The 288358-nt window shown below is 42.8% G+C and overlaps 6 protein-coding genes, 2 long non-coding RNA genes and 1 pseudogene across 10 annotated transcripts in view; all 9 read right to left on the bottom strand.

Annotated features, from left to right (window-relative positions):
- The window catches only part of LOC135514254 (endoplasmic reticulum mannosyl-oligosaccharide 1,2-alpha-mannosidase-like), an 11560-nt gene extending 171 nt beyond the window's left edge, over nucleotides 1-11389 (bottom strand). The window contains exons 1-14 of one of the 3 annotated variants that reach the window (XM_064937607.1): nucleotides 10966-11389; nucleotides 10012-10137; nucleotides 9361-9469; nucleotides 9148-9263; nucleotides 8896-9011; nucleotides 8594-8706; nucleotides 8204-8380; nucleotides 7955-8103; nucleotides 7523-7711; nucleotides 7160-7350; nucleotides 6315-6435; nucleotides 6004-6198; nucleotides 5710-5841; nucleotides 1-5476 (exon numbers count right to left, since the gene is read on the bottom strand). The exon at nucleotides 1-5476 is cut by the window's left edge and continues 171 nt beyond it. In XM_064937607.1, coding sequence (XP_064793679.1) covers nucleotides 5270-5476; nucleotides 5710-5841; nucleotides 6004-6198; nucleotides 6315-6435; nucleotides 7160-7350; nucleotides 7523-7711; nucleotides 7955-8103; nucleotides 8204-8380; nucleotides 8594-8706; nucleotides 8896-9011; nucleotides 9148-9263; nucleotides 9361-9469; nucleotides 10012-10098 — 1902 coding nt within the window. In that variant the 5' untranslated portion in view covers nucleotides 10099-10137; nucleotides 10966-11389 and the 3' untranslated portion in view covers nucleotides 1-5269. Of the gene's footprint in view, nucleotides 5477-5709; nucleotides 5842-6003; nucleotides 6199-6314; nucleotides 6436-7159; nucleotides 7351-7522; nucleotides 7712-7954; nucleotides 8104-8203; nucleotides 8384-8593; nucleotides 8707-8895; nucleotides 9012-9147; nucleotides 9264-9360; nucleotides 9470-10011; nucleotides 10138-10735; nucleotides 10880-10965 lie in introns of those variants that run through there. The other 2 variants (XM_064937605.1, XM_064937606.1) reach the window with 2 other exon arrangements.
- Nucleotides 11390-11675: 286 nt separating this feature from the next.
- LOC135514267 (uncharacterized) lies at nucleotides 11676-14054 on the bottom strand. Its single transcript, XR_010451647.1, has 3 exons — nucleotides 13987-14054; nucleotides 13229-13797; nucleotides 11676-13020 (listed from the first exon to the last, which is right to left on the bottom strand). It is a non-coding gene; the product is annotated as an uncharacterized LOC135514267 (long non-coding RNA).
- A 56800-nt stretch (nucleotides 14055-70854) lies between these two features.
- LOC135514269 (uncharacterized) lies at nucleotides 70855-73863 on the bottom strand. The gene is made up of 3 exons (XR_010451649.1): nucleotides 73763-73863; nucleotides 72222-72393; nucleotides 70855-71963 (listed from the first exon to the last, which is right to left on the bottom strand). It is a non-coding gene; the product is annotated as an uncharacterized LOC135514269 (long non-coding RNA).
- Nucleotides 73864-74960: 1097 nt separating this feature from the next.
- On the bottom strand, nucleotides 74961-216911 carry LOC135514266 (voltage-dependent N-type calcium channel subunit alpha-1B-like). The gene is made up of 50 exons (XM_064937624.1): nucleotides 215954-216911; nucleotides 213633-213738; nucleotides 210457-210596; nucleotides 171237-171328; nucleotides 170825-170977; nucleotides 169963-170150; nucleotides 152355-152458; nucleotides 135631-135746; nucleotides 134579-134668; nucleotides 133822-133905; nucleotides 131820-132029; nucleotides 131490-131602; nucleotides 131251-131363; nucleotides 131009-131140; nucleotides 126764-126836; nucleotides 126521-126638; nucleotides 126246-126313; nucleotides 125632-125738; nucleotides 124925-124981; nucleotides 124113-124175; nucleotides 122248-122283; nucleotides 120710-121513; nucleotides 120143-120336; nucleotides 119889-120015; nucleotides 118433-118562; nucleotides 115865-115924; nucleotides 115670-115776; nucleotides 110317-110413; nucleotides 109982-110142; nucleotides 108138-108275; nucleotides 104269-104470; nucleotides 102476-102640; nucleotides 101573-101683; nucleotides 101362-101445; nucleotides 99516-99632; nucleotides 99368-99433; nucleotides 99071-99162; nucleotides 98671-98821; nucleotides 93834-93961; nucleotides 93448-93544; nucleotides 90669-90774; nucleotides 89870-89977; nucleotides 83565-83692; nucleotides 83074-83381; nucleotides 82726-82861; nucleotides 82054-82170; nucleotides 80483-80521; nucleotides 79333-79534; nucleotides 78413-78633; nucleotides 74961-77869 (listed from the first exon to the last, which is right to left on the bottom strand). The coding sequence occupies exons 1-50, from the start codon at nucleotides 216211-216213 to the stop codon at nucleotides 77297-77299; spliced, it is 7392 nt and encodes a 2463-aa protein (XP_064793696.1). The 5' UTR covers nucleotides 216214-216911; the 3' UTR covers nucleotides 74961-77296.
- A 3848-nt stretch (nucleotides 216912-220759) lies between these two features.
- LOC135513630 (histone-lysine N-methyltransferase EHMT1-like) lies at nucleotides 220760-233293 on the bottom strand (annotated as a pseudogene).
- A 9641-nt stretch (nucleotides 233294-242934) lies between these two features.
- On the bottom strand, nucleotides 242935-249801 carry LOC135514259 (arrestin domain-containing protein 1-like). The gene is made up of 8 exons (XM_064937616.1): nucleotides 249597-249801; nucleotides 246693-246803; nucleotides 246363-246413; nucleotides 245249-245403; nucleotides 244948-245133; nucleotides 244602-244778; nucleotides 244115-244478; nucleotides 242935-243760 (listed from the first exon to the last, which is right to left on the bottom strand). Exons 1-8 carry the CDS (start codon nucleotides 249721-249723, stop codon nucleotides 243717-243719), a joined length of 1215 nt encoding a protein of 404 aa, XP_064793688.1. The 5' UTR covers nucleotides 249724-249801; the 3' UTR covers nucleotides 242935-243716.
- Nucleotides 249802-252036: 2235 nt separating this feature from the next.
- Nucleotides 252037-253154, bottom strand: LOC135514262 (P2Y purinoceptor 2-like). Its single transcript, XM_064937618.1, has one exon. The coding sequence runs from the start codon at nucleotides 253093-253095 to the stop codon at nucleotides 252037-252039; it is 1059 nt and encodes a 352-aa protein (XP_064793690.1). The 5' UTR covers nucleotides 253096-253154.
- A 5528-nt stretch (nucleotides 253155-258682) lies between these two features.
- On the bottom strand, nucleotides 258683-275670 carry LOC135514255 (negative elongation factor B-like). The gene is made up of 13 exons (XM_064937609.1): nucleotides 275413-275670; nucleotides 270453-270613; nucleotides 270223-270322; nucleotides 269811-270041; nucleotides 268857-269042; nucleotides 268581-268693; nucleotides 268378-268480; nucleotides 268158-268253; nucleotides 267793-267935; nucleotides 267246-267352; nucleotides 267010-267151; nucleotides 261803-261911; nucleotides 258683-261436 (listed from the first exon to the last, which is right to left on the bottom strand). The coding sequence occupies exons 1-13, from the start codon at nucleotides 275512-275514 to the stop codon at nucleotides 261278-261280; spliced, it is 1752 nt and encodes a 583-aa protein (XP_064793681.1). The 5' UTR covers nucleotides 275515-275670; the 3' UTR covers nucleotides 258683-261277.
- A 282-nt stretch (nucleotides 275671-275952) lies between these two features.
- LOC135514257 (ectonucleoside triphosphate diphosphohydrolase 2-like) lies at nucleotides 275953-287899 on the bottom strand. The gene is made up of 9 exons (XM_064937614.1): nucleotides 287650-287899; nucleotides 283919-284036; nucleotides 283115-283265; nucleotides 282756-282915; nucleotides 282361-282588; nucleotides 281723-281992; nucleotides 280239-280358; nucleotides 278718-278852; nucleotides 275953-276760 (listed from the first exon to the last, which is right to left on the bottom strand). Exons 1-9 carry the CDS (start codon nucleotides 287863-287865, stop codon nucleotides 276554-276556), a joined length of 1605 nt encoding a protein of 534 aa, XP_064793686.1. The 5' UTR covers nucleotides 287866-287899; the 3' UTR covers nucleotides 275953-276553.
- Nucleotides 287900-288358: the final 459 nt, after the last annotated feature.

Here is a 288358-nt window from a genome sequence, read left to right as displayed (position 1 = left end):
TTTAGCATGTTCATGCCCAAGTTGAAAGAGATTTAAATCAAGACATGGGTGTACTCCTTTCCATGTGAGTCAGTGGTGTTGCAGTCTCATAACACGGGCTGTTCCAAAACACAGTGTTGCAAATGTCATAGGCGCATAGTTGAATTGAAATGGAGAGATTCTGACCAATGTGTAACATTGACTGCAAATGTTTACAATATGCAAGAAAAATACAAGAACTTATATTTCTTATTTTGCCTTGAGGTCCCAGGTGGGTATATGGCATTAGCAGTTTGAAATAAAATGGTCCTCCACAGCTTGAGGGAATCAGAACAACAGCAGACGTGATTAACCAAGACAGTATTAACACGCTGTTGACCTTGGTCAGCTAACAGCTGTCAGCAGGCTGCAGCTGACTTCAGATGCTGTATCAAAATCTCCAATAGTCCTTAGTTACATTGTTATAAAACATGGCTTAGACAAATGTCTTATTTTGTCATTCCTCACAGAATGAAGTGTAGATTCATTCCAGATATTGTAATAACCAAGATATCTTTGGTTTATAAAAGTTTAGAATCCATTTTGAGAAACATCAGAGTTCTAAAAAAGGAATCTGAAATCCAACCAGCAGTATAATAACTGATCAGAAATGTGAAAGAGGGATAGCAAGTAGAGAGCCCTTATTTGTGATATGTGCTATAAGCACAGTTTGAAAGTTACGGAAGTACATCCAGCAAATGGTTGAAAGACTGTTGGAAAATGACATTCCTTATTCCACATCATGAATATGTAAAACAAAAACCGGTGCACAACTATCCACATTTCCATAACAAAACAGCAATTTATGAATGATGTCAAAATAGTTTCATAAGGTTATCAAGGGCAACATTGAAGGCACAAGTGAAGCAACACTTGAAGGAGGAGAGCGCTGAACATTCAAATTTGGAAGAAAACTAAAATCTCACACTATACACCTAGGATGTTGAATTGAGTCTCAAAAACGTTTAAATAAAATACTACTACAAATAGAATCATGAGAGTGAAAAATGTACATATTACATTCCCAATAGATATTTACAGGAATGATACAGCCTATCCAGGTATACTTCAGAAAGTAGTTACACACTGACTTTTTTCCACATTTTGTTGTGTTGCAGTTTAAAATTTCGAGTCAAGCATTCAACCCCTTTGTTAAGGCCTGAATAAGTTCAGGAGTAAATATTTGCTTAACAAGTCACATACGTTGCATGGACTCACTGTGTTCAATAATTGTTTAACATGATTACCTCATCTCTGTACCCCACACATGCAATTATCTGTAAGGTCCCTCAGTTGAACAGTGAATTTCATACAGATTCAACCACAAAGACTAGAGGTTTTCCAATGCTGCGCAAAGAAGGGCACCTATTGATAGATGGGTAAAAAAAATAAAAAAACAGACATTGAATATCCCTTTGAGCATGGTGAAGTGATTACACTATAAATGGTGTACCAAAACACCCAGTCAATACAAAGATACACTTCATATTTTCAAGCATGGTGGTGGTTGCATCATGTTATGGGTATGCTTGTCATTGGCAAGAACTAGGGAGTTAATGATAAAAAAAAAAAACGGAATAGTGCTAACAGGCAAAATCCTAGTGGAAAATCTGGTTCAGTGTGCTTTCCAACAGACACTGGGAGACAAATTCACCTTTGAGCAGGACAATAACCTAAAACAAGGCCAAATAAATCAAATTAAATGTTATTGGTCACATACATGTGTTTAGCTAAATCTACACTGGAGTTGCTTAGCAAGATTACATTGAATGTTCCTGAGTGGCCAAGTCATAGTTTTGACTTAAAATCAGCTTGAAAGTCTATGGCAAGTCTTGACAATGGATGTCTAGCAATGTTCAACAACCAACTTGACAGAGCTTGAAGAATTTTGAAAAGAATAATGTGCAAATATTGTACAACCCAGGTGTGCAAGGCTCTTAGAGACTCACAGCTGTAATCGCTGCCAAAGGTGATTCTAACATGTATTGACTCAGGGGTGTGAATACTTATGCATTACATGTCTTTATAAATTTGCTAAAAACAGGGTTTTCACTTTGTCATTATGAGGTATTGTGTGTAGATGGGTGAGAGAATACATTTATTTAATCAATTATGAATTCAGACTACAACGACAAATTGTGGAATAAGTCAGGTGGTATAAATACTGTCTGAAGGCACTGTAGTATACCACAATACACTAAATTAATTCAAATGATACTAACTAAATTCAGCTTAAAATCTCAAACATTTGTAAAACTAAAATTACCCAAATGTCCACTCCAACTTACACTAATTTGACCCCACAACAAGGAAAGCATGACAAATAAGGAAAACGTAACATTCATTAAATATAATAGCAGCTGAGTCAGTCAAATTCAAAACACAAGGAAATTAAAGAATAAGTGCTTGCAGTCCCCATACACAAAAAGGTTCACAGTATGCAATTAAAATCAGACTAATCTATGCCTGACATGACTGATTCTCTTTTCAAAATCTGTATAAACCATTTCTTAAGAATGCGATCAAGAGACCGGAGAGTGAGAGGATCCAGGGACACAATGTTTTATCACAATACTTGGTCATTTACTGTAAACCCACATACATTTAAAAAAAATGAATACTACAGTACATACTATAGAATTCCATAGTAAGCTGTAGTATATTATACTACACACTGTAGTATCCCTCAATTATGTGTAGAACTTACTATAGAATGTTGTAGTAAATACTACAGCAATGTCCACAAAAACACTACACTTTTATAACTATAGTAAATGCTACAGTATTAAATTAGCATATACCGTGCCCATTCCCCTCCACCATATCCCAATTTGCACCACCCATAAGTGAGAAACCTATATGCCAAGTATAGACTATATATTGTGTTCCCTACAGGTTACAGAAAAGAACAGAAGTTCTGAACTCTCCATTCAGACCCCAGTCCTACCTGCCTACAGGTTATGGAAAATGTGCTTCATTAGTGATTCTCCAGTAGGTTTTTGGAAGGAGAAAGCCTCCCCTTCTATGTCAAAGATAATAAAACTAAAAACACTATAATAAATACTACAGTATACTACTGTTTTCCTTTACTGCAGTATTTATAATATAGTTAACTGTAAATACTACAGTATACACTACAGTGATTTATACCATAGTATACTATAGAATTTCTTCATATGGGAAGTCCATGATAGGGAGTGTCACTGGTCACTCAGTGCTGTATTCTGTCAAACTAGCACTTCCTCTCAGACTGCTGCTGCCTCCAATCTAGGCACAGCTTGGAGTCCAGTCACGCTCACATCTTTCTCTAGTGTTGGTGTACAAAATAACCATGATGATCCAAGGACATAGCTTGGCTGCCTGTCATGTTTTCCACTCTTCCTTCAGAGTAAACAACTGTCATCAGAGGATAGACAGGCCCTCTCAGCAGCAATGTGGCGAGAACAGACAAAGATAACCAAATATACAGTGGGGCAAAAACGTATTTAGTCAGCCACCAATTGTGCAAGTTCTCCCACTTAAAAAGATGAGAGGCCTGTAATTTTCATCATAGGTACATTTCAACTATGACAGACAAAATGAGGGAAAAAAATCCAGAAAAATCACATTGTAGGATTTTTTATGAATTTATTTGCAAATTATGGTGGAAAATAAGGACCCTAATAAGGAAATAATATACCATTTGTTGGCAATGACAGAGGTCAAACGTTTTCTGTAAGTCTTCACAAGGTTTTCACACACTGTTGCTGGTATTTTGGCCCATTCCTCCATGCACATCTCCTGTAGAGCAGTGATGTTTTGGGGCTGTTGCTGGGCAACACGGACTTTCAACTCCCTCCAAAAATGTTCTATGGGGTTGAGATCTGGAGACTGGCTAGGCCACTCCAGGACCATGAAATGCTTCTTACGAAGACACTCCTTCATTGCCCGGGCGGTGTGTTTAGGATCATTGTCATGCTGAAAGACCCAGCCACGTTTCATCTTCAATGCCCTTGCTGATGGAAGGAGGTTTTCACTCAAAATCTCATAATACATGGCCCCATTCATTCTTTCCTTTACACGGATCAGTCGTCCTGGTCCCTTTGCAGAAAAACAGCCCCAAAGCATGATGTTTCCACCCCCATGCTTCACAGTAGGTATGGCGTTCTTTGGATGCAACTCAGCATTCTTTGTCCTCTAAACATGACGAGTTGAGTTTTTACCAAAAAGTGACATTCTCCCAATCTTCTTCTGGATCATCCAAATGCGATCATCCAATCTCTAGCAAACTTCAGATGGGCCTGGACATGTACTGGCTTAAGCAGAGGGACACGTCTGGCACTGCAGGATTTGAGTCCCTGGCGGCGTAGTGTGTTACTGATGGTAGGCTTTGTTACTTTGGTCCCAGCTCTCTGCAGGTCATTCACTAGGTCCCCCCGTGTGGTTCTGGGATTTTTGCTCACCGTTCTTGTTATCATTTTGACCCGACAGGGTGAGATCTTGCGTGGAGCCCCAGATTGAGGGAGATTATCAGTGGTCTTGTATGTCTTCCATTTCCTAATAATTGCTCCCACAGTTGATTTCTTCAAACCAAGCTGCTTACCTATTGCAGATTCAGTCTTCCCAGCCTGGTGCAGGTCTACAATTTTGTTTCTGGTGTCCTTTGACAGCTCTTTGGTCTTGGCCATAGTGAAGTTTGGAGTGTGACTGTTTGAGGTTGTGGACAGGTGTCTTTTATACTGATAACAAGTTCAAACAGGTGCCATTAATACAGGTAACGAGTGGAGGACAGAGGAGCCTCTTAAAGAAGAAGTAACAGGTCTGTGAGCCAGAAATCTTGCTTGTTTATAGGTGACCAAATACTTACTTTCCACCATAATTTTCAAATAAATAAATTAAAAATCTTACAATGTGATTTTCTGGATTTTTTCTCTCATTTTTTCTGTCATAGTTTAAGTGTACCTATGATGAAAATTACAGGCCTCTCATCTTTTTAAGTGGGAGAACTTGCACAATTGGTGGCTGACTAAATACTTTCTTGCCCCACTGTATATCAAAGCTACTACGCTTCAATCTCACCCCAGCACTGCTGCAACCCCTCCCCATCATGGCTATAACAATCACTTTTCGATTTAGGAGAGGGTAAACCAACCCAAATTTGAGTCACTGAGATATGCAATAAGGAATAACTAGATATATTGGTGTTAGCCAAGCCCTGAGCTGTGATGTATTACTGTAAATGTGCTTCATGTTGACTTGCCCTGTGTATCTCTCACTGTGCAGTGGGCCAGATGGGCAGGGGGTGAGCCTCTGTGTTGAACACATACTTGTCCAGACTGAGCAGCTCCGGGTCATCGGAGAACAGCAGGTAGAAGTATTTGAGAGTCTCCCCCAGGAAGAAACTCTCCATCTTGTCCCGGGGGCTGGGGTACTCTGGGTCCCGGACGTTGTTGATGGACGTGTAGCCACCAGTAGAAACCTGGTGAGACACACATGTTATTACGTTATCACATGTTGTTATCAAGGTAACGTCTGTGGAATACTAACTCAATTAACACATAAGGATTCATCACTCACTTTAACAATGCATTTCTCAGTAGCCTGGTTCCAGATGACTCCTATTGTCATGCCAAACAGATCTGGGACCAGGCGGGTTCATTTACTTACAGTATTTACAGTAGTCTAGGCTGGTTAGTGACTGTGCTCGCTCACCTTGGTATACTTGTTGAAGTTCTGAAGGATCTCCCAGCCCCAGTCCCTGTACTTCCTGTCTTTAGTGAACCTGTACAGATAGAACAAGCTCTCCACCGTCTCAGGGCGCAGGAGGTTGTGTCTGTCTGCAAGCTGAAGTAATGACACACACACAAGAAACAATCATATCAATTGCATCAACAAAAAAACACTTCACAACAGAGAAATAAATTGTCAGGAACCAAATAGCACTTCAGTTGGGTGTTGATCATAACCATATCTCTGCTGTGAGTGTTGTTCAGATCACACCCCTACCTTCACGTCTACATCTCCGATGCTGCCCTCGTGCATGTTAAAGTGGACAATCTCAGGGCTCAGGCCAGTCTCCATCTGGGCATACATCTGGTAGCAGGTCTCCATCAGCTGCTTGGCCAGCTCCATGTGTTCTGCTGGCAGGCCGTGGTGGGCCCCTAGAGCCAGGGTCCCAGGGAGGAAACACACCAGGTGGTCCTGACATGGGGGAGGGGGGTTCAGTGGAGAACGACCATGTCCATGTTACACAATCTAGAGAAAACAGCAGCTTTTTCCACACACACTCATCTAGTGTGCATAGTCAGTATCCTAACCATTTTGGGGCTGAACCTGCCATGGGAAAGCTCCCCTACGAAGGTCAGCCTGTTCGGAGAGGACTTCTTCAGCAGGTTCTTCTTCACTCCCTCCAGGGCCTGCAGGTAATCCTCCAGCAACCTGAGGAACACACAGCCACAGCTTTACAGCCAAGCACATCTGTTTATTTGTACTGCTCTGTATAAGCACAACACTGCTTTGACTTAAAGGAATATAGTCTATAACTACACAAATACTGAGAAGCAAGAAGCAGTCAGCTTAATGGTACTTGCGTAGTTTTCCATAGAATCCACAACACCAACTGATACAGCACTGAGCCAAGAAAAAAGAAAATACAAGGAACTACCTTAAAAACAGTACAATAACTCAAATCTGTCCTCAAGCTGTGCTGAGTCTGAGAGAGCTGTTCCAACTGAGGGTAAATGTTTTATAAAGGCAGCTCTGAAGACCTAGTTGTGCATGAAGTTGAGCAAATATCACCAGACAGAGTCATTAAATTTTCAGTCTTATGCACAGCCTGATACGACATTCAGTTGTTCCTTCACATCCACACAGCTTGTCCAGCACTACAGGTAACAGAGAGACTTGGGCTGTTTAAGTCATCTCGGTTACATCAGGGGAGGGACAGCTCTGAGGAGATCAAGCTATGAGACTGTCAAACATGACAGCAAGCTAGAGAAGGGACAACTCCGCTGCCTGCCCCCAGTACTTAGCAGGGAGCCTAGACAAGATCAGTAGGACCTGAGTGGCTAGACCTGACTCAGAGAATTAGCGTCAGCCTAAACCTCATATACAGCCTTGAGAAAAGTAGACCGGAAAGTGTTTAGAAAAGAGTTTGACTCACGCCGTCTCCTTCTTGCCTCCCTGGATCCACTGTTTGAGGAGGTATTCGTAGTAGCTGTCTGCCCGTGCACCCAGCGTGAACATCCCCAAATGGGTGAACTGGCCGCTGTTGGTGTTGATGAACATGGGGACGAGGCCATCCTGCTTCCCCTCCAGCTTGTGGATTTTCTGCATGACCTCATCCACTGCAGCCTGTAGAAGAAGGAGATGGAGAAAGTCAGTTAAATGTCGTCAGAGATGATTGATAGAGTGCTGTATAAATCAAACCTGACGTCAAATCGAGTCCTGCCATTGGAACATTGCTTTTGAGTGTTGGTATGAACATTACCAACAGATCCTGATACTCTGTTGTGGCTTGGTTTACCTGGTAGCGTGTGTCCTGAGTGAGGCGACTCAGCTCCCTAAATTCCAGCTGGATGCTGGTGACCTCCGCAACCGTGCTGTCCGACGTCCATCGAGGGGGGTGGGCTGTACCCTTCCCAATGTTCACATCCGAGTAGGGGATCTTGGATGGGGTGTTGAAGGCAGGCATTAACCTCGTTCCTATATCTTTCTGCAAAGTCATAAAAAAAAATAAAAAAAACAGAAATGCCCATCAATTTGGTTTCCTTAACCAGACCCCCATCTCCCAAAGATTTTTTTCTAAATTTCAGGACTTAATTCATATGACCAACATTAGCAGCAGCCCATGAAAGGGTCTTTGAGAGGCAGAGGGACTGGAGGAGGAAGTGCCAGAGGCCCAGCAGCAGAAACAGTAAGTGCCAGCTCTCTATAGGTCTCCCTGTACGTGACTCACAGCCTTGTCCAGGAACAGAGTGTCTCCAGTCAGATGGTAAGTGCTTAGCAAGCCGCCCAGGATACGGATGGTGCTCTCAAACAGGTTCACGTCCACGTCTTTATCAAAGGACAGCTCTGTGGAAACCCAGGTCTTAGCCTCCTCAAACTCTGTCCAAAAGAGGGCAAGAAACTTTAGTGGTCTAACTCCATGAAAACTCTGATACAGAAGGTATATAGAAAAGCTGGATAATGAATGTACTGTAGGTACCTTTTTTGAGGTTGAGGATCCACATTGTATCCAGTGCATCAATTAGGGTCAAGCCTAGGCCAAACCACTCTCCATAGGACTTAGACATGGGCCTCAGCTCATCTTTCCCCCAGGCAAACTCTTTGTAGCCCTTCCATGCATGTCTGAAAGCATCACGTACTGCCTCAAGCCTATCGACTTCTGAAACACACACGTGCCAAGATAATAGGCCACCATCCAAGTCCGTTCCAGAATTATGAATTCACTACTTCTATTTAAGTCTCTTTCAGGCCATGCACACATCAAACTCAACGTGTGGTTAATAAACTCAGCTGTTGTTCATGGTCATGAAGGGGTGCTATGGAGGGTTTGACCAGAGAGAGACAGTAGAGGCATAAACATGGCAAAGACCTGGCTCCTTGTGTGAATGGCCCTCTTGCTCAACCTCTGGGACATCCACCTTGTTCGCTGCTTCCTTGGCAGTTCTTCTTTCAGTGGCTTGGTCAATCATGGCCACACGCCAGCTAAACACACATAGGGGCCAGTCAAGATGAGAAGACAAGAAAACATGTTGATATTTGTTTGGAATCGCGTTGTATATTTTATTCAGATTACGCATCACAATCCACTTCTCTAACCCATGCAATAAAGGTGTATCAGTATGTTATCAATCAGTCCATCAGTTCTCTCCACTGATTAGAGGCTAGTCTTACTTAACAAGTGGCTTCTCTCCCTCTTTCTCCACCTGGGTATCTGACACGTTCCCTTTCTTTTGCAGTCGGTTCTGCCTGCTGGGTGGCCCCCGCTTGTGGGCTGCCCTCTTCTGCTTCTGAAGGAAGAGATATGGTAAAGGGAGGGAAAAGCTTTACTTCAGAAACCCAGCTTACTGGATGTGTCAATCCACATATTTTGTCATAGTCAAAGGTTGGCTTTAGTAGTAAAGCAGGGGAGTGGAATGTACCGACCTCTGAAGGTGACTCTGGTACTAACGGTCGGTTCAGTTTGTCCAACTCAGGTTGGACCTCAGGGATGACAGGTTTCAGAGCATGGTCCCCTTCCTCCTTCGCAACAACAGCCAAGCCTGGGGAGGAAGCAGAGGGGAGAATGCTCAGTCTCTGGTGCCTCGGGAACAGGCACCACCATACATTATAACAATTCCATTGTTTTGCTGGACTTACCTCGGAAATGTTCTGTGACACTGGGGTTAGTAGCAATCCCACAAACTAACATGAGAGCCACAGTGAAGAGGATTAGGTTGCGCTGCAATCTGGATAACAGCTTCCATTTCTGTGGATATATGGGTGCAATTTGGGTGAGAGAGAAAATGACAAAGCCATAAGCACAGGGTGAATTAGATAAAAAACTCATTTGTAAATTGACTGCGCTGGCTTGTCAGTCAGGAGAGACAAGCGCACGATCAACAAGAAATACAGAAGAATCACTGAATGTCATACACAGTGCTACATGTCTGATCAACTGCGTCACTATAGTAACATGCTGCTACTATACAGAAGCCCTGCAGCGTCGTATTCTTCTGATAAACAACGGTCATACCTCTACTGACTAACAGTGACAGATCTGAGCACCAGTCATGTCCTTTCTGAGTGGCTATCACATGATATTATGGTTATGACCACAATTATGTCTTTGAGACATTTTTTTTATTCAAGTAGGGTAAACCATTAAAATGTCATGCTACATTTGATATACAAAACTTTCAGTGCGATATGCCTTACAGCATATAAATAAACTGTAAATAGCACATAATAAGTCATCGGATCAGTGTGTGAGATAAGTAAGTTGGTTGACTTTCTTCAGCCATCACTCACCCTCCAGCAGGACTGTCTTCTCCACTGTTGACTTCCTTGTCCAGTGACGGTTAAAGACACAAAGTCTGTCCTTTTTGGTGGGTTCATGTCTCCAGCCCACCCCACAGTGAAGTCATAGGCACAGTGCTAGAGGGAGAAAGTGGGCTGCCAATTAGAAATTACAGCAGATGCAATATATAGGCGACACATTATCTTCTCTGATACAAACTCAACTGTAGAGAGATGTGGTTTATTAGATCAAAACAGATTAAGCTACTTTTAATATTGAGGACACATGCGTACACACACACACACACACACACACACACACACACACACACACACACACACACACACACACACACACGGATCACTTTGTTTTAATAGAGAAATAAAACTATCTGAAAACAAAGCAATGCAGTTTCGTTTACATTTTGCTGCTGTCACTAAAGTCATTTTACTTTACACACCTATTGCAGGCTGTCAGCCACTTGCCCTCACTATTGAAAATATTTCTTACATTTTTTCCTAAACAAGTCAAATGAGTTTAGAAAGGAAATACATGACTTTAGTTGTGTAATACTGTATGCCATCTGACGAGGAAGCCTGGAGGCTATACAGCTCGGGAGTCCTCGCGCAACAGCTGTTAATTACGATGTGAAACATCAGCGCCAAACCTACATAATAATTTACTGTCTGCCAATAAAACCCAGGCTAAAACTACAGACGTTGAATTTAGAAATACCTTTATATTTTAAACTATAATGTATCGTCTCTTGTGCTCTTCGGAGCTCCCAATTCCAATGTCCTGGGTCTTGAGCGAGGTTTGACTGATTCACAGGGCGACTAGAGACCGAGGCATTACGAGGCCTACAGCCTAAAAACAAGCCGTTACACGAGTACAGTCAATTCGCTATAAACGAGGAGCATGTCTTACAAGATAAACGCAAGTGTTTGTTTAAAATGATTGCCTACCTTGAAGAGAATGGTCCTCTACTCAAACAGCAGCAGAAATGTCTATGCTCAGTGTCAGGAAAAAGTCATCTGAGCGATCAGAGCAGGGGCAACAATGTCTGAGAGCGATACACTGTAGTTATCGCCTTTCTCTCATGTCAACACTTCGCCCGATTATTTTCATGAAACATCATAGTTTCTTTTCTAGTTAATGTTCATTAATCTAATGTAGTCAAATCACATCGCTTTTTAAGTGCTTTAAGTTTTAATTAAAATTGCTTATATTTTACACTTGTTTGGGTGCTTTTTGTGGAGGGGCAATACCAATGAATTATGAATAAATTAGTACAATACTTTAATTTATTCATATATTTCAGTTGAACCACAAACAATTACTGATATCTCATGTGCATATTACAAAACACGAGAGCATATGGATTTTTCTCATATATATATATATATATATATATGGATTTTTCTCATATATATATATATATATATATATATATATATATAGAGAGAGAGAGAGAGAGAGAGAGAGAGAGAGAGAGAGAGAGAGAGAGAGAGAGAGAGAGAGAGAGAGAGAGAGAGAGAGAGAGAGAGAGAGAGAGAGAGAGAGAGAGAGAGAGAGAGAGATCATTAACTGGATACTTTAAATACTTGAAGAAAACTGGCCAGCAAATAAATTAAGTAAATCACACAATTTACAAACACACACCTTTCAGCAAAGATGAAACTGAGCAAAACTTTAAAGATACCTTTGTCTCTGTCATTGAAGTTCCATACCATGTGCAAAGCCTGCTGCATGCAATCCAGTATCAATTGTAAGCACATTATCAAGAGCAGCCACCACATAAAGTCCCTCCTGGAGTTTTTCCATTCGAATCAGAACTGTTTTTCACAGAACTGGGGAGTCATTTTTCCCTTGTCAAAGCTTCTCAGGTTGGGGTTCATGGTAGAATAAAGCCAGGTCAGGGTGTAAAATCATGTGGTAAATTGAGGAGGGACAAAGATAAACCTCTAACAGGGACATCATAATAAGGTGCAGTGAGGTAAAAACACAGGAGACACAACGGATCTACAGAAAACGTCAACGTTGGTCTTATTGAATGACCTATATACATCAACTTTGACAACATGTTTTATAGTACCGCATTGTTCCTCTGTATCAACAGACATCACTAAAGGTAAAATAAAGGTAAAAAAAACATCAGAACATCACAATTTCACCAATGGTAGTTAGGCTACTGCATCTATCAGGTGCTGCAATATTGCATAAAATGTTATCACCAAATACAATTAATTAATTGTCATAGCTCCTAATAGTCCTCATTGTATTAGTCTTCCTACTTTTTGACCAAGGGATCAATATTGATATGTTCCTTAGTTTCTAACTTGGGATGTAAGGGTAGAGTGAGCACAGATTTGGGACACATTGTTAAGTTGTGGCAGTGAAGGTTGTGTAAACCACACTGCTCTTGGTCAAGAACATACCGGAATTAAGTATGGGAATGTTTGTAAAAAAAAAAGAATTATAGCACCAACAACATTTATGGAAACCACCATCATTTAAACCAATTACATGAATGAGCATGTTTCAATATCACAAATGAAATCAGTGTACACAAAATACAAAGATACTTTCTCTCAAGAATATCCCTGGCCACAGACCAACCAGTTCATGTTTGTTAACTGGTTAACCTTTGGAGAGAGAAAACAGACACTTTGCCCTGTTGGTTGGTACTTCTACTTTGTCAATAAACAATTCTGTCATGAGAAGAGGAGAAATGCTGATGCCTTTTTCTGTCTCTTTCCAGTATCTCTGAGTCATTTCCCCACTAGCTGGAGGTTGTCTGGTGATTGTCTCATTGTTGTCTCTGCTCTTATCAGTCCTTAGAGAGAGTGTCTCTCTTTCCTTTAGCTGAAGCACACAGACCCGATAGTGAATCCAAACTCCTGTGTGAGGTCACTGCTTCCGAACACTGCCAGATCTCTCAGTGGAAGCCGATCGAGGTCCTCGCTCTCAAACTGGAACCCTGACTCACGACGGTCTCCGCAATCCAGCTCCTCAGAGGACTGCCAAGAAGGAAACACAAAGTAAATTACAAGCACTGAAGTGACTCTCTCTTCACCATCCCTCAACAGCCCCCTCCTCTTCGTCATCATTTTGCTACACCCGCAATAACATCTGCTAATTATGTGTATGTGACCAATACAATTTGATTGATCACCATCATCATCATCAAATACAGTACATGGTAATCATTATAGTCCGAAAACATACCACACACTCTTGTAATGTCCCCAGGTAACTTTGTCTTCATGTGTCTGCCAGGAACTTCACCTCTCTTTCCCCTGGTCCCTGTCTGTCCCAGGCTGGCAGGAGTAGGTCATGTTCTGACTGGTGAGCCTGCTGTTTAACCTAAGGAACCTCATCTGCACTACATCCGGTCCTGGATACTCAAACTGGGAGAGGGAATGGAAGGTGTGGTTTCAAAGCATCAAATCAAACTAAGGACACGAGAGCAAGACAGAATCAAGGTTGGATTTGAGCCTCACTTGAAAGCCTCTTTCCATTGAACTCAATCAATGAAATGAGATATTTGTCCTCGAATCCTTCAGCCATGCCTTCATTGGCACCTGAGGTTGGAACGAATTTCAAACACACATAGCATATGTTATTACCACATGAAAAAAAGATCTATAGTTCAAAGGGTTCCAGAGCCAGAGGTGTGTGTGGAAGTACCTGAGGCTGGAGCGGAGAAAGACAGCTCTTTGGTGCTGCAGTGAAGTCACGGTAGACCAGAATGGCATCAGCTGGGCTGCCCTGGTTAGGATCAATGTAACACATCCCTGGAACATGGAACAACCTTCAAGTCAAAAACTGATCAGGGTTCAATCTCTCTGCTGCTGTAGAGTACAACTGCTCCCACACAAATCTAATAAACATATTGTTCATTTAAAATGCTGTTAGAATATAATGGAGAAGGTGTCACATTGTGATGAAAATAATTAAATCAATATAGTTCCTGTCAATGTTACCTCTTGTTTGTTTTTTTCGACACCAAGCACATTTCAGGTCTGCTGAGCACACGCAAACTTGAACGTTGTGAAAATGTTGTGCAACTTTCAGGGCGCATTTACTGTGAACACTGAGGCTGTAGCTGCTTTATGTTACAGTTTGAACAGTGGCCAAGTAGGCTAATGTGGCTATTTGATCATAATGTAGGCCTACTATTAAAAACAATGGATAAAATGCATTCCATAACATTTTAACATGGACATATAGTTGAAGTTGGAAGTGTACATACACTTATGTTGGAGTAATTAAAACTCATTTTTATACCACTCCATAAATGTCTTGTTAACAAACTATAGTTTTAGCAAGTCGGTTAGGACATCTACTTTGTGTATGACACAAGTAATTTTTCCAACAATTGTTTACAGACAGATTACTTCACTTATAATTCACTGTATCACAATTCCAGTGGGTCAGAAGTATACATACACTAAGGTGACTATGCCTTTAAACAGCTTGGAAAATTCCAGAAAATGATATCATGGCTTTAGAAGCTTCTGATCGGCTAATTGACATCATTTGAGTCAATTGGAGGTGTACCTGTGGATGTATTTCAAGGCCTACCTTTGAAACACAGTGCCTCTTTGCTTGACATCATGGGAAAATCAAAAGAAATCAGCTCAAAGAAATGATAGACTTCCACAAGTCTGGTTCATCATTGGGAGCAATTTCCAAATGCCTGAAGGTACCACGTTCATCTGTACAAACAAAAGTACGCAAGTGTAAACACAATGGGACCACGCAGCCATCATACCGGTCAGGAAGGAGACGTGTTCTGTCTCCTAGAGATGAACGTACTTTGGTGAGAAAATTGCAAATCAATCCCTGAACAACAGCAAAGGACCTTGTGAAGATGCTGGAGGAAACAGGTACAAAAGTATCGATATCCACAGAAAAACGAGTCCTATATCGACATAACCTGAAAAGCCGCTCAGCAAGGAAGAAGCCACTGCTCCAAAACTGCCATAAAAAAGCCAGACTATGTTTTGCAGCTGCACAAAGATCATACTTTTTGGAGAAATGTCCTCTGGTCTGATGAAACAACAATAGAACTGTTTGGCCATAATGACCATAGATATGTTTGGAGTAAAAAGGGGGATGCTTGCAAGCTGAGAACACCATTCCAACCGTGAAGCACGGGGGTGGCAGCATCATGTTGTGGGGGTGCTTTGCTGCAGAAGGGACTGGTGCACTTCACAAAATAGATGTCATCATGAGGAAGGAAAATTATGTGGATATATTGAAGCAACATCTCAAGACATCAGTCAGGAAGTTAAAGCTTGGTCGCAAATGGATCTTCCAAATGGACAATGACCCCAAGCATACTTCCAAATTTGTGGCAAAATGGTTTAACCTGTTGAGTGTATGGGGCAGTATTTTGATGTTTGGATAAAAAACGTACCCAAATTAAACTGCCTATTTCTCAGGCCCAGAAGCTAGAATATGCATATAATTGTCAGATTAGGATAGAAAACACTCTAAAGTTTCCAAAACTGTCAAAATATTGTCTGTGAGTATAACAGAACTGATATTGCAGGCGAAAACCTGTGGAAAATCCAACTCGGAAGTGCCTCTTATTTTGAAAGCTCCCTGTTCCATTGCATGCCTTCCCTCCATTTAAAGGGATATCAACCAGATTCCTTTCCCTATGGCTTCCACATGGTGTGAACAGGCTTTAGACATAGTTTCAGCCTTTTATTCTGAAAAAATGAGCAAGGACGATCACATCTCGTCAGTGGATGGCTGGGTGGCAGCAGAGTTTTGCATGCACCAACAGCTTGGAGCAGACATTTTCTCTCTTTCTCTTCTATTGAAAAAAATAATTTTCGTCTGCCCCGTCGTGACCGCTCGAGCCTGTGGATTTCTGAACAAAGCGCGCCAACCAAATGGATGTATTTTGGATAAAAAAATAATCTTTCTGGAACAAAAGGAACATTTATTGTGTAACTGGGAGTCTCATGATTGTAAACATCCGAAGATCATCAAAGGTAAGCGATTTGTTTTATTGCTTTTCTGACTTTCGTGACCAATCTACTTTGCTGCTAGCTGTTTAAAATGTTTTGTCTGCTGAGAGAGATGTCCTTACATAAACGCTTGGTTTGCTTTGGCTGTAAGTTTTTTTGAAAGCTGACACACCAGGAGGATTAACAACCAGCTATGCAGTGTTTTGCTAAATTGCACTTGTGATTTCACGAAAATTAAATACTTTTAGTAATTTAATTTGAATTTGGCGCTCTGCAATTCAGCGGATGTTGATGAAAATGATCCCGCTAACAGGATGGGTGCACCAAGAAGTTTTAAGGACAACAAAGTCAAGGTATTGGAGTGGCCATCACAAAGCCCTGAACCTCAATCCTATAGAACATTTGTGGGCAGAACTGAAAAAGTGTGTGTGAGCAAGGAGGTCTACAAACCTGACTCAGTTACACCAGCTCTGTCAGGAGGAATGGGACAAAATTCACCCAACCTATGGTGGGAAGCTTGTGGAAGGCTACCCGAAACGTTTGACCCAAGTTAAACAATTTAAAGGCAATGCTACCAAATACTAATTGAGTGTATGTAAACTAAATGAAAGCTGAAATAAATAATTCTCTAATATTATTATGACATTTCCCCTTCTTAAAATAAAGTGGTGATCCTAACTGACCTAAGATAGGAAAGGATTAAATGTCTGGGATTAAATGCCAGGAATTGTGAAAAACAGAGTTTAAATGTATTTGGCTAAGGTGTATATAAACTTCCGACTTCAACTGTAGCTGTTCTATCATTCAGGCTACAGTAGCAACCAATGTGTGGTGTTCAATGTACAGTAGGCCTATATTCCATGAGCCTTTTGAAAAAAGATGCAGGGCCTGACATTAACCTGTTTATCCACTTATCCTTCAGACACGAAGTGACTGAACTTGTTGTTGTGTTGTTTGATGCAAGAAACAACTTAACAAAATAAAATGCATTATTATTCATACCATACCATTATTACAGAGAATCAGACAAATTCTGCACCCTCTGCCTATTGGCTACTTTTGCTTATTCAGCCTGTCTCAAAATACAACACGGCCCCTTTAAGACAAAAGAAAATATCTTTACCTGACTTGCTTTTAAATGTACATGTTTTGTGCTCTTGTAGGAAGCAATCACTCCCCTATTACTGACTACAAATGATCTATAACTGGGACTAATAATTTACTAACTAGCAAAGGATATGAACAAAATGTGGACATGTGGCTACATGTCAAAACAAGCTCATCTACTCACGACCACAGCTGTAAACACAGTCCAGTTCAAAGTAAATGTCACATATCCATATATGGCAATGGTCAATTTGCTATAGGCCTACTGCAGCTCTGACTGTTAATGCAGCACGAGTCTGTGTCGAGTGCCATCTGGTGGATCTGTGAATAAGCACAGGTTCTGGTGCAATGGGTCCAGCAGAGTCTGGATCAGGAGGTAGTTGGGCTTGTCTTACAAGTACACGAGGTCCTGGTCAGGGGAGGTGTTGTATGATATAGTCATGGCTGAATTGGCCAAAAATGCATTTGAGTTGCAAACTATTTGGATTTGCTTTGACAGATTACCAACAACTTGCCTTGATCTGTGCCAGAATAAGGTTCAGAGAGGTTCCAGGGGGACCAGGAGGTGAGACCCTGATATAAAAAAGGAAAAACTGCCCCAGGATGCTTCCTACCTTCAGGCTATGCTCAAACCCTACATCCCAACACATCCGAGCACTTCGTTCTGCCACACGAGGTCAGCTCCCGGTCAACCCAGTCAATGTTCTTCTCTGTCCTGGCACCCTGATGGTGGAGCCAGCTTACCCTGATGCCTAGGACAGCAGAGTCCCTGCAGAGTCCCTGCCCCTCTCTGAACCTTATTATGACTGAGATATGTGTTTGTCCCACCTACATGTAGCTATCTCAAGATGAATGCACTAACTGTAAGTCGCTCTGGATGCATGTTTACTAAATGACTAAAATGTAGATTGGGTCAGGAATCCTTTTAATTTCATTAAATAGAGGTAACGCATCTAGTAATGTGGGGTGACGTGAGGAAGGTCATACTCACAGGCAGGCCTCTCACTCCAACAGGACCTGATTTTCCGGCAAATCCTTTTAGACCCTGATATTCAGGTGAATAGTCCATTTAGTCAGTGCCCTCAGTCAATCCACCAATCTCCACATAATAAATGCACAGAACACGTCAATGTATGCATAAAAAAAAAACGGAACACATGCGTGTATTTGTATTTAGAGTAATATACCGTTTCTCCAAACAAACCCTATAGATAGAGAAAAGGAATCACGTTAGAATTGAATTATTCTCTGTAATAAAAATCGGACTTTATTTTCAGAAAAGTAAAGGAAACAGCATATCACTGAAAGTCACAGGAAGTACCGTTAGACCTGGGGTCCCCCACCCCCCATGAGAACCAACTTCTACAAAGACAGAAGACAAATCACAGTCAATACAACTCAATAGCAATGCCACGGATAATGTTGCGTACTTAACAGAAAACACTGAGTCAAGCTTTCAGAGTAAGACCAAATAGACAGACAGATACTAGATAGTACATCTCACCTGTTCTCCTTTTAGGCCATCGCTCCCTGGCTCTCCCCAAGGGCCTTATGTCCCCTGAAACAGACACACAGACACATCTTGGAGCTGTGTCCATCATTGAATACAGGAAATGTATAGGGATGTGAACATGGGAATGATGGAGGCAAAATGTATCTTTAGTGACTTTTAATAGATCAATTCATGCACAGTACATCGGACTCATGTGTAATACGCTTCTTGGGATAAATGAGAGTACCTCCAGCCCCTGAACTGCAGGAGGGCCTGTCCTTCCCATCTTTGCCTTCTCTCCCTGCAAGTTCAGGGGAAAGACATCAGTCTGACATAGAATGAGCTTCTAGGAACGCATGGTTCAAAGTGCTGTACTTCTTGAATCATATGGTCCCCCTGTTGATGCTTCATATTTACCTCGACTTCTGGTTCACCCATTTCACCCCCCTCTCCTTGTATGCAAAGTGTCCCCTTAGAGAAACAGAGAAAGACATATATATAGAAACAAGGGTAGTTATGTCCTGTGTTTCGGGGACACAGTGATTGAGTTGTACAGCTAACCACCTGGCATTGAAAAGAGAGCACAGCATTTACAAAACTGATCAAATTATATGGTTACTAAAAAGAACTTACGTAAGGCCCTTGTCTTCCTGGAGGCCTGGTTGAACTAAAATCTCCCCTCTTTCCCGGTAATTCAAAGAAAAGGTTAAATCTATAGAAAAATGTTATACCCTGTTGACCTTACACAAAATCTCACCGCTGCAAACCATTAGCAGTGTTTTAAAGGTTAAAGAAACATTACACTGTATGGTATGGCTAGTGCATAATCAGGCCCGAATTTCTCCCAGTCAATAGTGATGACCTTTTCTCCTCTCCCTCCTCTTCAGCCTCTGCTTCCAGATTTCCCTATTTTCCCCTTACATGGTAACAGAAACAGCTTTTAGAATCAAGAATCAAGATCCATATACATTGAATAATAAATTGTAATATGTGAAAAAGGGATGGCTTCATTCTGACCCTCCTCCCGATGTGTCCCGTCTTTCCTGGATTCCCACTTCGACCATCATCAAAAAAAGCAAGCAAGTAATCCACAATCACATAGCTACAGTAAATGTAGATGAGGTGGAATTTATACAGGTAGGATGTCAGAGTAGGATAAATAGTGTTACAGAAGTAGATGTAAAGACAGGTGAATGGTGAAGCTTGACCTGACCTTTTGACCTTTCTGGCCTTGTCTCCCCTCAGGGCCTGGTCGACCTTTTGGTCCCTGAAGAGAAAAAAAAGTAATGCTGACATGTCTAAAAACGCTATTGACATTTATTTCTGGTGACCATATCTGAAAATGCGTGTGTGTATTTTGTATCTGATGTGAGATTATTGTAGCACTAACCAGAGGTCCTGGTAGGCCAACTGCTCCCTGAGGCCCAGCCTCACCAGACACCCTGAAAGTAGAGATGAGTACAAAAGACATCAACCAACATCTACCAACAGCTAAAGAAGTATTGTTTGTTTCAGATACAGTACTCTTGTCTCTGTGTTCTTACCTCCAATCCAAGGGATGCTTGGGGCCCTCTGTTGCCCAGCAGACCCTCTGGCCTCTGGACACAACATAGACATTCAGACAGTCTTACTGACAGACTTACTACTGAGCATCATGAAACAGCTGTTCTCCTGAAGAGACAAATACATTGTAATGTCTAACTCATTGTCACAGAAAATGTACATACATGTATATGTGCAATTAAGGATGCTGTGCATGAGGTTCAGATTTGTAATGTTATCAAGATGAATTGCAATAGGATTTTGGATATACTACCTTTGGTCCAGATTTTCCCATGTCACCCTTCAATCCTCTTCTTCCTGACACGCCCTGTCATTTGAAAACAAGAACTCAATAAAATCTACAGTATGTGTGTTAAATAACTTTCTGTAATTCATACATGAATACAGCATCATTTTACAATGTTAAACCTGTACTGGCAATGCGTACCTTAGAACCTGCGTTTCCAGAATCCCCCACCACACCATAAGTGCCTTTGTCCCCCTAGACAAATTGTTACTGTCCAGCTCCAACATGATATCATCACCATGATAACGACGTGGTTACATCATTCCTATATCAAACCTTCTGCCCTTGTGGTCCATCAGCCCCAGCCAATCCAAAAGGACCTGGAACACCCTGTAACAATAACGGGTTGACAGATTATTCTACAAAGCCATTACAGACACTGCGAATACTGAGCAATAACGGTTTTCCAAACCAATGTGGGTTTTGTCTTTAATGCCTCCCAGTCTACTTCAAACCTACTTCCAATCCAGACAAGCCTGACGGTCCAGCTTCCCCCATCAACCCCACCTGGCGCCTCCCCTTGGGTTGTGCTGTGGCGGAGATCTTTGTGGGCTATACTCGGCCTTGTCTCAGGATGGTAAGTTGATGGTTGAAGATATACATCTAGTGGTGTGGGGGCTGTGCTTTGGAAAAGTGGGTGGGGTTATATCCTGCCTGTTTGGCCCTGTCTGGGAGTGTCATCGGATGGGGCCATAGTGTCTCCTGACCCCTCCTGTCTCAGCCTCCAGTATTTATGCTGCAGTAGTTTATGTGTCGGGGGGATAGGGTCAGTCTGTTATATCTGGAGTATTTCTCCTGTCTTATCCGGTGTCCTGTGTGAATTTAAGTATGCTCGCTCTAATTCTCTCTTTCTCTCTCTCAGAGGACCTGAGCCCTAGGACCATGCCTAACGACTACCTGGCATGATGACTCCTTGCTGTCCCCAGTCCACCTGGCCGTGCTGCTGCTCCAGTTTCAACTGTTCTGCCTGCGCCTATGGAACCCTGACCTGTTCACCGGATGTGCTACCTGTCCCAGACCTGCTGTTTTCAGGAGTGGTAGAGATACTCTTAATGATCGGCTATGAAAAGCCAACTGACATTTACTCCTGAGGTGCTGACTTGTTGCACCCTCGACAACCACTGTGATTATTATTACTTGACCATGCTGGTCATTTATGAACATTTGAACATGTTGGCCATGTTCTCTTATAATCTCCACCTGTAAAAGGGATGAAAAAGGGATGAAACCCAGTTATTGACTTGTTCCCCCTTTCCCCCTTTTCCCCAGACAGCCCCTCCTCACCAACTGTCCCTGGTGTGAATATTAAACATGGTCATCAATGTCAGCCATAATAGTACAATTGCTATTGCAAGGTATGCCACACTTACCACCATGGAAAGTGTGGCATATCATCCAACACCAGTCATATTGAAGGTGGATGGGTACATCTAAGAACAGACACCCAGATCCACTGCTGCCCACCTGCTGTCCGTCCAGTCCAGATGGCCCACTGTCCCCAACAGGCCCTGCTGCTCCCTAAACAGACAGCAGCGTATCACTCAATGCAATAGTGACTGTCATGATTCATGCTCTATTCCTTCCAATCTACCATTGAAAAACAAAAGAAAAGACACGTGCTTGGGCTGGCATTGCACTCACCTGTTCTCCTTTTTCTCCAACCTGCCCCATCACACCGTTCATCCCAGGAGTGCCCTGCATACAGTAAATAAAATACATTACCCGACTCAAAAGTGACTGTACATTGATAATACAGTTTCATCTCTGTGATGTTCATTAAAATAGATATATATCTAATCAACATTGAATAATAAATAAATAAATGTTTAAACTTTGGTGCAAGAATAGTATACTGAAAGGCCTGTCAATTATGCATTTCTCATTGGGATGAAACAAGGAAGACAAAACTCGAGAAATCACAATTGACTCACAATTAAGGCAGGTGGTGTACACAGAAGAACAGCTCAGTATGTATGTCTGAAACATCAAATGAGTGAAGAGCTTTGAAGGACTAATGTTTCCTCACCGGAGGTCCATTTGGCCCTCTCTCGCCATGAGGTGCCTTCAATCCCTGTAAGACAGCTCAAAATCATCCCCTATGTATCAATTTACACCAGTATCAGTTTAGACTATTCTCTCCACAATGTGAATGTCAGTATAGTGTACTTTCCGGTGGTCCACTCTTCCCAGGGATACCGGCGGTGCCTCTCACACCAGGTTCTCCCTTGGGGTAGACAGACAGACAGGTGGCATTCATGCAAACGAACAGCCATTATTACTAACATACCAATGCAAACATTCTGTAGAACTGTCGGCGTTTTTACCCTCTCTCCAAAATGACCAGGTCTCCCAGTTAAACCCACGGCTCCTGAGTAGCTATGTACACGGAATGGGTTTCCACAGTTACAATCGGTCCACCCAAAGTTGTTTTTTTGGTAGCAGTAGGTACCCATACACTAAGATTATAATAATTGATTTAAACATCTCTTTTACACGTTGTTTTGAAAAATAAAAGGTGACAGTAACACGTACAGAGCATGAACTCTCACAGCGGTATTATGAAAATACATTTCTAAAGACTTTAAGATAAATGAAACATAGGCTGTTAATCCCACTAGAACACATTTTGGGGGTGGACAAGTAACACTTACATACATGCCCACTGGCCCTTGGGGACCCTGCATGCCAACTTTCCCTGTGAAGCCCTAGAGAACAGAGAGAAACTCATTTACGTTGAGAAATGTAGGTCAAATTTATTTCTGAGGCAGAGGCTTTTGGCCTACAGTACTCATTTTACCACTAGGTGTCCCAGGACTGCCGTCTTGTCTGGACTTTCCTGCAGGACCCTGTTAAAATCACGAAATAGATACAAACAGAAGGTAAGAATGAGTAAGAGTTGAGGGTGGTGACAGAATGTGCAGATTCAACAATGATCCTGTAGGTGGGTGATATTTTTTGTTGGACATACTGGAGTGCCTGGGGGACCTGCTTGTCCTGGCTCTCCCCCCAGGCCTGAGAATCCCTGGATGTAGGAGACAAGGGAGGTTAAAGACACATTGACTGTTGAATGTATATACATCCCTGTAGTAACATATCAACACCCTAATGCAATGTGCCCTAGCAGCATCACATATGAATACTTTACAAAGCAGTGTTGATGACCCCCAGCGCATCCTTGGTTGTGCAATGCTGAATGTGTCTTGCAAGGACACTGACTGGCTCCGCCTACGAACCCCCTCGTCTGACATTTATGTGCTCCTATAAAGAAGAGAGCTATAACAGCACCAGCCACCACAAGCCCACAGGCAGGCGATTACATCTGTGTCTAGGATCATCTGATACCTTTTCTAACCAACCAGCAACTCACACTTCCTCTCTTTATTGCTCAGGTTTATGAGAGTTCAGTGATGATTGAGCCTTCTGTGTTTTTAACCTTTTCACTGTTGATCTCTTCTTGTTTGGAGCTGGTTGGTTACCGGAATATGACTCACTCTGTCTCCTTTAGTTGCAGGAATGCCAGCAGAGCCAGGAGCACCCTGTCAATCACACATTACACATATTCTCTTTTATCATGTCATACATTCATTTGTATACACAGAACGTATAAAAAATACAGAAACCTTTACACACATTTATTTGAGTCTTTAGGCTATTTATAAATAATGGTTGGTTGAAATAGATCAGCTAGTACCTATTCAATGAACTATATTGGAAATGTCCACTAGACAATTAAGGAGTCAGTTGAAAATCAAAGTAAGTGACATTAAAATATTAAAAGTTATAAAATGGGAACCTGTGTACCAGGCTTTCCTTCTGCTACCTCAGTCCCAACGTGGCCCCTATAAACCCTGCAACATAACACACAGACATAGACACAAACACGTCTGACAGACATACCGTACAACACACAGCGAGGAGAGATGATTGTTACTATAGCTACAGTACAGCTATTGTCTGTCAGGTAATATTCACATGAGAATGACTACTCTTCTCTTACCGGGATTCCAGGTATACCAAAAAGACCAGGCTGTCTACCACGGCCCTGGAAAGAAAAGACATCAGAGGGAAAATGTGATGAATCCCCCCAACAACCTCCTTCAGTAGAGGGCATAGTCCTTTATCTACAAAGTTGTTTCGTTTGGAACACAGCCCTGCCATCACACAATTACTGTTGTTGTTTACGCAATCCATAAACCTTTCATTATAAATCATATTCTTTGTCAGGTGGGCGTCATTTGAAAGGTCGTTCTATGGCCAACATCACTAGCTAAATGATCAAGTACCATCTTACAGTGTAAGTCTTTCACAGGGCAGTTCAGAGAAGCGGATCGTAATTTTGGTGATCATAGAATGGAGTCATGACTGCATTCAGATGAGTGGTCCACAGCTCATTTTCTACACAATAAAGAAACATAGAAACACATTCTGTTCTGAACAACTCGGGGTATGACGCCATGTCATCTTGTAACTGTACATCAAAAATAGTGATCATAAACGACACGGTGCATTCACTGTTCCTTGGTAAATCGATCATCTGTCCAGGCACAACACCATTCTAAAGGTAATGTAGCTCTTTGTGCCACTGTGGCAGCCAAACCTGTCTGCACACAAAACACAGCGCACCGTCCTCTAGACACCGTCAGTCACTTTACGGAAGACATATTTGGAACTTTGTAATTTCTCCTCCTCTACACTCAGTCCTCACCTAGTCAAGTCTCAACCCTGCACTAGCCTCACCTCCTCCTCTACACTCAGCCCTCACCTAGTCAAGTCTCAACCCTGCACTAGCCTCACCTCTCCTCCTCTACACTCAGCCCTCCCCTAGTCAAGTCTCAACCCTGCACTAGCCTCACCTCTCCTCCTCTCCTCCTCTACACTCAGCCCTCTCCTAGTCAAGTCTCAACCCTGCACTAGCCTCACCTCTCCTCCTCTACACTCAGCCCTCCCCTAGTCAAGTATCAACCCTGCACTAGTCTCACCTCTCCTCCTCTACACTCAGCCCTCCCCTAGTCAAGTCTCAACCCTGCACTAGCCTCACCTCTCCTCCTCTACACTCAGCCCTCCCCTAGTCAAGTATCAACCCTGCACTAGCCTCACCTCTCCTCCTCTACACTCAGCCCTCCCCTAGTCAAGTCTCAACCCTGCACTAGCCTCACCTCTCCTCCTCTACACTCAGCCCTCCCCTAGTCATGTCTCAACCAGTGGCGTGGGGCTGTTTTGTGAGGACCCCTCACAGGGTCTGTGCAAGGCCCCCCCAAAATATATAATGTTTCATAGTCCAGTTTCATAGCTGATCTCACGCTATTCTAGACAATTTGCCTAGAGGCTGAGATAAATTGTTGCTGTTTTAAAGCACATTTCCTGCTATTTTACACATTTTGTATCTAAAGATGTATATCTAAAGACACTGAAGCAGCAAACGTAATTCTCAAAACTTTTGGCCACGACTGTATGTCTACATTTAGGGAAAACTACAGTACTACACATAGGCTACAGATGATCATGAAAAGTGAATCAATATAATCAATATGATTTAGACAATTATTCTAAGTATGTCTTTGAAAGTTAAAGCACATAACATATAAGCATGCTCCTAACAGGCTATACACTCTGATGGCGAGCAAAGCACCCATCCACTAGAGGGCAGTGCAGTAACATTTGTATGTACATGTGCAGCACAACATAAGCCTGCTTCCACTTTGAGTATAACAAACTTGGATACTGGATATTTTAAATGTTACCTTCTCTCCAGTCTTTCCTCTGTCTCCCCATGGACCTGTCTCACCAGTGAAACCCTGTAGTTCAGTGAGGAGAGACACAGGAGATGCCAGTGATTTTACTATAAACTAGTTGTTCCCAAGCTGTGGGCGAGGGGTTGGCAGGGGAGGAACGGAGAGGTTGGGGGAGATGAACAATTACAGAACAAGATTCATGACGATAAATCCTAACCTGCTGTTTGGAAAGCAGGCTGCGTTTGCGTGGAATTGATCATTATCATGATAGGGGAATAGAATACAGTAGCAAACAAAATGTTATAGACTCTAGATGATGACAGCTTATTACTAGGGCCTGATGGTTCTCCAGGTCATCTGATTTGGAAAAACTCCTGACACTAAAGTCACACTGGTTGTTTCCACTGCCTGGGTATACTCCATGACATATGAAATCTGACAGTAGGCACATTTTGTGTGCTTGTTTGACAGCCACTTCCCTGTACTCATTTGACCTTTTGCTACTGAGTAGAACTTCCAGACATGTAGTGTAGATTGAACTGGTGATCTCACCTCATCTCCTATCCCCGCTGTATGAGCATTCTCTCCCTTATAGCCTCTAGGACCCTGAAATAAAAACCACAACCATTACAGCAATATACTTTGTTTTTTTCTCTCCTTTCAATCCAATCAAATCTGGTCTTATATGAGTTATCAACACAGTAATGCCTTTGAATTTACTGTATGTTAGGGTACATTTGTAACATACTGTGCATTCAGAAAGTATTCAGACCACTTAACTTTTTCCACATTTTGTTACATTACAGCCTTATTCTAAAAATGTATTGTTTCCCCCCCCTCATCAATCTACTCACAATATCCCATAATGACAAAGTAAAAAGAGGTTTTCTATAAATGCTTGCAAAAAACCCGAAATATAACATTTGCATAAGTATTCAGACCCTTTACTCAGTACTTTGTTGAAGCACCTTTGGCAGCGATTACAGCCTTGAATCTTCTTGCGATTAACGCTACAAGCTTGGCACACCTGTATTTAGGGAGTTTCTCCCATTCCTCTCTGCAGATCCTCTCAAGCTCCGTCAGGTTGGGTGGGGAGAATTGCTGCACAACTAATTTCGTGCCTCTCATAGATGTTCGATCAGGTTCAAGTCCGGGCTCTGGCTGGGCCACTCAAAGAAATTCAGACTTGTCTTGAAACCACTCCTGCGTTGTCTTGGCTGTGTTTTTAGTGTCGTGGTCCTGTTGGAAGGTGAACCTTCTCCCCGGTCTGAGGTCCTGAGTGCTCTGGGGTAGGTTTTCATCAAGGATCTCTCTATACTTTACTCCGTTCATCGTTTCCTCGGTCCTGACTAGTCTACCAGTCCCTGCCACTGAAAAACATCCCCGTAGCATGATGCTGCCACCACCATGCTTCACCGTAGGGATGGTGCCAGGTTTCCTACAGATGTGACGCTTGGCATTCAGGCCAAAGAGTTAAATCTTGGTTTTGTCAGACAAGAGAATGTTGTTTCTCATGGTCTGGGAGTCTTTAGGTGCCATTTGGCAAACTCGAGGATGGCTGTCATGTGCCTTTTACTGAGGAGTGGCTTCCGTCTGGCCACTCTACTATAAAGGCCTGATTGGTGGAGTGCTGCAGAGATGGTTGTCCTTCTGGAAGATTCTCCCATCTCCACAGAGGAACTATAGAGCTCTGTCAGAGTGACCATTGGGTTCTTGGTCAAGGCCCTTTCCCCCCGATTGCTTTGTTTGGCCAGGCGGCCAGCTCTAGGAAGTGTCTTGGTGCTTCCAAACTTCATCCATTTAAGAATGAACGCCCTTCGGCCCGGGGTAACCCTGGCACATAGAAATAACACCAGGCATGATTAATGTATTTAATTTATTTTAGAACAAGGCCACAAAGTCTAGCAGATTTCAGACGGTAGAGAATACTGTGTCTTGAAAATGCAACTAGAATTAGAACTAGATCTTCCACTAGAAGAACATCTGTATAACAAGTTGCTAATTGCCTTGTTAATATTACCATGTGTCCTGCCATTCCTCTGTGGCCAGGATCTCCAGGCATTCCGTGCACAAAGACAGCATCTATCAGTAATTTACACTTACAGTACATCAAAGGCTTTGCATGAATAGGTCCATGCAAGGGCATTTGACCATGGTTCATTAGTTATTAGTGTACTGTAAATGGATATACCACTCACTGGTAGGCCAGGTTCGCCCATTTCCCCTATCGGTCCAGTAGGACCTTGTTCTGTCTGAGGATTTAACAGGAAGAGGTCCATCAGTAACACACTCAGACACACACAGCATCTCTGACTCACTGTAGTACAGTGCACATAGCTGAGCTGTGATACTTACAGGCCAGCCGGCCGCAGCAAAGGATATAAGGATGATTGCTGGAAAAAACAAGCAGACGTCATTGGAATGATATGGGACAGAGAGGTTACATCATGTGAACGATGTTAAAACTACACTGTAATGCACATGCTGCCGTATGAAACATTAATAAGACACTAACACTGTTTAGACGTTATAAGATATCCCAGGTACAGTAGATTTGGGCTCATACAGGCTCAACTACTACACTGACACAGTAGTGTCAGCAACTTCACCAATACTGTTGAGAGGGAAACACGTGTTAAGAATGGTAGTAGACTGTATTTCCGTCCCTATTTGATATATCTTTAACCAAATCAGATGTATTACAGTGAAATGCTTACTTACAAACCCTTAAATAACAATGCCGTTTAAAAAAAAAAGTGTTAAGAAAGTATTTACTAAATAAACTGTAGTGAAAAATAAAAAATAAAAATAACAATAATAATTATAATATACAGTACAGGGAGTACCGGTACAGAGTCAATGTGCGGTGGCACAGGTTAGTCGAGGTAATTGAGGTAATATGTACCTGTGGGTCGAGGGGGGTCAATGCAAATAGTCCGGGAAGTTATTTGGTTAGCAGTTCAGGAGTCTTATGGCTTGGGGGTAGAAGCTGTGAAGTAACCTTTTGAACCTTGACTTGGCGCTCCGGTACCATCGGAGCCGGCGTAGTAGGATTCAATCTTAGTCCTGTACTGACGCTTTACCTGTTTGATGGTTCATCGGAGGGCATAGCAGGATTTCTTATAAGCGTCCGGGTTAGAGTCCCACTCCTTGAAAGTGGCAGCTCTACCTTTAGTTCAGTGCGGATGTTGCCTGTTATCCATGGCTTCTGGTTGGGGTATGTACGTACGTCACTGTGGGGACGACGTCATCGATGTACGTACTGATGAAGCCAGTGACTGATGTTGTGTACTTCTCAATGCCATCGGAAGAATCTCGGAACATATTCCAGTCTGTGCTAGCAAAACAGTCATGTAGCGTAGCATCTGTGTCGTCTGAACACTTCGTATTGAGCGAGTCACTGGTACTTCCTGCTTGAGTTTTAGGTTGTAAGCAGGAATCAGGAGGATAGAGCTATGGTCAGATTTGCCAAATGGAGGGTGAGGGAGAGCTTTGTACGCGTCTCTGTGTGTGGAGTAAAGTTGTTCCAGAGTTTTTTTCCCCATCTGGTTGCACATGTAACATTCTGCTAGAAATAAGGTCAAACGGATTTAAGTTTCCCTGCATTAAAGTCCGTGGCCACTAGGAGCGCCACCTCTGTATGTCTGTTATAAAAAATGTACACAAAAATCAACTAGTTGTTCAGGGAGCTGGCTCAAAACAGCACGTCTTGCCCTCACTGCACATTCAGAACGAACATCAACAACATACATGCAAGTCTTTTCTGGTTGACAGTTGACAAGAGTCTAGTTGCTTCTCTACGAGTTTTTACGAGATCTATTACTGTGATAACAATTCTGGATGATCTGCATAATGAAATAACATTCAGCTCAGACACCCATACGTACCCCACAAGACATGCCACCAGGGGTCTCTTCACAGACTCAAGTCCAAAACAAATTCACAGCAACACACAGTATTTTACAGAGCACAGGATTTTGGTGGCACCTTAATTGGGGCGGACAGGCTTGTGGTAATGGCCGGAGCAGAATAAGTGGAGTGGTATCAAGTACATGCCATTCCATTGGCTTCGTTCCAGCCATCATTATGAGCCATCCTCCCCTCAGCAGCCTCCACTGACACAGAGGCATGATTGCATGGAACTCCCTTCCATCTCCAATAACTCAAACAGTAAAATTACCTTAAAAAAAAGAATAAACAACATCTCATGGAACAGAGGGGACTTGAGGGAACACACACACACACAGACAGACACACTGATACACAATTTGTATTTATTTTTTATTGTTTGTATATTGTACTATTTTAAATGTGTGTATCAGTGTCTGACATTTTTGTGGACCCCAGGAAGAGTAGCTGCTGCTTCTGCAAAAGCTGATGGGGATCCAAATGAACAAATAAACTGTTTGCTAAAATTAAAATCTAAATCTTTCACAGGCCCCAGTGTGCTCCCAGCTGCCAGCAACACTGTGGAACATTCACACAGCTCTGGGCCCGTAGAGGGGGAAACCAAAGCACGGGGGATAAACTGTGGCGCCATACTGGCGGTTACAATGCACTATCCACTGACACATCAAGTCTCATCACTGTAGCTAGCTACATCAGTGTTTCTGACGGAGCTGGGACATGCTTTAGTCTCATTCACATTTGCCTATCTAATCACCTTGCAATGTATTTCTATCGCGATGAGGTTGGGGAAACATTCCAGCATTATTAAGATGTGGGAAATAAACACGACTCGAAGTACCGTGTGAATACAACGTATCCATTTCTATAAGATAATTGTTTTGTGTGTGTCATAAATGTATTTTCCCGTTGATCGCTGAAATATACTTTCAGTAACTTATTTGCCACGTCGACGGACTTACAAAATTTCAGCAATCAACTTTAATCAACATAAGATAATATATACAACTGCCTTCAATTACAGCAACCTGGGTGGAGTTGAGGACTGTGGTATTAAGGCAGGCTGACATTTCCAGTCCAAAATAGAAAAGAAAAGCACCACTTATTTTTAAAATTAGGAATCCAATGTGCCAATGTGCCATTTGTTTATTTCTGTGTTTATGTGACAAATGCTACTAGTGAGAACACTGCCATGGCTGGGTTGGTGTCAGGGCCAGGGCTGCTGCTCTGCTGTGACAGCACATCCAACACCATGTCCTGGTGAACTAGGAGATCAAGCTATTCTTTGACAGCACATGCGCCAAAATTGCATGGTTACATTAAGTTTCATAACACTCCCAGGCAGGATGCTGTGAGATGGGTGGACAGTGGACACTGGAAAGACAGAAAGAATCTTATCCTGAAGAAAGTCCTCTCCTCCTGGGAGTTCCTCCAAAGGTAGAGGGGTGGGGAGTTCTGGAGGACCTGGGAGGCCTGCATCACCTCTCCTGCCCTCTGACACCCTGAGATCCCCAGAGAATCACAGATAACAGAGCAGTCTATGACAATGAGTGACGATGCTCAACCAACTGCGAGTCACAACTCTAATCTATTCACTTACCTTGTCTCCTTTAAACCCAAGATGACCTTTTCTGCCTGCACATCCCTGCAGGAACGACAATGTGGTGAACACAGGGACAGATATTTACAGGAAGTTATAATAATACTGGAACAACTTGAAAAGATCACGGTTTGACAGTAGAACTAGAAGATGTTGCAACAGAATGGCAAAGTGTACATTTTGGTCTGCAGTACCATATTGATGCCACATCTTTTGAAATGCTTATTCCCTCTCCTGTCATTTTGTAGAGTGCGTGAATCAGTCTATGTCCATGTCCTATGGGTAGATACCACCACAGCATTTGTACAGTATTTCCATGACCTTACTTAGTTGTTTTTTTTGGCATTACATGAGCTGCAGTGGGACATTTTTTTATTAAAATTAGAGGCCGTTAGAAACCACTGATGTGTTAATTTTCCGATAGAGACAAAGATATCAGTGTCTTACAAGAAAACCATAGCTGAATAAAACCCCGGAAGACATACAGTTCTTCTCATGAGGAAGAAATGGATGACTGTTCCATATTCTAAGATCCCCACTCAAATGTCAGTTTTTTCTGCTTCTTGTCTCCATAAAATCATATGTTCTGGTAACATAACTTTGCTTGTGTGAAATCATTAACTTTGATTCTATGTGGAGTGTAAGTCCTGATGATATTTAAAGGATCTGAGGTTTGAAAACAGATATCTACATGAGCATTTCTGACTCTTAAAACTGTGCGTTTCACTGAGAGATTCTTACTCTTTTTTCCTGGAGGGCCACTCAGGAGCCTGTAAATCTTGTTGTCAGATCCAATTATAGCATCACCCTCACTGGGTGCCACTGTCAGCAAGCCTGTATGGTCAAAGCTAGTCTGTCTCTTCCCCTGGGCCCTCTGTGTGAGAGAGCCACTGTTAGTCCTTCCCTGCTCCACTGCTGACCCTGCAGGAGGCAACATGTTCTCCTCCATGAGAACACTGGGGTCAGGGTGGCCAGACTGGGATGGGCTCTTCCGATCAGGGCGTTTCCTTTGGAGACTGGGCAAGGGGTCGGGGGAGTCCAGGTGGATGATTCCATGTTGTGGCCAGTCATCTGTGTCTGCGGTGATGTTCTCATCCAAGGCTGTGACTGTAAACGAGTACTTGCTGTCATGGCCACCTATACCAGTGGGGTGTAAGGTAAGGATAGAGAGATTCGCATCATCATCTACCACAAGCCCTTTCCCTTGTTGTAGAGTGGCTGAGTTCTGGGAGATAGGAGAGTAGCCTTCTGGGAGGGAGGAATCCTACGAAGAGAGAGAGATAACTATGGTTAATGGTTGCAGCCACATAACCTGATCCCACTGATACACAGTATCTAGAATGGTCCCTCACCCACAACAGATCTCTATAAAACAGTTCCATCAAATGAAAAACAACAAATGACTGAGACAGCATTAAACAGATCAAAATTTTCCCCAAAACATTAGGAACACCTTTTTAATATTAAGTTGCACCCCCGCCTTTTTCCCTCAGAACAGCCTCAATTCGTTGGGTCATGGACTCCACAAGGTGTCGAAAGCATTTGAGAGGGATACTGGCCCATGTTGACGACCACACTTCCCACATTTGTGTCAAGTTGGCTGGATGTCTTTTGGGTGGTGGACCATTCTTGATACAACCGGGAAGCTGTTGAGCGTTGAAAAAAACCGCAGAGTTGACATTCTTGACACAAACTGGTGCATCTGGCACTACCATACCCAGCTCAAAAGCACTGGTTTTTGTCTTGCCCATTTACTGTCTGAATAGGACACATATAGTTGAAGTCGAAAGTTTACATACACTTAGGTTGGAGTCATTAAAACTAATTTTTCAACCACTCCACAAATGTCTTGTTAACAAACTATAGTTTTGGCAAGTCGGTTAGGACATCTACTTTGTGCATGACACAAGTCATTTTTTCCAACAATTGTTTACAGACAGATTACTTCACTTATAACAATTCCAGTGGGTCGGAAGTTTACATACACTAGGTTGACTGTGCCTTTAACACAGCTTGGAAAATTCCAGAAAATTATGCCATGGCTTTAGAAGCTTCTGATAGGCTAATTGACATAATTTGAGTCAATTGGATGTGTACCTATGGATGTATTTCAAGGCCTACCTTCAAACAGTGTCTCTTTGCTTGACATTATAGGAAAATCAAAATAAATCATCCAAGACCTCAGAAAAAAAATTGTAGACCTCCACAAGTCTGGTTCATCGTTGGGGGAAATTTCCAAATGCCTGAAGGTACCATGTTCATCTGTACAAACAAAAGCACGCAAGTATGAACACCATGGGACCATGCAGCCCTCATACCGCTCAGGAAGGAGACACGTTCTGACTCCTAGAGATGAACGTACCTTGGTGTGAAAAGTGCAAATCAATCCCAGAACAACAGCAAAGGACCTTGTCATGATGCTGAAGGAAACGGGTACAAAAAGATTCTACATCCACATTAAAATGAGTCTTATATCGACATAACCTGAAAGGCCGCTCAACAAGGAAGAAGCCACTGCTCCAAAACTGCCATAAAAAAGCCAGACTACGTTTTGCAACTGCACATGGGGCCAACGATGACCATGGTTATGTTTGGAGGAAAAAGGGGGAGGCTTGCAAGCCGAAGAACACCATCCCAACTGTGAAGCACAGGGGTGGCAGCATCATGTTGTGGGAGTGCTTTGCTGCAGGAGGGACTGGTATACTTCACAAAATAGATGGCGTCATGAGGAATGACAATTAGGTGGATATTTTGAAGCAACTTCTCAAGACATCAGTCCGGAAGGATCTCTCACCAGGGTTTTGTGTTTGTTTGCACTAAAAGCAAATGATCCTTTATATTTTTCTAATGCTTTGTGTGTCTATCTGGCAAGGCATGGTTAGAAATAGATGCATGATATATTACTTCATAATCAATTTGAGTTTGTACTGTATGTCCTGTACTATGCTGAGATGAACACGACAGAGTCATTATTGATCCACTGCAGAGATCAAAGAGTCTGGAGTACTGTATTCCTTGGCCACATGCTCATCTCCAGTACACACTGTTGAGCAGAGTGCTAGCTCAAACCCCCAGACCCAGATCCCTGGATCAATTGTTCCCACAAACCACTCACTCACTCCCTCACTGCACTAGTCTGTTCTGTTCTGCTGCAGCCACTAGCAGTTGGCCGAGTATGGAGCCTGTCTGTTACAGATGCTAACAGTGTAATTTCCCTTAGTGTTTCCATACGACATCAAACCTCCTATAGTAGGTTTGTGCATAACATGTATAGCACAATGCTCTCTCCCTTGCGCTATCATTCTGTTACTGCTCTGCCTTTTCCTCTAATCCAGTGCTTCCACTCCGGGGCTCAGCCTGGGGATGAGAGGCAGAGCTATAGGGAGGTTAAGGAGCTTAGTTGGACAAATAGTTTCAGGCCCAGGGAGATCAAGTATCTGCTCATCTGAGAGAGGTCGCTGAGATAGAGAGAGCACATTAATACTATCTTATCACAGATAAAGGCCCATTGTCAGCTCCTGAAGAGGCCAGTGTGAGGTGGACTGAAGCTCTGCCACTCACCTGGACACAGCTATCTCTCTAATGTAATCCCAGCTTCTCTTTGAAGTTGGTCATCAGGCCCAGACTTGTTAACCCATTTTTAAACTCATGTAAGTGATGCTGAGCATTGTCTATAGTCAAAAATGGCTAGTACCGTTTCTATGTTATGCACCTACACTGAGTATACAAATATTAAGAACACCTGCTCTTTCCATGACATAGACTGACCGGGTCAATCCAGGTGAAATCCAGGTGAAAGTTATAATCCCTTATTGATGTTAAATTTGTTAAATCCACTTCAATCAGTGTAGATGAACGGGAGGAGAAAGGTTAAGGAAGGATTTTTAAGCCCTAAGGCAGTTGAGACATGGATTGTGTACAGTTGAAGTCGGAAGCTTACGTACACCTTAGCCAAATACATTTAAACTCAGTTTTTCACAATTCCTGACATTTAATCCGAGTAAAAATCCCCTGTCTTTGGTCAGTCAGGATCACCACTTTATTTTAAGAATGTGAAATGTCAGAATAATAGCAGAAAGAATTATTTATTTCAGCTTTTATTTCTTTCATCACATTCCCAGTGGGTCAGAAGTTTACATACACTCAATTAGTATTTGGTATCATTGTCTTTAAATTGTTTAACTTGGGTGAAACGTTTTGGGTAGCATTCTACAAGCTTCCCATAATAAGTATGGTGAATTTTGTCCCATTCCTCCTGACAGAGCTGGTGTAACTGAGTCACGTTTGTAGGCCTCCTTGCTCGCACACACTTTTTCAGTTCTGCCCACAAATTGTCTACAGTATTGAGGTCAGGGCTTTCTGATGGTCACTCCAATACCTTGACTTTATTGTCTTTAAGCCATTTTGCCACAACTTTGGAAGTATGCTTGGGGTCATTGTCCATTTGGAAGACCCATTTGTGACCAAGCTTTAACTTCCTGACTGATGTCTTGAGATGTTGCTTCAATATATCCACATTATTTTCCCGCCTCATGATGCCATCTATTTTGTGAAGTGCACCTGTCTCTCCTGCAGCAAAGCACCCCCACAACATGATGCTGCCACCCCCGTGCTTCACGGTTGGGATGGTGTTCTTCGGCTTGCAAACCTCCCCCTTTTTCCTCCAAACATAACCATGGTCATTACGGCCAAACAGTTCTATTTCATCAGACCAGAGGACATTTCTCCAAAAAGTACAATCTTTGTCCCGATATGCAGTTGCAAACCGTAGTCTGGCTTTTTTTATGGCGGTTTTGGGGCAGTGGCATCTTCCTTGCTGAGTGGCCTTTCAGGTTATGTTGATATAGGACTCGTTTTACTGTGGATATAGACACTTGTGTACCTGTTTCCTCCAGTATCATCACAATGTCCTTTTCAGTTGTTCTGGAATTGATTTGCACTTTTTGCACCAAGGTACAATCCTCTCTAGGAGACAGAACGCGTCTCCTTCCTGAGTGGCATGATGGCTGCCTGGTCCCATTGTGTTTATACTTGCGTACTATTGTTTGTGCAGATGAACGTGGTACCTTCAGGCGCTTGGAAATTGCTCCCAAGGATGAACCAGACTTGTGGAGGTCTACAATTTTTTTTCTGTCAAGGGAAGAGGCACTGAATTTGAAGGTAGGCCTTGAAATACATCCACAGGTACACCTCCAATTGACTCAAATGATGTCAATTAGCCTATTAGAAGCTTCTAAAGCCATGACATAATTTTCTGAAATTTTCCAAGATGTTTAAGGCACAGTCAACTTAGTGGATGTAAACTTCTGACCCACTGGAATTGTGATACAGTGAATTATAAGTGAAATAATCTGTCTGTAAACAATTGTTGGAAAAATTACACAAAGTAGATGTCCTAACCGACTTGCCAAAACTATAGTTTGTTAACAAGACATTTGTGGAATGGTTGAAAAACGAGTTTTAATGACTCCAACCTAAGTGTATGTAAACTTCCGACTTCAACTGTATGTGTATAACCCGTTACAGTCTAAGGCCTGTCTAAGCCTGTAGAGGGAGGGTGTTCTACTAAGCTATATGGAAATCTTTTCCCAAGGATCATTTTTCTATTTGATTTTGAAATGTAAAACCCCTTGAGATATCCACAAAAAATATAAAAAACATACTTAATGAAAAATTATATTTCGCTTTATTGCTATTAGTCCATACAAGTGCATTGAATAACAGATTCACTACATGGAACAACAAATTGTCCCCAAAAACAAATCAAAGGGAAGTTTGTTCTGAAGTATCTGTTCTATATCTGAGAGATATAATAAGTATTTGGGGGGGGGGGGGCATTTAACAGTCTCCATATACAGTGTTTTGTAAAAAGTTTTACATTTAACTTGTATTTAACTAGGCAAGTCAGTTAAGAACAAATTCTTATTTACAATGACGGCTTACACTGGCCAAACCCGGAGGACGCTGGGCCAATTGAGCACCGCCCTATGGGACTCCCAATCACGTCCGGTTGTGATACAGCCTGGATACTTAATTCATTTTTTTCAACTGGTACTAAGGGACCTTCAGACTAATCTTGTGGTGCCTGTGTATGTCCTGGAGCAAAATGACATGTCCATGTTCCTGAATCTTTTCATAGAGGGGTCATAATAGTTTTTAGGCCAAACCGTTCGGACGCTACGAACAATTTTGTGAGAAGATCGCTTTTCAGAATGTCTCATGGTCTGACAAATAGCGCTTTTGTCATGCCCTGGCCTTAAGTTATCTTTGTTTTCTTTATTATTTTGGTTAGGTCAGGGTGTGACACGGGTGATGTATGGTTTTTGTTTCGGTTAGTTCACATTTTTTGTATTTGTGTTCATGTTGAGTATTTCTTATTAAATACAATGGACACCTACCACGCTGCGTATTGGTCCAATCCTTGTTTCACCTCTTCAGAGGAAGAGGAGGAAATCTGCCGTGACAGCTTTAGCTCTGTCACCTTTCACCGCAGATGCAGCAGTGCGACATCGGGGGATGTGGTGGATGGAGACGCATCCAAAGCAACATCAAAAAACATATCTCTAGCTTAACCTGACAGATTTGTGTTGGGATTTTGCTTATTATGCTAACTAGATTTCTGCGGGGGCACGGACATCGACTTAAGGGGGATAAACAAGCTCTAATATTTGCACCCATTCTGAACAGTGCTTGACTGATGAGAAGAGTGCATTGTGCCTGTATCATGTAGCAGTGAGATTTGAATGGGGACCGGTGCATTCTGCAGCCAGGAAATCTTTTCATTAGAGGGAAGACATTTAGCTAACACGGTTATCTCCGCTGGTCAGACTAGAAGATATATGTCAACAAAGACCATTTCACCCAGAGACTCTGGTGTGGTGGCGCACCATGTGAGAGATTCCTGAAGAAAAGGCAGGGGATAAATCTGTATGGGCTGACTTAACAATAAATGATGAGGAGGACCATTTATCAAAGGCTTAGACACAGGTATGAGGATGCTCTTCACCGGTCATGTGTCTGAAAATGCAGCTGGGCAAATACACTCCATCATCCCGAGCTATATACTGTATAATAATCAGAGATGTTATGAGGAAGTGTAATGATATTTGGATGTTTGTAGAAGAGTTAAAAGGGAATGAATCATGATGTAATACAGAGATGAAGCACAACAGTTGGTACAAAATATTTCACAGGCCCCTAGAATAATGTGTATTAGTTATAATATATTTGACATTTCCCTTTGTTCTGTAAGTATAATTTCCATACCACATCTTGCGTTGGAGTCACATTCTATTTTAGGATAGATCACAAAAGATGGCAGAAATTCAGATTTTCTACAACAAGGCCATTTATTTGACAATGACGTACCCGCATGTGCTGGCAAAGAAACAATTGCGTTATATGAATCTGTTTATAGTGGAGTCTCTGTTTAGTGGAGTCTCTGTCTTCAGGCTAAAGTATTATACCCCAACGGCCAACTAAACGACAGCAAAGAAAATGTTAACAAGGCAAAATCATCTCAATGTCTGTGAGACGTAGGGGAAGCAAAACATGTCCAAATAACCATGATGAAAATGCACTGCACTACATCAACACAATCACAACCGTGGGTGTCACATCTGGGATATCTAAGCCATTCTGAGTACAATGGTGTCAATGCTGCCACTGTCTCCCAGTGCTCTCCTTGTGAGCAGGAACACACAGACACACGCTGGGCTTAGGTCCCCCTCACTTTATCACAGCTGACCAGGGCACAGGTGGATCTTAGGACGTCCAAGTACGATGTGATATGAATGTGCTAATGTGTGTAATGAAACCCTTTGCATGATTTAACATACCAAGGGGTGAATGAGAGAACTTTGTGGGAAAATAGAAAGGATCACACACATACTGTAACTGGAGTCCAATTACTAATCGCAAAGGGACTTCAGAGCCGTTGAAATGGCACAGTGAGGCTACAGAGACAGAGAAGTCATATGAAAGTTGGTAGAAAACCGTAGCTGTGATCAGCTAATGATCTGACAGGCTAATTTGATTTAAAGAAAAGGATTGTTACACTGGAGACCTAAAGCATTCGGAATCAAATCAGCAGTGACCACAAGGTCATTAAAACAGGAGGGATTATGGGGATTAATGAGAAACCATGGAAAGAGCATCAACCAAGGGGAAGCCACTGCAGAATATGCTTTACTTGCGAGTGGGAAAAACCCCTTGAGGTTTTCCCCATTTTCACTAGACTGGAAACTTAAGAGGAAAAGCCCTTAGCAAATAAAATTCCATCAGTCCCATCACATAATCTACAGAGGCCAGATAACTGCTTCCAGAACCTCTGTCTGTGGAATAAGTTGCTCTCTACACTTACAACATTGAGGCCAGGCCACAGTACTGTATTAGAAATGTGGTTTCCATTATGGAGACTTTAGCAAGGCTGTGAATAGTGATGGGAGACAATGGGCTAGTAAAAAAACAACACTTTTTTCAGCACCTTCTCATATACTGTTTGAATTTGGCTGTAGTGGGTTGAACTAAGTTATAAACTGAGTGGTTCAAGTCCTGAATGCTGATTGGCTGACAGCTGTGGTATATCAGACCGTATACCACAGGTATGACAAAACATGTATTTTTTACTGCTCTACTTACATTGGTAACCAATTTATAATTGCATTAAGGCACTGCAGGGTTTTTGGTTGTGGCCATATACCACACCCCCTCAGACCTTATTGCTTAATTATAGCCCAGTGAATATGGTCTGAGGTGAAAGTCGCAGATGATAGACAAGGACTGCCAATATGTACAAGAACAAAGAGAGCTGTGTGGTACAGTAGCGCAGAGCAGAACTACCACAAGCAAGGGCCATATTTACTCTGCTTTCTAGTGAGGTACAGAAGCTTGGCAACCATGAGCCATGACTGTTTATTTCTTGTTCCTTCCCTTTGCCATTTCAATGATGTCACTTATAAGCTACCAAAGGAGGATGCACACAAGGGATACTGTATAATAATTTGCCCTGCTCCAATTGAAATCTAGGTTGCAGCCAATAAGTGGCAGAACAGTTAATACGTGTTATTTTGAACCTGCTGCTTGGGATAGAATATAATAAAACACCACATAAAGTTGTGAGTCACGAGGTTGTGGTTTGAGTGAAGAAGGTGGCAAGTGTCAAACAGTTCTAAGGCTGATCTAGATTTGCATTGACAAGCAATTACCCCTGACCTGCAAGCTCACTTTTTATGCTATTGCCCTTTGTAAAGTAATCCCCTACAAATCAAATCAAAACAAATTGTATTGGTCACATACACATGGTTAGCAGATGTTAATGCGCGTGTTGCAAAATGCTTGTGCTCCTAGTTCCGATAGTGCAGTAATATCTAACAAGTAACAATTCCCCAACAACTACCTAATACACACACGTCTAAAGGCATGGAATAAGAATATGTACATGTAACCGATGTGAAATGGCTAGCTATTTAGCAGGGTGTGCACTAAAAGCGTTTCAAACGGTGACGTCACTCGCTCTGAGACCTTGAAGTAGTTGTTCCCCTTGCTCTGCTTTGAGGGTGACTGTCGTTGATGTGTGCAGAGGGTCCCTGGTTCCAGCCCAGGTAGGGGTGAGGAGAGGGACAGAAGCTAAACTGTTAAACATACATACAGTGCCTTGCGAAAGTATTCGCCCCCCTTGAACTTTGCGACCTTTTGCCACATTTCAGGCTTCAAACATAAAGATATAAAACTGTATTTCTTTGTGAAGAATCAACAACAAGTGGGACACAATCATGAAGTGGAACAACATTTATTGGATATTTCAAACTTTTTTAACAAATCAAAAACTAAAAAATTGGGCATGCAAAATTATTCAGCCCCTTTACTTTCAGTGCAGCAAACTCTCTCCAGAAGTTCAGTGAGGATCTCTGAATGATCCAATGTTGACCTAAATGACTAATGATGATAAATACAATCCACCTGTGTGTAATCAAGTCTCCGTATAAATGCACCTGCACTGTGATAGTCTCAGAGGTCCGTTAAAAGCGCAGAGAGCATCATGAAGAACAAGGAACACACCAGGCAGGTCCGAAATACTGTTGTGAAGAAGTTTAAAGCCGGATTTGGATACAAAAAGATTTCCCAAGCTTTAAACATCCCAAGGAGCACTGTGCAAGCGATAATATTGAAATGGAAGGAGTATCAGACCACTGCAAATCTACCAAGACCTGGCCTTCCCTCTAAACTTTCAGCTCATACAAGGAGAAGACTGATCAGAGATGCAGCCAAGAGGCCCATGATCACTCTGGATGAACTGCAGAGATCTACAGCTAAGGTGGGAGTCTCTGTCCATAGGACAACAATCAGTCGTATATTGCACAAATCAGGCCTTTATGGAAGAGTGGCAAGAAGAAAGCCATTTCTTAAAGATATCCATAAAAAGTGTCGTTTAAAGTTTGCCACAAGCCACCTGGGAGACACACCAAACATGTGGAAGAAGGTGCTCTGGTCAGATGAAACCAAAATTGAACTTTTTGGCATCAATGCAAAACATTATGTTTGGCGTAAAAGCAACACAGCTCATCACCCTGACCACACCATCCCCACTGTCAAACATGGTGGTGGCAGCATCATGGTTTGGGCCTGCTTTTCTTCAGCAGGGACAGGGAAGATGGTTAAAATTGATGGGAAGATGGATGGAGCCAAATACAGGACCATTCTGGAAGAAAACCTGATGGAGTCTGCAAAAGATCTGAGACTGGGACGGAGATTTGTCTTCCAACAAGACAATGAACCAAAACATAAAGCAAAATCTACAATGGAATGGTTCAAAAATAAACATATCCAGGTGTTAGAATGGCCAAGTCAAAGTCCAGACCTGAATCCAATCGAGAATCTGTGGAAAGAACTGAAAACTGCTGTTCACAAATGCTCTCCATCCAACCTCACTGAGCTCGAGCTGTTTTGCAAGGAGGAATGGGAAAGAAATTCAGTCTCTCGATGTGCAAAACTGATAGAGACATACCCCAAGCGACTTACAGCTGTAATCACAGCAAAAGGTGGTGCTACAAAGTATTAACTTAAGGGGGCTGAATAATTTTGCACGCCCAATTTTTCAGTTTTTGATTTGTTAAAAAAGTTTGAAATATCCAATAAATGTCGTTCCACTTCATGATTGTGTCCCACTTGCCTGAAATGTGGCAAAAGGTCGCAAAGTTCAAGGGGGCCGAATACTTTCGCAAGGCACTGTAGACATTTTTATTTATTTGACATTTTTATTTTACCTTTATTTGACTAAGTAGGCTAGTTGAAAACAAGTTCTCATTTACAACTGCGACCTGGCCAAGTTAAATCTAAGCATTTCGACACACACAGCAACAGAGTTACACTTGGAATAAACAAACATACAATCAGTAATACAGCAGAAAAAAAAGTCTATATACAGTGTGTGTAAATGAGGTAAGATTAGGGAGGTAAGGCAATAAATAGGCCGTAGTGGCAAGGTAATTACAATCTAGCAATTAAACACTGGAGTGATAGATGTGCAGAAGATGAATGTGCAAGTAGAGACACTAGGGTGCAAAGGAGCAAAATAAATAAATACAGTATTTTTTTTAACCTTCATTTAACTAGGCAGGTCAGTTAAGAACAAATTCTTATTTTCAATGATGGCCTAGGAACAGTGGGTTAACTGCCTGTTCAGGGGCAGAACAACAGATTTGTACTTTGTCAGCTCGGGATTTGAACATGCAACCTTTTGGTTATTAGTCCAACGCTCTAACCACTAGGCTTCCCTGCCACCCCTGCTGCCCCAGCACTGCCATCCCCAGTATGGGGATGAGGTAGTTGGATGGGCTATTTACAGATAAGATATGTACAGGTGCAATGAATGAGCGATGGCCGAGCGTCATATGCAAGATGCAATAGATGGTATAAGATACAGTATATACATATGAAATGAGTAATGTAAGATATGCAAACATTAAAGTGGCATTGTTTAAAGTGACTAGTGAGTCTCTATGTAGGCAGCAGCCTCTCTGTGTTAGTGATTGCTGTTTAGCACTATGGAACTGGAACGAATTGTAAAAAAAAAAAAAAAAAAAATTGCTGAAGTTGGAGACTTTTATCTCCCTCACCAACTTCAAACATCTGCTATCTGAGCAGCTAACCGATCGCTGCAGCTGTACATAGTCTATTGGTAAATAGCCCACCCAATTTTACCTACCTCATCCCCATACTGTTTATATTTATTTACTTTTCTGCTTTTTTGCACACCAATATCTCTACCTGTACATGACCATCTGATCACACTCCAGTGTTAATCTGCAAAATTGTAATTATTTGCCTACCTCCTCATGCCTTTTGCACACAATGTAAATAGACTCTTTTTTTCTACTGTGTTATTGACTTGTTAATTGTTTACTCCATGTGTAACTCTGTTGTCTGTTCACACTGCTATGTTTTATCTTGGCCAGGTCGCAGTTGTAAATGAGAACTTATTCTCAACTAGCCTACCTGGTTAAATAAAGGTGAAATAAAAAAATAAAAATAAAACTCTGATGGCCTTGGGATAGAAGCTGTTTTTCAGTCTCTCAGTCCCAGCATTGATGCACCTGTACTGACCTCACCTTCTGGATGGTAGCGGGGTGAACAGGCAGTGGCTCTGGTGGTTGTTGTCCTTGATTATCTGTTTGACCTTCCTGTGACAATATATGGATGAGTGACAGCCGAACGGCATAGGCAAGATGCAGTAGATGGTATAGAGTACAGTATATACATATGAGATGAGTAATGTAGGGTATGTAAACATTATATAAAAGTGGCATTGTTTAATGTGGCTAGTGATACATTTATTACATCCAATTTTTAATTATTAAAGTGGCTAGATATTTGAGTCAGTATGTTGGCAGCAGCCACTCAATGTTAGTGATGGCTGTTTAACAGTCTGATGGCCTAGAAGCTGTTTTTCAGTCTCCTGGTCCCAGCTTTGATGCACCTGTACTGACCTCGCCTTCTGGATGATACCGGGGTGAACAGGCAGTGGCTTGGGTGGTTGTTGTTCTCGATGATCTTTTTGGCCTTCCTGTGACATTGGGTGCTGTAGGTGTCCTGGAGGTCAGGTAGTTTGCCGGTGATGCGTTGTGCAGACCGCACCACCCTCTGGAGAGCCTTGTGGTTGAGGGCAGTGCAGTTGCTGTACCAGGCGTTGATACAGCCCGACAGGATGCTCTCAATTGTGCATTTGTAAAAGCGTCAGGGTTTTAGGTAACAAACCAAATTTCTTCAGCCTCCTGAGGTTGAAGAGGTGCTGTTGCGGCTTCACCACCACGCTGTCTGTGTGGGTGAACCATTTCAGTTTTTCTGTGAAGTGTACACAGAGGAACTTAAAACGTTCCACCTTCTCCACTACTGTCCCTTCGATGTGGAAGGGGGGTGCTCCCTCTTCTGTTACTGGGTAATTCTCATGAAACCAGTTTTAAACATATCTGTAGCAAATTGAGTTACAAAACCATGATGCATCTGTAAAAATCAACTATCATTCTGAGGATTAAGATGTCTAGGTTTTGGCAGTGACTTACTTTAAATACATGTAACATTTTCACCCAAAATTCTCATTACCGAAAATTGCCCGGATTGAAGTAATTAATTAAATAAGGTAATTTTGGACTGACCAATGTAGATAGTTTCAAATGCATGGAACTTAAAAGTTACATAACAAGACATTTCGATTTTAAATCTTTTGGGCATCAGGTCAGGGCAATCTTGAGGGAATCTTATTTGAGTCAGAAAAGGATGTTCATACGATAGGGAAGACCCACAAAACCTTGCAAAGAGCCTATACAACTGTCAATCTCTTATAAAAAAGAAACTGTTGGAACCACAACTTAAAAAGAACTGATGGTGGCACAACATGGAGGGAAAGTTGGAGCATAACTAACAAAATTACAGTCAACAAAAATGTTCACTTAATCCAGTAAATAACTAATGTATAGAATTTATTATACAAAAGACAAAATTCAAAAATTCTATAGCACAACGGCCGAGTCCTAAGAGTACAACGAATGAAGTCGTGGGTGGAGCTAGAAAGCTGTCAGAAGCATTACAATGTAAACTTACTTTTAATCCGTCTGTCTGGACATTTCAAGACATGGCATATGGGGGTGTAGTGAGATACCCAATGGGCTGGACGATTCTCTTCTCATCACTCATCTTGAAAAAACGTATACTAAAAACGAAATCAATCAATCCACCATCATTAACCCAAAGGAAAAATCTAATGGTTTATTATTGAAATTTCGGAAATAGCATGTGTTCTGTCGTGAAAAACAAATGCGTAAAATTTAACCCCCAAAAAATAATCTCCGGTAATTTTTGACCATTTTACTTTAGAACAACCTAACATATTCTAATAAAACACATCATTTTGCTGTAGCTTGTCCATAAATCATGACAATAGTATACTAGCTGAGGTTAACATTAAACCATAATATTTATGACGTACAAACACAGTGTCTGTGGACATGTATCATTACCCTAACACTTTTTCAAGTTACTGCAAAAACTCCAATCGATTTTTAAGAAAATATTTATTCACCCATGATGCATCTAGAGGAATAATAGAAGTTATGTTAATGTATTTGCTTATAAGCCTTCAGAATGAGGTTCTTATTCTCAAACACCCCCTTTCCTTCGTATTCTCATTACCAAAATGTCAAAAAAAGCTTGAAGTTGAAGTTGAAGTTCTTCTGTATAACAATCCAAAGGCTCCTTGACACCTTCTGTGGCCCATATCTCTCATCTAAACAGGAGAGAGTGAGTGTATCGGGACGGTCAGACAAGATTAATGTTATGTCACAGTTTGACCTTTCAACAAGTGAAGTGGAGCCCATAAAGCCATCTGCAAGTCTCAACACCTTGAGTTCAAGATACAAATCAGGACTTACCCTCATTTAGTGGTCGACTGATGATCTATACAGCAAGACAGGCTAGACAGGTATGGACTGGTGGAACAATCTTTGTTGTACTAAAGGTCTGATGTTCTGGGACATTCGAGGACCCTCAGCAAGCAAGGCCAGTTCAAGAAAACAGTGAAAACCCTTAACGCGATTCTCAAACATTCTATGTACGTAACACAGATCAACGAAGGTAGTACATTTTTTTATGTATAGTACAGCCACAGACTGTTTCAACAGAATTTCACCAAGTCCATTACAGCCATGGACAACCATATTGCAATTAGGCAGGGATCCCCAATTGCATTCAGCAGTGGGACGATTTTTCCTTCAGCGGCTGGTCGGGTGGCCGGAACATATTTCCTAAATTAAAATCACTTTGACCTGAATTCCTGGTGATTTTACGGTCTTTTATGTCCAACAATGAAATGTTTTTTTATTTAATGATTTATTTATTTTTGCTCAGAAAACTTGGGGAACCATGTAATAAAGCCACAAAATGGCAACTTCAACACTCCTACTCAATTGTTCAAAATAACAAGTATACACAGCTAATACTGAAGTATGCACTTGGTATTTTTAAGCCTATAGTAGATCCTGCGAGGTGGGTAATGAGTTTTCAGGCCAGCTGGTAACAGTACTGATGATGTATATGGAAGCTGCAGAGCAGTGTGTGAGACCCAGGGCAAGGGCAGCCCCATATCCCTCCCTAATGGGGCGTTTGTCAAAGCCTGTGCTGTTTTCAGCACACACACTGCTCTGAAGTGGCCGGCTCTGAACCCGGCTTGTTCCCAGGACTCTAATGAATCACAGCCTTCCCCATTAGGAAAATAAAACTAGGGCTTTATGGGGACAAATGAGAAATCTGTGGAATTCCCTAACCTCACTTCTATCAATGATACACTTTCCAGATTGTTTAGGCAATCCATCTAAACACCCATTTCATCTGTCACTTATTTGCCTTTCATTGTGTTCCATAAGCGTAGATTACTATAACTGTTACCACTGGTACACTGGAATTCTGTACGAAGCACATGTGAGGGAACCATTATCCTGTAATGCATTCAAAAGAGATTAAAGAATTCAAACCCAGACAAAATCAGTGGCTTTTGTCTAAATTGAGCTGACTCCCATGGCTTTACATCAACCACATGACAGAACGTACAGCAAAGTCTCCTTGTCATAGATACTCACCATGACAGGATCAGCTTCATCTGTTGAACTCTCTCTGAAACTCCCTGTACTGTTTTTCAAGTCATCTAGCAGGTCACCAGAGAACAACTCGACATCCTGAAATATCTTGAGAGGAAAATAAAAAGGCAGTAGATGTTAAACAGTTTTTAACCCAGTTTAAAATGAATACATATTTTCTTCATTTTTTTGTTAAATATTATCAGAAAAGAAAATATCCCAGAGAAGACTGCAAAGTGCTGTAGTTAGTTAGTACCTGGTGTGTGTGGGGTGTCCTGGGGGAGCATGGAGGTTTGGGGGCCGGTTGGTCACACACACGCCCATCACAAATGTCATCTGTCTCAGAGCAAGGAAGGAAGGAAGGAAGGAAGGAAGGCAGGCAGGCAGGCAGGCAGGCAGGCAGGCAGGCAGGCAGGCAGGCAGGCAGGCAGGCAGAAACCTGAAACACTGCTGCTGAAAGATGAGGAGATCCCTCAGACACACAGGAAGGAAACGTTCACATTCCACCTTATAGAGAGATGTATTTATTTTATCATTTAAAAACACAACACAACCGCACGTGGATAACGCATTTATAATCATTGATGATGACACAAAAAGTTTGAAAACGTTTTTCCATTGAGCTCCTCTTAAATAAATGGCTTTTTATTTTATTTTTTACAAACATAACATAGTAGACTTAGCCTACTAGACATACATGGGTTACAGAGCTAATAATAATAATAATAATAATAAACTCATACGTTTTGGAACTTTTACAAAGAGTTTCAACGAAAGTAAAACGACAAATAAAACGTTGAAATAATGGAGATTGAAAGTCAGTGGGTTTGGGATGAAGCTGATGCAGTTTGGGCGGGAAAGGCAGTGGAGGTTTAATGTAGGTTCAGCGTGGGGGCATCGATTGGACAGCCAACGAGAAACAAAAACAGTCCAGAAAAAAAAAAACAGGCCCGGAGCTCTTCAACAGCACACCACACTTCTCTGAATGGTCACTCACTCCATTGGAGCCAATCCTCTGCTACTGATCCTCCATTGCCAGGAATGTAGCACCCACCTGGGTGATGCCACGACTACCTAAGCCACCACGTCTTGGCAGTGGTTAAGAGCGTTCCCTGAACAGTCCCTGAACTTCCTCTGCTACCTCTGGACACAGCGTGCTGTCCTTGGTGGAATATTTCCAAACTGATAAAAAAAAAAAGCTTCAGTCACCTAGCTACGTATCAAGTCAAAAGACAGACTTTTCATCACGATCTTGCAACTCAGAGTCAAGACCACAGGATATAGTAATCAAACCATAGAGCAGTCAAAACCCCCCATAATAAATTAAGAAATGCAACAAAAAAACACTTAGGGTGTGTTCGTAAATTCAATCTAGGAGTGCCAGAGTGAGCTCAGAGTGCGTTCTGGCCGTTCGTAAATTCATCAGTTATTCTGCGCTCTGGCACACTCAGACGAGAGTGCTCTGAAATCGGAGTAGACAGCCAGAGGAAATTTACGAACGCACCCTTAGAAACAATAAATACGTATACAGAGTTCTATGCCTAGGCTACCTCACCGTGCCATGGCAAGCAAGGAACCTTCCACCCAGCCTCATTACTTACCACAGTCAGAGTCTAAAACACTGGACAATCTTACTGATCAATGTGAGGTTTCTTCAGGGCAGAGCCATTGGAGAGGCAGTCAGGTATAAGTAGTAAATACCCATGGAAACTCCTACTCTGACCATGACATTCCCATGCCTTACAACCAGCCCAGCTGTTCTGACCCTAACCTTGAGTCTTTGCAATATAGTAGGCTGAGATCATCCAGATAATTACTTGGGCAGTACAGTGATTGTTCCTATATTACTGACTTGAGCAAATATGATACGACAACCAGGCCCTGTCTGTGTCCGTCCTGTGAGGAATTGGCACCAAGAGCAACAGCTCTGGATTGAATTACAGTGAAGAGGAGCTGTTTTTTAGAAGAATCAGTTAACCCTCTGGGTGGATTAATGAACAGGCAGAGAGAATGACCAGATTCCCATAACTATGTAGTCTTTCATTTTGTGTCGTCGCTCAAGATTAAGTAATTGCATGATTGAATTTTAAAGCTATATCCAGAATGTAGACATATACTGTATTATTACAACTGCAGAAAAACAAACAAATGAGGTGAAATCCTTCTCAATACCTAAATCAAGCTGACAACAGTCAAATGGGATATTAACTGCTCTCTACTGCCATCGAGTGGCAGACAACTTCTCTCAAATCCTAATGAGGAACAGATAAACGTTTAGATGATTTGATATACTGTGACTGTACGAGGAAACACTGTAGATAAAAGTGAGAGTAACATTTGAGCATCCGATAAGCCCTCACTTTGAATGGTGTCTCAAAGCCCTCAATGATGCCTTCCAGCATCAGCAGACCATCAGTGGTAATGTCCAGGCAAAGTCCAGTTCACCCTCTCCACCAGCTCATAGTTCACATAAAGAGCCAGCCAGCTGGAGGACACACTTACAGAGACATGGTGCCACTGGCCATCAGGCAGCATACCTACAGTACGGGGAACCTTGAGAGACAAGAGGGGGAGGGGTGGTTACTGGACACAAACGTTTATTAGTTGACTTATGTTGCGTGACTTACTATTTTTTTTTAGCTCTCCGAGCAAAGGATCTCAGCTTCATTTACAAGATATACTCTACAAAAAAAATTAGCTAGGACCTGGACCAAACAACATACTCATAGTGTCTGTGGTGAGTGGAGACGAAGGGGAGAGCATGTGGGCCGAGACAGAATGGAGCTGGATGTGACTGTAAGGGCTGAGCGCGGTGACCAGACTACTCTCCTCCTACTGAACACTACTCAGCTCCATCAGCACACTGAACTCATTGCAAACCTGGGAGGAAACACAATATACAGTAACGGTCAAAATGATAGGCTCCCTTGATAAAGATTGTGGAAAATAATACAAATACTGAGATATATTGTATGCTATTTAATTGAATTTTTATGATATTATTTTACACTAATACAATTTCTCAAAAAATAAATATTGTTTAACGAGTAATCTTTGGCCCCAAGTGGATCTTCCAGCAAGACAATAACCCCGATCACACATTAAATTACGCAAAGAAATGGTTAATTGAGCACAAAATAAAGATTTTGCAATGGCCATCTCAGTCTCCGGACTTGAACCCCTTTGAAAACTTTTGGTTTGAATTGAAGAGGGCTGTCCATAAGCGCAGACAAAGGATATCAAGGATCTTGAAAGCTTCTGTATGGAGATATGGTCTAAGATCCCTCCCCAAGCGTTCTCCAATCTCATTAAACATTTTAGAAAAAGTCTCAGTGCCGTTATCATTGCAAGGGGAGCGTACCACAGTATTAAAAACAGGAGTGCCAATAATTTTGACTTCTATCTTTTTGAGAGAAAAAAAGTATAAAAAAACAGTATAAAAAACATAATATAAATATAATATAAATATAAAAATATAGTATAAAAAATATATTCTCTGAGAAATTGGATTCGTATAAAATGACATTATATATATTTTTTTTGCATTCAATATACAGTACCTTCAGAAAGTATTCAGACCTCTTCACTTTTTCCCCATTTTGTTACGTTACAGCCTTTAAAAGAATCCTCAGCAATCTACTCACAATACCACCACAACGACAAAGCAAAAGCTGTTTTTTTTAATGCAAAGTTCTTAAAAATAAATAACAGAAATACCTTATTTACATAAGTATTCAGACCTTTTGCTATGTGATTCAAAATTGAGCTCAGGTGCATCCTTTTTCTATTGATCCTTGAGATGTTTCTACAACTTCACTAGAGTCCACCTGTGGTAAATTCAATTGATTTGGCATGATTTGGAAAGGCACACACCTGTCTATATAAGGTCCCCCAGTTGACAGTGCATGTCAGAGCAAAAACCAAGCCATGAGGTTGAAGGAATAGTCTGTAGAACTCAGACAGGATTGTGTCGAGGCACAGATCTGAGGAAGGGTACCCAAACATTTCTGCAGCACTGAAGGTCCCCAAGAACAGAGCTGCCACCATCACTCTTAAATGGAAGAAGTTTGAAACCACCAAGACTCTTCCTAGAGTAATCGGATGAGAAGGACCTTGCTCAGGGAGGTGACCAAGAACCTGATGGTCACTCTGACAGAGCTCTAGAGTTCCTCTGTGGAGATGGGAGAACCTTCCAGAAGGACAACCATCTCTGCAGCACTCCACCAATCAGGCCTTAATGTAGAGTGCCCAGGCAGAAGCCACTCCTCAGTAAAACGCACACGACAGCACGCTTGGAGTTTGCCAAAAGTCACCTAAAGACACTCAGACCATGAGAAACAACATTCTCTGGTAAGATTGAACTCTTTGGCCTGAAAGCCAAGCATCATGTCTGGAGGAAACTTGGCACCATCCCTACGGTGAAGCATGGTGGTGGCAGCATGTTGCTGTGGGGATGTTTTTCAGCGGCAGGGACTGGGAGACGAGTCAGGGTCAAGGCAAAGATGAACAGAGCAAAGTACAGAGAGATCCTTGATCAAGAAAACCTGCTCCAGTGCTCAGGAACTCAGACTAGGGCAAAGTTTCACCTTCCAACAGGACAATGACTCTAAGCACACAGCCAAGACAATGCAGGAGTGGAGTCAGGACAAGTCTCTGAATGTCCTTGAGTGGCCCAGCCAGAGCCTGGACTTGAACCCTGTTCAGCAAAGCTCCCCATCCAATCTGACAGAGTTTGAAAGCATCTGCAGAGAAGATTGTGGGAACTCCCCAAATTCAGGTGTGCCAAGCTTATATGGTCATACCCAAGAAGACTCCAGGCTGTAATCGCTGCCAAAAGGTGCTTCAAAGTACTGAGTAAAGGGTCTGAATACTTATGTAAATGTGATATCAGTTTTTATTTTTTTATGAATTAGCCTACATTTTTTTTATGATGGGGTATTGTGTGTAGATTGGTGAGGGAAAATTTTTTTTTTATTCAATTCTAGAGGAAGGCTATAACCTAACACAATGTGGAAAAAGTCAAGGGGTCTGAGTACTGTCCGAAGGCACTGTAGCTCCGTATTTGTATTATTTTATCCAATATTTTTTGCTCAACTTTATCAAGGCTGCCAATGATTTCGGTCATGACTGTATGTGAAGTAACACAATACAAATAACTCAAACAAAATGATCAATGATGTCAATATAAGATGATGGTATGTTATATAAAATAGTACCTTGGTCCAAATGCCTGGTGTGTCAGTGTGGCGTACAGGCCAATGTGAAGAGTTGGACACCTCTGGGTCCCCACGGATAGGGATATATTAGTGGTGTTGACGGCCAGCTGTGACAGGTACTGTACTGTAACACATTCACCTTCTCTGTAGGAAGGACACGACAGCAGCCATTCTCTACACCTCTTACAGTACGGAGTACTCCCCTGGCTAACATGACAGATTGAACAGAGTTTCCATCCGGTCCCATTCTCAGTTCTGCTCCATTGACATCTCACCTGAAGCCTGCACTTATCCACATGTAGCTACAGTAGAGCTAGTGTAATCATTTAGCAGAGAAGGGGCACAGAGAAGAGTATTTTCTCTCAGAGCACACAGTGGGTGAGAAATTATGCCCTAATGGTGCTAATTCATTTATCAGGGAGGATTGGGGCAGCAGCACAGGACAGCAACATTCTTGAATGATCTATGATGAACAAATAGACACTTCATCACCGCTGAGGAGTGAGGACCTCTGGCAAGTTACTAGTAATGGATCACAGACAAAATGGTGCTGTTCAGGGATTCTGTCTCTTCGCCCAGATAATATCCTTAACCACTACCCAGCAAACAGGGGATGTTCTGAGGACATTCAGCGATATTCTCACTAGTTCCCTTGAGTTAAGGGATTCGGCACAATGTTATCCCACTCACGTTCGGATATAGTTCTAACAATGTTGTGTGATGGTCCCAAGGGAACGTTCTCTGGGGGACCTTTTCATAGTTCCCTGTAAGTTCCCAGGACCTCACTGAGGACCATGTCAGGAACTTTTTAAGAAGTTCTCAGGACCCTAATTGTACTAGTCCTCTGGCCGTCGCATGATGATCCCAAGGGACTGTTCTCTGGGGGACCTTTATATAGTTCCTGGTTTGTCCAGTAGACGTTTGTAGGATGTTGTTTCATGGCTCCGGGTTGTTTTGTCGAGTTCCCGGTTTGTCCCGAGGAAGTCCCTGAGGATGTTCTGTAGCGTATATGCCGGGAGTCAAGACGCAGGTGCAGAAGGTGAGTATAGTAATGAACTGATCCAGAAGCACAAACATGAGCAGCATAAAGAACATAAGAGAAACAATATAACTTAATGACTGACACTACTGAAGGCTAAATAAAGGGAGAGTAATCAGGATGATGATAAAGTGCAGGTGTGCATAACGATGGGGAGCAGGTGTGCGCAATGATGGTTGACAGGTGTGCGTAATGTGGGTTGCCACGACCGGTGGATCGTGGACTGGTGGTGTTGAGCACCAGAGGGAGGGAGCAGGAGTAGGCATGACATGACATGACAAGACATGTTATTAGGATGTTGTGTCATGTTCCCTTGGAGGTTTGTGTCACTTGATGGTCCCAGGTGTTCCAAACCATTATAAGTAAAATAATTAAATTGTGCGGGGGTTTTAAGGTAAGTGAGATGCTGTTCAGCTAAAATATAGTGAAAATCTTTAATTAATCACAATATGATTACATTTGGCATGATCACTTAGTAGTGGCTTTTCAATATGATCCCACCTGGGAGTGGACCTCAGAAAATCTGGATTTGGGGTATGCTTATATTTCTGCTGCACCAGGAAGTCTGTAGAATTTCTGACGTCCCTTTCGCATTCATTACCTATAAAAGGAAAAGGGATACCTAGTCAGTTGCACAACTGAATGCATTCAACTGAAATGTGTCTTCCGCATTTAACCCAACCCCTCTGAACCAGAATTATTCTGTTTTAATGTTACTTCTGAATCACTAAGATAAATATATGAGTTTTTCTCCAGTGTATTTTTAACAGAGGTGAAATTGCTTTGAAGTGCAAAGTGTAGGAATAGGCCTACAGGTGAAATCAGTCATTGATACAGACATAGTGGTGTAGCAGGATGATCAGAATGCCATCAACCAAGAAGTTGTGAGTTCAAATCCCAGGGTTAAATAAAAATCACTATATAAATAAACATACTCAGTGTGTCAAATACACTATATATACAAAAGTATGTGGACACCCCTGAAAATGATTGGATTTGGCTATTTCAGCCACACCTGTTGCTGACAGGTGTATATAATAGAGAAAACAGCCATGCAATCTCCATAGACAAACATTGGCAGTAGAATGGCCATACTGAAGTGCTCAGTGACTTTTGACGTGGTACTGTCATAGGATGCCACCTTTCCAACAAGCCAATTTGTAAAATTGTGGCCCTGCTCGAGCTGCCTCGGTCAAGGGTAAGTGCTGTTATTGTGAAGTGGAAAAGTCTAGGAACAGCAACGCTCCGCCGTGAAGTGGTAGGCCACACAAGCTCACAGAACGAGACTGCTGAAGCGCGTAGAGCGTAAAAATCGTCTGTCCTTGGTTCTAAATCTCACTACCGAGTTCCAAACTGACTCTAGAAGCAACGTCAGCACAATAGCTGTTCGTTGGGAGCTTCATGAAAGGGGTTTCCATGGCCAAGCAGCAGCACACAAGCCTAAGATCCCCATGCTCAATGCCAAGCGTCGGCAGGAGTAGTGTAAAGCTTGCCGCCATTGGACTCAGGAGCAGTGGAAACGCATTCTTTGGAGTGATGAATTACGCTTCACCATCTGGCAGTTTGACGGACTAATCTGTGTTTGCCGGATGCCAGGAGAACGCTCCCTGCCCCAATGCATAGTGCCAGCTGCACATTTTAGTGGAGGAGGAATACTAGTCTGGGGCTGTTTGTCATGGTTCGGGTTAGGCCTCTTAGTTCCAGTGAAGAGAAATCTTGACGCTACAGCATACAATGACATTCTAGACGATTCTGTGCTTCCAACTTTTTAGGCAACAGTTTGGGGAAGGCCCTTTCCTGTTTCAACATGACAATGCCCCCGTGCACAAAGCGAGGTCCATACAGAAATTGTTTGTCGAGATTGGTGTGGAAAAATTTGACTGGCCTGCACAATTGGAATGCCAACTGAGAGCCAGGTCTAATCTGCCAACATCAGTGCCTTGACACTAATGGTCTTGTGGCTGAATGGAAGCAAGTCCCTGTCACAATATTCCAACATCTAGTGGAAAGCCTTCGCCGAAGAGTGGAGTCTGTTATAGCATCAAAGGGTGGAAAACTCCATATTAATTGCCATAATTTTGAAATGAGATGTTCGATGAGATGGTATCCACATACTTTTGGTCATGTAGTGCATGTATGTTGAAAACACTATGTTAAAAGCAATGTGTGTGGGTGTCCCTAGCATTGCCAAATGACAAAGTGCTGTGAGTGGATCAGTGGTTCACCAATCAGGGGCTTGGTGATGTATAAATGTCCTGGGGACATTTCGCTAGTCCCCACAAGGTGAATGGCTATTTTAGGTTTAGGGTTACAATTAGGGTTAGGGTTTGGGTTTGAATTAGGGTTAGGGGGTTAGGGTTAGGTTTAGGTTACATTAAGGGTTGGGGTTAGGTAAAAAAGGATTTTGAATGAAAATCAATTGTTTGGTCCCCACAAGGATAGTAAAGCGTGTGTGTGTGTGTGTGTGTGTCTGTGTATGTGTGGTGAAAACAATCCCATGAAATCTTCCGATCATATTCATCTTTCAGTCCCATGTCTCTCACACTGCCAGCCCGCAGCATAGCAATCTCCCTTCAGACCTGGGGGACTCCAGTCACACATGACTACTATCTGATAACGTGATGAAAAGCCTGCTGTGATCCACATTCAGCATTCCATAACTCACCAGTGCGTAAAGTCTACGGAACAGAGCAAGGTGCTGAAAACAAGGTGGTCATGGCTGAACATTCCTGCATGCCTGTATTAAGCCCAATCCACAGATTCCTATATTGTTATGTTCCATTACTGTTCTGATGTGGCCTATGTATTTTTGTAATAGATAAGTATTATACTATACAAATCATCTAATGAATGTATGAAGGTAAATCTTGAATCTGAGATGACAAGAAAATGCAATATACCTGAAAACATGTCCCTCCCACTAGAAGGTTCAAATGAAAGCTATTTGATACACAGTTGAAGTCAGAGGTTTACAAACACTTAGGTTGGAGTCATTAAAACTCGTTTTTTCAATCGGTCCACAAATTTCTTGTTAGCAAACTATAGTTTTGTCAAGTCGGTTAGGACATCTACTTTGTGCATGACACAAGTCATTTTTCCAACAATTTTTTACAGACATTATTTCACTTAAACACAATTCCAGTGGCTCAAAAATTTACATATACTAATTTGACTGTGGCTTTAAACAGCTTGGAAAATTCCAGAAAATTATGTCATGGCTTTAGAAGCTTCTGATGGGCAAATTGACATAATTTGAGTCACTTGGAGGTGAACCTGTGGATGGATTTCAAGGCCTACTGTCAAATTCAGTGCCTCTTTGCTTGACATCATGGGAAAATCAAAAGATATCAACCTAGACCTCTGTACCAACAATAGTACGCAAGTATAAACACCATGGGACAACGCAGCCATCATACCGTGGGACAACGCAGCCATCAGGATGGAGACGCGTTCTGTCTCCTTGTGTATAGATTTTTTTTTTTACCCCCTTTTCTCGCCAATGTCATGGTATCCAATTGTTAGTAATTACTATCTTGTCTCATCGCTACAACTCCTGTACGGGCTCGGGAGAGACGAAGGTCGAAAGCCATGCGTCCTTCAAAACACAACCCAACCAAGCCGCACTGCTTCTTAACACAGGAAGCCAGCTGCACCAATGTGTCAGAGGAAACACCGTGCACTTGGCTACCTTGGTTAGCGTGCACTGTGCCCGGCCCGCCACAGGAGTCGCTGGTGCGCGATGAGACAAGGATATCCCTACCGGCCAAACCCTCCCTAACCCGGACGACGCTAGGCCAATTGTGCATCGCCCCACGTCCCTCCCTGTCGCGGCCAGCTGCGAAGCCAGAGTCTCCTGTGGCACAGCTAGCGCTGCGATGCAGTGCCCTAGACCACTGCACCACCCGCAAAACGTTATGTTTGGCGTAAAAGCAACACATCTCATCACCCTGACCACACCATCCCCACTGTCAAACATGGTGGTGGCAGCATCATGGTTTGGGCCTGCTTTTCTTCAGAAGGGACAGGGAAGATGGTTAAAATTGATGGGAAGATGGATGGAGCCAAATACAGGACCATTCTGGAAGAAAACCTGATGGAGTCTGCAAAAGACCTGAGACTGGGACAAAGGTTTGTCTTCCAACAAGACAATGATCCAAAACATAAAGCAAAATCTACAATGGAATGGTTCAAAAATAAACATATCCAGGTGTTAGAATGGCCAAGTCAAAGTCCAGACCTGAATCCAATCGAGAATATGTGGAAAGAACTGAAAACTGCTGTTCACAATTTCTCTCCATCCAACCTCACTGAGCTCGAGCTGTTTTGCAAGGAGGAATGGGAAAAAATTTCAGTCTCTCGATATGCAAAACTGATAGAGACATACCCCAAGCGACTTACAGCTGTAATCGCAGCAAAAGGTGGCGCTACAAAGTATTAACTTAAGGGAGCTGAATAATTTTGCACTCCCAATTTTTCAGTTTTTGATTTGTTAAAAAAGTTTGAAATATCCAATAAATGTCGTTCCACTTCATGATTGTGTCCCACTTGTTGTTGATTCTTCACAAAAAAATACAGTTTTATATCTTTATGTTTGAAGCCTGAAATGTGGCAAAAGGTCGCAAAGTTCAAGGGGGCCGAATACTTTCGCAAGGCACTGTATGTAAACTTCCGACTTCAACTGTAGATCATGCTGGTTGGTTTTTGTAACAATATCTAGAAGTCCATACTCTGAACCCAATGCCCAGAGAAAACAGGTAGCATTAATGGTCCAGACAGTGGTGAAAAGAGGGCAGCATCTCTTCTTACACAGCTCAGTATGACATGTTGAGGCAAACAGTAGGAAACACAGCCAGACCTGTGGAGAGTGAGAAGGGAATTTTAATGAGAGACTGAATGACTTGCGTCCAGGTGCTATACTACCTTCCAGAATGCATATAAGGCCCTCCATTCGGCAAATCGGACCAGGATTCCATAATGCTCCTCTTCTCTCATAGGCATAAACTCAAACAGGAAGCACCCGTGGTGAGGTCAATTCAATGCTGGTCGGACCAATCAGAATCCGTGCTTCAAGATTTTTTGATCATGCAGATTTGTTCAGAGTAGCTTCAGAAAATAATATCTACACATATACCGATTCGGTGAATCAGTTTATCAGGAAGTGCATAGGAGATGTTGTACCGACTGTGACTATTAAAACCTACCCTAACCAGAAACGGTGGATAGATGGGAGCATTCACGCGATACTGAAAGCGCGAACCACCACATTTAACCAGGGCAAGAAGACTGGGAATATGTAAGAATACAAACAGTGTAGTTATTCCCTCTGTAAAGCAATCAAGCAGGCTAAACATCTTAGGTCAATGGCCCAGACACGAGACGTATGTGGCAGTGTCTACAGACATTCACGGATTATAAAAGGAAAACCAGCCACGTCGCAGACACCGATGTCTTCCTTCCAGACAGGCTGAACAGCTTCTTCGCTCGCTTTGAGGATAATACAGTGCCACTGACGCGGCCCGCTATCAAGGACTGTGGGCTTTACTTCTCCGTGGCCAAAGTGATTAAGACATTTAAGCGTGTTAACTTCTCTGGGATATGTGGGACGCTAGCGTCACACCTCGACAAGAGCCAGTGAAATTGCAGGGCGCCAAATTCAAAACAACAAATCTCACAATTAAAATTCCTCAAACATACAAGTATCATAAACCATTTTATAGATAAACTTCTTGTTAAGTCAAACACAGTCCAAAAAGGCTTTACGGCGAAGGAATACATTGTGATTATCTGAGGACAACGCCAAGTCACAAAAAACATACAGCCATTTTCCAGCCAAAGAGAGGAGTCACAAAAAGCAGAAATAGAGATAAAATTAATCACAAACCTTTGATGATCTTAACCAGTTGGCACTCATAGGACTTCATGTTACACAATACATGTATGTTGTGTTCGATAAAGTTCATATTTATATCCAAAAATCTCAGTTTATATTGGTGCATTGTGTTCAGTAATGTTTTGCCTCTAAAACGTCCGGTGATTTTGCAGAGATCCACATCAACTTACACAAACACTCATCATAAACATTGATGAAAGATACGTACAATTACGTATCTTAGAATTAAAGATAAACTTTTCCTTAATGCAAACACTGTCAGATTTCAAAAAACTTTACGAAAAAAACACACCATGCGATTATCTGAGTACAGCGCTCAGCCACCAAAACAAGCCATACAGATACCCGCCATGTTGTGGAGTCAACAAGAGTCAGAGGTAGCATTATAAATATTCACTTACCTTTGATGATCTTCATCGGAATGCACTCCCAGGAATCCCAGTTCCACAATAAATGTTAGTTTTGTTCAATAAAGTCCATATTCATGTCCAAATACCTCCTTTTTGTCCGCGTGTTGAGTTCACTATTCCAAATGCACGAGGTGCAGGCACTTAGTCCAGACGAAAAGTCAAAAAAGTTCCATTACAGTTCATAGAAACATGTCAAACGATATATATAATCAATCTTTAGGATGCTTTTATCATAAATGTTCAATAATATTCCAAACAGACAATCCCTTTGTCTTTAGAAATGAAAGTGTCAGGACCCGGTTACAAACCTGGGTCTCCGGTGTGAGAAACAGTCACTTAGCAAACTGAGCCACAAATAGTCGGCAGAACCCAGAAGATGAGGCAGACACAGCAGTACTTGAGACGGTGTTTCAATAAAGTAAAAAGGAAGGTTCTTCAGGCAAAAATATAAATCCACAACGTCAAAAAATAATTCCAAGAGAACAAAGGTAATCCTCCAAGTCAAAAAGGTAAATCCACAAGGTGGTAGGTACAGCAGAAAAAATCCTCAAAAGATAATCAAAAATAAATTAACAAGAACAAAAACAGAGTGCCACAAGGGAGTCCAACTGGAGCAACAGATGTTCACAGCATCACTGGGACTTGGTGCTAACATTCAAACACAGAGCAAAGAACTGAGGAAAACTAAGGGTTTAAATACAATCAAGGGAAACGAGGCACAGGTGCAAATAATAACCGCAAACAAGGGAAAACGAAAGGGTCAAAAAACACAATGGGGGCATCTAGTGACGAAAACCGGAACAACCCTGGCCAAATCCTGACAGAAAGGGAACGGAGCTCGTGCTCGATCGACAACTCATGGCTTTCAGCCAGACCCCTGGTTCAAACAGCTCTTATTCCATCCCCTTTCACAGTAGAGGCCTGAAACAACGTTCTAAAGACTGTTGACATCTAGTGGAAGCCTTAGGAAGTGCAATATGACCCAATTTACACTGTATATTGGATAGCCAATCACTTGAAAAACTACAAACCTCAGATTTCCCACTTCCTGGTGTGATTTTTCTCAGGTTTCCGCCTGCCATATGAGTTCTGTTATACTCACAGACATCATTCAAACCGTTTTAGAAACTTCAGAGTGTTTTCTATCCAAATATACTAATAATATGCATATATTAGCAACAATATTATGCATATCCTACCTTCTGGGCCTGAGTAGCAGGGAGTTTACATAGAGCACGCTTTTCATCTGGACGAGATAAATACTGCCCCCTATCCCAAAGAAGTTAACTCTCGCAAGGCTGCCGGCCCAGATGGTATCCCTAGCCGTGTCCTCAGAGCATGCACAGACCAGCTGCGATCTTCAATAGCTCCCTATCCCAGTCTGTTGTCTCCACATGCTTCAAGATGGACACAATTGTCCCTGTACCTAAGATAGCAAAGGGAATTGAACTAAATGACTATCGCCCCATAGCACTCACCTCTGTCATCATGAAGTGCTTTGAGAGAGTAGTCAAGGATCATATCACCTCCTCCTTATCTGCTACCCTAAACCCACTTCAATTTGGTTAACGCCCCAATAGATCCACAGATGATGCAATCACAGATGATGCAATCGCCACCACAATGCATGTACAATGCAATACTGCCCTGTCCCACCTGGACAAGAGGCATACCTATGTAAGAATGCTGTTCATTGACTATAGCTCAGCATTTAACACCATAGTACACTCCAAGCTCATCATCAAGCTCGAGGCCCTGGGTCTGAACCCCGCCCCGTGCAACTGATTCCTGGACTTCCTGACGAGTCGCCCCCCAGGTGGTGAAGGTAGGAAACAACAGCTCCTCTTTGCTGATCCTCAACACTGGGACCCCACAAGGGTGCGTGCTCAGCCCCCTCCTGTACTCCTTGTTCACCCATGACTGCAAGGCCAAGTACGCTTCCAACTCAATCATCAAGTTTGCAGACAACACAACAATAGTAGGCTTGATTACCAACAATGGTGGGAGGAGGTGAGGGCTGTGGGAGTGTGATGCCAGGAAAATAACCTCTCACTGAATGTCAACAAACAAAGGAGATGATCGTGGACTTCAATAAACAGCAGAGGGAGCACCCCCCTATCCACATCGATAGGAACGCATTGGAGAAGGTGGAACGCTTCAAGTTCTTCGAAGTACACACCACTGACAAACTGAAATGGTCCACCCACACAGACAGTGTGGTGAAGAAAGCGCAAAACAGCGCCTCTGTGCTGCTTTCAGGAGGCTGAAGAAATGTGGCTTAACACCTAAAACCCACCAACATTTACAGATGCACAACTGAGAGCATCCTGTCTGGCTGTATCACCTCCTGGTACGGCAACTGCACCGCCCACAACCGCAAAGCTCTCCAGAGGGTGGTGCGGCCTGCCCAATGCATTACCAGGGGCAAACTACCTGCCCTCCAGGACACCTACAGCCCCCGATGTCACAGGAAGGTCAAACAGATAATCAAGGACAACAACCTCTAGAGCCACTGCCTGTTCACCACGCTACCATCAAGAAGGCGAGGTCCGTACAGGTGCATCAAAGCTGGGACTGAGAGACTGAAAAACAGCTTCTCTCCCAAAGTCATCAGACTGCTAAACAGCCATCACTAGCACATCAGAGGCGGCTGCCTATAGACATAGATTAGGAATCACTGGCCACTTTTAGAAATGGATCACTAGCCACTTTAATAATGTTCCGTATCCAGCATTACTCATCTCATGTGTATAAACTGCACTCCACACTATGCTACGGTTTCTTAGTCACTTTTAAATTGTGTTAACATATTGCATCACCCATTTCATATGTATATACTGCATTCTATACTACACTACTGACTGTTAAACAGCCATCTCCAGCACATCAGCGGCTGCTGCCTACAGACATAGATTAGTAATCCCTGGCCACAATAAGGAAATGAAACACTATCCACTTTAATAATGTCTCCGTATCTTGCATTGCTCATCTCATATGTATAAACTGTACTCTATACTATTCTACAGTATCTTAGTCACTTTAATTGTTTGTAAATATTGCATCACCCATCTCATATGTATATACTCTACTCTATACTATGCCACTGTATCTTAGTCCAATGCCGCTCTGACATATGTGTATATATATTCTGAATCCATTCCTTACTTTGATTTACGTGTATTTTGGGTATATATTGTGAAACTGTTAGATATTACTGCACTGTCAGAGCTAGAAGCACAAGGAAAAAAGTATATTGAGCCCATGTGCTGAGAGAGGAGCTAGGAAATGAGATGAAGAGGTGGAGAGACAGGAGGAGAGGAACAAAGTAGAGAGGAGATTAGAGGTCCTTGTCAGTGCTACCACTACCGTACAATACATCCTTACACCTTAAGGTACTGCAGAAAAGACCTGACAAACTAACAAAACCACACGAGAGAGGAGTGTGCCTTTGTACAAAGTGAAACATCTAGGCTGGGAAACTGGAGAACTGTAGCTCAATTGGTAGAGCATTGTGCTTGTAATGCCAGAGTAGTGGGCTTGATTCCTGGGACCACCTGTGCTTAAAATGCATGCATGACTTTATGTTTGTTTAGATAAAAATGTATGCTAATTGGATTATATGTCATAATCTCAGCTGAGCAATGTGTTTAATTAAAAATGTCAGCTTCTGCAGGACAAACAAACCCTCTCTTGTCTCCACTCTTCCACTATTGGAGTTATGTTTGGCTTGATCTCAAAGTGCTGACTGAGAGGCCCAATGGCAGGACCAGGGCCCAGGGCCAAGTGTTGATCGTGGAGAGAGCAAGAGAGAACGAGAGCGAGCAGGCTGCATTAGCAGTGGAGGAAGGGGATAGTATCTATTACCTAAGCAGTTTATTTGACCGCAATCCTCGTGTAGACAGACTGAGAGATTGAAGCTATTGGAAAAAACGCCTTGTGACCTATGCTGTTCCAACACGGGTACAGAACATGCTTCAGTTGTCATGTCTGTCTGGCAAACAAAAACAGGGGATGTATACTCTGGCCGGTTCAGCTTGAATTACTAGTAAATTGTTAGAAATACATAGACAGGGCCTCGATGTTGACTGCCAAATAGTAATCTCAGTCCATTGAGCTGTTACAGTTCAGGAAAGCCATTGGGTCTAATGTCTGGCTGCAATTGCCATTTAATGGACAATTAGCTCCCCCTGCACTGGTGTGTGTTTCATTTAGATGGACGGTTAACTAAAGTTCAGTCTTGTGGGAGACATTATGTTTGTCTGGGGAATAAAGGGGAATAAAAGTCTGTTTCTTCAGCTGTGTTTCTTTCCCTTAAGTGTGCTCTTAAAAGGTAGTCAAAGATGGATCAAGTACACTGACTGACGAGGGCACTTTCTTATGGGATTGCAGGGTTACATGGCATCATTTAACTCAAACAGCCTATAAGGTAGACAGTGATATAAATGTATGGTCATGCAACACTAACGTTAAACCTATTTTGTATCTCTTCACATTTTATATGATCAATAATGGGGTGAGGTCCCAACGGGGGTAAAATGGTCCTAATTTGGCTCCCATCACTTTTGACCTCCTTGCAGATGATCAGATCTTCAAATTCCTCAATGTCTTGTTGGAATGGCATCTGCTATACTGTTATGAGCATTTGCCCGAATACTGTACGAACTCTCGTCTCTCTGATTCGACCACAACTTTGCACCCATTGTCAGCACAAAGGGCCATTCTTATTTCAGATTCACAACATTCTCTTCCTATATGAAGTTGACCCCTCAAATAGTTTCCCATTTCACCTTATCCTGAAGAAAAATATTGTAATACAAAAGGGTGACCCAAGTACCCAGAAGGTAAACCAACACTTCTGGGCATTGTCTGTTTAGAAATGACCACGCCTGGTTTCTTAGAAAAGTAATTATGACAAGAAACTGTTCATTTCCCAGAACTGACCCCATTACTAAACCGTTAGTAAAATCCACATAAATCACTAGACTTGCAGCTGACTACATCAGTCATCAGTAGCATGCAATAACAACCAATCTGTGACAAATGGGGAATGAATGAAGGATAGCACTGAGCTTTGCCCTAATAGGACCTGAGCAGAGCCCTGAACAGGGCATGCAGTGATGGGTTTAGGGCTCCAAGGCTACCTGGATCTGGGTTCACGTTGGGTTAAAGGAGGGCTTTGCTCTGCAACCCATTCATCAGCTGTCTGTCTGTCTGCTTTGGGCTCCCACAGCTTTTAATTCTTTTCACTGATTCTGACTCGGACCAGTCTGTCACATAAAGTAGGGCACACACATACAGCCCAGTAACCAAAACCAATCAGTAGAGGTTAAAGAGGGGGATCCTTTCAAGAACTCAGTCCACTAAAGTTCACGAAAATGGTTCACTCCTACATATAGTGAGTCACATGGCCGTGGCTTGCTATATAAAGCAGGCAGACAAACATTGCAGCATTCAGTTACTGTTCGATTGAACATTCGAATGAGCAAATGGAGTGACCTAAGCGTCTCTGAGCGTGGTATGATCGTCGGTGCCAGGCGTGCCGGTTCCAGTATCTCAGAAACGGCCGGCCACTTGGGATTTTCACACACAACAGTGTCTAGGGTTTACTGAGAATGGTGCGGCAAACAACAAACATCCAGTCAGCGGCAGTCCTATGGGCAGCTCGTTGATGAGAGGCCGAAGGAAAATGGCAAGAATCGTGCTGTTATGAACTTGAGTGAAGACCCAAAAGCGGTTTTAACAGAAAACAGAGTTCTTTAATGAAAAAACAGGAATGGCATAAATCCTCTTCCAACGTTGTCAGCGGAACAAAAAGAACGTTAGTATAGTGCAGGTGGCACCTGCCAGGCAGACTCCGACAGGACAGGACAAGGTGGAAGCAAACGAGACGACAGCTTGCTTCTGGCATCAAAAAACACAAACAAGAATCAGACCCTGAAAGTAGCAGGAACAGAGAGAGAAATAGAGACCTAATCAGAGGGGGAAGAGAGAACAGGTGGGGAAAGAGAGAATGAGCTAGTTAGGGGAAATGTAGAACAGCTGAAGAATGAGAGACAGAGAAGGTAACCTAAAAAGACCAGCAGAGAGAGAGAGTGAAGAGAAAGGACAGGAACAGACATAACAAGACATGACACGTGCAAGCTAACAGGCGGGCCACAAACAGGCAAATAATGGCGCAGTGCAACAAGGGTGTGCGGAATGCCATCTCGGAACGCACAACTCGGTGCTTGTCACGGATGAGTTATTTCACGACCACATCGTGTTCCACTCCTTTCAGCTAAAAACAAGGAGCAGCGGCTCCAGTGGGCACTTGATCACCAACACAGGACAATTGAAGAGTGGAAAAGCATTACCTGATCTGACGAATCCCTGTTCCTGTTGAGTCATGCTGATGGCAGAGTCAGGCTTTGGCGTAAGCAGCATGAGTCCATGGCCCTATCCTGCCTGGTGTCAGCAGTACAGGCTGGTGGTGTAATGGTGTGTGGAATGTTTTCCTGGCACACATTAGGTCCCTTGATTCCAATTCAGCAACATTTCCAGGCGCCAAAGAATTCAGGCTGTTCTGGAGGCAGGGGGGGTCCGACCTGGTACCAGATGGGTGTACCTAATCAACTGTCCACTGAGTGTATTACGGGGATGTTTTGAATTCCAGTGATGTTCTATTTTAGTCACTTTGAACATTAATTTGTTCTCATTTATGTCAGCCAGAATGAATCCCTTGCTGAATCCTATGTCAGATAATAGACGGAGCAAAGACATGCTGTGCATAAATGCTCTGAGATTAATAAATGCAAACTGGCATATTATTTTCATAAATGTCATCACACTTGGGGACAGACAGTGACAGTCTGAAAGCCATATATCATGTCTGGATCAGTGATGTCTGAGACCTGGTTTACTTAACAGATCATATTAACACAGTATTTTTAGACAGTAACAAAAATGCTGATCTCAGCTGATGTCAGGCCTTTCTCAGACCCAACATCCAAATATGCTAGGTTCAAAATGTAAACTCACTGTTCCCCAATCATTCTAGCCACAGTCCTCAACAGTTTTAGAGATGTTTCCATAAGACACTGCACGTCTTAAAAGGGCAAGATTTTTTTTTACAAACACCTGCTCTTTCCATGACATAGACTGACCATGTGAATCCAGGTGAAATCTATGATCCTTTATTGATGCCACTTGTTAAATCCACAAGATCAAGGGCAGGAGACGGATTAAAGAAGGATTTTTAAGCATTGAGACAATTGAGACGTAGATTGTGTATGTGTGCCATTCAGAGGGTGAATGGGCAAGACAAACTATGTAAGTGCCATCTCTAATTGTTCTTCAGTCAGAATAATTAGTGATGCATTTTCCCACATTTCACCCTGACAACTTGGTTCTCTAGAAAACCTGGTCTGTTCAGCAACACAATTTATTTCTACTGAAGCATTTCTAAATGTAGCCTACTGGTACATGACAATATTAATATCATGAATTGCACATCCTATTTATAGGGCTAACTGTAACTACTTCTAGACTTCCAAAGATCCAATCAGCCATTGGATGAATGATAGTACACATACTGGAGCTTCACATTGAAATGGAGTCCTTTCTGCAAATCAGATTACCCCAAGCTCACTCCGAATTTATTTCAAATCCATCTTGTGTAACAAAAGTTGAGGGGTTACTTTACATTTTCAATGCTATTTAGGTAGTCTACGCAAGTTAGTATGGAAGCTGATCAATGTTTAAATGTGTTGACATGATAGCTCAGCTGAAACAAAGACAACTTGTTTCCAATACTAAGCAGGGTACATAGGAACCTGGATGGTAGACTTGTTCTCACTGAAGTGCATTAACCCATTTTTTTTTTACCTTTATTTTACTAGGCAAGTCAGTTAAGAACAAATTCTTATTTTCAATGACGGCCTAGGAACTGTGGGTTAACTGCCTGTTCAGGGGCAGGACGACAGATTTGTACCTTGTCAACTCGGGGGTTTGAACTTGCAACCTTTCGGTTACTAGTCCAACGCTCTAACCACTAGGCCCCATATATACCAGTAGGAGTCATTGTTCACACAGACATTGTTGAACTGTGGCCTGTGGGAGAAATGACAAGATTATGTTATTATACTGTTATTGCATCAAATGGTTGTTTTATGCAACAGAATAAGGGGTTATTAGAACACTGTGTGTGTTCTACTGAGGATGGGCCTCTGGGAGATTTAACACTGATAGAAGATTTATGATGTCTTTGGGTGATAAACCTAAAGAGACCGCATTCCATAGCATGAGTTAATGTTTCTGTTCTATAAGGTACCAGGGAGAGATGACTCTGGGGCCAGACCCTGGTCTCTATACAATGAGAACAGGTTTTACAGCAGATACTGTCTACTGTGAATTATAAGTATCTTTCATACAAATCTTAACCTTGTGTCCCTTTACATACATCTGTTGTTTGTCATGTAGACTGAAGGGGGTGTATCTCGGCTATATAAAATACCTTTGTACCTTTGTCTCGTGGCTTTCAACAAATCATCTGAGGGTGATTCGTCGACCAGACATCATTATCGTAGAACACTGAATTGATTCACTTTATATGTGTGTTTTGTATTGACCTGGCATATTATTGACCAGACTTCACATTTTATTTCAATATATCTCTTTATTCAGGTTGATGGCATGATGTTGATTGAAACATACCATTTGAATATGTCTTATCAAATATGAAATTCAACCTAATTTCAACCACCCAATATTTCTATGTAGAAATTTCAACATAATAATAGTTCTGATGATTTTGTTGAATTAGTTTTATGTAAAAACCTGTTAATCAGGTTAAGTCATTGTATTTAAGTTGAAGTTTTACGTTAATTTCAAAGTTGTAACCAATATCAAATGTCATGTGGTATATTCAGAGCAACTCAACTTGGTCTCAGAGCATTTCGCATTACTCATTTAGTATGATATGTTATGTTTGGCATGGTTACAAAAGACAGACAGTTGCTTTTTTTAAACCCCCTTTCTCCCCAATTTTGTGGTATCCAATTGTTAGTAGTTACTATCTTGTCTCATCGCTACAACTCCCGTACGGGCTCGGGAGAGACAAAGGTTGAAAGCTATGCATCCTCCGAAACACAACCCAACCAAGCCGAACTGCTTCTTAACAGTTTCCTGGCAACCTGGTTAGCATGCACTACGCCTGACCTGCCACAGGAGTCGCTAGTGCGTGATGAGACAAGGATATCCCTACTGGCCAAACCCTCCCTAATGATTGTTGCCCCCACAGACCTCCCGGTCACGGCCGGCTGCGACAGAGCCTGGGCGTGAACCCAAAGTCTCTGGTGGCACAGCTAGCACTGCGATGCAGTGCTCTAGACCACTGTGCCACCCGGGAGGCAGATGGTTACTTTTAAGGCGAAAACAAAAGGCAAATGGTTGGTCTGGGTTGATGGATTGGCGTATAACACGAATTTCTAGCAACCGAATGGTTGCAAGTTCCAATGTCATCATGGACAATTTGAACTAATTAGCAATTTTTCAACTACTTACTACTTTTTTGCTATTTTGCAACTACTTAGCATGTTAGCTACCCCTTCCCCTAACCTTAACCCTTTTAGCTAACACTTACCCGAACCCTAACTTTAACCCTTTACCCTAACTCCTAAACTTAACCCTAACCTTAACCCTAACCCCTAGCCTAGCTAACATTAGCAAGCTAGCTAACATTTGCCATCTAGCTACAATTCATAACATATAATATGAATTTTCATTTGTAACATACTATATAGAGTGTCTCAGATTTTTGTACAGAATAATAGGAAATGCTCTGAGATCAGGTTGAGCAACAAGGCAGCCAGGTCACAATAGTACAATTTATGTCATTGCTTTCTGCCTAAACTGATTTGTGAAAAATTATAAATTGCTGCATCTGAATTCAAGGTTGAATATGAAATAGGCTATTTGGAATTTCATGTTTCCCAATCAGCTAGTTAATGATGCCAAGGAAATATTGTTAACTGCAACAGATCTCCCTAAATCTCCAACATAGCCCGTCTGACTCTGCCAGGCTAAATCCATTCAGCACCTCAGCTCAGCCAACTGTTGTTCTTGGATATCCTCGGCCCGGACATTCAATCTGTAATCAAAAAGACACTGTAGCTCTTAGTAGAGCTTTTCACAGCTCTCTGACTAGTCTCTGAAAAGCCAGGTCGCTGACGTCAGGATCGAGACCCTGAGACAGCAATATAATTCAGGTTAGGGAGGGTTTAAGTTAACAGACCCACACAAACCAGTGTCCCTGGGGAGGGGGCTAGCTATGGAGGTCAGTTGAAAGTAAAGTAAGGAAATAGTCAAGTCAACTGTAAACAATAGAGTGGAATGCTTCAGAATATTGATGCTCTTTCCACAGGAGCAAGGGTGATTACTCTAAACACTGTCTCGAGTTCCTGACAAATGCTTAAAATTCACACAGGTGACCAAGGACATAGTGAGCATTTATTCATTCTTCGCCACAGTATATGACATTTTGTAGAATTCTGACAACAGCAGAACTGTAATTATCTGGTCTACTCAAACACTTAGTAATCAGCTCGCCAAATAGGCCACCTAAGCAGCCAGGCATGATAGGAGGATGACATTGGGACAGCTGGATGGCTAAAGCCAAATACTGTCAGGTTTTACGTGCAACTCCCATTACACTCCTTCACCAAGCATAACAGTGTCATAATCAACACAGGCCTGGCCTACAGCAAATTCTAAAACTGTGAAGACATTTTTACTCCAGCCACCACTGCTGGTTTCCAAACTGAGTAACCTAAAAATCGAATTGTTTTGTCCAGCATGTCTAACACAGATAGATAGCCCTGCCACACGGACTCAATCTGACAATCCCTCAGAGATTTGAGCTCTTTCATGTTTTCACCGAACATACAGTTTCTATAGTAATCTCAGCCATAGTTCCACCAGGTGCCCCTGGCCTGGCCTATATAATGCTGTTCCGATATCCAATAAGCAGGCAGACGTTATTTTTCCCTGGACACATAGTTGTGGTTATCAAACCAGGATGACATTCATTACTTTATTCAGGCCTCAGTAGTCTGGCTTTGGAGAGGTGGCCCTCAGACCCAGACAGCACAAAGCCTTTGATCTGTACATAATGACTCGATATGGGAACAGAGAGCAAACAGATCAGGTTCCTGTCCAGGCCAGTTGATTATACTATTAAAACACGTACACACCATACTACACATAGTTGATCATTGGAACTACTTTGTTTCCGCTGTCATAGATCAAACCTTTAATAACAGAAGAGATTAGAAATACATATCAAGGGCCTCCCGGGTGGCGGGAGTCTCTGGTGGCACTGCGATGACTCTGGGTTCGAGCCCAGGCTCTGTTGCAGCCGGCCACGACCGGGCGGTCCAATGTCTCATCGTGCACTAGTGACTCCTGTGGCGGGCCGGGCACAGTGCACGCTGACTTGGTCGCCAGGTGCACTGTGTTTCCTCTGACACATTGGTGTGGCTGGCTCCTGGGTTGGATGTGCGCTGTGTTAAGAAGCAGTGTGGCATGGTTGTGTTTTCGGAGGACACATGGCTTTCAACCTTTGTCTCTCCTGAGCCTGTACGGGAGTTGTAGCAATGAGACAAGATAGTAACTAGAAACAATTGGGGAGAAAAAGGGGGTAAAAAAATAAATAAAATACACATCAGTAATTAGTGATTAGTAATGGCGCTGGAGGACATGGCTGCCATTTTAACCAAATGTGCTGTTTCGTTTGTTTTTCACGTTGTTTGTAACTTATTTTGTACATAATGTTTCTGTCACCATCTCTTATGACTGAAAAGTGCTTCTGGATATCAGAACAGTGATTACTCACCTCGAACTGGATGAAGAATTTTTTCTCGGACGTGAAGGATTTACTCCAGATACCGGACCAGGGCCAAGTCCCTTTCATTCGCATGTAGAAAATACGCCAATACAGGGGACACAGGTCCGTGTGTCTTGATAGAATTCGTCGACGAGTGGGTAACCCGCCTCTACCATCCGTCCTATTGGCCGACGTGCAAACATTGGAGAATAAACTGGATGAGCTCTATTCAAGACTATCTTACCAATGGGACATTAACTGTAATGTCTTCTGTTTCACCGAGTAGTGGCTGAACGACAACATGGATAATATACAGTTCGCTGTTTTTTCTGTGCATTAGCAAGACAGAATAGCTGTTACTTGTCAACAGCTTCAAGTTTCGACAGGCAGGCTCAGGGCAGGCAGAATGGTCAAATACCAGGAAAGCTAGAAAACAGGAACTACCAACAGAAAGGCACATGGGAAAAACAGCCGGGAGGCTTGACGAAACAAAACAAACTGGCAACAGACAGAGAACACAGGTATAAATACACTGGGGATAATGAGGAAGATGGGCGACACCTGAAGTGGGTGGAGACAAGCACAAAGAGAGGTGAAACAGATCAGGGTGTGACACCGAGTGTGGTTATATTTCTTCAGGCCCATCCCTCAGCTTTTTACCAAAACAGAGGCGGGCCACAGTTTGTTATTGTTTCATCTGTGGATTTGCCCTTCAAACAGCTGAATATTATCAAGATAACAAAGTGTCACCAACAAAAAGGTAAACAATAGGTCTATTCCATGAGCGCAGCATTTATTTTTCAACTCGAACCAATGAGCCCAATCAGTCCTCCATGAAAACAAATTCATAAACAGAGTAGGGCTGGATAATGAGTCATTAGTTTTGGGGTTATGGCAGTTAAGCCACTGTTCCCCGGGCACCGAAGATGTGGATGTCGATTAATACATGCTTTGGTAGGAGTGTTAGGTCAGTAACTGAAAGGTTGCTGGATTGACTCCCAGAGGTGACAAAGTAAAAATATATGTTGTTCTGCCCCTGAGCAAGGCAGTTAAGCCACTGTTCCCTGGGCACCGAAGGCGTGGATGTTGATTAAGGCAGGCCTCCGGTTCGGTTGTCAGAGGGGTTGGGTTAAATTCGGAGGACACATTTCAGTTGAATGCATTCAGTTGTACAACTGACTAGGTATCCCCCTTTCCCTTGATTGTGGTGAAAATGTAGTTGACTAAAACTGACCAACAGCTGCTCCAAGTGGTTGGGTATGGTATTACTGCATGGTGAATATCAATGTCAAAACTGGTGAACAGAGATAGGGGCTACTTCTTCATAATATGACCATTTTATAACTGTCCACAGAATGTTTAATTCTATAATTGAAAATTGTAGGAGAGATCCTTTCTTCAGACACCTGCTGAGACCATTTGTCGAGACCCGATTCACGTAAAATGTTTGAAGTCTCACGAGTCACGACAAATGGAAGATTATAGAGAAATGATGGAGAAATGAAATCCACGAAGAAAGGTGTGTGATACATCGATTACCTCGACCTTACCTTTCCTAACGATGCACGAGCCCGTATCCTTTTGAATATCTTTAATAGCGGCTCCATGATAGTAAATAGCCTACGATAAATTCAATCATTTTAATGGGAGATAACATAGCTCTTGTTCCGTTTTATACACAACAGCAATGACATAAAAAATAACAAAACTAAATTCATTCGAATATCTATGTTAGGTTGTCAAATTACTTTCATTACTTTTAATAAATCGCATGATTAAAAATGTACCATTGTATGTAATTTGCTGTCTTGTTTTAGGTTCTCAAGACAGTAGATGCTTCAACTGTTTCACGCAACTTGAGCATCACCGGGATGTTCTACCTTGTGTATTTTGGGGAATGTCTCCGCCTACTGTAGGCTGCCCACCAATAACATTGCGCCATTGACAACTTATTGCACAGCAGACACCTTCACCCATCCTAAGAAGTCAAACACCTCTTATACTTTCACAGCACATCAACTGTTCTCTTATTCAATAAACAAATCCTTTTACAGCTATTATACATATTGAGGCCTGTGTGTTTCATTTTTTTTTTATTCAAGGAACTTGGCTTCATACAAAATGTAAATGTAGAAACAACTGCAGAATTCAAATTCTGGCCAATAAACATAAATCAGGCAACAAAAACTCAGACCCAAATAAGGAATGTTCCATCTCTGTTGCATGGCTGGAACTATCATCATTGTTCAATACTATTTTTATATAAAGTAATTTTTTCCAACAAACCCCACAGATTATATATATATATATATATACCGTATATGTATATATATATATCAAAGATCAATAAAAATGAACAAGAAATTAATACATGGTATCAAAAAGTACTACAGTTTTTACATGCACATACATTATCAGAACATGCAAACATGATTTTCTCCAGAAAACAGCCACATGTACACTGCAGTTGGTATGCAGAGAGAGAAATAGGAACAGTTCAATGTTTGGCAACCAACTGTGAGAGACTTTGGCGTGGATATGTTTCTTTTGAAATAGTACAGAGGCCGTAGAGATGAAGGAAGAGACTGATAGTATAAGTTTAAGTTTTTACCCACTACGGCAACATGTCAAGGGGAAATAATTGAAGGTACCTGTACAAGAAAGTGGATCATTTTTACCATTACAGTTTATTCAATGTTTATGAACACCCTCCTCTGGACTGACCCCCCCCCCCCCCCTCTTAGGTGACCTAACATGGAACAGATAACCATTAGTATGACATTGTTTACTTACTTTTTAAGACACAAGTTTCTCCTTTTGACATCGTCAACATGGGTAAATTGTATGCATGCAAATATATAAAGTTGCTGTATTTCTAAATATTCTCTTCATTTCTGCTTCAACTCGTTGTGCCGTACGCATTTTAAAATACATGTTTTATACATGTTTGAGAACTTTTTTTTTATCAAGATTTGGTCACAATCATGCTGTAGTATGAATCTGGAGATCTCCACATGTAAAGCTACAATATGGATGAAGTATATGACCGTAGTGTCCTCTTGTTGCATAGCCCTACTTTCTCTGTCATCAAAACCCTGCTTCTAGGAAATATGCAGTACAGAACCCCGACGAGTGTGCAGACATTGCAACACCTGGCCCCGCCTACTGTATCTCCAATACTATCAGTAATTGAGCAACACTTTTGCTGGAGTAGAGCATCCCTTAAACAGCACAACGTGCCACATTCCACCACCAATGTGGAATAGAAAAGAACCAAAACTCTTCCAAGCACTAGATCATCCATCCCAGGGAAACACATTTTTTTTAAATTATATTGTATTAATATCCATATATATTATCTGAAGAAGATGTGAACCATCAACATTATGGGTTACCATGGCTGGGTAGATAGAACGCTAGAAAGTGTGAACCATATTTATGCTATATCTACTATATCTGACGGGCTAAAACCTTAACATAGAGGGGTCTGAGGCAATGGGGAGACACGGGGGTACAGTGTGCTGGTGCCAGGGGCTCGACTCAGATGCAGATACCTAATGAGTGTATACTCTATCTCTGCTTCCCAAGCACATCCATCCAAAAAGTGCACCCTGTTTGTTTCTCATCAGATTCCTTATGTTCTATACTAACTCTGCAGTTATAGCATTGAAACAGATGGTAGCTTGCGATGCTTTCGCAGTTGACTTACCTCGCCAGGAAAGTGACTATACACCACTACATCTTCATAACTGTTGTGGACCAGGTTTATGATTTAAACATGCAGTGTTACTCTGAATGTGTCTTCCTAACTGGATTTATATGCTACTAATGCAGTTTTCATGTTTGTTAAGTGTTCATACGATGATTTTGCCCCAACCTTCGTCATCCCCACTCAAATTGATGAAATATATTTACCAAAAGGAAAATCATTTGCGAAAATGATCAGCAATCATAGGTTAATTAATAGTGTACATTAAAAAGCATTTCTTTTTCTTGAAGAAAAGTTGTTGTTTCTCAGATAAGGCTTTCTGTACATCTTGCTCTCCTGCAGAACTACCAAATAACTACTTAAGTGTTGATGCTTTACAGAAACGGGTTTGACTTTGCATCTTTACTACAGCATGTCTAAAAGGATAGGCACTTTGTTTTAAACATCTGAAGCAGACCGTCTGTAAGACACATTCAACCTGAAATGATGGCAAACTTGAAGCAATTTACATAAACAACGTTGTTTTTACAAGATACAAAATATGCACACAATGAAAAGATAACATGTACCATAGTTGTATATAAAACCAATCACATTTCATTTCCTCTCCTCATTTCTCTGAAGTAGTAGTAGTGAAATTTGCAACGGTAAACAGTAACAAATCGACAATCACTGTCTGTAATGACAACATCGATCCCTCTATTCGATCAGGCTGTATCTTCTGACAGAAAGGGAATGTCGTATAAAGGGCTAGGCTATTGTAAATCCCTTTATATCATGGAATGGTAAGAGTCCCAAAGCAAAGTAGAATAGCTGTTGTGCAGTTTTACTTTCAAGTGCCTTTCTTAGGGAAGTTTGAATAAATCTCTCGAACTACTTCCTTATCGCGTGTTGTTACAGATACTAAACAATACATGGGTGTCCCCCTGCTCATCACAGAGTTAGCAAAGAGGCCTGCTGCTCGCCCATCTCTATTGTGAGTAACTGTAGTAGAGTTTCTTATGTCACTATTTGGGTCACTATCAAGACTAGGTAAAGCATTTTTTTTTAAGTTGGATGTTCTCAAAGTAATTCAGTTTGATAAAGAATCAAAGCAAAAGTGCCCTCAATTAAACATGCCACTGTCTTCAGGGCATAAGACGAAGTCGGACCAAACTCAATTACCAACAATTCTCCGAATCCACATCCAATTTCATTTTCATCCAGTTCCTAAAAACGGTGCTGCTTTGTTCACATTCAAATGAATCCCAACCCTTCCTTGGCTCCCATTAGCTTTACATACAGCAACAGTGTAAACTAAATCCTTCAAAAAAAGATGATAAAACTCATCACGATTCCTAAAAAAATGCAATAAAAACATCTGTTCAAAGCCATGCTAGCACCATTCATCCTCATCTGCCTCGTGGTAGTACCTGGTTGCCCTGGCGCCAGAGCTAGACTCCGGGCTGGCGTTGCCAATACCACCAAAGGTGAAGTGGTATCCGTTGGGCACCGCATGGCTCTGCTGGGGTGGCGGAGGCAGGTGGAGGGGCCCCGGCCCCAGCTGAGGCAGTGCGGTCCGAGGGGAGCGTGCTCTGGCAGCATAGGGGCTCAGCAGCTCGTCCCGGAGACTGCAGTACAGACTGCCCTGGCCCTGGGCTTCCCTGTGACTGTAACCCAGGAAGGGCTCAGAGCTGATGCGGGTGACAGGGGAGGGGATGTGGGAGGAGCCACTGTGCAGCAGGGCGTTGTGCTCAGACAGCCCGCGGCTCAGCCGGCCAGGACTCAGGGTGGGCAGGCCACTGCTACACTGGGCAGACACAAAGTGCACAGGGGAGGAGTTGGCAGTCTTGTAGGCCACCCCGGGGCGGGGGGTCAGGGGGGTCTGGGGTAGCTGCCTGCGTCCACGGCTGGGTGTGCTAGCCCCTGAGGTCATCATCACTGGGCTGCATTTAACCGAACCACTACCCTAGATGAAAATTGGACAAAGCAATTTAAAACAATAAAAACGATGAGGTCATGGTCACCAGAAGGAAGGGAAAGACACCAACATTGGATGGAGAGGAGAGAGAGGACAGTGGGAGAGGACAGACGACACAACCAAGGAGGACAGGGCAGCAAAAGAAAGGAGAAGAAGACAGACAAAATGGACAGAAAATGGTGAATAAGAGGAAGAAGAGTGGAAAGAGAATTGAAAGGCCATGAGTGGTTGTACTAAAAGCAGAAAGAAGAGAAAGCTAAGTTTCAGCCGAGGCAGAAAGAGAAAGCAGACAGATCCTCATCAAGAGAGTGGCACACAAAATACACAGTGCTGTACTAAACCAGACAGACACTGATAACGTGTACTGTGTGTATTGTTCAGATTCTCATTGCGTACCTGATTCCTTCCCATGCTCTGCTCATATCATAACAAGCCCACAGTATACCCTGCCATGTTTTGTCCTGACATATCCTGCCGTACCCATACTGTGCCCTGCCCTGCCCATATCCTACCCTACCAATGCCCTCCCACCTGCTTGTTGATGCTGGGGTCCTGCACCTCGCTGGGGGAGGTGGCACAGCTGGTGGTGGCAGACTTGGTGGTGTGGCAGTGTTCCCTGCTGCCGTAGCGATCGCAGGAGTAGTACCGCTGCTTCTCCCCCGCCGTCGAGTGGTTCTTCCTCTCATGGGAGCGGCCGCGGTCCTGCATCCTGTCTCTAGACGAGGGCTCTGCAGCCGGGTCTCCTGGTGTACCTTAGGAATACACACCAGGGTTAGGGTTATGGCCAGGGTTAGGGTTGGGGTTGAGGGTAAGGGCATAACCCTAACCATAATCTTGGCATAAAGCTAACCCTAACCCTAGCCTTATGTTCAAACCGGGCCTCAACCTACTGTAACCCCACCCCCAATTCACCTCTTAAGCCCCATTCAACCGCTGATTGCACCCAGTCTATACCTCACTCCGAAAGGGAAGATTCTTAAACACTCACAAAGGCCAGACTACTACCACACCAAAGGCTTTTCTCCCCTAAAGTTCTCCTCTCCCCAGCATTGCCCTGCTAAGACAAAAAGGCCAGCTGCAGAGCTCCATTCTAACACCCAGGCCTGAACGATGCCTCCATGGCGCCCAGAGCGGATCTCTATAGACGAGCCCCAGCTGGCTGGGCTATGGTCTGCTTCTCACTCTCATGGTCCAAACACCCACATTTCGTGATCAGGGTATTGGTGGTGGGCACTCATATAACATACATAACAAGACCCCCTTTAACCTCACCGATAAAGTGATCCCTAGCATTGCACATTTAAAACACGATTGGCATTGCTGGCAAAAATAATATTACCCTGTGTTTCAAGAATACGATTGAGCACAATCTATGATGTGAGTGTGTGTGTGTGTACTTGTAGTGTGTGTCATTGTGTATGCGTGTCTGTGTGTAGTGTTTGTGCACTAACCAGCGGTGCTTGGCGTCCTGTCGAGTGACCGCTGCTTCTTGTCCCTCTCTCTACGGTGGTGGCAGCGGTGGTGGTGGTGGTGGTGAGGCCTTTCCTGGATGCTGGGCGTCTCCAGGGTGTAGTCACGCAGGTTCGCCTCTTGGGGGCGCTGTGGGGCATGGGTGGATGCAGAGCGCTTCATCGGGCTGCAGTCAGGAACAGGCTGTGTGGAACCAATGAGGAAGAGGGATCACTGACTAGTGTATGGAAACTTACATCGCTGCTAAGCTGAGTGAAACGAGACCTGTTATACAGATGTTGATCTCTTCTCTGATCGGCTTTCAAAGTGAACTCGTAATCCAGCTGGAAATTGTAATCATCATTGTGATTATCAAACTGGAATGCTGATCAGAAAATGAGAACTGAGCGTATGGGATAAAGGAGTCGTATGCACCTCACTGACTCCATTGTGAAACACCATTTCCACCTAGTGGAGACACATCTGTCCTACAGAGCCTCGCTGCAAAACATACGACTCACATGGTCAATGTCCTCAACAAATATAGTCACCTAGATAGATTGCTGTTGGTAAAACCATAGACACGGCTACCAACTTCCCTAAGTCTTAGTTGGTGCTTGAGGATAAGAGCATAAAAGGGGAAACAGAAGCAATGTTTCACCTGTAGCAGCAGGCCCTTTCTCTCTTCAAAACAGCTCCATCTGATCACTAGTTTACTACTTACCAATTCCATAGGCTTGGTATCTAAGAGCAGGTTGGAGTGGGCAGATGTGTTTTAATGAGTGTTGTTCAGTACCCGTAGAATGATGAAAGGAAAAGCCTCCTCTATGAGATGCACTTCACCTGGCTCGGCCTTTGATTTCAAGTTTTACATCGAGCTTAACTCTTATCCTAAAATCACTCGGTATATCCCCCATATTGTATACGACAGAACAGAAAACATGTAGACTGGGTTCTTAATGTACGACCAAGTGTCAAACACTGACCATACGGCAGAAGAATATGCTTGCGGGACCGAGCATTTTACACACCTGCACGGCTAGATAATACAAAATAGAATTCAGTTTTACACATACTAGTACATTGGGATCAACAAACAAAGAAGATGTGGTGCAGGGGAGATACTGAGGGACCGGAGAAAGGGGTACATACGGCCAGCAGGGTCCCCGGGGAGTGGCGTGACTGGCTCCTCTGTCACACAGCGGAGAACGAGGATCATTGGAAGGCATCAAGCCAAAGAGACAGGAGAGAAAATGAGGTGCAGACGGAGAGGGTGACATTGAACAGTTAAGACAAAGAATAGTGGAGAAGCACCAGGAAAATAACAGTGGTGTTATTACATGCTTATTAAAAAGTAATGACCCCTTTGTAAATATGACATAATTATGATTGAAGGGCCACTGAGGGCATTTGCCGTTCAGCACGCCTTTTTATAGAAAGGGTAAACCGGTTATATCTCATTGTGTTTCAGCACCTGGTAATAAGACAGAATTACCCATTCCAATCAGACTGAACTGCTCTTCATGTCTCTAGCCTAGTTTCCTAGACCATGAATACTAAGATATCCTAGAAAACATATCTGGCTCTTTAGCTTTTGTTCTTGTGAGTCAAGCTTCTGATCTAGCAGAGGGCAAGTCTATGGGGTAGAGCTGCCCCTAGGGGATCAAAACGGTTTCATCCATATTAAGAGGTGCTGAAACCACTAAATTAACATCTATTGCCTCTTATCATCCGGCACTCCAGTTTAAAGAGATTTGGGCTTAGTTTCTCACTGGGATTCAGGTGAGGGTTCATGTCGGCCCTGGGTGTCACATGTCAATACTGCACAAAGAGGATGTTGAGGAGGTGGAGGCAGGCTGGCTGGGAGATTTTACGCCCTGATCCTGTCTGGCATCGCCAGGGAGTGGGAAATGAGGCATTACCCCAAAAAGGGAAAAAATGTAATTAAGCGATGGAAAACCAAGCCGGAGAGAGAGTGAAATCCATCAGTTTGTTTCAGGGTAGAGTTCAGACTACATGCCTCCCCATTTCACTCTAACGATAGCAAGCCATCTCAGAAAGGCCAACTCTAATTGTCTTTGTTGAAGGATTTCCTGCCCTCGTTAGAAAAAGTGAGAAAAAGTAGACAGCAGGTCACGAAGCAATCTCCCTCTCCTCTCATCCAATTTATCCCCCTCTTTACATTCTCTATCTTATAGTAACATGATTACTCTCTTCCTCCCTGAATGCATGAGGGATCACCCCTTTCATTTTCTACCCACAACCATTTTGAGCCACTATAATTTTTGTATTTCCTTCTGTTGGCAGCAGAGGAAAAACGATACAGGACAAATAGTTGGCGGCCTTCCAGGCTCTAATCAAATTATTCAGGACTTCTTCTGTGCACTAAAAGTAGGATCAACACACATCTATTCTAATTGGCCTCTGAAAGGAATGCACTTAAATGCAACAATCGATCAACATAAATATCACTCAGGAAATGAGGAGCTGATTATATTTCTTGGGACGAATTGAAGGATTCATTTTTGTTATTTTTCATGAGTGTAATATTGGCTGAAATTGAACCTCTCATAAAGATAGCCACCTGACCATAGTAATCTGCCTGCAGTATAGCCACTGATGTGTAACAAAATGCAACCATGCTTTCTCCAATATAGTTTAGTCATGGCATGCCGCATCTGCTATGCTTCACAAATGATGTGTATGTTTTAGGGTGTCTTTACCTGCAGCTCTGCGTTGAGGCGGGGCATGGACACAGCCCTCCCCTGGCTCTCCAGTCCAGACCCAGGACCAGGTACTGTGCTGTCACTGGTGTCCATCTTCCTCATCTCCACTGACTCCTGGAGGACATAACACACACACATAAGCACGACGCATGCGCACACACACACACACACACACACACACACACACACACACACACACACACACACACACACACACACACACACACAGAGAGAGAGAGATATGTGCTTGCATACAGATAAGAATATCCATTCAAGTTAAGTACTAGGAACAGATACATCAGGAGAGAAAATGCAGGTCGCAGGCCATGATGTTCATGTGTGCGAAGGCCATGATGTTCATGTGTGCGAAGGCCATAATGTTCATGTGTGCGAAGGCCATGATGTTCATGTGTGCGAAGGCCATAATGTTCATGTGTGCGAAGGCCATGATGTTCATGTGTGCGAAAGCCATGATGTTCATGTGTGCGAAGGCCATGATGTTCATGTGTGCGAAGGCCGTGATGTTCATGTGTGCGAAAGCCATGATGTTCATGTGTGCGAAGGCCATGATGTTCATGTGTGCGAAGGCCATGATGTTCATGAGTGCGAAGGCCATGATGTTCATGTGTCTGTAATACAGCAGAGGGCAGTCTGGAATGGCTACAGTACCTGGGGAAGGGTTGTGTTTGGGACATCTTCAGACTGGCCCCGTTGGACAGGTGTCTTATTCCTGGGTCTGTGGACCTCTCTAGACTTCTCTGACACCCAGGAGGACGATCCTTTCATGGTGCCATCATGGCCTGGCCTGAATTGTTATTCATAAATAAATGTAGACGCTAATACAATGACTAACTGATTGTAAATGAAAATGGTTTTGTATTATCTTTGATGTTAACGCCACGGCTTTGCCACAAGTCTTTGTCAAAGGCAAAACACAGTTACAATTGTCCTAAATGTAAACCTCCCCCCCAAACATTGGGATTGTTTGAGACACTCCCCACATGCTAGTGAACTCACAGTGTTCCTCCGTTGTTGAGCAGGGTGGAGCTGGGTCTAGGTAGGGCCTGAGGCTGAGGAAGTAGTTCACAGGGAGGCTCCATGTTGTTGAGCAGGGTGGAGCTGGGTCTAGGTAGGGCCTGAGGCTGAGGAAGTAGTTCACAGGGAGGCTCCATGTTGTTGAGCAGGGTGGAGCTGGGTCTAGGTAGGGCCTGAGGCTGAGGAAGTAGTTCACAGGGAGGCTCCATGTTGTTGATGGCCTTCTCCTTCTCTTTCTCCTGCTTGTAAGTCAGGGGCAGTATTGGTTTAAACAGAGCCCCCACCTTACCCTGTGGATGAAAGACGGCAAGATGCTCAACATACTAAACATGCACAATATTGATCCAGGTCTCTGCCTCCAGAATATAGTCAATCAAAATATTGGTTTTGTTAGGAGATGTTTGAAACATTTTCATCCAGGGGTGAAATGTATGCCTCCTGGACATCAGCAATAGTGTGTGTGTGTGTGATACCTGGGAGCCGGCAGCATTCTGTTGTTGTTGCTGCTGTTGCTGCTCCTTGAGCCTCTTGGCTCGGTTCTGCTTGTAGTAGTCAAAGATCATCAGGGCTGCATACACCTTCCCAACAGTAAGCTCATTGGCTGAGAGAGGTACACAGGGGAGTGGTTGATGAAAATCTCTGAAAACCTCTGACTTATCCATTATCTCATCCATCTGTATTGGTCTCATCCAAACTCTCTGATGCCAGTTTATCGCTAATACTATTCAGTCGAACCAAAGGTATCACTTGAAACAAAGAGGGATTTAGCTGTTTGAAGAAAATTGCTGCATGCCAGGCTTGAAAGAAGGAGAGAAGTATCTGTCTAAAATGCCATTGTTCTCAGGTGAGATGCTTAGATCCTGCCACAAGATGTCAGTGGAGACAAAGCAGATGACGGGAATCTTAACTGATGGCCAAGTGAGAGCAAAGGTCCTACATGTTATGGCAACCTGTGTGTCATCTACAGTTTGGAAGGGGATCAACTCTTACAAGAGCAGCAAATATATTTTTTGATTAAATTAGAAGCTGTTAGTATTGTCTTGCTCGGGCAATTGAATTTTTTCTGTCTTTTACCTAGTAGCCTAGTTAACTTCACTAGGGTAGGGGGCAGTATTTGGAATTTTGGATGAAAAGCGTGCGCAAATTAAACTGCCTGCTACTCAGGCCCAGAAGATAGGATATGCATGTAATTAGTAGATTTGGATAGAAAACACTCTAAAGTTTCCAAAACTGTTAAATTTCTGTGAGTATAACAGAACTGATATGGCAGGCGAAAACCCAAGGAAAATCCAACCAGGAAGTACTATTATTTTGAAAGGCTGTTTTTCCATTGAAAGCCTATCCACCATACAAAGACTTAGGACCCAGTTCACAAGCTCTGTGGCTTCTTCTACATGTGGCCAGTCTTTAGGCATTGTTTCAGGCTTTTACTCTGAAAAATGAGGGAGATACAGCACTTTCAATCAGTGGCCAGTGGAAATTTCCAGACATCAGCCATGCGCCTGATCGGGAACATGCCTTTCGTGTTTCTCTTTTTCTATTGACGAAGCTTTTGTCCGGTTTAAATATTATTGATTATTTATGACAAAAAACAACCGGAGGATTGATTTTAAACATCGTTTGGCATGTTTCTACTAACTTTTATTGTACTTAAAAAAACAACTTTTTGTCTGGACTTAGTGCATACGCCTTGAGCATTCGGATTAGTGGATAAAACACGCAAACAAAAAGGAAGTTTTTGGTCATAATGAGGGACATTATCAAACAAAACAAACATTTATTGTCTAACATGGAGACCTGGGAGTGCCACCAGATGAAGATCATCAAAGATAAGTGATTAATTTTAATGCTATTTCTGACTTTTGTGACACTCTCCTCGGCTGGAAAATGGCAGTATGTGTTTCTGTGGCTAACATAATCGCAAAGTGTTCTTTTGCTGTAAAGCCTTTTGAAATCTGACACAGCGGTTGCATTAAGGTGAAGTGTATCTTTATTTCTATGTTTAACAGCTTTTATCTATGTTTATAATGAGTATTTCTGTAATTTGATGTGGCTCTCTGCACTTTCACCAGATATTTGTTTGAGACAATGCATTTCTGAACATAATGCGCCAATGAGATTTTTGGATATAACTATGAACTTTATTGAACACAACATACATGTATTGCGTAACATGAAGTCCAATGAGTGCAATCTGATGAAGATCATCAAAGGTTAGTGATTAACTTAATCGCTATTTCTGACTTGTGAGCCCTCTCCCTGGCTGGAAAATGTCTGTATGGTTTTCTGTGACGAGGTGCTGACGTAACATAATCTCATGTTGTGCTTTCGCAGTAAAGCCTTTTTGAAATTGGACACTGTGGTTGGATTAACAGGAAGTTTATCTTTACAGTGGTGTATAATACTTGCATGTTTGAGGAATTTTAATTAGGGGATTTCTGTTGTTTTGAATTTGGTGCCCTGCAATTTCACTGGCTGTTGTCGAGGTGGGATGCTAGCGTCCCACATATCCCAGAGAAGTTAATATGCTTAAATGTTTTACTCACATAGGCCACGGAGAAGGAGAGCCCACAGTCCTTAATAGCGGGCCGCGTCAGTGGCACTGTATTATCTTCAAATGATCCTTGTACCGGAGGTTAATCACTGCTGTTTGAACTGTCTGATTACTCAGTAGTTGTGACTGTCGTTGTGGATTCGTTTCTGGCCTATTTGTGTAACAGTCCTGCTAAGTTGTGGGTGTGTTATATTGTAGGGAGTGTATTCTTGACAGCTGCTAAGCAATCAACAATCAAACCGAGTTGTTCTGCGGAGTTATTCAAGGAAGGAAAGTGAGAAAGGCTCCACACCACTCTCTCACTTGAGTATCTTACCTAGTTATTTTCTGATGATCTCATTTTACTATTTTATAGCTTTGCCAAGTATGTGTGTGTTTCCCATCCCAGGTAACTCCTCTCCCTGTAGGTTTTACAGACGCTCCCAACTCCATAGCTGCAACCCATCTAATTTAATGTATCCTGTGTGCACAACCCATGTGGAGTTCCGAGTCTCCGGCAGCTTTTGAATCTGCCGATCTGTAGTCAATAAGGCTGAGTTCATCTGGCTGGTTGAGAGAATGCCAAGAGTGTGCAAAGCCGTCATCAAGGCAAACGGTGGCTACTTTGAAAAATCTCAAATATATTTTGATTTGTTTAACTTCTTGGTGACAGTGGGTCAGTATTGAGTAGCTTGGATGAATAAGGTGCCCAGAGTAAACTGCCTGCTGCTCTGTCCCAGATGCATATTATTAGTAGTATTGGATAGGAAACACTGAAGTTTCTAAAACTGTTTGAATAAAAACCTGAGACAAATCCAACCAGGAAGTGGGAAATCTGAGGTTTGTAGTTTCATTTAAGTGATTGCCTATCCAATATGCTGTGTCTATGGGGCCAGATTGCACTTCCCAAGGCTTCCAGCAGATGTCAACAGTCTTTAGAACGTTGTTTGAGGATTCTATTGTGGAAGGGGGACGAATAAGAGCTGTTTCAACAAGTGGACTAGGCTGTGGCCAACCAGTTGTTTACTGTGCGGTCACGCGGGCGCTCCGTTCCTTCTTTTTCCTCTGTAATGAATACGCTACTGTCTGGTTTGAATATTATTGAAGATTTATTATAAAAATACCCTAAGAATTGATTGTAAACATCGTCTGACATGTTTATACAAACTGTAATGGAACTTTTATGACTTTTCGTCTTGATTTTGCACTCGCGCATTGTGCCTTTGGAATAGTGAACTAAACGCACGAACAAAAGGTATTTGGACATAAATATTGATGTAATCGAACAAAACTAACATTTCTTGTGGAAGTGGGAGTCCTGGGAGTGCATTCCAACGAAGATCAGCAAAGGTAAGTGAAGATTGAAATGCTATTTATGACTTTTGTTGACTCCACAACTTGGCGGGTAACTGTATGGCTTGCTTTTGTGGCTGAACGCTGTTCTCAGATTATTGAATATTGTTCTTTTGCCGTAAAGCTTTTTTGAAATCTGACACAGCAGTAGCATTAAGAACAATTTTATCTTTAATTCTATGTAAAACATGTATCTTTCATCAAAGTTTATGATGAGTATTTCTCTTATTTGATGTGGCTCTCTGCAATTTCTCCTGATGTTTTGGAGACATTTCAGAACATGGCACCAATGTAAACTGAGGTTTTTGGATATAAATATGAACTTGATCGAACAAAACCTACATGTATTGTGTAACATTGAGTCCTGGGAGTGTAATCTGATGAAGATTGTCAAAGGTTAGTGATTCATTTTATCTATATTTCTGCTTTTTGTGACACCTCTCTTTGGTTGGAAAATGGCTGAATGCTTTCTGTGACTAGTTGCTGACCTAACATAATGATATGTTCTGCTTTTGCCGAAAAACCTTTTTGAAATTGGACACTGTGGTTGGATTAACGAGAAGTGTTTCTTTAAAATAGTGTAAAATACTTGTATGGTTGAGGAATTTTAATAATGAGATTTCTGTTGTTTTGAATTTGGCGCCCTGCAATTTCACAGGCTGTCGGCGAGGTGGGACGCTAGCGTCCTGAAATATCCCAGGGAGGTTAACACTTTTTTGGTTACTACATGATTCCATATGTGTTTTTTCTTAGTTTTGATGTCTTCACTATCATTCTACAGTGTAGAAAATAGTCCAAATAAAGAAAAACAATTGAATGAGTAGATGTTCTAAAACTTTTGACCCGTAGTGTATGTTCCCTTTCAGTCCTTACACTTTTTGGCCCACTTTTTGGCCCTGACAAAGACATGGATTTCCCCAGACACCACTGCTACTCCAGCTACTTCATCTGACTATATGTTCTCTCATAGTCCGAGAACATCTGGTCGTCGCAGTGGTGGCACACTACTCATTTGTGGAGATTCTCTTCTCACCTGTTGATCTCCTCATTTGAATTTCATGCTGTCACTGCTCCACTCAAGCTTAACATTGATGTCATCTATCACCCAACAGTTGCCCTTGGAGAGTTCCTCAATGAGCTTGACACCTTGATAAGTACATGTCCTGAGGATAGCTCACCACTCATCATACTGGGCGACTTTAACCTTCAGCTTCAATACATTTCTTTCCACTCCTTTTCTCTTTTGACCTCGACCTTTCTCAGTCACGTCCCACTCACAAGGCTGGCAATATGCATGACCTCATCTCCACTAGAGGATGTTCACCTACTAATCTCACTGCAACCCCCCTTCATGTCTCTAATCACTACTTTGTTTCCTTTTCTCTCCATCTCTCCTCCAACCCCACAGACTCAGCCCCTACCCAGATGGTCATGCGCTGCCGCATCTTCTTTCTTCCTTATGCTAAATCATTCTCCCTCCTGTCACCTGACTCTGCATCTTCGACCCTACTCTCCCTCCCTTTCTGCATACTTTGACTCACTGTCCCCTTTCCTCCCAGCCGGCCCTACTTTTCTCTCCCGCTTCATGGCTGAGTCACTCACTGTGTGCTAACAGAACAGGGCTACGAGCAGCTGAGCAGAAATGGAGGAAAACTGAACTTCTGGAGGACCTATCATCCTGCAGATTCATGTTCTGCAACATTGGTAGCGTACAACCTGTCCTCACACAGGAAGCGGTGCTGGTTCTAATCCAGGGACTTGCCTACAGAGCAGCAAGGGGAACTGCACCTCCTTACCTTCGGACTATGCCTCAACCCTACATCCCAACCCGAGCATGTTCCACCACTTCTGGTCTCTTGGCCCTCTTATCTACCTTGTCTTCCTCTGTATCCGCTGCTAAAGCTGCCTTCTATCACTCTAAATGTCAAGCTTCTGCCTCCAACCCTAGGAAACTCTTTCTTCTTCATCCTTAATCCTCATCCCCTCCCTCCTCCCTCTCTGCAGATGACTTTGTCAACCACTTTGAAAAAAAGGTTGAAGACATCTGCTCCTCTTTCACTCGGCCTACTGAGTCCACTGTTCCCAGTCACACAGAACTACCCTACGCCTTGACATCTCTCTCCCCTCTCTCTCCAGATTAAATCCCCACCACCTCAAACTCAACTTCGACAAAACGGAACTACTCTTCCTCCCGGGAAAGGCCTGCCCACTCCCAGAACTCTCTATCACGGTTGACAACTCCACGGTATTCCCCTCCCAGAGTGCAAAGAACCTTGGCATGACCCTGGATAACACCCTGTCATTCTCTGCACACATCAAAGTAGTGACTCTCTCCTGCAGATTCATGTTCTGCAACATTGGTAGCGTACAACCTGTCCTCACACAGGAAGCGGCGCTGGTCCTAATCCAGGGACTTGGCTACGGAGCAGCAAGGGGAACTGCAAGGGGAACAGCAAGGGGAACTGCACCTCCTTACCTTCAGGCTATGCTCAAAGCCTACATCCCAACCCGAGCACGTTCCACCACTTCTGGTCTCTTGGCCCTCTTATCGACCTTGTCTTATCTTCCGAAAACATCTGAAACCCTACCTCTTTGAAGAGTATCTTAAATAACTCTCACAGGAAAATGTACTTGATTCGATTGTGATGTGTTGTTGGCTCATCTAGCTATCTTAAGATGAATGCACTAATTGTAAGTCGCTTTGGATAAGAGTTTCTGATAAATTACTACAATTTTTTAAATGTTGTTTCAGAGTGAGGAGTCTGGGGCTTGTCACTTTAAGATGTGGCATAAACAGAATCACAGACAGTCCAGGTATCCTTCTTGTAAAGATGAAATATATCAGTGACATGAAGCAAGGATCCGAGAGGTCTGCAGTGCAGAGGTGCTTACGTTTGTGTGGTGTAACCAACAGATCCATAGTCTTCTGTGAAAGGCTTGGCCAAACTGTAGAGAGCTCTTTCTTCAGTTCAGCATCAGAAAGACGCTGGGCAACCATCCCTAAGGAGAAGATCGCAAGAGAAAATCGAATATTATTGCATCAAATACACACAATTATCTAATTTAAGTATAGCAACAAAAGATAAAGACAGAAAAGTAAACATGAGCTTGCAGAGTCAATGTGGAGGTGAACCAGAGAGAGAATAACTTATTGAAAGCGGCAGTGAGCAGTGAAGCTAGAGAAAAGCATACTGCACTGTGACGTCATTCAACTACGCAGCACAGGCCCTAAACACAAAACCCACCACAGAGCAGCCTAATGAGACCAAATGGGACCCATATCTACTAATGCAAACCTTCTGTAGGCAACAGGGGACATCCAGGGGACATCACAACATCTGTCTGTCTGTGTGTCTGTCTGTCTGTCTGTCTGTGAGGACAACGTGATGGATGGCTAAATCTAACATTTACAACTAGTGTTTGTTGCTTTTGCTTGAGTCATCAAGTCGGCCTGATAGGTATGCACCTAGCCTATCATGTATCACACAGGGTTGGAGAGGGGACAGGGTGGGGGGAGAGAGGACAGGGTGGGGGGGACAGGGGACATGGGTAGGGGGGAGAGGGGACATGGGTAGGAGGGAAAGGGGACATGGGTAGGAGGGAAAGGGGACAGGGTAGGGGGGAGAGGGGACAGGGAAGGGGGGACATGGGTGGGGGCAGAGGATAGGGAGAGAGAGAAGGGCGGTCTCACCTGAGGACAGTTTGATCTCCAGGGCCGTGCGGATCAGGGCCATGAGAGTGGAGGTAAAGTGGACTGTGTTGTCATCAGCGATGGGCATGTTCATCTTGACTAGCCGCTGGAGAGAATGTGTGGACGGAGGAGGAGGTTAGAAACACACTTCTACTGTTAACACTTCATCCAGACCATCAGCCAATCAGGAGAAACCAGTCTGTGTGCTGCTGGTAATATTCACAGAGGCCCCTACAGCACACAAAAAGCTTTCTCAACGAGTACAAAGAGGAGACAAACTAAACATTCACATTCACTGCTATTGGCTACAGTATGCACTATGCTGCAAGTCAAAGTGCACCGGTGCAAGACTGACATTGATCGAAATAAAAGTGAGAAAGGGCATGTACGCATAACCATGGAAGTGCCTCAAAGATCTCAGGAGCTCCACTCTGTGGTTGCTATACCAACAATCAAACTGAGGTAAAAAGGTATGACGCTGCTCAAGTCATAAACATCTTGAGAACCAATGTCTAGCATCGACAGAAAAAGCATGTGTCACACACAGTCCATTCCAAATAACCTGAACTGCTTATCAAAAGAGATGAAATCTACACCACTATATGCATACAGAGCACTATGTTTGATGTTTAAGCTATTGTGGTAGAGTTGAGCTCCCCTGAACACAAAAAGCATTCCCCTACTATCAGTTGCGGTGCAAAAGTACGACAGAAGTCAGAATGAGAGAGGAGAGGAGGGTTGAGACACACACACATACATGTGCACACAAATCCATAGAGAGAAAGTAGAGGTGAAAGACAGGATGAGAGAGAATGAAAGATAGAAAGACAGAGAGTAAAGCACACATATTTCTCACACAGGAAAGCAACAGAAGCCACACACACTGGCCCACTAGTGGGTAAACTCAGGGGATAGACTGAGATAAGGTAAGGGAGAGCAATACTAAACCCCTTTCCTATAAAACAGATTGATTGGTAAAGGATTTAAATCTGGGGACAGTCCTGGATTGGTTGAATATGTGTGTATTGTAGAATTAAATCGAAATATTCTTCCATGAATTTATCTGCGCATGCCTGCTGTGTTGGATGTATTAAAGGACAATTCCGACACTTTTCAACATCATAATCACCATCTCCAGCACCATACCAGTTCTACATATGTGAAAACGCCGCGTTTCTGGGATCTCTGGTTAAAAAGGTAAGAAGAAAGTTCCCCAAAAACTGTCATTTTCTCAACTTGTAGCAAGTTTCTTGCCAGACGGAGGGTATTTTCTTTCTCCCCATGTCACCGCAAATTTGAAAATGACTATTTTTTAAATGATGATGTCACCAGGTAGAACTTTTTAACTTTATATATTTTTCTACAGAAAGTAGAAATGTGGCAGTTTCACATATGTAGACAGTGGTATTGTGCCTGAGATAATAACATGAGGTTGGAAAGTGGTGGTTGCCTTTTCAATTACAGAGATGGGATTATATGAAAACCTATTTGTATTTATTATCCTAAGGAATTTGACACCCACTACCGTAAATGTTACTAAATACTTAGTAACACGTTTTCACATAGTGGGGATACCGTATGCGTCTCATGGTCTATCTCTCCGCCTTAGTGGACATCACCTCACAGGCTGAGCTTGCTCCAAATAAAGTAGCTATGCCCAAAAAAAGAAGGGGAGGGAAGGGGCTACACCAAAGAGATCAGAGCGTTAGCAAAACAAACTAAAGAAACAAGGGAACACTGCAGAGCACAGAGATTGGCTGGAGGTCAAGCCAATGGGAAGACAGGTCGAGCAGAGGGAGTGGCTACCTTGTAGGCGACTCTTGGCGGACATTTCTTTCCCAAACCTAAGGGTGGGGACATGTGGAGGAGCATCTGATACATATCAAGGTACTTGATACGGCCACTTCACAGAGTAGGAAACAAAAAGCCAAATAAAGAAGGATGGAAAGTTAGAGGAGGAAAGGAACAAAATGTTTTTTTTTTAAGAAACCAAAATGAATAGGAAAAAACAAAAACAGAAATCTGTGTTATTTAGATTTCCAGTAGCGACATGGAGATGGATGCCATCTTTGGCCACGGTGGACCAGGGATGCATCGGTGCGGTGGTGAACTCAGCTCAGGAGGAAGTGAGCTGCTCAGATCCCTGAGGGGAGACATGGGATGGAAGAGTGAGTCTGGAAGAGTGAGAAGAAGAACACACAGGATGCTGATGGGGAGAGAACGACAGCATTGTACGTAGTGTGGATGACGGCTTCTGCATGCTGAGAGACATCCAGGGAGGGTTCACCAGAAGCACGGAAACAAAGGTTTCAATGCCAGACTTTAAAAAAAATCTTAATGAATTAAAGCCCTCCTTTCTCTTTACAACGTTTACGTCTAGGATCCCAAAAACACATTACAGTACGTAAAGACGTTGATCCGATTCAGACGTGTTCATGATCTGAATCAATTTAGGACTAAACATCCAAACGTAATGTTTAATCTAACTGTACATAGATAGGAGACGGAACAGGAGCAAACCAGAATGCGTTCACTGCATACCTCGACACATCATATAGAAAGTAAGCATTACATAGGGATTCCAATGTCAGGTAGAGTTGGGGTTTAACATGGCTTTGAAAGCTTTGTTTCCAGTCTGGCATCATTAACCAAAGCCAGTCAGTCTGGAAGGGCGGGTGCTAGTGTGTAGGCGAGTCATTGGTGCACAGCCATTCACTTAAGTCTCTTGGCATAGGAACACAAAGCACCCTAGTGGAGGAAATGTTCTGGGGTTGCTAACCTTGTACGCTACCCTATTAGGGCAGTTCTTCCCTAAGCCAAGAGGGGGTGAGATAATTCGTAACAAGTTGTACATATCGTTATAGCGAATCCGTCCGCTGCAAAAAGAACAAGCAGATATAAAAACAACAACTTCAGGACAGCTTCAAGAGAACAATGATCATCAGAGGGCTGACAGGGTACTAGGAGGTATGTTACCATACCGTACCCGCTACATGACACTACATGGAGGATTGTCAGCAAGTCACAAAGTATCAGGCAGGGATTAGGCAGTCCCCTCCATACTAGCAGCTGTAATACTAGATATCTCTCTGACTGGGCATAGAGGCACAGTAGGAGCACCAGCCAGCCAGATGGCTGAAGGGAGGGAGGGAGAGGGACACATACCAGGCAGCAGGGTCGTACTCAGCCCAAACACGGATGAACTCATCCAGATGATGAGGCCCCAGTATAGACGAGTCTCGAGTCAGGTACTCAAAGTTATCCATGATGACAGCCACAAACAGATTGAGCATCTGGAAGATAGGATTCACAAGGATTTATGGGAATAGACACAGTATGCTGGCACAACACAAACTCCTAGTCCTACATTTCAAATCAAATCCAACTTTATTAGTCACATGCACCGAATACAAGTGTAGACCTTACCGTGAAATGCTTACTTACAAGCACCTTAACCAACAGTGCAGTTCAAGAAGAGTTAAAAAAATATTTACCAAATAAACTAAAGTAAAAAATTAGAAAAAGTAACACAATAAAATAACAAAAACGTGGCTATATAAAGGGGGTCTGTGTGCGAGGGTACAGGTTAGTTGAGGTAATTTGTACATGTAGATAGGGACGAAGTGACTATGCATAGATAATAAACAGTGAATAGCAGAAGTGTACAAAACAAATGGAGGAGGGGCGGGGGGTCAATGTAAATAGTCCGGTAGCCATTTGATTAAGTGTTCAGCAGTTTTATGGCTTGGGGGTAGAAGCTGTTAAGGATGCTTTTGGTCCTAGACTTGGCGCTCCAGTAGTGCTTGCCGTGCGGTAGCAGAGAAAACAGTCTATGACTTGTGTGACGAGTCTCTGACAATTTTATGGGCTGTCCTCTGACTCTGTATATTATATAGGTCCTGGATGTCAGGAAGCTTGGCCCCAGTGATGTACTGGACCGTACGCACTACCCTCTATAGCGCCTTATGGTCAGATGCCGAGCAGTTGCCATACCAGGTGGTGATGCAACCGGTCAAGATGCTCTCGATGGTGCAACTGTAGAACATTTTGAGAATCTGGGGACCCATGCCACATCTTTTCAGTCTCCTTTTCAGTCTCGTCCTCTTCATGACTGTCTTGGTGTGTTTGGACCATGATAGTTAGGTGGTGATGTGGACACCAAGGAACGTGAAGCTCTTGACCCGCTCAACTACAGCCCTGTCAATGTTAATGTGGGCCTGTTCGGCCACGATCAGCTCCTTAGTCTTGCTCACATTGAGGGAGAGGTTGTTGTCCTGGCACCACACTGCCAGTTCTCTGACCTCCTCCTTATATGCTGTCTCATCATTGTCGGTGATCAGGCCTACCACTGTTGTGTCGTCAGTAAACTTAATGATGGTGTTGGAGTCATGCTTGGCCACGCAGTCATGGGTGAACAGGGAGTACAGGAGGGGACAAAGTACACACCCCTAAGGGGCCCCTGTGTCGAGGATCAGTGTGACAGAAGTGTTGTGCCTACCCTTACCATCTAGGGGGTGGCCCGTCAGGAAGTCCAGGATCCAGTTGCAGAGGGAGGTGTTTAGTCCCAGGGTCCTTAGCTTAGTGATGAGCTTCGTGGGCACTATGGTGTTGAACGCTGAGCTGTAGTCAATGAACAGCATTCTCACATAGGTGTTCCTTTTGTCCAGGTGGGAAAGGGCAGTGTGGAGTGCTATTGAGATTTTGTCATCTGTGGATCTGTTGGGGCGGTATGCAAATTGGAGTGGGTCTAGGGCAGGCCTGGGCAATTCCAGTCCTCGGGGGCCTGATTGGTGTCACACTTTTCACCCATCCCTTGCAAACACACCTGATTAAAACTAACTGCATTTTCAACTGAAGATCATGATTAGTTGATTATTGGAGTAAGGTCCCCAGGACTGGAGTTGCCCAGGCCTGGTCTAGGGTATCCAGGAGGATGCTGTTGATGTGAGCCACGACCAGCCTTTCAAAGCACTTCATGGTTACTGATGTGAGTGCTATGGGGTGGTAATCATTTAGGCAGGTTGCCTTTGCTTCCTTGGGCACAGGGACTATGGTGGTCTGCTTGAAGCATGTTGGTATTACAGACTTGGTCAGGGAGAGGTTGAAAATGTCAGTGAAGACACTTGCCAGTTGGTCCGTGCATGCTTTGAGTACATGCCCCTGGTTTTCCGTCTGGCCCTGCAGCTTTGTGAATGTTGACCTGTTTAAAGGTCCTGCTCACATTGGCTACCGAGAGCATTATCACAGTCATCCAGAACAGCTGGTGCTCCTGTGCATGCTTCAGTGTTGCTTGCCTCGAAGCGAGCATAAAAAGGCATTTATCTTGTCTGGTAGGCTCGCGTCAACAGGCAGCTCACGTCTGGGTTTCCCTTTGTAGTCCGTAATATTTTTCAAGCCCTGCCACATCCGAAGAGCGTAAGAGCCTGTGTAGTAGGATTCAATCTTAATCCTGTATTGATTGATGGTTCGTCTGAGGGCATAGTGGGATTTCTTAAAAGCGTCCGGATTAGTGTCCTGCTTCTTGAAAGCGGCAGCTCTAACCTTTAGCTCAATGCAGATGTTGTCTGTAATCCATGGCTTCTGGTTGGAATATGTACATACAGTCACTGTTGGGACGACGTCGTCGATGCACTTGTTGATGAAGCCGATGACTGAGGTGGTGTATTCCTCAATGCCACTGGATGAACATATTCCAGTCTGTGCTAGCAAAACAGTCTTGTAGCGTAGCATCCGTGTCATCTGACCACTTCTGTATTGAGCGAGTCACTGGTACTTCCTGCTTTAGTTTTTGCTCGTAAGCAGGAATCAGAAGGATAGAATTATGGTCAGATTTCCCAAATGTAGGGTGGGGGCGAGCTTTGTATTGCATCTCTGTGTGTGGAGTAAAGGGTGGTATATAGTTTTTTTTCTCATGTGGTTGCACATGCTGGTAAAAATGTGGTAAAACTGATTTAAGATTGCCTGCATTAAAGTTCCCGGCCACTAGGAGCATCGCTTCTGGATGAGCATTTTCTTGTTTGCTTATGGCCTTATAGAGTTGGTTGAGTGCGATCTTAGTGTCAGCATCGGTCTGTGGTGGTAAATAGACGGCTACGAATAATATAGATGAGAACTCTCTTAGTAGATAGTGAAGTCTGGCAGACATATCAGTGTGGATGACGGATCACCACCTCAAGCTGAACCTCGGCAAGACGGAGCTGCTCTTCCTCCCGGGGAAGGACTGCCCGTTCCATGATCTCGCCATCACGGTTGACAACTCCATTGTGTCCTCCTCCCAGAGCGCTAAGAACCTTGGCGTGATCCTGGACAACACCCTGTCGTTCTCAACCAACATCATGGCGGTGGCCCGTTCCTGTAGGTTCATGCTCTACAACATCCGCAGAGTACGACCCTGCCTCACACAGGAAGCGGCGCAGGTCCTAATCCAGGCACTTGTCATCTCCCGTCTGGATTACTGCAACTCGCTGTTGGCTGGGCTCCCTGCCTGTGCCATTAAACCCCTACAACTCATCCAGAACGCCGCAGCCCGTCTGGTGTTCAACCTTCCCAAGTTCTCTCACGTCACCCCGCTCCTCCGCTCTCTCCACTGGCTTCCAGTTGAAGCTCGCATCCGCTACAAGACCATGGTGCTTGCCTACGGAGCTGTGAGGGGAACGGCACCGCAGTACCTCCAGGCTCTGATCAGGCCCTACACCCAAGCAAGGGCACTGCGTTCATCCACCTCTGGCCTGCTCGCCTCCCTACCATTGAGGAAGTACAGTTCCCGCTCAGCCCAGTCAAAACTGTTCGCTGCTCTGGCCCCCCAATGGTGGAACAAACTCCCTCACGACGCCAGGACAGCGGAGTCAATCACCACCTTCCGGAGACACCTGAAACCCCACCTCTTCAAGGAATACCTAGGATAGGATAAGTAATCCTTCTCACCACCCCCCCTTAATGATTTAGATGCACTATTGTAAAGTGGCTGTTCCACTGGATGTCAGAAGGTGAATTCACCAATTTGTAAGTCGCTCTGGATAAGAGCGTCTGCTAAATGACTTAAATGTAAATGTATGTAAATGCCAGGACAGCGGAGTCAATCACCACCTTCCGGAGACACCTGAAACCCCACCTCTTCAAGGAATACCTAGGATAGGATAAGTAATCCTTCTCACCACCCCCCCCCCCTTAATGATTTAGATGCACTATTGTAAAGTGGCTGTTCCACTGGATGTCAGAAGGTGAATTCACCAATTTGTAAGTCGCTCTGGATAAGAGCGTCTGCTAAATGACTTAAATGTAAAATGTAAAATGTCTACAGCTTATCATAAGGTACTCTACCTCAGGCGAGCAATATCTCGAGACTTCTTTAATATTAGACATCGCACACCACCTGTTGACACCCTCCCACCGCTTGTCTTACCAGACCAGCTTTTCTGTTCTACCGGTGCATGGAAAATCCCGCCAGCTCTATATTATCCGTGTCGTCGTTCAGCCACGACTCGGTGAAACATAAGATATTACAGTTTTTAATGTCCCATTGGTAGCATAATCTTAACCGTACGTCATCAATTTTATTTTACAATGATTGCACGTTAGCCAGTAGAACGGATGGCAGTGGGAGTTTACTCGCTCGCCTACGGATTCTCAGAAGGCAGCCCTACCTTCGCCCCCTTTTCCCCCGTCTTTTCTTGCACGCAAATTCTTGGGATTTGGGCCCGTTCCCGGGAAAGCAGTATATCCTTCTCGTCGGACTCGTTAAAGGAAAAAGCTTCTTCCAGTTCGAAGTGAATAATCGCTGATCTGATGTCCAAGTTATTTTTGGTCATAAGAGACGGCAGCGGCAACATTATGTACAATTTAAGTTTAAAAAATAAGTTAAAAAGGGAGCATGTAAAACGTCAGCCGTCCTCTTCAGCGCCATCTTATTCAGATCATTGTCTAATGTTAACATCCCTTATTACTGCACCTCAGCAGAACATCAATACAGTTACAGTGTATGTTGGATGACATCAGTACTAACCAGGAAAGAGCAGAGGAAGATGAAGGAGACAAAGTAGAAGTAGGCGAAGTCACTGCCACACTCCTTCCCCAGGTTGCCTGACCTCTCATCACAGGCTCTGTGACTCAAACACGACAGCATGATCTCATGCCACGCCTCCCCTGTGGCACTCCTGGAAAACAAGGGTGGACAGACGGACGGAAATACCTTTTGAGATTACAATGAACACCTCTAACAAAGTTATTGTGGAAGATTGTCACAGTGTACAACTCGGGCGACGTAAGATGTTGCTAGCTACATACAACCCCTGGCTTACAGAGTTACAGGAGAGGTAGGGGAAGGGAGAGGGAGAGGGCAATTGTAATAATGTTGGTGCTCTGTAAAGCAGAGGAAGGAGTGACTAAGGAAAAGGTGTATTTACCTGAACAGCAGCATGAGGGCCTGAAGAAAAGTGCGGAAGTTGTTGTGGTGAGTGATGGCTGTGTCCTCGTTGAGCTCAATGTTTCCAAACACCTGGTATAGTAAGGGATCGATTATACCCACAGATCATGCCAGTTTCTGCCTTACACTGCATAAATATTTTCTTATTCAATAAAAAACTTCATTTCACACCATTTTAGTCCGTAGGCATGTATAAACCAATTATTTTGAGGGAACATTTTCAAGGGAGTCCAGGAAGGAAATGTTCATATTTGGAAAGAATGGAAGCAGCACTCACCTGCATACCAATGATGGCATAGATGAAGAACAGCATCGCTATCAGAAGGCAAACATAGGGCAGGGCCTGGAAGGACAAGAACACTGTTCAGCAAAGTGCTCTAAATGCAAGTAATGTATACAGTGTACTGTGTGTGTGTGTGTGTTACCTTGAAAGACTGGACGAAGGTCCACAGCAGGATACGGATGGTGTATCCCTGCCTCAGCAGCTTGATGAGGCGAGCTGCTCTGAACAGCCTCAGAAAACTCAGATTCAACAGCCGGTCCTGCAGGACCAGAGACAAGAACACAGTCAACATTACACCCTTTTCACAGGAGACAATCAAAATATGACTACATATGACAATGATGCAGACAAAACAACATGACTGTATTTGGCTGGTCCCCTGGTTCAGCTTGCTAAAGGAGGCCAAACAATAAATACATACAGACCATTTCACACAGTGCTGTAGCTTGTGTAAAGAAGGGAATGAGAAAGAGCAATGAGACAGGAAGGGTAGTCACTCACCGTTGTCTATAAGAGCAGTTGTTTAACCGTAGCAGAATGTGGGCACATCAGTGAATACATTAAACAAGAGGACAATGCAGAGAGAGGGACAGGGAAAGGGAGAGGGACAGGGACAGGAACAGGGAGAGGAACAGGGAAAGGGAGAGGGACAGGGACAGGGAGAGGGACAGGGAGAGTGAGAGGGACAGGGACAGGGAGAGGAACAGGGAAAGGGAGAGGGACAGGGAGAGGGACAGGGAGAGGGACAGTGACAGGGAGAGGAACAGGGAAAGGGAGAGGGACAGGGAGAGGGACAGGGAAAGGGAGAGGGACAGGGAGAGGGACAGGGAGAGGGACAGTGACAGGGAGAGGAACAGGGAAAGGGAGAGGGACAGGGAGAGGGACAGGGACATGGAGAGGAACAAGGACAGGGAGAGGAACAGGGACAGGGAGAGGAACAGGGAAAGGGAGAGGAACAGGGACAGGGAGAGGAACAGGGAAAGGGAGAGGAACAGGGACAGGGAAAGGGACAGGGAGAGGAACAGGAACAGGGAGAGGAACAGGGACAGGGAGAGTAACAGGGAAAGGGACAGGGACAGGGAGAGGAACAGGGACAGGGAGAGGAACAGGGAAAGGGAGAGGGACATGGACAGGGAGAGGAACAGGGAAAGGGAGAGGGACAGGGACAGGGAGAGGAACAGGGAAAGGGAGAGGGACAGGGAGAGGAACAGGGAAAGGGAGAGGGACAGGGACAGGGAGAGGAACAGGGAAAGGGAGAGGGACAGGGACAGGGACAGGAGAGGAACAGGGAAAGGGAGAGGGACAGGGACAGGGACGAACAAGGAAAAGTAAGAAAAATAGAAACAGTAATGACATACAGAAAGCCGGTAAAAGCTCAGAACACACACTTAAATCAGTCAATGCATTGGACAATGATACAGCCATCTGGACAAATACTGTTGGATACTGGACAGATACTGTATCAATATGAGTATAGAACATCAATAAACAACTACTACAGGACGTGAGAGAAACATGTTGAGTGATTTACATAGTGCTCAGATGACAATAATGACACACACACACACACACACACACACACACACACACACACACACACACACACACACACACACACACACACACACACACACACACACACACACACACACACACACACACACACACACACACACACACACACAGCTGGACTCTGAATTGCTTCACGTTATCAGATCCCATATCAGACATCAGTGATGAATCAATAGTGTTAACATGCAGCTCTGCTAACAAACTTTCTCTCTCCCCCTCTTTGTCTCTGCTATCAGTCCTGGACTGGAGCCAAGACATCTTTGCTGAGATAGCTATTTAGCCTGTGTACAGGGCAGGCCCACATTGTAGGTCTCTGCATGTCAATCATACAATTCTGCCTCATTAGCAAGTAGTGTAATGTATATAGAGGAGAGTGGAAGAAACACGGTTTGTGCTGCGCTGGACTCTTAACTTACATTGATTTCTGTGACCACAATGTCAGTTATACTTCCCAGCACTGTCACAAAGTCAAACACGTTCCAGGCATCCTTCAGGTAATTCTGGAACAAGAGGGATTGAATATCACTCACATACTCAAGGCATGCAGTGCATGAATTCAATAAGTATCAAATCGGTGATCACTTTTGCCATATTGATGCAGCTAAACAGGAAGGATGATAAACCCACCAGCGGACCGAAGGCAATGATCTTCAGAATGCATTCCAGAGAGAAGAGGGCAGTGAAGACGATGTTGAAGTGCTTCAACATGGCCTCGTAGAAGTCTGGAGCTCCATGGAACTGGTGCAGAAAGGAGAAACCAGTGAAGAACAAACACCATTGTAAAGTCCTCTCGAGTGGCGCAGCGGTCTAAGGCACTGCATCGCAGTTTTGCCGCGTCACTAAAGCCTGTGTTCGATCCCGGTCACAACTGGTTGTGACCGGGAGTCCCATAGGGCAGGGCACAATTGGCCCAGTGTCGTCCAGGTTAGGGGAGGGGGGGCTTTACTTGGCTCATCGCGCTCTAGTGGCTCCTTGTGGCGGGCCGGACACCTGCAGGCTGACCACGGTCGTCAGTTGAACAGTGTTTCCTCTGACACATTGGTGCAGCTGGCTTCCCGGTTAAGCGGAAGAAGCGTGGCTTGGCGAGTCATGTTTCGGAGGACACTGCAACATCAACATTTGGCGGACACTGCAACTCCCCAACTCGCCCGTTGGGAAGTTGTAGTGATGAGACAAGCTCGTAATCACAAAAAAGGGGGTTAAAAAAATTAGCATAATAAAAAAACACCATTGTAAATACAACCCATATTTATGTTGATTTCTTTTCCATTTTTTACTTTAACTATTTGCACATCGATATAACACCGTACATAGCCATACAATTACATTTGAAATGTCTCCATTCCTTTGAAACTTTTGTGAGTGTAAGATTTATTGTTCATTTTTTTTATTGTTTATTTCACTTTGGTTTATTATCTATCTCACTTGGTTTGGCAATGTAAACATATGTTTCCCATTCCAATAAAACCATTTCAATTGAATTGAATGATCCTACTATATTTTCTGGTGAATGAGCCAGACTGTACTAACCTTCATCATGAGCACCACGGTGTTCAGGGCGATCATGATCATAATGGAGTACTCAAACGGAGGTGACACCACAAACTTCCACATCCGGTACTGGAACGACTGCACGTTCTCTGGCATGTAACGCGTCATTTGCTTGGCGTTGATGGCAAAGTCAATGCAGGCTCTCTGAAAAGAACGAGATGGAAATGAACGCTTACGTCCAATGTTCTCTTTCATAATCGCCACCCATTTCCTCAGTATCATCATCATGGTCACCAGCACCATCATCAGTCGTCAATCCGTTACTCTTTCAAGCATTGCCTTCATTAGGACCATTGCATCATCAACTAAGGGGAAAAGCTTCTCAGAGGTAAATACTGTGCAGAAAACCACCAATATCTAACTAGATAGCAAGCAGAGTCTATCAGAGCCAAGTGCAGTGGAGATGTGTGAATACGTGGCTGGCTCCTCCTGGCTATGTTCTGGTTCCAGTTAGGATAGTCAAGTTAGTTCAGCATACTGACAGACACAGACAGAGGGGACATACACTGAGTACACCAAACACTAGGAACACCTTCCTAATATTGAGTCCCCCCCACTCCCATTTTGCCCTCAGAACAGTCTCAATTTGTTGGGGCATGGACTGTGTAATGAAAGCATTCCACAGGGATGCTGGCCCATGTTGACTCCAATGCTTCCCACAGTTGTGTCAAGTTGGCTGGATGTCCTTTGGGTGGTGGACCCTTCTTGATGCACACGGGAAACTGTTGAGCATTAAAAACCCAGCAGTGGTGCAGTTCTTGAGACAAACCAGTGTGCCTTGCACCTACTACCATACCCCATTCAAAGGCACTTAAATCTTTTGTCTTGCCCAGTCACCCTCCAAATGGCACACATACACAATCCATGTCTAAACTGTTTCAAGGCTTACAAGTCCTTCTTTAACCTGTCTCCTCCCCTTCATCTACACTGATTGAAGTGGATTTAACAAGTGACATCAATAAGGGATCATACCTTTCACCTGGATTCACCTGGTCAGTCTGTGTCATGAAAAGAGCAGGTGTTCTTAATGTTTTGTATATTCAGTGTTTATCTATCTGTGCACAGTTGAGTCGTGTTAGGATAGCATACAAAAAGACACAGGGAAACATATGTTGTTTTAGTTTAGAATTGGAACTGACAGAGATATATCTACTATGGTTGCCTAATGGGGTCCCGGTAGACATGAGGTAGGGGGGACGGGGACGGCTCGCTGGCTTTGTGTCCACCTGTGGAACCACAGATGTTGCTCCAGAATCAATCGTGGACCTGTGGACCTGTCACACTGGCCCTCAGCTGGGAGACTGTACTGTAGGCTCCACTGCAGCCTCACTGCCTCAACACGCACAACTGAACCCAGCATCAACAACGACAGCAGTGAGAGAGTCTGTTCCTCCACTGACTACTCAGCCTAATGAAAGGGTTTGGCAGTATGATTGGCAACATCTACAGAGCATAGTGAGCTGATGACCAACAAATCACAAATGGAGAGAGGGACCATTGAAGAAATATTAATTGTTATTCCTTTCCCTTACTTCCTGTTCCGTAAACTCTTAGAAAAAAGGGTTCCAAAAGGCTGTCCCCATAGGAGAACCCTTTTTGGTGCTGGGTAGAACCCTTTTTGGTTCCATGTAGAACCATGTGTGGAAAGGACTCTACAAAAGGGTTCTACCTTGAACAAAAAAGGGGTTCTTCAAATGGTTCTCCTATGGGGACAGAAGAAGAACCCTTTTTGGTTCTAGATAGCACCTTTTTTTTCGAAGAGTGTACTGTACCTCATTTTTCTCCAGGCTGCACTCTGACATGGCCTTGTCTCCCTGCTCCTGGAAGGTAATGATGATCAAGGCCACAAAGATATTGACGAAGAAGAAGGGGAAGACCACAAAGTAGACCACGTAGAAGATGGAGATCTCTATACGGTAGCCTGGACTGGGACCCTGGTCCTCAAAGGTAGCGTCCACAGAGTGCTTCAGAACACTGGAGAGGAACACAGGAACCATGCTGTCAGTATATGGAACCACTCACCACAACAGCCAAATGTAGTTAAACTACTACAACAAGTTCCCTACAGCAACTACAATATGACTAAGACCTAACTGGAAACGAGGACATCATTTCAAGTTCTACGTCTAAAATTAGGGACATAGTCAATTAAAATCTTTTGTTAAAATGTAATAGGCATGTGATTAATGTTTAATGTTGATGATAGAAAGGTCCATTTTCATCAGCCGCGCTAAAATATTCCTTGCAGTAATAGCCCAACTGAGAGAGAGAGCCTAGCCACTTAGCCCTCCAGGTTATAAGGACTGAGTCTTATTTAATGGACTTCTACCCTGACCTAAATGACTCACCAGTCCATCATTTTTACATATCATGCATCACTGGATTATTTAATAACATAGCTAATTCAATGATTTCATTGAGGAGGACAGAGGATCCGGAATAAGAAGGAGAATTATGAACATGCCGGAAATTGCACAGACAACCCTCTCTGGTGTGCTGACCCGACAAGCCTGCGCACTTTGCTTGAATACGATATTAAAGACAATTACAGAGACTAGCACAGCACATTCTCAGAACATATCCCCAGGGCGGGCTTGTTCACCCTCTAATGTTCTAGTACTGGGTCTTTCTATAATTAATGGGGCCAATGTGTGACATTGGGATAAATGTTTTAAAATGGTTTGAAACAGAAATAAAAAGGGTTTTCATGCAGTTCCACATGCGCACTTAGAGGAATAAAAGTGAATGTATGCAAATTGGCCCATAACTCCACCTATTCAACATCATAGGCCCAGGACTATGCATCCTTTAAGCAGGGTTCATACAGACATTGGCAAATGAAATTCAAGGACTCTCTTTTTCAAGCACTTAATTGTAATTTTCAAGGACCGCAATGTTAAACAATTTTATAATTATAAAGAACATATAGGGCCTAATATAGAACACCCCCAAAAAAGCATGAAAAAAAGTGTAGGCCTTTACCTCTTGAAGAATAATGCCTTTCTTTGGCCTTGCCAATGCATTGATATTCAAGTTATTATTACATTCTAAAATATGTGAGAATAATGTGGACTTGCCTGACTAAAGAAATTGGATGCATGGTGATTTTTCTCCTAGCCTTTGTGGCCGACGCAGGCAAACATAACAAAGCCATGAACAGCGGCAGCGTTAATCTCACCATTTGAATCTCACCATCGCTGTTTTTATAATGAGAAAGTGACCCAAAAAACGGGTTCCTTTTTTAATGGAAGGATTTGTATGGAAAGCCAAGTTGAAGACAGCATTAGATCATGTCCTCATAACTTGCACTGGGTTTTACCCCAACAAAGATCTCAGATTTTCAAGGGATGCCTATTCCAGTACTTGAATTTCTGAGCTCCAATTTCAAGTTCAAGTAGGGCTACTTCAAGCCCCTTGTATTGTTTAAAATTGCAGGTGTAACATGGAAAACAACATGTATTTGTCATGTTATTTCATTACCAGATCATGTTGTGAATAAGCCCACCAGGCTGTATAATTTGATGTCATTGTATCTAGAATAATATCGCGTAGTCGACTCGGTGTCCAATCCGACGCACAAAAACACGTGAAAATATGAAGTCAATACCTTGATGCTTTCTCTGTTAGATCTAACGAGACACTGCTGTTAATCAAATGGGCAACAACAGATGATCACCATCAATTCGCTAGGGACATTAGATCCAATGTGGGTCCAGGCAAAGTGGTTTTCACCGGCAAAACGAACGAGACACCAAAATATTCTGGACATTCCTTTGCGATCACCTTTTTTCCAGCACTTGGGCTGTTGTTGCATCGCATGCACTATCACAACAGCTGTTCGTCACTTCCCTGTTATTCGGAAAATTCCTTCCTTGATCAGATGATGATGTGGGAAAATATAAAAAATATTACGTCGTAACTAATCAGCTGGACACCAATTGGCATCCAACAAGTATCATGCATAATTATTGAAAATGGTTTTACGTATCAAGGTAAGGGGACTCTTTCGGTTAGAAGCATTTGATTTTGCAATGCATACATTATTTTGGTTTTCTGTGCCCATGAAAGCTGTTTTCACCCCATAACATAAGGAGACAGGAAATGTTATGTAGTTAAAGTGCATTTCTGAGATTTTTATACAAAAAAACTGTCCGACAGCTAGATCCAGGATTCTTACAGGGTTCAAGTTCAATGTCTAATTGAACTGGTTAATGCTTGATATATGATATAATGACAATTCATACTGGACAGAAAACGTATGTTTTATGTCACATGACTTTGGACAAATCCGTAAAGACAATAATCATGATAAAGAGTTAAACATAGGTTTTAATCAACTCCTGAATTTGATTGAATATTCTGTACAGTTGAAGTCTGAAGTTTACATACACCTCAGCCAAATACATTTAAACTCAGTTTTTCACAATTCCTGACATCTAATCAGAGTAAAAATTCCCTGTCTTAGGTAAGTTAGGATCACCACTTTATTTTAAGAATGTTAAAATGTCAGAATAATAGTAGAGAGAATTATTTATTTCAGCTTTTATTTATTTCATCATATTCCCAGTGGGTCAGAAGTTTACATGCACTCAATTAGTATTTGGAAGTATTGCTTAAAATTGTTTAACTTGAGTCAAACATTTTGGGTAGCCTTCCACAAGCTTCCCACAATAAGTTGGGTGAATTTTGGCCCATTCCTCCTGACAGAGCTGGTGTAACTGAGTCAGGTTTGTAAGCCATCTATTTTGTGAAGTGCACCAGTTCCTCCTGCAGCAAAGCACCCCCACAACATGATGCTGCCACCCTCGTGCATCACGGTTGGGATGGTGTTCTTCCGGTTGCAAGCATCCCCCCTTTTCCTCCAAACATAATGATGGTCATTATAGCCAAACAGTTCTATTTTTGTTTCATTAGACCATAGGATATTTCTCCAAAAAGTACAATCTTTGTCCCCATGTGCAGTTGCAAACCATAGTCTGGCTTTTTATGGTGGTTTTGGAGCAGCCTTTCATGTTATGTCGATATAGGACTCGTTTTACTGTGGATATAGATAATTTGTACCTGCTTCCTCCAGCATCTTCACAAGGTCCTTTGGTTGAAAAACAAGTTTTAATGACTCCAACCTAAGTGTATGTAAACCTCCGACTTCAACTGTATCTTATATCTTAATAATATCATGACATTAACGAAATTGACAGATATCAATGACTTATCAACAGCTGTAACAAGTTGTCCAGTGTAGGAAATCCTCGCTGGTAGCCTAGTTTATAGAAAAACCCTATTGTTCTACTGTCTGTCTGTGTCTGACTGTCTTTCTGTATGTCTGAGAGACACCAGACCACAGCACATTCTCAGAACATAACCCCAGGCCTGTTCACCTCCTACTGGTATACTGTTATAGTGTCTGTTTGTCGGTCTGCAGGCCACAGCACATTCTCAGAACATATCCCCAGGGCTGTTCACTCTCTACTGTTCCGTCCGTCTGTCTGTCTGTCTGTCTGTCTGTCTGTCTGTCTGTCTGTCTGTCTGTCTGTCTGTCTGTCTGTCTGTCTGTCTGTCAAAGCATATTCTCAGAACATATCCCCACCAAAGACTTCAACTCTATAAAGCTACTGAAAAGGAGCCTGGAAAGTGGACTTACTCAGGCCAGCCCTCTCCGGTGGACACAGTGAAGAGAGTGAGGAAGGCCCAAAGCACGTTGTCATAGTGGAACTCATACTTCTTCCACACCCGAGGCTGGGCGGCCACCTCATCTTTATCATAGTCCAGGAAATTACCTCTGTTTAAAAGAGAGAGAGAGAGAGAGAGAGAGAGAGGGAGAGAGAGATAGAGAGAGAGAACAACTTACTGCACACGAACACATTGAATATTGAATATTCAGATACGCCTTTGATTAGTTTGACAAGACACTGTCCATGTGACAAATCAATAAGATACCCAAACAAAAACACATAATTAATGCAATTGTCTTCAATGCAGCACTGGGCTGTTCTTCTCTCTATGGGGGAAGACACAGCATATATACAGCAGTATGTGGACACCCCTTCAAATTAATGGATACGGTTATTTCAGCCACACCCGTTGTTGACGGGTGTATAAAATCGAGCACACAGCCATGCAATCTCCATAGACAAACATTGGCAGTAGAATGGCCTTACTAAATAGCTCAGTGAGACTCACCGTCATAGGATGCCACCTTTCCAACAAGTCAGTTCGTCAAATTTCTGCCCTGCTAGAGCTGCCCCGGTCAACTGTAAGTGCTGTTATTGTGAAGTGGATACGCCTAGGCGCAACAACGGCTCAGCTGTAAAGTAGTAGGCCACACAAGCGTAGAGCGTAAAAATCATCTGTCCTCGGTTGCACCACTCACTACCGAGTTCCAAGCTGCCTCTGGAAGCAATGTCAGCACAATAACTGTTTGTCGGGAGCTTCATGAAATGGGTTTCCATGGCCGAGCAGCCGCACACAAGACTAAGATCACCATGCGCAATGCCAAGCGTTGGCTGGAGTGGTGCAAAGCTTGCCGCCTTTGCACTCTGGAGCAGTGGAAACGCGTTCTTTAGAGTGATGATCACGCTTCACAATCTGGCAGTCCGATGGACGAATCTGAGTTTGGCGGATGACTAGCCTGCAAAGAACTGTGCAAAGCTGTCATCAAGGCAAAGGGTGGCAACTTTGAAGAATCACAAATATATTTGTTGTTCTGTTTTGGTTACTACATGATTCCATATGTGTTATTTAATAGTTTTGATGTCTTCACTATTATTCTACAATGTAGAAAATTGTAAAAGGAAAGAAAAACCCTGGAATGATTAGGTGTGTCCAAACTTTTGACTGGTACTATAATCAACTCACCGTTACTGCTCTTAAATATATATAGCTAAAGCCTACCATCTGTGTTGATATGGCCAGTAATCACTTTGCCACATGAAAGGTAAACAAACAAACAGGCAAATATAGCCTACAAGTGGATTCAGCACCACGGACAGAGATCGCCGATCCCCCGATAAGACAGTTAGATCCAACAGAGATAAGTGGAAGAGTCACTGACACCTTTCATCACACATAATGAGTCCAAACGTTTCACAGAAGTTGGACAAAAATAATATTGGTGCACATTTTCAAGAACACACCTCCAATATTTCCACCCCTCCCACCTCAGCGCAAGCCAGCTGATGTTAGGCAGGTAAATTGTCAAACCTGACTAACTGGCAAATGCGGCTGTTTTTACATAACGAAAGTGGAAACGACGGTGCATTTGCCTCCTTAAATCCAGTCAAAAATAGAGCCCCTGGGGCGTACCACCACAGCTGCCCTGGAGGGGCCGCCATCTCTAGAGCTGTTACCGTTATTCCATGGTTTGCTATATCAATGTTAGGCCCAGTGCCTTGGTGCCAACTTTGCTCATCTGCCTTCTCCTGTTAATTTCAAAATGCCCTTTCTTCTTGTGCCAGGCTTGCTCAGTGTACTGTACTGTAAACCTACCTGCAGTCTTTCTCCAGGCTCTTGGACTCGTCAGTGCAGTAGAAGAACTTGCCCTTGAACAGCTGCACGGCGATGACAGCGAAGATGAACATGAAGAGCATGTAGACTATGAGGATGTTGAACACGTTCTTCAGGGAGTTGACCACACAGTCAAACACAGCCTGAGAGAGGACACACACACACACGCACACACACACGCGCACACACAGAGAAACATGGGGCTGGGTTAGATACAGTACACGCTGATGACTCTGTGTCCTGACAACACTCATCAATAAGTCAACACCAGTGAATACACGTGTAGTGTACAGGTCAGATAAAGTCCTATTCCGTACCTTCAGCTTGGGTAGGCGTTTGATGGTCTTGAGGGGCCGTAAGACTCGCAGAACTCTGAGGGACTTGATGGTGCTGATGTCCTTTCCTTTGGACCCTCTGCACAAGAAAAACACTAAGTTAGACTGCAAACCTTGTATTCAGAAACGGCTAAGAACAACAATTGCATTAAAACAATTGCATTAAAAAAGAGGCAAACCACTCGTGACAAAAGTCAAAAGCTTGTTGATGAATCACTGTTGCTTCAACAAGTTTCATGAATGGAAAGGTTTAGACTAAGAAACAGAAAGCATTTGAAGAATGCTCTCTGACGGTCTTTACCGGACATGAATGGAAATGTTCTTACAATCTAAGGAAATGGGGTTAGGAGAACGTTTGTTATTTACATTACCATCTCCCACTACTAAAGACATTGCATTTCTAATAACACTTCCAAAATGATTTGTGTTTGAAAAATACAACAGAATAATAATTGAGGTAAACATTTTTTTTGTCAAAGCTGTAGATACCCTTGGTACAGATAATTGTTTGTGAGAACCAACCACCCAGCCCCAACTGAGAATGGATTAGTAATCTCAGTGTAGGCTCATGCCTCTCCAGACCATTCAGATAGGTGTACCGTAGCATGTAATCCTGGATTACATGAGCAAATTGGACAGTTTGTGGATGTATAGCATGCAGAGTAGTTATCCCACAGCAATACACCTTCTCTGAGAGTTACATCTCAACACATATTTCTCCATGCAAATAGCACCCCAAAAAATAAATCAAGTACGCTCACACTACAGACTGTGCATCAGGTTTCTGCAGAAGAACCCATAACCAGTAGCAAAAGAAATCAACTGTGACGTTTCTTTTAAAGGAACCAATGCTGTTTTTCATACACAAATTCTGCTCGTTAAGCTGAGATGGTGAGACTGACAGACGAAAAGATGAAAGGATGTCAGTGTCGAGTATTATGACTCACGGGGAAATACAGGAACAAGAGATAATAGAGAGGTAATAGACAATGGGCGGAAAAACAGAACATCTTTTGAACCAACATGTGAAGAAGTCTGAGCAGAATCCCATTAAGTCTCCGTGTATATGAATGTTCCCTACAGACTCAGAAGAGCTCATGCTGAATCATCACCTTGGGGAGCTGTGAGAATACAAGTGACTCGCAATACAGGCATCTCCAAATCAAATACAACGAAGTGATACAAAATACTGCATGTTATATCAAATGTAAAATAATTGACCAATGTACAGTACACAAAATGGTCATGTATTTAAGGTCAATCATCCCATTGGTGAATCATGGATTTGAATGACTCCAATAAACAGTCAGCAACACATAAATAACCAGTCAAAGATACTATGTGACACTTCACATTAATAAATGCTATAGAAATAGACCTATTCAACGTACAGTACAGTCAACAACATTTATATCACAATGTAAAATGTTCCAGCACCCATGTCACTCAATCCCATCTCTGTCTCAAATCTAGAGAGATTTCTCTGAAAAGGTGAACGCCTCTGTTGTTAAAGTAAATCCTACATAGCAGTCACTCATTTTCAACTGAGAGATAAAGACGAACTTGTGAAGATCATCTGGTGAAGATGATTAACATGGCACCAACAAGACAGTCCAGGAGGCAAATGGCAACAGAGAGAAACAAATCTGCCAGCACCCTTCATTTTCCCCTACTCTGCCCTGCCTCCCCCCTCTGTCTGCTGTCAGCTGCCATCACACACACACACACACACACACACACACACACACACACACACACACACACACACACACACACACACACACACACACACACACACACACACACACACACACACACACACACACACACACACACACACACATCCAAGTGGGATGTTGTAACTCTGGCCATGTTGTAACCCTGGCTGGTATGCCCAACACAGCATGGACATGTGATATGACGCTGAGGTTCCTCCCTCCCACAGCCTCCGTTACAGCTCTACTCTACCACAGCAGCATGCAACATTCATGCTCTGATACGCATTAGTCCAGCATGCTTTTTTTCACAGTAAGTAGAGCCCGTGGTTTGAGATCACAAAACACTCACACATGTTAAACCACACATGACATTCTGATAGCTTTTAAAGGACGCTTGACCAGCTTGGAGAAAAACACGTGACTTGGGAGTTTCATTGCGAGCGCTTTGAGTTTTCTACAGGGGCTGGACGGTGACAGAGCTATGAGATGCCAAGACAGTGGTTAAATGTGTAATGAGGACATCATTCTCAGGTACAGGTGGCTGGCGTGTCCCATATGTCATCTCCCTGGAAGGAGAACAAAACTGTCATCCGAAATAACCACCATGTCCTGTCTGAGCACTGGCTATTTTTACTACTACTCTAAAGGTAGTGCGACAGATGTAGGATCTTGATTCTAATCCCTGTAGCAACAGGAAATTTGAATTATTATGTAGATTATAATTCATGGACATTTTTTGTAACGATTGGTACATTTTCGTTAGGGAAAACCAGGTCTGAAATTTCAAAGGGGAAATTACAAACTTCAGAAACCTTTTTAATCCTCAAATACACGACAGGTTTAAAATGTCCTGCATTGCAGGAAGGTTCTCCTGCAACAGGGTGATCCAATTAAGATCCTACATCTGTAGTTCTCTCTCTGTCAGTGTGGAAAAAGACTGTATTATGTTTTAATATAGGCACTGATATGGCTATGCTCGGTGCGTCTCCTAGTTTAACAGAATAAACATGAATGTGTGTTATAATAGCTCAGAGTATTTGACTTGGGCATAGAAGCTTGAAAATGAACACAAAGAGTCTGCTGTACATAATGATTAGAATGGCCAGCATACATTGTGCTGATGCTGGGATTTGGCCCAATCATCAATTATGAACACGTTTTACTTGAGCACCCATTTACAGTAAGATTGGAGTGTTCTTTAATTACTTGCTACTTTTATTTCTTATTTTTATTCATCTTTTTTTTTTTTTACTGAACAGTCGGTTAGGAGCTTGTAAGTAAGCGTTTCACTGTAAGGTCTACACCTGTTCTATTCGGCGCATGTGACAAATCAAATTGGATTTGAACACCCAGAAAGAGAGGTTTCTATTGAAAGCTATCAGAGTGACATGGTAAAGGCTCCTGGACTGTAAAGGAAACCCTTTACTCATACAGGTTTAGTGATATGATCCTGGCCGAAGCAGAAGAAAGAGGGGTAGAGGGGAGAGGGGGGTCCCCACCTGGGCACACCTTGTGGCGGTCTGACGGGGGAAAACAGTAAAGGGAAAAAAACAAGATAAAGAGCACAATTATGGCGTCTTCCCACACATATAAAATATGACAGGTACACTCTAAACAATTATGACACGGTGAATGGGAATAGGCCTATGATGTATGGAATTGAGATGGTTGTCATTGACTGTACTAGTCTGTCAGTGACAGACAGTTGAATGCTATTGTGAAAGTGTGAGGAACTGATTCGACTAGAAAAGGAACTCGCCGAATGACAATCTCGGCCATAATGACACTTCTTCGAGGATGACTGGGATGCAAAATGGCTTTCATTTTTTCAAGGCAATGTTCATAAAACTCAGGTTTTGTTTGCCAAAAAGACACTCCTGCCACTTGTTTTGGTGGCACAGGTAAGAGTGTGTTTCCTGTGTACTAGCAGACGTTTCCAACAGACAGAGGACATCTGACAGATGTGGAACTTCTGAAGGGAGATGGAATGGTGACACGTAGTTGTGAGATTCAAGGAAGCAACACCGCACAAACAGTGTGCCGATGACACATCACGGTGGCGGTACGGTTCATTCACAATGAGTCGGTGGATCACATTGACATGACAGGCAGAATGAGGCCCGGGGCATGCAGGGAGAATAATGTCCATCGATCAACATCAACACGCCTGGCTGTCTGTCAGAGTGGCTTGGGGAGAGTGATAGATACTAGAGGCAGTGCTGTAGACAAACAAAGTGGGGATGGAGGGTGGTACCGTATGGTCACTAAGCAGTCACCAATATAGATACCTTGATGACACCATAACAGTTTAAACACACTCTGAGATTCCATGCAGAGATGTAAAGATCTCCTCGGGCTCTAAAGTGGCATTATTTCTTACTACCTTGTATTAGTAGTTGCCACTTAATGAAATGTGTTTGGTGAGTAGGTCCATTTGTAATCAAAACATGAGCTGATATAGAGCAGTAGGATCCTTCTTATCACAGCAACACATGTATTTGTCTAGTGCGGTCCTGGTGAATATGTAGTCACACTGAGGTGATATTGTCCCCTATAGCGGAGGGGAACATGGAACAGGACAGAGGATCTGTGGTCAAGCAGATAAATATGAGAGAAGACAAGTGGACTATGAAAAGATGACGAGAAGAGAGAGAGATGAGTGTGTCCCAGAACAAAACGGGCCTATGGACTGAGCATAGACCCTGTTAGCTCACACAAACAGAGACAGGCAAGATGAGAGAGAAAGAGAAAGAGAGAGAGAGAGAGAGAGAGAGAGAGAGAGAGAGAGAGAGAGAGAGAGAGAGAGAGAGAGAGAGCATTACCCCATGAAGCTCCTTCAAGAGATCCAAGCCACAAGGAAACAGAAAAGGAACTTTGAGTCAACAGCGCACATAACACTTGTGAAAACACACACACACACACACACACACACACACACACACACACACACACACACACACACACACACACACACACACACACACACACACACACACACACACACACACACACACACACACACACACACACACACAGCATGAAATAAAGCATTTTGTGGAGGTTAATTTAACGCAAAATACAATCCTTACTGCAAAACACCTCAACTATAAGCAAATAAACATGACATTATGCATTCCTATTTTCCCATTGTGTTGTTATGGAACTAATGGTAGGTTCTGGCAGCAGCAGCAGCAGCAGCAGCAGCAGCATTACCAGATGTACAGGATAATTACCCTAAACCCACGGAGACTCTCTCTCCTGGACTAAACCCAGTGCTTCACCTGAATTGACATATTCTCATTCTTTCAAATAATCACAACAATTTGCCCAAAAACCCGTCCCAAAGACTGAGCCAATAATGAATACAATATTCCAGCAATAAGAGGTAGCAGACATCATCATTCGGGAGGACATATTATATTGTGGTGATACAAGGAATTTGATTCTGAGGAATTTAACCGATGGGGAATGACAGTTGAATTGCAGCGCATGTAAATTCAAAAGAGAAAAGTATTTCTGGGAAAGTGCAGCTTATCAGTTTCTTCTGTCAAATTTGCCTTGTGCAATTATTTTATTTCATGAAATGATGAACGTTACTAAGAATATATACAACTTACGAAAATGCAAATGCCACCAGTGCGCCACTGACCACAATGAAGTCCAGAATGTTCCAAAGATCTCTGAAGTAAGAACCAGGATGGAGCAGGAGGCCCAGGTCAACCATCTGGACCAATCAGAGAGCAGGGTTAGACGGCTACAGAACACTGAGGTTGGCATGTAATTTAATGACTCGCGCCTATCCAAGCGCTTACCTTAATCACCATCTCAAATGTGAAAACTCCCGTGAAGACGTAGTCCAGATACTTGAGCACCTGAACAGGAGAGAAGTGCAAGAGAAAAACACAGCCAAGAGGCAATGCAACAGTAATTATTCATCTAGCTCATTTCAACAGCTGCCTGATCTTCTCCTCGCTGACGGATATGTCTGGAAGAACTTGGTTGTCACACCTGTTGTTGTTTTTTTTAATGTCTAACTGAGTCAAATCAATTCAAATCTTATTGGTCGTGTACACAGTTATGATGATGTTATCGCAGGTGCAGTGCAACAGTGCAGCAACATCTAGCAATACGACAACAATACACACAAATCCCCAAAATTCTAAGAAAGACATGAAGAAATATCAGAACGAGCAATATCAGAGTCCGGAATATATATATATATATATATATATATATATATATATATATATATATATATATATATATATATATATATATATATATTTTAATTTTACCATTATTTTACTAGGCAAGTCAGTTAAGAACAAATTCTTATTTTCAATGACGGCCTAGGAACAGTGGGTTAACTGCCTGTTCAGGGGCAGAACGACAGATTTTGTACGTTGTCAACTCGGGGGTTTGAACTTGCAACCTTGAGGATTTGAACCACTAGGCTACACTGCCGCCCCGGCATATATATATATATATATGGTGGTATGTATAGACAGTATATGAATAGAAAAGGTGTGTACAGCAGTAGTTTTATAGGATGAGCCTTGACTAGAATACAGTAAAATATATATATATATGAAGTGGGAAAACAGTATGTAAACATTATTATAAACTGGGTGGATCGAGGCCTGAATGCTGATTGGCTGACAGCTGTGGTGTAACAGACTGTATACCACAGGTATGACAAAACATTTATTTTTACTGCTAATTACATTGATAACCAGTTTATAATAGCAATAAGGCACTTCGGGGGTTTGTGATATATGGCCAATTTACCACAGCTAAGGGCTGTGTCCAGGCACTCTGCATTGCATCGTGCGTAAGAAAAGCCCTTAGCCATGGTATATTGGTCATATACCACACCCCCTCGGGCCTTATTGCTTAATTATACAATGGGTGAGTCTAATCCTGGATACTGATTGGTTACCACCGGCTAAATCTATGATGTTGAAATGCCTATTTACTCTGTTCCATCTGACTGCTCAATCCACTGTCTCATCAGCCCAGCCAGGCAATTTATATACAAGATCATCAACACTGTAAAAATCTAGACATCATCTCCCATGTCTTTTAGACGAGCGTTTGGTTTTCAACAGCAGAGTCTACTGGTAATAACCTTGCTGTCTGTCTCTCCAACATTTGCAACATTGTTTCAATATTGAAATTGGATCTCCAGCTGTCCCATGTTAATGAATGTGTCAGGAGTCGGGACAAGACAGACAAGATGGCAGCTTTTCTCAGCCAGTCGAAATCATGAATCATCATAAAAATATGTCAATCATTATTTGAATATATTGGTAACCCGTTGTATAAAAGTGATAATATATTGGCACGGTTTGCCGGCCCGAGACGAACACCCCTGTGACAATAAGTCCTCCAAACACCGGCTTCGAGGACATCATCAATGAATTATAAGTGCTGCATTGGCCATCAGAGACACACCTATGCTTGCTAACGGTTCCATCCACAAGAACGCCATGTTTAGGTTGCTGTCTGAATCCTCTCTTGTATTTATCTCTACACGCACATTGCTTCCCTTTGCTTCCAGCCTAGCACTTGGTTTGGTACTGCGGGGGTTAATATAAGCCTCGCAGTGTCTGCCTGTCCGACCTGTAGGAAACAATGTTTCACTTTTGAAAATTGCCGACAGAAGAAGAAGCAAAAAAGGTCAAACACAAAAATACAGCTAGTGAACTGTCATTCCAGGTTCAATGTTTGACGTGAACTGAGTTAGCTGAATTTGGCTTGGCTAGCAATGGACAAGAAGCCCGCATAGCAACCATTTCGTTTAGAATGGACAACCAGTCCATAAGGACCGGAACGCGTCTGTAGCAACATGACCAAAATAACTAATTACCAGATTTCTGTTCGGGACTATATCTTCTGGTGGATGAATGATATTGACTGGATTGATTTGTCAAAATAATGTTTGAATTAATCAAAATATGGAATTCACTGTTGTTTTAGTATGTTGGTAAGAGTTTTATAAAAGCGATAAGGCACCCGAGGCAGTACTGTACCATGAATACAGTCACAGGTAAATGGGTTGACGGGCCGAACAACAGCACTTACCTGTGACTGTATTCATGGTACAGCACTGCCTCGGGTGCCTTATTGCTTAATTAAAGTGACCAGTGTTCAATCTCTGTTTTTCAAACTCTTGGTCCCAGCTCTAATGCACCTGTACTGTCTCCACCTTCTAGATGCCAGCGGGGTGAACAGGCCGTGGCTCGGTTGGGCCAAGCCAAATTTCTGTTGGAAAGGAGCTGTTGCGCCTTCTTCACCACACTGTCTGTGTGGATGGACCATTTCAGGTTGTGTGTGTCTGGCATGTCTTCCAGTGTGTGTGTGTGCGTGCGTAGACTCACATTGTTGCGCGGAGCGTTGGCCTGGACAGGGTCCTCTGCAGCCAATGCAATGCTACTCATGGATATCACTACCAGGATACACATCTCAAAGTACCGCAGGCTGACAATATAATGACACAGACGCCGCACCCTGGAGAGAGAGAGAAAGAGAGAGAGAGAGAGAGGAAGAAAGAGAGAGAGAGAGAGTAGAGAGAGAAAGAGAGAGGAAAGAAGAGAGAGAGAGAGAGAGAGAGAGAGAGAGAGAAAGAGAGAGGAAGAGAGAGAGAGAGAGAGAGAGAGAGAGAGAGAGTAGAGAGAAAGAGAGAGAGAGGAAGAAAGAGAGAGAGAGAGAGTGAGAGAGAGAGAGAAAGAGAGAGGAAGAAAGAGAGAGAGAGAGTAGAGAGAAAGAGAGAAAGAGAGAGAGAGAGAGATCATATAGTCCATACACAGCTCACCTGAGAGGCTAATGTGGACACTGTTCCTAGTAATGGCTGGCTGCATATAGACTGCCTATAACATTGGCTGGCTGGCTGCATATAGACTGCCTATAACATTGGCTGGCTGGCTGCATATAGACTGCCTATAACATTGGCTGGCTGGCTGCATATAGACTGCCTATAACATTGGCTGGCTGGCTGCATATAGACTGCTTATAACATTGGCTGGCTGGCTGGCTGCATATAGACGGGCTATAACATTGGCTGGCTGGCTGCATATAGACTGCCTATAACATTGGCTGGCTGCATATAGACTGCTTATAACATTGGCTGGCTGGCTGCATATAGACTGCCTATAACATTGGCTGGCTGGCTGCATATAGACTGCCTATAACATTGGCTGGCTGGCTGCATATAGACTGCTTATAACATTGGCTGGCTGGCTGCATATAGATGGGCTATAACATTGGCTGGCTGGCTGCATATAGATGGGTTATAACATTGGCTGGCTGGCTGCATATAGACTGCTTATAACATTGGCTGGCTGCATATAGACTGGCTATATCATTGGCTGGCTGGCTGCATATAGATGGGCTATAACATTGGCTGGCTGGCTGGCTGGCTGGCTGCATATAGACGGGCTATAACATTGGCTGGCTGGCTGCATATAGATGGGCTATAACATTGGCTGGCTGCATATAGATGGGCTATAACATTGGCTGGCTGGCTGCATATAGATGGGTTATAACATTGGCTGGCTGGCTGCTGCTGCTTTTGTTTTCTATTAATTGATTGTAGGTTTAGGCAAGGTTTACAAGTCATCTACAAAGATGAATATTTGACTGAGTGTGTGGACTTAAAGGAAAGTTCTTTAGTGTAACATTTTAACAGCTTCGCTAAAGGAGTTAAAAGTGGGGCCAGATGACAATGTCAACATGCAGGGACTTGCTACATGGAAGGCAGAGTGTTTGTGGCGTGAATGGTGTGAGTTGTGTAGCACAGAGCAGTGTTGTGTAGAGCTGTCCACACGGGCCACTCACACGTTGGTCTGGCCAAAAACAAACATGGAGCTGTAAGGCAGGATGGGTCTGGGTCCACTCTGAGTCCGCTCCTCCAGGGTCTTCTTCTCCTCGTTCATAGGCATGGTTTCACAGTCTATACTGTTCACTGGGACACAGACACAAAGGTTTACATACACCTCAGCAACACAAGACACTGAAGTAACAGTATTAGAGGGAAAATAGGTTTGCGCTACTGACTGGGGATAAGGGTTAGTGTTAAGGTTGATACTGACTGGGTATAAGGGTGGTCTCCCCGGGTGGGGGGGTGATGGTGACAGGGGGGATGTTGACGGCCGTCTGTCCAGTCCGTCTGACGTTCCTCTGGTTGTCTGAGTCTTCAGGTCCCTCTGTGCCCCACCTCTGATCTCCAGGGTCCTGCTGGGGGCTGATGGCCAGGGAGTCGCCCTCAGACTCCACATATCTGTCCCTGGGAAACAGATACAATTAACATAGATTTTTTATTTTACCTTTATTTAACTAGGCAAGTCAGTTAAGAACAAATTCTTATTTTCAATGACGGCCTAGGAACAGTGGGTTAACTGCCTGTTCAGGGGCAGAACGACAGATTTGTACCTTGTCAGCTCTGGGATTTGAACTTGCAACCTTTCGGTTACTAGTCCAACGCTCTAACTAGGCTACCCTGCCGCCCCTCTGGTATGAGGTAGACACATCGACTCCTCTAAAATAATGTTGTGTGATATGCTTTCATCAGTACAAAATGATGTATACTATAGATTTGCAGTCGTGTAAAAAATAATCTGAGAAGTAACAGAGACAGCCAGGGACAGAGCCAGTCTTACCTGTGGCCCCTTCCCTTCTCTCTCTCACTGTGGTCCTCTCCCTCCAGTGTGGACTGGCCCCTTGAGCCATGGGTCTTGTGTCTCCTCCTCTCCCCATTGGCTCCGTTCTCTCCCCTGGAGCACCTCTCTCCCGAGCGGCCATCTTTGTGGCGTGACCTGCGCTCGCCCTTGCCTCCGCTGTTGACAGTGCCGTTGCCCTCTCTGGCCTGTTTGTGGGAGTGGTGGTGGCGGTGCTCTCTCTCCCCCGTCCCCCCTCCTCCTCCTCCTCCTCCCTCGTCCACTAAGGTCTGGTGGTGGTGCCTCTTGCCCCCCTCTCGGCTGCGCGACCGCTCACTCTTCCCCTCCTTCCCCCGGGTGCCTTCTGGGTCCTTGCTACGACTGTGGTGGACATGGTGCCTACCCTCTTTGCCTGGATCGCCATTCTCATTGGCCTCGTCGATGGGCCTCTCCCTGTCCCGGTGGCGGTGGTGCCTGCGTGGCTGGGGGCCGGCCGGGTCCTCAGGGGTATCCGTCTCCTCAGGGGTCCGGGGCTTGTGTTGGCCCATAGGGCCGGGGCCGTCATGGGGTTCCACCACCAGGGGCCGGTCCAGGTGGGTCTTCATGTCAGGGCGGATGTGCAGGGCGGAGGACATACGAAGCCTCTCCTCAGGGTCCAGCTCGCTGTACAGGGCCTCACTGCTGGCCCGCAGGTTGTGTCTCCTCAGCTGAGTGGTTCGCTGCTCCCACACTGACATCATCTTCAGAGACTTCTGCTGCTCCTTACTGCAGGTGGACAGACAGGGCAGTTCACCTTTATCAGGGTACATTGAACCTGTCTTTTACTGCGCGATTGATATGTATTTCATGTATTTGAAAATAATCATTCTAGAATACATCACACGTCATAACAGATAAACCCTTGCATGCTGAATGACATACAGTATGGAGGTGCAATGGAGGTTAATTCACAGAAAAACAGTCCCTCTCCATTACCACATGTAAAAAGAGAGACTATATGGACAGGCCAAGCATGCTTCAGTTGACTTGCCCTGTCAATGTCTGTAGAGCACTTTGAAATGGTTGAACACATGCATTGTAAATCAGTAGTCTACCGATGCCATATAGACCACCCTTATACAGATACATCCAATGTGGCTTCCTCCACTGTGTAGAAAGCAGAATTAACTTTCATAGGGTACAACGGCATGAAAACGACTACCATGTCTACTCGTGCTAGCATTGTGGGAATGTTAAACCCCAGGGCTCCAATCTCCCCTCCGCTACTTACCCTCCATGTAGTACACTGAGAACAGAGTGAGCTCTAAACTGAGGTATCTGGTTAGGGGTGAATGGAGAGCTGGCAGGGGATTAATTGAGTGAATTTACAGTGTAGTGTACGGTACACTACAAGGAGGGAATGATCAAGCTCATGTAGGGCAAAGTAAAGAAGCAAGACAAGATGTTTATTCCATCCTGTAAACGTGAGGATGATGGTCATCACCAGGAAGTTATGTTATACAAATAGATTGTCATGGACATCGTACAGTAAGTTAGTTTACCTCAAGTAGTGATGGACTGGGGAGCAGACATAACTCCTACAACACATGAAGGAGCACATTGAAACACACCAGGGACAGACTAAGAGGCATTAACAGGCTAGGAGACATTGGAAACAAAGACACAGGGGAAAACAAAGAGCTTAGAAAGACTGACAGAGGAGAAACACGGGGCGACAACATAACACAGACACCAAAGGACTTACTTCACTGGGAGTAGAACTGAAAATAAAGAAGACAAATGAACGGCACTACAGAAAGTAGACTTAGTACTTGACTATATCTTAAACAATCCTACCCCCAAGTTACCTTCCTTCCAATCCTTACCTTCTAGTAATGAGAAAAACGAGTCCCTAATATAAAAGAGGGACATGGCACTTTGCCAAACAAAGGGCTTCTGGCGTTACAGGCAGGGTGTGTGTGTGCGCGCTTGTGTTTTGCCTCTCCAGCTGCCTGGCTGTAGCATCTGGTCGTAAGGTACATGGTGGCCTTTACAGAGCTGCTCAAATGGAACTTCTGACTCACTGAGTGCCAGCGACAGAGAGCGTCTCGCAGTCTGCTTGATACGGCACGAGCCTGCTGTCAACCCAGCCCAACCCAACCCACACAACCCAGCCCAGCTCAACCCAGCCAGCCCAGCCCAATCTAACCCAGTCGAGCCAGCCCAGCAGCACAACACAACTGTTCTGTCTGCGGCTAAGGAACCCTGAACTGTTCACTGGACGTGCTACCTGTCCCAGACCTGCTGTTTTCAACTCCCAAGAGACAGCAGGAGCGGTAGAGAAACTCTGAATGATCGGCTATGAAAAGCCAACTGACATTTACTCCTGAGGTGCTGACCTGTTGCACCCTCGACATCCACTGTGATTATTATTATTTGACCCTGCTGGTCATCTATGAACGTTTGAACATCTTGGCCATGTTCTGTTATAATCTCCACCCGGCACAGCCAGAAGAGGACTGGCCACCCCTCATAGCCTGGTTCCTCTCTAGGTTTCTTCCTAAATTCTGGCCTTTCTGGGGAGTTTTTCCTAGCCACCGTGCTTCTACACCTGCATTGCTTGCTGTTTGGGGTTTTAGGCTGGGTTTCTGTACAGCACTTTGAGATATCAGCTGATGTAAGAAGGGCTTTACTTATCGTAAGAGAAGGGGTGTTAACCCCGGTGTCCTGGCTAAATTTCCAATCCGGCCCTCAAACCATCACGGTCACCTAATAATCCCCAGTTTACAATTGGCTCATTCATCCCCCTACTCTCCCCTGTAACTATTCCCCAGGTCGCTGCTGTAAATGAGAACATGTTCTCAGTCAACTTACCTGGTAAAAAATAACGGATAAATGAATAAATACATTTGATTTGAAAACCGCCCCAGTATACTCTGTCTGCTCTGACCACCGTTGAGTACACGGACACAGTACAGCGATGAGAGAGAGGGAGATCATCTCAGTCTGAGATGAAGAGGTACAAATAGGAGGGCTGTAAAGTCATTCTTTAGAGAGGGAGGACATGAGGTGAGTTCAGTCACTAACAACAAGTGCAGATGTACAGTATCAATCACAGCGAACGTACATACAAAACGAGCATACCAATCTCATAATACCTGTTATGGAAAAAAGGCTGCCACATTCATCTGCTACAATTCAACACGGAGGGAAACTCACAATGGTATGGCTCAATGCTCAGGAGAAACAGCTGGGAGTCAAAGGGGAGACGGAGGGGAGGGGAGGTGAGGTAGCCGGGTGGTGCAGGGTGTTTGCCCTCTGGCACAAACAATAGAAGAATTGTGGCACTGTACATACAGTATAGGACCCAAGCTAGGGAGGAGGAGGAGGGTGATGAGGTAAAGTGTAACGGAGAGTAAACACTCACAGTGAATTAACGCTGCAGACGGACGAGCTGCTAGAGAGTGCACCTTGACTTTGCTTTACAAAACTGCACATGCAAAAAAAAACAAAAGACAGGGGGAGGGAGAACAAAAGAGGGGGGAGAGGTCAGGGTCAGAAGGAGGACAGGGCACCCGCTGTCCAGCCATCCGCCTGTCTGTCCCTGACTCTCCCACTGCACGTCAACTCAACGGGAGTCTCAGTTTGAGACCAACAGAATGAGTTAACAAAGGAACGAGAGGAGCAGCTTTGAGACTTTCAACCTCCAAGACAAATAGCGAAAAGAGTCCTATTTCGCATTGCAGAGACCAATTTATAGGGGCCATATTTCAAGTCCAATTATACATTACATGTATATTTCCTTGGAGGAAATGCGGAGGAAGAAATTCCCAAAGCCGATATTAATAAGAAGATTCAACAAACCAATGGCTACATTACATTTTTTTAAATAACAAGATAAAACAGTGCTTTGAAACATTTAAGACAAAACATTTAAAACAATGACAGAATCACATATCCTGCTACCATCGACTATGAATACACTAATTACAGGTGTTATACAGTACATACTGGTGAATGGCAATACAAGGATACGGTGCCCATACAATGACTGAAATGTGACTATCTATTTCTTTTTCGCTCAATTTACATTTCAGGTTAAGTGCCTGTCATTCCAAGAGAGATTAGTGGTAAGGGTTCCAACAAAGGCATACACCAGAGGTTCCCCTGTCACCAGAACCATGTGTCTGAATGTACAGCGTTGCATGCACAATCTGGGCTCACTGTTGAGGAAATTACCTTGCTGGCATTGCCCTCTCCGCTCCATGTTGGCCTGTGTACAGGATGCTGTGTAGCCTATGTGGGGTGGGAGCCAGAGTATTAAGGTGTCTCTGACCCTAGTCAAGGTCTTAGCAGGCATTAAGCCTTTTATCAACTGCTTCTCAACACACTTACAACGTTGAGCCCTTCAGTGACTCAGAGAGAACACATGATCTATCAAAACAACAGACATTGGGAACAGAAGGGTTAAATCCTATGTAACTCCTCAGAAGAGCACAATCAACTGAAAAAAATGGCTGTCCAGACAGAATAACACAACATAAAGCCACAAACAACAGATACAATCCCATGTAGACACACTTCAATATAAAAGAGCATCTCTCAGGAGTGGGAGACAGTGTGGTGTGTCTGGGAGGCAGGGCTGTGGGAGAGGTGTGAGGGAGGGAGGTTTGATCTGTGGGAAGGGGTGTGAGGGAGGGAGGTTTGATCTGTGAGAGGGGGTGTGATGGAGGTTTGATCTGTGAAAGGGGGTGTGAGGGAGGGGGAGAGGATCTGTGGGAGGGGGTGGGAGGGAGGTTTGATCTGTGAAAGGGGGTGTGAGGGAGGGAAGTTTGATCTGAGGGAGGGTGTTTGAGGGAAGTTTGATCTGTGGGAGAGGTATGAGAGAGGGAGAGCAAGGGGGGTAGCAAGGGGGAAACTGTATCAAACGCTTGATCATGACTTACGCTGTGATGGAGATGTTTGCGGCCGACATGGGGCTGACCTCCTTGACCTCCTTGGCCTTCTGGAGGGCCATCTTCTTAGTGATGGCCACCTCCTGCTCTTCCTCATCCTGAGGAGCACAAACACAGTGAGGAACAGAGACCACTCAGGGGTGGGTAGGTGGGCCATCAATGGTTCCATGATGATAAGCCCTGCCACAAGCCCAAAAAAAGGCCTTCACCTCTCTCTGGTGTGGCCGCAAAGATTTAAGCCTCTTCCCCATAGGTGTATTATTATGAATGGTCGCAAATCCTACAACCAGTTGGGAGGTTCAATACCTTGAGTTATTGACCAGGACAAACATCCGTCATCCCAGAACGGCCCCATGCGACAGGGTTAAGGAACCAATAAAGCAAGGCACTATATATCCTAATAGGAATATTCACTGTCATATTCAACAAACATAAATACGGGAATGAAATTCATGGCATTTGATCAGACAGCTGACTTTCGTGACGGATCATCAGTGGAACACGTCTCTCTGTCTCTCTAACCAGGGTTCTCAGGGACTCCAGGGAGGGGAGGTTCCAGTCACAGAACACAGAGGCTGCAAGCCCTACTGCAGTATGTACTCTACCTTAGTGAGCTCCTGTGCGTTTGCAAGGTTGTCAACAGCGATGGCCAAGAAGACATTGAGGAGAGTGTCTGATCAGTGAGGGGTCAGGAAAGTTCAAACGGTTAATGAGTCAATCAATATTTACATTGGATCTTATACAGTGTGGATATATATATATATATTTGTATAGCTTACAAATCAACGCTAAATCATGATACTATCACAGAGCTCTGAAGTCATGATGCTTGACAGTTAATCAGGTTAATCAATGCAGGTCGATCATCCAGAGAGGATACAGTTTCCAAACAGGGTGAGAACTATGAAGTAGATGGAGGAGAACATTCCCCGGCGCACGCCCCCCTGGGACTCTATCCCATGATACATCACCGCATTCCAGTCCTCTCCTGTCAGAATCTGGGAGACACACAAACACATTGTTACATGGATTTCGCTAATGGTATTACAGTAGTTATAGTATGAAATAATTTCAAAAGGAAGACAAAAATCCAACTTCATTTAGCTTCTTTTGTGAACTTCACCTGGAAAACTGTGAGAATGGCTGCTGGAAAGGTGTCAAAGTTGGTTGTTGGCGTCTCCTCGTCAAAATTAAACCTGCAGGAAGAAACACAGAACACAGGTTAGAACACAGGTTAGAACACAGGTTAGAACATGCTCTCTCTCTCTCTCTCCCTACCTGCACAAAATGTTGGTTCAGGCCAATGAGGATGGAGCTCTCCCTTCTACTTTGGACGAAGCGTTCATTACAGTTATACATAAGAAGGGCAAAGATCCAGAAGAGGTAAGGGTCATACAGACCAATATCTCTCCTTAATACAGACCAAAAGATTTTAGCAAAAACTCTGGCTAACAGGCTTAGCACTTTAATTGGCAAATTGGTCCATTCGGATCAGACAGGCTTTATCCCTAACAGAAACTCATTCTTCAATCTCAGGCGCCTCTTCAATATTATGTATTCTCAGAGGTTACCCAACGTGGACCTTGCCGTCATATCTCTTGACGCCGAAAAGGCCTTTGACCAAGTTGAGTGGCCCTATCTATTCAAGGTCCTACAGAAATGTAATATTGGAGATGAGTTCATAAATTGGATCCAGCTTTTATATAGGAACCCCTGTGCCAGAATACTCACTAACCAATCATTGTCGCCCCGATTTAACTTTAACAGGGGGACAAGGCGGGGTTGTGCGCTGTCGCCTATGCTCTTCGCCCTAATTATCAAACACCTCGCTCAGACGATTAGATCTCATGCAGCAATACACGGCCATAATACTAAAGATACTCTAAATAAGATTTCCCTATACGCAGATGACATCCTCCTCTATGTAACAGAACCCCAGGCTAGTATCCCAGCTATTCTTGATGTGATCAATTTGTTTGGTACCTTCTCGGGATACAGAATAAATTGGAACAAGTGTGAATTAATGCCCATACGGTCGCAAAACACCTCCTGGCTAGAACATCTCCCATCTCCCATTCAGAAAAATGTACCTACCTAGGAATTGTAGTTACCAAACAATACTCCTATTATTTAAAGAGAATTTCCCCTCTCTGATACAAAAACCCAAAGCAAACATACTATTTTGGAGAACTCTCCCAATTTCTCTGCTCGGAAGAATTAATGCCATTAAAATGGTCTTCCTCCCACAACTGCTCTACCTATATCAGAACGTCCCAGTATTCATACCTAAATCCTTTCATAAACAACTGGACTCAATTATCAATCCTTTCATCTGGGATTATAAAACACACAGGTAAAAAACACCTCTGTAAATCCAAGATGGACGGATTGTCTCTCCCAAATGTTCTATTTTATTACTAGGCCGCTAACCTCCGCGTTGTTACGTTTCTGCTGGATGACGCACTTCCGGCATCCAGCTGGCTTACTATGGAGCGTGAGGAGTGTCACCCCTTCTCTATTGGCGCTGTGATTTTGTCGCCTGTCAATCTGGAGATGTCACTTTATTGTAACAATCCTATTATACATAGCACAGTCCGAATCTGGAAGCAAATTAAAGTCCACGTTGAGCTTAGACCAATGTCATTCATGCTCCCTGTCGCCAGGAATCCCTCCTTTGCCCCTTCTAACCCTGATAACACCTTTGAGCGATGGGGAGAGCTGGGGATAAGTACCATAGGGGATTTATATATAGAAGGGACCTTTGCTTCCTTTGAGTTGCTGAGGGAAACTTATAATCTTTCCAGAAGTAATTTTTTCAGATACCTACAAATTAGAGACTACGTTAGAAAACACCTCCCAACATTTGGGAATGCTAAACCATGTTTGACGGATGCATAAAAATATGCCCCACCTCATATAAACTAATATCGCGTCTATATGATGCTTTTCAATCTGTTAGCACACCTTCTACAGATGCCATCAAGGCAAAATGGGAGGAAGAACTAGGGACTGACATTTCTGTGGCAGACTGGGAAGAGAGCTTGGAGTATATCCACACATGCTCCATTAATTCCAGACATCGTCTCATACAATTCAAGGTATTACACAGATTACACTATTCCAAAACTAAACTGCATAGGATATTTCCTGATACATCCCCTACATGTGATAAATGTCAGGCTGCGCAGGGTACACTACTCCACTGCTTTGCCCTATGCTCTAGCTTGCATGGTTATTGGTGTGGAATTTTTGGGATCCTCTCTGAAGTTTTGGAGACTTCAATAGATCCAGACCCGCTTCTGATAATCCTGGGGGTATCTGAGTCCCTAAACGGATGAACCAACCCCCCAAAACAACTAATCTCGTACGGTCTCATTTCGGCAACAAAACTCATCTTGTTGTTTTGGAAAAGGAGGGAAGCGCCCTCTACCAAATTATGGCTCAGTGAATTGGCAAACACTGTACACTTAGAAAGAATTAGATATATTCTGAAAAATAAATGATCAACATTTGATCAAATCTGGCAGCCTTTCCTCTCCTACTTGGACGAGTCGGCGCTGTGAATTTGTACTTATTAACGCACTCTCAATTGTAATATTTTAATCTACCTTTGGGCAGTTATGGGCTTATGTCGTGTTTTGTAATATTTGTTTTGCACCCAAGGCTCTGGGTCTTGTTGTTCCTGAATGCTATTTTATGTTTAGATAAGAATTGTATACCTGTCTTGTATACCTATACACCATTCTTGTGTGTGTTTAATAAAACATATTTGAAACAGAACACAGGTTAGAACACAGGTTAGAACACAGGTTAGAACACAGGTTAGAACACAGGTTAGAACACAGGTTCACACTCTAGATTGTATAATCCCTCATCACCATGGAAATTGAGAAGATGAGAAGAACCCCACTTAGTCCTAGTTTATTATTGTGTTGCTCCAGCACAATAGGCATAGTACATCTTGCCACTGTCAGAGCCCTAACAGCTCGGCTGGCTCCCGTAAACCTCTCCGTCAAGGCTGATTTCACAACAACTTGTGCTAATCTTGATATTCTGTATTGCTCTGTAAGAATCTACAGGGACCTCATTACACCTTCCAACAATGAGAACCATGCAGAAAGCAAACAAAGTGTGTCCTCTCTCTGCTTCCTGAAATCCTTTGGTGCATAGACGGATATTCATTAGTACAGCTCTCATTAGTTCCCCAACTAGAGAAAAGACAATGCAGGTCTGCAGAAAACCCTCCACTCTACTGTGAGGTAAAATAATGTGTGTCTGTACAAACGAATCATCATAAAATACAACAGATCAATACAATATTACACAATAGATAAAACAAGTGACTTACTGTATAGTGTTCATCTAATATTGTATATATCCCACTAAATGTGTTTCTTTTATTTTGACTAGGACAGGCATGATGTTGAATATGAATTCTATTCAAAGAGTGCATACTGAATAATGATCCATGCACCTGGATGGGACACCTCAGCTCAAGTGGATTTGGCTAGCATACATTTCCTGGTCCGCTTGAAGTGGGCAGGCTTTGGCTGGATCTGGCTGGGTGAAGCAGCTTGACAACCACTAGTCCTTAATCTATCTCTGACTAAGCACTGCACTGGAAGGGCCTGAACACACATCCTTACTGAACACTGCACTGAAAGACCATGAACAACACAGAGATCCTGCTTCCATTATGTCAGGGAGTGATTGTACTGTAGTTCATACTCCCAGGCTGGGCATTTCAAGGCCTGCCAAGTGTCATTTCTCTTTGGATCAACTGCATGCATCTATTGTTCGTAATGTCCTCTCTGCCTGCCACTTGCGCATTTAGATCACATGACTGGAGTGCTTCTGCATTTATCGGGATTATTAACTACACAGAGACCTTCTACTCTGTGGAGCAACACAGAGACCATCTAGTCCATTGAACTACACAGAGACCATCTAGTCCATTGAACTACACAGAGACCATCTACTCCATTGAACTACACAGATGCCATCTACTCCATTGAACAACACAGAGGCCTACTCAGTTGAACAACACAGAGGCCACCTGCTCCATTGAACAACACCGAGACCATCTACTCTGTTTCTGAGTGGGCTCAATAATTCAAAGAGTGGGGGGATGAAAACCTTGCCTTTCATTACTGTTACTCTCTCCTCTCCATACTACTAGAGCAACAACGTACTGTAGTAAAAACAACGCACATCTATATTGTATCACAAGCTAAATGGTAATGCTAACAACAATGGACCTGGCTAATGTTGAGTATCACCATGGGTAATCTGGACCCATGAATAATACTGTACAGTGTGTGTACTGGACAGGAACGGTTACTGTGAGAGGCAATAAGGGTGGACTCACAGTCCCCCAAAGAGCTGCATGCCCAGTAGGGCGAACACCACGATGAAGAGGAAGAGGAGGAACAGCAGGCTGATGATGGACTTCATGGAGTTGAGTAGAGAGACCACCAGGTTCCTCAGAGAGTTCCAGTACCTACAGCAGAGGGATGAAGAGGAGGAATGAGGAGGTGATAGTGGTATACCATCGAGTCATGTACAGGTGATCATGTCGTGTTTTGGATCAGGGTGTAACGGATCGCTCACTTAGTGACTTTGAAAATCCTGAGCAGACGGAGAGCTCTCAGGACGCTGATGCCGAAGGAGGCCCCAGGTTTCACAACTGCCCAGATCACCTCAAAAATACTGCCTATAATCACCTGGGAGGAGAGTACATTGAATTACAAACAAATGTGCGTTCTCTCTAATGTAATGCAATGCAATGTCATTCTCTACTATAAAACATTTCAGAAGCGCAGGTTTGATTGGATCGCTGTCTCACTTACTCCGAAGTCAAAACAGTTGAAAGACGAATGGAAGTAGCTCATGGGTCCTAGTCCATACATTTTCATGGACATCTCAGTCAGAAACAAGCCCAGGAATACAAACTCTGCCAAATCTGCAAGGGAGATGGAATAACACACAGATCAATTCACTCAAATATGACCGCCCTGATGTCTGACGTGAAGGCACTGTTTCAATACAACTAACACACTGTAGATGGATTCATTGTACAAACAGCAAATAAATAGAACGATACGTCCTGTTGGCGATGGTAGGAAAACAAATGGTACAGCATTCCCTCCCACGCAGGTCGGGTGTTGGGCAGGACTTACACAGTGCATATGTGAGCCACTCAGGCTGGTCGTAATGGACGATGGCCACACACAGTGTGTTGAGGCCCACCAGACACAGCACTGTCCAGTAGAAGCTCTGAGCCTTGACCAGGTGTCTGATGGTGAAGCGGAGCCGCTTCTCTTTCCTCCGGAAGTAGGAGGCACTGCCGTTCTTGCTACTCTTCAGGCTGGCCCGGGCGAACGGAGACCCTGGAGGAACAGTGGTGGGAACAGCACACAAACTGGAGATAAAGTCACACGGTCATCAATTCTGTATGACTCAATGAAATCACTTTGATGTCACTTCATGACCTGAACGTTTTCACTTGGTGGGGACCGCCTCGAAACGTCATTAGACTCAATGAGCGGAAAGATTCAAAATCACAGCTAATAAACCCCAGAAATATGCACTATGGCTCAATCAAACCACAGCATAGCAGGCCAAACACAGCAACAAGTTATGTGAAGTAGAGGGCATTTGTAATATGACCATAAGCAGATTTGCCGTTACATTTCTCTTTAATAATGCTGCATCATATTGTTCAGTATCTTCTCAGTGTCCTGGCTAGTTCATCCATAGAGAACTCTGTGCACTGCCCTCCTCCCTTCTCCCCTGCCTCCACCTCCCAGCCCCTGGACCATAATAAACCATCTGTAACTTAAATTAAACACAAATTTGAGGCTGGACCAAAAAAAGAAAAGTGAAAAATGGTTCTATTAGCATCTCGTTAGTGGCGAGGGAGGAGAGGGAGAATCATCATTTCCTGGGCTATTTTCATCTCCAAATGTATCTCGGGTGTGGAGCCTCATAAACTGAGCACCAAGTCCCCTCTCTCTTTTTCGCTTTCTCCCTCCATCTCCCTCTCCTTCTCCCTGTCATATATATTTTTTTGTATGGGATTCTAATACTGAACCAGACCACCCACTCCCCTTTAATTACTGTACAGTGATGCAGATCTAATTGAGGAGTATTAATAATCACTTATTCAGGGGGACTGAGGAGTTCAAACACATAGTTAGCTATCTGAAAAAAAAGCAGGGAACAGTTGGAGATTCTTTTATTATTACTTTATAATTGTTTAAATAAGAGTCTATTGCAATGCTTCTGTCATTAGTCATTCTTAAAGGGCAGTTGTCTAACAGAATAGATAAAACCAGGAATTCTTAATGTCACATACTGGGAAGTATAGAAATTTGAGTTACTTATTGCATTATGAAGGCTAGTATTTAACCCAAATTGATACACATTGTAGGAAGTAGGCCCAATACCACCACCATCTAATCAAAAGACAAACAAAATGATTCGATATGCAACATCATTCAATTGAAGCACAGTCTAAGAAAAAGATTGTTCCAGGCTGCATTTGAGACAGAATTTGGTGACATGAGACAGCTAGTAGAGGTATATAAATGTAAATCATTTATTAAGGTGTCTTTAATAGAAAGAATGTGTCGAAAAACAAATGTAGACATTATGAGAGCTTGGGACTATAAGGTTCTAGCTGCATTTTAGTCAAATGTAGTTATTGACTGAGCCCTGTTCTTTCCATGACCTCTGTATGTAGTACTTTAAATATCCCCAATTCATGTTGCCAAGCTCAAAAGAATACACGATAAAAATTGATGACACCATTCAAACCAATTAAGTTTCGGAATGTTAAAGCTAATTATCTCAGAATCATCTTTTGGGCAGGTACAACCTTATAGTCCCAAGCTCTCCATTAATACATGCATTTCTAGAACTTCTAAAATAGTTTTTCTTCTTTTGGGCAGGTACAACCTTATAGTCCCAAGCTCTCCATTAATACATGCATTTCTAGAACTTCTAAAATAGTTTTACAATGGTGGGGGTGCCAAGATGGCCAGGACGGTGGCTTCAAAACAGTGCCCTGCATCAGTCATCTAGTGTATAGAAATCCTTGGATAGAACAGAATACAGCAGTGAGCAGTGTGAAAGCTAACACGTTGATCAAGAGGTCCGAGTCACGGGCGTTGGCCTTACCAACAGATGAGATGTCAGTGAAGTGGTCCTCGCCCTCCTCAGCATTGATCAGGTCATTCTTACTCTTCTTTGCCCTTTTCAACACTGAACACACATCAGAACAATACTTTAGGGTTAGTACCACACCAGATTTCCTTTTGAAAAGTATCTTAGTGTAGTTTGTTCAAGGGAGATAATGTATACACAGTATGTGTGTTTGATGGATATGACATCCGCTCTCAGGGCATTACTACAGGACTTCCATCAGGCAACGTACTTCCTTTTGAAAAAGCAGCACACAACTTGAGCCCTTCACATCTATGATAGCTTGTGAAACACTGTTACTCCAAGCATCTCAGGGGAGGCCTCTCAGGTGTTGTTAGCTCAACAGACCATTCAAACTCGACTGGCAACACAGTTCCCTCAAACACACTCTCCCAGCCAGGCTCTCTCTGAACTGTGGCCCTGTGCACTTCTCTCCCATTGTAATACAATTTACATGTGGCCCCAACACCCATAATTACTGTGGGTTCACACTTGGGCATTGATTATTTCTGTGTTGTGCTTGATAACAGCAACAGCACACAATATTTAGCACAGAGAAGGTGTGTGGCATCAGCCCAAAGCCTCACACATCTACAGCCACAGCCAGAGAGGAGACTGGGCAAACACAGGGAGACGACACTCGGATAAAGCTCATAACCATGGCACTGAGTTTCCCCTGATCAGATCAGGTGGTCTGACTTGACCAACTCAGGGCCCTGGTTATACTCCTGACCTGGGTTATTGTGTTTCCTTTTGTACCACGCTCCATCCAGAGGGGACTTTTCTTCAGCGTGCTTGTCCTCCTCCGCCAGCATCACTTCCTCTGAAACAAATACACAGGTGTCAGCCACACACACCATATAATGAACACATACACACACACAGTGGTGTAAAGTCCTTAAGTAAAAATACTTTGAAGTACTACAAGTTGTTTTTTGGGGTTATCTGTACTTTACTTTTTATATTTTTGACAACCTTTACTTCACTACATTCCTTAAGAAAATATTGTACTTTTTGCTCAATACATTTTCACTGACACCCAACATCACTTATTACATTTTGAATGCCTACTGCCTCTGATCTGTCGGACTCAATAAACACAAATGCATCTTTGGTAAATAATGTCTGAGTGATGGAGTGTTCCATTGGCTATCTGTACATTTTTAAAACAAGACAATTGTGCCATCTGCTTTGCTTAATATTAGGAATTTGAAATGATTTATACTTTTACTCGTGATACTTAAGTTTATTTTTGCAATTACATTTACTTATGATACTTAAGTACCGTATATTTAGAACCAAATACTTTTAGACTTTTACTCAAGAAGTTTTTTACTGGGTGACTTTCACTTTTACTTGAGTAACTTTCTATGAAGTTATCCATATTTTTACTTAAGTATGACAATTGTATACTTTTTTCACCAATGTGCGTTCGCACGCAAGCACACACACACACACACACACACACACACACACACACACACACACACACACACACACACACACACACACTCCTAACCGTCAGCATACTTAATATTGCATATCATAAAGCCCTGAGACTAATGCTATGTCAGCACAATGTAATATATATATATATATATATATATATATATATATATAAAAGAGTGTGTGTGGCAGATTACTGCATATAATATCAAATCATGTTTGCCTATAACTAAAACTTTAGCAAAAACTTGAGCAATATTGAAGTAAACTTTAAGAATTAAAGTAAAGGGGTATTAGGTCTTAAAATGAAAAAGGAGAGGGAGTAGAGGGCATTCTGACCTGCCTTGCATATCCACTCCAGGTATCCAGTCAACTCCCTCTCGATCTGCTGCTGCCTGCGAAGCTTCAGAAACTCCTGCCTCTTCTCCACACGCTCACGCTCCTTGGCAAACTCCCTGCAGGTACACACACACACATACTTATCGGACAAGCATGGGAGCACAAACACAGTATTAGCTACATGTCAGAGCCTGGAACACTCATATGCTGACAGCAGTCTGCCTCCCAGCTGTGGACTTGGCTGTGGGTGAAGCTTTTTGGAGAGTATTACAAGTCTTTGCTTCCTCTACATTAAGAATGAAAACTTCAGACACAAAATAAGCTTTAAAAAAGAATGAATTTGCTATAAAAAAAAATGTTTAAGTATATATTGGCAATACAGTCAGTGGTGTGTGCAAACATCAGATCTCTATAGTTACACCAGGAAGCAATCATATTTCTGACACTATCTTGGAGCAACATGCAACCCAGGTTCGCCTGCAGAAAGACAATTGGGAAATCAAATGAGTGTCATTCATTTTAATCAGTGCTTGTTTCTAATGCACTGACATCATCAAACAGTCACTGGAAAAAAGCCGAAAGGAGCATGTGATGATTTTTGTAACCACATAAACCACCATCTGTTATCTAGCCAATTAAAGAGGCCCATTTCCGTTCTTCTTTCCCATGAGTAACCTGGAAATAGATAGGCCTACTGCTGATTGGGTAAAGGTTGGAATGAATTACCAAGACAAAGTGGGGGAGGTCTTACTCATTAAACAAGTTTTTCACAATTTTTTTAAACCTACATTTGCGATTTAATTTGGTTTTGAGAAACTTACCAGCACAGCACAGCTGATAGGGGAAAACGCTCGAGTCACACTAAATGAAATATAACGTTGCAGATAAAGTTCATAATTATACAATTTCATGTGTACAACATCTAAAGACCTGCATCACTATACTGAGAGTTTTGCCGTTTTTAAAAGGACATATTTGGGTGTTTTTGGAGCCTTTGTTCATGTTTCTCCGGTGCCCCCATAGCGCAGAATGAGCAATGAGGAAGTCTACTGCGGGTGGGATACGTTTCCCAAAACAAGTGAAATCCCTAAAAAGGTGTAATAGAGATTTCATTCTATAATAGTGAACCAATCCTTTAACTGCATTGTGAAGTCACAAACACAACACAACAGTCTGGATTGAGTCGTTGAGACTGAGGCTTTTATTTATCTTCCTCCTTCCACCCACATCTTCCATGTGTGTGTGGTACTAGCTGTTTAAGACCTGTTAACGAGAGAGGGAGTGACGGATGGGAGGGAGGGAGAGAGAGAGGAAGGGAGAGAGGAGGAGAGAGAGAGAGATACAGAAAATGAGAGAGAGCAAAAGAGAGAGACAGGGAGAGAGAGAAAAATAAACCGACAGAGAAAGACAGAAAGAGAGAGAGGCAGATGGAGAGAAATGAGGGATCCCCTCCCTGAACAGTCCGCCCTCACAGCTCACTTGGTGAGAGTCAGGCAGTGATTGGTGTCTCTCCCACGCAGGGCAGAGGGAAGCTCCTTCCTGCATTGCAGTGGCTGTGTGTGTTTGTGCGTGTGTTTGTTTGTGTTTGGGAGGGCTGTGAGGGGGTGGTGTTAGCCAGGAATCCCAGCCCTGCCTGCTGCAGTTCCACAGCAGCCCCTCAGGCGGGGGAGTCAGTCGCTCCTCAGCTCGCCACAAAGGCGCTTTATTGGCATGGGAAACGTGTTTACATTGCCAAAGCAAGTGAAATAAACAAAAGTGAGAAGAAACAAAACAACATAAATAAAAAAAACATTTGAATTTAACAGTAGATATTGCACTCAAAAAGATAGACATTTCAAGTGTTATATTATCAGCTATGTACATGTGCAAATAGTTGTCGTAGGAATAGAAGGGGATGTAGGGGAAGATAAATAAACAGATAAATATTGGTGGTATTTACAATGTTGTTTGTTCTCCACTGGTTGCCCTTTTCTCATGGCAACGGGCTGTGACTGCACACTGCAGTACTTTGCCTAACAAATACAGGAGTTTATCAATGTTTGATTTGTTTTCAAATTATTTGTGGGTCTGTTTGATCTGTGGGATATATGCATCTCTAATGTGGTCGTACATTTGGCAAGAGGTTAGGAAGTGCAGCTCAATTTCCACCTCATTTTGTGGGCAGTGGGCACATAGCCTGTCTTTCTATGGGGGCCTGTCTTAATAGCAAGGCTATGCTCACAGAGTCTGTACATAGTCAAGGATTTGCCACTGTGTACTCTCTGTTTAGGGCCAGATAGCATTCCAATTTGCTTTGTTTTTTGGTTTAATCTTTCCAGTGATACAAATGGTTATCTTTTTGCTATCTCATCATTTGGTTGGGTCTAATTGTGAACCGGCTGGCTGAGGGAACTCTTTCTAGGTTCATCTTTCTGTAGGCGAGGGCCTTGTGGTGAAATGTGTGGGCATTCCTTCCTTTAAGGTGGTTTAGGTGGCTCTTTTTCTGGATCTGGATTACTAGAGGGTATAGTCCTAATTCGGCTCTGCATGCATTGTTTGGGGTTTTGCACTGTACACACAGTATATATTTGCAGAATTCTGCATGAAGTGTCTCAATGGCTGTTTTTTGAATTCTTGGTTGGTGAGCGGACCCCAGACCCCACAACCATAGAAGTATTTTTAGCCAGATCCTAATTGGGATGTCGAGTTGAATGTTTCTTTTGATGGCGTAGAAGACCCATATTGCCTTGTCTCTTAGATTGTTCACAGCCTTGTGGAAGTTACAGTTTAAGTCGGAAGTTAACATACACCTTAGCCAAATACATTTAAACTCAGTTTTCCACAATTCCTGACATTTAATCCTCGTAAAAATTCCCTGTCTTAGGTCAGTTAGGATCACCACTTTGCCATCTACAGTGCCTTGCGAAAGTATTCGGCCCCCTTGAACTTTGTGACCTTTTGCCACATTTCAGGCTTGAAACATAAAGATATAAAACTGTATTTTTTTGTGAAGAATCAACAACAAGTGGGACACAATCATGAAGTGGAACGACATTTATTGTATATTTCAAAGTTTTTTAACAAATCAAAAACTGAAAAATTGGGCGTGCAAAATTATTCAGCCCCCTTAAGTTAATTAACGTTTACTAATACCTAAAGTTGGATTACAGAAATAGGTTGAAGTGTTTTGTCAAAGTTTATAGGCAACTTTATGAATTTTAAAAAATGACGTTGCGTTGGGAAACGTGACTTTTTTACTGGATTTCACAGTGTTCATAAATGGACATTTTGGGTATATATGGACCGATTTAATCGAAAAAAAAATACCCAATTGTGATGTTTATGGGACATATAGGAGTGCCAACAAAGAAGCTCGTCAAAGGTAATGAATGTTTTATATTTTATTTCTGCGTTTTGGGTAGCGCCGGCTACGCTAATTTCTTTGTTTACGTCCCCTTCGTGTGTTTCTGGGGGCTGCATGCTATCAGATAATAGCTTCTCATGCTTTCGCCGAAAAGCATTTTACAAATCTGTCATGTTGGCTAGATTCACAACGAGTGTGGCTTTAATTGAGTACCTTGCATGTGAGTTTTAATGAAAGTTTGAGTTGTATCGAGTACAATTAGTTGGCGCTCTGGAATTTTCGCTGATTTGGTTCCTGTACAGGAACAGCAGCAGTAAAAGGTTAATTAATTTGATTAATATTATGGTGTTTCTGAGATTTTTTTTAAAAAGGAACCCGCAGGGTTTTCGTTAGGATAGAATGGAAAATATGGCGCTGTACAACGTGACGCCCGGGAGTAGGCTACAGCATAAGAGGATTGGAGGATTCTAAATGGTTTGCCTTCATTAGACAACATTGTTAAAATATTTATGTAAGTCAGTTATATTTATTCCCATAGTATTTCATTATGGATCCATAACTAAATAAACATCAGCATTTTGAAAGAGTATTTTTATCATTATTTTATTAACGAAAGCATAAAGATGCTGATGAAGAAATACAGTAAATGCTTTTACATTTGATCAATAATAAAGCATTTAAAGCATTTTGAAGATATAAGCCACCTGCATTTGTTTATTAGGCTACCGTGCAGTCTGACAAGTAAACATAGCCTACAGTACATACTGTAGTAAACATGGGAAAGTACCTAATTCCTTACATAAAGGAGAGCAGGCCATGTCGAGACTTTCTCGGTGACCTCAAGTACTCATTAACTCTGTCTTTAATGCATTTTCAGGTTGCATCAGTCATGGACGGAAACTTCTGAGACACCTTATTAATGATGAACAACTGCAGGTTCACTGGTAAGCCACATTTTCCTCGGGATCCATCCCAGTTTGTATTCTGTGCCCACTCGTGGTATCTCTCTTCGGTTACACATACTTGGAATAGCAGAACAGCATAACGGTCCGGGCGGCCCTTGCTGTGCCTGGTGAACAGTTGGTCAAGTTCTGTTGTCAGAAGAGGAATGGAAATGTCAGTGTGAACCAACGACCTGAGGAACCCACCAGGTATGTTGACTCTGCCTGTCAGAGGTGGATTTCCAGAGCTCACAGGTGTGCCTGGCAAGGATTATGACTCCATCTCGTTCCTCGCGTTTTTGAACGCGTCATTCTCCACCTGACTCTCCGCCAATGCCGCCTGACTCTCCACATCTCGAAAAACATGGGAAAATGAACAGGTACAGTAGGTGACAATACTGTAAAGTAGGCCTAATAATGCTAAAAAATAATGCTTAAATAAATTGAGTACTGTATTCTGCGCATTTTTACATTGTGTTTCAATGTAAAGTTCGACTAAAAGTTCGACTAGTTTAAATAAACATTTGAATGTCTTTTTTTCTTGTTATTTTATTCACGCAAGCATGAAGATGTTGATGAAGAAATACAGTACTGCTGTTTCGAGTTAGAAATATAACACTTTAGAGTACTTAAGCATTGAATACATTGCAAGTTAAAATGAAGATTATTGTTGAAATGAATTGCTCGACTGGTGTAGGTTTTGTTGGTGTGCTGTTGGTGTGCAACACTTGCATAACAAGTTAGCTATATTTTCAGTACCAGCCACTGTTTACCTCCTATTGATTGCGCTGCAGTTTCCGGCAGTTGTTTTTTTATTTAACTAAAAATTCTTATTTTCCAATAACGGCCTACCCCGGCCAAACCCGCATGATGCTGGGTCAATTGTACGCTGCCCTATGGCACTCCCAATCACAGTCAGATGTGATATACTGTAGCCTGTATTCGAAACGGGGACTGTAGTAAAGCCTCTTGCACTGAGATGCAGTGCCTAAGACCGCTGTGCCACTCGGGAGCCATGACCATTATACACCCTCCCCAACTTGCTGATGCACAGAAAACCCAGCCAACTGTATTATCTATGTCGTCATTCAGCCACGACTCGTGAAACAGAAGATATTACAGTTCTTAATGTCCCGTTGGTAGGATAGTCTCGAACAGAGCTCATCCAGTTTATTCTCCAATGATTGCACGTTGGCCAATAAGACGGATGGTAGAGGCAGGTTATCCACTCGCCGACAAATTCTCACAAAGCACCCGGATCTGCGTCCCCTGTATCGGCATCTCCTCTTCATGTGATTGACAGGGATTTGGGCCTGGTCCGGTAGCAGCTGTAAATCCTTTGCATCTGACTCGTTAAAGAAAAAATCTTTGCCCAGTTCGAGGTGAATAATCTCTGTTCTGATATCCAGAAACTTTTTTCGGTCATAAGAGAAGGTAGCAGAAACTTTATGTACAAAATAGGTTACAAACAACGCAAAAAAACACACAAAACAGCACAATTGGTTAGGAGCCAGTAAAACGGCAGCCATTCCTTCTGGAATCAGGCGACACCGTTGGCTAGTACGCAGGAGGCAGAGGCTGGGGTTAGCTCTGCTATGGGGCAGGCTACTGGATGGGGTACCGGGGGAGAGGAGAATAGTGCAGGGCCAAGTAGTGGTGCGCAGGCCGCGTAGGAAGACAGGGGGTGGGAGCTAGTGGGTTGGTGGAGGTGAGTTTGGTTGCAGCTGGGCAACATGAGCAGAGGAAATAATTCCCGTCATTGGGGAGGATGCACTGATCAGGTGGTAAGTGCTGGCGTGGCAGATGGGGGAGAAGGAGGACGGTACCGTGCCAATGGAAGAGGAGGAAGAGCGGTGATGAGTTGGCGGGAGAGGAGGACGAGGAGGCCTCGTATTCAGACGGCTCATTGGAACTTGAGACGACAGCCAGCCAGGTAGAGGGCCCAGTATATATGGTGAGATATCTGGTGTCTTATTTTCCTGATCCTGGAAGGTTTGTAAGGTCAGTACAACACACAATGAAGAATGAGGGGTTTTAGTGTCCTCTCATCCAGGATGTGGTATAGGCTGAGGAAATGGTTCACAGGGGTGCATCTTCAGAATCTGCTTAAATGGCACGGCGGCTTCATGGGCCTCTCTACTGGTTTCTGATTTTGTTGTTTTCCATACCACCTGTTATGGAGCTTTTAAGGTGAGGCTCCCTTATCATGAATGGTGGCAGAGACGGGGGGGGGGGGGGGGGTAAGATGGGGGAATATGTAAAAGAAAACATTTAAATGTGATGTTTTTGCAAGAGACACACAGTTTTGTGATTAATGGACTGGATCGGGGGGCCTGGTGGAAGGGGCGGAGGTGCTGAACCATGGCCCAAACCTTAGTGCTGGTGTCGCAGTGTTTTTGCCCCGGGCCTGAGTGTCAACATTCTTCTTTAAAGGTGTTGTGTAAGGGTAGGTGAAGGTGGATGAGGTAGGGTGAGTACAGCTCGTCTGGATCGTGTCTATACATTCAAGAATCAGCTATTGAGGGCCTCCATTCGCTCACTTGGGTTTTCAGACCATCACATTGCCATGGCTCAGTTCTCTGTTTCACCAGGGCCCGGTGTAAAGCTCTTACAAGATTACACAGTATACAACTTTGGGGGAGCTTCAGCGTAGCATAAGTGAGGTGGAGGCTGAGCTGGTGGGGCAGGGTACGTTAGGGCTGCAAAATAATCTGAATTATGCAGGGACCTAGGGTCTTTTTTCAGATTAAAGCAAAGAGGGCACTGTAAGAGCTAGATTTTCCATGTTGAGGAAATGGATGCTCCCAGCTCTTTATTTTTTGGTTTGGAAACCAAGAAAATCCATTGTTTACGTTTGTATGATGGGCAAGTCACTTCTGTTGTGGGGGAGATGCAGGAGCAGGTTGTGGAGTTCTTCTCTGATTTGTATAGGGACACACCTGTGTGTTCTCAGGTTCTGCTCACTACTAGAGGTGCGTGGGTAAAATCACTGAGGAAGCCAGAAGAAAAAAGCCATATTACAACCTATGTGTTGTGATAATTGTGTTGTTTGCTCTATAACCTGTTCGCTCATATGCCTTGTGACCGTGATATATAAATCAAATCCAACTTTATTTGTCACATGCGTGGAATACAACAAGTGTAGTCTTTACCGTGAAATTCTTACTTACAAGCCCAACAGAGCAGATCAAGAAGAAGAAAGTATTTACCAAGTAGACTAAAATAAAGAGAAATAATAAAAAGTAACACAATAAGAATAACAATGACGAGACTATATACAGGGGGTACCAGTACCAAGTCAGTGTGCAGAGGTACAGGTTAGTTGAGATAATCTATACATGTACGTGGGGGTGAAGTGACTATGCATAGGTTACAAACAAACAGTGAGTAGCAGCAGTATGCAAAAGGGAGGGGGTCAATGTAAAGTGTCTGGTGGCGATTTTTTGAATTGTTCAGCAGTCTCATGGCTTGGGGGTAGAAGCTGTTGAGGAGCCTTTTGGTCCTAGACTTGGCGCTCCTTTACAGGTTGCCGTGTGGTAGCTGAGAAAACAGTCTATGTCTTGGGTGACTGGAGTCTCCGACAATTTTATGGGCTTCCCTCTGACACCGCCTATTATATAGGTCCTGGATGGCAGGAAGCTTGGCTCCAGTGATGAACTGGGCCGTTCGCACTAAACTCTGTAGCGCCTTATAGTCAGATGCCGAGCAGTTGCCATACCAGGTGGTGATGCAACCAGTCAGGATGCTCTCGATTGGTTGCAGCTATAGAGTTGGTTGAGAGCGGTCTTAGTGCCAGCTTCGCTTTGTGGTGGTAAATAGGCAGCTACGAATAATACACGCGAGAACTCTCTTGGTAGATAGTGTGGTCTACAGCTTATCATAAGGTACTCTACCTCAGGCGAGCGATACCTCGAGACTTCTTTAATTTTAGACATCGAGCACCAGCTGTTATTGACAAAAAGACAAACATCCCCACCCCTCGTCTTACCAGAGGTTGTGTCTCTGTTCTGCATGTGCATGGAAAATCCCGCTAGCTCTAAATATTTTCCGCATCTTCGTTCAGCCACGTCTCGGTGAAACATAAGATGTTACAGTTTTTAATGTCCTGTTGGTAGGATCATTTTAAAAGTAGGTCATCAATTTGATTTTACAATGATTGCACGTCAGCAAGAAGAATGGAAGGCAATGGGAGTTTACTCGCTCGCCTCCGGATTCTCAGAAGGGTGCCCGCGGTGAGTAATCGCTTTTCTGATGTACAGAAATTATTTTTGGTCATAAGAGACAGTAGCAGCAACATTATGTACACAATAAGTAAAAAAATATGTTACACAAAACGCAAAAAAAATAAAAAATAAAATAGCACAATTGGTTGGGAGAATGTAAAATGTCAGCCATGTTCTTCGGCACCGAGACAATAAGAAGACACAGTGGCAGAATAAATTCAACCATACCTTTGTTTCATCACAAAACCGGAGAGCAACATCTGTCCTACGAAGTCCACAAAGCATATTGCATGTAACAAACAATTACATGACTTACAGCATGGTCAAGAATGTTCATACATTTCTGGCCATTTTCAGACCACTGAACAACTATTGATTTAGAACCACTGAGAGTTACCGCAAGTCGCAAAGAAAACAGTAGCTGCCTCCACTATTCCAGCACCATTTCATTATCATCAAATCACCCATGCTGTGTCTTATACAGTGACAACTAAAAGATAACCAAAATAATTTAGTCCAATCAACGTAAGCTAAAAATAATGTGACTGTGCATGGTTTTGATGTCTGTGTGCGTGTGTGTGTTTGTGCACGCTCGTGTAAGTAGAAAAATAAGTTCACTCTACATGTAGAGAATCGTCAATGCCATCCTCCTCTCTTTTATGTTGACAAGACGGTCTATGACTCTGACATACAGTACACGATTTTAGTTTTTGTTGTCCTAGGCTAGCTGGCTAAAACACTTGCTCGCTAGCCTAACTTCCATTCATGAACAATGTTAGCTAGTTAATATTAGCCTTCTACATCTAGCTACATATTGAACTTCCATCCTCTCAGGCCAGGGGCACAATATATTAATTAATGATTGGATCAGAATCACCTTTATAATCATTGGCCAGTAAAGAGAATTAATAAAACCACAAGTCCAAATCTGTATCTCCATCCATGGCTAATTTAGGATAGGGACCATTTCAGCTAACTAACTAGGCCACAGAGGACAACAACACAACCACATGCAACAATTCAAGTTGTTTCAGTCAATGACGTATGCTCTCCATGCGATTTGATGGGAGTGACACCAAATCCAAATTGGCTTGCCTTGACACTTTTTATTGGTGCACCAGGACCATTCACAGTTGAGCTCACTCAGTTCAGCTCAAAGCTGATTGGCTATTGTTTTATACTTTTTTTATCAAGAAAGGCCAAATGCTCACTGGCTTGCCTTGCATTCAACGCTACGGGCGGCAAAAATGTCATACTCTTTTGGACTAGCCAGTATCAGATAGATGGCCTACACATACAGAGACAGATGGCCACTGTTTTGCTCGCTCGGATGTATTCTCCAGTGAGATTCACTTCCCTCTCCATCCAGCCTCTCAATGTGACGTCATTAGGCCTGGCTCGCAATTTGTGTTCCAATTCATCCCAAAGGTGGTCGATAGGGTTGAAGTCAGGGCTCTGTGTAGGCTAGTCAAGTTCTTCCACACCAATCTTGACAAACCACTTCTGTATGGACCTCGCTTTGTGCAAGGGAGCATTGTCATGCTGAAACAGGAAAGGGCCTTCCCCAAACTGCTGCCACAAAGAATGTCATTGTATGCTGTAGCATTAAGATTTCCCTTCACTGGAACTAAGGAGCCTAGCCTGAACCATGGAAAACAGCCCCAGGCCATTATTCCTCATCCAAAAAAACTTTACAGCTGGCGCTATGCATTGGGGCAGGAAGCGTTCTCCTGGAATCCGCCAAACCCAGATTCGTCCGTCCGACTGCTAGGTGGTGAAGCGTGATTCATCACTCCAGAGAACGCATTTCCACTGCTCCAGAGTCCAATGGCGGCGAGCTTTACACCACTCCAGACGATGCTTGGCATTGTGCATGGTGATATTAGGCTTGTGTGCGGCTGCTCGGCCAAGGAAACCCATTTCATGAAGCTCCTGACAAACAGTTCTTGTGCTGACGTTGCTTCCAGAGGCAGTTTGGAACTCGGTAGTGAGTGTTGCAGATGATTTTTACACGCTACAGGCTTCAGCACTCGGCGGTCCGGTTCTGTGAGCTTGTGTGGCCTACCACTTCGCGGCTGAGCCGTTGTTGCTCCTAGATGTTTCCACTTCACAATAACAGCACTTACAGTTCACTGGGGCAGCTCGAGCAGGGCAGACAATTGACTAACTGACTTGTTGGCATCCTAAGACGGTGCCACATTGAAAGTCACTAAGCTCTTCTGTACGGGCCAATCAACTGCCAATGTTTTCCTATGGAGATTGCAAGGCGGTGTGCTTGATTTTATACACCTGTCAGCAACGGGTATGGGTGAAATAGCCGAATCCACTAATTTGAAGGGTTGTCCACATACTTTCGGCCATGTACTGTACATTCAGCCTCTTGCGAATTGAAGGAGATTATGAAACACAGAGAATTTTACGTACCTTTTTTTATTGGTCAATCTTTGGGGAAAGCCTGGCTTCCCTTGGCATCCATGAATACATGCCACTGCTGCTCACAGACCTTCCCAAACGCTCTCTGTCGCAGAAATATGAAATGGACATTTCCCTGGCCTTTCACAAACTCTTGGCTTCCGTCTCTCAGATGGACCCCGGCTGTGCCCAAGGGGTCGACGGTCTGCCAGTGGATTTTTATAAAAATGATTGGACAGGACTTGTTTTGCGTGTTACGTGAGTGCGTGGGGGAGCTGCCGCTAAGCTGTAGACGGACTTGAGCGACTTAAAGAACTGGAGGCCTGTGGCATTGCTGTGGTGGACTATAAGGTCTTTGCCAAGGTCCTCGCTAACAGACTCAAGTCGTACCTGGACTCTATTGTACACAAGGACCAAACGTACTCAATCAATCAATCACAGACAGTCTGTTCATAATCAGGGACATGCTGGACGTGTCAAGGCTTTCAAATGTGAACGTTCGACTAGTTTACTTGGACCAGGAGGAAGCCTTTGATAGGGTGGACCATGAATATCTGTTCAATGTGTTGTTTTGTTTTGGTTGTGGGGATAATTTTGTGGCCTGTGTTAAAATGTTGCATGCCAGGGTTCTTGTAGGGTTAAGGTGGGGGAGGGCTCAGTAGGCCAATCTGGGTAGAGTGGGGCATTTGCCAGGGATGCCCTCTGTCGGGGCAGCTATACACTCTATACAAGCAGTCCTGTCGATTTTAAGTGACTCCTCTCCCAAGTGTGATATAGAGGGAGGGTGCTGATCAACATCTTGGCGGCATCCTCCCTATGGCATAAATTGGTAGGGGGCATCACTGGTTGAGGGCGACGGTGCTGTACCTGCCTGTCCAGGAGGGGGGACAAGGCCTGGTGGACCTGGAGAGCATGGTGGCAGTGTTCTGTCTCAAAGCGGTGCAGAGGCCTCTGGGCTGGAGGGGTCCAGCTGGAGGGAACCAGCATGTGCTCTGTTGAGAAGGGCTGGCAGTTTGGGGCTGGATCGGCAGCTTTTCCTCATGCAGCCGGAGAGATTCAACACAGCAGGGGTCTCTGATTTCTATGCTGCAGTGCTGAGGGCCTGGCAGCTGCAGAGGCCCATACGAGAGAGGGGTGTGGCACCTGGGCCATGGGAGAAGCACATCTTCCACAACCCACTGATCCCTTTGATGTCCGCTCATTCAGCCACAGGGGGGTTTAATCAAGAGGCTAGCAGACCTGAGGCTGCCAGGGGGTGGGGGGTAGAAAACTCCAAGAGAAAGCTAGCCAACTTTAGCCAGTTAGCTTTGGGTGCTTGGTTGGGACAAGCATGCATTTTTGGCAGGCAAGCTGCAAAAGAACGAGTAAGTTACAATTCTCCATCGTTTATCAGTGCAATTGTAATGGGCAAGTAGCTGAAAAGGTTTGAGAGGGTTTATCTAATGTTCCTTCGTTAGATGTTAGATCATCCTTCTCTGGTTAGCATTCGTTGTTGATCTTGCATTACTGAGGGATTAGGTTTGATCAATAGGACTGTACATTTCCCAAATGTAAGTGGACTCCCAAGTGGTGTTTACATATTTGCAGAAATATTCAGGTGTATTTTGAGACTTTTGTCGAATGTGTTCTAATGAGCTAAAGTCACACTGTTGCAACTGCCTGTAAACACAGTCCAGTTCAAAGTGAGTGATGGCAGGCCAGTGTGCAAATGTCTTGTTTGCATAAAGGCATATTGTAGCTCTGATTGGCTATGGCGCAGCGGTCTGCATAGACTCTGGTCCTGGATGAGACATATGTTTTTATTATGTTTTATTTACTGAAGTGTCTATTAATTGTCCAAAGGCAAGGCCGCTTTCCCACTCTAAATTGCTAATGAATTTTCACAATACTTAATTCCCAAACATTCTAAGAATTTATGAAAACGTGAAAATGGCCATATATACTGTAGGTGCTCGCTTGTCATATCCTTCCTGGGGTCTCTATGAACAGATTTCCATAGGATTTCATATTGCTAAAATGCTGTCAGTTCCACTTTAAGTATACATGTCTTTTTTTAAATGCATACTGCGTCCAGCTCATTGCAAAGTGGTGTGTGACACACTGATGAAGGCAGCTTTCCGTCGTCTATGCATTTGCTGTTTGAGATGTCTGACAGATTTTCCACTCAAAGGCTCTGTATATGTATGCTGTAGGCGTTTGATAAGATACATAACAAATATACTGTACACACGGGCCAATTGAATTCCTCGGAATTATGTAAATTAACCTATAGACCAATAAGCATGACCAGTCAAATGTATTTACAAAGGCTGGTATTTCCATCGATGAAAAAGCAAAAAAGTATTATTTCGCAATGGCATTTTTTGTTATTTCCTGTTGCCAATTTTATTTATCTGCGTTTTACATTTTTTAATAGGCCAAAAGCCGGCTATTATTGGCTAATGGAAACCCTGACAGATACACTGCTCAGAGCTGGGGTACTATGCTTGAAAATGTTAAATTGAGCCATTCAAATGTGAAAGCTGTAGCCTACACATGCCACACAATATAAACAACAAGATCTGAACATGAGTCAGAAGTCAAGGTTGAGACTGAGTGGTACAGTATGTGTATATTCAATTACAGTACAGATAGTAGTGGTGAAGCTACAGGACACAGCAAGGCCTCTACCTGACTGACTGACAGAAATGACCCTGCTGTGAAGGATCTGAAAGGACTGACCTTCTACTCCACACAGAGGAAAGTAGGGAGGAGATAAAAAGAAAGGGAGAGAGAAGCGAGAGAGAGATAAAAAGGCAGGGTGGTGCCTCAAGCTGGGCTGTCTGTGGCACTTCCGCTGGCCTACTGAAATCCCTCACAGAGTGACCTGATGGGGTGATCTGGGGGTGGAGGGTAGAATGAAGGGCAGGAGGGCAAGCGACATGAGGAGTGGTGATGGGATAAAATATGAGCCTTGCTACCCCCGCATGCTGCCTCTGACCGCTGCCCCTGGAGCTGTGGCCTCTAAACCCGGTGTGTGGCTGCAGCCTGCAGCTCTGGCCCTCTCCAGGACAGACAGTGCCCTTTAGAATGTGACACAGCCCCGCCACAGTGTATCAGTGACCTTTCACCCTCCTGAGCACAGTAAACACAGCTGACAGAGGAAGAATCTCAATTTCATACTCCTCGCGTCCTCTGTCCTTGCCTTCTTCTTATAACCCATTGGAGGAGAAGGTTGGCGGGGAGGGACCTCTGGCTTTATCAGCCAATGGGTTTTGAGAAAGAGGCGAGGAGAGAGGACGCGAGGAGTATGCAATTAAGATTCTCCCAGGGTCTAGCGAGACTAGAGAGAGCAGAGCAGGCTCAGAGCATGGCCAGGGTTGGGCCAGGGATAACAGGAGACTAGGGAATGCTTTGAGCTGTTTGAAGTAGAATAAAGGAACACAGAGAGAACAGATAAAGAGGGATACAGTATAAGGCACTCAAGGCAGACGATGGACACTTTGACCAAAACAGACACAACAACCACAATCAGACTTTGCAGCTTGTAATTTCTCAAATATGTAGATCATTTATAATTTCTGTGGTCATCATGAGGATACGCAATTAACTGTCACAGAATGAAGCAGTGTCTCGTGACATTAAGTAGCTCAATGCAACTTGTCAGGATTATGCATTATGCAAATACTCTCCTAAGAGAAATGTCTTTGAGGGAGTCTCACCTTGAGCATAAAAGTGTGGCTAAATGAATGGAAGTCACACTGCGAGACGAGAGGAGAATTATTAACTTATCATCAAGGGCAGAGACACTAGTGCAACTAGAATGTTTTATACAAATGAACAGCCTCACCTAAAAACAGCAGTCAACCTTACCGTCTGTAAATCTATATGGGTGAGGTTTTCTACATAACCCCCCCCGGAAAAAAACGACAATGAAGGTAAAAATGTAGAAGGACGGGAAAATAAGATCTGAGAGAAAGCAGAAGGTTGAAATCAAAGAGAGACTGAAAGAAGAGCATAATGCCACATTGATAGCACAGAGACACCTGAAGCCATTTGGTGGAACAGCAAGTGAGAATTAGATTTGTTTTCTGAGAAGTAATAAATTCATGTCCCGATAGCAGCTAGAGCACAACCTAGTACACCACACAGCACTCATCAGGAGGCCTTTCATTAAGCTCTGCCACTGTGTATGTGAGAGAGAGAGAGAGAGAGAGTCAACATGCCCTGTGGCTTCAAAACAATTAACAGGGAGAAAAAAGATCTAAATTCCAAATATGATGATATAGCGATGATATAGGGATACGTGTGGGAGCAACATCCTTCAGTCCAGGGGCTGCCATATTGTAGTGTAAGGACAGTAAATGCTGGAAACCAATTTAACACGAGCAATAAAAGCCCTGCCTCATTTCCCTTGACAGTAATTAGAACAGGGTGCTACATTCAGACAACAGTTGTGATACTGTCTTTTCAGGACAGCGGGTATTCTACCTCCAGCTCTGACCTGGTTTACTATGCTGTGTAGTGAATCTTAATGAGGGAGTCTAATACAGCTAACACTAATGAGCTCTGTACTGTTCTGTACTGTACTGTCTGTTTGAAAACATTCCAGGTCAAATCAGGTCACTCCCAAGACAATGTAACTAGAACTTGAAAATAGAGAAAAGAGGGAAAATATAAACACAGTACACTACATAAATGAATACTCCCGTTTAGGGTTGCACATTTTGGGGAATATTCAGAGGTGGAAACTTTCCTTGGGAATTAACAGGAATATATGGGAATTCATGGTAATATATGGAAATTAACACAAATAAATGATAATTAATATTAATACCATTTAAATGTTGATGTTTTTTGCATTATATATATTTACCATATCATATGGAGACAGAAACATAAACCTTTTACCTTATTTTATGTTTTTCAGAACTGCAGTTTCCTCTGCTTGGAGCAGCAGTGAAGTGGGCAGGGCAGTCCTTATTTATTCTCTTACATCTGCAGAGTCTGAACATCAGACAGGATGGCATTGTCCCCCTCAATCCGTGCAATGGCTACTGCTATAGGTCTCAGGAGTTTCAGGCTGCTTACCACTCTCTCCCAAAATACATTGTCCAGGAGGATCCTCTTGGTGGGGCTGTCTATATCAGCAGACTGTCATATGGCCATTTCTTGGAGAGACTCCTTCCCCTCCAGGAGACTGTCAAACATGATGTCAACACCACTCCAACGGGTGTTGCTGGGCAGCTTCAATGTGGTGCTCTTATTCTTCTCACGTTGCTTTGTAGACTGCTGCTATAAGTTGATGACCCTTCACATACTTAACCATTTCCTTGGCTTTCTTGTAGAGTGTATCCATTGTTTTCAGTGCCATGATGTCCTTGTGGAGCAGATTCAATGTATGAGCAGCACAGCCAATGGGTGTGATGTGAGGGTAGGACGCCTCCACTTCAGACGAAGCAGCCTTCATGTCCGCAGCACTGTCACCAGTGCAAAAAGGTTCACTGCTATAAGCAGTTTTGATGAATTTAATCCAAATTCCCCAAATTCCAAGGCTTAACTTCCCATGGAAACTTTCCAGAAATATTCCGGAAACTTACTGGAAAGTTTCAGACCCTTTGCAACCCTTCTACCATTCGATTAGGCTAAAGCCATGTCGATGTAGTCAGACAGAAGCTTCAAATTAAACAGAGCCAGCAGGAAAGTGAAATGGCTGGTAAAGAGCAATGTACCGCATGTTTCATAATAGTGGGCTGTTAACGTCACCTTTCCCACAGACAGAGATAGTGTCATTGGGTCATGGACATGTGTGATGTTGACTCTTACCCAGACAGGACTCCCAGGACCAGGTTGAGCATGAAGAAGGATCCGATGATGATGAGGGGGATGAAGTAGAGCCAGTTCCAGGTGTTGCCTGATGCATCGTTGGCCTGGAGAAGCACACAGAGAGAGGAGGAGGGTAGACACTTATTTACATTGAAGACGGTGCTTATCGGACATTGTGTTTGGGGATGAAAAATGGTAGCAATAAACAAAACCGTTTTCTTTTGGTGTGCTACAAAAATTCCAAGATCTTGTTTAATTCCTAAATTCATGTTAGTGACGCTAAGAGTAACAGAGAGAAGCGCTGGTGTTTATGAAGCACTTTACAGACGGGCCAGATCTTCTCCTAGGCCATTTCAGCGCAGCCCAATGTATATCGTCTGTAATTGCGAGAGGGACCTAGGGCTGCTGAAAAAGCAGGCAAAAAAACACATACAAATTGGTGTTTCACACATTTCCCTTCCCCCTCCTCCCACTCCCAGCTGTCTCTAAAACATCTGATCGACTGGATAAACCACCGCGCCCTTCAACCCTGAATGTTTAGCTATGCATCTATTCGGCAAGGCAATATTTTGGCAAGGGAAACACATTAGTAGCAACATCAGATATGCCAGTTTACTGTATATACTATGAAATGCAAATACATTTTATTCAACGCTTCTATTGCTTTTATATGCTTATGCTACAACGTGATAAACATGTTGTAAACGTAGGTGGTTAAGTTGAGGGAGACATGATGCTCCCCAGCATGGCTGGCGCACACACTACATGTTGGAGAGTTGCAAGCTGTGAACACACTTGGGACTGAGCCAAGATATTACAACATTTCTGGTGTGTAGAGATCTTTTTCTGCTTGAATTACGACAACTGTACTACTGTACAAAAAAATACATACAAAACAAATGTAAGAAGAGGAAAAAGCAAAAGCTTTATTTGAAGTTGATCCAGTTTTTTGTCTGTCAATAGGTTTATGAGAGCCACTCCACTCCAGATCTATCTACTCTAAAAAGGCACGCTTTCAGTAAACTCTCTTAGTTGATATCCCTAGATCATGACATTCAAAACACAATCCCCCGAGAGATACTGGATTTAATGCTAAGGGGGCAGATTAAATGTCAGTGGGTCTTGGTTTCGAGGTGAAAAAACTCCATGATGATAAAGTCCTAACAGGAGCAGATAGTTAAGCAATGTTTGCCTTTCATTGTGTGTGGGGATGAACAAGAGGCTTAATGGAGAAACGATAGCTTTACTGCTGTGATGGACACAATCCACACCTATCGCCGAAGAAATCAATGGGTCCCATTGGAAATACAGACAATAAAAGCTTTATGAGCTTCGAGGGAAAGGAATGGAGAAGGGAAGGTAGGGGGAGCGAGAGAGGGGGGGGGGTTGGGGACTGAGGAAGCTGGAGCTGAAGTCATCGCTGGTTCCTGTGGCCTCCTGTGGTGAATTGGATCTGTATGTCATAGTGACATCCAAACCCCCACCGCAACAACGCTTATTCTGTCATTTCTCCACATAAGAGATCTAGGGCCCATATTGTTTTCATGACCCCTGTGAGAAAAGCAGAGAGCCTTAGTGGAGGCTCCTCATCAATTATTAAACCTCATTTCAGCATTAAAAGACGGCACAGCAAAAATTATCATTGTTTTCGATGTGAAGAAGTCTACCACTGAGGGCGATTCCACCGCTGAAAATGAGCTGAGACGTAAAGCAGAAGATAATCATCTGTGATGGTGGGTTTTTTTCTGCTAAAAGGCACCGCATAGATGTTTAGTCAATAAAATCTACATAACATAACGCTGCCGCTCTGATCAAGTGATCAGAAGCCTACTTAGCAGCTTTTACAAATGAAGAGGTGCAGTAAGGTACGTCATTTCCACCGGCAGTCATGTAATATACAGATCCCTATTCAGATCCCATTGAGATCTAGCCAGAGACGTGATATACAGCATACACTCCCCTGATCAAACACGGACATGCTTTCTCTTCCTGCTGAAAGGCATTGAAGGATTGCCTGTGAGATGCTTACACAGGCAAAACTCCATCACAGGCATGTAAGACAAGCATGCTCCCCTGTGGATTACATTGACAGGAGCAAAACAGGCAGGAAAGACACGACGCTACAAAGAGAAAATCCTTTCTATGGGTATATAAAGGTGTTTCACTTCTTCCCAATCAAATCAAACCTCTCCAGATGAGGCTGTACATGACTGTATGTACTGAACTATTTCTAACGACCCCAATGCACTGCCACTGACTGAATGAGCACAGAGACAATATGTGCTGGGTTAATGTGGACATGCCTGACGAGAGGATAACATGCTGAGCACGCCTGATGAGGAGTCTGGGAAAGAGCAGCAAGCTACTGCACTGTAGCACACCAGACAGACAGCCATTTTACTACTGTCATATTTTACATCGTAGGAATCCAACCATGACAAAGACTGCATTGAACCACACTCGTGATGATATCTATCATCTATATACCACTGTTGATGTGGTAGCAGCAGTACATTTGGGCTGTTAAATTTAGAGTGTGGGTTCTGGCCCATGGACAGATGGGAGCAGAGGCATATTGACCCAAAGTTCTCCTTGTGTTCAGGATAACAGGATTATGTTGGAGAGAGCAGAGCCGGGGTCTGACAGGCAGGCTGGAGGAGAGGAGCATTTGTTTCCCATTATCCCCTGGTCTCCTGCAGCTAACGCTCGCCTTCCCTCCTCTCTGCTCCATTCTTTCTCATCAGAACCCCCAGAGAGAGAGCAGCAGAGCAATAGACCGAATGGGAATACCATTTCATACAGCCGGAGTAGTGTGTGTCTCTCTCTAATATAGACGAGGGCAAGGAACACCATTTTCCAGAATTCAAGAGCCCATAAAGAGCAAAGACAATTTCCATTGTAAACGTGCATTGGAAGTTGTGACTTTTACATTTCAGCACCATGGACAGAGACACATGAAGCCATGTCTCTCCCAATCCTGTCTTCTTTCTCACTCTGTCTTTTGTTACTGGCTGCTGTTGCACCAATGAGCTAACTAACACACCCTCTCTGTTGCATGGGATCATTTTAGATTTCAGCACCATGGACATACAATCTATATCTATGTTTGTTTTCCTATCATTTTGTTTTCCCATCATTGCCTGCAGTCTATGAAAAGTGTCAGGAGTAGACTATTCCATTCTTACACAAATTATTTTTTCACTGCTGCCCCAGTGCAGTAGCTAGCTAACCCACCCAGACAGGCGGGGCTCTCTCTGTTGCATGGAGTCTTCATCCATCTCTGCTCCCTGAGGGGCTATTTTTAATCATCTAACCAGTGATTAATTAATACAGCAATGTGACTAGCAAAGCAAGGAGCAGCAGGCTGGGTGACACAACTGCACAGAATACTGACTGGCCTTTTATTTATACAGACTCAACAGTTTACAACCAACACCCTCCCAACAGGTTCATATGTCCAGCTAACTAAAGGTACACAAGTAAAGTTACTAAATAATCACATAATAGTAGAGTCGAGGCTACTTATTATACCATTCCTTGAAATGCTCCCCCCCCTATGACAGAAGCTAAACACATACAGTGGGGCAAAAAAGTATTTAGTCAGCCACCAATTGTGCAAGTTCTCCCACTTAAAATGATGAGAGAGGACTGCAATTTTCATCATAGGTACACTTCAACTATGACAGACAAAATGAGAAAAAAAATCCAGAAAATCACATTGTAGGATTTTTAATGAATTTATTTGCAAATTATGGTGGAAAATAAGTATTTGGTCAGCTACAAACAAGAAAGATTTCTGGTTCTCACAGACCTGTAACTTCGTCTTTAAGAGGCTGCTCTGTCCTCCACTCGTTACCTGTATTAATGGCACCTGTTTGAACTTGTTATCAGTATAAAAGACACCTGTCCACAACCTCAAACAGCCACACTCCAAACTCCACTATGGCCAAGACCAAAGAGCTGTCACAATGTGATTTTCTGGATTTTATTTTCTCATTTTGTCTGTCATAGTTGAAGTGTACCTATGATGAAAATTACAGGCCTCTCTCATCTTTTTAAGTGGGAGAACTTGCACAATTGGTGGCTGACTAAATACTTTTTTTCCCCACTGTACACGTGTCACAACAGCAGCTGGTGACAGATAAACAGAGATGTGGACTTTGGCTTAAAGAATAGAGGGAATAGAGGCAACACCTAAAGCCGTCACCCCAATAGCAGCCATCAATCCAGGAGAGTTCATGTGGTTTTAATGGTTAACACATCACAGCATTGAGGACAGTGGTCATTCAGAGATTGGCAGAAAATACATTGAATGGCTTAAAAACTGTGCAAACATCAGGAGAATCTGATCTGTTCTTAACAATGAGGGTAAACAGGACAACTGAAATTGTTGAAAGAATTGGCATTTCTTGTGAAAACATGGCAACGGGGATTGAGAGAGGACAAATCTGGTGACAGACATATCTAGATGGAGTGCATCTATCACGCAGCCTCCTCCCCTCTGCCTCCCCTCCTCCCTCCCTCCGCCTGCGTTGTAAACATAGTGTTATCCGTTGCCAGGATTCCATCAGAGGAACTGGAAGAGAGCCCTCTTTTTACAGGTGGTTTGGAATATATATGAGTCCCATGGAGCCCAGTGCTGTGCTGGGCTAGGGCCCTCTCTCCCAGGCCAAGCCGCTACCTGGCCTTTCTCTATCTGGACTAGACTGGACTAGACTGGAATAGACTGCACTGGACCTCACAGGAGGGAAATCAGGGAAATATACAATGGATGGAAGACATCTTAGACCCATTTTTCACATGTTGAGCATGTATTTTGTCCTTCAAGCCTCAATGAGGCTTTGCAGAGAAAAGCTACACTTAACCACTGCCCTGTGACCCTTGACATTTTAGAGCTAACACACACATCGGCCCAGTCTCCCCACTAGGGAGAAGGGAGCAGGCAATAGCATGGTATCATTTTACATCAGGCTAGAGGTACTGTACACAGAGGAAAACAATTGTGTTCATCTGAGAGAGCCAGGCCTGTAAACACAGCAAGGACTGTCTCTCTCTGCTGCACTGCCCTTTGATAGGGCCAAAACAGCACTGTGCTACTGCTATTGTATCAGGGACCTTTTAATACTATTTACTACTGATGGCTTTGGATTTCTGAACTTTAAATATTATTCATCATTAGTTATAAAAGAGACACGAGGGGTGCCATAGCTGAGGGTCTACACCAGACGTGAACGGATAGCTGTAGGAGGAAGGTATATGGGTGGGTGCAATTAAGCTTGGAATGTACTGAGTGTAGGGAAAACAATCACATGTGGCAGGCATTGGTAAGGGGAGAGAGCCATGGATTAGTGAGGAAGGGGGTTGAGGTCAGGTCAGGTCCCGTTAAGGGAAAAGGAACAATTTATTGCCCATATCACTTAGTTTCCTGCCTAGCAATAAAGATACAATGTTTAGCGAGAAGGAGGAAACTCCACCCAAAGTGAGGTACATATACCACCACAATAGTAAACATGTTTTTGTCGGTTCAGCTGTTCGATCCTTTGGGAAGAATAAACTTGAGCTTTCATAGTGTCCGTCGAGTTCTTACTCTGACAATTAGAACCTAAAAAAACATAGAAGACTGCTCATCTTTTCTGCTCATAAGCCCACAGAGAAGGATATTTATCACCAGGAGAGCAGAGGATTGATGGGCTTAATAGGGAGAGAAGGGAACACGAGGAAGATAATTGAGTGTCAGTTTAGTAGTCTTGTGATGTAGGCTATTTGTGATTTTGCTATCTATTGTAAATATGCTAGGTTTGTGTATGCTAAATGTCATTTAAAAAAAGCATGAATGGATATAAAAGGATCATAAATATTTATGATCTTTCTATATCCATACATGTCTTTTAATTAAATCTCACGTAGGCTAGTATCAAACTTTGCTGTGGGGTCGTGGACACAGTATGCACGGTTATTTGAGCTATCTAATTGGCCAGCGTGGTAGGCACACTTGATTTAGCCACAGCTCTCCTGGTTTGTCCCTTCAGGCAAATGAAGTGGTTCAACATGGAAACACTTGGCCTACCCGGCACCTGAAACAGGGCTTCTGAATCAAGTGCAACTACCAACAACAGCGCAAGACAAAATAAAAAAAATAAAAGCGCAAGCCTTTATCGTTGTCTTTTCTGCCTTGAAGATCAACCTGGCGATCGGACCGGTTTGTGACCACTGCATTTGAGTGTGCAGCTTTTCCTTTGATTTTGGCTCTATTATAAGAAACCTAATGCAATGGTAAATATTAGCACTGGCGGTGGCACTATAGGTCTGGGGGTGTGTCCGAAATATTTATGCTATTTTCACAGCAGGAAGAATGAACGTAAAAGCTGACGTATATATATTTTTTCATCTTTATTTAACTAGGCAAGTCAGAGAACAACAAATTCTTATTTGCAATGATGGACTACCAGGTTAACTGCCTTGTTCAGGGGCAGAACGGAAGATTTTTACCTTGTCAGCAACCTTTCGGTTACTGGCCCAATGCTCTAATCACTAGGCTACCTGCCGCCCCAATAGGCTAAGAGAATGATGAGCGGATGTCGTCAACCTTCCTTTCAAAGTGGTTGACAAAGTCGTCCTCAGAGAGGGAGGAGGGAAGGGGTGGAGAATTAAGGAGGGAGGAGAAGGTGGACTAGTTTCTTAGGGTTAGAGGCAGAACCTTGACATTTAGAGTGATAGAAAGTGGCTACAGCGGATACAGAAGAAGAGAAGGTAGAGAAGAGGGTGGACGGATGATAGGTCCTGCGGAAGTTTCGTTTTCCTCCAGTTTCGCTTAGCTGCCCACAGCCCTGTTCTGTAAGCTCGCAATGAGTCCCTCAGCCAGACGGAGCGGGAGGGGAGGTCGAGTCTGCCAGGAGGAAAGGGGACAGTGCGAGTCATAGGATTCGGAAAGGGAGGAGAGAGGCAGAATCAGGAGACCGGAGAAGGGAGATAAGATAGGATAGAAGAGGAGAGGAGAGTGTAGTAGGCAAGAGAGAGAGAAGATTGCGACGGCTCATGACCATCTGGGTAAGGGCTGAGTGGCTAGGGTTGGAGGAAAGGGAGACAGAAAAGGAAACAAAGTAGGGATCAAAGACCTGGACGGGGGTTGCAGTGATATTAGAAGGCGAGCAGCCTCTAGTGAAGATGAGGTCAAGCATATTGCCTGCCTTGTGAGTGGGAGGGGACTGGGAACAGGGTGAGAGAGTTGGAAAGAAATTAATAGAAGGCAGACGTCAGGAGGTTGAAGTCGCCAAGTACAAAGTGGTGAACCATCGTCGGGAAATGAGCTTTATCAAAGTGTCAAGCTCATTGAGGAACTCTAAGGGCACCGGGTGGGCGATAGATGGCAACAATGTTAAGCTTGAGTGGTCAAGTGACAGTGACATCATGAAATTCAAATGAGGAGATGGACAGGTGAGAGAGGGAGAAAAGAGTAGACCTGTGCCACCATTGTGACGACCAGATGCTCTTGGACTATGAGACAAAATGTAGTCAGATGAAGCGAGAGCAGCTGGAGTAGCAGTGTTCTCTGGGGTGATCCATGTAGCAGTGTTCTCTGGGGTGATCCATGTAGCAGTGTTCTCTGGGGTGATCCATGTAGCAGTGTTCTCTGGGGTGATCCATGTCTCTGTCAGGAGACAGTAGCTGAAGGGCAGAGTTTTAACTGAGATTAAAATTGGGGTTCGTGATCGCAGCTCAGCAATTCCAAACGCTGCCAGAGACACAGACTTCCACATGGGTTTGTGCTCGCAGGGTACATTCAATTTGAAGGGTTGCAGTCAAGGGGTGGGGAGCGTCTGTAAGGTTTATAGGGAGAAGAGTGAACAGGTATAGAAAACACACACATAGTTCCCAAAGCTACAAATGAGCAAAATTAGATCATCTGAAAATAACAAGGTAAGAGATACTGAAGTGAGAGATGGATGGAGACTTACTCTCTTTCCTTCCTCGAACCACTCCGCAGAACCACTCCGCAGAACCACTCCGCAGAACCACTCCGCAGAACAACTCCGCAGAACCACTCAGCAGAACCACTCAGCAGAACCACTCAGCAGAACCGTGTTAGTTTTGCGATGAGACCGCCGCTGACAAAACAGGGGAGAATGAAGTACTAATACTAATTGCTAATTGCCTTGAAAAGATGAAGAGCACACCTCCCGGTACTAATTGCTGACTGCCTAGGAGTGGAGAAACTACTCCACATCCAATGCAGCCACTGATTACCAAAACAACAACAGTCACAAATTGCCCTGCCCCTTAATCATGGTTGATCTGTCAACAATCATTTGCAAGTTAATAGCAGTCAGCAGTTCACACACCAAGTAGGCTACTGGGAAGATAGACAGCACTTAAAGTAGTTGGCCTGCGCTAGCAAAAAGACAGTACTAAACAACAGCAGATAAAGACTACAATTCTACTTATCACTCCTGGACACATAGAGCTCTAGAATTAAGCACTATTCACTACTGATAAGAACAAGACAGTGAATAATTGGAATGAAATTCTAATCCAAAGGCTATGTCTAAATATACCGTAGCTACATGCACCGTAATTGCTCCCCATGGGCATATAATATTAAAGCAATGTAGACTGTCCATTCACCGTTCCACTGCTCCCAAATGTAATATTTTATAAACATCAAGGAACCTTTACAGATCTCATTCTCACTTCTATAGATTTAGCAGACGGCTTCACAATTGCATTGCATGTGAGCCATGGACGTTCTCACAAAGCCAAAGGATGGTCAATAATTCTTAGAAGTTTGGTTTGTAATCAAAACAATTTATTTTTACTACAACAACATTTCTTAATAGGATGGTGTCAAATTCATGATATCATAAATAGTATCTCTCGTTCCATAAGCATAAGTGTCTGTGTGCACACGTACTGTAGGCCTAAATGTCATTACGTGGAACACTCACAGAACCGGACCGCCGAATGTTGAAGCTCGTAGCACATACAAATCGTCTGTCCGAGGTTGCAACACTCACTACCGAGTTCCAAACTGCCTCTGGAAGCAATGTCAGCACATAAACTGTTTGTTGGGAGCTTCCTGAAATGGGTTTCCATGGCCGAGCAGCTGCACACACGCCTAATATCACCATGCACAATTCCAAGCATCGGCGTGGTGAATCACGCTTCAGCATCTGGCAGTCCGACTGACGCTACCTGCTCCAATGCATATTGCCAACTGTAAAGTTTGGTGGAGGATGAATAATGGTCTGGGGCTATTTTCCATGGTTCGGGCCCTTTAGTTCCAGTGAAGGGAAATCTTAACACTACAGCATACAATGACATTCTAGAGGATTCTGTGCTTCCAACTTTGAAGCAACAGTTTGGGTAAGGCCCTTTCCTGTTTCAGCATGGCAATGTCCCCAATGCACAAAGCGAAGTCCATACAGAAATGGTTTGTCGAGATCGATGTGGAAGAACTTGAGTATGCCAAGAGTGCAAAGCTGTCATCAAGGCAAAGGGTGGCTACTTTGAAGAATGTCAAATCTAAAATATATTTTGATTTGTTTAACACTTTTTTGTTTACTACATGATTGTATATGTGTTATTTCATAGTTTTGATGTCTTCACTATTATTCTACAATGTAGGAAATAGTCTAAATAAAGAAAAACCATTGAATGAGTAGGTGTGTCCAAACGTTTGACTGGTATTGTGTATGTACATATATAATATTTACATAAGTGTTCGGGATGAAAAAAAACAACATGTTACCAAGATTATTATTATTTTTAAATATTGTTTATCAGTTATTGTAAGTACAAAATTGAAAATATGTTAGCTTCTAGGTTAGCAGTAAACATTCATATGATTAGGCCCCATTCGGAAAGGGTAATTGAAACAACAATACAGAGAAAATGTTTTTTGACTATCCCAAGATGACATCAGAAAGATTGAACCACAGAGATACAATATAATACTATTTATTTCTGTGGATCGAAACATCCAATCTGAGCCCGCTCTACCATGCTATCTGAGTGTCCCATCTGCTGGGCTGTCTGAGATGTAGGAGAAGCAGTTATCAGGGCTGATGGATGACAAGGCTGACGATGTGAACACAGGTTCCTAATGTGGACAGACAGACAGACAGACAGACAGACAGACAGACAGACAGACAGACAGACAGACAGAAATGAGACGTGCCAACGACGGCTGTCTCTCCGCCCTAACACCTCAATCAGAAACAGCAGCCTTCACATTTGAGCAGACCTCCTGAACTGAAGGCCACATTACCAGGCTGTCAGTTAGACCAGGCAAAGACAGGGCAGCCTTTTGTGATGAATAGGATGATCTTAGCCTGTCCTCCTGTGCTCAAAGGCTAATTCTGGATTAACAGACACTAATTTAATGGGATTATTAATCATGCTAATTGTGACACTGTCTAATGCTGTCGGGGAAAGGTGGAAAATATGCCCCACAATATTGTAGACAGCAGTGGTGGTCAGTACCATTAAGATGAGGGAGGACGATTTATTTTTATGAGCATGGCCTTATTTCTATTACAGCATATTGGATGACTGACATTCATATTCCATTCAGCCAGTTCAATGTAACAGTAATAGATTTAGGCTACTACATGATACACAAATTGTCCCTATACCCATCACGAGGTTGCTACAGCCTAGCACATGATTGAAAGCTTACAAAGTAAGTGCACACAGTTTGAGAGACAAAATTGAAGACGCAAACAGTGACACATGGACAGACAGTGACATTCACCCCCCTTGGCATTTTTCCTATTTTGCTGCCTTATAAGATGGAATTAAATTGGATTTTGGGGGTTGTATCGTTTGATTTACACATTATGCCTACCACTTTGAAGAGCAAAATATTTTGGGGGGTGTGACACAAACAAGAAATAAGACAAAAAAAAACAGAAAACTTGAACATGCATAACTATTCACCCCCCGGTCTCAAATCTCTGGAAGACTGACACAGGTTTCCCTCAATAATTTCCCTGTATTTAGCACCATCCATCATTCCTTCCATTCTGACCAGTTTCCCAGTCCCTGCCGATGAAAAACATCCCCAGAGCATAATGCTGCCACCGCCATGCATCAAGGTGGGGATGGTGTTCTCGGGGTGATGAGAGGTGTTGGGTTTGCACCAGACCTAGCGTCCCCAATGGCCAAAAAGCACAATTTTTGTCTCATCTGACCAGAGTACCCTTTTCCATATGTTTGGGGAGTCTCCCACGTGCCTTTTCTCAAACATCAAGCATTTGCTTATTTTTTTCTGGCCACTCTTCCGTAAAGCCCAGCTCTGTGGAGTGTACGGCTTAAAGTGGTCCTATGGACAGATACTCCAATCTCCGCTGTTGAGCTTTGCAGCTCCTTCAGGGTTATCTTTGGTTTCTTTGTTGCCTGTCAGATTCATGCCCTCCTTGCCTGGTCTGTGAGTTTTGGTGGGTGGCCCTCTCTTGGTGGGTGGCCCTCTGTTATGGTGCCATATTCTTTCCATTTTTTAATAATGAATTTAATGGTGCTCCGTGGAATGTTCAAAGTTGCTGATATTTTTTTTTATAACCCAACCCTGATCTGTACTTCTCCACAACTTTGTCCCTGACCTGTTTGGAGAGATCCTTGGTCTTCATAGAGCTGCTTGCTTGGTGATGCCCCTTGCTTAGTGGTGTTGCAGATTCTGGGGCCTTTCAGAACAGGTGTATATATACTGAGATCATGTGACAGATCATGTGACACTTAGATTGCACCCAGTTGGACTTTATTTAACTCATTATGTGACTGAAGGTAATTGGTTGCACCAGATCTTATTCAGGGGTTTCATAGCAAAGGGGGTGAATACATATGCATGAACCACTTTTCCATTTTTTATTTTTTATAATTTTTGAAACAAGAACAAGTTTTTTTTTTCATTTCACTTCACCAATTTGGATAATTTTGTGTATGTCCATACATGTTGTAATGCAACAAAATAGGAAAAACGCCAGGGGGTGAATACTTTTGCAAGGCACTGTATAGGATGTAATCATTAGTCCAACAGTTGCAGATGAGAGTTTCTATTGGACAATTTGTATGAAATTCAGGTAGGAGGATGGTCCCCCCCCCTTACTCTTCTGAGGAGTCTCAATTTGTAGGCAGAGTTGTTAATCTGTACTATTAGGGAGTGAACCAAGCAGTGTAGAATATTGAAAACTGCTACTGAATCAACAGTGGATCAACTTCAGTAGGTATCACTTCTATTGAATTGGAGTAACAGACGACAGAGGAATATGATATCTCATCAACCATCATGACCTCTGATAGTCTGTCCCTCTCAGCATTCTGAGCATGCCTCTTCTCCCCCCTCTCTCCATTTCTGTGAATAGAGAGGTGATGAGCTGGGGAGCTGGAGAGCATCCTTCTCAGCTGGTAGACTCCTCCCTCTGCCAGCGTTGGGACAGCAGCAGCCTGGCACCGCGTTGGCCAGCGTCAGGGAAGAGAGAGGCAGGGGAAAGCGGCGGGCGCCAGAAGACTGGCATATGCTGCTCCCCGTCAGGCATGGCAGCAGTGGGAATGGAGCAGAGTGGGCATGAAGCTGGGAATGAGATGCCACAGGTGGCAATCCTGGCTGTTTCTAAAAGAGCCACCTTCATATAGAAGACAGGCTTCATGGATGTGCATGCTTTAACATGGAGACTACTGTATTCACACACCATGCTCCTTTCAGCTAATTATCATTTCCTATCAACTATTGGGGCTCAGTAACTGTTGATTAAAATTGCTGTAGAAAATCCTGCTAAGAGAGGAATACATTCTGAATGCAAAGGTATCTAAAACCACACACAGAAAGTCTTATTGCAAAATCGTAGACTGTCCCTCGGGCTGTGGCGGTCACGTAATTTCGTCATTCATAGTTTGTCAAGCAAATAACTGTCGGTCTCACGCTAATTGAACGTGAATGATCATAAACTCATTTAGCATCTCCTTGCTTCCACACATAGCCTACAAGCCACTGATGCAGACCTTTGGAACATCTACATTTTAAAAAGTCTAATAAATCCATGTACTATAGCCTACACCTTCACAATAAATGCATTATTTATTTTAGACAGGTCTAAAGAAAAATGATATGTGGAAAATGTAGTCTATTGTCCTTATGTTAGATCCTGATCTGGCTATGCCATATGGCTGTGGGCTATCCTAGTTCATTTAACAGACAAGATTTGGTTAGAATTCCGTGGCATTATTTTATAGTATGAAGAATACAATTGAACAAAGCTGAATAAATAGAAAGGATATTTTCTCCAAACGATTTGAGGGAGTGCGCACACGCGGCTATTCTGTGTTGAGCAAAGAAATAGGTATTCCTGCATGCTTAATTTAGAGTTATTAACTTTTTATGGCTGCAGGTGCAGTATTGAGTAGCTTGGATGAAAAGGTGCCCATTGTAAACGGCCAGCTCCTCAGTCTCAGTTGCTAATATATGCATATTATTATTAGTATTGGATATAAAACATTCTGAAGTTTCTAAAACTGTTTGAATTATGTCTGTGAGTATAACAGAACTCCTATTGCAGGCAAAAACCTGAGAAATTCCACTTCCTGTTTGGATTTTCTCTGGGGGTGGCAGATTTTCAACCAAGCGCTCATTGAAATTACAGCGAGATATGGATGAGTTTTCACTTCCTACGTCTTCCACTAGATGTCAACAGTCAATAGAACTTTGTCTGATGACTCTAATGTAAAGGGGGGTCGAATGAGACAGGAGATAGTCACCACTGCCACGAGTTGACCATGCTTTCAACATGCGCGTTCACAGGGGAAGGACCTGCATTCCACCGGTCATCTGAAGTTATTCTAATTCTCCGGTTGGAATGTTATTCAAGATATATGTAAACAACATTCTAAAGATTGATTCAGTACATCGTTTGACATGTTTCTACTGACTGTTACGGAACTTTTGGACATTTTGTCACGTTATAGTGGACGCTCTTTGTGACTTTGGAATTGTTTACCAAACGCGCTAACCAAAGTAGCTAATTGGACATAAATAACAGACATTTCCGAACAAATCAAGCATTTATTGTGGACCTGGGATTCCTAGGACTGCATTCTGATGAAGTTCATCAAAGGTAAGGAAACATTTATCATGTATTTTCTGGTTTATGTTGACTCCAACATGGCTGCTAATTTGGCTACTGTTCTGAGCTCCGTCTCAGATTATTGCATGGTGTGCTTTTTCCGTAAACTTTTTTTGAAATCTGAGAGGTATATCTATAATTCCATGTGTATAACTTGCATTATCATCTACATTTATGATGAGTATTTCTGTTGAAACGATGTGGCTATGCAAAATCACTTGATGTTTTTGGAACTAGTGAATCTAATACGTCAATGTAAACTCAGATTTTTTTATATAAATATGAACTTTATCAAACAAAACATGCATGTATTGTGTAACATGAAGTCCTATGAGTGTCATCTGATGAAGATAATTCAAGGTTAGTGATTAATTTTATCTCTATTTCTGCTTTTTGTGAATGCTATATTTCACTGGAAAATGGCTGTGTTTATTGTGGTTTGGTGGAGACCTAACATAATCGTTTGTAGTGCTTTCGCTGAAAAGCCTATTTGAAATCGGACACTTTGGTGGGATTAACAACAATATTAACTTTAAAATGATATAAGACACATGTATGTTTTAGGAATTGTAATTATGAGATTTCTGTGGTTTGAATTTGGCGCCCTCTATTTTCACTGGTAGTTGTCATATCCACCCCGTTAGCGGGATTACAGCCATAACAAGTTAATGTAACTTTAGTTGTTCTACAAAGTTTGGGCTATATGTTTAGATTATTTTTAATACATTGTAAGGCTGCATGATGCAACTTTATTTGAAAAAATTAGCTTGAAAAGCATGAGCTCTGCTTTGTTTATTTGCGCAGGCTGTACACACTTTATCAGTCTCTCATTCACAATTTGACAAGCACATGATAATGCTTCGAATTTCCCGGCGGCATCACCTGTGTGTGACAGTAATGTACCCTAAAAAAATCCATGCCTTTTGCCGTTCTCCGAAGCACCTCTCACTCACATGGTTCTCCATCACGTGATTGGGTCATTCTCACAGGCTACAAGTGAAGACAGACACTTCGTGGATGCAACTGCGCGTGTCCTTATTCAATTCCAAGGTGTATATTCAAGATATTGGAAGAACTGTCCACATTTACTTTACGTCAGCCAACAAGATGAGTAGGCCTAACGAACAGCAAAAGCACTAGCTTATGTCAATATTATCCCCCATAGTACAAACGTTAACCTATTCTACTCTGTGCGAGAAATAAATATTCCAAACATAGTCTGGGAAAGTTGTGGGATGCGATAGATCCCATATTAATACAACCACTAGCATAAGAAAAACAAACATTTTTTCGCAATGAGGCTGGCGCAAGAGATCAGAATGTTTAACTTAAAATGTGATAAACTATTAGGCTATATCTTCACATTATAAGCGCAGCAATGCGCACACTGCGGTGGGCTATAAGCGCAAATGTTTCATTAGCAGGAAAACACCATTGTCAAAAGTGACTGCAAATGTGATTATGCATGTGATGCTTTTCTATAAAGGTGCATTTCTATGGTGAAAGTGATCTTCCCCGAACTTAAAACTCATGCGCTGCTTATGTCTGCCAGATAGGCTCTACACCCATTGTAAAGGTGATTAATGTGCTTAATTTTAAGATGTATTTTTCCACTTTAGTTGTGATACAAACCATATCAAAACATATAAACCTATGGGCTAGGCTAAATGAGGTGTGCAATTATGATTAGAAGAAGTGATAATCTATAATTCACAAGTGATAGGCTAATATTGTCACCAATCAGACTATTCTTGATGTAATCTTGATGTAATATACAGTGCATTCGGAGAGTATTAATTAACTTTTTACAGATTTTCTTATTCTAAAATGGATTACATACTGTAGTTTTTTTCCTCATCAATCTACACTCCATTCCCCTTAATGACAAAACGAAAATAGTGTTTTAGAAATTTTAGCAAATGTATTGAAAACAAAAAACTGAAATATTACATTTACATAAGTTTTTTAAAAAGTGAAGGGGTCTCAATATTTTTCAACTGCACTTTATGTGTGAAATTTGTTTTGATTTATAATGGACCCTTAATCATGCACCTGTCTTGAAACAGGGACAGGGGGAAAATTACATGTTATGCTTTCCCCATGGTTCATTTTCATGCCAGCCAGGTAGGCTATACTCCTGTTGTATGCAATGTGCTTAATATTAGGAAAGTTGAGAAATAAATATAGTAGGCTTGCCTATAGAAAGCTGATGGGATCCTCCTCTTTTTAGTAGAGGCCATCACCCTGTTTTCTGGCTTAATTGAATAGCCTAAAGAAATGTTGCACAACATGAGCTCATGGGCTCTCATGAAGTGTTTGATTTTTGATTACATTTGCATTGATGTCAGAGTGATTAGAGGGACAGTAGAGTGCTGAACAAGGCAGTTAGCAAGTTTGGTAAGCTACTAAAGACCATCAGCAGCATCAGAGCTTGGAGAAGCCTAATTACCGTGATTAAACAGTGACAAGGAATGTGACTGCCTTCATAACTCGTGACTGTGGGTGTGGCCAATATGGTCACCGTCACCATCACACGCCCTCCTGTCAGCCTATCCTGGTTGGTTGAGTGCGTCACAAGCCTTGGGAGAAAGAGTCCAACTGGAAATCCAGGGAAACAATTATTTGACATCAAAGAAGTCGGCTGCATCACCCCTGCCCCGCCTTTCCAGCTTTCAGCAACAAAACAGCTATTGAGTAATCAGATCCCAATCCGAAGACAGACCTACTACAAAATCTCTGCTCCACATTTTGTGGAGAATAAGCACACTGTCTTCCCAATAGAGCCATTCAATATTTCATGTTGTTACACAATCATTTCCTTTTTAATGATCTAATTGTGACTCTTATGCAAATGCACAGGCTGTGATTTGTTGGAGACCTTGAGTCTGTCCCTAACATGAATCAGCCCCATGACTCATCCTTCCCCATCCAGCAGGTTCCAAGTGTACTGGAGTCTCTGTCTCCGTCTAATAATGTATCCAGGGTGCACTGGAAACTGAGACCGTACCACAACCCATACACTCCGTAACCAGTTCACATGTCACGATCAAATCTTCTCTCAAAGCAGTCCTTTTTCACAACAGATGACACAACACATAGTCAATCTTTGCTCCACTAGGGGAAAAAAGATTGAGATCATTGTTTTTGAGATGCATTGTATTGCCATAGTGAATAACATAGTGATCCATTTTTTACATTTTGCATATTTGAGTCATTTTTACATTTTGCATTTGAGTCATTTAGCAGACGCTCTTATCCAGAGCGACTTACAATTAGTGCATTCATCTTAAGATAGCTGGGTAAGAGAACAACATATCAGAGTTGTAGCGAGCACATTTTCACTCAATAAAGTAGTTATCAGCAAAGTCAGGGCTAGCAGGAACATATAATTTTTTGAGGTGGTGTGGGGGTTCAGAGATCCCTCATGCTTGAGTCTGAAATCGGCATTGTTGTCAGTGCGATATCACAGGCAAATGTTATGTATAGGGTGAACTCACGTTATAGAGGATGTCCACCCATCCCTCCATGGTGATGCACTGGAAGACGGTCAGAATAGCAAAGAGGATGTTGTCAAAGTTGGTGATGCCGTAGTTGGGGCCGATCCAGTATTCCTGACACACAGTTCCATTCTCACAGGTCCTTGCTGGAGCCTCCAAACCACAGGGGAACTCAGCTGCCTGCTCACCTGAGACACACACACAAACACACACACGCGCAGGTACACACACACAAACACACACACACAAACACACACACGCGCAGGTACACACACAAACACACACACACAAACACACACACGCGCAGGTACACACACAGAGGAAGGTACGTTACATTGCATTTAAGTAACTTAGCAGACACTCTTATTCAGAGTAGTGACTGCATACATTTCGTATTGTATCTCTTAACAAAGCTATTTCTGATACAAGACCCAAGATGTGGCCATCCTCCTTTCCCTGAGAGGGGACTTCTTAACCTTAGCAAAAAATGAAAACTGAAAATCACATGTTTATGCAACTGCTTTAAACTCTGGTTAGTAGCTACGGGACTTTGTAAAGTTAGTGTACCTTTTATTGGGTCATGGCTAGAATGTAATGCTCCATTCGCTAAATGGCAGCGAGACAACAGCAGCAGCACTGCAAGCATAGACAAACATGCACGCATACTGGCATGCATACATGTAAAGGAAGTGGTTCATTGAACTACACTAGCGTGATGAGACCTAAAAACGTGCCTTAGCTCCCAGAACTATACTGTAGGCTTTACCCCAGCACATACTTAATTTTATATCAACTCTAAATATGCAAGTTCTTGCAGTTACACAAAGTGACTAAGATTTCATGTGATGTGCATTGTGCATACCTGTATCAGTACTGAAGCAGGTCCGGTGGAATTTGCCCATGTAAAAGTCCAGGCCGATGATGGCGAACATGAGGATAGCAAAGAAGAGCAGCATACCGATCTGCAGCAGAGGCACCATGGCTTTCATGATGGACTTCAGAACCACCTGAAGACCTGAGATAGAGCAGGTTTTCACTTCACTCCCTCCCATGTTATAGTATTAACATTGGTCATGGGAGAGACCCCAAATAGCTCTTTAAGTTCCTCTATTTAACATTTCCTGTTATCCAAATGACATATGACGACATAACCAAAAAGGTCATATATAACAATATATTTTAATGCTTGGATGACAAACTTACAAGAATAAACACATCCAAACAGAACATTGTTGTTGTTTTTTTCCCAGTGATTCCGGAGTCATTGTACTTACTAGGGATTCCAGACACCAGTTTCAGTGGCCTCAGGACCCGTACTGCCCTCAGAGTTCTCAAGTCAAAGTCTGCTCCCACTGTAGCCAGCATCCTGTTAACAAACAAACAACAACAGACCTGGAGATGAACAATCAGACTGACAATACTAGAATCTGTGCAACCATCCATCATAAACACACATCGTATCATTGACATTATGAACGATTGAGGGAAGTCAAGATCAGCAATAGCAAATCTCCAAACATTGCATTCCTGATAAATAAATAGGAATGATTAGCTTGTGAGTGTACAACTTTCTCCAGCATTCATGATGAACTTGCATGTGATATAAATCTAAATGTCTCTGAAAATGAGGTCCTACGTTTTGTATTACCTAAAACTACAGGGGTTATCATGTGCTGTGTGTCTGACACTCGTGTGTTAATTGAGTATCGGCAGGGCTGATTTAGAATACATAACTACAGCATCTTATGCATCTACAGGGACAGAGAGACAGTGTGGAGAATGTGAATGACTTCATATGTACGTTGATATGCAGAGGGGGCACTGACACAGAGAAAGTGGATAGAAGCACAATACACATGACTTCAGATCTCCACTTTCCCTGTAGGTTTCAGGAGAACTCTTATTCAAATGTGTGGTGCTCCTCTCCCTTGTGGCCAGTTTCAGGCTGAGCCCGTGAAAAGCAGCAGCATTTCCTCATTCTCCTGGGCGTCTGACTGCATGATCAAGACACTTCTGCCTAAAACTTCACCCCCATCGTTAGAGGATCTGACTGCACTTTCACAGTCTCACGGAGGAGAGGAGCAGGAAGGGGAGAGAGGAGAGTGGAAAGAGGCTGGCGGGGAGAGAAAGGGTGGCGTGGAGAGAGGTAGGAGGGGAAGGAGAAGGAGAAGAGAAAAGGAGGAGGGGAGAGAGAAAGGGGATATGCATTAGCTTCACAGCCTGTCCAATCAGCCCACAGCCTCTTCCTCTTGCAGAATGCTATTGTGGAAATGGAGCTGGCCTGTGGAGAGCAGCTCCACCTCCAATAGTCTGGTCCAGGGGGACAGACAGACAGGCCAGATCAGCATCATGTTACTGAGGCTGACGAGTGTTATTGTACACCCACTATCTAATCCACTGGCTGGGCAGAGGCACATACTGGGGTCTGGGGAGGTGCTGCACTGAAATTAGTGGTATAATCTCTGCACTGAGAGCAGGAGGGGGAGGGAGGGAGGGAGGGAGGGAGGGAGGGAGGGAGGGAGGAGGGAGGGAGGGAGGGAGGGGGAGGGAGGGAGGGAGGGAGGGAGGGAGGGAGGGAGGGAGGGAGGGAGGGAGGGAGGGATAGCAGAAAGCATAAGGGGGAGATTGTGTTGTTGTAATTGCAAAAGACAGGTTTGAGGATTACCTAAAAGGATTACCTAAATCACTCTGTTTCTAGAATTTTACAGTCATGTATTCTTCATATGACCCAGAATCATACACATTGCTTTGTGATCACAGTAAAATGTATGCCACATTCGTAATCTACTGTACACCACAAAGATTTGATATCCCCAGGATATAGGCTAACATAAGGAAAGTAGAAGGAGTCTCTGCAGGGTGAGGCAACCAATAATTGTTGTGGTTCAACTGATATTCTTTTTCCTTTCTACGGGATCTTAATTAATCACAGCCTACTTACAGTATATACTCCCAGCTGGGATTAGAAAGGAAAGAATGAGGAAATGAAGTGACTCAAATTTTCCCCACATCAACTAGTGCGTATCAGACTGTAAGTAATATACAGTACGTTGGCAGAGGGCTATAATTTCCTGCTTTTGTCTATCCCAGTGAGATAACCCCGTCTCCCATCATGATCTGCCATGCTATTCTAATGTTCCAGACTGCAGCTGGCATTCTGAAATATACATCACTTACTGTATCCTCAGTGAAATGAGCACTCTGCTTCTCTCTCTCCCTGCCTGCCTCCCTCCCTGCCTCTCTGCTTGCCTGCCTCCCTCCCTGCCTCTCTGCTTGCCTGCCTCCCTCCCTGCCTCTCCGCTTGCCTGCCTCCCTCCCTGCCTCTCTGCTTGCCTGCCTCCCTCCCTGCCTCTCTGCTTGCCTGCCTCCCAACCTGCCGTTGTTTATCCCTACAGAAAAAAGAGAAAGCCTCAGGTCCTCATTCATACTCCTGACTGAACCAGTCTCAACATGAGGCAAAACTCTGCATACAAATACAGATCAGATGATGTCCTCGTTTTCTGAGCTTATATTTTAGCTTTATAATATACTCCTTTAACACTACCAAAAAAGGGTTGAGATACAAAATGATGACAATTCAAAACCGAATGGAATTCAGTTACACAGAGGAGATATTGGCAAACCAATTATCTGGGTTACATTTAGTTTTTTCAAGCTCCTGGAACGAAGTGATGGGAAAGCTAACCATGGACTGGATTGGCTGGAGTTCAACACCAACCCAACCAGGACCTGTCTGCATCTGACATCACTGGGTTTTAAACCCTGGCTGTATCACTGCTTCAGTCACCAGAAAGGAAAGAACAGGTGTGTTTTCCATCTCCAACGTGGCCAGTATTGCTCAGATGAGGAGGCCCACATTGGACGGCTCCCAGTAGGCTTTAATAAGGCTGGTCAGAGACTTTCTCTGCCATCTCATTATCCCACATAGCCCTGGCAGCAGACAGAGCAGACAGCGGGGTCACAGTGAGGGCACTGAACACACAGGCATCTGCTATAGGACTATACTTATGGGACAAGAGCGAGGACAGCATTAACATGTTACCCCAACATTGCAGAGTGAGACTATAAAACACTAGTCACTTAAGTCTACACTGAGTGTTCAAAACATTAAGGACACCTGCTTTGTCCATGACATAGACTGACCAGGTGAATCCACGTGCAAGATATGTTCCCTTATTGATGTCACTGATGGGTAGGAGACAGGTTAATAAAGAAGGAGTTTTAAGCCTTGAGACAATTGAGATATGGATTGTATATGTGCGCCATTATTCAGAAGGTGAATGGGCAGGACAAAATATTAAAGTGTCTTTGAACAGGGTGTGGAAGTAGGTGTGTCAAGACCTGCAATGCTGCTGAGTTTTTCACGCTCAACAGTTTGCCGTGTGTATCAAGAATAGTCCACCACCAAAAGGACATCCAGCCAACTTGACACAATGGGCCAGCATCCCTGTGGAACGTTTTTGACACCTTGTAGAGTCCATGCCCTGATGAATTGAGGCTGTTCTGAGGCCCAAAAAAGGGGGGGGGGTGCAACTCAATATTAGGAAGTTGTCCTTAAGGTTTTGTACACTCAGTGTAGGTCTACACTAAGCTGCTGTAAGAGGTATACCATGTCAGATGTCTTTCTTCAGTAGGAATATGGAGGCTACATTGTTAGTCAACTTACTTTCCATCCAATGAACTGCATTGACAGGTAAGCAGGTTTCTAAATGAATGGCCGTACGCCCCAAAATGCAGAAAATACTCATTTAACATTTACCTCATTATGTCATAGTAGTTTTCCTCTCGGCTGCGATACCTAAATGATGGAACTATTTCCTGTTGGCGATGGCATGTATGTGACTAACCATGCCTGTGTCCTGGGATTTCATCTCTACAGCACTGATAATGCATACATCCAAGCATTGTATACCATGTCTTTGCATCATTGCTGTTTCTATAGTGCCTCTGCTCTTTGAGACGGAATTCGTTTGTTGTTGTTTTCACATCACACCTAAGCGTTGTGTGTGTGAAGGGATTGTGGCGCTCTGTGGAACATGCTACATTAGCTTGTCCCTCCTCACAAACAACATCTGGCCAATGCAGGAGAAAAACCCCATCTCCATCCCAGCAGAGACACGCACCACGAGATGAGTTACTTAATGGACCTTCAGATAGTGGAGAAACATCATCCTCTCTGTTTTCAATAGCAGAGCTAGCATCTGTTAGGACTGCTGCTATGGCTGGGACGGCAGGGTAGCCTAGTGGTTAGAGTGTTGGACTAATAACCGAGAAGTTGCAAGTTCAAATCCCCAAGGTACAAATCTGTCTTTCTGCCCCTGAACAAGGCAGTTAACCCACTGTTCCTAGGCTGTCGTTGAAAATAAGAATTTGCTCTTGCCTAGTTAAATAAATGGCTACTTTATGACTAAATAAACTACCGACACTTTAGCCTGTGTTATTATTGTATGGTTGTTTTTGTTCTGTATTCTGTAATTTGGCAAATGAATGCAAGTAAACAAACAACGTGTGGAACAGTGACTGTAGCTGATAATTCTTTAGGGGACATCGAAGCACACTGCAATGTAGCGAAGGCATTTATCATATCCTATGCCTGGGGGAGCTGTATAATGTGTTTTGCTCCTCGCATACATAAACTCAGCTGACATGAAAGAGTCTAAAAGTCAAACACATTAGCTTGATTATCAATTAGTCAACCATGTTTGTTTACAGGCACCTCCCAGGAAAAGACTGTGAAGAGAATCTAATTCCGCTGCTCCAAAGGCAGGGAAAAATAGTAGACAACTAACTCATTTAGAAGCTCTGTCTAGAGTAACACATCCATGTGGAGTGTAAGTGATACGCATGCCAGGGTTGCAGTATAAGACATAACAGGGGGGATATTTCTGCTCACATATTCTACTAAAACACAAGCCCAGGCATAACACAATCAGCCATGTTAGGTATAAGTGATGCAAGATCCCAGGGGTGTAGTATTTTTCAGAACATGGAGAATTCTGAGCCAGGCTTTATTGGGAATACTTCTCTGCTCACATGTTCTCTGGTTCTACCTCACTGACAGGCAAGTAGCAGCATATCAGACATACCCTGTCTATCTGTCTGTCTGCATGTCTGTCTGTCTGGCTGACTGTACAGTATGGGATGTGATCTCTTATGAGGCTTAGCAGCATAATGACCAGCCTCCCCCTCCTGTTCTGTAAATGACAGGCGGAAGCATGTGAGAGGCCTGATAGGGACGGTTGAGAGAGAGGGGAAACGCAGCAGTCATTGGACTCTGAGGAGAACACATTCATCTCAGCCCTGAGAGGACTAGTACAACACAATGTGCCTTTCACGCTTAGGATCATGCAAACAGGTCAGAACCTTCTACGTACTTTGGTTTGTATGAGAGCGAATGGAGGGTCGTTCCACCTCAAAAGGAACAAGAAACGGGGGTTTTTGACACCCACCGTCTCAGATTGTGCTGAAATCATTTCTGTAGTTAGAAACATATAAGATTAGCATTCTTGAAACATTTTGTTAAAATATAATTTGATCTCAGGTAAATGAAGTTAATTGATGTCACCCAAATGGACTATTTTAATTCATAAGATTAATATAATCTTCAATAAATAAAGTACCGGACATCCGGTTTGGACCATAATTCTTCCTGCCAATGAGTAAGACATGAGGATTTCAATAAAATTATCAAAAGCCACCCACGGACACCCCACACCCCACGCCAATCCCACCCGAACAACCAGTATACAGTATCAGTTCTCTGACAAGAAGTACAGAGCTGCGGCTTGGAGTATTACTTCTTCATCGTTTGTAATTCATTCCCTGCGATTCTGGTGATGTTTTTCCCCTCCTATTCAAAGAAATTGCCAATTGGAGTCGTTTGCATTATTTACCATAAATTTGTGTAAAAGTACCAGGTTCTGTCCACGAGATGCCGCTCTTCCTGCTAACCCTTTTATAAATGTTTCTGGTCTCGTGTTTATTAAATGGATCAGAACATTTTCTTTGCAACTTTGGGTAAAAAACCAATGGCTTTTGCTCATGATAAAATAAATTGTGTGGCCAACCTCACACTTGAAGCCAGTCCTTCATGAAAGCAATTTAGTTTGCTCTCTCAGAGAGCTTCCAGTTGTTTGACTATTCAACGAGAGTTGTGTTGAAGGATCAGGTTTCTGAGAGAAGGACCAACTGAATTGCTTTCATGGAGGACTATTGTAAATAGTGAACATGAAAAATAGCTTAACCGCCTCCGTCCATCAAACACTAAGGGAAAGACTTCAGTGCAAAGGCACTTCAGACACTGTGCACGCAACAAGTCAGTCCAGAGTACTCCTTTACAAAAGCCCATCAACTCCCAGTGAAGTGCTTGAGCAGATGTTAATGGCTATGTCCACAGAAGAATGCAATGCTTCTCAACTCCATCAGTCTCAAGCATGAACAAACGGTCCATCGTCACTGTCATGGCCAGGAAAGGGGAGGATCCAAAGCACTCATCAAAACATCCACTGACAGGTGAATGTGAAGGGGTTTTTCATAGGGACACCAAGCTCTCCAATCATAAACAAATTATGTCGGATGACGGCAGAAGGTGAAATTGTGCAATGCCAGCATATTTTGCAATGACTCTAATGCAGTAAATGTGAGAGGGAGGTTTTAGAGAATTGACACAGCCACTGCTATGTCATTTATTAACTTTCTCCAGCTGAAGAATTCTACATTTTTCCGATGAATGCCCGGGTGTGTAGTGGGCTCTTACCGAGCACACTGCCTGGGTGTGTAGTGGGCTCTTACTGAACATACTACCTGGGTGTGTAGTGGGCTCTTACCGAGCACACTGCCTGGGTGTGTAGTGGGCTCTTACTGAGCAAACTACCTGGGTGTGTAGTGGGCTCTTACTGAACATACTGCGTGGGTGTGTAGTGGGCACTTGCTGAGTACACTGTATGTGTGTGTTGCAATATTCCTTCGCCTTTTTTTAGGCATTTAGCAAATGTCAGATCTGTTGAGCGCAAACCTGAATGTCGTGAGAAGTCTGTGCAACCTCCAGCGCTCGTTTATTTCGAACACTGAGGCTATACCCACTTTAAGTTACATTTTCAGAATGTGTTAAAGTATTCTACTGTGGCTATTTGATCACAATGTAGGCCTACCAGAATGGCCTACCATTCAAAGTAATGGAGAAAATGTGTCCCATAACATTTGAACATGGAAATAGCTGTTGTATCATTCTGCCTACAGTAGCAGCCTGTGTGTGGTCTTCACTGTAGGCCTACCAGTGGAGGCTTCTCAGAGGAGGAAGGGGAAGACCATCCTCCTTATTGAATTTCATAAAAATGTACATTTGATTAAAAAAAATTTAGTTATCCTTTTTAGATAAAACTATACTAAATATAGTCTCAACAGCACTCTGTAGAGTAGCACCATGGTGTAGTCGAAGGACATCTAGCTTCCATCCTCCTCTGGGTACCTTGACATCAATACAAAACCTAGAAGGCTCATGGTTCTCACCCCCTTCCATAGACTTACACAGTAATTATGACAACTGCTAGAGGACGTCCTCCAACCTATCAGAGCTGACGAGTGGCTCAATGCTATGGATAATGGCAAGTTTGTGGATGTACTATTTTTAGATTTCAGTGCAGCATTTGATTAAGTGGATCATGAAGTAATTTTGACAAAATTAATGCATTCTGGTTTTAAGGAGGTAGCATTGAATTGGGTAGAGTCATATCTAACTGACAGGAAACAGTCCACCTATATCAATGGCTCATTTTCTTCCCCTCATGTGATAAACTGTGGAATACCGCAGGGCAGCTGCCTTGGTTCACTTCTTTATTTAATATATACCACCGATCTTCCCTATGCCTTAGCTGAAACTCAAGCTACTATATTTGCAGATGATACTACAATTTATGAAGCAAGACAATCGGTTCAACAGGTACAAATCAAATCAAATTTTATTTGTCACATACACATGGTTAGCAGATGTTAATGCGAGTGTAGCGAAATGCTTGTGCTTCTAGTTCCGACAATGCAGTAATAACCAACAAGTGATCTAACTAACAATTCCTAATCTACTGTCTTATACACAGTGTAAGGGGATAAAGAATATGTACATAAGGATATATGAATGAGTGATGGTACAGAGCAGGATAGGCAAGATACAGTAGATGGTATCGAGTACAGTATATACATGTGAGATGAGTATGTAAACAAAGTGGCATAGTTAAAGTGGCTAGTGATACATGTATTACATAAGGATGCAGTCGATGATATAGAGTACAGTATATAGGTATGCATATGAGATGAATAATGTAGGGTAAGTAACATTATATAAGGTAGCATTGTTTAAAGTGGCTAGTGATATATTTACAACATTTCCCATCAATTCCCATTATTAAAGTGGCTGGAGTTGAGTCAGTGTCAGTGTGTAGGCAGCAGCCACTCAATGTTAGTGGTGGCTGTTTAACAGTCTGATGGCCTTGAGATAGAAGCTGTTTTTCAGTCTCTCGGTCCCAGCTTTGATGCACCTGTACTGACCTCGCCTTCTGGATGATAGCGGGGTGAACAGGCAGTGGCTCGGGTGGTAGCTGTCCTTGATGATCTTTATGGCCTTCCTGTAACATCGGGTGGTGTAGGTGTCCTGGAGGGCAGGTAGTTTGCCCCCGATGATGCGTTGTGCGGACCTCACTACCCTCTGGAGAGCCTTACGGTTGTGGGCGGAGCAGTTGCCGTACCAGGCGGTGATACAGCCCGACAGGATGCTCTCGATTGTGCCTCTGTAGAAGTTTGTGAGTGCTTTTGGTGACAAGCCGAATTTCTTCAGCCTCCTGAGGTTGAAGAGGCGCTGCTGCGCCTTCTTCACGATGCTGTCTGTGTGAGTGGACCAATTCAGTTTGTCTGTGATGTGTATGCCGAGGAACTTAAAACTTGCTACTCTCTCCACTACTGTTCCATCGATGTGGATAGGGGGGTGTTCCCTCTGCTGTTTCCTGAAGTCCACAATCATCTCCTTAGTTTTGTTGACGTTGAGTGTGAGGTTATTTTCCTGACACCACACTCCGAGGGCCCTCACCTCCTCCCTGTAGGCCGTCTCGTCGTTGTTGGTAATCAAGCCTACCACTGTTGTGTCGTCCGCAAACTTGATGATTGAGTTGGAGGCGTGCGTGGCCACGCAGTCGTGGGTGAACAGGGAGTACAGGAGAGGGCTCAGAACGCACCCTTGTGGGGCCCCAGTGTTGAGGATCAGCGGGGAGGAGATGTTGTTACCTACCCTCACCACCTGGGGGCGGCCCGTCAGGAAGTCCAGTACCCAGTTGCACAGGGCGGGGTCGAGACCCAGGGTCTCGAGCTTGATGACGAGCTTGGAGGGTACTATGGTGTTGAATGCCGAGCTGTAGTCGATGAACAGCATTCTCACATAGGTATTCCTCTTGTCCAGATGGGTTAGGGCAGTGTGCAGTGTGGTTGAGATTGCATCGTCTGTGGACCTATTTGAGCGGTAGGCAAATTGGAGTGGGTCTAGGGAGTCAGATAGGGTGGAGGTGATATGGTCCTTGACTAGTCTCTCAAAGCACTTCATGATGACGGAAGTGAGTGCTACGGGGCGGTAGTCGTTTAGCTCAGTTACCTTAGCTTTCTTGGGAACAGGAACGATGGTGGCCCTCTTGAAGCATGTGGGAACAGCAGACTGGTATAGGGATTGATTGAATATGTCCGTAAACACACCAGCCAGCTGGTCTGCGCATGCTCTGAGGGCACGGCTGGGGATGCCGTCTGGGCCTGCAGCCTTGCGAGGGTTAACACGTTTAAATGTTTTACTCACCTCGGCTGCAGTGAAGGAGAGACCGCATTTTTCCGTTGCAGGCAGTGTCAGTGGCACTGTATTGTCCTCAAAGCGGGCAAAAAAGTTATTTAGTCTGCCTGGGAGCAAGACATCCTGGTCCGTGACTGGGCTGGATTTCTTCCTGTTGTCCGTGATTGACTGTAGACCCTGCCACATGCCTCTTGTGTCTGAGCCGTTGAATTGGGATTCTACTTTGTCTCTGTACTGACGCTTAGCTTGTTTGATAGCCTTACGGAGGGAATAGCTGCATTGTTTGTATTCAGTCATGTTACCAGACACCTTGCCCTGATTGAAAGCAGTGGTTCGCGCTTTCAGTTTCACACGAATGCTGCCATCAATCCAAGGTTTCTGGTTAGGGAATGTTTTAATCGTTGCTATGGGAACGACATCTTCAACGCACGTTCTAATGAACTCGCACACCGAATCAGCGTATTCGTCAATGTTGTTATTTGACGCAATACGAAACATGTCCCAGTCCACGTGATGGAAGCAGTCTTGGAGTGTGGAGTCAGCTTGGTCGGACCAGCGTTGGACAGACCTCAGCGTGGGAGCTTCTTTTTTAGCTTTTGTCTGTAGGCAGGAATCAGCAAAATGGAGTTGTGGTCAGCTTTTCCGAAAGGGGGCGGGGCAGGGCCTTATATGCGTCGCGGAAGTTAGAGTAACAGTGATCCAAGGTTTTTCCACCCCTGGTTGCGCAATCGATATGCTGATAAAATTTAGGAGTCTTGTTTTCAGATTAGCCTTGTTAAAATCCCCAACAACGATGAATGCAGCCTCCGGATAAATGGTTTCCAGTTTGCAAAGAGTTAAATAAAGTTCGTTCAGAGCCATCGATGTGTCTGCTTGGGGGGGATATATACGGCTGTGATTATAATCGAAGAGAATTCTCTTGGTAGGTAATGCGGTCTACATTTGATTGTGAGGAATTCTAAATCAGGTGAACAGAAGGATTTGAGTTCCTGTATGTTTATTTCATCGCACCATGCCTCGTTAGCCATAAGGCATACACCCCCACCCCTCTTCTTACCAGAAAGGTGTTTGTTTCTGTCGGCGCGATGCGTGGAGAAACCCGTTGGCTGCACCGCATCGGATAGCGTCTCTGTTACAGTCGCTAATGTCCCTCTGGAATGCTACCCTTGCTCGGATTTCATCAACCTTGTTGTCAAGAGACTGGACATTGGCAAGAAGAATGCTAGGAAGTGGGGCGCGATGTGCCCGTCTCCGTAGTCTGACCAGAAGACCGCTACGTTTCCCTCTTTTTCGTAGTCGTTTTTTGGGGTCGCTGCATGCGATCCATTCCGTTGTCCTGTTTGTAAGGCAGAACACAGGATCCGCGTCGCGAAAAACATATTCTTGGTCGTACTGATGGTGAGTTGACGCTGATCTTATATACAGTAGTTCTTCTTGGCTGTATGTAATGAAACCTAAGATGACCTGAGGTACTAATGTAAGAAATAACACGTAAAAAAACAAAAAACTGCATAGTTTCCTAGGAACGCGAAGCGAGGCGGCCATCTCTGTCGGCGCCAGATGCAAGCTTTTCAAGGAGATTTGGAGAATATTAGGGAGTGGGTTTGCCAAAACAAACTTGTTTTAAATACCAAGAAAACCAACGTTATGTTGGTCTGTTCCAATAGGAAAAGGCCAAAACAGCATGGGATACAATTAAGTATGGGAGTGCAAACTATTGGGAGTGCAGCTAGACAACTGCTTATCATAGTCGTCTCAAATAACTAATATATGTAAACAAATATATATATATTAAAACAGCATGCATAATCAGAAGGATAGCTACCAGGAAAAATTATTCAGCAAATAACACAAGCATTAATTGAGAGTCAGGTGAACTACTATTCTGTGGTCTGGGGAAATGCATCATCAAGTGAAGTTAGGAGGCTGCAGAATGCACAGAATAAAGCAGCAAAGATTGTTTTAAGGTGGAGAAATGGTTCTTCTGTTGCAGTCATACGCAATGTTCTTGGTTGGTCATCAATCGATAAGATAATTGTAAAAAACATGCTTATTTTATTTCGTAATATACATAATTTAAAACGGCCAAGTTCTATTCACAACGGTTTTCAGTTGGTAAGGAATAGGTTGTCCACCATCTATGCGTTATCAAGACAGAAAAGAGAAATATGCAAAAGAACATTTCGATTTAGAGTAATAAAGAAATTGAATAAATTAACTGAGCAAACTAGAAACCTTTCAATATATAAATTTAAACGTTATTTTAAAACAATTTAAATATAACACATAGAAATGTTGTGGGACTATAGTAGATGAAGAATCAATATTTTTTCGATTGAGTATTTATTGGGTCATTATGTTAGTATATTATGTATATTTGTAATAGTGTGTTATATGTGGAAATGTGTTCGTATATACAATTATAAATTGTATTTTAATGTTTAAGGACCCTTGGAAGATTTGTCCAAATGGGGACAAAAAGAGATCCAAATAAAATAAAATAAAATCAGAGCTCTAGCAGCATGAAATGACATGTCTAGTACTGAACGCATAAGCTACAGCTAGCTAGCTCTGCAGTGCATGAAATGTGGTGAGTAGTTGACTCAAGAGAAAAATACAATAGTTTAACAGTTAACAAATTAATTTAATCAAAAAGCAAGCGAGTCATTTTCACTTACGTAGCTTGCAAATACAGCTCGTTTAGCCTACTGAAACACCCTGCTCAAACAGAGGGATGCTATGTTAGCTAGTTGGCTATACTATGCAACACAACACTGGAACTTTTGAAGTCAAGGTAAGCTTTTGGTTTTAATAATTTATTACCACCGGGGCCCGCCGGTGTAACTGCTATACTGCTTACTGACAATAAACTGTAACGTCACTGCATGATTGTACCAGGTTTACTAACGTTAGTTCTATTAGCTATATTGACTATGACGTTACTTTAGCTAATAGGGTGACAACGATGTAGGCTGTGTGTAGGATGAGAGGGCATAGATGGAAGAAGGAATACAATGCGGCTGCTATGAAAGTGAATTGTGTTTATGTGTAATCAAGGGTGTATTCATTCCGCCAATTCTGTTGAAAAATGTTTCTTAAATGGAAGCAAACGGGAATAAGCAGACCTGAATTTGTCCAATAGAAAATCTATTTTCCAACTGGTCTAATATTTACACTCTAGATCAGCTTGATCAAATCAAATTTTATTAGTCACATGCACCGAATACAACAGGTGGAGACCTTACAGTGAAACGCGCTCCTAACCAACAATGCAGTTAAAAAAATATAGATAAGAATAAGAGATAAAAGTAACAAGTAAATAAAGAGCAGCAGTGAAATAACAACAGCGAGACTATATACAGGGGTGTACCGATACAGAGTCAATGTGCAGGGGCACTGGTTATTTGAGGTAGTATGTACATGTAGGTAGAGTTAGTAAAGTGAGTATGCATAGATGACAACAGAGAGTAGCAGTGGTGTAAAGGCGGGGGCACTGCAAATAGTCTGGGTAGCCATCTGACAAGATATTCAGGAGTCTTATGGCTTGGGGGAAGAAGCTGTTTAGAAGCCTCTTGGACCTAAACATGGCGCTACAGTACCACTTGCCATGTGGTAGCAGAGAGAACAGTATATGACTAGGATGGCTGGAGTCTTTGACAATTCCTCTGACACTGCCTGGTATAGAGGTCCTGGATGGCAGGAAGCTTGGCCCCAGTGATGTACTGAGCTGTTCGCACTTTCCTCTTGTAGTGCCTTGCAGTTGGAGGCCGAGCAGTTGCCATACCAGGCAGTGATGCAAACAGTCAGAATGCTCTTGATGGTGCAGCTGTAGAACCTTTTGAGGATCTGAGGACCCATGCCAAATCTTTTCAGTCTTCTGGGGGGGATTAGGTTTTGTCGTGCCCTCTTCACGACTGTCTTGGTGTTCTTGGACCATGTTAGTTTGTTGGAACTTGAAGCTCTCAACCTGCTCCACTGCAGCCCCATCAATGAGAATGGGGGCGTGCTCGGTCGTTTTTTTCCTGTAGTCCACAATCATCTCCTTTGTCTTGATCATGTTGATGGAGAGGTTGTTGTCCTGGCACCACACGGCCAGGTCTCTGACCTCCTCCCTGTAGTCTGTCTTGTCGTTGTCGGTGATCAATGTCGTGTCATCTGCTGGTGTTGCAGTCGTGCTTGGCTGTGCAGTCATGAGTGAACAGGGAGTACAGGAGGGGACTGAGCACGCACCCCTGAGGGGCCTCTGTGTTGAGGATCAGCATGGCGGATGTGTTGTTACCTAACCAGGATCCAGTTGAAGAGGGAGGTGTTTAGTCCCAGGGACCTTAGCTTATTGATGAGCTTTGAGGGCACCATGGTGTTGAACGCTGAGCTATAGTCAATGAATAGCATTCTCATATAGGTGTTCCTTTTGTCCAGGTGGGAAAGGGCAGTGTGAAGTGCAATAGAGATTGCATCATCTGTGGATCTGTTGGGGTGGTATGCAAATTGGAGTGGTCTTGGGTTTCTGGGATGAAGGCATTGATGTGAGCCATGATCAGCCTTTCAAGGCATTTTATGGCTACAGACGTGAGTGCTACGAGTTGGTAGTCATTTGGGCAGGTTACCTTAGTGTTCTTGGATACAGGGACTATGGTGGCCTGCTTAAAACATGTTGGTATTGCAGACTCGGACAGGGAGAGGTTTAAAATGTCAGTGAAGACACTTGCCAGTTGGTCAGCATGTCAGTGAAGACACTTGCCAGTTGGTCAGCGCATGCTCGCAGTACACGTTCTGGTAATCTGTCTGTCCCTGCGGCGTTAAGAATGTTGACTTGTTTAAATGTCTTACTCACATCGGCGGCGGAGAGCGTGGTCACACAGTCATCCGGAGCAGCTGGTGCTCTCATGCATGTTTCAGTGTTATTTGCCTCAAAGTGAACATAGAAGTAGTTTCTGGTCGGCTTGTGTCACTGGGCAGCTCGCGGTTGTGTTACCCCTCGTAGTCTGTAATTGTTTGCAAGCCCTGCCACATCCGACGAGCGTCAGAGCCGGTGTAGTACTACTTGATCTAAGTCTGTATTGATGCTTTGCCTGTTTGATGATTCATCGGAGGGCATAGCGGGATTTCTTTTAAGCTTCCTGGTTAGAGTCCCACTCCTTGAAAGCAGCAGTTCTAGCCTTTAGCTCAGTGCAGATGCTGCCTGTAATCCATGGCTTCTAGTTGGGGTATGTACGTACAGTCGCTGTGGGGACGACGTCGTCGATGCACTAATTGATGAAGCCAATGACTGATGTGGTGTACGACTCAATGCCATCGGAGGAATCCCGGAACATATTCTACTCTGTGCTAGCAAAACAGTCCTGTAGCTTAGCATCTGCCTCATCTGACCACTTTTTTATTGATCTAGTCACTGGTGCTTCCTGCTTTAATTTTCGCTTGTAAGCAGGAATCAGGAGGATAGAATTATAGTCAGATTTGAACGGATTTAAGTTTCCCTGCATTAAAGTCCCCTGCTACTTGGAATGCCATCTCTGGGTGAGCATTTTCTTGTTTGCTTATGGCAGAATACAGCTCCTTCAATATTTATTTTTATTTTTATTTCAACTTTATTTAACCAGGTAGGCTAGTTGAGAACAAGTTCTCATTTACAACTGCGACCTGGCCAAGATAAAGCATAGTGTGAACAGACAACACAGAGTTACACATGGAGTAAACAATTAACAAGTCAATAACACAGTAGAGAAAAAGAGAGTCTATATACATTGTGTGCAAAAGGCATGAGGAGGTAGGCGAATAATTACAATTTTGCAGATTAACACTGGAGTGATAAATTATCAGATGGTCATGTACAGGTAGAGATACTAGTGTGCAAAAGAGCAGAAAAATAAATAAATATAAACAGTATGGGGATGAGGTAGGTAAATTGGGTGGGCTATTTACCAATAGACTATGTACAGCTGCAGCAATCGGTTAGCTGCTCAGATAGCAGATGTTTGAAGTTGGTGAGGGAGATAAAAGTCTCCAACTTCAGCGATTTTTGCAATTTGTTCCAGTCACAGGCAGCAGAGAACTGGAACGAAAGGCGGCCAAATAAGGTGTTGGCTTTAGGGATGATCAGTGAGATACACCTGCTGGAGCGCGTGCTACGGGTGGGTGTTGCCATCGTGACCAGTGAACTGAGATAAGGCGGAGCTTTACCTGGCATGGACTTGTAGATGACCTGGAGCCAGTGGGTCTGGCGACGAATATGTAGCGAGGGCCAGCTGACTAGAGCATACAGGTCGCAGTGGTGGGTGGTATAAGGTGCTTTTGTAACAAAACGGATGGCACTGGGATAAACTGCATCCAGTTTGCTGAGTAGAGTATTGGAAGCTATTTTGTAGATGACATCGCCAAAGTCGAGGATCGGTAGGATAGTCAGTTTCACTAGGGTAAGTTTGGCGTCGTGAGTGAAGGAGGCTTTGTTGCGGAATAGAAAGCCGACTCTAGATTTGATTTTAGATTGGAGATGTTTGATTTGAGTCTGGAATGAGAGTTTAAAGTATAGCCAGACACCTAGGTACTTACAGATGTCCACATATTCTAGGTCAGAACCATCCAGGGTGGTGAAGCTAGTTGGGCATGCGGGTGCAGGCAGGGAACGGTTGAAAAGCATGCATTTGGTTTTACTAGCGTTTAAGAGCAGTTGGAGACCACGGAAGGAGTGTTGTATGGCATTGAAGCTCGTTTGGAGGTTAGATAGCACAGTGTCCAAGGAAGGGCCGGAAGTATACAGACTGGTGTCGTCTGCGTAGAGGTGGATCAGGGAATCGCCCGCAGCAAGAGCAACATCATTGATATATACAGAGAAAAAAGTTGGCCCGAGAATTGAACCCTGTGGCACCCCCATAGAGACTGCCAGAGGACCGGACAACATGCCTTCCGATTTGACACACTGAACTCTGTCTGCAAAGTATTTGGTGAACCAGGCAAGGCAGTCATTAGAAAAACCGAGGCTACTGAGTCTGCCGATAAGAATATGGTGATTGACAGAGTCGAAAGCCTTGGCCAGGTCGATGAAGACTGCTGCACAGTACTGTCTTTTATCGATGGCGGTTATGATATCGTTTAGTACCTTGAGCGTGGCTGAAGTGCTCCCGTGACCGGCTCGGAAACCAGATTGCACAGCGGAGAAGGTACGGTGGGATTCGAGATGGTCAGTGACCTGTTTGTTGACTTGGCTTTCGAAGACCTTAGATAGGCAAGGCAGGATGGATATAAGTCTGTAACAGTTTGGGTCCAGCGTGTCTCCCCCTTTGAAGAGGGGGATGACTGCGGCAGGTTTCCAATCCTTGGGGATCTCAGACGATATGAAAGAAAGGTTGAACAGGCTGGTAATAGGGGTTGCGACAATGGCGGCGGATAGTTTCAGAAATAGAGGGTCCAGATTGTCAAGCCCAGCTTATTTGTACGGGTCCAGGTTTTGCAGCTCTTTCAGAACATCTGCTATCTGGATTTGGGTAAAGGAGAACCATGGAGAGGCTTGGGCGAGTAGCTGTGGGGGGGGGGGGCGGAGCTGTTGTCCGAGGTTGGAGTAGCCAGGAGGAAGGCATGGCCAGCCGTTGAGAAATGCTTGTTGAAGTTTTCGATAATCATGGATGTATCCGTGGTGACCGTGTTACCTAGCCTCAGTGCAGTGGGCAGCTGGGAGGAGGTGCTCTTGTTCTCCATGGACTTTACAGTGTCCCAGATCTTTTTGGAGTTAGAGTTACAGGATGCAAATTTCTGCCTGAAGAAGCTGGCCTTTGCTTTCCTGACTGACTGCGTGTATTGGTTCCTGACTTCCCTGAACAGTTGCATATCGTGGAGACTATTCGATGCTATTGCAGTCTGCCACAGGATGTTTTTGTGCTGGTCGAGGGCAGTCAGGTCTGGAGTGAACCAAGGGCTATATCTGTTCTTAGTTCTGCATTTTTTGAACGGAGCATGCTTATCTAAAATGGTGAGGAAGTTACTTTTAAAGAATGACCAGGCATCCTCAACTGACGGGATGAGGTCAATATCCTTCCAGGATACCCGGGCCAGGTCGATTAGAAAGGCCTGCTCGCAGAAGTGTTTTAGGGAGCGTTTGACAGTGATGACTGGTGGTCGTTTGACTGCGGATCCGTAGCGGATACAGGCAATGAGGGAGTGATCGCTGAGATCCTGGTTAAAGACAGCGGAGGAGTATTTGGAGGGCCAGTTGGTCAGGATGACGTCTATGAGGGTGCCCTTGTTTACAGATTTAGGGTTGTACCTGGTGGGCTCCTTGATGATTTGTGTGAGATTGAGGGCATCTAGCTTAAATTGTAGGACTGCCGGGGTGTTAAGCATATCCCAGTTTAGGTCACCTAACAGAACAAACTCTGAAGCTAGATGGGGGGCGATCAATTAACAAATGGTGTCCAGGGCACAGCTGGGAGCTGAGGGGGGTCGGTATGCTGCCTTAGTGCCAGCCTGTGACTGTGGTGGTATGTAAACAGCTACAAAAAATACAGATGAAAACTTTCTCGGTAGGTAGTCATAAGAAACTCTACCTCAGGGGAGCAATAGCTCAAGACTTCCTTAGATATCATGTACCAGCTGTTGTTTACAAAAATACATAGACTGCCGCTGTTCTATCCTGCCAGGACATCGTATAACCAGCCAGCTCTGTTGATGTTGGACTTGTTCATCCACGACTCCGTGAAGCATAAGATGCTACAGTTTTTAATGTCCCGTTGGTAGTTTAATCTTCATTGTAACTGGTCAATTTTATTGTCCAAAGATTGCACGTTTGCTAGCAGAATGGAGGGAAGTGAGGGTTTATTCAATCGCCTGCGAATACTCAGAAGGCAGCCGGACCTTTGGCCCCTCTTTCTCCACCTCCTCTTCACGCAGATCACGGGGATCAGGGCTTGTTCCAGAGGAAGCAGCGTGTCCTTCACGTCGGGCTCATCAGAGTTGTGAAAGGAAAAAGAGGATTCTGCCAGTCCATGGTGAGTAATCGCAGTCCCGAGGCCGAGAAGTTATTTTCGGTCATAAGAGACGGTAGTGGAAAAATTATGTACAAAATACAAAGTACAAAAGAATAGCAAAGGATATGAACAAATATGCACACGTGGCTTTGATCTCAAAACAAGCGCATCTACTCATGACCGCTCATGGCGTAAACACAGTCCAGTTCAAAGTGAATGGCACAGATCCATATATGGAAATGGTCTATTTGCATATAGCTCTACAGCAGCTCTGATTAGTTATGCCGCACTGGTCGGTGTAGAGTACGGAGTCCTTAGTGTCAATGTAATAGAATCCTGTTCTGATGCGTTCCCGCCTACAACTAAATCTCTTGCACAGTTAGTTTTGCATAATAAGACTTGCATAGTTCGTTTTGTTTCGGGTATTTTGCATTGAAAGTGGCTAATATTGTCTTGATTCGATCACAATTCCCACAGTAAAGGGAAACATTGATACTGTTAACTAAGGGGGAAAACTCTAAAAAGTTGATTGAAGTTCAATCTCGTGCCTCTCTGCACGGTCTGATAGTCCTTCTGCCCGGCAATCACACATCCGTGTGTTGTGGGCTTTTAATTCGTAAGCACAATTCCTGGGTGTGTAGTGGGGTCTTAGTGAACCCGCTGCCTGAACACAGAGACCTACTATGCTATGCTGGTCTTTGTGTGAGCCAATTTCAATGGTAGCACTTTTCTCAGATTTCAGGTGGAAACAACAGCAACCTGACCATCGACATCAGGGATGTATACTGTGTACGCAGGTCAGCAAGAGCCATGGAAATGATCTGAATGAAGAAGGAAAATATCACCCCATTCACCTCACATCAGAGAGCTAGCACAGAGCCAGCCGTATATTCTCCACAATAGAAACGGGAAGAGAGCACGGTAGATCTAAAATCAATTAAACCTGTTTCTAGTGGCCTTTACCTCTAATAATGTTTAGACACTGTGCATACAATAGGACTCACTCCATAACCCCCAGAAACTAAATGCTCAACGTTGCGCACATTGTAGATGTCACATACGCCCAGTTTGCACAACAACTCGTTCAACATGCGCTACAACTCTATTATTTGCAGTTCGACGAGATGCTCAACGACTCGGTAATTACACGACGTGGAACACAGCTGAGCACTCTAGACATATCCCCCATGCACAGCACACAGCACGCAGCACACACCCCACCTCAGCCAGTTCCCTCTCCCAGCACCCAGCAGTATGGAGTAGTAGAGGCTGAAATAGATCAGTGTCTCACCCTGCCACTGGAGTAAAACATCACATAGTCAGCCCAGCAGCATCATCTTGCATAAACCAGGGAGGCCCATTAGCCCCAGTCTAGCGCAGGTGAAGTGGAAAAGAGACAATTATGCATGGAGGACGGGCCGTCTGGCAGCTCTACTGTATACTCACACCCCCCCCCCCCCGTCTGTTTGTCTGTCTCTATTTTAGTCTGTCTGTCTTACTGTCTCTATCTATCTGCCTGCTTGAAAGTCAGTCGGTCTGTCTCTCTTGCAAGTCAGTCTGACAGTCTGTCTGTAGTCTGTCTATCGTAAATAGTGGATGACAGAGTCATCGTGAGAACTTGACATTTCACAAATATCACACTCGCTTCATATTCTCATGGACGTTTGACATCTCAACAATGTAATCTTTGTAATAGGCATATGATGGGAGATCCATCCCAATAGCTAGTTTGGGATTGGGCCTAAATAATGATGAAGAGATGTGGAAAACGTGCTCTGAGGAAGTAGCATGAAGAGAGCATCCTGTCCTGTGCAATTTGCCCCAGTGGATGAGAGCTGGCAAGGATGAGAGCTGGCAAAATGCCCCTGCTCCTGTTTTATTCATACATCTACAGCTGAGGATGCCGAGGGTGACAAGCCTGGCCTCAATGCTGGCAAACACTGTAAAGGAGAGGAACACGCTCCTTGGAGGATTGCTGGGGTTGGGAGTCTTCAAAAAAATAATTTCTGATTCTTCCTGAAATATGCTGTGATGCTCTCAGAACTAGCGACTGAACATGCAATGCATCGAAATGTGTTTGATATTCATGTGAGGCAATACACGGCTCTGGGCCAAGTTCAAGTCTGACTGAGGTTCAAATTCCATTCCAAATCATATGGTCTTTGTTTCCTTACAGTGAAGTACTCAGAAAAAAGGTAGATTTTTTACATATAGTTTAGTGATCCCATCCTCCCACTGATCTATTGTATCTTCCTCACTTCACAGCTTTGCTTCACGGAAACATGGCTCACTGGAGAGACTGGAGAGACGCTATCGGAGTCGGTGCAGCCAGCTGGTTTCTCCACGCATCGTGCCGACAGAAACAAACATCTTTCTGGTAAGAAGAGGGGCGGGGAAGTATGCGGGGGCGGGGGCGTATGCTTCATGGTTAACGAGACGTGGTGTGGCCACAACAACATACAGGAACTCAAGTCCTTCTGTTCACCTGATTTAGAATTCCTCACAATCAAATGTCGACCGCATTATCTACCAAGGGAATTCTCTTTGATTATAATCACAGCTGTATATATTCCCCCCCAAGCAGACACATCGATGGCTCTGAACAAACTTTATTTGACTCTTTGCAAACTGGAATCCATATATCCTGATGCTGCATTCATTGTAGCTGGGGATTTTAACAAGGCTAATCTGAAAACAAGACTCCCTAAATTGTATCAGCATATTGATTGCGCAACCAGGGCTGGAAAAACCTTGGACCATTGCTATTCTAACTTCCGCGACGCATATAAGGCCCTGCCCCGCTCTCCTTTCGGAAAAGCAGACCACAACTTCATTTTGTTGATCGCTGCCTACAGACAGAAACCAAAACAAGAAGCTCCCGCACTGAGGTCTGTTCAACGCTGGTCCGACCAAGCTGATTCCACACTCCAAGACTGCTTCCATCACGTGGACTGGGATATGTTTCATATTGCATCAAACAACAACATTGACGAATACGCTGATTCTGTGAGATCATTAGAACGTACGTTGAAGACGTCGTTCCCATAGCAACGATTAAAACATTCCCAAACCAGAAACCGTGGATTGATGACAGCATTCGCGTGAAACTGAAAGCGCGAACCACTGCTTTTAATCAGGGCAAGGTGACCGGAAACATGACCGAATACAAAACAGTGTAGCTATTCCCTCCGCAAGGCAATCAAACAAGCTAAGCGTCAGTATAGAGACAAAGTAGAATCTCAATTCAACGGCTCAGACACAAGAGGTATGTGGCAGGGTCTACAGTCAATCACGGATTACAAAGAGAAAACCAGCCCCGTCACGGACCAGGATGTCTTGCTGCCAGGCAGACTAAATAACTTTTTTGCCCGCTTTGAGGACAATACAATGCCACGGACACGGCCCGCAACCAAAACATGCAGACTCTCCTTCACTGCAGCCGCCTTGAGGAAAACATTTAAACGTGTCAACCCTCGCAAGGCTGCAGGCCCAGACGGCATTCCCAGCCGCGCCCTCAGAGCATGCGCAGACCAGCTGGCTGGTGTGTTTACGGACATATTCAATCAATCCCTATCCCAGTCTGTTGTTCCCACATGCTTCAAGAGGGCCACCATTGTTCCTGTTCCCAAGAAAGCTAAGGTAACTGAGCTAAACGACTACCGCCCCGGAGCACTCACTTCCGTCATCATGAAGTGCTTTGAGAGACTAGTCAAGGACCATATCACCTCCACCCTACCTGACACCCTAGACCCACTCCAATTTGCTTACCGCCCAAATAGGTCCTCAGACGATGCAATCTCAACCACACTGCACACTGCCCTAACCCACCTGGACAAGAGGAATACCTATGTGAGAATGCTGTTCATCGACTACAGCTCGGCATTCAACACCATAGTGCCCTCCAAGCTCGTCATCAAGTTCGAGACCCTGGGTCTCGACCCCGCCCTGTGCAACTGGGTACTGGACTTCCTGACGGGCCGCCCCCCAGGTGGTGAGGGTAGGCAACAACATCTCCACCCCGCTGATCCTCAACACTGGGGCCCCACAAGGGTGCATTCTGAGCCCTCTCCTGTACTCCCTGTTCACCCACGACTGCGTGGCCACGCACGCCTCCAACTCAATCATCAAGTTTGCGGACGACACAACAGTGGTAGGCTTGACTACCAACAACGACGAGACGGCCTACAGGGAGGAGGTGAGGGCCCTCGGAGTGTGATGCCAGGAAAATAACCTCACACACAAAACAAAACTAAGGAGATGATTGTGGACTTCAGGAAACAGCAGAGGGAACGCCCCCCTATCCACATCGATGGAACAGTAGTTGAGAGGGTAGTAAGTTTTAAGTTCCTCGGCGTACACATCACAGACAAACTGAATTGGTCCACCCACACAGACAGCATCGTGAAGAAGGCGCAGCAGCGCCTCTTCAACCTCAGGAGGCTGAAGAAATTTGGCTTGTCACCAAAAGCACTCACAAACTTCTACAGATGCACAATCGAGAGCATCCTGTCGGGCTGTATCACCGCCTGGTATGGCAACTGCTCCGCCCACAACCGTAAGGCTCTCCAGAGGGTAGTGAGGTCTGCACAACGCATCACCGGGGGCAAACTACCTGCCCTCCAGGACACCTACACCACCCGATGTCACAGGAAAGCCATAAAGATCATCAAGGACAACAACCACCCGAGCCACTGCCTGTTCACCCCGCTATCATCCAGAAGGCGAGGTCAGTACAGGTGCATCAAAGCTGGGACCGAGAGACTGAAAAACAGCTTCTATCTCAAGGCCATCAGACTGTCAAACAGCCACCACTAACATTGAGTGGCTGCTGCCAACACACTGACTCAACTCCAGCCACTTTAATAATGGGAATTGATGGGAAATGATGTAAAATATATCACTAGCCACTTTAAATAATGCTACGTAATATAATGTTTACATACCCTACATCTCATATGTATACGTATATACTGTACTCTATATCATCTAATGCATCTTTATGTAATACATGTATCACTAGCCACTTTAACTATGCCACTTTGTTTACATACTCATCTCATATGTATATACTGTACTCAATACCATCTACTGTATCTTGCCTATGCCGCTCTGCCGCTCTGTACCATCACTGTACCATCACTCATTCATATATCTTTACATATTATATCTGTACATATTCTTTATCCCCTTAAACTTGTGTCTATAAGGTAGTAGTTTTGGAATTGTTAGCTAGATTACTTGTTGGTTATTACTGCATTGTCGGAACTAGAAGCACAAGCATTTCGCTACACTCGCATTAACATCTGCTAACCATGTGTATGTGACAAATAATTAACATCTGCTAACCATGTGTATGTAACAAATAAAATTTGATTTGATTTGATTTGAGAGGGGGGAGATAGAAACAAGGGAGAACAAGAGAGGGGATGAGGGATAGAGAGAAAAAGAGAGAGATAGAGATAAAAGTAGCGAGAGGGAGAGAGGGAGAGAAAGAGAGAGAGAGAGAAGTAGCGAGAGAGAGAAAGCGAGAGAGAGAAAGCAAGAAAGAGAGAGAGAAGTAGCGAAAGGGAGAAAGAGTGCGAGTGAGTGAGCGAGAGAGAGAAAAGAAAGAGATACAGAGAGAGAGGGCTCCCCAGCTACAGCAGTGTGGATGAGACTATATTGGTAGAGATAGACGTAGCGAGAGGGAGAGAGAGACTATATTGGCTGCACGGGGAGGGAAAGCCACACTGGAGACAACTGGAGGCGTCACCATAGAAACAAAGGAGGCTCCACTGATCTCATTAGACAACAGCAGCCAGGAGACAGGGGTTCTGGGAGTGAAAAGCAACAATGAGAGTAGGGTAAAGCCAGAGACGAGAGAAAATAAAAGGAATTGTGTTTGTTTGCCAACAGAAAGCAAAGCAAAGCAATAACATGAAGATATTTCTGTTGACTCCGTCTGTATTGGGCCTTTATTGTTGCACAGCAACAATGACAAAATAAAGTGATTCTCTTCAGAAAGTATCAAAAGAAGACCAAATAAAAGTTGGAAGAGGACAGATCTCAAGCAGTTTGCTTTGAGAAGGTGTATGCCTATTGTCTGTGCATGGCCGTGTAAATACATATGTGGAAAAGCAAACTGAGGTACTGTAATACAGAAGCTGCTGAGATCAAATGTTCTTTGTGTAATTGAATTTAAGCTAACAGAGGGATTTCCCCTAATAAAGCTGGACATGTGGAGCAGATAACGAGACGACTCCGTGGTTGACAGTGGAACACAATGTTCACACACAATGTTGTCCAAGGTAGTCAGTAAATCATTTGTTTTGATAATACCATAATATGTGAAATACCCTTGATATTTCCATGCTCCAAGTCCCCAATCCCCAAACTCTGAATCTGATCAAGAGACGATTTGAAGACAACGCCATGGTAAGCTTGTCTCCATAGCAACCAATAATGATCATAAACGAGCAAAGGGACCATGGGCTCAGAATGATGAAGTGCAGATGTAATGTCTTTGACACATGTTATGTACATTCTAATGTCGAGTTGGACTATCTTTCCATCAAAGTAAATTGGCAAAATATTGTTATAGTAATAGGGCCCTAGGAAATGGAATCACATCATTTAGCTGTTTATGGTTTTCTCAATTATGGAACATGGTTGTGATTAGACTTGGCTCAGTGAGCATGAGATGTATTTGACAACCCGGTGCATCGCTCCCTACGGATGTGACTCAGCAGGTCTGAAAACAGAGTCAATGACAAGGCCGAGAAAGACAAGAGACAAAGCAAAGGAAATGACAATAAGTTGGAGTTAGACAAAGGAAATATAAGAAAAGTCAATAAGCCTGTCTAGCCACAGGTCAACCAACATAGTCACAAGTTGTGCCCCAGGTAAGTCAACCTACCCAGGTGTGTGCCAGTCACCTGCCACCCACACTGTAGTTAGCTTGGCAGCCTGGAACCAACCATACACTCCTCTTAACGCAATATTCTTCAAATTTGACATCACAAAACTATTTGTTTTAACAACTGTAAAAATGCTAATCAGTTTCATGATATCAGCCATGTTTCGAATCAAATCGCCACACAGTTCTGCATATCACAGCACATTAATGTCTGGGCCTTCACTACACTGTAGTACCAGTATAGCATGCAACTCAGGCCATCTGTGTGATGGACAGTAAGTGCAGATCGATGACGTTGGGGCCAAATCCAAGGACTCATGTAATGGATATCAGCTTAACATACTGACAGCTCTGCTCAATAAAACTGCAGTCATTACTATCTGGCAGGTATACAGGGGGCTAACCTAGCTAAACAGGTCAAACGTACACCATTTACAACAGTTCATCATCGTTTCCATAAGGGAGCGGGGCATCTGGTGAAAACGCATCTGCAGTGTGGCTGGACAAGCTGCTTTTCCCAGCAGGTCTTGTGCTTGTCACTTGCTAAGAAATGATCATAGCAAGGAGGCCTGTGGAGGGACACTCCAGTCAGTCTCTGAGACAGGCAGTGGCTCACACCACTCCTTGACAACACACACACACACACACACACACACACACACACACACACACACACACACACCACATGCACGAAAGCATGTCAGCACCACACACGCACGCATGCACACACACAGACACGCACACATACACAGGGTCCCACCACTCCACCACTCCCTGACAACAAAAAGCTTTTAGATCAATCACCTTCCCCAAGGAGGGAGAGCCAGCCAGCCAGAGAGACACCCCCATCCCCCAGACATCGATCCTCTGTCCCTGTCTGAGTGAGAGTCCAGGAGCCCTCTCCATTACAGCACCCCCCTCTCACTCTCATCTCTGATTCAACTTCTTCCATTTCCTGTGACATTTGAAGAAGTGAAAGTGACCCAAAAAAAACAGCTATTCTTGTCCAGTGGCCAGTAATTCGTGTTGGGTAATGAAAAGCCTGTCTGGAAATGCTCAGGACCTGAGTGTCCCAACTCCTAATCAGAATTTATTAGAGTCCTCACTGGTCAGGTGGTTACTGATGTGTTTCTGTGAAACATTTAAAAGACCAAACAGAAACATGAATAATGGTGGTCACACTTGGCTGTCAGATCCCAGACAAAGTCACTTATAAAATGGTCTCTTTTCCAACCCAACTTGTTAATAGCGTTAATGCATAATGACTTCCTGGATGGGTCCGCCTCACTTCCTGGTATAAGGCTGCTCCCTCTGTCTGCCTTTGGTCTGTCTGATCTAAATGAGGGGTGTGAGGGGAGGAGAGACATCAACTCCTACTATTTGGCCAATAAAACACCCTGACGGACACACACAAACACAGGCCCTCTACACAATTTCGCTAAGAGTATAAATTCAAGGGCTCAGTCATAAAATCGGAAGAACATGATTGTAAAAAAAAAAAAAGGTCAACCTTCATAACTTGTAAGGTCAAGAGAGCACAGATCATGTAATATAGGGACTTTACCTAGTCGGCTCTCATTGTCATCATGTTCACTACTATCCATGCTGCTTCAGAAACCACACTAAGATATCTACAGGTACGTTTACCTGTGAAGACACCCATCCCGCCCGCGTGCACACACATACACACTAACACACATAGCGGACGGCTCCGTTCCATCAGACACAGAGCACAGCTGAGAGGTGGCAGTGGCACGGGTCCCATGGGAGCTCCACTCAGCAGGACAGCCTCAGCCAGCTGGCCCATATGCCACCAGCTTTCTCTGAAATACAGTATGTCATGCCACTCCAATAAATACTGGATGAAACCAACACACAGTACTCAGTAGACAGTGGAGCATGGCTCTGTTGTAGAAGGCTGAATGAATTAAGTAAGATAGCTGGTTTTCTTTCCACCCCAGCGACTATGCTGATCATGCCATGCGTGGTGGATTCTTTGGAAGACTGCATCATGGCTCACTAGTCAGGAAAGACTGGGACTCCCAGATATAAATGTTGCTTCCGAAGAATTGTGCAAGGACCCTGAAGTAACTGCAAGCCCAATTGATCTGGGGATATTCAACCGTACCTTAACATAATATAGAAAATGTCATAATTTGTCAGTCCAGTAGAAGACATTTATTATATTAAGCCATGGTTAAGACAGAACACTCCTCAGCCATCCGTACTGAAGGAAATGCTGCTATGTCATGATTATATTCCTGCTCATAGGTCTTCATCACAAAATGCTTAGTTCGGGTTCTCTTGCCTTCCGTAGATCATAGATCAAGCTCAGTTCCATGCAATTCCAAAGTCGTTGCAATGAAACATTATCGTTGTTCACATCGTAGAAGAGCTATGTAGAAATAAAGCAATAAAATAGATCCTTCATGATGTTACACTGACAACTCGAATACCACTAGAAGAGTGAAAAGACAAGAAAAGTGCTGATAATCTTTATTTGAGGCCTTTGTAAATTCCAAACTATTTTAAGGAGAAGCTAAATGCTGTATTTTGTGCTGAGAAGGGAATATGACAGCAGTAAAGGGATATTTCTAATATGCATAGAAGTATTACAATGAAAATGAAACTGTTTAATTTCTTAACCTTTCTTGTTACACCAAAATGGAGCCTACAGATGTAGGATCTTAAATTGAACCAGTTTGCTACAGCAGAAAAATAATCCTGCAGCAACAGGAAATGTGGATTATAATTAATGGACATTTTTGTAGATGTTTGTTAGGGAAAATCAAGTCTGAAATTTCTAAGTACAAACTGGAAACTTTAGAAGCCTTTTTAAAACTCAAATACAATACATCTTTGCATTTCCTGCTGAGCAGGACATTTTTCAGCAACAAAAGACTGATAAAATTATGATCCTGCATCTGTTAATCACGTGTATAAATAATCCACTCTTGGGCTCACTAGTAAAAGAGACGCCAATCTCAATGAGACTTCCCTGACTAAATAAAGGACAAAAAATGCATCTCTGTTGAGAAAACAAATAGAGTTGTTTTGCATTCTCCCCATGGGGAATGATTCCCACCTGTAGTACAGCACGGGAGGCAAGAGTGACAGTGCCTCTACCTGATTTCAGTATTCAAGGGGAGAGTGCATGAGAACACAGCCAATCTCACATAGCCCATGGGGTCATTGCACAATTGACATTGGTGAGTAATAGCTTGTTTTCCTGAAATAACAACCATTTCAATAAATGGTACCTAACGCCATGTGTGGAACAAAGCTGCCTGCCAGTCAAGCACTCCATCTCAACCAGGTCCTTCACCACTACTCTGCACAAAGCAATGACAGCCTCCTCCTCCTCCCCCCCATCTTATCTCATCTCTACCATTAGCAGTCACAGGATGGTAATGCCACCAGTACAGCCAGCAGAACAAAATTGAGTTAAGAGCCTCATCATCACACCTTCAAATTGAGCTGAGTTGAGCTGAGGACAAGAGCAAAGTGGCTCTGAGAAAGCTGGGTCAGGAGCACTTAAGAACAGTAGTGGTGTGTTGGTAAAATCACCGGGGAAGCCAAGCCAGACAAAAAAGCCATATTACAACCTGTGTTGTGATAATTCAATGTTTGCTCTATAACCTGTTAGTTAATATCCCTTGCAACTGTAATACTGTACATACAGTAGCGCTAAAGGCCGAGACACAGTGGCACAGTGGCAACCGCTGTCTGGTGAAGTCCACAAAGCATATTGCATGTAACAAATCACTACATGACCTACAGCATGGTCAAGCAAGTAATGTTTCCGACATTTTCGGGACTACTAAACGACTATTGATTTTACAACCACAGAGAGTTACCGAAAGTCGCAAAGAAAACAGGAGCTGCCTCCACTATTCCAGCACCACTTCAACATCATCAAATCACCCATGCTTAGTCTAGTACCGTGACAACTAAAAGATACCAACAAAAATATGACGTGATGATGTGGCTGCCCATGGTTCTGATTTATGTGTGTGTGTGTGTGTTCATGCAAGTAGAAGAAAAAAAAAAATAATAAATTAAAAACATTCGGTTGACTCTACTTGTAGAGAAACGCCAATGCCATCCTCCTCTCTTCCATGTTGACGAAACAAATCACTCTCATTCAGTACACGATTTTAGTTGTCATCATCCTAGGCTAGCTGGCTAAAATGCTTGCAGGCTAGCCTAACTTCCATTCATGGGCAATGTTAGCTAGTTAATATTAGACTTCTACATCTAGCTACATATTGAACTTCCATCCTCTCAGGCCAGTGGCAAAATGTATGAATTTATGGTTGGATCAGAATCCCCTTTATAATTAATCATTGGCCAGTACAGAGAATTAATAAAAACACAAGTTAAAATCCATATCTCCATCCATGGCTAATTAAGGAAAGGGACAATTTTAGCAAGCTAGCTAGCCACCGGAGGACAACAACACAACGAGATGCTACAATTCAAGTTGTTTCCGTTAATAATGTATTGCTCTCAATGTAATGTGATTGGAGTGAAGCTCCCCTTTACACTTTTTGGGGTGCGTCAGAGCCGTTCACAGTTCAGCTCAACGCTGACTAACTACTATTTTTTACTTCTTTTATCAAGGGAGGCCAAATGATCGCTGGCTCCCTTTCATCCAATACTACGGGAGGCAACAATGTCATGTTATCTTTGACCAGACAGCATCAGGTAGATGGCCTACACATACAGAGACAGAGGGGTGCTGTTTCGCTCGCTCGGATTCCTTTTCCGGTGAGACGCATTCAACCTCTTGCGAATTGAAGGAAAATGATGAAACATAGAGAGATGAAATATACATTATTTAATATATTTTTTCTCCTTTTTTTCTTGGTAATGATTACACGCCACTGGTTAAGACGCAACAACCATTTTCAAACTTCACTGAGCCAGTCAGTCGTCTATTGCAGAAGTACTAAAGATGGTAACTAAGATGGTATATCTAAAATCTACATCTGCGCTACTTACTCCCAAATCTAGAAAATTATTTCCACCGCTTAGAACTTCTTTACAGCCTTTTGACATAACTTGATAATATTTTCTGTAATATTCATAGGTATATAAAACATGTGCTTAACCTTTTCACAGTGGATAAAAAAGCACACTCCAACTAACTAGGCTGATTCCTCCACACAGGGAAACACGATTAATAATTCAGCTGTTTGTTCCATTGCTGTTCTTTGGGAGAGTGGCTTGCTGATTAGAACACATTCTCACAGTACAATCCCACTGCTCATTTGATGAATATCTGGCCCTCTTCTGCATTAGCTCCAACCACAGAACGACCCCATCTCCTATCCCATCTTACCTCTTGCTAGGTTTATGATATTGCTCGATTCTCAGCACAACGTCACAATGTGTCAAAACCCTTACATGATGTATCACACATCTAGAAGTGAATCGGTTGTTACTACTGCTGGTACTGTTGGCGAGTGTGAAGTACTGGAGGAGGGAGACGGTAGAGGGTGAAGCTCCCTTGATAATTACATAGCATTTACACAGCAAACACACCTCTGTTTATGACATAACAATATTCCTGCAAGGTTCTGACTGTACACAAGGCTACTAGGGTATACCGGTAAAAATAAGCACATTTTTCACTGTCAAAACACATGCTTTAAAATGCATGAATCGACATCAACCAACCAATAATAGGGAATACACAGAATCAGGTACATTGGGAAACAGGAAAGTCCCTCTTCTCAAAAAACAGACCGTGTCCATTCAAGACAATTCTGAGGAGCACACTCAGCACAGTCCAGTGGTGAATCCACCAAACAATATGTCCGAGCTTACACTGACACAACAATAGAAGAAGAAGCAGTGTTCTAAATAAGGAAAATGGGGACATAAATTTGAGGCATTACTGATTGAGAGCATCAGAGAGCATCATGGCAGAAGGGATGATGGTGGTGTAGAAGAGCTGAGGTTGATTAAGACCTTCACAGCTCACTGGAGAGCCCACATCCCTCAGCTCTACTGCTCACTGCTCCCTTCCCTCTCTCTCTCTCACTCTCTACAGACCCCACATCCTTCAGCTCTACTGCTCACTGTTGCCTTCCCTCTCTCTCTCTCTCTCCCTCTACATACCCCACATCCCTCAGCTTTATAGCTCACTGCTGCTCCCCTCTTTCTCTCTCTATAACCTCAGTCATCACTTTTCACTAGGGCTGGCACAATTACTGTAACCGACAGTTATGGATAACAACCATCATGGAAATAAAATAACCGTCATAAAAACAGACTTGGAACCTCTTATCCTGGCAATTTGACTGGTCAACTCATGTGTCACGACCGCTGTCTTGAAAATGACTGGACCAAGGTGCAACGTGGTGAGCGTACATTTTCTCTTTAAATGTCGCCAACAAAACAATAAACAACAAACACGACCGTGACGCTCCGTGAGGATATACCTGCATCAAACGAAGACAACTACCCACAAATACAAAAGGGAAAAAGGCTGCCTAAGTATGATTCGCAATCAGAGACAACGATAGACAGCTGTACCTGATTGAGAACCATACCCGGCCAAAACATAGAAACACAGAACATAGAGTTTCCCACCCGAGTCACACCATGACCAACAAAACATAGAGAATAAAAAGATCTCTACGGTCAGGGCGTGACATCATGGGTGCACTTGCAATGGCTGCCTGGTATTTGGTAATGTAGAAGGTTCATCCAAATGATGTTAACTGATGTAACTCATGCAATGGAATGTATTTTTTGTAATGTCATTTGAGTTGAATCAACAAATCACAGCACATATTTTAGCACATATTTTACTTCCTGTTTTGCTCCTATGGGTACAATTGCAATGGCTACCAGTCCAACCACTATGCCATCATTGACTTGAATGGGGACGCCCAATCTATTCATTCTATTCCTATGGCAGCACATGTAGTCAGGAGCGGAGGAGAAGTGTTGAAGCAGAGTGCTCCCAGCCCAGCTGACGAAGTGTGTTGGAGGTTAGTGCTGGTGTTAGTTGGATTGCAGAATGTTGTTGATGTTGCAACCCCGCCTGTCTGCCCAGCATTCTCCCAATCAATTAGCTGCAATGAGCTGTCTCGAGCCCTAACAAACAGCAGAATCAAGATAAGGTTTCTCTCAACAACAACAAAAACTATCGTCACCATCTGATGGGAAATGGAGGTGGTTGGTTGATTCCGCTTTTGTTTCACAATATGATTAAAAATGTAAATAAAATAAAAAACATCTGCTCCATTGTACAAGGCACATTACCAGCGGACTTGTTAAATGAGGACAGTCACAGTGGCATCGCTCCATCCTTTGCTATTTAGGATTAAGCTATCATTGTGTTCAAGTTGCCTAAGTTCTTTTGTTGCTGTTCTACAGTCTTGCATTGTGGGCTGTTCTATTTTCCTGCCAAAGAAATAGATTTTTGTTGCAGCGGTTGCACTTCCTGAACCAATCTCCTGGTTTCTCTATCCTGCTCGGTTTAAAGACCTTGGGGAGTATATTATGTTGCTGTTGGATCCTCAATGGACCTTTACTTGTCAATACTGGTCGAAGTCATTGGATTGAATCAATCTCTGTGAAATGTGACGTACCATTGGGATGCGTTGGGAGGCTTTATGAACCAGTCTATCATGGCTGTAGTTGAAAAATGACTATTATAAAAACTTTTAGAGACATTTTTAAATGTCACTTTTCATGTCTAGGTCTTGAGTGTAGAAGTGTTTGACTAGCAGTGCATGTGCATGTAGTGTATAGTACTGCACTGTACACAACATTTCTCAGATGTCTGGGAGACAGTGGGTAAGCAGTCTGAATAACTTGAAGTGGACATTTGAGCGTGACTACTGATATCTTGCTGGCAGAAGTGAACAGTAGGGTTGTGACAGAAATTTTGGATGATGGATGATGGTAATTGGCCAGCCAAATTACCACAGTCACCGTAATAACGGTTCAAATACAAAAGTGCATTTTCCAGCAAGACAATAACCCCAAGCACACATCAAAATCCACAAAGAAATGGTTAATTGACCACAAAATCAGATCTCAGACTTCGCAGTTGAACCCCATTGAAAACCTGTGGTTTGAATTGAAGAGTGCAGACAAAGGATATCAAGGATCTGGAAAGATTCTGTATAGAGGAATGGTCTAAGATCCCTCCCCAAGCGTTCTCCAATCTCTTAAATCATTTTAGAAAAAGGCTCAGTGCCATTATCCTTGTAAGGGGAGGGTGCAGGAGTATTGAAAACTGGAGATCCAATCATTTTGACCCCTATCTTGTCAAGATTTTTTTTAATTACTTAAAAATAAAATCTTCTCTGTATTAGTATAAAATAATATAATTTTTCCATTTAGGGACCCAATAATTCCAGACCCCACTGTATGCACTTATTAGCAACACCCAACGTCTTATTGGAACATTTGAGTTGATTTGATTTATAGGGCTGGCCCTGCCTGTGGGAGCTCAATACAAGCCTTTTCATTCACAGACCCCCACATCTGATTACCATCAGCACCAGCACATGAAACATGGCCCTCGCGTGTCCTGGGGCCAAACGTGTGCAAGATCTTAATCTTCTTAATACATTCATCACCATTAACGGAACACTATTTGTACACAATACTGTTAAAAATAGACAATTCACAACTAACGTTATGGTACACAATCACTGCTTTTACTTATAAGGTAGCTGTAGCTGATCTGAAATGTATGGCATCTTTGGTATTGACTTTATACCTGCTTCAAGTACTCATATCCCAGGGAATGGAAAGAATGGGTTTAATTAATAATCAGTGAGGCAGCAATGGTAATTACTATGGCGATTGGTTTCCTGCTAGGCACACCCTGTAGTTACAGCCATAGGGATAGCATACAGCGCTTTGATGTGCATGCAGCACATGGTGATCCAATAGCTGTCAGAGACTGACACCATGGATCAATCGCTCACTGTAGCATGGCACTGATAACAGGGCCAGACTGCTCGTGTAAAGGCTCTCATCCACCACAGCCCTTCAGTTATGGTTATCATGTCAGGCTGCTCTGCCCCAATTTCAATCAGCCCTGCCTCCAATCCTTCCTCCCCATGCAGCCCTATCCACAAGTAGTGGCAGCGAATATGGAAGGAGAGCAGAATGATGCCCTGTGTGTTCAGTGATGGTGACAGGTCCATGTAGAGGCTGTGACAAGCTGTCAATAGCCCTAACCTTTCCCTAACACACTGTATTGACAGACAGACAGCTTGCTGCCTTTGTCTTTACAGCTCTCTCTCACACACACGGCTTTGTGTGACGGTTACTCTGAAACATGACCAGTTCCAGGAATTGGTCATATTACATTGCCCCTGGTTGGTTCCTCGTACGTCCACTGAGCAAGAACAAAAGGTTGGAACACTGAGATTGACTTCCAAGTGGGTGGAGTAGGGCTTCCAGAGAATTGGTTTACTGCAATTAGTTATCAAAGCTGATGTAAGCCCCAATAGAAGGGCCAAATAAATGTCAGAGTCAATAGGTACAGCAAGCCAGGACACTCCCTGGTGATGCGAGCAACTCCCTGAGGACTCTCTCCAGCGTAACAGCATCCTCATCATTACCCCTCCTCCACTCTCTCCTCGTCCCCTTCATCTTTTCCCTCATGGTCCCTCACTGAAAGCCTACGGTAGTTACCTCATGCTCCTCTACCACCCATAGTTCCACTCCTATTGCCTCACTGATATTCTAGCTCCAATACGCAAGCTCCTCTCTCAGTGCAAGCGCTTCTACTTTTGTGGCCCTCTTCTTATTTTGCAAATATACTGCCTTTCTATGGTAAAGTTTACCATAGCATCCTGTAATGTTGCCCTGAATAACTATTCCAGACAATATTTGTTTTACCGCTGCAAATAAAATAAAATGTTATTGTCACATGCGCCAAATACAACAGTGAAATACTTACTTACAAGCCCTTAACCAACAATGCTATAAGAAATTAAGAAAAAAAAGTGATAATAGAAGTAACAAATAATTAAACTGCAGCAGTAAAATAACAATAACAAGGCTATATACAGGGGGTACAGGTACAGAGTCAATGTGCAGGGGCACGTTAGTCGAGAAAATATGAACATGTAGGTAGAGTTAAAGTGACTATGCATAGATAATAAACAGAGAGTAGCAGCGGCGTAAAAGAGGAGTCTGGGTAGCCCTTTGATTAGCTGTTCAGGGGTCTTATGGCTTAGGGGTAGAAGCTGTTAAGAAGCCTTTGGGACCTAGACGTGGCGCTCCGGTACCACTTGAAATGCAGTAGCAGAGGGGACAGTCTATGACTAGGGTGGCTGGAGTCTTTGACAATTTTTAGGGCCTTCCACTGACACCGCCTGTGGTATAGAGGTCCAGAAAGGCAGGAAGCTTGGCCCCAGTGATGGGCAGGGCCATATGCGGTCGGAGGACGAGCAGTTGCCATACCAGGCAGTGATGCAACCAGTCAGGATGCTCTCGATGGTGAAATGTAAAACATTTTGATGTGATATGGACAACAAGGAACTTGAAGCTTTCAACCTGCGCCACTGCAGTCCCGCCGATGAGAATGGAGGTGTGCTCTGTCATCTTTTTCCTGTAGTCCACAATCATCTCCTTTGTCTTGATCACGTTGAGGGAGAGGTTGTTGTCCTGGCACCACACTGCCAGGTCTCAGCCTACAGGGAGGAGGTCAATCTCATTGTTGTTGTGTCATCGATAAACTTGATGATGGTGTAGGCGTCGTGCCTTGAAATGCAGTCATGAGTGAACAGGGAGTACAGGAGGGGACCGAACACGCACCCTTGAGGGGCCTCTGTGTTGAGGATCAGCGTGGCGGATGTATTGTTACCTACCCTTACCACCTGGGGGTGGCCCGTCAGGAAGTCCAGGATCCAGTTGCAGAGGGAGGTCTTTAGTCCCAGGGTCCTTAGATTAGTGATGAGCTTTGAGGGCACTATTGTGTTGAATGCTGAGCTGTAGTCAATAAATAGCATTCTCACATACAGTTGATGTCGGAAGTGTACATACACCTTAGCCAAATACATTTAAACTCAGTTTTTCACAATTCCTGAAATGTAATCCTAGTAAAAAAATTCCTGTCTAAGGTCAGTTAGGATCACCACTTTATTTTAAGAATGTGACATGTCATAATAATAGTAGAGAGAAGGATTTATTTCAGCTTCTTTTTCTTTCATCACATTCCCAGTGGGTCTGAAGTTTCAATTAGTATTTGGCAGCATTTCCTTTAAATTGTTTAACTTGGGTCAAATGTTTCGGGTAGCCTTCAACAAGCTTCCCACATAAGTTGGGTGAATTTTGGCCCATTTCTCCTGACAGAGCTGGTGTAACTGAGTCAATTTTGTAGGCCTCCTTGCCTGCACACGCTTTTTCAGTTCTGCCCACAAATTTTCTATAGGATTGTTGTCAGGGCTTTGTGATGGCCACTCCAATACCTTGACTTTGTTGTCCTTAAGCCATTTTGCCACAACATTGGAAGTATGCTTGGGGTCATTGTTCATTTGGTAGACCCATTTGCGACCAAGTTTTAACTTCCTGACTGAAGTCTTGAGATGTTGCTTCAATATATCCTCATAATTATAATTCCTCATGATGCCATCTATTTTGTGAAGTGCACCAGTCCCTCCTACAGTAAAGCACCCCCACAACATGATGCTGCCACCCCCATGCTTCACAGTTGGGATGGTGTTTTTCAGCTTGCAAACCTCCCCCTTTTTCCTCCAAACATTACGATGGTCATTATGGCCAAACAGTTGTATTTTTGTGTCATCAGACCAGAGGACATTTCTCCAAAAAAGTAGGATCTTTGTCCCCATGTGCAGTTGCAAACCGTAGTCTGGCTTTTTAATGGCAGTTTTGGAGCAGTGGCTTCTTCCTTGCTGAGCGGCCTTTCAAGTTATGTGAATATAGGTCTCGATTTACTGTGGATATAGATACTTTTGTACCTGTTTCCTCCAGCATCTTCACAAGGTCCTTTGCTGTCGTTCTGGGAATGACTTGCACTTTTCGCACCAAAGTACGTGAGCGTTATGAAGGCTGCATGGTCCCTTGGTGTTTATACTTGCGTACTATTGTTTGTACAGATGAACGTGATACCTTCAGGCATTTGGAAATTAATCCCAAGGATGAACCAGACTTGTGGAGGTCTCCTATTTCTGATTTATTTTGATTTTCCCATGATGTCAAGCAAAGAGGCCCTGGGTTTGAAGGTAGGCCTTGAAATACATCCACAGGTACACCTCCAATTGACTCAAATGATGTCAATTAGCCTATCAGAAGCTTCTAAAGGCATGATATTATTTTCTGGAATTTTCCAAGCTGTTTAAAGGCACAGTCAACTTAGTGTATGTAAACTCACATCAGCTATGGAGAGCGTGATCACACAGTCATGCGGAACAGCTGATGTGCTCATGCATGTTTCAGTGTTACTTGCCTCGAAGCAAGCATTGAGGTAATTTAGCTCATCTGGTAGGCTCGTGTCACTGGGCAACTCTCGGCTGTGTTTCTCTTTGTAGTCTGTAATAGTTTGCAAGCCCTGCCACATCCGACGAGCATCGGAGCTGGTGTAGTACGATTCAATCTTAGTCCTGTATTGACGCTTTGCCTGTCTGATGGTTCGTCTGAGGGCATAACAGGATTTCTTATAAACTTCCGGGTTAGAGTCCCACTCCTTGTAATCGGCAGCTCTACCCTTTAGCTCAGTGTGGATGTTGCCTGTAATCCATGGCTTCGGGTTTGGGTATGCAAGTACAGTCACTGTGGGGACGACGTCATCGATGCACTTATTGATGAAGCCAGTGAATGAGCGTTTTCCTGTTTGCTTATGGCCATATACAGCTCATTGAGTGCAGTCTTAGTGCCAGCATCGGTTTGTGGTGGTATATAGGACAGCTACCAAAAATAAAGATGAAAACTCTCTTGGTGAATTGTGTGTTCTACAGCTTATGATAAGATACTCTACCTCAGGCGAGCAAAACCTTGAGACTCCCTTAGATTTTGTGCACCAACTGTTTACAAATATACATAGACCGTCACCCCTTGTCTTACCAGAGGCCGCTGTTCTATCCTGCCTAAAAAGCTTCAAACCCGCCAGCTGTATGTTATTCATGTTGTCGTTCAGCCACGACTCAGTGAAACATAAGATATTACAGTTTTTAATGTCCCGTTGGTAGGATATACATGATCGTAGTTTGTCTATTTTATTATCGTTTGATTGTTCGTTGGCTAATAGGACCGATGGTAAAGGTAGATTACCCTCTTGGCGACAGATCCCTACAAGGCACCCAAACCTTCGTCCACGATACCTCCGTCTCTTTCTCCTGCGAATAACGGGGATGAGGGCCTTATTGGGCGTCTGAATGAAATCCTTCCCGTCCGTCTCGTTGATGAAAAAGTATTCCTCCAGTATGAGGTGAGTATTTGCTGTCCTGACATCTAGAAGCTCTTTTTGGTCATACGACACGGTGGCAGAAACATTATGTACAAAATAAGTTACAAATAACGTGAAAAAACATGCACAATTGGTTAAGGGATTGTAAACCGGCAGCCATTTCCTTCGGCGCCATTCTCATGCATATATACAGTTATGTCTAAAAGAAGAGGATGATCGATCTCAGGAATTTCAGCCATTCCCAGTGTCTCCAGTGCATCACGATTCATCATGATCATACAAAATGTTAAATGAAACACACAACACACACACCACACACATTAACATTGTGCTTTCTCATTAATCTACTCAGGATCAGGTCTGTCATTTTAAAGCAGTGTGAACATTTAGCATGAGCCATTAGCTCAGTACTCACCCTGTTAGCACCACCACAAAGTCCATTACATTCCAGCCATTCCGGAGATAGGAGCCTTTGTGAAACGCAAAGCCAAGGGCGATGATCTTAATGCCAGCTTCAAAACAAAATATTCCAATAAAATAGGGCTCTGTGTCGTCCTGTTAAGACAAGAGAGGCTGAGAATGTAAGTGACCATTGATATCCATCATCATTAGTTTATAATGTGATTTTTGGGCTGAATGTGAGTTAAAAAGCAATGTAATGGGTTAATATCACGATGGAGTGAGTCGCGTCAATATTTCAGACAGAGCCTTGGTCTATCTGGGGGAGCAGATCAATTAGTGGGTGCAGCTGTGAGGCACTTTGCCTGAAGGGAGTGACATTTAATTCTTAAAACAACCAGCGTGCCCCAACCAGCTAAGTCTATATGATTGGGTGGAGGAGCTCACAGCATTGACCCTTTTAATGGCAAGACTTAACAACAGAATTCAATAGGGAGCCTAAAGTGTCTGTAAGCAGGGGGATCAAAGTCACCTCTGTGTGATACTGGTTAGCTGACTGAGGACAACGGGTGAGAAACCCCAGCTGCTTGCATGGGTAACCCCCCCCCCCAAAAAAAAAAAAACTGCTGATGGGGTTGTGTCATTCAAATCTGTAATACTAGTACTGTACAGTGCCTTGCAAAAGTATTCACCCCCTTTGGCATTTTTCCTATTTTGATGCATTACGACCTGTAATTTAAATGGATTCTTACTTGGATTTCATGTAATGGACAAAGTCAAAATAGCACAAATTGGTGAAGTGAAATTTAAAAAATAACTTGTTTCAAAAAATACAAAAAATAAATAAAAACTGAAAAGTGGTGCGTGCATATGTATTCACCCCCTTTGCTATGAAGCCCCTAAATAAGATCTGGTGCAACCAATTACCTTCAGAAGTCACATAATTAGTTAAATAAAGTCCACCTGTGTGCAATCTAAGTGTCACATGATCTGTCACATGATCTCAGTAGATATCTTCTTAGGGCTCCTTTTTTCTCAATTTCCACCTGACCGATGTGCCCAAAGTAAACTTGCTCATGCCCTGAAGCCAGGATATGCATATAATTGGTACCATTTGAAAGAAAACACTTTGGAGTTTGTAGAAATGTTAAAATAATGTAGGAGACTATAACACAATAGATATGGTAGGAGAAAATCCATAGGAAAACCAACCAGAATCTTTTTTTTGAGAGACCAAGCTCTTACGATGGAAAGTATAGGGGCATTCTGAATTCCAGCTACCAGGATGCAATTCCTATGGCTTCCACATGGTGTCAGCATTCTATGTGCAAGGTTTCAGGCTTGTAACTTCCAAAACAAATAAGAAATATGAGTTTTAGTACAGGGACACAGTCTTGGGAATTCGTGTTTGGGCGCACAATGAAGACAAAACGCACCTGCTAAAGTTTCCTATTGAACATACTTCTTTCCGTAAGAAATATTATAATTTGATTACATTTTAGGGTATCTGAGGAGTAAATAGAAATGTATTTTGACTTGTTGAAAGAAAGTTTAGCGGTAGATTTTCGAATTCCTTTTTCTGCATGTTGAACGAGTGGATTACTAAAATCGATGGCGCCAACTAAACAGACTGTACATCGTACAGTAGACTTCTATTAACAAGAATTTAAGCTTTCAACTGATATAAGACACTTGTATGTACCTAAATGTTTAATAACCATCATATTTAGGACTATTTATTTGAATTGCACGCCCTCCAGTTTCACCAGAAGTTGTCCTGCTAGTGGGATGCCTAGCCCGAACAGGATATACACCTGTTCTGAAAGGTCCCAGAGTCTGCAACACCACTAAGCAAGGGGCACCGCCAAGAAAGCAGCACCATAAAGACCAAGGACCTCTCCAAACAGATCAGGGACAAAGTTGTGGAGAAGTACAGATCAGGGTTGGGTTATAAAAAATATCAGAAACTTTGAGAATATAGTACCACAACAAACCTGCCAAGAGAGGGTGGCCCACCAAAACTCACGGACCAGGCATTAATCAAAGAGGCAACACAAAGACCAAAGATAACCCTGAAGGAGCTGCAAAGCTCCACAGCGGAGATTGGAGTATCTGTCCATAGGACCACTTTAAGCCGTACACTCCACAGAGTTGGGCTTTATGGTAGAGAAGCCATTGCTTAAAGTGAAAATTAACAAACACATTTGGTGTTCGCCAAAAGGCATGTAAGAGACTCCCCAAACATATGGAAGAAGGTACTCTGGTTAGATGAGACTAAAATTCAGCTTTTGGCCATCAAGGAAAACGCTATGTCTGGTGCAAACCCAACACTTTTCATCACCCCAAGAACACCATCCCCACAGTGAAGCATGGTGGTGGCAGCATCATGTTGTGGGTTTGTTTTTCATTGGCAGGGACTGGGAAACTGGTCAGAATGTAAGGAATTATGGATGGTGCTGAATACAGGGAAATTCTTGAGAGAAACCTTTTTCAGTCTTCAAGAGATTTGAGATTGGGATGGAGGTTCACATTCAGCAGCACAATGACCCTAGGTATACTGCTAAAGCAACACTTGAGTGGTTTAAGGGGAAACATTTAAAAGTCTTGGAATGGCCTAGTCCAAGCCCAGACCTCAATCAAATTTAGAATCTGTGGAATGACTTAAAGATTGCTGTACATCAGCGGAACCCATCCAACTTGAAGGAGCTTGAGCAGTTTTGCCTTGAATAATGGGCAAAAATCCCAGTGACTAGATGTTACAAGCTTATAGAGAAATACCCCAAGAGACTTGCAGCTGCAATTGCTGCAAAAGGTGGCTCTACAAAGTATTACCTTTTGGGGGGGGGGGGGGTGAGTAGTTATGCACACTCAAGTTTTCAGTTTTTTTGTCTTATTTCTTGTTTGTTTTACACACCAAAAAATATTTTGCATCTTCAAAGTGGTAGGCATGTTGTGTAAATTAAATGATACAAACCCCGCAAAAATCTATTTTAATTCCAGGTTGTAAGGCCATAAAATAGGAAAAATGGGGGGTGAATACTTTCACCAGCCACTGTATATATGTTATTCCTGTATGTGAGAATATAATGACTGACACCTATTTTTCACTTGGAGAGAAGAGTGTAGTTAACCAATGATCAAATATGATATAATATTGGTATGGCACATATGACCCATGCAATGGTCACTTACCAAGCGCTCTGACATGGGGGTCTTGTCGCCGGCTGGTAGATGCTGCTCCAAGGCAAGGACGATGCAGTTGGCTATAATGGTGGCCAGGATCAGGTATTCAAATGGAGTGAGACCGTTAAGAAAAATACTGTGTAATGTTAGGCATACAGTACCTAAGATCTGAAATACATTCTAACAGAAGAAGAAGATGAGGAGGAGGAAGAGGAAGAAACAGAAGAATGGGACCTAGAGGAAGTAAAATTACCATATTAAAAAGCTCCTCAGCAGTAGGTAGGTTAACCTAAATTATACAAGAGCTGAAGCCTAATGGCAAAGCACACATGCAGTAAGAAATTACACTTTTAGAAAAAAGGATTCCAAAAAGGCGAACTATTTTTGGTTTCAGGTAGAACTATTTTGGGTTCCATGTAGAACCCTCTGTGGAAAGGGTTCTACATGAAATCCAAAAGGGTTCTACCTGGAACCAAAAGGTGTTCTTTAAAGGGTTATCCTGTGGGAACAGCTAATGAACCCTTTTTGGTTTCAAGATAGCACCTTTTTTTCCAAAATGTCATTTTTCTGTTTAACTGGATCTCAACACTAAACATGACTGAGGGAACTGAGTGATTTATCCGTTGAACTCGATCTCAACACTAAACATGACTGAGGGAACTGAGTGATTTATCAGTTGCTGACTTACATGATGTCTCAGTTGCTGCTGTCCATGTCATCGCATGGTTGTTTATGGAGGCTATCTCCTCTGGAGACTGTGGTGCACAGAGGACTAGGGTCTTACCTCGGGCAATGGGCTACAGTACATCAACAGATAAAAACACATAATTCACTGGCTTAGGGCAGCTCAGGACTTTCTTGCTACAATGGCTCCCATGAACCTAGAATCTAACTCAAGGGAGAAAAATACTGTGAAAGGGGCTTGGAAATGCACAGGTAAGCTAAAGGTTGAGAAGTCTTTACACAGCACCAGAGTTAAGTAATGAATGCGATTACACAAATGAATGTAAATGAATTGCAATACCTCACAGGTTCATTAACCCAATCTCACGAAATATGCTTCAGGGTTGACTGTTTCTCTAGGAGGCCTAAGCACATCACAAATAGGTTGGTGGCAATCAGTGGAATGGTATCGAATACATGAAACACATGGTTTCCAGGTGTTAGATGCCATTCCATTTGCCCCCTTCCTACCATTATTATGAGCCGTCCTCCCGTTAGCAGCCTCCACTGATGTACAGGTTTCACAAGCTGCAGAGGATATCCCTCATTTGGTAAATTATACAAAATATATCATATCAACAGGTGGATCCTTTTTTTCAATATACTTCTACCTACCATTTTATGGACATAAATGACAATAATGATACATTTTGCCTTAAAAGAAACAAATTGGTTTTGTAAACTAGGCTAAATGCACAACTCATTTCCATTTATTCTCATGGCTTATTGTTTTGATGGGACACGCACGCAGAATAGATTGTATCTGTTTATTAGACAGCCTTCCCGCTAGCTTGCCATTTAGGCCTACTGTTGAGCAGCATTTGCACATGGGTAGATTCAGCACCTTGGAGAGCGCTTGTGCCGAAACGTTGCTAGGAGAGACTTGGTCTGAGAAACAAACGGATCGATACAGCAGTTATTTGATATGTAGCCTAACAGTGGCATAGTCCCCTGAGCAGACTATCACACAAGCTTGTTTACTTAGCCCATATACCGGAATCAAATACATTAGGCAAGTAGAAAGTAAAATAAGTATAGGCCTCACCTATAATTTATGGTGCTTTACAAAACCAATCAAATTATCCTGCTGACAAGATTTTCACTGCACTGCCATTTGGGTTGAAAAATAGAAAAAAAAATACACCTCCAGCCTTCATGTTAATTGTTCTGTAGCCACCAATCAGATTTATGCCACAGATCAGAAACACCAATCTGACAGGTTCTTGGTAGGCAACTTAGCTGCATGTAGGCCTACCAGAGAGAGGATGCCAAAAGCTGGAGAAAACAGGAATCTTGCCAAAAAACGAAACAATATCACCTACAATAACCTATTGGAGTGGGTCTGAGAGTGGATATGGCTATACAGGCCTACTGAGAGTGGTTATACTGTATTACAAAGTCCAGTCAACAACTGGTAGTCCTCCATGCCATATCTTCTCATTGGCTACAGTAAATTAATTTAGATAATCATGCCCTGTAGTCTGGAACCTTGACCCCTGTGCTTAATAACGTCAAGCCATTAAAACCCAAGTAGGCCTATAATGTTATAATAAAATAATGTAATGGTACGAGAAATAGGCTAGGTTGTTTAAAGCAACAAAGGATATGGCCATTCTGTAATCTTTTTGGCATATTTCCGTATGATACAATCCTCACTAAAGATGAAGAGAGACCGGTTGACAGTAAGACAGCTCTGCTTGACAGGGATGGGGTTGTAAATGGCCATTGTCCTGGCTCTTTGGGCCATTGATTGTTTGTACACCCTAGGGCCGCTTGGGGGGCCTGCTGGCCGACCTGCCCCCCTTGGTGGGCCCGCTTGACAGACCCCTCCACGCCGGTTGGATAGTTCCTCTTCGAATCGAGCCATTCTACAATCGCACAGATCTTACTGAAAAAATCAAAACTTAGACTATAGAAAAAATAGAGAAAAAGCATCACAACACACAGTTGTTCCAGCCACGAGTTCCTTTCGGTGTGTGTATTGGTCAAGAGAATATTCAACAAATATTCAAAAATAAAATGATTGTATTTTTCTTCAGATATTCTGTTGGCTGGTCCCCGCCTTGTTACTTCCCATACTTTCAATTGTCAATATTTTCAAATGATATGAAACATGAAGGAGAAAGTTTATATTTCCATGTCAAATATTTGTCCATGGGTCTTCCTCTGGCTGAATGGCCACATATACATAGCTTATAGCCTATCCCTTTTCACTGGGCTAAGCTTTAAAAACAGCCAGTTTACCATGTACAAATGTCGAGCAATAACAATTCGCATCATTCGCATAACGCATGCCATAAGGCGGGCTATGACTGCATAGCTCACTTAGAATTAAGCTCCAAATAAAACAGATGCATGTATCTGGTTTATCCTCCTCGATTGGTTTGCCATTGCGCGTTTAAGTTTTTCTTTTGTATTACCTTACCCCACGTTCCTTATGAAAACGAGGTGCCTCACATGATCCGTTCCAATAATCTTCCTATTAATTCGGGCACGGTGTAACGAGAAAACACAAGGTTGGCACCTCTGCTTCCGCTAAATCGCTCTCAGGCAATGTATAATGTAACCACTTTCTCCAGCCACTGCTCCTTATGAATCGGCACACGTGACTAAAAAGACGCCAGGCTCCACCTGTATCGTCTCTGTATCCATAGCACCAGGGAGAAAGAGGGAAGCAGCTTCTCTCTCGGTTTTTTTACCCCCCCCTGGGCAGAATAATCACCGAAGTTGCTTGATAAATCGCATCAAATAATACAAATGTAGAACTCACGAAGGACAACAAAAATGTATCATTATTCATTTTTTTTTCATTCAATAGCATCCGCAATCTCCTGAGATGTGGTTCTGGCAATCCTCCCTCCCTTTCAAGTATTGCTGCGTTTTGGGTTATCATGACCGGCTGGGGTAGCCTAGGCTACAGCAGAATATGACTGATGTTTATTCTTTGGTAAACGCTAAAGAATGAGCTGAAATCTGCCTTGTATAATGTTATTTTTCAATATGCAAAAATGAACAGCTGCTTATTGTCTTGCGTGGTGCTACACAGCTGCATGGGTGGGGTGAGGGTTGCATCAAATTCAATACTAGCCTATAGCCTACCTGTATCTCTATCATCGTCGCTGATGTCAAAACTGTTCAACAGCTAGAAGAACATGTACTACATATTATTCATGGTTAAAATAGAGAATTGGGCATGTTAAATAACATAACACAAAACTAGACAGTATCCTAGGCTACTGTAGGCCATCATTAATTGGCATTTGCTACCCCTAGCTTTCTTGTAAACTGGAATACACATCAACAAATATGAGAAATAAATCATGTTTGAAAATGTACTTTATTACCTTACTGTGCACTTAATAAAAAGGAGACATGGAAAAGGTGAGCATTTGTTACAGTCTAGGGCTACCCTTAGCATTTGATTCCTGTCCGCAAATCTACTAAAAATACATTTTATATCAGTCTACGTTTCAAAAATGAGTCATAGCGGTGGTCAGGGGAGAGTGAGAGACCCCCACGGTCGCTGAGGGAGGACAGAGGTGGCATGGGGTAGTTATGATTGTGTTTTGGCAAAATGGGAACTTGACTGTTGGGCTGGGGATGGGCTGGCCACCCTCTCTAAGCTCTGAGCTCCCTGGGCTATGGCGGCTGACGAGTGTCTACACGTTGGGGAACAGCACTGGCAGCTGTAATACTTGCTCTGGACCTTCCAGAAGTGATCGCCATACAAACCTGAGTGAGAGAACACAGGGTAGACATCAAAGCACGTGTTCATGTACTGGAGCCTTTTTCTTTAGCTTTTTGATTGTTTATATAGCACAACATTAATACCACATAGAAAAGACACCTTCTATTCAATGATTGTCTTATATGTTTTGTGCCTCACCCAATCTGATCACCTGACTGAATGGGCTTGCTGGAGAAGAAAGCAATGCGCAGAAACCGCAGGTCCCGTTGCACGGTGAACACTCGGAACTGCTAGCAGATTAGGTTCACACAGGTGGTTTATAAACCGGCCAATGTTGCCAAAGAGTCGTGCATCAATACAGTGCACATCACCCACCTGCACAACAGTAGATGAAGCAATAAATACAATTATTATACATTTTATATGACAAGACGCCTTTCATGGTACTCAAAGACATCGTACATTAAAAGTAGGCCTGCATAAAGCAAGTGCAGTACGTAAGATTGTAGAAATCTATTGCATCAAAGTAAAATGCCATGCCTCCAATCACTCACTCAATGAATCCAATTAGTAAAGGCTGATATGTTGAGCCCTCCTGTGAGGAGGTAGCATAGACAGTCATGAAATTGTCAATTTTTCAATATGCTTTAGTATACCAAATAGCCATCAAGCAAACTAAAAGCTGAAGTAGCAGATGCCGTGCTGTAAGAGGAACAGGTATCAAAAGAACGTTGTCTCTGACATTGGCATTGTGTGCTCTTCAGCACCGCCCGTTGGTATACAAAAGTATAAAAAATGATGCCACATTAACAATATTACATTCGGAATACACCATTGACCAATAACAATGTGAGATTCTCCCAGGTGTCATTTAAAATTACCTCATTGTCCAGGGTGAAAAGGAACGAGTCATTTTCCCTGCCATCTGCCTCTGCATCAGTAATGATTTCACCCACATACAGTGGGGCAAAAAAGTATTTAGTCAGCCACCAATTGTGCATGTTCACCCACTTAATTTTCATCATAGGTACACTTCAACTATGACAGACAAAATGAGAAGAAAAAAATCCAGAAAATCACATTGTATGATTTTTAATGAATTTATTTGCAAATTATGGTGGAAAATAAGTATTTGGTCAATAACAAAAGTTTATCTCAATACTTTGTTATATACCCTTTGTTGGCAATGACAGAGGTCAAACGTTTTCACACACTGTTGCTGGCATTTTGGCCCATTCCTCCATGCAGATCTCCTCTAGAGCAGTGATGTTTTGGGGCTGTTGCTTGGCAAAACGGACTTTCAACTCCCTCCAAAGATTTTCTAAGGGGTTGAGATCTGGAAACTGCTAGGCCACTCCAGGACCTTCAAATGCTTCTTAAGAAGACACTCCTTCGTTGCCCGGGCGGTGTGTTTGGGATCATTGTCATGCTGAAAGACCCAGCCACGTTTCATCTTCAATGCCCTTGCTGATGGAAGGAGGTTTTCACTCAAAATCTCACGAAATATGGCCCCATTCATTCTTTCCTTTACACGGATCAGTCGTCCTGGTCCCTTTGCAGAAAAACAGCCCCAAAGCATGATGTTTCCACCCCATGCTTCATAGTAGGTATGGTGTTCTTTGGATGCAACTCAGCATTCTTTGTCCTCCAAACACGACGAGTTGAGTTTTTACCAAAAAGTTATATTTTGGTTTCACCTGACCATATGACATTCTCCCAAATCTTCTTCTGGATCATCCAAATGCTCTCTAGAAAACTTCAGATGGGCCTGGACATGTACTGGCTTAAGCAGGGGGACACGTCTGGCACTGCAGGATTTGAGTCCCTGGCGGCGTAGTGTGTTACTGATGGTAAGCTTTGTTACTTTGGTCCCAGCTCTCTGCAGGTCATTCACTAGGTCCCCCCATGTGGTTCTGGGATTTTTGCTCACCGTTCTTGTGATCATTTTGAGGAGTAGATCTTGCGTGGAGCCCCAGATTGAGGGAGATTATCAGTGGTCTTGTATGTCTTCCATTTCCTAATAATTGCTCCCACAGTTGATTTCTTCAAACCAAGCTGCTTACCTATTGCAGATGCAGTCTTCCCAGCCTGGTGCAGGCCTACAATTTTGTTTCTGGTGTTCTTTGACAGCTCTTTGGTCTTGGCCACAGTGGAGTTTGGAGTGTGACTGTTTGAGGTTGTGGACAGGTGACTTTTATATTGATAACAAGTTCAAACAGGTGCCATTAATACAAGTAACTAGTGGAGGACAGATGAGCCTCTTAAAGAAGAAGTTACAGGTCTGTGAGAGCCAGAAATCTTGCTTGTTTGTAGGTGACCAAATACTTATTTTCCACCATAATTTGCAAATCATTTCATAAAAAATCCTACAATGTGATTTTCTGGATTTCTTTTCTCATTTTGTCTGTCATAGATGAAGTGTACCTATGATGAAAATTACAGGCCTCTCTCATCTTTTTAAGGGGGAGAACTTGCACAATTGGTGGCTGACTAAATACTTTTTTGCCCCACTGTACCTGCACAATAAAGAGAGCCTGCTGTGTATACTCTGCGTAATCACATCATTAAAATGAAGTGAAGAACTGAAAATGACAAATCCTGTTTTAACATCTGTTCATGACATCACAATTGGCCTCATGTCATTTGTGTACCAAGACATTATCATAGTTATGGTTGGGCAGTTTTCCAAACACTCAATAAAATATCTTCCATAGAATTCAGGGCCTCACTCGGAAATAAAAGTTCCTTGAGGAATATCCTGCAGTGCCCTCACACCCCAGCCCATCATCTGGGTTTTATAGAGCTGCAGCCGAGCCCTGAAAACAGACAAGAGAAGACATAAATCCAGTCCAACTAACTCAAAAGACATACAGTGCAGCCATAGTTGATCAAGTGCACAGAGAAACTGATATTTTAATTTTGGGCTGAAACTGTATAACAAAAAGATAGACATTTAATTTGCTAATTTTCTTACTTTTTAACTCTGCGTTGTGCGGAAAGGACTCGTAAGTAAGCATTTGATAGCAAAGTATACACCTATTGTATTCGGCGCATGTGACAAATCAAATGTGATTGATTGATTGATTGATCAGATGATGGTGGGGTAGGGATGCCCAGTTACCGGAATCCATTCTGAACCACGCGGTTCCTACAGCTCCTCCAACAGACAGATGCTTCTCCTAGCATCTGTCAGCTTCTTATTGGTGTTCAGGGCCGCCCACACCTTGGAGTTGTAGATACAGCAGTCCAGAGGAGTCTCCCCCTCTCTGTTCCTCAGGTTCACGTCTGCTCCTCGGGACAGAAGCAGTCTGGAGGAGTAGATATCATCCCCAGCATGGCTATGGTCAGCAGCATGACTGCCACCCACTGGCCAGGCTAGCACAGCCACTGTCTCTGGATGTGTGCATCTATGTGTGGACAGGTTCCTTCCATAAATGTGTCTAGGCTATACACCTACAACTGGTCTCATTGCAGGTTAGTGCGCTTATGATAAAAATTCCAGGTGGGATAGGCTATTGATAACAAATCATAATTTTCAAGAACAACCTGGTGTCATGCTGCAGCTCTGAGAGAACGGAGACTGTCTTACTGCTCACGTCACACATTCCAGTTGGTTCTCCCTGGCAGCGATATGTAGAGGTGAGTCCCCATGGACGTTGACTGCATGGAGGTCACATCTGGCATCAAGCAGGATCTGAGCGATGTCATCGGAGCCAGACAGGGCTGCCCAGTGGAGGCCAATGTTCTCCTCCTGAACAGGGATCACAGGTCAACGTGGAAAAACATACCCAGGAGCAATACCTTCCCCACACACCACAGAAACAACCTTGCATCTAAAGGCTACTGTATCTTGAAGATACATTGTTACATTTTTGGGCCATTTATGTCAAGTGTATCAGTAGACAGTACGTCATATACACTATACAAATGTTTTGAGGAAGAAATCATACTCATACAGACCAATTGATATGTTCCCCTTTACAAAAAATATAGCAGTTTTGACTTAAGTTGTTAATTAATCTTGTTGTATGCGCCCAAGGTGACATTCTGAAGCATCCCTTTAACTTGGATTACACCATGTACTGTAGGTCAAACGTGCAGACCGGAACATTATGCACCCCATGGGATCCATCCCACTGTAACCTTGCCTGTGTCTAGCCTCCCCTCCTCAGACTGTGAGAACAGAAGGTAGGTAAGGTGATGGGATGTACAGTAGGGTGAACAGCATGCATCCTATAGAGTACTGACCTTGTCTCGGATGTTAACATCAGCCCCTTTGGAGAGCAGCAGTAAGACCAGCTCTCTGTGCTTGTACTCTATAGCCCAGGTGATATGGGTGCACCCACCATCATCCTGACACCAAGCACAATCAATCAAGTTCATTAAAGTAAACTAAAATTGAAACTAAAATTAATCATGAAAAAAAACAAGTAAACTGAAATAAAATAATTAACAAACCCTTTTGAAAAACTGAAACTATACTGAAACTATTATTGGACTCCAAAATGAACTAACAGTTCAGTTTGAGTTTTTTGGGAGGGGGGGGCAAAAATCGAATGGGGTTTTCAAACTTTTTTTCCTAATGGGGTTTTGAAGCTTGTGAATCTGGCGGGTCAAATTGAGATTAACTTTATAATTTAAAGGTAGATTCAGTGAAATGATGTTGCCACAAGCAGCACCGCAGATATTGGGTGCATTTGAGTGGTAAGGATAAATAGGGCCCTATAAATTCTGCGCTGCAGAGAATGTGGACGGAACCAAAGGATACCAGACTTTAAAACGAAATCCAACAATATTAAAAAAAATTCTTGATCTTAGTAGGAAATCAACTACATCTATTGAAAGCTGGAAAGGTTTTCCCAAAACACATCTCAATTAAATGTTAACTACGAATAGCCTATGCTTACCTGGCAGAATGATATCATGATTATTTGCATCAATCCAGTGGTCATTTGCTTTGCAAACAATTTCTTAATTTTTGACGTCCGGGAAGAATGTATCTCCTGATGTAGTTTAATCATGGCTGTCAAATCAGAACATCCAATTATTTAGAATGTCGAAATTCACATATTCACATTCCCCTATTACATACTCACAAACTGAAATCATAATATAATATTGAGTGTACATTGTACAATCAATTATTGACAGAGGGACTCAAATATCACATTGATTTGTATACATCCACTGAACACATAAATCATTCATTGGTTCCTGTTTTAGTCATGTATTTGGTCAAGTTCAGAATGCAATACACTGTGAAAGGCGGCGATCGACTTGACAAAAGTCAAATCAAATCAAATTTATTTATAAAGCCCTTCTTACATCAGCTGATATCTCAAAGTGCTGTACAGAAACCCAGCCTAAAACCCCAAACAGCAAGCAATGCAGGTGTAGAAGCACTGTGGCTAGAAAAAACTCCCTAGAAAGGCCAGAACCGAGGAAGAAACCTAGAGAGGAACCAGGCTATGAGGGGTGGCCAGTCCTCTTCTGGCTGTGCCGGGTGGAGATTATAAGAGAACATGGCCAAGATGTTCAAATATTCATAGATGACCAGCAGGGTCAAATAATAATAATCACAGTGGTTGTCGAGGGTGCAACAGTTCAGCACCTCAGGAGTAAATGACAGTTGGCTTTTCATAGCCGATCATTCAGAGTTTCTCTACCGTTCGAGTTTCTCTACCGTTCCTGCTGTCTCTTGGGAGTTGAAAACAGCAGGTCTGGGATAGGTAGCACGTCCGGTGAACAGGTCAGGGTTCCATAGCCGCAGGCAGAACAGTTGAAACTGGAACAGCAGCATGACCAGCTGGACTGTGTGATCCGCTCGTACACGTCCATTGAGATGAACACAACAGCTAAGTGCGTTGTTAAATGCTTTTTTGCCCTTCCGCTTCACTTTAGACACAGTAGATCTCCGCTAAACACAGAATCAAGATGTTATCAGTCTCTCTTTTACCAATGATAACTTCAGAACAAAGTTGACTACAAATACAAGGTTGCCAATGTCTTTGAAATTGTTACCAACAAGCGAAGAACAAAAACCAAGATGACTGCAATAAAATATAAATAGTATAGGCCTACATATTTCAATCATATTGAAATCAATTTCATGTTCAATCGATCCATTTATTTTTGCTCATTGTAGGCTAGGCCTAATTTTTGCCTCAATATATTTATTTCATGTGCAACAACATGTGCACAATGGATGTGCCTAATCTGTGATTTAGTGGATTATTATTATTCGGTAAGCATTAGAACAATCTGTCTCAATATTTGCTGCAATAGGTGGTGATATCTCTCTAGGCGGTGATCCTTCGTCAGTATTGTGAAGAAATGATTATGTTATGAGAAGATTTTAAGGGAGAAAGATGATCCGAGAACAGCACTGCCTTTCTTTCGATCCTATCAGTATCAACACACGCTCCAGCAACACACTTAGCAAACATTCTCCCTGCATGGTGTTTTGGGAAGCACATGTTCTTTTGGGATGCGCATTTTAGGAACAATGCATCTTTAAAACACTCGTAAGCCTAACTTCCATCGCTATCGGGAAAGCAGCCCCTGGTTGTTGCGAAAATTGACCCATTGCTTCTGTTTACTTGGTGCATCTGCGTAATCTCACTGAGTCTACCTTTAAACCGAACCTATGACCTGACCCATCACCTTATGCATTGCAGCCCCTCATTGGAAAGAAGTGACATCCCCAAAAATACAAAAAATACACATAATTGGCTTCTAGCCTCCCACGCATAGGCTACTTTCTGTCCCTAAGATTGGAACTAAAACTGAATAATATAAAACTAAATAGAAATGTTTTTACAAAACTGAAACCTTTATTTGAGGGGTAAAAAAAAAACTAGATTGTTACCGATCATACCGATCTGAAACGACACAGATTTTGTATTTAGACTCATGATTACACACAAAGGAAGATAGTTCCTACGTGATAGAATGCTCACTTTTGTTTTCCAACTGATCTTGTGTCCTTTCTGACATCCTGTGAACACTGTTCATTGCTGCTCGCAGCTGCAGTGCCTTCAGAAAGTCTTCACACCCCTTGACTTTTCCCACATTTTGTTGTGTTACAGGCTGAAATGGCTTAAGTCAATAGGTATTCAACACCTTTGTTAAGGCAAGCCTAAATAAGTTCCAGAGTGAACAAGCCTAAATAAGTTCCAGTGAACAAGCCTAAATAAGTTCCAGTGAACAAGCCTAAATAAGTTCCAGAGTGAACAAGCCTAAATAAGTTCCAGAGTGAACAAGCCTAAATAAGTTCCAGAGTGAACAAGCCTAAATAAGTTCCAGTGAACAAGCCTAAATAAGTTCCAGTGAACAAGCCTAAATAAGTTCCAGTGAACAAGCCTAAATAAGTTCCAGAGTGAACAAGCCTAAATAAGTTCCAGTGAACAAGCCTAAATAAGTTCCAGTGAACAAGCCTAAATAAGTTCCAGTGAACAAGCCTAAATAAGTTCCAGTGAACAAGCCTAAATAAGTTCCAGAGTGAACAAGCCTAAATAAGTTCCAGTGAACAAGCCTAAATAAGTTCCAGTGAACAAGCCTAAATAAGTTCCAGAGTGAACAAGCCTAAATAAGTTCCAGAGTGAACAAGCCTAAATAAGTTCCAGAGTGAACAAGCCTAAATAAGTTCCAGAGTGAACAAGCCTAAATAAGTTCCAGAGTGAACAAGCCTAAATAAGTTCCAGAGTGAACAAGCCGAAATAAGTTCCAGAGTGAACAAGCCTAAATAAGTTCCAGAGTGAACAAGCCTAAATAAGTTCCAGTGAACAAGCCTAAATAAGTTCCAGTGAACAAGCCTAAATAAGTTCCAGAGTGAACAAGCCTAAATAAGTTCCAGAGTGAACAAGCCTAAATAAGTTCCAGAGTGAACAAGCCTAAATAAGTTCCAGAGTGAACAAGCCTAAATAAGTTCCAGAGTGAACAAGCCTAAATAAGTTCCAGAGTGAACAAGCCGAAATAAGTTCCAGAGTGAACAAGCCTAAATAAGTTCCAGAGTGAACAAGCCTAAATAAGTTCCAGAGTGAACAAGCCGAAATAAGTTCCAGAGTGAACAAGCCTAAATAAGTTCCAGAGTGAACAAGCCTAAATAAGTTCCAGAGTGAACAAGCCAAAATAAGTTCCAGAGTGAACAAGCCTAAATAAGTTCCAGAGTGAACAAGCCTAAATAAGTTCCAGAGTGAACAAGCCGAAATAAGTTCCAGAGTGAACAAGCCTAAATAAGTTCCAGAGTGAACAAGCCTAAATAAGTTCCAGAGTGAACAAGCCTAAATAAGTTCCAGTGAACAAGCCTAAATAAGTTCCAGTGAACAAGCCTAAATAAGTTCCAGAGTGAACAAGCCTAAATAAGTTCCAGAGTGAACAAGCCTAAATAAGTTCCAGAGTGAACAAGCCTAAATAAGTTCCAGAGTGAACAAGCCTAAATAAGTTCCAGAGTGAACAAGCCTAAATAAGTTCCAGAGTGAACAAGCCTAAATAAGTTCCAGAGTGAACAAGCCGAAATAAGTTCCAGAGTGAACAAGCCTAAATAAGTTCCAGAGTGAACAAGCCTAAATAAGTTCCAGAGTGAACAAGCCGAAATAAGTTCCAGAGTGAACAAGCCTAAATAAGTTCCAGAGTGAACAAGCCTAAATAAGTTCCAGAGTGAACAAGCCGAAATAAGTTCCAGAGTGAACAAGCCTAAATAAGTTCCAGAGTGAACAAGCCTAAATAAGTTCCAGAGTGAACAAGCCGAAATAAGTTCCAGAGTGAACAAGCCTAAATAAGTTCCAGAGTGAACAAGCCTAAATAAGTTCCAGAGTGAACAAGCCTAAATAAGTTCCAGAGTGAACAAGCCTAAATAAGTTCCAGAGTGAACAAGCCACATAATAAGTTCCAGAGTGAACAAGCCTAAATAAGTTCCAGAGTGAACAAGCCTAAATAAGTTCCAGAGTGAACAAGCCACATAATAAGTTCCAGAGTGAACAAGCCACATCATAAGTTCCAGAGTGAACAAGCCTAAATAAGTTCCAGAGTGAACAAGCCTAAATAAGTTCCAGAGTGAACAAGCCACATAATAAGTTCCAGAGTGAACAAGCCTAAATAAGTTCCAGAGTGAACAAGCCGAAATAAGTTCCAGAGTGAACAAGCCTAAATAAGTTCCAGAGTGAACAAGCCTAAATAAGTTCCAGAGTGAACAAGCCTAAATAAGTTCCAGAGTGAACAAGCCTAAATAAGTTCCAGAGTGAACAAGCCACATAATAAGTTCCAGAGTGAACAAGCCTAAATAAGTTCCAGAGTGAACAAGCCTAAATAAGTTCCAGAGTGAACAAGCCACATAATAAGTTCCAGAGTGAACAAGCCACATCATAAGTTCCAGAGTGAACAAGCCTAAATAAGTTCCAGAGTGAACAAGCCTAAATAAGTTCCAGAGTGAACAAGCCACATAATAAGTTCCAGAGTGAACAAGCCTAAATAAGTTCCAGAGTGAACAAGCCTAAATAAGTTCCAGAGTGAACAAGCCTAAATAAGTTCCAGAGTGAACAAGCCACATAATAAGTTCCAGAGTGAACAAGCCTAAATAAGTTCCAGAGTGAACAAGCCTAAATAAGTTCCAGAGTGAACAAGCCTAAATAAGTTCCAGAGTGAACAAGCCTAAATAAGTTCCAGAGTGAACAAGCCACATAATAAGTTCCAGAGTGAACAAGCCACATAATAAGTTCCAGAGTGAACAAGCCTAAATAAGTTCCAGAGTGAACAAGCCTAAATAAGTTCCAGAGTGAACAAGCCTAAATAAGTTCCAGAGTGAACAAGCCACATAATAAGTTCCATGGACTCACTCTGGTTTGTAATATAGTGTTTCATACATGAATGACTACCTCATCTCTGTACCCCACATATACAATTATCTGCAAGGTCCCTTAGTCAAGCGGTGAATTTCAAACACAGATTCAACCACAAAGACCAGGGAGGTTTTTCAATGCCTCTCAAAGAAGGGCACCTATTGGTAGATGGGTAAAAAAAAATCAAAGTAAGCAGACTGTCACGGTCGTCCTCCTCTTCATTTGAAGAGGAGAGGCGAGAAGGATCGGAGGACCAAAATGCGGCGTGATATGTGTTCATGTTGAATGTTTTAATTAAAGAACGAACTGAACACAGAAACACTATACAAAAACCAGTAAACAAAATAACAACCGTGAAGCTAATGCGAGCTGCACTGAAACAAGCCATCAACATAGACAATCACCCACAAACAAACAGTGCAACCCAGGCTACCTAAGTATGATTCTCAATCAGAGACAACTAATGACACCTGCCTCTGATTGAGAACCATACTAGGCCGAAACCTAGAAATCCAAAATCATAGAAAATCAAACATAGACTGCCCACCCAACTCACGCCCTGACCATACTAAATAAATACAAAACAACGGAAATAAAGGTCAGAACGTGACACAGACATTGAATATCCCTTCGAGTATGGTGAAGTTACTAACAACACTTTGGATGGTGTATCAATACACCCAGTCACTACAAAGAAACAGGCATCCTTCCTAATCCAGTTGCCCGAGAGGAAGGAAACCACTCAAGGATTTCACCATGAGACCACTGGTGACTTTAAAACAGTTACAACAGTTACAGAGTGTAATGGCTGTGATAGGAGAAAAATGAGAATGGATCTACAACACTGTAGTTACTCTGTGAAAAAGGGTTTGAATCCCCTGCTTTGGATTATCTTATTGCACACAATGTGAGAGGGCATTACTTACTAACAGTTTGAAGGCATAGAAATGCAAGGCAAAACATGGTAAATCACCTGGAATCATGACAACAGTGAGGAGCAATTTCAGTCTCTAGCTTTCCCATTAAGGTCAGGAGTTTTACAATCCATTTAATATCACCCACAATATATTGAACATCCTAATGGGCAGACTGTTAAACTGTCTTCCAACAGCACTGACCTCCAACTCACCCTGCCAAAGCCTAGCTGATAGTACGTGTGAATTATGGACAAACGATTTCAACGAAGCTGTTAACATTTCAACTGGACCTGTTAGTCGAAGAAGGAGCAGAGCGTGGATGGGTAACTACCTGACAGTTGACCACTATGGTGTAATGTCCCAGTTTAGCTGCCAAATGCAGACAGGTATCCCTTGATATCCTGAGAGGAGATGAAGATCTTATGAAGATGTTATTCACTGGTTTTGTTCATGGTTGTTTAAAAAAACACCAACTTATATATATTTTTTTGCCCTTTTTCTCCCCAATTTTGTGATAACCAATTGGTAGTTACAATCTTGTCCCATCGCAGCAATGGACTCGGGAGAGGCGAAGGTCGAGAGCAATGCATCCTCCGAAACACGACCCTGTCAAGCCGCACTGCTTCTTGACACATACACTGCTCACTTATCCCGGAAGCCAGCGGAACCAACGCACGCTGGCAACCAAATTCAGCTTGCAGGCACCTGGCCAGCCACAAGGAGTCGCTAGAACGCGACCGGACAAGGAATTCACAGCCAACCACACCCTCCCCTAACCCGGACGATGCTGGGCCAATTGTGCGCCACCTCATGGGTCTCATGGCTGGCTGTGACACAGCCTGGGATCGAACCCAGGTCTGTAGTGACGCCTCAAGCACTGCGATGCAGTGCCTTAGACTGCTGTGCCACTTGGGAGGCCCGAAAAACACCGACCTTTTGCTGCTACAGCATGTAGTTAATAGTTTAAGACGTGTCATGGACATAAAACAGCTTGATCACTTGACATCTACAGTACACCAGAGGTCCAGCTCATTTAGCGAAAGTCTTATGTCTTATAAACGGTAACACAGCTGGTGGGGTTGACAGAAGATCATGGCCTATCTATGGAGGGGATCAATGAACTCTGCTCCACACACTGACCTTATAGCTGACCCGTGCCCCGGCCCTCAGCAGGTACTTGACCGTGTCCAGATGGTTGTTGTCACAGGCGTCCATCAGGGGGGTTCTCTGCTCCTCATCAACAATGTCCAGGTTAGCTCCAGCCTGAACGGGATGGGGAATCAGAAACCTTTTACACCTGTCTGCTTGCACTGTATAATAGAGTGAAACTCACAGCCCTCTGCACTGAAAACACAACGTACTCACATAGCACTGTCAATATTGACCCCGAAAAGCAAATACATTTTCTTGGCGTGAGGGACAGGAATGCAGCAGAGCTGCTAACTTAGTCATCTGCCACACTTGTATGCCAAGTGATTCGAATGTGAAGAGAGAGCCAATACCTGCTACATGTCAGAGTACATCTCCTCACCTGGACGAGCATGTGACAGACCTCCTGGTGTCCTTTAGCTGCTGCAGCATGTAGAGGGGTCTTCTTGTTCTGACGGTCCATCAGGGTGTTGGGGTCTTTTCCATCCACTGGACCAAAGAGGTAAATTGCCTTTTGAGTCATGTTGACAACTTTCCCCCCGGGGACAATAGAGTATACCGTGAAAATAAAATTAAATCAACAAGTTGTTTACTTTTTCATTCAAGTTAAAATATTAGAAGAGGGTTGCTCCATGTACGAACGAACTAGGCATACACATGAAACCTGGAGAGATGTGGCATGTTCTTACCCAGCAGATGGATGACTTTCTGGAGCTCCCCGTGATGGGCAGTGATGTACAGTTGCTTCGTGTGATATTTCACTTTCTTTGGCCTCATACTAAATACCAAAAAGAGAAATCTAGCTACAGTACATCACTTGGTATGCAGCAGAAACATCTGTAAGAGTGCCTATTACAGTCATCATTGACATGAAACAGTAATGACTACAGACCCACTATGTGTTCATTATATTGTATTATCTCATCTAAACTGCTAAAAGTCTAAGTAATGACTTTAAAAATAGCTACATTTTAAACTTACTTTTCCTCATCCAGGGCCATCAGGATGCTCTCCAGTGACGTTTTAGCTGGTTTCTCTCCATCACCTAAAGGCCCTCTCTTCAGGCTAGTACAAGACAGCATACAGCAATCATTACCATTACATATTAAGCTAAATACCCAAGAAAATGATCAATGCTAGTACTAATGCAGAGAGAAAGAGACACAGATTAGGATAGAGGGAATCAAATTGAGAATGGAAGAGTAAAGTCTAAATAACCTGTTGTTGGGGAAGGTGTCCAGAGACCTCTCAAGCTCAGTGGTTTTCTTAGCCCTGTGAATGAGGGGCCTGGTGGACATAGCAGGAACAGGGGCCAAAGGGGAAGCAGCTTGCACAAGAGGAAGTACTGACTCGGGTTTGGGGACAGTAACAGGTTTGGGAACAGTGACTTCCTGGGCCCCGGTGGCATCCTCCCCACAGTGGGGACAGAAGCTCTGGGCCTTGATGACTGAGGCACAGCCACTGTGGAAATGCTGAGAGATGCTGCCATACGGTCTGTACTCCATGAAGGTCCCCTGCATAACACATACATGATTAGTCAGATATTAATATTAAAGGCAAAGCAGAGTGCTTTAAGAATTAACAACCACAATAAAGTCATGGGACAGGTGTGTCAGCCTATCAGGTCTATCTGTTGTATTCCTCCTCTCACCGCCCTGCAGAAGAGGCCACAGGCAGGGAGGGCATCACTGGTGCTTGGCCTGTAGTCCTCACACAGAACTAGCAGACGCACTGTGTTGGACGGACGCATCATCTCAGGCTTCACAACATCCCTCTGACATCGACTCACCTGTAGGGAGGAGATGAACGGAGAGATAAATAGAAAGGAGCAGAGAGATAAGGGTTGTTTAGATACTAGCTCAACACACAAAGGCTGGGTAAAGGTTAACTTCGCCCCCAGGCTATTTCAAACTTTGGGGAGGATATCTGGTGCGCAAGACTAGGGAAATGTTGCTTCAGAGCAGCTCAGACTCACCAGACCATCCACCCTCTCTGTGGCCATGCAGGTGTGCTCAGCCTGGAATAGGTTCTCCCTACTGCATGGGGTCTCCATGTAACAGCAGCACAGAGGGAGCTCTTCAGACAGGTCCGTCTCTGTCACCTCACCATCAACTGGAAAGCCTGCAAAATAACACAAATTAACATCCAGGTCAACAAAACAGATTTAATGTACAGCATATTAATGTATTGTACAAGTATAATTTCACAACGAAATGTTTAACTCGTCTCTAGGTAAACTGTTACCTGAGAGAGGAGGAGACATCAGCTCATCTTGGGCTTTCAGATTTGGCGATTCCACAGTCAATTCAATGTATTCCTGCTTACTGCTGTTGTCCTTTTTCTCCATTTTGTTTTCTTTGGTTAAATCTTTTTCATTTTCTACTCACTGCTTGGCTAACAGTGCATGGCTTTCTTGCATTTCACAAATCTCTCTGTGCATCAGATCTTCTCTCTTCTTTCTGACATTTTCTTGCTTTTCCATCTCTCTGAATCATTCAGACACTGTTCATCCGCAGTGCATTTCTACACAAATATTTACAAAAGACTAGATGGGATGGGGTCTCTTACCTTCAACACCTTGGTTTTCTTCTTTGGAACATTCCCATCTTCCTCTTCCCTTTCCTAGACCCTGCAGACACATACAGACGGAGAAGTGGCAGATGGCGGTTCAAGCTGGCACAGTATGTCATCACTAAATAAAGTGGACATGAGAGACAGTGTAGAAGAACAGTCTTCCCAGAAAGGAAGATGACTCACCCGGATGTGGCTTGGTAGAGACAATACTCTTTCTTTTAAGGCTCGGAGGTAGCTTCATGTGGGAGGGGGCCATTGAGTTTTCCATCCACATGCCTGCCATGCTCGACTCTGCTCCGTCCCTGTTAAAATGCTTTAGAACAGACTCTAATGACATTGGACACCAGTCATAATTTAAAAGGACAACATTTCATGTTCTGGGTTAAGATGAACATTACCTTCAGTGCTGCTGGATTGGCGGCAGGTTTGCCCATAGTCTTCCATGCACACCATGTCCTGGCTGGAGAGTCCACAGATGGAGAGCTATGAGTTTGTAAATCTGAGATCCCTGCTGCAACAGCGTCTCTACCATTGTCTGCAGGGGTTTGAGGGGTTTTGGTCAGTTTATGGGCTGAACCACCTGTCCTTTGAGGGTCTTCTCTTGCTTGTTTTTTCATGCACGGTAAAACCATTGGAGCCATGAACGGATGTCATCTTGGCTTTAGCTTTTTTGTTAACCTGCATTTTAGCACTCAGAGCCATCTTCCCCCTGGCCCCCAGGGGGGAGGGGGGGGGGGGTATTTTCCCTGCCTCTGATTCCTGACTGACTCCCCTACTCTCCATGGCTATCCTGGAGGAATCCTCTGGGCTCTTCACACCAATATCAACAGTTTCACCTGGAAGATTACAGCTGTTAGTCCCATCAAATAAGATGCCACATTAATCACGTTCACACACTGCTAAGTGGGCAAGTGGTAGTTGTAAATGAGGCCAATGTGAGAGTGATTATAGCATAGATAGAACTCACCAGTCCCTCTGGATCTGGGGGAGGCGCGGTGTGGCGTGCTGTACTACCAGAACCCATCTTTCAAATCCGTAATCTACATCTTTACAAAAGGGTTGTGTAAAACGTTGAGAAAAACAAAACAAAAACAAAGCTTAACCTTACGACCACACACACATAGGAAAGCACCGAAAAGACTCCAAAAAGTACATGCCAAATACAAGTAAGATCCAGAAGTTGGCCCTTGCAAAGGTTTAGGCAAGAAAGTAGCTTTGTACCTGCTTTCTCGATGGCCTCAGAGCGGGGGGGGGGACACTGTTTCCCCTTCCTTTCCCCACTCGCACAGTTCAGCTCCATTGGTTCCATCTGCACAGCCCAGATGGAGCATGCTCAGTCAACATATGTGGCCCCTTTCAGGAGCAGCAGTGCATGAGTCAGCCAGAGTGTGGCACAGCAGTACTGCTCCACAAAAGACCTGTCACTCTACAGCCATATTAGACAAAGGGGAAAAAGCTGTTCATAGACTACAGCTCAGCGTTCAACACCATAGTCCCCTCCAAGCTCATCACCAAGCTGTGGATCCCTGGGACTGAACATCTCCCTCTGCAAATGGATCCTGGAATTTCTGACGGGCCTGCCCTTGGTGGTGAGGGTAGGCAACAACACCTCCACAACGCTGACCCTCAACACGGGGGCCCCTCCGGGGTGTGTGCTTTGTTGCCTCCTGTACTCCCTGTTCACTCCAACTGAGTTGCCACGCATGACTCCAACACCATCATAAAGTCTGCTGATGAAACGAGTGTGAGAGGCCTGATCACCACTGGTGATGAGACAGCCTACATGGAGGAGGTCAGAGACCTGGCAGTGTGTTGCTAAGACAATAACCTCTCCCTCAACACCAGTAGGACCAAGGAGCTGATCGTGGACTATGAGAGAAAGAGGAGAGAGCACGCCCCCATCCACATTGACGGGGCTGTAGTGGAGCGGGTCGAGAACTTCAAGTTCTTTGGCGTCCACATCACTAAGGACTTAACATGGTCCACATACCCCCAGACAGTCATGAAGAGGGCACAGCAGCGCCTCTTTCCCCCTCAAGAGGCTGAAAAGATTTGGCATGGACCTCCGGATCCTCAAAAAGTTCTACAGCTGCACCAAGGAGAGCATCTTGACTGGCTACATCACTGCTTGGTATGGCAGGAGACACATTTCAATTGAATGCATTCAGTTGTACAACTGACTAGGTATCCCCCTTTCCCTTTCCCAAATGCACCTGCCTCGATCGCAAAGTGCTACAGAGGATGGTGCGGACAGCCTAGTACATCACTGGGGCCGAGCTCCCTGCCATGCAGAACCTCTATATCAGGCAGTGTCAGAGGAAGGTCCGAATAATTGCCTAAGCCATAGACTCATCAAACTCAACGCTGGACCCCGAAGCCAGTTCCACTGCATTTTTTCATTGTTACACTCTAACCAGGGACTGATTTAGATCTGGGACACCAGGTGGGTGCAATTAATAATCAGGTTGAACAGAAAACAAGCAGGCTCTAGACCTTGAAGGCCGTGTTGGAAAAAGTACCTAATTGTCATACTTAGTAGAAAAGGACACAAGTAAAAGTGAAAGTCTCCCAGTAAAAGTCTAAAAGTATTTGGTTTTAAATATATTTAAGCATCAAAAGTAAATGTAATTTCTCAAATATACTTAAGTATCAAAAGAAAAAGTATAAATCATTTCAAATTCCTTATATTAAGCAAACCAGATGGCACAATTCCAGGGGAACACTCCAATACTCAGATATCATATACAAACCAAGCAAACAAAGCATTTGTGTTCAGAGTCCTCCAGATCAGAGGCAGTAGGGATGACCAGGGATGTTCACATGATAAGTGTGTGAATTGGACCATTTTCCTGCTAAGCATTCAAAACATAATGAGTACTTTTGGGTGTCAGGCAAAATGTATGGAGTAAAAAGTACATGATTTTCTTTAGGAATGAAGTGAAGAGTTGTCCAAAATATGAATAGTAAAGTAAAGTATAGTACATATACAAACAACTACTACTGTTACAAAAAAAATAAAGTTAGTCAAATTAGATAAGATTCTGCTACCATGGAATGGACAACACCTGTCTATTTGTGGAAAAATCACCCTGATTAATTATTTAGTCATATATACATACATATACACATCATCTTCCCCTCTTCGTCACTCACACCCCATCCCCGTCATTGCGTCTCTCAATACATACATTTTAAACAAACATACAGACAGAAATTCAACACAAAAGCTCAGTTTGAATAAAGAAGTTAGGTCCAACACAGTTGCCTGATACGGCAACTGCTCCGCCCACAACCGTAAGGCTCTCCAGAGGGTAGTGAGGTCTGCACAACGCATCACCGGGGGCAAACTACCTGCCCTCCAGGACACCTAAACCACCCGATGTCACAGGAAGGCCTTAAAGATCATCAAGGACAAGTGAGGTACAGGTGCATCAAAGCTGGGACTGAGAGACTGAAAAACAGCTTCTATCTCAAGGCCATCAGACTGTTAAACAGCCACCACTAACATTGAGTGGCTGCTGCCAACACACTGACTCAACTCCAGCCACTTTAATAATGGGAATTGATGGGAAATGATGTAAAATATATCACTAGCCACTTTAACAATGCTACCTAATATAATGTTTACATACCCTACATTATTCATCTCATATGCATACATATATACTGTGCTCTATATCATCTACTGCATCTTTATGTAATACATGTATAACTAGCCACTTTAACTATGCCACTTTGTTTACATACTCATCTCATATGTATATACTGTACTCGATACCATCTACTGTATCTTGCCTATGCTGCGCTGTACCATCACTCGTTCATATATCTTTATGTACATATTCTTTATCCCTTTACACTTGTGTCTATAAGGTAGTAGTTTTGGAATTGTTAGTTAGATTACTCGTTGGTTATTACTGCATTGTCGGAACTGGAAGCACAAGCATTTCGCTACACTCGCATTAACATCTGCTAACCATGTGTATGTGACAAATACAATTTGATTTGATTTGATTCTGAAACAAATGGATCACCACCATTCTCAGAAAATCCTTGTAGCATAATAGCTGATAAATCAGGTTCTAGATCATTTAGATAAGGTTCCCGTACTTTGTCGAACTGATCTGTTTTAGAATGCAATGTGCATGTCAGATATGTCAATGGCACCCATTCAAATAGTATCTTATGCCAATCTTTAATAGAAGGAACCTTATCACTAATCCACTGTAAGGGGATGGTTTTCCTCGCTGCGAAGGTAAGTACCTTGTAAAGCCTCTTACCCACAGAAGTAACATGCCTACTAGTAAAGAAACTGGGTCCAATTCTAGATCGACCCCAAGAATTTAATTTCTTGCAGAACAATAGACCAGTATCTTTGTAATTTGGAACATGTCCATAAACAATGTGTTAGGGAGCCTGTATCAGTTTTACATTTAAGACACTGAGGAGAAGAGGAAGAGGTGTTAAAAGCATGTCTGTGATTTGGGGATATATGCAATCTGTGTATTATTCTTAACTGGATTACTCTAGTACGATTAAATATAGATATTGTTTTTGCATATCTCCAAATGTCCTCCCACATCTCTTTGTCAATAGTAACAGACAATTCTTTCTCCCACACTCGTTTCACCCTCTGTGTGTTGACAGTAGAAAAGGACCTTAATGCATCATAAAACAAACTTACAGACATTTTCCTTTGTGGGAAAAAACCCCATTATTTCACAATGACAGACAGGGTTGCCAATCAAGGTGGTGCTCTTCAAAATATGTCTTACTTGTCAAAAAAATAATGTAGTCTGCCTATGCCCTTATTAAGCTAAAAGTTAAAGCCAGCATCCAGCAATCCTGGACCAAAATCTGGGTTGTTAACAATTGGGGTAGAGCAGAGGTTAGTTTGGACCTTCCCAGGAAGCGTTGAACTGACCTCCATGCTTTGAGTGTGTTAAGTGTAATGGGGTTATTGCAGTGATCCTTTAGAGACTTGAAACTTCTGAAGAATAAAAGATCCTTCAAGGGGTATTTTGAAAAAGAAGTCTCAATGTCTAACCAAATAGAGGAGTCATCATTTGTGATGCATCAGAAATATAACATAGGTGGGCACACCACTGGTAAAGCCTAATATTGGGCAGAACCAAGACCCCCCTAGAGCCTGGCAGCTGCAATACTGCCATCTTAACTATTGGCTTGGGTTTACTCCATATGAAGGAATTTAGCCACTTACATTTTGTATTACCTTATTGGAGAGTAATAATGGGATCATTTGGATTGGGTAAAGTAGTCTAGGTAAAATATTCATTTTCAAGAGTGATATTCTACCCAAACAAAAAAATCGGAAGAGAGTTCCAGCGCCCCAGATCCTGTCTTATTGTATCAAACAAGGGAACAAAATTGGCTTTGTACATTTGCTGGAATTTAGGAGTTACAAATATACCCAGATACGTAAAACCTGGGGGAAACCATTTAAAAGGAAAGGGGGGGGGGGGTGGTAATAGGTACAGAATGAAGGCTACCAGCCTTTGATGTAGTTATATTCCTCTTGTAGCCTGAGAATTCACTGAATAATTCAATAATATTAACAAGAGATATAATTGAATTCTCGGGGCTAGAGATGAACATCAGAACATCATCAGCAAACAAGCTTATTTTATGATGAACGTCACAAATGAGCAGACCCTGTATAGCAGGCATTACTCTGATGGCCTTGGCCAGTGGTTCCGTAGTGAGTGCAAAAAGAGAGGGGACAACAGACAGCCCTGTTTGGTACCTCTGTGTATAGAGAAGCTATTTGACCGTAACACATTATTAAAGACAGCAGCCTGACGATCATCATATAAAACTTTAACCCATTTTATAAACTTGTCCTCTAGACCAAATTTAGTCAGAGCAAAGAATAGGTAGGACCACACCACACAGTCAAAGGCTTTCTCAGCATCTAGGGAGAGCACAAGACCATCCACAGCACTTCGCTGATAGGTTTGAATAACATTAAGAAGCCACCTGACATTGTTACATGACTTACGGCCCTTAATGAGGCCAATTTGGTCCCCTTTCAAAATTTGTGGAAATAAATCCTCTAGTCATGTGGCTAGAATTTTAGAAAGCAATTGTCTATCCACATTCCTAAGGGAAATGGGTCTGTACAAGGAACAAGACTGGGCATTTTTCCTTTTTGAGAATAAGTGACATGTTGGCTTCCCTCAGCGTTTGAGGGAGATGGTCATTTGAAAATGAGTGGTTAAGCATATCAAGCAATGGCTCAAGGATCAGATCATGGAACTCTTTATGGAACTCTTTATAGAACTCACTACAAAACCTGTCTGGTCCTGGGGCCTACCATTTTGCAGATTCTTAATTTCAAACATGATCTCTTCCTTGGTAACAGGGGCATTAAGGAGAGACCTCTGTTCTTCAGAGATAGTTGGGAGCTCAATCTTGGAAAATAAGACCTCCGTTAATTTGGGTACATCATTTTTCAGTTCTGAGGCATAAAGATTTGCATAACATTTCTAAAATGACTCATTTATCAACTTATTTTCATATAAATGATAGCCATCAGAATCAGTAATAGTAGCAATTGACTGTGAGTCTGCTGTCTTTTTAGCTAGGTATGCCAAATACTCTCCTGGTTTATCTCCATGTTCATAAAGCTTTTGCCTGACAAATCTCATTTTCTTTTCAGCGTCCTGTGTTAGGAGAGAGTCTGTAATGGCTTTCGTCTGGTGAAGGAGAGTCGGACCAAAATGCAGTGTGGTATCTTTGAGACATGTTTAATGACGAAGAAAAAACGAACAATACAAAAACAACAAACGGACCGTGAAAACCTATACAGCCTATCTGGTGACAACAAACACAGAGACAGGAACAATCACCCACGAAATACAAAGTGAAACCCAGGCTACCTAAATACGGTTCCCAATCAGAGACAACGAGAATCACCTGACTCTGATTGAGAACCGCCTCAGGCAGCCAAACCTATACTAAACACACCCCTAATCAACCACAATCCCAATGCCTACAAAAACCCCAATACAACAACACAATAACATAAACCCATGTCACACCCTGGCCTGACCAACTAATTATCTAAAACACAAAATACTAAGACCAAGGCGTGACAGAGTCCTACGTTGATCTAAGGGCTGATATTTCTTTTAATAATAGGGAAGAAGTGGGAGTTTTAATGTAGTCCTTCTCTTTAGGTCCTAATTCACCCTCTAACATTTTTTGCTTTTCACGCTTTTTCCGCTTCTTAGTAGCTGAGTATGACATAATCAGACCCCTGGCATACGCTTTACAGGTTTGTGAGGGGTTATCTATTGATTGAGAGTTAATAGAGAAAAATTCTTTAAACTCTGTAATAAAATGTTACGTAAATGTATGGGTTTTAAGAATGCTTGTATTCAATCTCCAATGTCCAGGATCACCTCCGCATGATCAGATATGACTATGCTTCCAATATTAGCAGATAAAACAGACTGCAAAGACGTCTTGGGCATAAAAAAAGTAATCTATTCTAGTCTGACATCCATGACGTGCAGAGAAATATGTGAACTCTCTGTTGGATGGATGTTCTCCAAACATCAGCATACCACAGATCATCACAAATAGCTAAAGTACCTTTAATCCAATTTGTAAGTCGCTCTGGATAAGAGCATCTGCCAAATGACTTAAATGTAATGTAATGTAAATGTAATTATAACAAAACGACCAAATGTATCTTTCACACAATTCAACACCTTAAGTGGTAGGTTCTTTTTCACAAGAATCGCTACACCTCTACTTCTGGATGTAAAGGATGAGAAAAACACTTGACCAAACCCCCCTTGTTGCAATTTCAGATGCTCCTTATCATCCAAATGAGTTTCTTGCAACAGAGCAATATCAATATAAATATATTTTTTTAAAGACTATATCTTCTTCCTTTTTAATGGGGTTATGGCTCCTTCTAATGTTCCACGTCTGTTACCTGCCATTGCACTTTGACCAACCAATATCCAGACTGAAACCTACTGTAAAGATAGGGTGGTACCTTTTCCCATGTGTTGACCTCTCCTCATTCTCACCGAGCGTAAACAAACGATATGAACCCTGAACCCGAACTATACTCAACCCGAAAATTAAACATGTGAAAATCCAAAGGGGGGTTTTCCCGCTAGCTAACATGCAGGGGATTTCAACTCTCCAATGTAGACTCTTAAGTCTGCAAAGCCAATCTATACCCTCATCCTTTATATATATGGAAATCAATAAAAATAAGATTGAAGCTCTTCCATCTAAAACCAAGCCTGGGCACCAATATAGATTCACACATCTCTCAGTCTGAGCTATAGAAGCAATTATTCATTGCTGCGACTTGCTTGCTCGTTGAGATTTCTGTTCTTCGCTCCGTTGTCAGTTTAGCCCACATTTCACTGATCTTAGTAGCTGAAAGCATTTTGTATCCGTGTCCTTCAAGGCAGCTGTCAAATATCACATTAGGCTCCTTTTATATGGCGGTCTTTTTAGTGGAGGATAGGAAATTGGAGAGGAGCATAACACAGGACAAATGGGATGTAACAATGAGTTTCAAATGTTACTCTGCATAGGCTGTAAGAACCTTCATGTTTACAAATGACAAATGGGCCTAAAAATGGAGATGTACAATTATCCCAGCATAATCAACACAAAACAAAAAAATTGTGAAAAACAACTTTATTAGGTTGTGCATTATAGATCATCAAGGCACTGTTTTTCCTATGCATACACAATTATTTGGATATAGAATAGTGAATTGTTTATAAGACACGTCGTGAAAAGTATAAAGAGAAACAAGTCACATAAAACAGTGTATGGATCACAGGAGGTTGGTGCAACCTTAATTGGGGGAGGACGGTCTCACAGTAATGGATGGAGCTCCATTACTGGCTCCGTTCCAGCCATTATTATGAGACGTCCTCCCCTCAGCAGCCTCCACTGGTATGCATTGAGCAGTGTAAAATAATGAGTAAAGCATGCCATTGACATGCATTTATCAGCCACCAGAGGTATCTATAGAGTAGGATTTACAGTATGGCATTCAGTTTCACATCTTAAAACAGCATTACAGGGGTTTGTCTCAAAATGACCCGAACAGTCATTCTGAATCCCATGTAAAATAGCCTTTTGAGTTACTAAAAGATCACCCATAATATTTTTTCGTGATTAAAAAAAAGCAAAAGTACTTTCTCTCATGTCAAACTAATAGGAAGTCTGAAAAGACAAACTGAATAGGCGGGGAGCTCACCTTGACTGGCGGTTCTTTGAAAAAGACATGAAAGCAGTGAGCATCATAAATGCTGTGAGCAGTGTTGCCGTGACATTATCTCAAGCAAATCTGCTGATACACAAAGCAACTCAAACATTGAAATTGCATGCAACATCCAATCCTGTCATACGCCACATCATGGTTTCACAAATTATTTGTTAATCCAATTTACTGTAACAGCACCAGACAAAATGTTTGCTGTATAATTTAGCGAGCTAGCCTAAATGGAATTGTCAGCACTGTTTATCACTAGCTAGCTAGTTCATCTTGACAATTTTAGTAGAAATTTACTTAACAGGGTGAGGTCGGGTTACTTCTCATTATATATATATCAGACAATGTTCTGTTAGTCAATGTTCATATATTATGACCTTTGTATGAATGTTCCATTTGGCATATATCTTGATGTAATGACATGACAACTGGATCTGAGTTTTGGGCAACCCTTCCAACGCTTTAGTTACATGCTGGCTGAAGACCTAGCTAGCCAGTTGCTTGCTAACACAAGACACAGATGAAAGCGGAAACCTATAAGTATATTTGATTTAGATCAATAGGGGAAACCTCAAATTGTAGTTGCTGTCACGCTGCAGTCAAATTATGGCACCAGTAGACTAGCAACCTAGCTATGTAAACCAAAACCCTTTAAATTAGATAAGAGAATAACCATTGTTGTATTAAAATGAGGCTTTTGTGATATCAAGACAAGTGACCTTTGTGACAACCCACCTCCTGAATCCAAGTGTTTGGCATGGGGGAGGGGACCAGTTAGTTAAATAAATCTCAAATACAATCTTGCTGTTGAAAAGCTGTTTGCTGGTGTAAATCATATACAGGATATCCCATGGCAAATGCTAGATCTACATAATATACCACAGTTGATTTCATAGCCAAATGAGGACAACAGCGCTATGCGCAGCTAGCTTGATTTTAAACAACACTATACATCCTACAATCTGACTATAACTATTATACAGCAAACTAAGAATCTTACACAGTCAAATCATCAAATCACAGTGTGCACCTTATAAGATTAATCTGTTGTTTTCAGACAGACAGAACAAACCATAGCATTATACATTTACATTTACATTTAAGTCATTTAGCAGACGCTCTTATCCAGAGCGACTTACAAATTATGAGAGCACCCACTAAGCTAGGTGTGTTTGATCCAATATCTAAACATATCAGCAGCACAAGTTCCACAAGTCAACTTTCAAACATACAATACTAAAATCTGTTCTTCACATTTCAAGCATCACACATGCAATTTCAATATATTCTCAAGGAAAAAAATATATACTGTAAAAAATGTTGTGTTTCACCCCCTTTTTCTCCCAATTTCAATTACGATCTTGTCTCATCGCTGCAACGGGCTCAGGAGAGGCGATGTTCGAGTCATTGCGTCCTCCGAAACATGACCCGCCAAACCACGCACCTTAACATCTGCCCGCTTAACCCGGAAGCCAGCTGCAACAATGTGTCACAGGAAACACTGTTCAACTGACAACCAAAGTCAGCCTGCAGGCACCCGGCCCGCCACAAGGAGTTGCTAGTGCGTGATGAGCCAAGTAAAGCGGGTTGTGACACAGCCTGGGATCGAACCCGGTCTTTAGTGAAGCCCTCAAGCACTGCGATGCAGTGCCTTAGACTGCTACACCACACGGGAGACCCCTAAATTAATCCTATATGACACAGACTTAACTTTAAAAACTTGGCTCCAGCTATAAAAATGGTTTATGTAAAAACATATTACTGTCCTGAAAGTGCTAAAATTGTGTGAAAACAATCAGTAAAAAGGTGCTGCTTAACCAATACTAATTAACTTGAGGGCTGCCTGGCATCATGATCCTCTAGTAGGGAGGTTGATTGTAATGTTCAGTGTACAGTTGCCAGCAGTCAGTCTCTCCTGTTTCATGATGTTTATGTGTTGCTGATACAGCTCTCGACGTAGCTGGGAGGAGCTTCTGTAACAGAGAGGACAGCGGATATCAGTAATTAGACAGAAAGAGACATTACTACACAATACCCACCCAACTACATACTTTCATCAGAAACAACATGAGTCATGGGCATGGCAAACGCTTACGAAGCAAAGGAATAAATGTCTACAGAATGGCAATTAGACTCTTATATTCATATTGGATATTAGCCAAGATTTAAGCCAGCCACAACTGATACAGTGAGATGACAATACAACACCAGAAACACTTAACCCAAATACTTAATATCAAAAAGTGTAATAAGATAACTAAGTAAAAACTAAATAGCATTAGCACTGCCAGTCACTACAGGTTATTCAATAGGGGTCAAAGACTGACCATGTGGGAGTGTGGAGGTGCTGTACTCTGGCGGTAGTAGTGGGTAGAGGGTGGGCATGGAGTTGGCCAGATAGTCCATCTCAGCTGGAGGGGCACTGGGGGAAGAAGTAGAGACTCTCATCCTGGGAACAGGTTTCGGGGCTGTGCGGCGGGCAGGGCGAGGGGCAGTAGTAGGTCGTCCTTGGTTATGGGAGGATGGCTCAGAGCCGCTGCTGTGTTCTAGCTTGGCAGGCTTGGCAGAGGAGTAAAGAGGATCAGGGGTTTGGGGAGGTGGTCTGGAGAGCTGTGCTGACGTGGTGTCCACTGAGATGTTTCCAATGTGGATGGGCAACAAAAATGACACCACAGGAGATTTCAGAGAAATCTAATGTACCAGGGAGTAAAGGGGAGAAGGTTTCATCAAAACATGCTAAACTGAGGACCAAAGGGTTTGGCTGTAGAGGAAACGGTAGAGGAATGGCATTGTGAAAAGAGAAACGTTGCTTACTTGAATAAAGTATTCCATGTTTATTAGGCCACAGTCAGTCATAGATGACTGGCGCAGAGGAGGTACAATGATCTGCTCCTTCCACTCAGCTTGTTTGTCAGCCTTCACCCCAGCACCTTCCACCTGCACTAAAGTCCTCAAGTCAATGGTAGGCTTCTTCGTCTGGTAAGTCACTTTCTATTGGAGACGAGCACACAAAAATATGGTACAAAATGATAAGACAATAATGACCACATTGCAGCTTTATAACACCATTGAAGAAATCACACTTGGTTGTACAACACTCTTCTGTTGTACATCCATAGCCTTGCTTCATTTCAAGCTCTGTAGACTCAGTACTCTGTACCTGCATGAGACGGGCCACCACAGTCCCCGTGGTTTTCCCAGACCGGTTGTCGATCTCTGTGGTCAGTTTGATGACCTGACCAGGCGTGTAGCCCTTCATGTCACTCTGGGCCTTCAGCACCACCGTTCCTGTCTTCACCCCCAGCATGTAGGTGAACGTTTTAGTAATGGAAGATGAACTAGGTCCCTGGAAACAGGTGGGAAGTATTAGGTTAAGACCAGATTCCCCAATGTCCTGTTGCTAAGACTTGGATATTTCTGATTAAGTGAAAATTTATCAAATCTGCTAGGGAAGAACTCACATGGATGTCAGGCACTTCGTTGAGGTTGAGGAGACTCAGCAGGTAGAAAGGCTTCTCAGTCTTATAGTCCTTAGAGAAGCGAGAAGTGTCGATGAAAGCCCTCACTCTGTACATAATTTTTCCATAGTTCCCTTCAAAGGATGTGGGAATAGAAGCTATATAGGAGGGAAGGAGCAAAGGTATTTATCACATATGTATTTTCACAGAGGCAAGAATACAGGCAACATACTTTAAAAATGGCCTCTATCTATTGAAATTTGAAATGTCTTGAAGGTGTGCAGGTTTCAGGTGATAGATTTCAAATGACAACGGACAGTTGATTGTGTGGTGTGTCATGTACGTTTTTATGAAAGACCGCTATATCAGAGTGAAAGGGAATCCCTTCTCAGCTGTCTGTCTGATAGACCTTATCACAACCCCTCCGCCCATTACTCATCGATGTTACCTATAGCATAGAGAGCTATAGCATAGATAAGGGAGAACATGTGATACTGTTTTAAGAGTGATCTATCACACTCATTTCCTTAGCATGCAAAGGTTTGAAGCAAAAAGACAAGTAGGCCATGACAGATTGTTAGCATAAACAAATACCATGTACAGGAGATAGTATGACAACAGGTGGCTTTGCACACCTCAGGGCATCTATGCGCTCAGTCCATACCACACTAGTGAACAATTGGAGAAGAGGAGGCTAATGGGTACGAGGATAAAATCTCAAAAAATGTGTCATAAAAGTTTATTTCAGAGTTTAACTATAAGCTAATCAGGAATCATTTTTGAATGACTTATAACCCCTTGATAAAGTATACCTCAATAACTGTTCATGGGCACGAGTAAATTACTCTCCTGTGTGCTCATTTGTAGCACCATTTCCATTGTTGAAGACACATGACAATGGTCCCCATGGTAATCCTCATAACCATTGATGTAGAGCCACAGGAACCAGTACTGTAATTTATTGCTCACATTACTTCTGCTTATTGTGAATGAGCTGTCAGAACTACAGTAAACTTACATGCCTCGACATATCTAATTATAAAATGAGGAAAACCCCATATGTTTAAAGGAATGTGGTGCAACAGGCCTACAAAGCTCCATCACTCAGTGGCCTTACCTGGAATGAGAAACTTGAATGGAAAACTGTGATCTCCCTGTTTCAGGGTTCCTGGGACACCAGAAAAAAAAGATAAACATCAGATCAGCTGGCTGGAAAACAGTCTGTCCATTAACAATTGTTCATCTTCGAGGAATCACATTTCACTTTCAGGGTAGAAGGGGAACCTCTGGGAATATGGATTAAATGTTTGTTTACCGTTTCCTTCTGACATACATTGGTGATGAAGGAAATATCCATTACAAAACAATGATTTACTGGAAGGTGTATTTAATGTTTGAAGCTCCAAAAAGGTGAGAAAGAAACAGGTAAAGTCCCCGTTGACAGTACCTTTATCTGCCACAGAGAGAGTGCTGTTGAAGTACTGCTCTTCCACTGTCCAGGCTGTGTCGTCGATCTTGCTGGTGACACCACAGATGCCTTGGCAATTCACCTTGATATCTTCAGGGATAATACAGAGTACAACACAGTAACATAAGAGAACTTGAGGTCCTCTGACTTCATAACAAAATGGAGATCCAAACAGAAGCAGAGCATGGCAATGTATTCTTGAAAGCCCTTTTAGGATAGTTGACATTTTGATTGATATGTTATTTTTTTTCCAAACAAAGCACCTATTGTGGACACCTACTTTAACACGTCACAGAGAGATATATACACACACAACAGAACTAAAAAAGCAAACTCTAATTCTGAGGATTCCAAACACAAAGACCAGAAAAAAAAGACAAACATACATGTAACTGCCAAAATAAAGGAAACACCAAATTAAAGTGTCTTAATAGGCCATTAGGCCACCAGAACAGCTTCAATGAGCCTTGGCATATCTGGTGACAGACACACACACATCCTTTAAAACCCCCTTTGATCCTTTGAGACCCCTCTTTAAATAGTAATCTCTTCTTCTAGCCATGGTTAAATAAAGGTTTGAAAAAAATGGTATAAAGAAAATGGTAGCCAAAATAAATGGGCAACTGGACATTTTTATACATGACCCTAAGCATGAGATGTTAATCGCTTAATTAACTCTGGAACACCACCTGTGGAAGCACATTGCTTTCAATATACTTTGTAACCCTCATTTACTCAAGTGTTTCCTTTATTTTGGCAGTGACTTGTAGTTTTCTTGGTGTGATGTAATGCAGCACAATTGATCGGTTTGCTTTCCTCTGTGAGTCACATGCCTGGCTGCAAAACACACGGAAGTCACAAGCCCATGAGCACAGAAATTAAAGGGTACTAAATGGTAGTCCCAGCGGGGATAGGCAACAGCTCTTAGCCAGCAGTGTGCATATTTATGACCCAAATTAATGAATAGCTAAATCAATCATAATTCTGGTTTGAGCCCAGTAAGACAGACAATCCTGGAGGATGATGGCCAAGTAAAAACAAATCTATAAACAAACCCTGTAGAAGTATGAAGTGCAGTACTCTGATTGATATCCAGTTAAATACTCTGCTTACATCACACAATAACTTTAATTCTAACTTCCCATTATTACTTTTTAAGAACATGAGAGTGGGTCCACTATTACAGACTAACAATCTGCTCTGTAGGGAGTACCAGCTCTTGTGAAAAACTACACTGAACAAAAAATATAAAACGCAACTTGTAAAGTGTTGGTCCCCATGTTTTTGAAACTAAAGAAAATAAATTTTCCATACGCACAAAAAGCTTATTGCTCTCAAATGTTGTGCACAAATTTGTTTAGATCCCAGTTATTGAGGATTTATGCTTTGCCAGGATATTCCATCCACCTGACAGGTGTGGCATATCAAGAGGATGATTAAACAGAGCATGACCATTACACACTTTGTGCTGGGTACTACAAAAGCACACTCTAAAATGTGCAGTTTGGTTACACACACAATGCCATAGATGTCTCGAGTTAAGGGAGTGTGCAATTGGCATGCTAACTGCAGGAATGTCCACGAGAGCTGTTGCCAGAGAATTGAATGTTCATTTCTCTACCATAAGCCACCTGTGTCATTTTAAAGAATTTGGCAGTACGTCCAACCAGTCTAACAATCACAACTCAACCAGCCTAACAACATGTACATCTGTGTGTTCCAGTTCCCGTCAATATCCAGAAACTTCACACAGTCATTGAAGACGAGTGGGACAACATTCCACAGGCAACAGCCTGATCAACTTTATACGAGCAAGATGTGTCACGCTGCATGAGGCAAATGGTAGTTACACCAGATACTGACTTGTTTTCTGATCCATGCCCCAGGTATATATGACCAACAGATGTATATCTGTATTTCCAGTCATGTGAAAACCATAGATTTGGGCCCAAGATTCCCTTACACGAACTCTGAGTAAAATCTCTGAAATTGTTGTTCAGTGTAATTTGAAGTCCTCACAACTCATGGGTCAGATAATAGACAATATTAGTAATTTGGGAAGGTTAAGTTCATAAGAAATCAGTTATCAACAACAGTGCAGCTAGTGACACTGTGCCCAGTATTGAAATGCAATGACGAAAGCTGCCCAACCTGTTTTTTCTGACCTGCAATGTAAACAAACCATGACACAAAACACCTTCAGTGTGACAAGAGGGCAATTTAGTTTCCATGTTGGCTAAAGTTCCAAGTTGGCTAACATTAAAAAAAAAATAGAAACCAACAAAAGTATTTTCTAACTCCACGCCCGGTTTCAAAACATGTTTGATCACCCAGAGTACAATGTTGTTGAAAAAATTAGTGAATTTGTGTTTTTGTTCTAGCAACAAGTGATCGGGATGAGGGTGACCACCACCTGTCAGCAGCCATTTGAGATCCTTGACATAAGGAACACAGTTCCATTGAACAATTCAATGTTCTATCCTACTACATTTCTGGAATATAACAACTTGAGTTTATGATTGCCACTTCTATGCTTGCCTTGCCATTTCATCCTTGGATTCAAATGTTAATGGGCAAACAAATATTGTTTTTTGTTAGTGTTGTTGTTTTACCTTAAGATATGGTGAGTATTAAAAAAAGGACGGTCAAATTTGTCCTTTCTGACAGCACCTTTAAATGAGATTGATCACCTTGTTCCCCCACAAACACATCTTTAGAAAGTGTCTGTTCGAGTGACAGCATAGTAATCACTTCAACATCCTAAGTTTTTACTGTAAATAAAATGCGCGTCACAAATCACACCATTGCGTTCGTTTCAGTGGAACACGACTTTCTTGTCAGTCCGAGGAGACGAAGGTTTCAAGACAGCTGATAGAATATTACCTTTAAATAGTAGAGCTTGGGCGGTTGTAATTTTCAGCGTGCCTGAAACGGCATCTCCAGGACTATAAACAACTTTATTGTCCTTAAAAGTGATGTCAAATTCTTGCAGTTTTCCCATGTTTCCCATCACGAAAGGCTGCCACCGACGGCTCGGTCTATCACCTGTGCTCTGTGGTGCCGTTTTCTTCCCTTTCCGTTCAGCCTCCCAACGTGACGTCACTAACATGAAACTTGGTCTCTTATTTAAACGTCTCAGTTAAATACTTATTGAAATGTAACGCATGTGGATCTGTCGTCCGGTAAACAAAATATCATAGTTGTTTCCATACATCAAATTTACTCAGTAAAATATTTTACAGGACTGAGACGTGCCTCTAAAATACAAGTTAGGGTGTCTGATATGCCTACTGTCTGGATAGTCAACACTTTCCCCCTTCAGTGAGTTTGTGAGATGACAACTCTATGTACATTTGCAAGGGATTTTTAAAATGTATTTTTAAAATGAAAGCAAAAGATCACAGAAACAATAATTATATTACAAAATATAATAATTCTTACACAATGGGGGGAAAAAACAACCCAAAAAGCTATTTGTTTAACAGTTAAGAGTTGACCCATTAACCCGCATGCAGACAATTATCAATGAGATATGAATATGGAAGTGAGAGAAAGCTGCATGCTGTATATAGAATGAGATACATTCAATGATATTGCTGTTATATTGATAAGCTCACACCATGAAAGTCTGTGACTGCTTTTGGATATTTATGTCAGTTGGGATGGTGGTCAGGGGCTGGAGGGTCATGGAGGTTGACACTGTTCTGTCATGTTGAGAAGTAATTGATGTAGAGTGGAAATAGACTAATGCTTAAAACACCTTAGAAGGAAAATATATGAAGAGTAATACTTAAGACGGGAATAATCACATTGACGTTTCTTTTTTCCATGTATTCAAAAAAATGTCAGAATGTATTTTGCAACACTTCGTAGAGTGATGTCAACAGATGATATCACATTTTACCTTTCCTGTGTTGCCACATTCTCTTGACCTACAATTCACCTCTGCTTTTCAACAAGTGTTCTATAACAATGGAAAAATTGTCTAACATTATCCAGTTCACAAATCCCCAAAATACTAATATTTGTATTATTTTTTAACAAGTACATCTGGACTTTAGTGGTGTAAAGTATAATAGTTGTTTGTGGTCTGTACTTTCCTTTACTATTTATATGTTTGATTACTTTGACTTTATTTTCACTACATTTCTACGTTTTACTCCATACATTCTCCCTGACACCCAAAAGTACTCATTACATTTTGAATTCTTAGCAGGACAGGAAAATGGTCCAATTCACACACTCATCAAGAGAACATCCCTGATCATCCCTACTGATTTTTATCTAGAGGACTCACTAAACACAAATTCTTCTTTGGAAATTATGTCTGAGTGTCGGCATGTGCCATTGGCTATCCGTAAATTGATTTGATTGTGCCATCTGGTTTGCTTAATATAAGGAATTTTAAATGATTTATACTTTTACTTTTGATACTTGAATATATTTGAGCAATTACATTTACTTTGATACTTAAGTATGTTTAAATCCAAATACTTTAACTCAAGTATTATTTTACTGGGTTACTGTTAATTTTACTTGAGTCCTTTTCTATTAAGGTATCTTTACTTTTACTCAAGTATGACAATTTGGTACTTTTTCCACCCCTGCTGGATTTAAACTATTATGATTTTAATATCTAGACTGTGAATTTATAACTGTATGTTGTTGACAGTAAGTAATCATCTCGCTCTCTACCCTCCGTATAATCATGCCAAAGACAACCTGTTATTACATTTACATTTAAGTCATTTTATTATTATTATTATATGCCCATAAGAGAGAATGTACAAAGACTTAAAGCATTACTTCGTTCACACGTGCTGTTCAGAACGGGACTGTGTGAACACCTCGTCACAGCTCCTCTAGAGACTTCCTGATTGAGACGGTAATAACAAAATTAAACAGAAAGAGGAAATGCATTTTTTTTAATCAGCTACGGAATCATCAAGCTATAGAACATCCAACCCCACCCCCATTACTTTTTTTGTTGTTGCTTATAACCGAGTAAAATATACTTTTTTCAAATGAATGCCGTGGAAAATATATTCCTTTTAACATGCATATGATATACACTTTGATTAGTTTAAAACAGCGCATGTTTATAGGTTTTGCTTTACAATTACAGTATCTAATCATTATTACACATCAATAAAGAATACATTTGTGATCACTCTCAGGGACATACATTTTTTCTTCACATGTCCCATGTCAATTCTATGAATACTATTTATGTTATAGATAATAAAACTATACTCTCTCAGGATGATGAAGACACTGAGCAAATGTGATGAGACTACTATGAGGTTCCTACTTCAAGATGTGTTCAAATGCCGGGTTTGGACATGTTTTCCTTGTGTTCTAATACAATGGAGGGAGAATCAATAGCAGCATCGTAGCTGATCTGGTCATTTGTGGCAGGGTCTTCTTTGAACTTGACATCGCATTTTCTGAGAGACCTATGAATAGCCTTGACAAAATTGTGTGATCCAAAACAGTAAAGCAATGTGTCCAGACAGCAGTTTGCTCCAGCCAAAACCCAGGAATAATAGTATGAGGTCTCCACCTGCAGAAGGATGCATTGTTCTGGAAAGTACTTCTTTAACACGACAGCCCCAGTGCGTATCACGTTCAAAGGCATAAAGCACAGTCCAAATATCACCAGACACATGGCCACCACTTTACGGGACTTGGCCTTAATACCACGGCCCTTAAATGTGTTGATATTGATATGAGACACTGATCTTGCTATCTGAACGTAGCACGTCACAGCCACTGAGAAAGGCATTAGGAACCCAAGGGTGAGCAAAACGAAGTTGATGGCAAAGTAAGTCTCAATGTAATCTCGCTGATGAATGCTCAGACATAGTGTGCGGTTTCCCACTTGGCTTGTGTTAAACAAGTAGAAACAGGCAATACCCTTAGCCAGCAAAACCAGCCAGACTCCAGCACACAGCTTCTGAACAAATGCCTTTCGTTTCATGGAGGAGCCTTGTTTAAACTGGACCACTGCCACATATCGATGAATGCTGATGAGTGTGAGGAACAGGATACTGCCATAGAAGTGAATGAACAGCAGAGCAATCTTCAACTTGCACAGAAAAGATCCAAAGGGCCAGTGGCTACCCATGACAAAGTATGTTGCCATAAATGGTGCAACTGGTGTGATGATAGCATCACTGACAGCCAAATTAAACTGCAAGACGGCACCAGAGCTCCACTGTGGTATACGGCAGCAGAAGACCCACAGACTGAAACTGTTGAGGAGGAAACCAACCAGGAAGACCAGGAGGAGGAAAACAGTGATGGAGATATGCTGGGGTTCCACTGTACAGAGACTGCTGTTGGCTGTAATGTTGTTCAGAGGCAGCATTGTGCTGTTCATCTTGGGATGGGATGTGGGGGGGGGTGCAGGACATAAACAGTCACCTTGAAATTTTTTAAATGGAACAGAGTGCTAGCCAGACCAAAGAAAATGTACATATTTAGTTAAAAAATAATGAACACATTGTGTGCTACATCGTTGTCAATTCTTGTAAATCGGTGTTAAGTGTAGCCACTGAACAGGATGTAAAACTTGGAGCTGAGGTGAGAAAAGGTCTCACCATGACTCACCTACCACAAGGACAAACTTTGTCACAAAATAGCTTTTAAATCATAGCAAAAAATAGAATTCCCTGATTTAAAGTACAAATATTATATTTGAAAGTGAACATTCAATTAATGTCCTACCGGAGGTAGGCACTAAAGCATTAAAATGTATGTACTCACTACTGTATAAATGTGTCTACTAAATTACTAAAATATAAACATGTAAAGCTAATTCAAGCATACATAACTGAAAACAATTGTGAGATTAAGGTTACAACATCTCTACACAATGGAACTTGTGATTATGATGAAGTCATAAAGTCTACTTTCGTGTAGGCTACTTACTTAAGCTTGCACTTGTAGTCCATCAGTGGTACAAGACATGAATGAGAAGAGTGTTATAACTTCCCCCGATGACAAGAGGTGGTTGCCCACAACCATGCTATGTAAAGCAGACAGAAGCAGAATTGTTCTCTCAAAATCACATCAAATCAAATTTTATTAGTTTGTTGGTGATGTGGACACCAAGGAACTTGAAGCTCTCAACCTGCTCCACTACAGCCCCGTCGATGAGAATAGGAGCGCGCTCGGTCCTCTTTTTCCTGTAGTCCACAATCGTCTCATTTGATGGGGTGCATGATGGGGTGCAGCACAAATATGGCCTAATCCTAATTATTTTTCCTGTGTGATTCTAGGAGTTGCAACCGCTAACCTTATTATAGTCAAGTTGTGACATCACCACTGAATACATTTATTTATTGAGCCATTTTTAAACAAGTCCATACAAACTTTCCCTTTCAAGACCTGGACAGTTTGTCATAGTCAATAGTAGTCAAACAGGCCTACTGGTTGTACAAAAATGCCCACTAAATGATCTTGCTGATAAACTGTTCCTGAGTAATGGATTGAATTGAAATAAACAGTAAAAAAAAACATTTTATTAATTCAATGTTTTACAATTATCCTAATAACTTTTATTTTTGTCTTTCCTAGGTCCAATCATTTAGATTTGTTGTACCCTATTTTGATTCTAGTGTCTTGGTGATAATAGAATCAGTATTTATATTACCATAGCAATGCCAAATAACTTTAAAGTGGAACAGACAGTGTTTGAACTCCTTTGCAGATATGAAACAGACAATCAAGTATCAGTCAAAAATAAAATATTCAAGTTTATGCTACAAAACAAACTTTATAAGATGTTTTAAAAATAGGTTATATTTGACTCAACATTCCATGACGTAAATTAAGGCATTGTTGCAAGACTAGATTGATGCAGTTTAATGCATAATTAATAACATTCACCAATAAAAAATTTTGGTAGTCCAAAAAATATTGCTATCGGGTTGTAAATCACAGCTGACCTGATACAAGAACTTGAACAACTGTTATCTAGTTAGCATACCTCTTGCGTTACCAAATTCACTCTGGCTATCTACTCTGATTTCAGAGCCCTATTGTCTAAGTGTGCCAGAGCGCAGAATAACTGATGAATTTACTATCGCGCAACACCCACTGAATGTGACTGGTGTCAGTAAATGTAGGCAAAAAAAAGTAGGGTTAGTCATAAACACTCTAGACAACATGTAAACAGCCTAACCAGCTCTGCTAGGATGAGTAAAATGGTCAGAGTGAGGTGTTCTCTCATTTGTGTCAAGGAAGTAGCTAGCTAGCAAGCTAGCGAACTTTAGCCAGTTAGATTAGATGCTTGGTTGGGACAAGCATGCACTGGAAGTCTACAATTCCCCATCGTTTATCAGTCCAATTTTGATGGCCAACTAGCTGAAAAAGTTTGACACGTTTTATCTAATGTTCCTTCGTTAGATTTTAGATCATCTTGCTCTGGCTAGCATTCATTGATGATCTTGTTGATGTGCATAACTGAAGGAGAGAGCCTACCTTTTCATGGTTGTTTGATCAATAAGAAGGTTAAGAGTTCCCAAACGTAAGCGGATTCCTGTGGTATTTACATATTTGCAGAAATCCAGTCGGGTGTTATTTGTGGCTTTAAGCAAATGGGTTCTAATGATCTAAAGTGGCACTGTTGCAACTGCCTGTAAACACACAGTCCAGTTCAACGTGAGTGAAGGCAGGCCGGTCTGGCAAAAGGTTTATGTGTATAAAGACCTACTGTAGCTCTGATTGGCTGTCACACTGGTCTGCCTCGACTCTGGTCCTGGATGAGACAGATGTTTTTATTTACTACAGTGTCAATTAATTGTCCAAATGCAAGGCTGCTCCCCCACTCTATATTGCTATCAAATTCTCACAAATGCCTTCGAAAAAAACATGTCTGACAAGCGAGCACCAAGTGTCACATTCTGTATAACAGATTAAAATAAGATTACATGTTGCTAAAATGCTGTCAACTCGGTGTTGCCAGTCATCTATATGGATGTGGCTATGGTAATTAGACAAAGAATTCTCAAGAATGTTGCAATAATGATTCAATTATTATAATTAAGACAACAAAAAAAGGAAACCAGCTCACTGCTCATGCTAGTGTCACTGCTCTTTATTAAGCTTCACATATCGGCCTCGAGGCCTTCATCAGAGCTTTTGTTAAGAGTTTTTAAATGTGCACCTTTAGGTAGACACTACTCTACCCACATCCGTTCAATGCATTCGAATGGGATTGGAGTCGAGGGGAAATAAATACATCCTATCAATTAAAGTTGTCAGAAATCATTGTGTACAGTGCAATAAAACACGTCAGAGTAGGCCAAAGTGGTGGCATTAGTTAGAAATATTCACACTTCATCATATTGTCGCACTGTGCGCAGCCTTTGCATTTATAGGCGTAAAAGAGCCTGGCTCATTCTTTTGTGGCTAGCAGTTGACAGGGATCAATTGGTCTCGTAAATTACGACCTAAGATCTATATTGCATACATGGCGGATTCTTAAATTCAGCTGGCAAAACTGTATCAGATGCTTAAAACATGCCAGTGTTTCTCGACAGCATCTCCCACGTTGCGCGAGTTCAAATTATGTGTGGTGGTGAACATTAATTACAGTGTTCTTTAGGTTCTTGTTGGTCTTTTTTGTAGCAGTTCATCTCATGTTTTCCCCAATGCCAAATTAAGAGCTTCATCCACACATTGTGGGGAGTTGCCTCTTACTAGAAACCTATTGGGCATCTCCGCAGCTTTTTCTAGATAGTCCTCTGTGGAGTGGTATATAGGGCGCAGTCTGAAAAACGGGCTTCTTGGACGTCTTTTTAATGGATCAGGGAGGAAGCTGCCCACCTGTAATAAAGTATTTCTGTCCGTTTCTTTTCTGCACAGAGTTGTAAACTGGGTTCCATTCGATTTCTCAATCCCCATATCAAGGTAATAAACACGTTTAGTGTCACATCAATAGTGAATCTGAGATTAAGGTCAATGTCATTAAGTAATGCCATACAGTCTGACAGCTCTTCTCCAGTTACTCCCCATATGCAAAACAAGGCACCAATATATCGATACCACTTCAGGATTTGGCCAAACCCTCCCCTAACCTGGAAGACGCTGGGCGAATTGTGCGCAGCCGTATGTGACTCTAGATCATAGCCGGTTGTGATACAGCCCAGGATCGAACCAGGGTCTGTAGTGACGCCTCTAGCATTGAGATGCAGTGCCTTAGACTGCTGCGCCACTCGGGAGCCCCAAATAAAATGTTAGCATAGCTTGGAGCGAATGTGGAGCCCATCGACCATTTAATTTGTGTGGAAGTAGTATTCATCATCAAACCTGAATTACAGTGGCAAGAAAAATTGTGTGACCCCTTGGATGTAATAACTGGTTGACCCTCCTTTGGCAGCAATAACCTCAAACAAACGTTTTCTATAGTTGCGGATCAGACCTGCACAACGGTCAGGAGGAATTTTGGACCATTCCTCTTTACAAAATTGTTTCAGTTCAGCAATATTCTTGGGAGGTCTGGTCTGAACTGTGATTGAGGTCATTCCACAGCATCTCAATCGGGTTGAGGTCAGGACTCGGACTGGGCCACTCCAGAAGGCGTATTTTCTTCTGTTGAAGCAATTTTGTTGTTAATTTACTACTGTGTTTTGGGTTGTTGTTCTGTTGCATCACCCAACTTCTGTTGAGCTTCAACTGGCGGACAGATAGCCTAACATTCTCCTGCAAAATGTCTTGGGAATTCATTTTTCTGTCAATGATAGGAAGCTGTTCAGGCCCTGAGGCAGCAAAGCAGCCCCAAACCATGATGCTCCCTCCACCATACTTTACAGTTGGCATGAGGTTTTGATATTGGTGTGCTGCGCCTTTTTCTCTCAGATTTGAGCTAATATACCTTTGGAACACATGTGTAGGACCAACACTAATTGTTCTATATAAAAGTTCATTATTAAAGTTGTCTCTGAATCGGTTCTTTGTATTTTTCATAGTCTAAGACCACAGCACCCCCCTTGTCTGCAGGTTTGATAACCAATGATGAGTCTTTCATTACTTTGTCTATCCTGGTGAGGTTCTTCTGAATATGGTTTCCTTTTATTGTATATACAGACATGGCTTCTTGTTCAACTAACCTACAACAGGTATTATTTGAGGGGTTGTTAACCATGGGACAGAATTTGCTTTGGGGCTTAAAATGAGTAAAGTTATTTGTTGTTAGGTTTCTAGGCTAGAAACATTATTTTGGGAAAACACATTTAAGTTTAATCTTGCGAAAGAATTAACACATATACTTCCGTAACAAATGGTTTGTCTGTACATGTAGGTACAAAAGAGGCCCTGAGATAAGACTGAGCCTTGTGCATCAGTGAGCTTTTTTGTTTTTGGAGAGGTTTCTTATCGATTATGCTGTAGCTCCGTGTCCACGGCCGGTGTTCCTGGTCCCCTCTGACCACTTGCCTCTCCTGCATAGTTTACTTTTGGAGCCTTGTTGTAGTGCTTTCAGCAACAACAAAAAATGGTAGCTGGAGTCGCTGTCTGTAGGGAATTTGCTCTCAGTGGATGCCGAGTCTGTGTCCGAGTCTCTGCCCCCCCCCCCCGGTCAGTGGTGCGTGCCTATGTCGGCCTCTCGGTGCTCCCGTCCTTGGGCCTTCCTGGTTGAGCTGGTAGTCCTCTTTCTCGCTGATATATCTTGATCTTTGTTGCTTGTAGGAAGTCTCTGTATTACCCAATGGATTGGTTGATTGTGTCGTCTATGGCTGTGAAGTCCGAGCCAAGAATCTCCTTCATTATAACCTCACTGAGCTTAACTTGAACCTTTGTCACTTCCTTTGACGGGTTTCTTATTTTTTTTCACGTTATTCAATTGTTACCACGCACCTGCAACAAAGTTCAGTCTGAATTTTGATGACGAGACAATAAAAGACGACCTATAAATGTACAAATTTAGGCCCTACCCACCACAGTCATATACATACATGCATACAGTGTCTACGGAAAGTATTCAGACAAATTTACTTTCCCCACAGTTACGTTACAGCTGTATTCTAAATTGGATTAAATTTGATTTCAAATCTTCAGCAAATCTACACACAACACCCCATAATGACAATGTGAAAACAGGTTTAGACATTTCTGCAAATTTATTTAAAAACGTTATAAAAAATATATTTGTAAGAATTTGGAAAGGCACACACCTGTCCATATAATCACACATTTGCCAGTGCATGTCAGAGCAAAAACAAAGCCGTGAGGTCGAAGGAATTGTCCGTAGAGCTCAGAGACAGGATTGTGTCAAGCCACAGATCTGGGGAAGGGTACCAAAACATTTCTGCAGCATTGAAGGTCTCAAAGAACACAGGGGCCTCCATCATTCTTCAATGAAAGAAGCTTGGAACCACCAAGAGTCTTCCTAGAGCTGGCCGCCCAGCCAAACTGAGCAATCGTGGGAGAAGGGCCTAGGAGGTGACCTCACTGACAGAGCACCTCTGTGGAGATGGGAGAACCTTCCAGAAGGACAACCATCTCTGCAGCACTCCATCAATCAGGCCTTCATGGTAGTGTCCAGACAGAAGCCACTCATCAATAAAAAAAGGCACATGACAGCCCACTTAGAGTTTTCCCAAAAGACACCTAAAGAACTCTGACCATAAGAAACAAGATTCTCTGGTCTGATAAAACCAAGATTGAACTCCTTGGCCTGAATGGCAAGCGTCACGTCTGGAGGAAACCTGGCACCAACCAAGCACCGTAGGGTTGTTAACAACTCTGCACCGGGCTCAATCCTATAGAAAGTGTGTGGAAAGAACTGAAAAAGTGTGTGCGAGCAAGGAGGCTTACAAACCTGACTCAGTTACACCAGCTCTGTCAGGAGGAATGGGCCAAAATTCACCCAACATATTGTGGGAAGCTTGTGGAAGGCTACCCAACACGTTTGTCCCAAGTTAAACCATTTAAAGGCAATGCTACCAAATACTAATTGAGTGTGTGTAAACTTCTGACTGACTGGGAATGTGATGAAAGAAGTAAAAGCTGAAATAAATAATTCTCTACTATTATTCTGACATTTCACATTCTTAAAATAAAAATGGTGATCCTAACTGACCTAAGACAGGGAATTTTTACTAGGATTAAATGTCAGGAATTGTGAAAAACTGAGTTTAAATGTATTTGGCTAAGGAGTATATAAACTTCAACACCATTTGTATAGGAAGTGCTGTATTCAGTCATTCATTAATATACACACACATTCCTGAAGGACACACCTACTCCTTCAAGGTTTTTTCTTAATTTTTTTATATTTTCTACATTGTAGAATAATAGTGAAGACATCAAAACTATGAAATAACACATGAAATCATGTAGCAACCAAAAAAAAGTGTTAATTCAAAATATATTTTAGATTCTTCAAAGTAGCCACCCTTTGCCTTGACAGCTTTGCACACACTTGGAATTCTCTCAGCTTGCTTCATAAGGTAGTCGGTCACCTGGAATGCATTTCAATTAACAGGTGTATCTTGTTAAAAGTTAATTCGTGGAATTTCTTTACTTCTTAATGCGTTTGAGTCAATCAGTTGTGTTGTGACAAAAGGTAGGGTGGTATAAAAGGAAGATGGTATTTCACCAAATAGGGTCAAGGCCATATTACGGCAAGAACAGCTAAAATAAGCAAAGCACAACGCGAATTAATTACTTAAAAATCATACAATGTGATTTTCTGGATTTTTGTTTTAGATTCCGTCTCTCACAGTTGAAGTGTACATATGATAAAAATTACAGACCTCTACATGCTTTGTAAGTAGGAAAACCTGCAAAATCGGGAGTGTGTCAAATACTTGTTCTCCACATTGTACGTGTCATTTTATAGTTTTGATGTCTTTCCTATTATTCTACAACGTAGAAAATAGTAAAAATAAAGAAACTCTTGAATGAGTAGGTGTTTCCAAACTTTTGACTGGTACTGTATGTTTGATTACTTAATTCCTGTACTAGTCATATTGCTTCCTTTGGCAACTTTAATGTTTGAAAATATTTTGGGACTTAATTTCTAAATAGTGATTTTATTTACAGCTTGTTTCACCACTGACACAAACCAAACAGTAGGCCTACACACATTGACATTCAGTCTAGATAGATAGCTACAGTACATATTAAAACATACTTTGAACAATAATTCAGCAAGACTACATATTAATAAAAGTAATAACTGCCATCGAATTACATTTGTAAAGCTGGAAGACTGCTTAAAAATAGACCGCTTTAAAATAAAACAAGCACTGTGGCCCGTTTGGTCCAGCCTCCGTCTTCATACACTTTACCATCTCTTCAATAAAGCAAAACAAATGACAAAAGGAGTGGGACTGCCCCCTTCCTTAAAAATACATTTAAAAAATAACCAAGCATTAGAAAACAAACTAAACCTTGACCATAGTAACCATAGAGGAAATTGCATATTGTAATGTTCATTATGCAGTTTTTTTTTTTTACGTTTTCATGAGCCGACCTCAATTCTACATGTAATATCAGCATCCTTTTTTCAAACCGCGAGGTTTGTTTCTTTCGATACGTCCTACCTCCTCCTCTCAAAGTGGTGTGGTTGGAGTGGAGGCTGTCGTGGGCACTGTAACAGGATGGAGCCCCAGGTCAAGAGAGGGGGCTTCGTCTGGCTGGGCAGGACTCTTCTTTTGGGCCTCCAGTTTCTCTGTCAGCTGGGTGTACAACTCCTTCACCTGGTCACTGCTCTATAGACACCAGACAAGCACAGAGAACAGAGAATGAGCAATATGGAAATACAGTAGCTATGTCATAGGGCCAGGAGTTTCCTATGTCCCTGACTTTGTGACATAACCAGAAAAATGCTGACTTTAGTTACAGTACAAGCCACAGGTGGAGTAAAAAATGAATAAAAATATACAACACCCACTGTGAGCCACATACTAGAAATATGAATCTAACCTCAATCACTGAGCTTATGCAGTTAATATAATGTTCTCATGCGGAAAATGCATGATTACATCATAAGTTAATCAGATGTCTCAATGACATGCATTGTTCGGAACCTGTTTCAAGCTACAAAAAAAAAGAAATCCAAATGGCAGCTTGCCCACCTGTTTTGGGGGTTCCAGGGTTTTCAGTAAGGTCTCCACACAAGACGGCAACACTTTGTGGTGAAGGTGAAGCAACAGGCGTAGGGTGTGTCTGTGGACATTCTCTTTACTGGAATACACAAAAATATATGTCAGGGAGTTATGGGTTTCATGAGATAAGGCAAAATATGTAACCATCTGTATAGGAAGTGCTGTATTCAGTCAGTCAATCATTCATTATATATATATATAGTGCCTTGCGAAAGTATTTGGCCCCCTTGAACTTTGCGACCTTTTGCACATTTCAGGCTTCAAACATAAAGATAAAAAACTGTATTTTTTTGTGAAGAATCAACAACAAGTGGGACACAATCATGAAGTGGAACAACATTTATTGGATATTTCAAACTTTAACAAATCAAAAACTGAAAAATTGGGCGTGCAAAATTATTCAGCCCCTTTACTTTCAGTGCAGCAAACTCTCTCCAGAAGTTCAGTGAGGATCTCTGAATGATCCAATGTTGACCTAAATGACTAATGATGATAAATACAATCCACCTGTGTGTAATCAAGTCTCCGTATAAATGCACCTGCACTGTGATAGTCTCAGAGGTCCGTTAAAAGCGCAGAGAGCATCATGAAGAACAAGGAACACACCAGGCAGGTCCGAGATACTGTTGTGAAGAGGTTTAAAGCCGGATTTGGATACAAAAAGATTTCCCAAGCTTTAAACATCCCAAGGAGCACTGTGCAAGCGATAATATTGAAATGGAAGGAGTATCAGACCACTGCAAATCTACCAAGACCTGGCCATCCCTCTAAACTTTCAGCTCATACAAGGAGAAGACTGATCAGAGATGCAGCCAAGAGGCCCATGATCACTCTGGATGAACTGCAGAGATCTACAGCTGAGGTGGGAGACTGTCTATAGGACAACAATCAGTCGTATATTGCACAAATCTGGCCTTTATGGAAGAGTGGCAAGAAGAAAGCCATTTCTTAAAGATATCCATAAAAAGTGTTGTTTAAAGTTTGCCACAAGCCACCTGGGAGACACACCAAACATGTGGAAGAAGGTGCTCTGGTCAGATGAAACCAAAATTGAACTTTTTGGCAACAATGCAAAACGTTATGTTTGGCGTAAAAGCAACACAGCTCATCACCCTGAACACACCATCTCCACTGTCAAACATGGTGGTGGCAGCATCATGGTTTGGGCCTGCTTTTCTTCAGCAGGGACAGGGAAGATGGTTAAAATTGATGGGAAGATGGATGGAGCCAAATACAGGACCATTCTGGAAGAAAACCTGATGGAGTCTGCAAAAGACCTGAGACTGGGACGGAGATTTGTCTTCCAACAAGACAATGATCCAAAACATAAAGCAAAATCTACAATGGAATGGTTCAAAAATAGAATGGCCAAGTCAAAGTCCAGACCTGAATCCAATCGAGAATCTGTGGAAAGAACTGAAAACTGCTGTTCACAAATGCTCTCCATCCAACCTCACTGAGCTCGAGCTGTTTTGCAAGGAGGAATGGGAAAAAATTTCAGTCTTTCGATGTGCAAAACTGATAGAGACATACCCCAAGCGACTTACAGCTGTAATCGCAGCAAAAGGTGGCGCTACAAAGTATTAACTTAAGGGGGCTGAATAATTTTGCACGCCCAATTGTTCAGTTTTTGATTTGTTAAAAAAGTTTGAAATATCCAATAAATGTCGTTCCACTTCATGATTGTGTCCCACTTGTTGTTGATTCTTCACAAAAAAATACAATTTTATATCTTTATGTTTGAAGCCTGAAATGTGCAAAAGGTCGCAAAGTTCAAGGGGGCCAAATACTTTCGCAAGGCACTATATATATATATATATATACACACACACATACATACATATACACACACAGTTGAAGTCGGAAGTTTACATACACTTAGGTTGGAGTCATTATAACTCGTTTTTCAACCACTCCACAAATGTCTTGTTAACTCACTATAGTTTTGGCAAGTCGGTTAGGACATCTACATTGTGCATGACACAAGTCATTTTTCCAACAATTGTTTACAGACAGATTATTTCACTTATAATTCACTGTCACAATTCCAGTGGGTCAGAAGTTACATACACTAAGTTGACTGTGCCTTTAAACAGCTTGGAAAATTCCAGAAAATGATGTCATGGCTTTAGAAGCTTCTGGTAGGCTAATTGACATCATTTGAGTCAATTGGAGGTGTACCTGTGTATGTATTTCAAGGCCTACCTTTAAACTAAGTGCCTCTTTGCATGACATCATTGGAAAATCAAAAGAAATCAGCCAAGACATCAGAAAAAAAATGGTAGACCTCCACAAGTCTGGTTCATCATTGGGAGCAATTTCCAAACGGCGTTCATCTGTACAAACAATAGTACGCAAGTATAAACACCATGGGACCACGCAGCCGTCATACCGCTCAGGAAGGAGACGCATTCTGCCTCCTAGAGATGAACGTACTTTGGTGCGAAAAGTGCAAATCAATCCCAGAACAGCAAAGGACCTTGAAGATGCTGGAGGAAACGGGTATAAAAGTATCTATATCACAGTAAAACGAGTCCTATAATCGACATAACCTGAATTGCCGCTCAGCAAGGAAGAAGCCACTGCTCTAAAACCGCCATAAAAAAGCCAGACTACGGGTTGCAACTGCACATGGGGACAAAGATGATACTTTTTGGAGAAATGTCCTCTGGTCTGATGAAACAAAAATAGAACTGTTTGGCCATAATGACCATCATTATGTTTGGAGGAAAAGGGGGGCTTGCAAGCCGAAGACCACCATCCCAACCGTGAAGCACAGGGGTTGCAGCATCATGTTGTGGGGGTGCTTTGCTGCAGGAGGGACTGGTGTACTTCACAAAATAGATGGTATCATGAGGAAAGAAAATTATGAGGATATATTGAAGCAACATCTCAAGACATCAGTCAGGAAGTTAAAGCTTGGTCGCAAATGGGTCTTCCAAATGGACAATGACTCCAAGCATACTTCCAAATTGGCAAAATGGCTTAAGGACAACAAAGTTAAGGTATTGGAATGGCCATCACAAAGCCCTGGGCTCAATCCTATAGAAAATGTGTGGGAAGAACTGAAAAAGCGTGTGCAAGCAAGGAGGCCTACAAACCTGACTCAGTTACACCAGCTCTGTAAGGAGGAATGGACCAAAATTCACCCATCTTACTGTGGGAAGCTTGTAGAAGGCTACCCGAAACGTTTGACCTAAGTTAAACAATTTAAAGGCAATGCTACCAAATAATAATTCAGTGTATGTAAACTTCAGACCCACTGGGAATGTGATGAAAGAAATAAAAGCTAAAATAAATCGTTCTCTCTACTATTATTCTGACATTTCACATTCTTAAAATAAAGTGGTTATCCAAACTGACCTAAAACAGGGCATTTTTACTTGTCAGGAATTGTGAAAAATGTAGTTTAAATGTATTTGGCTAAGGTGTATGTAAACTTCCGACTTCAACCATCCATCCATCCATCCATGCAGTTGAAGTCGGACAATTCATGGCTTGGTTTTTGCTCTGACGTCCACTGTGGGACCTTATAGACAGGTGGGCCTTTCCAAGTCATGACCAATCATTTGAATTTACCACAAGTGGACTCTAATCAAGTTGTAAAAACATCTGAAGGATGATCAATGGAAACAGGATGCATTTTGTATAAATTTGCACACAGAAAATAAATCTGTTTTTGCGTCATTATGGTGTATTGTGTGTAGATTGATGAAACCTGGTGGTGGCAGCATCATGCTGTGGGGATGTTTTTCAGCGGCAGGGACTTGGAGACTAGTCAGGATCGAAGGAAAGATGAACGGAGCAAAGGTGAAGGTTCACCTTCCAACAGGACAACGACCCAAAGCACACAGCAAAGACAAAGCAGGAGTGGCTTCGGGACAAATCTCTGAATGTCCCTGAGTGGCCCAGCCAGAGCCCGGACCTGAAAATAGCTGTGCAGTGACGTTCCCCATCCAATCTGACAGAGCTTGAGAGGATCTGCAGAGAAGAATGGGAGAAACTCCCCAAATACAGGTGTGGCAAGCTTGTAGCGACATACCCAAGAAGACTTGAGGCTGTAATTGCTACAAAAAGTTCCTTCAACAAAGTACTGAGTAAAGGGTCTGAATACTTATGTAAATTATATGTCCGTTTTTAAATGTTTAATACATTTGCAAAAATGTATAATAATCAGTTTTTCCTTTGTCATTATGGGGTATTGCGTGTAGATTAAAAAAAATCTTCAAAGTATACATTTTACAATAAGGCTGTAACGTAACAAAAATGTGGGAAAGTCAAGGGATCTGAATACTTTGCAAATGCACTGTAAAGTCTTATGACCAAGTATACTTTTTAAAAGACAATGTCTTCAGTGGGGTAATTAGTATTACCGAAAATACATTTTTTTAAACTTTGTCAACCATGCCATTCTAAAGAGGTTTACTCTACCTGTAAGATTTATGGGAAGATTATTCATTTTAAGTAGATCTGCTTTCATATTGTTGAGTAATGGAATTACTCAACAATATACTTTGTTGTCACTCGTTAAGGATCCTAAGCATTTCATATTTTTTTGTGGTATACTTAAAGGATTTCTGTAGATCTTAAGTTTTATTTTCTTCCTATTGCCATTTCATTTTCTTCCCACGTTCATTTCCTGACATTTTTTTTGTATTCTGCAAATATTTTTTGAAAAGGGGGCAATATTGGTCAGGTATATTAGTAGACCATCTGCAATATTATTTATATTAATGTTTACAAGTACCGGTTATGTTTGGGTCCTGTCTAATTCTTTCTACAAGAGGTTCAATTGCCAGTGAAACAGGAGGGTGAGGGAGGACATCTCTGTATTGTGTTCCTTTCTAAAGCAATTCCATCAGATAATGTATTATTTTATATATATTTTCGCTTTAGGACATTTATACACATTTTTTGTATATTTTTTTATAAAATGTGTTACTTCAGATGAAAAGTGTAAAGCTTCCAATGTTTTGAATAGAAAGGTCCATTCAAGACGGTCGAAAGCCTTTTTTGCATCAGCCATTATTGAGAAATCTATAGCTGTTTTTTTGCCTATTGTGAGTACAGTATTCTACTTCAATGTCACAGATTTCATAAATGTGCAGTAAAGATTTCCATCAGTTTCAAATGCAATATTTACAGTAATCTCCTGTACGTCCCATGACAAGACCGACCTGGAGAAAGAGGCGAGCAGAAAGCCATCAAACACGGCAGAGCAGAACTCTTCAGTCCCAAACTCATCAGAGAGCAAGGTGAGGTGCCCTGTCAGAAGGTGCAGGAAGATGTCCCCAAAGGCCATTTCGTTGTGGGTCTCCACTGCAGTTAAATTAAAAAATGTTGAGAGCCAGGATAACAACAGTATTTATTTCCTTCTATTATTAACCTGTGGCAAAACAAGTACAGAACCTACCCAAAGCGGGAAGTAACCGTTGTAAGGCATTCTTGTTCCTCTGCTTGGCAATGTGGAGGGTGTAGTACAGACCTATCTCACATGCCACCCTGTTCTCCTGCAGGTACCTAGGGCAAAGGAGAACTCACTTTAAATCAGAGGCTTCTCATTGAAACGCATTAAACATAAAGCTCTCATGTACATAATATTGACAATTTAAATTTACATGGAGGCGGCAGGTAGCAAAGTGGTTAGAGCATTGGGCCAGTAACCGAAACGCCGAGCTGACAAGAAAAATAAAAAATAATTGGTCGTTCTGCCCCTGAACAAGGCAGTTAACCCACTGTTCCTAGGCCGTCATTGTAAATAAGAATTTGTTCCTAACTGACTTTCCTAGTAAAATAAAGGTTAAATAAAATAAATATATGTATATTTTTGAATATCAATACGACGTGTTTTACATTCTATATTTGTATAAAACATTTAATTAGAGCCATACAAAGTCTACCAAAGTAACATGTTCCGTTCTAACCCCATCCCCTGTGTGACAGCCCATCCCAGTGATTACTTGTTGAAGGCATCGGGCAGGGCTGTGGGATAAGTGAGGGAGGTCTTCTCCTCACTGGGGAGCTTCTGTTCTACGGTGAAGGTGTAGTCGTCCACAACTACTGACAACATGGCTGGTAGAAAACGGGTTACAACCTCCAGTTCCTGAGGGGGAACGAATCAAATATGATGAGTCTCTGCCTTGGCTGGTTACGTCACATCTACACCATCTAGCAGTGGTAATTGTAAAGAGGTTGTTTTCCAGCTCTGTGAGTCAAACTATTGTTACTGTGTAGCGCATAAGAAATATATTACACCCGTTAACTCACTGAAGAAAAACACATGATTATAAAATAATACTAGTGGAAACAAGAAGTGAATACATACCAATCTGGGCTCTTTAAAGACTTGGCTGTCAATCATATCCCAAGCCCCTTGTCCAAGAGACAGCATTCTAAGCAGCAGCATCAGGTCTGGACTGTCCTGTTCATTCCCACAGAAATATCTCTCTTCAGTAGTGGCAGTAGGTTTCCCCATAGCATTGACAGAATATAGAAATGGATAGAAAGAACATTAAGACCACAAAAGACAACATTGAACGTCTTACTCTGGGTAGAGCGTCCTGGCTGAGCAATTCTTGCAAGTTTCGGACCGTACTCAAAACCAGGGTGTTACAGGCAAATGGGTCGCACAGGATCATGGACAGGTCCCTGGAAAGCAAGAAGACCCACAACATTTGTCACATCTTTTTATGAATCCTACAATCATAAGCCATGTTCGATCACATTTCCTCCACTCTTCTTTTCTCACCCAAGTACTTGCTCCTGTCCTTTCTTCACTCCATCCAGAAAACCTTGCAATTCCCGGGCTCGCTTGGCATCCACAAACTTCTCACGGATACAGGCATCCAAGCACCAGGTGAACTGCCAAGACAGACATAAATACGGCACTCTGCATCAGCATGCAGAACATTCACCACCGTATTTGCATGCTTTTTGAAATCAATACGATTTCTGTTTCAGTTTGCCTACAGAAGAAGGCAACTCAGATCAGTTGCAGCGTCTCTTTCCTAGGAATTGAGCATACCTTGTGGCAGGGGTCTACTGAACAGATCTCACTGATGTCCAGGTCATGGAGGGACATGAGCAGCTCTGCACGCAGGGTGCAATAGTGGACGTTACGCGTACGCAGGAAGAGGGTTCGCAGGAACTGAAGTACCATGTCATACAGTTTCACATTCTTCCCAATCATCTGGGTCAACTTCAAGACTACCTGTACATGAAACAGAAAAAGGGTTAGCCTCTGTGAGAGAAAAATTACATATTTACCTGATTTGATATTAATAGTTAGCAATTAATACTTCTCATATAGGAAGACATTTCTGTGCTGTTTGTGTCTGCGTATTCATGGCTTCCACTCTAGTTCCCTGCAGCTAATCTGGGCGTATGGTCACTAGAGATGGCTTGAGCTGACAAATGAGTTAAAGACCGCATTACATAGACAAGATGTGGTGGGTGTAACCGAGATAGAGATAGCCAGGAGGAGTTTAGAACAATTCCTCATTGTCTCTAAATCACTTATGCATCTGGGAAAGTAAGCCGGGGTGTGGTTAAGACAACAACCCACGTGCAGATAACAACAGGATGAACCCAGAGTGCCTTATGATGCTTCTTGGTCTGCATGAGGGAGATTGAACTAACCATGGCTGAGCATAGTTAGAGAGTCAGCTATATATATAGTACTGTGCATTTGAGTAAAGGTTAGCCTCATTATTGCAATAATTAATTGATACTGAATAAAGATGATTGTTTGACGAAATGACCAAGTCTCTCTCACTCTGTTAGAATTTCCACCACACCTCAAACACACCCAACTCTCTTCGGAGTTCATAGACAAAAGGTTGATTGACTAGTAAAAAAAAATTTTTTTTTTATAACAGGCTCCTGGCCCTAATCAAAACAAATCCTTACTGGAATGTGAACAGAATCTATTGGGAATCAAAAGGCAATGAAAAGGTCCAGATGTACTCGGGTGGCTCACCTCTCCTTGGCGTCTTGCTTTGGGGGAGGGGCTGAAGAAGTTGTGCAGAATAGAGAGATCACTGCTGAAAAGTGCTGCCTCCTTCTCCACAATATACTGCTTGAGCAGGGGCGAAACCTCATCCCCGAAGAGAGCCTGGTTGTCCTGCCAGATCTGCCTCTTTACCTCAACAGCACAGACCTTATACAGTTCCTTATCAGCCATTACAAGCTTCAGCTTTTTCTCTGGAACCTGTTCATTGCAAAGTCAGTCAGGAAATACATTTCAAATACTGAGCTGTGATAGGATACCAGTGTTTTGAAGAGAGAAAACATGGCCAATGGCAGGTGCAAACAACTATAAATAGAAAAGATCTGCATTGCGGGTTAAAAGGTGCATTCACTAAAAGTATGGTGGGAAGACAGAGACATACCTTTGGAAGATGTTTCAGAACCTGCATGACCACTGGCTGAATGGAGGGCATCTTCACCAGTGGAAAACTCTTCTCTAGAAGCTCTTCAAGTTTACCATAACTGTAGAGGGAGGTGGAATACACAAACAATCAATCATGTACAACGGTTTAAACGGATGATTTCGCAATACAGACCTGGTGTTTACTAGCTAACTATTAGCCAGCTATACATATGTAAAGAGATGTCGCACCGTTCCTCATCCTTGCCCTCTGCGATAGTGGCGACTCGCTCCATCAACTTGTCACGAAGCTCGTCAAAGACCGACTGGTGAAACTCCAATCGAGGAGTCCCGTGAAGGTCCAGGAAGGGAAGAGCTGACTGAAGAGTTGGCAACAAAATGCCATTTTCTGTCTGCAAACAGCACATTATCAGACCGGCGGTAAGATAATAATCAATGCAGTGAAATAGTGGTGTTATTCATTTGATAAATTGAAGCAGTGATATTTTATTGTAATTTATACTCAGGGAGGTTGCTAAGTAGAGGATCAATCTAAACGTTGTGTTAATTAGTAACAATAATTATGAGTTAAGTGGTTAGTGAGCATAGGTCTCGTCATTCAAATAACATTAGTTAACACATAGCTAGCTAGCCAGGTCAAATTGTGCTACTTTGAAAACAAAGACGTGGGTGAAAATGTATTGGTCACAGGTGGCATTTTATGGGCTATTTCTAAGTTGCACAGCGGCCACCATTGCATTTCTCAATAAAAAAATATTCAAGTGTGTGTGTGATATATATCACACACACACACACACACACACACACACACACACACACACACACACATACACACACACACACTACATTTATATAAAGAATTCACACCCTTTATGCAGTACTTTGTTGAAGCACCTTTGGCAGCAATTACAGCTCTTCTTGAGTATGACGCTACAAGCTTTGCACACCTCTATGAGGAGTTTCTACCATTCTTGTCTGCAGATCCTCTCAGGCTCTGTCAGGTTGGATGGGGAGCGTCGCTGAACAGTTATGTTCAGGTCTCTTCAGGTTTAAGTCTGGGATCTGGCTGGGCCACTGAAGGACATTCAGAGACTTCTCCCGAAGCCACCCTTCAGTTCTTGGCTCTGTGCTTAGGGTCGTTGTCCTGTTTGAAGGTGAACCTTCGACTCAACCTGCTCAGGACCTCAGACTTTCATTAAGGATCTCTCTGTACTTTGCTCCGTTCATCTTTCCCTCGATCCTGACTCGTCTCCCAGTCCCTGCTGCTGAAAAACGTCCCCCACAGCATGATGCAGCCACCACCATGCTTCCCCGTTCGGATGGTGCCGGGTTTTCTCCAGACGTGACGCTTGGCATTCAGGCCAAAGAGTTGAATCTTGGTTTCATCAAGCGGGCTGTCATGTGCCTTTTACTGATGAGTGGCTTCCGTCTGGCTACTAAACCATAAAGGATTGATTGGTGGAATGCTGCAGAGAAGGTTGCCCTTCAGGAAGGTTCTCCCATCTCCACAGAGAAACTCTGAAGCTCTGTCAGAGTGACCATCTAGTTCTTGGTCACCTCCCTGACCAAGGAAGGCTCTTCTCCCCTGATTGCTCACTGGAACTTCTTCCATTTAAGAAAAATGGAGGCCACTGTGTCCTTGGGAGCATCAATGCTGCAGACATGTTTTGGTACCTTTCCCCAGATCTGTGCATCGACACAATCCTGTCGCAGAGCTCTACAGACAATTCCTTTGACCTCATGGCTTGGATTTTGCTGTCAACTATACACACACACACAATACTGTTCAAAAGTTCAGGGTCACAGATATTTCCTTGTTTTTGAAAGAAAAGCACATTTTTTGTCCACTAAAATAACATCAAATTGATCAGAAATACAGTGTAGACATTGTTAATGTTGTAAATGACTATTGTAGCTGGAAAGGGCAGATTATTAAATGGAATATCTACATAGGCGTACAGAGGCCTATTCTCAGCAACCATCAGTCCTGTGTTCCAATGGCACGTTGTGTTAGCTAATCCAAGTTTATCATTTTAAAAGGCTAATTGATCATTGGAAAACCCTTTTGCAATTATGTTAGCAAAGCTGAAAACTGTTGTCCTGGTTAAAGAAGCATTAATACTGGCCTTCTTTAGACTAGTTGAGTATCTGGAGCGTCGGCATTTGTGGGTTCAATTACAGGCTCACAATGTCCAGAAACAAGAACTATCTTCTGAAACTCTTCAGTCTATTCTTGTTCTGAGAAATGAAGGCTATTCCATGCGAGAAATTGCCAAGAAACTGAAGATCTCATACAACGCTGTGTACTACTCCCTTCACAGAACAGCGCAAACTGGCTCTAACCAGAATAGAAAGAAGAGTGGGAGGCCCTGGTGCACAACTAAGCAAGAGGAAAAGTACATTAGAGTGTCAAGTTTGAGAAACAGACACCTCACAAGTCCTCAACTGGTAGCTTAAATGAACTAAAAAAAAATGAACGTCCCTTTTTCAGGAACCTGTCTTTCAAAAATAAATCATAAAAATCCTAATAACTTCACAGATGTTCATTGTAAAGGGTTTAAACACCGTTTCCCATGCTTGTTCAATGAACCATAAACAATTAAATGAACATGCACCTGTGGAACGGTCGTTAAGACAGACACCTTAGACAGCGCTAAAGGGAGACAGGACGGACAGCTGATCGTCCTCCCAGTGGCTGACCACGTGTAACAACACCTGCACAGGATCGGTACATCCGAGCATCACACCTGTGGGACAGGTACAGGATGGCAACAACAACTGCCCGAGTTACACCAGGAATGCACAATCCCTCCATCAGTGCTCAGACTGTCCGCAATAGGCTGAGAGAGGCTGGACTGAGGGCTTTTGGCCTGTTGTAAGGCCGGTCCTCACCAGACATCACCGGCAACAACATCGCCTATGGGCACAAACCCACTGTCGCTGGACCAGACAGGACTGGCAAAAAGTGCTCTTCACTGACGAGTCGCGATTTGGTCTCATCAGGGGTGATGATCGGATTCCTGTTTATCGTCCAATTTGGAGGTGAAGCGTCCGTCATGGTCTGGGGAAGTGTGTCACAGCATCATTGGACTGAGCTTCTTGTCATTGCAGGCAATCTCAACGCTGTGCGTTACAGGGAAGACATCCTCCTCCCTCACGTGGTATCCTACCTGCAGGCTCATCCTGACATGACCCTCCAGCATGACAATGCCACCAGCCATACTGCTCGTTCTGTGTGTGATTTCCTGCAAGACAGGAATGTCAGTGTTCTGCCATGGCCAGCGAAGAACCCGGATCTCAATCCAATTGAGCACGTCTGGGACCTGTTGGGTCGGAGGGAGAGGGCTCGGGCCATTCCCCCCCAGAAATGTCTGAGAACTTGCAGGTGCCTTGGTGGAAGAGTGGGGTAACATCTCACAGCACAAACAGGCAAATCTGGTGCAGTCCATGAGGAGGAGATGCACTGCAGTACTTAATGCAACTGGAGACCACACCAGATACTGTTACTTTGATTTTGACCTCCCCCCTTTGTTCAGGGACATATTATTCCATTTATGTTAGTCAAAGGTCTGTAGAACTTGTTCCGTTTATGTTTCAGTTGTTGAATCTTGTTATGTTCATACAAATATTTGCTGAAATATTTGTAAAATATTACATTTGCTGAAAATAAACGCAGTTGACAGGGAGAGGATGTTTCTTTTTCCCCCTGAGTTTAGTACCTCTAAATCATCAGTCTCATCGTACGAGTAGGGGTGTTAACCCCGGTGTCCTGGCTAAATTCCCAATCTGGCCCTCAAACCATCAAGGTCACCTAATAATCCCCAGTTTACAATTGGCTCTTTCATCCCCCTCCTTTCCCCTGTAACTATTCCCCAGGTCGTCGCTGCAAATGAGAACGTGTTCTCAGTCAATTTACCTGGTAAAATAACGGATAAAAAATAAAAAATCGTCAACAGTGAAGAGGCGACTCCGGGATGCTGGCCTTCTAGGCAGAAATCCCCTGTCCAGTGTCTGTTCTTTTGCCCATCTTAATCTTTTCTTTTTACTCGCCAGTCTGATAGGGCTTTTTCTTTGCAACTCTGCCTAGAAGGCCAGGATCCAGGAGTCGCCTCTTCACTGTGGACGTTGAGACTGGTGCTTTTACAGCGGGAGGCGGGGGCCCACCGCAGCACCCTCTGCTCGTTGAAAACGATACGAGTCTTTTGAACATGTATCGCTAGAGGGGTCTGAATATCGCTAAATATAGCAACAAAGTCGCTAAATTGACAACCCTGTCCTCTCTTGCCCTTTCTTTGCTGTGAAAGATGCACGTTTGTGTTCTCGTAGTAGATGGAAACTTTGCCGTATTCTTCCATTGCAAAAATACTGAATCGTAGGAGTCAATACCTAGCGGAATCGAAGCTTGAGACCTAGAAATGGGAGTCGACGGCAAGCAGTTGAGGAATATTTTATTTTGCAACTATGGGACTGGTTTAGATTGTTCACATGTAAAAAAAAACAACAACAAAAAACAAACAAAAAAAACATATGAGACGAAATATAGTTTACATCTGCACGATGAGCACGTGTCTCAAATACATCGTTACAGTTGCTGGTTAGCTAGCTATTTGATTTGTTTTTTACATATTAACATTGACATGAAATATCTCTAAACAAGACATGGTATCATGAACAAAATGAAACGAGTCCCTTCATGGCCGTTTCATTGTTGGTAGCTAACGTTATCTGGCCATCCAGAATCACAACTACTCACGGACTTCTGCCCCATTGAAGTGTGCACATCGTTTTTGTGACGTCAGCTAACCCACCTATCTAAAGGCTATACTGTCTTTGCTTTGTTGTCACTGAAACATTATGTCAGCTGCTACGGTGTTAAAACCGGCTATGAAAGTAGAGGGCTTTGTTTCTAGAACCATACCGCAATTGAGAATCGATTCACGTTTAGTAGAGTGTTTGGCAGCTAGAGCCAATTCGTCAACAAATAGAATACTTGAAATATAGTAGGAGTAACGTACGGCTATTTTAGAGCAAGACTATTGGACTAACGTTGTTTAAATGACAGCGGTACGTTAATTACCCACTTAAATTATAATTATGGTCAATAATGAACACAACGCATAACTTGAACCACTTTGCAGATCCGCTAGTATCATCATGTTTAGCTGTGGTTAGCTAAAGCTACTTAGCTTACCTGAAACTGGTCAATGGCTTTCAGAGGCTCTGTGCAGTTAGTCAGTGTTTCTTTTAGATCCTCGCCATTGGATATCCCAAGTTCAGGTAGGCCCGCAAACATTTTCAATTGTGTACGATATAACTACACATACATTTAATTAAAGAAACATAGGGCGAATAATGCAATATATTCGTAAACGAATGACTTCAAGTTCGATAATTTATTTTTTAGCTAATTTACGCACGATTCATGTAAGCAGTGCACCCAGTAAAGAGGCCGATGTGCACAAACAATCCGAAACGCAATTATTTCCGCTTCTCCATAGAATGACATATTGGAACCCGGATTTCGTCAACCATTTCAAGAATACAACATGGATTAGGAACAGTCAACAGGGACATGAACAAGACTATCTAAGTCTCAAGGACTCTATGAAGTGATTTTCCAATTAATTTTTTTTTTTTTTTTAATAAAGCAAAATGTTTAGCTGTCACCGCAATGTCAAAACATTGATATGACCACCATGACTTCTCATTGAGGTCACATCAGCCAGAGAATACATAATAAATTGTGGTTTTCATAGATTTTTATTATTTTGGTTCCCTTTTCTTTTTAGTCTTGCTTTGGTACGGTCTGTCAAAATGACAGATTATCAACAAGGAAAAAGCAATAAATGTAACTCATTTAAAATGTTATGACATGCTAGCAAAGAATGACACACACAAACAACAGAGTCCTGAGTTAACACAGTCTAACAACCGCACAAAAAAACAATTCATGAATTCAGATGGCTAACTTGCATTACAGCATTGTAAGCACTTACATTTAACGTCTCACATACCTGCATATAGGCTACTACAAATCTATCCTCAGTTTCCTTGATTATAAAACATGTACTCGAGATAGAATGGTTTGGAATTACAGTACATGACATTAAATCACTTAAACATGACCAAATGTCAAACACTTGTACAAAATGTAGTATAAATGGTCAACAATACATCTGACTTCAAATGATATATCTCTTTGTAAATGTGGATATACACTGTTCTCCTGTAGCCTCCTCTAAAATATGTGACATTGGAATGACAAACTCTAGGACTGATAAGTGCATAATTCTGTTTGGGGAGAACAGTAACCAAATGGTGCTTTGAAGACCTTAGATGATGCTGTCACTGTCCTTCTTTTGGCAGGTCTTCAGTAGAAGATATCCAGACACCATGAGGATGAGGAAGACAAAGAGGAAGATGAGACCAGCCCAGGCCTCGGGGCGCAGAGCCTTCCTCAGTCCCATGCTCTCCCCTGGCAACAGACTGCTCAGACTCAGCATGTAACCCAGGGCCCAGCCAATAGAGGTGTCACCCGCCTGCACAAAATAAGAAAATCAAACCATAACTGGACTCCAAATTCAATACAGTAGTCAATGGGTACATTAAACATCTATATGGAAATAGCTTTTATTGCATTGAAATTACTGACGCACCAATATGACATTTTTGGCCGATACCGATATACGATATTTAACATTTTAGCGGACGTTTAAGCATTCTAGTACAGTTAAATTGTTAACACACACACATGGACGCAGCAATCTAAGGAACTGCATCTCAGTGCAAGAGGCGTCCCTACAGTCCCTGGTTCGAATCCAGGATCTATCACATCTGGCCGTGACTGGGAGTCCCATAGGGCGGCGCACAATTGGCACAGCGTCGTCAGGGTTTGGCCATGGTCGGCCGTCATTGTAAATAAGAATTTGTTCTTAACTGACTTGCCTAGTTAAATAAAAGGTTACACACACAAACACCACACAGACCAAAACGTTATTTTGTTGCCATTTATGTATGTCCCCATTACCAGTGACATAATCAAAACCTATTTCTTTCACTTACTTCCTATGCTGTTTCGTTGTTAATTTGTCCAGTCCTTTCATTCTCAACCAGGATTTCTAAGGCCGTTTGGGTCTTTGAGTGTCACAAATATACTATTTAACACTATTTAACGTGTCAAATAACACTATTTGATGTGTCAAATCAGCTTGTTGACCAATCAGGACCTGAATATGACGCTTTCATGCATTTTTTACCGAGTTATTACACATTAATTACACTATGACTCGTATTTCATGTCACAACGATTCATCGATACGTATGCTATGATGCTGGTAAAATTGTCTCACGAATCTACAGTGCTGGTCATTTTTTTTTCAAAGCTAGCTATCTCATGGATGCAAACAATGTTCTTCCCCAAAAAATAAAAGTATGCCATAATTATACTATTTGTATTCATTTGCATCACTGTCAATTACATTACTTTTATTTTGAAGGCAAACCGCAAATTCCACTATTGTCCCTAAATCCTTATTGTGGCTAGCTTCACAACACATAGCCTGGTCCGGTCGAGCCTCACTAGCCAGATGAAGCTAATTGGCTGCTTATAACGTTAGCTTTGAGCAACAGAGTTAAGTAGCTGGCTAGCTATTTATCTTAATTAACTGAAGTTTAATTTCAATATTCGAACAACAAGTGGCAACCTAGATAATACTTACCAGGATTTCTAAATCATTGCTAAGAATAATGAAAATGACTGCAGTTTTTGCTGGTCATTGTTTTCAGGATGGTTGTATTGGTGCGAGCTAGGTACCAAGCTAAAGCTAGCTACCCGAGTAGTTGCGGTCAAGCAAATTATGCTTAATTACCAATGCGGTATTGTAAACACATCGTTGATGGCCAGTGTTTGCTTTTGTACAGCTTTGTACAGTGCTACTGTATCTTTTTCTTGACATGCACAGGCCCAAACGCGTTCCATAGTATGTATGTTGTGAAGCTAATAACTGACTCAATTACTGTGTAACTCCGGTAGGGCAACATCGGAAAATTAGGCACTTGGTAGTGTTAACCGGTGCTCTACCAGTCGGCGAAAGCCAACATCACCCAGACAGAGAACGGTTGATTGTCAAGGGCAATGAATTCCATTAGCTTGGCTGTAATGGATTTCGCCTTTGAGCTGTCTCACTGAAATTTTGTTACTCTTTCAATTGACTTGTTGACTGCTCGATCCACACAGCAGACATTGTGGGCAAGTTTAGGAATGCTGTGTTGCAGTATAGCGCAACATTTTACGTGGCGTCATTACGTCATTTACCTTCGTTATATAGGTATGCACGTCAGCTTTGACATAGGTTTTGCACATCTGGCGTTAAACGAGACATCTGCCGATACCGATGTTGGCTATTTTAGCTAATATCAGCCGATTGTTCACCGATATATCGTGCATCCCTAATTGAAATAGATTCAAACATTCATAAGGTTTACTTTGCTGCTCACCTTTCTCTGGAAAGAGATCCGAGGGAAGGAGAGCTCATCAAAGCCATAGCCTTGGAGTATGAGGACCTGGATAAAGACAGAGGCTGCACAGTAATCCTGTAGACGACCCTTCTGGTCTGGGGCCTTCTCTAGCATCTGTTTATGTGGAGGGGGGGTTAGAAAAAGATGACCATGTTCATTTCATAGAATTCTTAGTATTCCTCTGTTCACTTGCTGGTGAGAGGAGCTATAAGAGGATGGGATCTTTGTAAAGGCTGTAACGGAATCTATGGAACGGAGTAAAACACTTTGTTTCCATTGATTCCATTCCAGACAACAAATTAAATTAAATGTACAGTATTATACATGCCATGATTGCTTGGAACTCCCATCTCATATAGCGTAAATGAACAGCAAGCCTGGTTTTAAAAAACACCTCACAGCACAACGGCTCTACCCAATATTTTTATTTAACCAGGCAAGTCAGTTAAGCACAAGTTCTTATTTACAATGACGGCCTAGGAACAGTGGGTTAACTGCCTTGTTCAGGGGCAGAACAACAGATTTTTACCTCGTCAACTCGGAGATTCGATCTAGCAACCTTTCGGTTTTAAATGTAACCTTTATTTAACTAGGCAAGTCAGTTAAGAACAATTTCTTATATACAATGACGGCCTACACCGGCTAAACCCGGACAATGCTGGGCCAATTGTGCGCCGCCTTATGGGACTCCCAATCACGGCCGGTTGTGATACAGCCTGGATTCCAACCAGGGTGTCTGTAGTGACGCCGCTAGTACTGAGATGCATTGCCTTAGACCGCTGCTCCACTTGGGAGCCCTAAAATCAAATGGCTCCCGATAAATAATAATACAAAATTCCAGCCATTACAATAGCTCCTCCCACCTGCCTCCTTTGATACACACATCAACAGGACATTTTAATAAGTTCTCAGAAAACATCCAAATTACCGGTAATGGAATTAAATTCCCTGACTATTAGATCTTCTTTCACTCAGATGATAATCCTGTGCAGTGCCTGCTACCCTCCAGGTAACATAATTAAGGCTCACTCTCACAGCCTAAGTAGATCTTTTCTTCCCAGCATTCAACATTTGGGAGAACATCCACCCTCTTATGCTATTTGACTCAGTTGCTGTAATACGAGATTCACTCTTTAAAAAAAAGGTCTCCAAAATGGTTCTTCGACTGTACCCAAAGGACCCTTTTTGTTTCCACGAAGAACCCTTTTGGGTTCCATGTAAAACCCTCGGTGGAAAGGGTTCTACATGGTACTCAAAAGGTCTCTACATGGAACACAAATGAGTTCTACCTGGAACCAAAAGTGTTTTACCTGGAACCAAGGTTCTTCAAAGGTTTCTCCTATGAGGACTGCCGAATAACCCTTTTAGGTTCTAGATAGCACCTTTTTTTCTAAGTGTTGTGAGAATAAGAGAAAACCATTGTTTCAACCAAAGTTTATGACATAGATAAATTGTCTAAGAATAGCTTGAGTCAGTCAGCTGAGCCCAGCAGTACAGTACTTCCTGATAGCCCATGTTGCAGACAGTGTGGGTGGCTCCCTCCAGTAGAGTGGGGGATGTTACAGTGATGCCAGTGGTGCGCTGCAGGAAGACATGAGTGTAGAAGAAGGCAGAGAATGCCTGTGGAGAGGAAAATAAAACAGATTGCTCAATCAGCCCCTTGACATCAGAGCAATACCCAGAGGATTAGCCTGTCTAATTAATCTCATGCGGCTGTGGGATTTGTCTACATGCAATGGCATACAGTGACACAGCCTATGAATGAAAACATAAAACCCTATTGTTCTGACCAAAAGTCAGCAAATAAATACTTGCCTGAAAGGAAATCAATGCATCTTATTGTTAAATAGCTTGTACCAAAGTACATACAGTGCATTCGGAAAGTATTCAGACACATTTTCCACATTCTGTTATGTTACAGCCTTATTCTAAAATGGATGAAATAAAAATAATTCCTCATCAATATACACACAATACCCCATAATGACAAAGCAAAAAAATGAAGGAAAAAAATGGTGCAAATTTATTACAAATAAAAAACAAATTAATTATTTACATAAGTATTCAGACACTTTGCTATGAGACTCCAAATTGAGCTCAGGTGCATCCTGTTTTCATTGATCGTCCTTGTGATGTCATGTGTGGTAAATTCAAATGATTGGACATGATTTGGAAAGGTACACACCTGTCTAAAGAACATCCCACAGTTGACAGTACATGTCAGAGCAAAAACCAAGCCATGAATTGTCCATAGAGCTCTGGAGAGACCTGAAAATAGCTATGCAGCAACGCTCCCCATCCAACCTGACAGAGCTTGAGAGGATCTGCAGAGAAGAATGGGAGAAACTCCCCAAATACAGGTGTGCCAAGCTTGTCGCGTCATACCCAAGACAACTTGATGCTTTAATAGCTGCCAAAGGTGCTTCAACAAAGTACTGAGTAAAGGGTCTGAATAATTATGTAAATGTAATATTTACATTTTTTTATAAATGTGTAAACATTTATAAAAACCTGTTTTTGCTTTGTCATTATGTAGCATTGTGTGTAGTTTGATGAGGGAAAAAAAATATTTCATCAATTTTAGAAATAGGCTGTAATGATTTATTTATATTTAATTAACTAGGCAAGTCAGTTAGGAACAAATTCTTATTTACAATGATGGCCTACCCCGGCCAAACCTGGGCCAATTGTGCGTCGGCCAATGGGACTCCCTGAGGGCGGCCAGATATGATACAGCCTAGATTTGAAACAGGGACGGTAGTGATGCCTCTTGCTCTAAGAATTAGTGCCTTAGACTGCTGCGCCACTCGGGAGCCCCCTGAATGTAACAAAATATGGAAAAAGTCAAGGGGTCTGAATACTTTCCGAATGCATTGGAACTAAATACTAGGGTACTGTGTACATTTGAAAGAACATGGGATCTATTCTGACAGTGAACCATGTATTGATCCTAAAGTGCGTTCCATGCAGGGGATCCTCCTCACCATGAAGCTACCAGTGACGTTGGGCTGAAAGACTCCATCAAAGGAGCACTTGGAGAAAGAGCACCTGTCAAAGGAGAATATCTTGGACATGTTGCCCAGGCAGTGCTGGTAATGCCCAGTTCCAATCACCGTCAGGGGGTCCTGGGGGCTGTAGGGAGTGGGCATTTGGTCTGCTGTGCATGGGGAGTCAAACACCTTGTCCAACTTCATGGAGACATTGAAACCTGCTGGATAGCAGGGGTGTGATACATGGGGCCCAGCACCTTGATTCTGAGAGACAGAGGAGACAAAAGACATACCTCTGTAGACATATCCTCATGATAAATGGATATAAGTTGCAGTGGAGGCTGCTGAGGGGAGGAAAGCTCATAATAATGACTGGAACGGAGCAAATGGAATGGCATCAAATACATTGAAACCATGTGTTTGATGTATTTGATACCATTCCCCTGATTCCGCTCTAGCCATTATAGCGAGCCCGTTCACCCCCAAATAAGGTACCACCAACCTCTTGTGATGTACAATATTTGAGCCTAACATTGATCTATGTTTTTACAATCATTATGCACTTTGGTTTGTGTGTCACTCAATCATTCTATGTTTGTAATGCTACTGTGTTTTAGGAGAACATGTGTTACCTTGACCAAGTGAGCCAGTAGTCTGCGTAAGACCTGGTCCCTGCCGTAGCACAGGAAGCTCTGTGTGTATAGGTGGTAGTCTCTACCATAAAGACGCAGCTCCATGACGTTAGTCTTGTCCTCCACCACGTCTGCAGTCTCAAAGGTAATCTGAGTGGAAGCGCCTCCGAAGTCCAGAGCACCCACTGTATCTCTGCCAGGACTAAGCCAATGCCCCGCAAAGCCATACTAAGTGACAAAAGAAAGAATGAAAATGACATTTAAATGACAGCCAGTTGGTCTTGAGAAACAATAAAAACAAACCAATGTTTCTTATTCATCTACATTGCCAACACTGCTTAACATTTATTCCTCAGTTGTGTTGAATGGCTCTGATGTGGACTCTGGAGCTTCACCTTGATAAAGTTCTCTAACAGATAGTTTACAGTGACCCAGCCATATGCCCCCTCCTCCTGTCCACTCAAGATGGTCGCCCCTCTGAAGTCAAAAGGATAAGTATGCAGCTTGCTGCCAACTTCCTTTAGTATCTTCTCTGACTCTATGGGGTTGGATATACTGTGGGAAAGAGGGAGGAAATATACATTATTGTCTAGATCTGTTCCTATCAAAATGTTGTCATTATCCAACATACTGTAAGTATAAAGCCATTCATTAGTCATTCTAATGTGACAGCTCAAATAATCCATGAATGGGAGATGCTATTGCACTGTGTATCTGATCTGAAAGTACATTTAATGGTGTGTTGCCCACTCACTTCAGAAGCCTCATACCCGCTGTGGCTCCCAGATACAATGGGGTGAGGTGGTGTCTGGATTTGGGGATGTCTTTCAAAGCCTGATCCAGACAGGGTTCCAGACTGCGTCCTGCACCCCCTCGCTCACCTGCATAGCTGGATACCCCTCCTCCTGGGTAGGTATACAACAGAAAATAATAGAGTAGAATACAATAGGAATCAGAAAAGAAATACCACAAAGTGCACATGACTTCTGACAATTTTGACTTGTGCCTGACCTTTTTTCTTTCACGTGAGAGAACATGTATCTGAATGGATGGAATACAATTTCACAAGTGTTTCTATGGTAACCTGCTCAACTGAAACCAAACTTTAGTATTAGAGGAAGAAATGTAGAGGGCAAACAGCGTACATGGCACAAAAACAGGAACCTGGCCACTCAGTTAAACAGAAATTATACAAAAATAATTACTGTGAAAAATCACTTCTGTAATATGAATGTCTCTGACCGGTCATTCCTCATTCCTTTGGAGAAAAATGTAAGTAGAAGTGAAAGTTTCCAGAACACTCCAACACTGGATGAGTGTCAGCCTTTCTGGCTCTGATAGACACTACTGAATTCCAAATCCAATACTAGCCCTTACCCTAGGCATTTCATGTAGATTTGGAATGGATAGGTATGAGAAATATGGTAATAGCTCCACCTTTCCCTGAAATAGGCGAGGTGGATATTGTGTGTGTTACATTAACATGTGCAATCTCTTCAGTTTTAGTGGGTGTATTAGGGGTTGATACCTAATAATGTATTAGCAAAAGCGCTCTTACCCTTGACATGGCACTCGCTGTGTTGAGTGACAATGCCAGTGCCATTTTGTTTATCAGCTGGCCACTTGTAGATGTACATGGCAGTGTGGGACGAGCCAGCATCCAGGACAACTCCATACTGAAACAGACAGAACGGTTGGAAAAGTCAGAGAAACAGACTAAATGTAAATAAGCAATACACGTTTCAGAATTTACCTGGCAAAACTACAGTACTTTTTAAATTTATTGTACATCTTACACCTGTTGACATTTCAGTGCTTTTATTTTCAAAATGTGTGTTATTTCCCCTGCACAGTGAAAGGTTCCCACAGCAAAGTCAAAGTATCGCTGACCAACATCTGGTCCTTCAAAAATGTGTTTCTCATTAATACAGTACGGCCACAAAAGGTCACCAAAGTAACTGATGAGGACAGAAAGAAAGAAAGGATAAAAGTAACCAAAAGGGACAATAGAACATTTGCTGAATAAAAGAGGCATGCATATCTTTTATTCTCTCTACATCTTTCCCTTTATTTTCTGCTCTTTCATCCCTTCCTTTTATGCTTCCCTTTGAAGTTGGGCTTGATTTCAAAAAGGTTTTCCAGTGTATGCTCTGAGGTTGGGTTTATTAGGCAATATACTGCATGTCAGGCAGATCTGTATATGAACAAGTGTGCAGTCCAGGTGCATTGCATTGCCAAATTGCAGAAATGCTGGTTTACTCATCTCCAAGTTTCAGTATCTGTTTGTCTCTGACATGTCTTTGTATAATTGTTACATTTTATCTAACTTTATCTAACTTTTTAACTCCACATTTTGCATATCCATAGTATAAATAATATTGCATTTGTGGTTTATTGTATTGCCTTTGTAATGTGGAATATACTGTATATAACCGGTTCGGGATGCTTTAGAGAGCATTATTTCTACAGATTCCAAGAATGAATCATATTCTACTGAATGAGGCATAAAATACACTGAACAAAGAACCCCGAAATGTTCCATAAGCACAAAAAGCTTATTCCTCTCAAATTTTGTGCACAAATTTGTTTACATCCCTGTTCGTGAGCATTTCTGCTGTGCCAAGATATCTGTGCCAAGATATGCCACACCTGTCAGGTGGATTGATTATCAAGAAGCTGATTAAACAGCATGATCATTACACAGGTGTACCTTATGCTGGGGACTTTAAAATGTCACTCTAAAATGTGCAGTTTTGTTGTACAACACAATGCCACAGATGTCTCAAGTTGAGGGAGTGTGCAATAGGCATGCTGACTGCAGAAATATACACCAGAGCATTTGCCAGATAGAGAAATTAACATTAAATTACCATAAGAAGCCTCCAATATTGTTTTAGTGAATTTGGCAGTACGTCCAACCGGCCTCACAGCCGTAGACCACGTGTAACCACGCCAGCCCAGGACCTTCTCATCTGGCTTCTTCACCTGCGGGATCGTCAGACCAGCCTCCCAGACTGCTGATGAAATTGTGGGTTTGTACAACCAAAGAAACTGTCAGAAACCGTCTCAGGGAAGCTCATCTGCGTGCTTGCGTCCACACCATGATCTGTACCTGACTGCCGCTCGGCATCGTAACTGACTTCAGTGGGAAAATGCTCCCCTTCGATGACCACTGGTAAGCTGGAGAAGTGTGCTCTTCACAAATCAATCCCGGTTTCAACTGTACCGGGCAGATGGCAGACAGCGTGTATGGGGTAGTGTGGGCAAGCGGTTTGCTGATGTCAATGTTGTGAACAGAGTGTCTTGTGGTGGTGGGGTTATGATATGGGCAGCCATAAGCTACAGACAATGAACAGAATTGCATTTCATCAATGGCAATTTCAATGCACAGAGATACCGTGATGAGATCCTGAGGCCAATTGTCATGCCATTCATCACCGACATCATCTCATGTTTCAACATGATAATGCATGGCCCCATGTCGCAAGGATCTGTACACAATCCCTGGAAACTGAAAATGTCCCAGTTCTCCATGGAATGCATACTCATGAGACATATCACCAATTGAGCATGTTTGGGTGTGTATGGTGTCTTGTTACATGAAGGGTGTTCCAGTTCCCATGTACGACGTGTTCCAGTTCCCGCCAATATCCAGCAACTTCGCACAGCCATTGAAGTAGAATGGGACAACGTTCCACAGGCCACAATGAACAGCCTGATCAACTCTATGTGAAGGACATGTGTCGCGCTGCATGAGGCAAATGGTGGTCACACCAGATACTTACTTATCCACGCCCCTACCTTTTTTTAAGGAATCTGTGACCAACAGATGCATATCTGTATTCCCAGTCATGTGAAATCCATAGATCAGGGCCTGTATATCAGTAAAATCTTTGAAATGGTTGCATGTTGCTTTTATATTTTTGTTCAGTATAAGTCTTCAATTGACAAACAATAGCTTGGATATGAATTGCAATTGTGATGCACTAATGCAGAACTCTGAACCCTGCGGCAATGCATATCATCACCACTTTAGGAGTTCCCCCTGCTCCTTTGTGTTAAGAGTGAAAGCAACATTAAACCCACATTCAAATCAAACAGTGGATAAAAAAAACACAGATTAAATTGTGAGGAATAGCAAGTTGGTGAATGGACCCCTGATAAAGACTTTGGAATAACAGTTGAGTTGTAGTCCTGGGTGGTTTCCCAGTGACCCCCAGAGTTGGGGAGTAATGGATTACATGTAATGTAATGGATTACACAAAAAAAGGTAACTGTAATCCGTTCCCAACAAACTGGTTAAGAGAATGCAGAGTGTGCAAAGCTGTCATCAAGGTAAAGGGTGGCTATTTTGAAGAATCTCACATTTAAAATATATTTTGATATATTTATCACTTTTTTGGTTACTACAAGTAATCTTTACTGAACTAGGGAAGTCAGTTAAGAACAAATTCTTATTTACAAGACGGCCTACCAGGGAAATTGCCTTGTTCAGGGGCAGAACAACCAATTTATACCTCGTCAGCTCAGGGATTTGATCCAGCAACCTTTCAGTTACTGACCCAATGCTCTCACCACTAGGCCCCCCAAACAATGATTCCAGATGTGTTATTTCAAAGTTTTGATGTCCTCACTATTATTCTACAATGTAGAAAATATTTTAAAAATTAAGAAAAACCCTTGAATGAGTAGGTGCATCCAAAATTTTGTCTGGTACTGTATATTTTTGTCTTCTAATACATGTTAAGGGGAAAGTAATCTTAAAGTAACAATGTAATCATTTTACATTACTGAGTTTGGGTAACTAGTAACTTAACTGATTACATTTAGAAAGTAACCTACCCAACCCATAGTGCAAAAACACCAAGAATATTGTTTACAAATGTTATTATAGTAGGCTAAATGCTATTATATCTTATGTTGTTAGCAAAAAATTTCCTAGCCTCTATTATCGCATGCCGTCATAACATTATAACCAACATATTTTCAGTTTTTCAGTCCTACAAGCCAGCTGTAGGGCTATAGCCTACATACAATATTATATTTGTAACAGTTGGCACGAACTGGTGCTTTAATTAAACAACCTGTGTAATGATCAGTCCCTGCAATGATTAAGTAAGATTATATAATACTGTTATCACAATAGCCCTAACGTTATTTTCTCTAATTTTATCTAGACTATGTCGTGAAATTATTGGCTAAACCACCCATCGACAGGTGTATGCAAATACGGTAACTACTTTCATTTTCTCACCCGTAAACATGAGAAAATGTAACGAAAGTTATTACCATGAATTGTGGAGGTTCCCTCACGTCGTCAATCGGGATGACGACCAGTAGAATCCCTGCTATTCCCAGTAGCAGGAACACCGCCGGGGCTATGACTTGACCGTACTGGGTACTCATGAGGCTGCCCTGTCGCTTCTGACACAGAGACCGACAAAACGAGCCAGTTACTGGTGCCACAGCCGGTGCCAGGAAAAATAAGAATAACAGCGAGCCCATGCATGAGGAAAGCGAAAGGCTTGTGTGGGAGAGTGCAGATGTGGGCTTGGCCAGATCCATTGTCCTATCAACACATGCCCTGATAATAATTTGATATGTTTTCATGATGGACCCACAGCGGTGGTAAACACACCAGTGATAAAACCTGAATTTACTCTGGAGAAGAGATTATTTGATTGAATGACAGTGTTGAGTAGGATGAAAATCCTAAAGGGGAGCAAATACAATTGTGTTTTGGATACTCACTCAGAGGGTAAGTAATAGGTATCCAAAGAGAATGCAAATTAGAACAGGTGATAAAATGGCATGTCTAGCCCAGGAGCTAGTTTAAGGTGTACAGTAACCACCAAGAAACTACAACTCTACAGTTAGAAATACAGTGAAATGCCAAACAAGTACTACTAATCCTACGGTGTTCACAGTGAGTTGATGACATCATGTTGGTATTCACATTAGTCACGTTTAACCTTCTTGTTCAGCTGAAGTGATAACA

The sequence above is a fragment of the Oncorhynchus masou genome, chromosome 25 (assembly GCF_036934945.1).
Source record: "Oncorhynchus masou masou isolate Uvic2021 chromosome 25, UVic_Omas_1.1, whole genome shotgun sequence".
Lineage (NCBI taxonomy): Eukaryota > Metazoa > Chordata > Actinopteri > Salmoniformes > Salmonidae > Oncorhynchus > Oncorhynchus masou.
Note: the sequence above shows the minus strand (reverse complement) of the source record. Positions and strands in the feature narration are given on the sequence as shown.

Bases quoted from the DNA above. Each gene is read 5' to 3' on its own strand.
- LOC135514255 (XM_064937609.1), bottom strand. From the start codon at position 275,514: ATGTTTGCGGGCCTACCTGAACTTGGGATATCCAATGGCGAGGATCTA. The intron at 270,323-270,452 runs GTGCGACATCTC...CTCCCTCTACAG, and splicing joins GAGGGCAAGGATGAGGAACG to TTATGGTAAACTTGAAGAGC. The intron at 267,152-267,245 runs GTAGGTTCTGTA...ATTTAACTGCAG, and splicing joins ACGGTTACTTCCCGCTTTGG to TGGAGACCCACAACGAAATG.
- LOC135514259 (XM_064937616.1), bottom strand. From the start codon at position 249,723: ATGGGAAACATGGGAAAACTGCAAGAATTTGACATCACTTTTAAGGAC. The intron at 245,134-245,248 runs GTGAGTTCTTCC...ACCTGTTTCCAG, and splicing joins ACGAAGTGCCTGACATCCAT to GGACCTAGTTCATCTTCCAT. The intron at 243,761-244,114 runs GTCAGTCTTTGA...TCTCTGTTACAG, and splicing joins CACCTCCACACTCCCACATG to AAGCTCCTCCCAGCTACGTC.
- LOC135514257 (XM_064937614.1), bottom strand. From the start codon at position 287,865: ATGGGCTCGCTGTTATTCTTATTTTTCCTGGCACCGGCTGTGGCACCA. The intron at 284,037-287,649 runs GTAATAACTTTC...TGTCTGTTTCAG, and splicing joins GGGAACCTCCACAATTCATG to TATGGAGTTGTCCTGGATGC. The intron at 276,761-278,717 runs GTGAGCAGCAAA...TATTTTGTGCAG, and splicing joins GGATCTCTTTCCAGAGAAAG to GCGGGTGACACCTCTATTGG.
- LOC135514262 (XM_064937618.1), bottom strand. From the start codon at position 253,095: ATGAACAGCACAATGCTGCCTCTGAACAACATTACAGCCAACAGCAGT.
- LOC135514266 (XM_064937624.1), bottom strand. From the start codon at position 216,213: ATGGCTCGATTCGAAGAGGAACTATCCAACCGGCGTGGAGGGGTCTGT. The intron at 90,775-93,447 runs GTTAGCAACCCC...CATTCTCTCCAG, and splicing joins CTAATAGGGTAGCGTACAAG to CGGCTAGTCAAGATGAACAT. The intron at 77,870-78,412 runs GTGGGAGGGCAT...ATTTTCATCTAG, and splicing joins ACCCCAGCATCAACAAGCAG to GGTAGTGGTTCGGTTAAATG.